A 288,358-nucleotide genomic window follows, 5' to 3' on the forward strand; every position below is an offset into this window, starting at 1 on the left:
CAATTATGGGATCCAGGCCACTTTCTGGAAGGTGCTGGTAACCAATAGATGAAGTGAAAGACCTCAGTAGAGTCTTACACTGGCAAAAAAATATTCAGTCCAGAGTGATACATATCATTTCTATTCACAGCTCAGTGACCGGAACAGGTCACACGGCCCCACCTAACCCCAAAGGCCATGAAATTCAATCCTACTATATGCTCGGGGGATGAAAAATAAAAAATATTTGGTGGGCAGCATTAACAACTACAACATGTAATCAAAACAATGATAAGCTATTATTTTTCAGCTATCAGATTAGCAACTTTATAAAGAGATATAAAGTCTATCTCAGCAGGAGTGTGGAAACAGGCTCTCTTACACATCAGGAATGAAAGTTTGTACATCATTTTTGGGGGTAGTTTGACAGTATAGACACACACACACAGACACAGACACAGACACACACACACACACACACACACACACACACACTACATATACTTTACCGAAAAATGTCACCTCTAGGAATTTAACCTGAAAAGATATTCACAGTTGTGCAAAGCTAGGTTTACAAAAGCGTTCATTACAGCATTGTGTATAACAGTGGAAAATGCAACGTAAGTGCAACCCATAAGTGCAACAGCAGATTAATAGCTGAACAGTTTATGTTATAGTTTGATTAAATACTATGAATCCATTAAAATTATACTCTCAAAGAATTTATAACTAAGTAAATCTTTATGTTATAATGTTAAATGACGAAGCAGCCTATACACATTCAGTATCACTTCTCATTGCTCTCTACAAGTGGAAAAAATCACCTCAGAGTTCTTCCTTGTCTCTCCTTCAATGATCACAGCTCCTTCAGCAAAGCCTGCATATCTACTATTAGGGACCCCAACCAGGGCTGTCCTGTGGATGACGCCTATGCTGTTTTGTAGCTCAGCTGTTCAGCACCTCTGGAAGCTATGCTGGGAGCAGGGTGGTGGGTGTCCTCAGAGTGGCTTCCATTTCCCTGGAGGCTCATTCATGCTCAGGACTGGGAAGAGGTGGAAGTACTGACTCCATTCCCAGAGTCATTCTTATGGCTGAGTTTTTATTCCCAAAGAACCACCCCTTGCTCTCTAAGGATTAGCAGAGCACCCTGATCTTATCACTTGGAATCTTCCTTCCTTCCTTCCTTCCTTCCTTCCTTCCTTCCTTCCTTCCTTCCTTCCTTCCTTCCTTTGTCCTTCCTTTCCTACCTCTTTTTCTCCCTCCCTCCTTCCCTTCCTTCCTTCCTTCCTTCCTGCCTGCCTTTTTTCCTTCCTTCTTTCCTCCTTCCTTCACTCCCTCCCTCACTCCTTCCTTCCTTGTTTTTTTCTTGTTTCCTTGAAAGAAACATTTACTGAGTAGTTTTAAGTTTTGGACACTGTGCCCAGGACTTGAAACACCACAATGAACAAGATACTGTCTCTGCCCCCGCGGAGCATTCTATCTATCCACTGGGGAAAAGAAAGAAAAGAGGCAATTTCAATACATCTCTGTGGTAGGCACCTCTAAGATGGCCCAATGCCCCTGCCTCCTGATATTCATGTACATGTGTAACCCTCTCTCCTGAGTGTGGGCTAGACTTGTGACTTGCTTCTAACAAATAGAATATGGTGGAGCAATGGGAGGTCACTTGTGAGATCAGGTCATAAAAAGACTCTGGTTTCTGTCATGGGTCCCCACCTCTTTCTCTCCCTTTCTCTCTCTCTCTCTCTCTCTCTCTCTCTCTCTCTCTCTCTCTCTCTCTCTCTCGTCTTCCCTTGCTCTGGGGGAAGCCAGCTGCCTTGTACTTCACCACAGTGCTAAACAAAGAGTGTCATTTGTCAGAAATAGGAGGTAGTTATAAAAATAATCACAAGAAAAGCAAAACAATGCTGTTAAATCCTAACAAAACAAGGTTGCCCACTGAAAGCTCTGAATCGAGGATATCCTTGCCCCTCTCGCTGTGTCACTCTTAAGAAGAGAGGTGATAAACACTTAGTACTACACTGAAATTTTCTCTTTGAAGCATTAAGAATTTAAAAAGGAATCACATAATTTTATTTTAGTTACTGTTGTTGTGTATATACTACTAAAATTTCATCTCTTAATCATGAAGCACTTTAAAAACACTGCCCTAAACTAACCAGCCAAGACCCTTAGCCACAAATAGGAGTCAGCTCTCCTCTGCCAGGGATAGCTGTTTATTAAAGCCAGACCAAGGCCATGGTTCTGCACCTGGGTACATGGCACAGTGGTGTTCCATGAATTTTCATGATGGGTTACCAGATTTTGATCAATATATAAAATTGATTTCCCCTGTCCTGCTGAGGATACACATTGTTGTGTATGTGTCACAGAAGGCTCTACAGAGTGAGTTGGGCAATGTGTCTCCCACTTTCCATATTTAAGAAATATCGACTCTCTGTGGTAACGATGAACTCAACACTTGTCAGTGCTATAACCACTCAAATTCTACATAGTAATAAAGGGTAGCCCAATGAGTCGTAAAATAACTCTAGAATGCCTTTTCAATTTTCCAAAAGTTGCTTTTTAAAAGCATAACCCACCTTTCAATAAAGCTTTGTGCACACTGTCCAGACTTCTAGAATTCAAAAATGTACCTAATCCTCCCATTTTAGGATTGAGACCCTCAACTCTCAAGTATGGAAAAGGTCATAGTTTAGAGGTCAGAGGCAGAATCCTCCCAATAGCAATCGAGATTTCAAAATTCTTGCAACAGTGTTGTGCTTTTATGGGAACAGATACTTCTTCATGCATAAGGACAGGAGAGGAAGGTACAGGGTGACAGAAATGTTATTTCTCTCCAGTGCTGAACTGGGCCATGTTTGAGTGCCTGGAGTGAGCTTGGCAGAAAATCACTTGCTTCCTCGTGCTGTTATGTTGCACAGAACTTTTTGTCCACATTACTGTCTTAGTGAATGGCCTGTTTTGTAAACTAAATGTCACAGTAGTTCTACATATCCAAATTAGAAGAAATATACTGACCTAAAATATTAAAATTCATTGAGAGGTCAGACTTGATTCTTTTCTTATTTAAATTTCAAAACAGCATCCCCCAAATGATTTTACCTAAGTATGTAACTTAGATTGAAATGTTTGAGTCCCAGACAGGAAAAAAAATAAAAATAAAAATGTCACGAGAGGAGAGTTGAATGGGAAGAAATTAAGTACCACATCCTCTCTTAAGAAAGATTTGTGATTCACCCGTCACCCTATTCTGGTCTCTAAGAAGAGGCCTTCATAGAAGCAAAATAAGTTGCATTTGCTTACAAGTTCAAGTCAATAACAATTATATTTAGTTGGAACATTAATACCTGAGGAGAAAGAACAGATTGTCATACACTAACAGGTCAGGATCAGGGCACGCAGGACCTCAGTGATTGGCTGGCCAGGGAGGAGGTGGAGGCTGGACCCAGGCTCAGGAACATAATATGGCTGTGGCTCTCACCTCAAAGGACACTGGGTGATGGTCCAAGTTGATGTTCAAAGGGGAGGGATAAATAGTGTAATTATATCCAATGCTGGTACCTAAAGGGGTCCAGTTTACTTGTGAAACATGTCAGCAAAGGTCTCCATACACAGATTATGCTTCAACTTAGCAGACAATTAATATTATGCTTACAAATGGTTCGTCTTTTTAGAGTATAACCCTAGCCAGCAACTTGAGGTCAGTAGAGAGTCCCAAGTTCCCCTGGAAGAAGAATCGTGAGATTTGTCAGTGCTCCGGCAAAGCCAAACTGGGCTCTGTTTCCCAGTTAAATTGAGGCAGAAGTTCAATAACATAAACTAGACCCCCACGATGAGATTTAGGGGAGTGTTATAACTCAACGAACCCACCAGGTTCAGGCATTATAGACACCAGTCAACAGAAAAACAACTATTTCCAGAACCTACCCACTTGTAAAGGTGGGCCTCAGTGATGCCAACTTAGAAATTTAGGAACTGACATCAGTGTCAGGAAATCAAGCAACTCTGCCATGGCAAGTAGGATCAGCAATCCTCATTCAGGGCATGCTCTGGTGATGGCCCCGTACTACATTTTAGGGAAAGGAAGTATAAAAGAATTTATAGAATCCCAAGTGCCCAATAAACAAATGAAAGATTCACAACCTCATGGCAGTCAGGGAAATGCAAGGTAAAATCACAATTGGTACCATTTCATATCCATGAAGTATACATAAGAATGTTACTGCAGCACTGTAAAAAAAGAAATTAAAATTAGCTTAACATTAATCAATGGTTGGACATTTGATATAGTAACAAATATTTATGGTAATTTAAATTTTGAATTATATTTGACAATGGAATGCTTTAAAAATGCTATAAAGCAAACAGCATAAATGAACATGATCTAGTAGAGAAAATTGAAGGCACATTCATGAAATATGTTAATAATGTATTCTAGAGCAATACAAGTTTAAGTATTTCTAAATACCTAAGTTAATTCAGAAAAGCATTTTGTCCCTATTTCTAACATAATTCTCCAGCTTATATTGTACATTTTTATTTAGGTGCCCAGTAACCTGATATAACAGTGTTTTTTTGAAGGCAAAAACCAAGCAGAATGCTTTAACAGAGTAGGTGTTCAATCATGCTAGTTGAATGAATTAGTAAGTGAATGAAGAGTTAAAGACACAATTGTGTCAGCTGCTTAACTGTCATCATTTGTACCAAGGTCAAAGTCATCACTGTTAATCCTTGTCACCTGCTTCTCCTGTATATCCTGGCTTTTTCCTGGAACCCCTGACCTTTCTCCTTATGGACTTGTTAGACCAGTCAGGGCAAGCTGGAAGACAGACGATCTGTCCCCATAGCTCACTCTCCACCCACACAATTCATCTCAGCTTGGACAGTTTCAGATGGACACATTCAGATGTGTTTGAGGTGACCTTGAGAATAGACAGTGTTTTCTTCTATGATATGTATTCGTGTGTATGTGTGTATGTGTTCTCATGTGCATGTGCACAAAATACCAGAATGAGCTGAAAGTTGAACGTTCCCTCTACCATATCACCCCTAATTTTACAGGTATTCCAAAGACTCACACACAGTAAAGTAAATAAAACAAATAAAACATGAACACTGTGGCTTCTCTCAGCATACTGTGATGTGCCTTCACTATAAGAGGCATTTCAGGGATATACCTAGAATAAACCCAAAGAGTAGCATGTGCCAGGAAGGATGGAGGCCATTAAAAATTCTAAAATAGACAATAACTAAAAGAACGTTCGAGGTGTATTTGAAGCAGGAAAAAAAAAGGGATAAACTCATTGCCAAGGGAACATAATACACTGTTAACAGGTGGCAGAGAGAAAATGTGAAAACCTCAGTACCACTTTGCCTTGGTTTTCAAAAGCAGCATTTTCGAAAGTGGGTTCCACAAATAGTAGTTCTTTAATAGGTTTTGCAAGAAGAAGAGTTGCATGACCAGGTACATTTTGGAAACGTTGGAAAAACCACAGACTTCCTTTCTGCAGAACTTTTCCTATGCTTTAAGATGCTACAATGTTCTTTGAAACCCAAAGAGGAGGTGGAGTCTTCACTGCTAGTCAGACTGTTATAACTGACACTTTTTATCTGAAGTGTCTCATGGGACTAGTGTTCTACGGAACACACTTTGGAAAACATTCTTTAAAAGCAAGGGGAAGGGTCTCTAACAAAAATATGTAGAATAAATAGTGCAAAGACAAAACTTCATTAGGAAACTACAGTTTTGTGTTTGAGGAAACGAGAGAGAGAGAGAGAGAGAGAGAGAGAGAGAGAGAGAGAGAGAGAGAGAGAGAGAAACTATTTTCAAGGATTTCAAGTGTTTTTGCCCAGAAAGTACATTCCAACTACTATAACCTGTTTTGAGAAGTAAAAAAAAAAGTTAAAAATTCCATCAGTTTGGAAATGAGCAAGCAACATATCCAAAGACAGGTCTTAAAAACTTGAGACCAAAATATAATCACCATTTAGAGCTAAAATTGATTTTCATTCCATTATAATTCTTCTATTACACGTGACAGAAACTGACACTGACAATTTTAAGGAAAAAGTGAAGGCACTGGTGGGACTTTTATTGGGAAGAAAGATGGCAGACTAGGGATTCAGGCTTGAGACCAGGGCAAGAACCAGGGAAGCTGTGGGCACTAGAGCCTGAAATACGTATTATCTTTCTTAATTGCCATGGCTGAAGTGAAATCTTTCAAACCATTTTCTCCTCTATCAATTACTCTGTTCAAGACTCTTAAGTCCCAGGAGGGGGTGCCCATTTGGAACAGCTTGGTTCTCATGCCTGCCTCTTAGCCAAGGGAGAGAGGAGCACCAAGAATGCTCACAATGGGAAGATGTATTCCCTAAAATAACATGAGGGGTTGGTAGTGGAAAGTGCCTGAAAAATCAACAAATTCCCATTATGTGTTTCCTAAGAATGAGCTGTATGCAATTAATCTAATGGCCTGAGGTGGGTAAAACTCTGAAATGTCATAGAACTGGATCTTTGATTCATTGTTTATGTTTCGTTCATCCATTTATTTGTAAATCTTCAATGTCCAGCAAACAAAAACAAGGCACCGTGGTACACAAATCACATTAACCTCCTGCTTAAAACTTTCAATGGTTTACACTTCGGATAAAATACAAAATCTCTAATGTGGTCTCTTCAGGCCCCACAGCATCCAGACCCGAGTCTCTCCCATCCTTCTCCCCTTGCTCTATCCATTCCAGCTCCAGGCTTCTACCACTGTCGCCTCTGATGGCACTCTTCTCACTCAAGCCTGTAAACCCTGAATAACTCCTCGTGATCACGGACTTCAAGGTGAATGTTGGTTCCTCAGAGAAGTTTTGCTAAACCCTCAGTCCGATTCTTTCTTGCCTGTTGTTCTGGCCCCTGGAGCCCTGGTTTCTTTATAACACAAATTGTAATCTCCTATTTATTAATGACTCTCTTCCTCAAAAGATGGCACATGTCCAAAATCCAAGGACCACATCTATTTTGTTCAATCCTAAACATAATGTGTGACACAGACTGTGACCAGTGTTGGCACAAAAGAAATACTGTTCAGTGAGGATTCAGAAATGAATATTAACTCTATATATGGAGTCTGTCTTTTAGGGAGAAGAAATTATAATAATTGAAACTGGACCAAAGTTTTTGTGCCCGATGCTTTGGAAGGCCAAAACTCAAAATGTCAGAGTTTGGATTAAGAAACAGTTTATTGATCGAGAAGGTGCTAACCAAAAAGATGGAAGCCCTAATGGTGCCTCAAATCCATCATAAGAAAGTACAGAGCTCAGGCTTCTTCTATGTCAAGGGAAGGGGAAACGGGAGGGGAAGAGGTGACTGATGGCTGCAGACATCTGGGCGCCAGCAGGGGGTGTGAGGCAGATTGTGGAACTTCTTTGTTCTTACTCTGTTGACTCTAGCTGATGTGAGTTCAGTCCTGAGGTTCCTGCAACCCTTTGATAAACAATCATAAAATAATCATGATTTTTGTATATACTTCCCTTATTTTTTTGGGAAGGCAATTTCCGGTAAGGGGCTTTTTTTAATAAAATTCAAGCCACAAGCAGAATTCCTTTAATGATGAGCATGTCTACATGCAAGACTAAGCAGAAGCTACTAAGCTGAAGGCCATGGGAACAAAGCAGACTTGAACAAGATGGAGTCAGAGAGGCCAACCAGTTACTTCACTCTGTTCCATGATCACGGTGGTAAGTGCAGTGCTAGAGGGTTGGAGAAGGTACCACAGGAACACCCTGAAGGGACGGGCAATTTCACAAGGTCTCCCTTCATGTTGTTGTAGATTTCTTTAAGAGGGTGAAATGAGGGGTGGATGACAACATCAGGTAGCAAATGCACAGAGGGAGGGAGAAGGGAGAGGGAAATTCGAGGGGTGCACCTTTAGGTGAGTGCCACAAGGTCAAGGCTATGACCCCCTCTATAGCATTTCTACCCAAGATTTGAATGAAGACGGAAAGAATAGTTAGGAAATCTGTGAGTGACACAGATTGGGAAGAATGACTAATGTGCTGTCTAGTCCTGAAATTCTATTTCATCAGGTTTGCTTTTAACAGGCATACTACATTGCATTTCTTAATGATGCACACTGCATTGCTTTCTCTTAATTAGTAGTGTCTTTGTAATTTAATTCAAATGACTTGGGAAATGGGGTTTCTAAGAGAACAAATCAATGACTTGATATTCTGGAATGTTAAATATGTTATAAAGTTAATTCATGATGCCAGAGTTGAAAACAGAAACATAAAAACCAAACGTTTAACATTCTTTTTTCAAACTCATGTGCTTTCAGCCTTTCAATTATTGCCATAACATGATTTTTATTAAACTATAACTTCTGTTTCATTGGCACAATTAGGCCTAAATTCAATGTTTTATCAACACCATGAAAGGACCATTAACCAATTTATGCTTATTCAGTTGTTAAAATGAGGAAATAAAAACCAATTTCCCTTTTCTCCCCTCCTCTCTTTCCTTTTCTTCCTTCCTTCCTTCTTTCCTTCCTTCCTTTTTCCCACAAACATTTATTAAGATTCTAGTACTAGCCTAGAGTTCTGCTAGGTGAACATAACTTGAATATAGATAATACTTGGATTCAGATTTTATTTAACCAGCTACGTCAAGAGTAAGTTTGACATGATTTAATTGATCCAATTACAGTACACATCCAGAAACATCTTGTACATTTTTAAACTCCTTATTTCAGCCCAATAGGATGTAACAGAGTTTGTCTTTTTTACCTTCTCCCATTCATCCATAAATACTGATTCACCACCATGTAACTCTTGATTAGTTTATCCTTAGTTCCTACTTTGGCTGAGAGCAAAATAAAAATGTGTTCAGCTGAATCTTTAGTAAGTCAGTAAGCCTTCTTTTCATTTTCTAATTCTACTTATAGTTAAGGCTGGACTAAACAGTTTTCCATTCAGCAATTGTAATTAAGCCCATTAATTAAAAAAAAAAAAACAGACCATAACACATCAATTAAAATGGTTATAGGTTATATCTAATATGGGGATCAAACAAGTACATAGTTCTGTTTGTGACATATTAAACAAAACTGGGCACATTTAATTTAGTTGATCTATCACTGTGGATCTGCTTCCTTGTCTTCTGCTGTTTTTAGAAATGTTTTCTTTTTCTTGCTTTGTTGTTGTTGGTATTTAGTAGACCATCCAGGTCTTCTTGAGTAAGGACAGAAGATAAGAATTTGTTAGCACTGCACTTGATATTCACCAACATCCTTCTGACACATGAACAAATGTCCTGGAGAGTATTATTTAAATTTGTGTTTCTCTTAATCATTTTTAATAAACTACAAATCATTTTAAAATAAACTAGGAAATTCTGTATGTTTAGCAGAATTGTCTTATAAAGTGAAGTTGAGGTAAATATAAGAGACTTATATGGATATAGATTGAGATTTTCCTGTTGATAAGAATTTAAGATACAGCCTCAGAGGTGTAGACAAGAGTGAGAAGCAGCCTCACATTTTAAAGAAGGACCCCAAACACCCATACACAAGCCCTACTATGATACAGATATTATGGTCCAGCAACCATCACTCCCAACAGCCTCTAGAAGAGGAGACCAGAGATTCATTTGGGCAAATGCATCTTTAGGGGAGCTTCCCAAGAGGAAAGAGAACAGCGGAATTTCTTCCTTGTTCTGCATGGCACATTGCTTCTTCCACGCGAGCCAAGAAAGGGGAGATAGTGAAAAAACCCTTTAGAATTGGGAGTGCTAGCTAGAAAGGGATGTGGGACTTTCATTTTATATCCAGATGCCTGCTGAGCTGGAAGAACATGTACATGTGCCCTGTGCTACTTCAGAAGTGAAAGAGAAGCCAATTTGGGGGAGAATTTAACAAGGGTCCCTTGGAGTTTGAGGGGTATTGAGAAATCTGCAGACTAAAGGCTGTCTGGAGCTGTGTCTAGTGGCTGGGCGAGGACAGAAGGTTGCAAGTATACTTGCACCATTTGGGCAAATACACACCGTTTCTCATGGACTAAAGGGACACTGTGAAGACTGCCTACCAAATAGAATGAAAAGAGAGGCCATGCTGCAGCTGTAATAGGAGAGGGGAAAGGAGGGACATTTGAAATGTATGAGAAATTAAAGTTTAATTTAGACTGGACTGAAAATTTCCATAGCTAAAAATGAGACTCTTCTCATATCTGAGAGTGACCCCAAAGGTAAAGGATCTGCTTGAAATGTCATTGGGAGCAAAGAAGGGAGATTTGCTTGCTTGAAGGCAGTGGTGGGAGAAGAAAGAACAGTTTATTGATTATGATCTCTGATTCAGCACATTTACTAAATCAGTCACACAGTTTATTTAAAAAGTAAGCTATTCTACCACCTATGAAGTATTCCTGACAAAAATTATTTTTTTGAACCTGAATTTAATCAAGTCTCTTGAACTAACTACCAGCTTATAGGAAAGACAGAAGATAGGAAACTATTAATGATATCAGGAGGATATTGTCAGCCAAATCCAGAATGTTATAAATTCCACAGGACAAAGGTCCCCTTTTTCTTCAACAAACACGACATAGAGGAAACGAAGGGAAGAACTGTCAGAAGTTAAAAGAAATTCAAGAGGAGGCTTTCTGGTCAAGATGACAGAGTTGGTAAATGCTGCGCTGACATCCTCTCACAACCATATCAAAATTATAATTAAACTACAGAACAACCATCACTGAGAATTGCCTAAAGTCTAGAATTGCCAAAAGTCCTACTTCTAAGGACAGACAGAAGAAGCCACCTTGAGACTGGTAGGAGGGGAAGACACGTGGAATGGTCTAGTACCACACCCACATGTAACCATTAAAAATTGGGAGGGATATCTCTGCTGCAGAGGTCCCCCCTTAAGGAGCAAGGGGTCCAGCCCCACATCAGGCTCCCAAGCCCAGGGTTTCAGTGCCAGGAAGAGAAGTCATCATAACTTCTGGCTATGAAAACCAGCAGAGATTGTGGCTCAGTGAGATGGAGGTGGCTGGAGTCCCAGGTCCTACTCCTGTACGATACCAACTACATAAGACTACATAAGACCACTCTACTCACTGACAGGCACACTCACTCTGAGCTCCAGTGCTGGGGAAGCTGCTAGAAAAGCACTGGGGACATGTAGGAAGGAACTGAGTTGTCTGACTTCATGGTGAGGGCTGTAGGGGCAGGTTTCTCCCAGATGGAGGAGCTGGCAGAAGCCATTGTTTCCTTGTTGATCCCTCCCCTCTCCTGGCATGCAGATGCAGGGTCCACCATATCTGACTCTCCATCAACCTGGCTAACACCATAGGTTGGCCCCACCCTGGTATATCCTGACCCTGCCCCACCCAACTTGTGAGCCCATCCACGCCACTTCCAGTGGCTTTTCCAGACAAAAGGCCTGTCTTGGCTTATGCGGCAGACTTTCCTAAAATCTCTCAAAGGTTCACAAAACCCAAACAAGCATCTAGCTTCAGTGTGCCCTATACCTCTTGCTGACATGCCCTGAGCCTGGCACTTGTGACAACTGGCCTTGGTTTGTGGCCTGGCTCCTCAAGGCACCTCCAAGCCAAGGGCAGTTGGCAGCAATCTGCTGAGTGCTTTGTGGCTCATGCAAGGTTGCCCCGGGTAGGGCCCAGGCTGCAGCTGAACTTGGCCTGCAGTGGGGTCTTTCCCAGGAGGCCCTGGGGCTGACACACCCAATAGCCAGCTTCTGACTGAGCCAAAGCATCACCTGGCTGCCTCTAAGGATGACACATCTAAAAGGCAGACTGGGCAGGCACCAGAGCCCTGCTAAAGCGAATTCTGCTCCATAGCATTAGCCACAGCACAACAGCTTACCCATTGTAATCAAGGCCAGTCCTTATAACCAATCAGCCTAAGGGTCAATCATTCCCATTGACATGCAAACAGCAACCAGAGCTCAACTGCAGCAGAAGGGCACACACAACTGACAAGGGACACACCTGGAACACCCAGCTCAGGTGACCAGGAAAATGATGCCACTGGGCCCCACAAAACACCAACTACATAAGGCCAATCTACTAAGACAGGGAGCAGCCCTACCTAATACATAGAAGCAAACACAGGGAGGCAACCAAAATGGGAAGACAAAAAAACATGTCCCAAATAAAAGAACACAGCAAAGCTTCAGGAAAAAAACTAAACAAAATGGAGACAAGTAATTTACCAGATGCAGAGTTCCAAACACTGGTGATGAAGATGCTCAGTGATCTCAGGGAGGACTTCAACAAAGAGATAGAAAACAAATAATTGGAGATAGAAAACATGAAAAAGAACCAGCCAGAAATGAAGAATACAATAACTGAAATGAGGATTCCATTAGAGGGAATCAACACATTAGATGAAGCAGAGATCAAATCAGCAATTTAGAAGATAGGTAGCAGAAAGCACCCAATCAGAACAGCAAAAAGAAAAAAAAATCCAAAGATGAGGATAGTTTAAGGAGCCTCTGGGTCAATATCAAGTGTACCAACATTCGCTTCATAGGGGTAACCAGGAAGAGAAGAGAGAGAGCAAATAATTGAAAACCTATTCAAAGAAATAATGACTGAAAACTTCCCTAACCCGGTGAAGGAAATAGACATACAAGCCCAGGAAGTGCATAGAGTCCCAAACAAGATGAACCCAAAGAGGCCCACACTAAGACACATCATAACTGAAATGCCAAGGTTAAAGACAAAGAGAGAACCTTAAAAGCAGCAAGAGAAAAGTAGTTAGTTACCTACAAGGGAGCTCCCATTAGACTGTCAGTTGATTTCTCAACAGAAAGTTTGATTGGCACAAAATATTAAAATGATGAAAAGAAAGTACCTACAACCAACATAACTCTACCCAGTGAAGCTATAATTTAGAATTGAAGGGTAGATAAAGAGCTTCTCAGACAACAAAAAGTTAAAGGAATTCATCACCAGCAAAAAAGTATTACAAGGAATCGTAGAGGGATTCTTTAAGACAAAAAATAAAATAATAAAAAATAAAAAATATGAACGATAAGATGCCAGTAACTACATATTAATCAGAAATTACTTTAAATGTAAATGGATTAAATGCTCCAATCAAAAGGTTGGGTGGCTGACTGGATAAGAAAACAAGACCCTTATATATGCTGCCTATAAGAGACTCACTTCAGATTGAAAGATACACACAGACTGAAAGTAAAGGGATGGAAAAAGGTATTTCATAAAAATGGAAACAGAAAAAGAAAAAGCTGGGATATCAATTTTCATATCATACAAAATAGACTTTAAAACAAAGGCTATCACAAGAGACAAAACCCAATAATCCCACTTCTGCGTATTTATCTAAAGAAACCCAACATGCTACTTCAAGGGGATATGTGCATCCATATGTTCATTGCAGCATTGTTTATAATGGCCAAGATGTGAGGGCAGCTTGGATATCCATTGATGGATGAATGGATAAAGAGGAGGTGGTACATATATACAGTGGAATATTGCTTGGCCCTGCAGGGAATAGATTCTTGCCATCTGTGGCAGCATGGATGGACCTGGATGGTATTGTGCTGAGTGGAGTGTCAGACAGAGAGAGACAGATCCAATGTGATTTCACTTATATGTGCAATCTAATGAACAAAATAAACAAACAAACAAAAAAAGAAAACAGAAACAAACTCATGAATACAGAGGACATTTTGATACTGCCAGATGGGAAGAGGTTGAAGGCATGGGTAAAAAAAGGTGAAGAGTTTAAGAAGTAAAAATTGGTAGTTACAAAATACTCATGGGTATGTGATATAAAGCATAGGGAATATAGTCAATAATGTGATAATAACTATGTATAGTGCCAGGTGGGTACTAGACTAGTCAAGGGGATCGCTTCTTAAATTGTATAAATATCTAACCAGTATGCTGTACCTCTGAAATTAATATTAAATAATATTGAATGTCAACTGTAATTGAAAATTTTAAATGGGGGGAAAAAGGTGAAGGTGAATAAGAGGTTCAAATTTCCAGGTATAAAACAAATAAGTCATGGGGATATAACGTACAGCATAAGGAATATAGTCAATAATATTGTAATAATGTGGTACAGTGTCATTATTACAATATTATTGACTATATTCCCTATGCTCTACCTCATGGGGCTATAACATACAGCATAGGGAATATAGTCAATCATATTGTAATAATGTGGTACAATGTCAGATGGTTGCTGGACTTGCTATGGTGATTACTTCTTTAGGTATATAAATGTTCAATAACTATGGTGTACCCCTGAAACTAATATAATATTGTATGTTAGCTATATTTTAATAAAAAATCTTTAAAAAAGAAACTGAAGAGACTATCTGACATATATGTGTGCAGTGTGTTTGAATTTTTATTTGAACAACAGTAAAGATATTTTTGAGGAAATCAGGGAAAATTGAACTTATAGATCAAATATTATACATATTAAGGAATTAATTATTTGAGGGGTATGATGTAATTTTTTTTCCTTCTTTTAAGTTCTCATGTACTAGGGAAACATACTGAGGTATTTATATTGAAGAGAGATGATTTCTGGTATTTGTTCTTAAATACTCCAGAGTAAAATAATAAAAATAAATATGAATTTAAAAAAAAATAGAACAAAATCTCCAGGATAGAGGAAAATAAAGTGTAAATTTGAGGAGAGGAAGAATGATAGAACAGGAATAATTATTGATGCTAGATGATGGGTACATGAGACTTTATTATACTGTTCTATTTTTACGTGTGAAATTTTCTATAATAAAAAGTTAAAAATTAAAAAATAAAATTAAAAAGCTGTTTAAATAACAAATATATTTACTTTTATTATGTGAGGTCTAACTGGTGTAGCATGATGGTGAAGAGCTCAAATGCTGGAATTCAACTTTGTTTTGAATGCTGGCTACAACCGTTGTGTCATGTGACCTTAGGCAACAGATAACTTTATGAGCTCAATTTTCCTCTCATGCAAATGAGAATAATAATTATGCCTATTGTTGCTGTAAGGCTTTAATGAGATAATATGTGTAAAATATTAACAAAGCATAGAGTTGTTGTAAATATTAGAGTAATCTGTAATCTCTACAAGTAAGTACAAGTATTAGCTTAATCATATTTAATTTCCACTTTTCTCTGTTTCCATTTTAAGCTACTATCTTTGATGCTATAGTTTTCTTGTTACCTTAAGATTAAGAACTATAATGCTATAGTTGTCTTGTTACCTTAAGTGAAAAAAAATGTGCTTAGGTAGAAATCCTCATGGGTGGAGAACCTCACCTTGGAATTCATCCAGACATGACCTTTGATCAGTTAGAGTTTTTTTATCTCCTCACCTGGAATACATCCAAACATGACCTTTGATCAGTTAGAGTGCTATGATTGTAAGTCGCACAAAACAATTCTGAACAACTTAAGAGAAAAACAAAGGATATCTTACAGAGTTCAAGGAAACTCTGGATCTGGGAAGACAGACTAAAGACAAACCCAGGAACCAGAGAAACTATAGAGATCTAAGCAGCATGAAACCATAATGTTTAGTTATTTTTCAGGTCACCACATCAGGATGAATGAACTTCAACTATTTGAAGTCTCTGTATCACTTCATACAAGATTCCCATTTAAGAGAGAGTGTCTGAGTGACCCAGTTTGGGTCATATGCCCATCCCTTGGTTGGAATGAGAAGTAAATTGGGTGCCTCTAGTGATAGATCTACCAAGACTGTATCCAAAGATGGGGGGATTGTTATCTTTGTCAGTCTAGTCATTTCCCCTAACATTCATTCTTTCTTTTGTAGTAATAGGATTTTAGCTGACCAAATATCTGCCCAGATAAAGACTATGTTTCCCAGCCTCCTTGGAAGCTCTTTGTGGCCATGTGACTAAGTTGGACCATGGGCTACAACCAGAAGAAATATGTAACATGTCCAGGTTCTGACCTTAATAGAATTGCACATACGCTCCTGGAGTTGCCTCAGATCTCCTTATCCCCTTCCCATGGCTGAGAGAAGGCTAAATCTCAAAAAAAAAAATAACAAATGAAAAAAATTGGGGGTTACTGTTCTTTCCATCTTACCAGGAGAGAAACTAAATCTTAGAAAGGTTAAGCAACTTACTAATTTTTCTGCATTTACATAGGTGGGATATCTGAGATTTAAATGACTCAGAAACCTCTCATTCTTAACCACTATGCTATATTTAACTCATGCAATCTTAATTAAACATCAAGTATTAGGTACTAAATTAGAAGCTGTAAGTATAATAATGAACAGTCTCCTTGTCTTTGGGTAGCTGATAGGCCAGAGGGAAATAGAGATAGGTAAGGAGGTGATTATAGTGTAAGGCTATATGTCGTCTGAAAGACACACCTAAAATCAGTAGGGTACTGGAGCTGCTTCATACTGGTTCTTACCAGCTTGTAGAAGCTGACTGTTACAGCAGCATTATTCATAATAGCCCCAAACTGAAAACAATCTAAGGTCCATCAACTGATACATGGATAAATAAATAGAATGTAATATAATTCAGTAATAAAAAAATGAAGTATTAATACATGCTATAATATATGTGGACCATGAAAACATATGCTACATGAAAGAAGACAGTCACAAAAAACACTTATGATGCCATTTACATAATGGAAGAGGTAAATCTATAAAGACAGAAAATAGATTAGTGGCTGCCTATTAGGACTGGAGCGAGGGGATGGTTGGAGGTTCGTGGCTGTCGATGTCTTTCTGGGATGATGGAAATGTTTTAAAATTAGTTGTGGTGGTGGTTGCACAACTCTTGAATATATTGAAGCTGTTAAATTGTACATTTAAATGGGTGAATTATATGTATGTGAATTATGTCTCAATAAAATTATTTAAAAACCAGGGTGGTATGAACATCTCCTCCCAATTTGACATTCGATGACATCATGTTGGTGGGAGTAAGTTTGCCAGATTTAACAAGTGAAAACACAGGACAATCAGTTATATTTGAATTTCAGATAAACAGCAAATATTTTTAAATATAAATGTGTTCTGCACAATATTTGGGACATACTTAAATACTAAAAATTATTCCTTGTTTATCTGTAATTCAGATTTAACTGGGCATCCTGTAGTTTATCTGGCAATCCCAGGTGGGAGTATTGACATAGCAGAAATCAGTAAATTTTACCGATCAGACAGACCCTGTTTCCCCTCCAGAGAGTTGGTTGTTTAGCATTTGCCAGCACACCACTACATAAATCATTATAAAAAGAGAAAGAGTAAAAGTCAAAGGACGTTAAAAGATATACTATTAAGAAAATGTTAACTAAAGGTTGTATGACTAAATTTATATCAGACAAAACAAACTCTAAAACAAACAAATACTGTAATAAGGGTAAGAACATTGATAGAAGTTCACTTCATCAAGATTTAAAAATTTGAAAGTTTTATGGGCCTCATAGAACAGCTTTAAAATACTTACAGTGAAAGTTGCCAGAACTACAAGGAGAATCAACAAGTTTACCACCATAGTGGAAGATTCTGATATATCTATATCAACAACTAATAGGCCAATCATAAAAGATATCAGTAGGAATATAGAAGATTTCAAAAATATAATTAACAAGCCTGACCTAATGGACACATATAGACTCTAATACCCAACAACTGGATTACAGGCATTTTTGTCAGGTGCCCATAAGGTATTTATGTGAAAACTGTTCAGGATGTGGCCAAAAAGCAAGTTCAAATAACTTTTTAAGAACTGCTATATGCAGACCATATTTTCTAAACACAATGTGATTGAATTAGAAATGCATTTTAACATATTATATGCTTGGAAATTTTAAAACATACTTACAGAAATGCATGTCTCAAAAAAGAAATTATAATGGAAATTTAAAAATACTTAAACTTGGATGTAATAAAAATACATATCAAAAATTCTAGAAAGGAATTCTTAGAGGAAAATGCATAGTTCTCAGAGATTAGAAGAGAGAAAGAAGAACAAAACCAAAGATAGCGAAAACAACAGGAAGTAGTAATAAACAGAAATTAAAAGAAGGGAATGCACAGATGAACAAATTTAGAAAAAAATTATAAAAAATTGAATAGGTATTTTAAAATCTTCTCATGCATATGAAGAAAACTCATCAGCACCAGACAATTTTACAGGTGAGTTCTAACACTCTTTCCAGGAGTAGAAAATGGAGAGAAATACTCCCTGATTAATTTCCTGAAGTTGGATATGATGGTGATATAAAAACCAGACAATTTCAATGTAAGAGATGCAGTTTATAGTGCCTCTCACTTATGAACATAGATGCCAAAATCCTAAAGCAAAATATTTGCAAACAGAATACCATAAGCCATAGAAAAAGCCCATTCAGCTTTGCAAAATTGAGTTGAATGGAAGGATGCAGGATTGAATCAATATTAGAAAATCAATTAGTGTGATTCACTATATTAAGAGATTAAAGGCAATATGATCACCTTAACAGATACAGAAAAAACATTCAATAAAGTTCAGCAGCAATTCATGGTTTAAAAAGCAATCTTAACCTGATAATCAGTACCTAGAAAAAGGCATAGAGCAAACAACATATTTTAATGAATGTTGAAGTCATACTTTTAAAATCAGAAACAAAACCAGGATGCTTGTTATCATTGCTTCTATATACCAAAGCAATCCACAAGATAATGAAATAATGACTGAAAATAAAATTTAAAGAACTGTCATTATTCACAAAGGAAATGATAGCGTACAAAGAAAGCACAAATATATATATTGATTATTACTGAAAATAAGATAGAGTTTAGCAGGATCATTAGATTGAAGATAAAGTATAAAAGGTTAATTACATTTTGATAGAGCAGCCCAGTCAGAAAATGCAACAAAATATATCTAGGAATAATTTTAACCAAAGATGTATAAGACCCTTTTGTAGTAAAATGTAAAACTTTACTGAATGATATTAAAGAGGATCTAAGTAAATGGAGAGACAAAACATGTTTATGGATTGGAGGATTCAATAATTTGAAGATTTAGTTCTCCCCAAATCTGTTCAATTCAATTTGAATTAAAATCTCAACAGCATTTAATTTTGTGGAATTAATCAAAATGTTTCTAAAATTTATAGGAAGAGCAAAGGGTCAAGACTAGCAAAGTTAGACTAAAACAAGCTGATATTAAGACTTGCAGTAGAAAAGCACATACCCAAATTACATATATGTTGTGAAAACCTGATATCTGACAGAGCTGGAAATGCACAGTGGTGGGAGAAAAGTAAGAACTACCCTGTTTCCCGAAAATAAGACCTACCGGACAATCAGCTGTAATGCGTCATTTGGAGCCAAAATTAATGAGACCTGGTATTTTACATTGTATTGTATTGTATTGTATTGTATTGTATTGTATTGTATTGTATTGTATTGTATTGTATTGTATTGTATTGTATTGTATTGTATTGTATTGTATTGTATTGTATTGTATTATACTATAGACCTGGTCTAATTTTAGAGTAAAATAAGACTGGGTCTTATATTAATTTTGCTCCAAAAGACTCATTAGAGGTGATTGTCTGGCTAGGTCTTATTTTCAGGGAAACACAGTATTCAATAAATGGTACAGGTACAACAGGTTATCCCTATGGAAAACAGAACTGAAAATTGGATTTCTGTACCATTTCTAATAAATGGTACAGGTACAACAGGTTATCCCTATGGAAAACAGAACTGAAAATTGGATTTCTAGTTTATGAAAATTTATTTCTAGTAAAATAAGACTGGGTCTTATATTAATTTTGCTCCAAAAGACTCATTAGAGGTGATTGTCTGGCTAGGTCTTATTTTCAGGGAAACACAGTATTCAATAAATGGTACAGGTACAACAGGTTATCCCTATGGAAAACAGAACTGAAAATTGGATTTCTAGTTTATTGAAATTGATATGCATAATATCAATTTCAGATAGATTAAGGAATTAAACGTGGAAGACAAAGCCTGACAACTTCCAGAAGATAGTATAGTATCTTGATGATGTCAGCATAGAAAAGGATTTCTCAAACACATACAGGAAAAGATTAATAAGTTTAAATTCATTAAAATTAAGAAATTTATGTATTAAAAAATAAAACAGAGTGAAAAGACAAGTCACAATCTGGGATAAGATTTTTATAGCACACATGACAGACAAAATACTAATATCCAGAATGTGGAAATGGACAAAAGACATAAATAGGATTTTTTTACAGAAGAAGAAACTCAGAATAAAATGTAAAAGAGCGCTCAATCTCCCTAGGAAATGCAAACTGAAACCACACTGACCCTCCCTGGACCTGGCTCTAGATACACCATCCGGACTAGGAGAACTCAGACTCTTTGGGGCTCCCTCTGCCATTGTCACATTGGCAAGCACTGGAAGCACTGGGAAGTCATGGTAATGCTGGTGTCACCAATTGGTGAGCTTTATCCGTGAGCAGACAGAGATCAAATGCTACCAAAATAAGATGGGCATTTCCTCTATCATCAATTTGATGCGATTGGACTACTGAGAAGTTCTGGAGAAGGCAAAGCAACTAATGGGGTCAGTCATGGTGAAGACAAACTCAGTTATCAGAGGAGGTAGGGAGGTGTTGTTCGCAAAAATCTTCTCCCATTCGGTGGGTTGCCTCTTTATTTTGTTGATGGTTTCTTTTGTTGTACAGAAATTCTTTAGTTTGATATAGTCCCATTCATTTATTTTAGCTTTTACTTCCCTCTCCGGTAAAGGGCTGATGTCCAAATATACAAGGAACTCATACAACTCAACAACAACAAAAAAACAAACAATCCAATTAAAAAATGGGCAGAGGACCTGAATAGACATTTCTCCAAAGAAGACATACAAATGGCCAACGGACATATGAAAACATGTTCAACATCACTAATCATCAGAGAAATGCAAATAAAAACCACAATGAGATGTCACCTCACCCCAGTTAGAATGGCTACCATCAACAAGACAAATAGTAACAAGTGTTGGAGAGGCTGTGGAGAAAAAGGAACCCTCATACACTGTTGGTGGGAATGCAGACTGGTGCAGCCACTGTGGAAGGCAGTGTGGAGGTTCCTCAGAAGAGTTAAGGAGATTGAGAAAGTGTGTGTCCTGATGGTGGTCTGAGGTCACACTGGAAGGTTCATGAATTGCTACACATGCAAACATACAAAACTACAAACACACACTGAAATGCCATTTCAAAACCTCAATGGCACAAAGCTAAATCATATACTATCAAGTGTTGGTAAAGATAGAGAGCAAAGAATTTACTTACTCTGCTAGTGGAAGTATAAAGAGAAACAACCACCTAGGAAATAATTTGGTGTTTTCTACTAAAGTTATAGATATGCATATCCTAAACCCTAGCAGCTCCAATTAGAAATGGAAAAATGAAGACCATACAGTTATAGGAGATAAAAGTTTATGAGAATGGTTTAAAAATATGTAGAGTTGAAAGATAAACTGACACATGTTAAAATTTCTAAGAGTTTATTTGAGCAAAAATCCATTTTAATCTTGCAGTGCCAAACCAGAAGTGGTTAGTAATGTTCCACCAACAGGAGCTAGGGGAAAGAATTTTGTAGAGAAGATGCAGAAACAAAGCAAGGTGATTATTTGAATGGCTACAGCTTAAGCGTTTGCATTATTTGGAAAAGTCTAGTTGGTTGTTTGTGGTTGGTTGTTCTTAGGTTTTGATTTCTTAACTTGGAGGCATTTCAGGCTTAGGTTTTTGATTTTCTTAGGTAGGCTGCGAAGGCATTGAAGCTACATCATTAATGGCCTTATTTAGTTCATTCGACAATAGATAAATAAAACATTTAAACTCCTAGAATAATATTACCTAGTTTACTGGTGTTTTACACTGGTCTACTGGGTATTCAAATATTTGAAATCATTAGCAGTCTGGAGTCAGACTGCCTGGCTTCAAATCTTGGCTCAACCATTTTCTGGCTTGGGCAAGTTATTTAATCTCTCTAAGTCTCACTACTCTCTCTCTCAGGATTATTGTAAGGAATTAATGAAATAATGCAAGTAAGAGGTTCCAAACAGTGCTAGTAAGTGCTCAATACATGTTAGCTATATGATTTCTGTTTGATTACTTTGTCCTTGCAATGAAAAGTTGCAATATACAAAGTAATGTATATTGTAAATTATGTATGTGAATTACTTTAAAAACAATACATGATGTTTTCAATGTTTAATAGAATAACATTTCTCAATATTAAAAAAGTCTACTTAATAGAGCTTCTTTCAAATCAAGATGGATTGATTTTTGTCCACTAAGATAGTCCTATATCTTACCTTTATTTTATTGAATAACAGGACATTTTATAACATTGACTAAATTTTGTTTTCTAGTCAAACCTAAGTCTCAACAAATAATACTTCTTTTGCATGAAAAAGAAACTTCCTAAACTAACTGTTGCTTGAGTAAGCAATTGACAATACAAAGATCTGGCAAACACTTATTTAGGGGACTGATGAGTAAATCCATTTCTCCCAAACTTTAGCAGTTAGTTATTTTCCAAAGAACAGAAACAAACCAGCCCAAACAATGTAAATACAACAAAAGGAAACAAACCAAAAATAGATATAGTTTTCTTTAAATTCTTGAACAGCACAGTTATTCAAGCCAACTTCCTAATCAGAGGCAGCATATACTACCCTGTTTCCCTGAAAATAAGACCTAGCCGGACAATCAACTCTAATGCGTCTTTTGGAGCAAAAGTTAATATAAGACCTGATATTATGTTATATTATATTATATTATATTATATTATATTATATTATATTATATTATATTATATTATATTATATTATATTATATTATATTATATTATATTATTATATTATATTATATTATATTATATTATATTATATTATGTTATATATTATGTAAGACCAGGTCTTACGGTAAAATAAGACCGGGTTTTATATTAATTTTTGCTCCAAAAGACACATTAGAGCTGATTGTCTGGCTAGGTCTTATTTTCGGGAAAACACATATGCAGGCATGTGTGTGTGTGTGTGTGTGTGTGTGTGTGTGTGTGTGTGAATGAAGCTGTATGAGTTCCTTATATATTTTGGATATTAATCCCATATTGGATGTCATTTCTGAATATATTCTCCAATTTAGTCGGTTGTCTTTTTGTTTGGTTGATGGTTCTTTGCTGTGCAGAAACTTTGTAGTTTGATGTAGTTTCATTGTTTATTTTTTCTTTTGTTTCCTTTGCCCAAAGAGACATATCCAAAAAGATATTGCTAAGGCTGATGTTAAAGAGTTTACTGCCTATGTTTTCTTCTAGGAGTTTTTATGTTTTCAGGTCTCACATTAAAGTCTTTAATCCATTTTTGAGTTTATTTTTGCATTTGCTATAAGAAAGTAGTCTAATTTCATATTTTTCCAGGTATCTCTCCAATTTTCCCTACACCACTTATTGAAGAGACTATCTTTACCCCATTGTATACCCTTACTTCCTTTGTCACAGATTAATGGACCATATAAGTGAGGATTTATTTCTGGGCTCTCTATTCTAGTCCACTGATGTATATATCTATTTTTATGCCAGTATCATGCTGATTTGATTATAGTAGTTTTGTAGTTTAGTTTGAAATCACAGAAAATCATACCACCCACTTTGTTCTTTGTCAAGGTTTCTTTGGCTTTGCAGGGTCTTTTGTGGTTCCACATACATTTTAGGATCAATTGTTCTAGGTCTGAGAAGAATGCCATTGGTATTTAAATAGGGATTGCATTGAATCTGTATATTGTTTTGATAGTAAGAGCATTGTTTTCTTAATTTCTTCTTCTGATCATTCATCATTGGTGTATAAACATGCAACAGATTTCTGTATATTGGCTTTGTATCCTGCCACTTTACTGAATTCATTTATTACTTCTGCTATTATATATATATATTTTCTGGAGTGTTTAGGACTTTCTATATATAGTATAATGTCATCTGCAAATAGTGACATTTTTACTTCTTCCTTACTGATTTGGATGCCTTTTGTATCTTTGTCTTGTCTGATTGCTGTGGCTCAGATTTCCAATACTTGGTCGAATAGAAGTGGTGATAGTGGGCATCTTTGTCTTGTTCCTGATCTTGTAGTAGTTTCTTGAGTGACCTGCAGAAGAAGAAAAATAATTTTCCTTCTAGCCTTCTAAGCTAGTGGCTGAGACATCCTGTAATAAAAGGCAGATTAACAAGAGAAAAACAAATAGAAATGTATTAACATGTATATATGGGAGATACCCATGGAAAAATAAATAACTCCCCTAGGTGGTCTAAGTCAGCAGTTTAAATACCATTTTCGGCTAAAGACAACAGAAGGAAAGGTGTATGTGTATGTGGCAGGGAGGGAGTCAATTACATGATTTACTAAGTAAATCATGGTAATTAAGGGTAAAGTTAGTTATGCAGGTTTAAGTTGATGCCTTCTCCATTGATAGATTCTCTTGTAATTTAGTCATGCTCCTCTTCTTGGAACAGAGAAGGAGACTCCCTTAGAGACGGAGATTTCCTTTCAAAAAGCAAATGTCTCTTACAAAAGGATAACTTCTATTTTTGTTTTTAGAGCTTCTCTTGCCTTTGCTGTTTCTCAAAAGAATCCTTGTGCCAAAGAGGCATATTTTGGGGTGACATATTCTACTACCTGTCAGAACAAAATTGCCAACCTGGATTTAAAATTAATTGTGCAAGCTAATCATTGTTTTTGAAGGCCACATTATGCTCTACAACCTGGGCAGAGGCATTAGATTGAAGGGAATCAGGATATGCCACCTCCCAAATATGCCACTATAGTGTATTGGTTAGTTAGAGCTGAAAGCAACTGAGAAACCGCAGATACAATTAGAGTTGTTGAAATAAATTTCTAGGCCAGAGATGAACCGTTCCTGCTCAGGGTACCATGTCAGCAAACAGAAACTTAGATAATTTTCACGTCCTTGTAAATGTTCCACTTGACCAGAAACCCAGTGTATTCAGTCAGCCAATCCCCAAACATCAAGCCAATTCTGGACATTCTCACCCCAAACAAAAGTTTTATCAGGTGGCCCCAGCTAATCAGATATTTTCTATTTGTCTCTCTCCCTTGTTCTTTATTCTTAATCCTATAAAAGCTTCTTGCCTTCTGCCCATTTTTCAGTTCTTCAAAAGGAGGCTGTCCACTTCATGAAATATTAAACAAAAATGTGTTTGTATCACCTAGATTTTCTTACTTATTATTTTTTTTAGCTGAGTTCTCTGCCCTCCCCTTTTCTGTCTAAAAGCTGGGCATACGTTTCTCCTTTTTTCTGTAGCAAGGGGAGGAGAGCTATCCTTATCACTTGTCATAAACTGAGACATATTAACATTTTTATGAGTTTACTTGAGTGAAAATTGATTTGAATTGAGCAGCACTAAAACAGAAGTTGTTAGGAGCCTCTACCAACAGTAGCTAGGGACAAGACTTTTATAGAAAAGAGGTGAAAGTAAAGCAAGAAAATTATTTGACTGGCTCTATCTTAAGCAATTGCCTTATTTAGGAGAGCTTAATTGGTTGTGATTGGTTGTTCTTGGGTTTTGATTTCCTAATCTTGAGGTATTTCAGGCTCAGGTATTGGTTTGCTCACATAGGCTGAGGCTGCTAAGGCATTAGAATCACCTCAGTCTAATGGCCTCCTTGTTTAATTAATTTATCATACTGGAGATGGAGAGCTGGCACCGAGATGAGTCTGCATAAGCAAATCTTACTAAAATAGCCCTTATCCTCCATTAGATCCTTCCATATATTTCCTAGTCACTTTCCCACAATTTATCTGCCCTGGAAGCCCCAAATCCCCTTCCTTTTTGTAGTTAGTTCTCCAGAATGTATCACCACTTTTTGTTAAAATTATATAGCTCCCAAGTCTAACCACTTCTTTAGGTTTTTCACTTCTTTTTTTGTGCAGTCCTTATGCATGTATACATATTAACATCAATTAAAATTGTATGCCTTTTCTCCTGTTAATCTGTTTTTGTTAGTTTAAGTTGCTCCTCCCAGGTACTTAAGCTAAGAAGCAGAGGAAACGTTTTTCCTCCCCTACAAGGTAAAAGTGAGAGGAGGAAGACTGTATTTTCTGAAGTTGTTCTTTAATTAACATCCCAGATTAATGTGTTTGTTTGCTTGCTTGTTTTCTAGCAAATAAGTGTCCATTTTACATATTAACCAAAATCTCTCAAATAAAATACATTTTTGAATCCAATTTAGCCAACTCACCTGTGACAAGCATTGTCTTTAAAGTATTTTTTAAAAGTGTACCACCTATTAGTTTTCATGTAATTTTGCAAATGCTGATATTAAGTATATTTTAATATCATTTAGAAGTGAAAACATAAATGAGTGATCGTCCTGAGTTATCAGATAGATTTTGTCTCCCTCAACAAAGAAAGCACTTTTCTTAGTACAGATCGATATAGATAGAGGAAGAAGGGCAGGAAGGAAGGAGAGAAAGAGAGAGAGAGAGAGAGAGAGAGAGAGAGAGAGACTCTTATACCCAGAATATTTTTTACACAATAATAATTTAAATATTAATAACAATCATATTAAGTGAATTGCTTTATCCACTCATTGCTTGCTGATGCTACCAGCTCTGTGGTGGTAGAGACATTTTCAGATTAGTATTTCACAAAGGACCACTTTTTGAGCCCTGATTACAATACTCTGGATTTTCAGACTATTCTAAGCAATCTATGGACTTAAGCAATGCACTGTTTGAATTAGATGATCCTGGAATCTTCTTACCACTAAGTTTCTATCAAATTATAAAGGGGAGATGGCAGTGCATTAGGTCTAAATTCTTTTCAACTCATCATTCTAATTATGCCACCTAGGGAGGCCAGCTGGCTAGCTGTCAAGAGACCTCAGGAAGTTCATTTACATTGGTAAATTCACTGGGGTACAAGCTCCAAATCTTTGCTTTGCAGGCTCAAAACTTGTATTTTTGTGAGTCTTCTCTTGGCAAATTCATATTATCCAAGCTTATCAAACTGTCATTTTATTAATTTACAATGGACAATAAAATGTTCATGTGGATTGTTATGCTTGCATCAACAGGACCAGTGCATTTATTCTTTAAAGACAAATCTATCAAGGAAGCCAATTATGACTGAAATTTTTTGGGGGGAGGGGTGTCTGCATTCAGAACAAGAGGAGGTAGTTGAATGATGCACCTCAGGGACATATTTGTCATGTAGCCCAGAGTATTTTGAGTCTGTGAAGGTCTCTTCTCCTGCTTAATTTGGGGGAGGGTATGAGAGTTTGGGATGAGTAGGAATTAGACAAAGGGAGGATGAATGTAGGGAACATCCCAGGCATAGGGAACAGCATATGTAATGGTCCAGAGGTAAGGGATAAGTTGTGATGAGCCAGAAACCTGTAATTGTACAGCACTCCTGAAGTGACAATGCAAAGAAAATAATGTTGATAGATTAAAGATGGAGGGGTACCTGTGGCTTTGTTATCCACAGTAAGAAGTTTGGGTTTTTATCCTCAATATCATGGGGACTTAGTGAAGAATTTTAAGTAGGAGGTGTAATGATGATCAGATTTATGTTTTAGAAAGATCACTCTGGCTGCAGTGTGGAGAATGAATTTGGAGGAATGCAAGACCCAAATCAGAGATCTATTGGCAACCCAGGTTACAATGGAGTGACTTGAAAATGAGGCCATGTGAGCTAGAATTTACAGGACTAGGTGATTAATTGAATATCGGCAGAAGTAAAAGGGGGACAAATATGACATTCCGGTTTCCAGCGTCGGCATGGTGGTACCGGGACTGATATAGGAACCCAGGAGCACACAGGGATCTGAATGAAGGGTAGGCAGACGAAGAATCAATTTAGAGTTTAGACATTTGAATTGAGCTTGAGGATTCTGTGGGATATCGATGGGGATTTATTCAGTAGGCTGTTAAATATTTGGGTTTCATATTTAGAAGAGAGAGCCAGACTGCAAATTTGGGGATCACCAGCAAATAAATAATATATAATAGAAACCTTAAAAGTGTCCACTAAACCATTGAGAACATATGGGAGGTAGGCAATAATGATCCTGTAGCCCACCTTCTTTAGACAAATTATGAAAATCAATAAATAATAATACCATTCACTCTCCTGGGGCAATTCTGGCAACATTCTTCCAAAGTTGAGTAGTTCTAGTACTGGAAGCTTGAAGTTCAAGTTCATGATATAATTTTCCAAACAAGGCAATTTCTTGGAACATATATTGAGCTAACAATTATATAATAAAATATTCTGCTTGTATTTGTTAAACAGCTGTAGGCTAGCTGGCCTCGACAGTCACACAATCACTATTTATTTGAAGCAAGTCACTGAGTCCAGCCTACCGTCAAGGGAAGGTAAATTTGATTCTACTTTTTGGTGGGAAGACTGTCAAAGAATTTGCAGATATATTTTAAAATCACCACAGTTAGGGGAAAAAGAGTCTACATGTTTTGGAAGGTTTACCAAGTAAGTTTACTATCAACAACTGGTCTGAAATTTAATTTTTTCTTCTTCTCTTTTCCCTTCCCTTCCCTTCCCTTCCCTTCCCTTCCCTTCCCTTCCCTTCCCTTCCCTTCCCTTCCCTCTCTCTCTCTCTCTTCTTACCTTTCTCCCTCCCTTCCTTTCAAAACTCATTTTCAGATATTGCCTGCACACTGTCACTCCAAGTTCAATGTGTATATTGCTAATTGAAAAGTATTTTTTTTTTTTAAACAACACAAATTTATTATCTTACAGTTCTGGAGACCAGAAGACTGTAATCAGCTTCACTAGGCTTAAGTCAAGGTGTCTTCAGGGGCTGGTTCCTTCAGGAGATCAAGGTGAAGATTTTGTTTGCCTTTTCTAGCTTCTGGAGGCCACCTGCATTCCTTAGCTCATGACCTCTTCCTTGCCTCATTGCAATCTCTTGCTTCCATTGTCACATCTTCCACTTCCTCTTCTGTGTCAAATTTCTACCTCTTATTTTTTTTTTAAAAAATTGTGGTAAAATATAATAATGTAATATTTACCATTTTAATCCATTTTAAATGTACCTTTCAGTGGCATTAAGTACATTCACATTCTTGTGCAACCATCCCATCATCCATTTCCAGAACTTTTTAATTGAAAAGAGTTTTAAAATGTTGACCATTAATTTTATATTTATTTTTAATGTGATATATGGAAGGAATCACAGCTTTGTAGACATGGATAATTTTCAAACTTCTGATCCTCAGTGAACTCATCCACGATATTTAACATAGAACCGTATGAACATGCCTAACGCTGGACCACACTCTTTGTTCTTAATGACTTAGATATAGTATACATGAGTATATAGAATCTAGTTTATTTTCCAGCGTTTCTCCAGAGGGAACATAGCTCGACTCGTATGTAACATGAGGTCTCAGCTGCTCTGCCTTTGGAAGCTGAACTTGATCCACTCCTTGCTCCTGCAAGCTTCCTTGTTCTCTGTCTCCTCATTAGGTTGGGCCAGTGGAAAGCACCAGCATGAAATCCAGAAGGGGGAAAGGAGTGAAGCCGGGACATATATTCCCTTGGTACCCTCCCTGCCACATCTAAGTATTTTCTAAATATTTCTCTACTGGAGGTCACAGCTCCGGTCCTGCAGCTCTCCCTCACAGTTTTCTTGAGATTCTGATAACTGCTCCCTCTTCTTACCCCTTCAGGCACTAGTCCAATTAGATACTATGGGATAACTCCTGCTGTTGCTAACCGAGGTGTGCTTTACCATTTCTTACTGGTTTTCTTAACCTCTGACCATGCCCGCTTAAATAGCCCCTCCTTGAAAATATCTTCAACTACACTTTTCCTTCTGGGCGCCTGACATACTTTCCCCATTTTTTGAAACATCTTAATCAGAACCTCATGATGTAAAACATAAAAGTGAAGCTACATCAGCTGATGCAAGAGCGAATAACACAGGGCCTTAATTTCTTGCTTCTCCCCGTTCACTGAGGTGACCTCTGAGAACTTAGGGCTTGGAAGGACACACTTAGATAAACACTGGACTTAGCAAATCCAAGGAAATGCCAGCGCTAACCAATGCTCTGATGACAGGTCTCTATCAAACGTGTTAAATAACTTTATCTGACCTCAAAAACACATCTCAGAAGCATGTGAGAAGACAGTTTCAGATATTAGTTCTGTAGGAGAGGAAACACTTTCCTTTCTTCCCTTCTAGGTTCCCTGCCTGTTCTAATAATTAAACTGACAGAAGTCAGATTAATAGGAGAAAAACAAATACAAGTTTAATAACATGTATACCTCCTGTATACATGGGAGAGACTCAGGGAGACTGAGTAACTCTCCAAAATGGTGGAAGCCATCACCTTAAACACCATTTTCAGTTAAAGACAAAAGAAGAGGTTGGGGGATGGAAGGAGTCAGTTATGGGCGGTCACCAGGAAAAGCACAGTAAACAAGGGCAAGGTTTTTCTGCAGAGTCAAGTCACTGCCTTCTCTATTGATGCAAGTTTCTAGATTGAGTCATCATTCTCTTCTTGCTACAGAGAGGGAGACAACACTACCAGTGGAGATTTCCCTTTTACACGTGAATGTCTCTTACAAAGGGTCACTTCTGCTTGGTTTTCGGAGCTTCTCTCATATCTGCTATTTCTTAAAAATAACCAGCCTAAAATTATCTTTATGCCATGGAGGCTTATTTGGGGTGGCAAATTTTGCTCCCCTCTAGTTCCATTGCTACAATTCACCCACATTGCCTTTGGTGACTTATTACGTTTGGTTGGCTGTTCAGCTAGAGCAGGGGTATCCAAACTTTTTTCAATGTTTTTCACCAAGGGCCATATGTGGTAAAATACACAAACAGCCGGGCCACTCACTCGAGGTGAAGTACGTATTGCCTCACCTGGTTTATTTAAGTAAACTAAATATATTTTTGGAATTTGCTGCGGGCCAATTAAAAATGAATTGCGGGCTGCAGTTGGCCCACGGGCCGCAGTTTGGACACCCCTGAGCTAGAGGGTTCACAGATTGGTCTCAGAAGACTGATAAGAATGATGATTTGGATTTGATTTAACTTCAATTTCACTTTGATTTACTAAATTTTTTTTGCAAACAGGCAATGTAAAGATATTTCCAAGATCAAAAGGTGAGATATCCTAGATCCCCATTGCTTTCCTAGTTCCCAAAATGTGTTGTTTATGAAAACCCACACAGAATGAGAAGTCTACCAGGTCAGAAAATCCCAACCGTGAACTTTCTGTGTATGATTGGAGGAGCCACATTGGCACTCAAGAGATCACCCTATTATCTATTTATTTTTTATTATTAGTTTCAGGTGTATGAAACAACATAGTGATTAGACATTTACATGTCTCACAAAGTGATAACCCCAACAAGTCAACTACCCATCTGATACCGTACATAGCCATTACAATACAATTGATAATATTCCCTATGCTGTACTTTACATCTTGTGACTATATATTTTTTTCTTCCCTAGTATCATAGATGGGAATTTTTATTGTGTCATCTCTATTTGATTCCATAACTTATTTTGTACTCCACCAACTTGTGGTTTAAATGCAATAGGCTTGACCATGGCCTATGCCATATGTATATTGAGAACATTATTTTTAATAGATATTAAAACATAACTATTATTTTGGGTTTTCCCTAAACCTGCCTCCAAAGAAATTTAGTGGAGACCTGATATTTTCCTTGAGGTTAATCGAGTCTACTAAAGTATGGAGAAAACCAGTAGGGATTTCTGGAAAATTCATGTATCTCCCCACGTATTTGAAGCCTTCACATTTGCCTCCCTCCTCATCCTGCCCTCAAGGGCTGTAAGAAGCACAAATTGACACTAAGCTTTGATTAGTTGGTTCACGATGGTTGCACAATGTTTAGAATATACTAAAAACCACTAAGAATCGTACACTTTAAAAGTGTAAACTTTATAATTTGTGAATTATATCTCAATTTTGTTTTAAAGGTACCAATAAATAAATGAGCCAAAGGAAAAACTTTTTTAAAAAAGTGAATAATTCAGTTAAGTTAAAAAAGACTCTACTTGATGCCACAGAGCTGGTTAGTGGTCCTGTGTGTATTCATTAGAATCCTTAAACTATTTTTGCCTTACTTATACAGAGCCATTGTCTGCACTCTGCTTATTGTGTTGTAATTTTTCATGGATATACTTGTAATTAAAAATGAATTATTTGGTTGTTACATGAGAATTAACAAGAAGAAAAATGTTCTAATTTATAGAAGGTCAAGAATATGTTGTTTCCCATAAATATTGGGAAATTTTGAAGAGTCAAGGAACATACGTACATACTATATCAAAAGAAAAAAGAATACCAAATAGGATCAAAGGCTTGGATTGCTCTCAAAATTGTTGGATTTGGACCATATCTTCACAAGTAGGACGATATGAGTTTGAGGAACCCTATAGGGCTACTCTTACAGAAATAATTATATACACTTCTCTCTTACTCCTTTTGGGCTATTAGAACAAAATTCCACAGATTGGGTGGCAGTATTATGAAATTTAGATGGATACAAACAGGAAGGTGCCATAGCACCTTTCTCCTTTTCTTCTTTCTTTTCCTTATTCAGGCATCAACAACTATTTATTAATTGCTAACTATGGGTTGAGCACTGTTTTAATAATTGGGGATACAGCAGTGAACAAGAGATAAGGTCCTACTACTCAGGGAACTTACATTCTTGTTGGGGAGACATAAATAGACAAACAAGAAAAGCAGAAATGGTAGTTTTCTCTGCTATGCAGATCATTAAAATGGGTGATGTGATACATTGAAGACGACTTTAGATGAGGTAATCCTTGAAGACATCTCTGAGGAGGTGACTTTTAAAGATGCAGTATGAGTACCACAAAATTTATTGTAAGATCTCAGGGAAAAACATTTCGTAAATAGGAACTCATTGGTACAGAGAAAGTAATAAGCTTTGTGCAATTGGAGCATAAAAGTTCAGAGAGGCTGGGGCATATGAAGTCAAGGGGAGAATCATTAAAAGTGGAAGGCAGAGATGTAGGCAGGGCCAAATCGACAGGGTGCATGAGCCAAGATAAGGCATTGGGATTTCATTGTGTTTATGATAGGAAGCTACAATTAAGAAGGACAGTGACATTATTTGATTTGCATTTTTTTAAAGTTGTTCCTAAACGCTGTGTATTGAATGGATTACAGGAAAGCCAAAGTAAAAGCAGGGAGAACAACCAGGAAACTATTATAGTAATCTGGACAGGAGATGAAAGGGCTATGGACTAGGGTGATAATGGAAAGAAGTGGCAGATTTAGGATATGTTTTGGAGGTAGACCGGTCAAGATTTTCTGATGGTTGTGCTGGGGGATGGGAAGTGATGAGATAAAGAGAGAAATCAAAGATAACTCCAAGATTTTTGGTTTGATCCTAATGAGTGCCTAAAAATGGTACATACTGGGACAGGAAAACTGGCAAAGAAGCAGTTTGAAGATAAAAGTGTAATTTTTGTTTGGGCCATGTTAAGTTTGAGATGTTCAGTAGACATCCAAGAAGAAATGTGAAGTAGGTGATTTGTTATACCAGTCTGGAAATCTGGGGAGAAGTCAGCCTGGAGATATAGACTTGGGAGTTTTGGGCAGATAAAATTTAAAGCCAGGAGACTGGCTGAGATAACTTCTAGACTGTGTGTGATAGATAAAAGGAGGGGTCTTAGGACAGAGTGGGGGGGCACGTGAATATTCAGATACACAGTAGAGCAGTTAACAATTGAGTCTGAGAAGGAATGTTTATTCAGGAGAAAAACCAGAAAGTGCATTGTTTGGGAAGCCAAGAGAATAAAATAATTCATGGAGAGGGTGGTCGACTGTTCTGAATGTGAGAGTCAAAGTCAAAAACAATAAAGTTGTCACTAGATTAGACAACATGTAGGTCATTAGTAATCTTAACATGAGACGTCTCATTGGAGTCGGTGAGAAGGATGCGTGACTGGAGTGGGTTAAGAAAATGCAAGGAAAATCAGAGAAACGGCTATAGGTGTGAATGCCATTCTGGACATCAAGACAAAGAAGAAAGGAGGAAAGGGTAACAGGATTGCTGCTGGTCTGTGTTGAGCTTCTGCCTGAGATCTGTGACTATAATGTACAATGAGCCCAATAGCCCCAGTTGTGTATGTGTATCTCTAGTGATATTCAGCTGCTCCTGTGCAGCGCAGAGTAGGTGGATAGTTAGGTTTGGGTTCTGCTAGATGAAAACAACAGCGGACAAAAGGTGAAAAAGTTAAACATATTTGCAAGGGTTGGGGGACTATAATGTTGAATCATAGACAGCTGGATTTTGATGGAAATGAGGATGCTAGGGAAATGGCTGATTGTAAGAAAGCAAGAGGGGCCAGTGGACTGGAGGTGTTGGTGGAGTCAAAGAACAGAGGATATTGATGTAAATGAGCTGAATGAATAGGAATTAATGGCCAGAAAAGGTAAGTAGATCTGTTACGTGTGGGAAGCTGCTAGATTAGTGAAGGGTATTTTTACATGACTATATCTCACCCACTGCTTATTTTCTTTTGCAGTAATTAAGTTCTCTAGTGTATTATTCCAATGACGGAGTTATCATAAGCTGCATGGGGGAGGGGAGCACACAGATTTTTGAATAACCCATCTGCTAAGTCCTAGATGAGTCTATTACATTAGTCAAAAGAGTCCACAGGAGAATTCCAGTAGAGATGGCCTTAGCATGTGACATTAATAAGCAGCTTTAGACTAAATTAATTTTTGAAAAACAAACAAAAAAGAGAAATACCACTTTAAATGAAACAAACTGTTTCCTTTCTCTACTTATAACACTTCTGACACTGAATGTGTGGAGTTTTTTATTCTACACCAAGCTATTCTCCAAATCTCTGGACACCAACTGGGTGTCCTACAAAGTCACTGAATTCTGACACTAATGACCTGGAGTTAAGGCAGACCCTCCAGGTTAAGGGCTCAGTCCCATAAGAATGTCCCCAACTTCAGATACCAGTTGAAAGTCCCAGGTTGTCATATGTACTTCATACCAACTGCATACAAATTTAGAGTTCCCATAACACCAACCTCAGTTTCAATAATTTGCTGTACTAGCTCACAGAACTCGGGGAAACACTTTACTTATTATTACCGATTTATTATAAAAGATAAAACTCAGGGACAGCTAAGTGGAAGAGGGGCATAAGGCAAGGTATAAGGGAAGGGGTGCAGGGCCTCCTTGTTCCCTCTCCAGGCACACCATTCTCCCAGCATCTTGATGGGTTCACTAACCAGAAGCTTTCCAAACCTCATGTTTAGGGTTTTCAGGGAGGTTCCATCATATAGGTAGACTTGGTTGGCCTTCGGTGGTGATGAACACTTCCAGCCCCTCTTCCTTCCATTGGTGGAAAGGGGGTGGGTCTGAAAATCCCGACCTTCTCAACACTTCTTGGTCTTTCCAGTGTTCAGCCCCAATTCTAAAACAATCTGGGGAGCTGTACCACCAGTCATCTCATTAGCATACAAAAGGACACTCTTAGCACTCTGGGGATTCCAAGGATCTTAGAAGGTCTGGTGTCAGGAACCAGGGTCAAAGACCAAATATTAAAACAAGAGCTGCTCCTAGCACCCTAACGCTAAGGAAATTACAAGGATTTTGGAAGCTCTGTGTCAGGAACTTGGGGTAGAGACCAAATATACAGAGGATGCCAAAAACATGTATACATATTTTAAGAAAGGAAAAAACTGTTAAAATTGCTCTGATGGTAACCACTTTGAGCACCTCTTATAATTGCAGAAGTCAAACGTGACGTATTCATCTTTCGTTATTGGTAAAAATTGAGTATTACAATTTTAATAGTGTTTTCCTTTCTTAAACTGTGTATACATTTTTTTGGCAGCCTCTGTATATGTATTATTTCACACAGTTTTATCACGCTAATTGGTGAAAATATTTCCTATATTGTCTGAAAATAACACACCTGTGTATGGAAAAATGGAAAAGTATGCACATTGCAATGTTTGCTTGGAAGTATTTAAGTGCACTATTATCAATAGTGATTAATAATGTATTATAATAGTTGTAGGCATGACTGTTTTGCTGCATTACAGGCACACAGTAAAGAATAGAACATGTTTGGGATAGAAATAACATTACATCATATGTTTTACACTTTGCAGAACACTTACATTAACTCATTTGAGAATATTTGCAACAAAAAAGAGTCAAAAAATAAAACAAACAAACAAACAATAATATTTGCTGCATCCTATCAAAAGTCTTGGAAGTAGTTTCTATACCCACTCCATTCATTGCGTGGTAGACTTCAGTCTCTTCTCTCCCTGCCCCCAAGGTTAGTTGCATTATTCCCTCTCTTTTCCTATTTAAACAATATTAAAGGCTTTTCTCTTCATCTCAGGATAAAAGTTAAACTACTTAGATAGCTGTGAATACTAGCAGAATGGTAGGACTCTGAAGCTGTGATTTTTGAGTTTAAATAACGACGTTGTTCCTGGAAGTCAGTCCCAAGTCCACGTCCTTGTTTTGGCGTGCTGTCTATCTGCGACCTCATTATTTTTTCTTAACCTATAAAACACACACATTAATGCTGATTCACTACATATATCTATTATCAGAATAGGATTTAAAATTTCTTAGAATGGTTCAAACATGGGCTTTAGAAAGATAAAGTGCAGCATGTTAGGGACATCAGTCCATTAAATATTGTTGCTACAGTCCCACAGGGACAACTTTTCTTGCTAACTCAAATTCCAGTTTCTTCCAACTCTTCTGATTCTTTATTTCCTCTTTGGCTGAAATTGGAAGCAGGGAGGAAGTAGGGAAACGATACAAGGGTTCGGACAAGGGCAGGGAAGCCCAACAGACCGGTTTATCTTGTCGGTGATTCTCTCCTTCGCTTCCACCCAGGGGATAAGCGCCTCCAGCAGAGACGAGGATCCAGTCCAGTCATAGTTTAGGCCAGGATCACACTGACAAATTTTACCGAGGATCCGGAGGTGCTGTCTCAGGTGCCCATCCGGGACCCCTCTCTTCGGGTCACGGTCAGCGGCACCCCAACGCCAGGCCCCAGGGTTCCCCACCCACCTTCCTAGCGGGCACGCGGTCTGCGCGCGGGCGCGGCCTCTGACGGAAGGCGGGAGTGCGCTCCGCGGCCACCGCGTTACCCGGACCGCCGGAAGGAGCGGCGGCACAAGTATCCTGCCGCCTGTCCGTCATGCATCCGCCCACGCCGCCGCCGCTTCCGATTGGTGCGGGGCCTGGCCAGGCCCCTTCCAGCCCCGCCCCCCCGCGGATGGACAGGCCGAGGGGGCGGGGCGGCGGCGAGCGGGCCCGCCCAGCTGTCAGTTACGGGGGTGGCCCGGCGGGCGGGCGGGCGCTCGCAGGCTACCTCGTCGCTCGCTCGCGCGCGCTCCCTCTCGCCGCCTGTGGGGAAGTCGGGGCTGCTGGAGCGGCCACTGCCACCGCCTCGCCCCGACCTTCTCCCTGGCCCCCTTCTGGCTCAGTCCCTCCCTCCCGCGCACCCCCGAGTAATCAGTGCCCCCGCGTAGGGTCCGGAGAGTCAACGCGACAGCGCCGGTGGTGTTTAAACCATGTTAAGGAGGATTTTGCAGCGGGTAAGAGAGTGAAATCGTCTTTCCGGCAGCACGTGAGCGGGAGAGCCTGAGCCCTGGGCTGCGGGTGCCGCCGCGGAGCTGAGGAGCCCTGGCGGCAGCGCGGGCGCCCCCTCCTTAGCTCGGGCTCCTTCCTTCTCTAGGCCCCGCTGCCCGGGAAGCGATTAGGCCGCGGTCGTCCGCCCCAGGGTCGGGCCGTGGGGGCAGGGAGGGCGGCTGGGGCGACGGCGGGGCGACGGGCCAGAGCCCGGGGCGGGACGCCTTGTCCTCCGTGGCCCCGTGCGCCCAGGCCGGGCGTCCGGCTGTGGCGCGGGGCTGTCATTGCAGAGGGCGGAGGGGAAGGAGGGTGTGGTACCGGCGCGTTCCTCCCAGACCCTGGAACGGCGGTGTCCATGGTGAGCTAGTGCCTGCCGAAGCGCGGAGACCGCCCGGGGAGATCGCGGGAGGCTCGCTTAGCTCCCACCCCACCCTCCCCGCCCGTGGTGCCCCCAACTTTACACCACGCGCACCTGCCACTTACCGCTTCGGTTTCGTGTCTGGACAATGTTGGGGGGGGATGTAGTGAAACCCGGCCTAGCATGGGCCCAATCCTGGTACCGACACTTGCTGGCAGAGTCAGCTGAGAAGGAAGATATTACTCACTGTTGGAAACTTTTTTTTTTCTCAATTAAACATGCGTTTTCCCCTCCCAGCCAGTCCCTCTTTTGAGCTGTCCAAGACTAAATTCGCAGGGGGCTTTATCCCGTGGTATACACTAACTCTTTCACGTTCTGCCAGTGCTATCTGTATTTGGAATCTGGAAAAACCTTAAGATATGACGATTAGAGCATTGGAAAGCTGTACGTGTATTGTTCAGGAATCCATTCCTGGAATAACATAAAATGTATTTTCCTATAAGAGTTACTTAAGTTTTTGTTTTGGATGGCTTCTTTTCTTCTTTTTGAGACTAATAGGGTGCAACAAAATGTAAAGGATTGCATAGTTGGTGCCAAACCCATTAATTGGTTATCGTGTGAGTAGGATGGCTAGTGCAAAAGACAGAAGAAATTAGTGAATTTGTGGTATTCAGCCAAGGAATGTGCTAAGAGAGTTGAGTCAACGCTATATGGAAAGGGAGTGTTCTTGCTTCTGCATAGCTTTTGTGAAATGTTTAAGTCATGTGAAACTTGGTCATATATTGGGGAGACATAGTTAATGTCCTTGTATCTGCCACCCTTTATTGATATTTGATGATTTTTTGCAGTGGTTCTGGCAGGGTTTTTTGAGACCTTCATAAGCTGGTGATTTGGGCAGTAGCAAGGGCATGCCCTTTACTCTTGCCATCAGTTCATGTGTTCAACAGGAGAGACATCTGTGCATGATTTATTTGTAGTACTTAGAGATTCTTCTTTTATCGGACCTGGAGGAATGGGTTACCTCATGCCTCAGATTTTTCTGTCATAGTTCCACAACCGAAAATCATTTTGCCTGTGGTTTGTTTTAAAGTTTATATATAAAACAAAGTGTTTACTGACTCAAGAGTAGCTTCTGGTAGTTAGAGATTAGTTTTCAGAAATATGGGATGCTCTCCAGTACTGTTAGTTTAATGTTTAGCATTACGATTATATAAAGATCATTTTTAGTGTCGTGCATGCGCATCAACTGTTGCAGAAGTTTCAGTTGAAACTACACAATTGGAATTTATTCTGGTTCTTGCTGAGATATGACATAGAGCCGTCACATATGAAAAAGTCAGTGGACAGCTGAGTTTCTTAACCACGGCAGCATTGATATTTGAGCCTGGATGATTTTTATTTTGGGGTCTCGCCTTTGCATTGCAAGATGTTTAGCAGCATCCCTGGCTTCTACCCACTGGATGCCAGTAGCCACCCTCCCCATCCCCCCACCCCGCTATCAAATGTCCTCTAGGGGCTAAATTGTCCTTGGTTGAAAACCACTGTGTTAAATGGATACTCTTTTATAGGACAATTTGAATTGTTTCTCACGGTTAACTACTTTATTTATTTTTCAGTGTACTTATACTGAGTGTAAGTAAATGCCAGTTATATGCCAGGGGCTGGGAAACAGTTAAATAAGATATCGGCCCTCCATTTATAACTCACAGCCTGGTTGTGGAAGTGGACATTTAAAAGTAATCACAGTGCTGTGTAATGGAAGAATGAAGAGTGCTGTGGGCGCTGCTTTGTAGGAGGGTGTTGGAGCAGCCATGAAAAACTTCAGGGAGGAGGGTGTATTGGAAGCTCAAAAGAGGGAAAAGCATGTCTGACAGAGGAACAGCAAATCCCAAGACAAGGAGCCATAAAAGGGGAATAATATTAGGGGGAACATGAGCAGTTAAGTTTAGGAAGTGAAACGGAGATAAGGCTGCAGATCCGATGGTGAGGCCTGAGAATTCCTTTGGAGTTCAGCTTTTATCATGCGCATGGGTCTCTTAATGCTCAGCATTTAATAGGGGCGTTTTGATAAAAGCCTGAAAGAAATCTTGTGATTTTATTAGTAGTTTAGAACGTAGAATGTACATTTAACTCCACAGGTGATATTTACTAACAAGTATAACTGGAATCTTTAAATTATGTAACATGGTAACGATTTTATTTTACCCCACCCTGATAATCTTACTTCTCAGCAGAGATATTAAGATATAAGATTAAAACTCAAGTTGCTGTTTTAGAGGTTTGTTTGAAATGGTCTCCATGCTTTGAAATTATATTGCGTTCCTTTAACATTATGTTTTTAGATGACCTTCTCATTTTAACTGTTGTAATTTTCTTCTGAATATTGTCCTTTAAATGGCATTTTCGAAAGAAGAAACAGATAATGTGCTTATAATCAATTATAATTCAGAGTCTTTGAACATCACCAATAAGGTACCTGGGTACTTTACAGAGAATTTACTTTCTGGTTCTCCTCTTCCTCCTCCTCTTACTAAAGGGTGTCTGTCTCTCTGAGGCTTGAAAGGGTCTGAGGAAAAAATTGAGGTAGCTCTAATATGTATATAGTGACTATTTTGCTTAATAGTCTTTTGAAGAGACATGTGAATTTAAAAGTGCTTGATGGCTAGAAAGATGATCAACATTTAGTACTTTCAACAGTTTGTAAAGTTTGTTGCAATTTCATTCTTAAGGAACTCACTGTGATTTAACATTAGTATATTCAATTTACCTTTACTGGTGTAGTATATCAATAATATGGTTAAAGAAAAGATAGATTTAATCTAGAATTGTAGAAATAGGAGGTTTCTTTTAGGGTCAACAGGTCTATCTGTCTGATTAAAAAAATGAGGAAGTAGAAACAGAGAGATTCAGTGATTTATCTAAGGCAACACAGTTAGTAGATATCAAAACAGTCTACAGCCAATGTTTTCAAACTCCCAATCCATTTTCCTTTTCCTGGCACCCCGTTGCCCTTTTCCCCCACTTCTCAACTGGTATAGTTAGTACTATGCTACTAACTGAGGAAGATATGGGGAAAATATGAGACCCAACTTGTGGGGAGGGGGCGTGTCTCTGAGGGGAACTTCAAGCAACTTACATGATTAAGTGCCAAGTAAATGATATAGACAATGAAGGCTATAAATAGTTCAGAGGAGGAAAGATTAGAAAGGAAACTTTGTAAGTGGGGAGTCTCCTTGGAGAAAGGAGTATGAAATGGGGTTTTGAAGAATGTGTGTCATTAGGAGAGGGAAAGTTTTATTCTAGGAAGGAGTTACAGTGTGAGCAAAGACTCAGAGGTGGGAATGAGTGCATTCTTCCTGCGTGGCCTCCTTCCTTTGCATATCAGCCTTTCAGTAAACAAATATTTGTAACACTTGCTATGTGCTAGATACTGGGAATACATTGGTGAATAGGACACAGTTCCTACCCTTAAGTAGCTTAAAACCAAGTGACTTTTAGAGAGAAAGAGATGTTTAGAGTAGAAAGAAATTGGGAGAAATTTGCAGAGATAGTGTGACACTTCATTCTGGAGAAAATCTTGTCTAGCTCAGCCCTGTCCCATGCAAATGAGTCACATACACGTCTAAAGTTTCTAGTAGCCACATTAAAAAAAAAACTGAAAAAAGGTGAAATTAATTTTTAAAATATATTTTCTTTGACCTAATATATCTAAAATATTTTAACATGTAATCAATATAAAAATTATTAGTGAGATATTTTGCATTCTTTTATGTACTAAGTCTTTGAAAGCTGGTGTGTATTTTGCACTCACAGCACATCTCAATTGGACTAATTATATTTCAGCTGTTTAACAGCCTTATGTAGCTAGTAGCTACTGTATTGGGTAATGCAGGTCTGGTTGAATACATATATAATTTTTTAACTTTTTATTTAGAATGAATTTCAAACTTACATAAAGTTACAAGAATAAAATTATACAAGGAACATCAGTATACTCTTTATCCAGATTTATGTATTAACATTTTATCCTATTTGTTTTATCATTTGCTCACTTTTTTTTTCCCCCTTTCCCTTCCTCTTCCCTTTTCCTCTGTGGTGCTGGTGGTGGTCTTCTTCCTCCTCCTCCTCCTCCTTTTTTTTTTCCTCTCTCTATCTCTCTCTCTCTCTGTATTGTTTTTTTTTCCTGAATCATTTCGAGATTAGTTATGGCCCTTCACCCCTGAATACTTAAGTGAAGAATAGGGATTTTTTTTTTTTTTTTTTACATAAACTCAGTATAGTTGTCAACTACATAAATTTAAATTGATTCAATTTACTATCCTAATTCTTGTTTTGTCAGTTGATCTTATAATGTCCTTTGTAGCATTTCCCCCTTTCCATTATAGGATCCAGTGAGGGTTAGATATTATATTTAGTTGTCATATTGCTTTAGCCTCTTTTATTATGGAACATTTCCACAGCATTTCATTTATGACATTTGTGAGGAAAGTGGATCCCCTCCTGCTTTTTCTTCTCCTAGAATGTTTCTCATGTTGTGATTGTTTTATTGTGATTAGATTGGGATTATGCATTCTTGGCCATACTGTTTCCTTCTCAGGTTATCACATCTGGAGACCCATGATGTTTTTCTGTCTTTCATAGGTGATGTTCATTTTAATCACCTTGTGAAAGGTCAAGATGTAGTCCAGTTCTTTTGACTGGATAATAATTACTTTTTCTTCCTTTGCATCTAATAGGCAGATACTCGTACTTACCATATAAGTATCGTGGTCCTTATCAAAATTTTCCTAGATTTAGCATCCACTGTTGATTTGTACCTGATGTAGTGTCCACCACAATGAAGCAAAATGGCGATTTTCCCACTCCAGCGTTCTCTCCACATTTACCATTTGATCCTTGGCTTCCCCTCCCTCCCTTCCTAGCTCTCTTCCACCCTAGTCCAAGCTCCTTCCCCTAGCAATTCCCTTTCCTCTCAAGTCCCTCCCTCCTTTCTTCCCTCCCTCCCTCTCTTCCTCCCTTTTTTATTGGTATGGATTCATAATTTCAATTTTTTTTCGTGGTTTATAATGCATCACTGTACTTCATTCTTTTGGTGCTCAAACTGTCCCAGATTTGAACAGTGGTAGCCCCTTTAAGATGGCTCCTGGCTCCTTTTGACATGCCCCTGTCAATTTTTTTTTTGAGCTCTTCCTTACTTTCTGACATAACAAGGCATTCCAGGCTCATCCTTTATCTACCCTTTCCCAGCGCTGAAAATAGCCATTTCTCTGAGGAGCCCTTTTCCTTTTAGTGGGGAATGGTATTAGAGATCAAGATCTTGGGTGGCCTTCCTTCTTGTTTCTTTCAGTAGACAAATCTAACTGAACTTTTGAACTTTATTCTGTAGATATTAGGAAATCAGTAAGATTTTATTAAGCAGTGAAATATATTTAGTATGTAGGGGAGGAAAAATTTTCCTGTACTCTCTTTGCGTCTTTGGCTGGGTGCAAGAATTAAACTGACATTAGGCAAATTGACAGGAGAAAATGCATACAAATTTTATTAAAATTTTGCATGTATATGGGGGCATTCACAAGAGAATGAAGACCGAGAAAAATGACCAGAGCAGAAAGTGTTTCACCTTTTAGATAAAGAAAGAATATATTGGTGAAGAATTGACAAGACAAAGGGGTTTGGGCTGAGGGTAGTAAATGGTTAAGAAGTACAGTGAGTGGTACCTTGGTTTTCGAATGTAATCTGCTCCAGAAGTCCGTTCGAGTTCTGAAACGTTCGAAAACCGAGGTACTACTGTAACTAGGAAGATACGGGTGAGTTAAACAAGGATTTGTATTGCCTTCTTGGCCCCAAATTCTCTGTCTCTGGTGATAAGGATGCCTTCTACCCTGCTGGTACAGGGAGGGTTCCTTTCACGTGGGAGTTTTACCTCCTGCTTTCAGGAAGAAAAAGGAGGGTCTGAGTGTCATTTTTGTACATACTATTTGTTAAGTGCCTTTAATTAAAAATAATCAACATGCCAAAGTAGCATATTTTGCGCTGACATATTCTGGTTTCCTTCAGGCACATGGTAGGAGTTAATAGTGATATTTGTTGAAATGAGTATCAAAAGGAATGTTTTGGAAAGAATTAATTTGCCAGTGTTTCATGTGATGTATTAAAACCATAGGAGAGTATAGGCAGAGATCCGATGGGAGTGATTTTAATATTTTAGGCATAAGTAAATATGATTTGCATTAGGGTGATGGCTATGTGAGTATAAAAAAAAGTGATGAATAGGGAAGACCTTGGACATGTCTATTCCCCAAATATCTATTATGGGCTTACTATGTGCTATGGACACATGGTTGAGTAAAACAGACGTGAACCCGCTAGTAGCTTAGTGTCCAGGTAAGGACAGAGGAACTGTTCAAAGAATCCCATAACTGTATAGTCACATCCTTGGGTGAGTATTAGGAAAGAAAAGCACAGGGACCCCCAAGAGCACATAGCAAGAGGGTCCTGATCTAAACTACGATGCCAGGGAAGGCTTCCCAAATTAGTCACACATTTAAATTTGATGAAATTATTACTCATTTATTGAAGTGAATTTTAGAACGTGAGATTAATTTTCTCTGTGTAAATTTGTTTTAAGTGTGTTAAGAACAAAGAAGAGATTATCAGCGCTAGAACTAAGTTTTATCCTCTAATCCTGGTGGTCGTCTTCTTGATTGACTTGGAAACAATATAATTAGTGATTAAGAACGAACCCTGGAGCCACACTACCTGGGGTGGTATCCACACCCCACTTACAACCTGAGTAGCTTTGGGCAAGTTATGTCTTCTCTGTGTCTCATTAAAATGGTCATGATATGTACTAGTACCCTTCTCATAGGGTTGTTGTGAGGACTAAATGAATTAACACATGTAGTTACAACAGTTACAACCGGGCACACAGTAAGTTCTCTTTAAATGTTAGCTGCTGCTGATGTTGGTGTTTTATTATTATGATATACTCCAAATTTCTTCAAGGAACACTTTTCTTATCATTCCCTTTATCTTTTTTTTTTTTAAATCTCCTTGTGCGTGTGCATGTGTGTGTGTGTGGTGTTGTGTGTGTTTGTGTGGCTGTGTAGACATTCATCATACCATTGAACATTTATTCTGTGCTAATTACTGTGCTGGGTTTAGGGTATTAAAAAAACCTCGAGTATTAATGGGAGGGACAGATACTTAAATAATTACAAAGCAATGTGATAAGTGTGAATAGATACACAGAGGAAGTTTGTGAGTACAAAAGAAAAAGTAAGTAATTCTGTGGCAGGAGGGTGAGGGAGAACGGGGATGGAAACAGAATGGACGTTGGTGAAGTCCTTGCAGAGGCTGGACATGACTCAGGCCGGAGGAACAGGGGACAGAAGGGAGCCGGACCCGGTCATGCAAGCGCCTGAAGCCGCCTCGCAAGGCAGCGGGGAATTGTGAGCATTTGTGCGTGTGCACCGGGATGATTGTTAGAGATGAGACTGCAAAGGGTTTGGGACTTTATGTTATAGACAACAAGGAGCCATGGCAAGTTTTTAAATGATCAAATTTGTAATAAGGAAAACCCTTAAATATATTTTTCCCAGGTAATCTTTATAAAAATAGTAAATCAGGTGAATCACTCTTCTGTCTAAAGTCCGTTGGGGACTAGTCAGTGCCCATAGGAAATATCCAGATTCTTGACCTGGCACACAGCCCCGTAATGCTCTGGTCCCTTTAACACCATTGCAGGCTCATCTCCACAAACCTCTGTACATCTACTGGCCTTGCTATCCTCACCAGTTGTGTTTCCCACAACTTACCCTGTTCTCTCATCCTGTCATACCTCCTTAGAAGCTCTTTGCTCTGCTCAGAATGTCCTACAATCACTTGCCCACAGCGCTCAGTTCAGGTGACACTAGAAGTTGTTTGCTTGCTTTTTTTTCTTTTTCTTCCTTCTTCCAAAGCGGCCCATTACTAATTAAGAGAATGGCCTTTTGGAATTAGACCATCATTTAAGCGCTGGGCTTCTCCATTAATGAGGGTGAGATCTTATGCAAAATTTCAAGCTCTCTGGGACCCAGTTAATTTATTAGTAAATTAAAGATAATATGTACCTCACAGTGTGGTGCCAGGATTATATGATGTTCATGAAGCACTCACCGCAGTGTCCGGCATTCAGCACACATTTAGCATACGGGAAATGATACCACATAGCTCTAGAAAATTTATTACGTTGTTTTTGTAACTTGTTTACTGGAATTCTTCCCTACTAGACTGAGCTTCCTTAGAGTGGGTATTTTGTTTTCTTTCTAAGTGTATAGGACTTAATGTAGTGCTTAATGCTTAGTGGCTTTCAGTAATAAATGTATGTTGACTACTCAGTGGCTGTGTAGACAGGATGGCTCCGTTAAGGGAGAGACCAGCTAGAGAGTAATAACCTTTTAGTTCCTAAAATTGTTGCACATTAAAATCATTTGGAATCCTAAAATCAATCAATCAATCAATCAATCAATCAATCAATCAATCAGATTCCCAAATCCCTCCATTGAATCGGAATTTTTGGATCTCTACTTACCAGTCCAGGGGAGGATGAAATCTTGAATTTAGGCAGTGTCTTTGGGAATAGAGAATAGACTGATTTTTCAAGAAAGTTAAGAGATAAAATTGAAGATTTGTTCACTTGGGAGTTGTTTTGGGTAGCTGAGAGGATGGTAGAACCAACCAAGGTAAAGAACAGAGGAGGAAGAACAGGTTTGGGGAGAAGACGAGTGTGAACTAGAGGCGTGGGCATCCCAGTGAAGACGTTCACTAGGCAAGTGGAAGCGTAGGCTTAGCACTCAGGAGACGAGTGGAGGCGAGTGTTAGATGTGTGTGAATATTCACGAGAGACGTCCAGTCAAAGAAGGACCGCAAAGTGTCCACTGAATAGAACAGTTAGATCATACATAGTTCAGTTTCAGGAGAGTCATAGGGAGAAATGATTGGCTGGGAAGTAAGGAAATAAATTAAAAACATATAAAAAATAAACAAATGTAGCACAGACTACTTGTCCAAGAAATATGGAGGAGAGGAATGTAATCTCCCATCCTTGGACAACATTCTAACAAATGCTTTTTATTTTCAAGGATCACAAATTTTCTCAAATCAGTTTAAGTTGAAATGGGGATTTTTTTGTGAGGTTTCAAAGTGATCGAAGAATAAGATTTGCTGTGCAGTTGGGTCTCTAGAGAGTAGGATGTAACGTGTTGGAGGCAGCTCTTCTCTCTGTCCCACACTCTCTCATGGACCACTGGCATCTTGTCTCTGCATCTCTGCATCCGTCCTCCCTGCTGCTGCTTACTCAGTATGCTCAAGACCTCGAATTGCCATCTGACCACATAATTCTACTTGCTTGTTATCTACTTTTACATAACCAACTGACCCAATGTCTCAATTCCCAAATCCTAAGAGAAAAATCTAAAATGTCCTCCTCATCTTTTCTTGTCAGGTCATGCGTTGGTCTCTGGCTGACCAATAGAATTGCTTCCTGTGGGTCAGGTGTCCATTGCTGGTTTAGTCACCTGAGACTGAGAGTGGAGTTGGGGTCGTATGATACTGAGGATTCCTTCTTCTAGGAGTCATGGCACCACGAAACACATCTTTTACAGATCATTTTAGAAATACGAGATTCGACAATTAAGTTCGCGAACCCATCCTAGAAAAAGTGCAACACATCTCATTGCTGAATATAACTACGGTCACCTTTGAAGTACTCCCCTTGGGAAAATATGCACCGATGCCAGCGGCCTAGTCCACCCTTCGAAGCAATTTTGGAACTGTTTTTCTGGAATGGCCATCAGAGCTGTTGTATTACCCCTGATGTCCTGAATGTCATCAAAATGTCTTCCTTTCAATATTTCGGGTAAAGAAAGAAGTCATGGGGGCCAGATCAGGTGAGTAGGGAGGGTGTCCCAATACAGTTATTTGTTTACTGGCTAAAAATCCCCTCACAGACAGTGCCGTGTGAGCTGGTGCATTGTTCTGATGCAAGAGCCATGAATTGTTGGTGAAAAGTTCAGGTCGTCTAACTTTTTCACACAGCCTTTGCAGCACTTCCAAATAGTAAACTGTTTGTCCAGTTGGTACAAATTCATAATGAATAATCCCTCTGATATCAAAAAAGGTTAGCAACATCATTGCAAAAAGGTCTCAAACTTAATTGTCTGACCTCATAAGCTTTGTTACGGCTCTGAAATAGTGACAATAATTCTGATTACGTTTATTAGGTTCTAGGAATAAACAGTCCATCAGGTTAGCTCAAAAATTGGATAGTGGTGGATGCACTTGCCAATAAGAAAGATGGAATTTCATGGCAATTCAAAACCAAAAGTTTAATATGGGTCTCAACCTCTGAGACTTTGTATTGAAAGGCATTGAAGCACCCAGGCAGTGCTGTGTAGGACCTCCGTGACAGGCCTGCACAGGTTTTCACTCTAGGAAAAGGCTCAGTGATTCTTTACGTATTTGTGTCTCTTGTATCTATATACTTTTGCTTCTGCTATCTACTAATTTTCTTCTCCTCTGTTTTAGTTTGTTTCTTCATAGCTTCTGCATACTCAGACTCTGTGGTCTTTTGAAACTTTGGCTGGCTTATAACTTTGGTGTGCTCAAGTCGCTCATGTACTCTTACTTTACCTCAGGATCAATCACTGTATGTCTGTTTAGTGCCAGTTTGTGCAGCTAATTAATCACTTCTCTTCATAGTTTGCAATTTAAAGGCCTAAGCATGGGGACTCAGCAGTAGTTTATTCTTGACATTGTTTTTTTGTTGTTGTTTTATTTTTAATTTTTTTTCTATGGGACCTTCTTATTGGCTGCTAGCAATCTTGTGAATGGCTGCTATTGAGTCCAGGTGATCACATCTGGTCAGCTGGAAATAGACATGTGGTCATGTAACCTGGCTATCTTGGACCGTGTTCTCAACATGGGCAGGGTAACTTGCGTTAGGATGGATCCGTGCCCGTTGCATGCACTGTGATTGACTTACATATTTATTACAATAACATGAATCACTTAGTTGTATCTCCATCTGTTTAAGTGTTATATGGGCCATAGTAGTAGATGAAATTTAATAAAACCACATTATTTTCCTCATCTCAGTTTTAATATCAGACTGTGGTTAAATTTTATATAGTATGCTAATGTGAAAGTTTTTCCAGAGATTCAGTGATACTTTATTTGGACTTTATTAACTAAGTAATATTTGGAAAATATATTCCAATCTTTATATGGTGCTATGCCAAAATGCATTGTTGTATAAATGGATTAAGCAGTAAATCATACTGAGTTAGATCTCTGATAAGGAAGTATGAATTTATTTTGTTCTGTAAGATGTTTATTTTTTTAATGTAACTTATATCTGTTTTCAACTTTAAATATTTTAAGCAATGATCTAGTTTTAAAATAAGATCCTTAATAAAATAATGTATTTCTGGTTATGAAAATAAATCATGTACATCATGCAAATATGAAAAGTTTAGAAAAGGAGAATTGAGAAGAAGCATAGGACTGCAGCATGGTGGATGGTTTTACATTAAGTGCACAAGTTTTGAAGTCAGGTGGAATTCCAGTTCTGTCCGTCACTACATTCGCGATCATAGCTAACAACTTATTTAGCTTCTTTAGCCTTATTTTTTCCCCTTGGCTAAATGGGAATAATCCCTTTGACTTTATTCAAAGGATTTTTGTGAGGTTTAAATGATAGAATATAAATAAAGTGCTTGCTGTTGTGCCTGCCTTAGAGATTGCATGTTAGCTATTCTTTTTATAGGTTTTTTTAATTAAAAAATATAGCTAACATACAATATTATATTAATTTCAGGTGTACGCAATAGTTACTCAACACTTACATGCCTAAAGAAGTGATCACCATAGTAAGTCCAGCAACCATCTGACACTGCACCACGATATCACAATATTACTGACTGTATTCCCCATGCTGTACATTACATCCCCAACACCAATTTGGTTTATACCTGGAAATTTGAACCTCTTATTCGCCTTTGCCTTCCCCCCCTTTTAATTTTTCAGTTAGAGTTGACATTCAATATTATTTTATATTAGTTTCAGATATACAGCATAGTGGTTAGACATTTATATAATTTAAGACGTGATCCCCCCGACTAGTCTGGTACTCACTGGGTACTATACATAGTTATTACCATATTATTAGGTTGGAGCAAAAGTAATTGCGGTTTTTGCAATTATTTTTAACCCTTTAAACGGTAATTACTTTTGCACCAACCTAATATTAACTATATTCCCTGTGCTTTACTTTATATCCCTATGACTATTTTGTAACTACCAATTTGTACTTCTTAATTCTTTCACCTTTTTCACCTTGCCCCCCAACCCCCTCCCATCTATCATCCCAATAAATCTAGTACCCATCTGACACCATACATAGTTATAATATTATTGACTGTATTCCTTATGATATACCCTACATCCCCATAACTACTTTCTGACAATCAATTTGTACTTCTTAATCCCTTCCCCTTTGTTTTCACCCACATCCCCCAACCCCCCTCCCATCTGGCTACTATCGAAATGTTTTCTGTATCTATGAATTTGTTTCTATTTTGTTTATTTTGTTCTTTAGATTTCACATATAAGTGTAATCACATTGCATCTGTCTTTCTCTGTCTGACACTCCACTCAGCACAGTACCGTCCAGGTCCATCCATACTGCAGACGGCAAGAACCCATTCCCTTCCATGGCTGAGCAATATTCCATTATATATGTACCACCTCCTCTATCCATTTTTCCACTGACAAGCACTCAGGCTCCCTGCACATCTTGGCCATTGCAAACAATGTTACGGTGAGCACATGGACATACACATGCCTCGAAGTCGCATTTTGGATAAATACCCTGCAGTGGGATTACTGGGTCCTTCCTTGTCTCTTGTTGTACTTTTTTTTAAAGTCTATTTTGTTTGGTATAACTATTGCTACCCCAGATTTTTTTTTTTTTTCCGTTTTCCATTTTCATGAAATATCTTTCTCTGTCCCTTTGCTTTTTGTCTGTGTGTGTCTTCAATCTGAAGTGAGTCTCTTGTAGGCAGCATATGTAAGGGTTTTGTTTTCTTATCCATTCAGCCCTCTGATGTCTTTTGATTGGAGCATTTAATCCATTTACATTGAAAGTAATCATTGATAGATATGTAGTTATTGTCATTTTATGATTCATAACTTTGATTTTTTTTTTTTTTTTTTTTTTTTTTTTGTGGTCTTAAGTCCCTCTAAGATTCCTTGTAATACTGGTTTGGTGGTGATGAACTGCTTTAGCTTCTTCTTGTCTAGGAAGCTCTTTATCTGTTCTTTGATTTTAAATGATAGCCTTACTGGGTAGAGTACCATTGATTGTTAGGTCCTTGTTTTTCATTAATTTGAATATTTCATGCCAATTCCTTCTGGCCTGCAAAGTTTCTGGTGAGAAATCAGCTGTCAATTTCATGGGAGTCCCTTTATAAGTTACTATAAGTTGGTTTTCTCTTGATGCTTTTAGCATTCCATCTTTGTCTTTAATCTTTGCTGTTTTAATTATAATGTATCTTTGTGTGGGCCTCTTTGGGTTGATCTTGTTTGGGACTCACTGCACTTCCTGGACTTGTATGTCTATTTTCTTTATGAGCTTAGGAAAGTTTTCAGTCATTATTTTTTCAAATAGGTTCTTGATCCCTTGCCTCTCTCTTCTTCTGGTACCCCTATGATGTAAATGTTGTTACACTTGATGTTGTCCCAGAGATATCTGAAACTATCCTCATTTCTTTTGGATTGTTTTTTCTGTTCTGATTGGGTGTTTTCTGATACCTTGTCTTCACTGATTTGATCCTCTGCTTCTTCTAGTCTGCTGGTGATTCCTTCTAGTGCATTCTTTATTTCAGTTATTTTATTCTTCACTGTTTCTTTTTTATGGTTTCTATGTCTCTTTTTATGCTTGCTATCTCTTTGGTGTAGTTCTCACTAAGTTCCTGGAGCATCCTTATAACCAGTGTTTTGAACTCAGTGTCTGGAAGATTGCTTGTCTCCATTTTGTTTAGTTCTTTTTCTGGAGTTTTCTCCTGTTCTTTCATTTGGGATGCATTTCTTTGTTTCCTCATTTTGGCTGCCTCTCTGTGTTGGTTTTTATGCATTAAGTAGATCTGCTATGTCTCCCAGTCTTCTCCAGGTGTCCTTATATAGTAGGTGCTCTGTGGGTCCCTGGAACTGTCTCCCTGGTTACCTGCTCCGGGATTGTCCCTTGTGTGGGTTGTGTGTGCCCTCCTGTTACAGTGCCATGATTGCTATTGGCATGATTAGAGCCATGATTGCTATTGGCACATCAGTGGGTGGTATTGACCCTCAGGCTGATCGGCTGTGGGGTTTGGTCACACCCACAGCTTATGGGCGGCTGTGTGTGTGGGGGCTTACCCACTGAATGGCATTCACCCCAGTGGGTTTTGGAGCCTGTTGAGACCACCTTTTGGAAAACTTGTTGCTTGTGGGGCTAATTGGGCAGTGCTCTGCTGTCCTCTGAAGCCAATCTCCAAGTATGTTGGTTCTGGAGCCTCTTGGGAGGGGCTCCAGCGTAGGCCTAAGTCACCCACTGCCTGTGACTGGCCTGGGACTACCTGGTAGGAGCTACAAAGCGATCAACGGTTGTTTGCTGCCTGTGCTAACCCTGGAGGCATGTGGGACAGACCATTCTGTGAACTGAGGACGTGTGACAACAGTACCAGGTCTGGGGTAGTTCCTCAAAAAGCCGGGACAACCCAAGGCCTGCTGCCACCTGCTGGCTCCCTTAAGGTTCAGCCATTGATAAAGCCTCGTGTGGTTTGCAAGTTGGGTGAAGTAGGATCTCAGGGAGAATGGGGACAGTTGTGGTCACCAGGTTAATATAGATTCTGTTTTGATGCCAGTGCTGAGCCTGGAGCTACTTAGCAAAAGTCTCAGAGCACGCTGAGGTCAGTCACTGCCCATCCGGGGCCAGTGAACTCCAATAGTTTTCCAAGAAAGAATGCAGTGCAGGTGGGCTGGCTGCTTGCTGAGAGTGGATCTGGCATTGGGGAAGTTGGGTGGGGTGGGGTTTCAGCAGAGTCAGTAGGGTGGAGCAGCAGAGCTCACCAGACCAATTCAGATTCAGATTTGGCCATTGGTGTAGGGGTGGGATTCACACAGGAAGTATGGCACCCATCTGCTGGCTGCACAGGAGAAGCACGTCACACCAGGAAAATAGTGACTCTTCTCCAGCCCTCATCCGAAAGCCACACATGTTAGTCTGACCCCTGTATGCCTCCAACACCACCCAAGTCACTATCCCTTGGCCAGAGTCCAGGGTGAGTACCTGTAAATGAGTGAGTCTGTGTGTGGGCCCTTTAAGAGGATGTCTGGGTTTCCCACAGCCTTCCGTCCGAGCCAGATGGTTATAATCACCAGTGTTTTTTTCACAGCCAGATGTTGTGGTGGCTACTCTTTCTGGCACCAGTAGTCCGGTCTGGGGAGCCTGGTGTGGGTCCCCACTTCTCTGGGTGGATCCTCTGCATCTGAGATACCCCCCTGATTCTCCACCACCATATGGAGGTTCGGGGCCAGCTCGTTTAACATCTCTGCCCCTCCTACCAGTCTTGACGTAGTTTCTTCATTATATCCTTAGTCATAAAACTTCTGTTCAGCTAGACTTCAGATGGTTCTGCACGTTGATTGTTCTTAAATTTAGTTGTAATTTTAATGGAAGGAATCAGGCACAGTGTTTATCTACTCCACCATCCTGGATATTTCTGACCATGTGAGCTATTATTGTTGTTAATAGGAAGATAGAATGTTTCATTTAGCAGACTACCAACTGACATTTCCTTAATTAGTATAAAACTGAAGTTTCTTATGTGCATGATTTCTAAAATGCAAATGATCTAGGGGAAGTTGATGTTCTGTGCTTTTCAATAAGATTCATGCCTCAGGGTTGTTTTGGTTTTATGTTTTTGAGTATGAAGGCATCAGAGTAAGTCGAGAAATCACTGAATTTGGAATCAGAAGGCCTGAGTTCAGGTTCTACCTCTGCTACCATTGTGATCTTAGGGATATCCTTGAGCTTCTCTTGGCTTGACTTTCTTTAATCTGCACAATGAGGGCATCACCTAGGGATTTCTAAAGTGCTATTCAGGGTAAAAGTGTTTGTTGAAAGTAAAGGAAGTGCCAGGATTTTGAGTCTGCTGATCATTTGCAACTTCAAAGTAGCATTTTAGGTGTGTTATACAACTCTTGATACCTTTTACCCCATTTTCTAGCATCTTTGCTGGGGAGAAACAGTGTCTTCAGTAAGCAAGGATTCAGTGATGAAATTTGATAAGTCATGTAAAATGACTATCACAGCACCTGGCACATAGTAGGCTCTAGAAGATAGTAGGTCTCCTTCTCTACTGAGACCTCCCCCACCCAATGTGTAGCCCTTTATGGGTATTTCAGAGCAAGTAAGGTACATTTATTGTAGTGGGTGCTTTGGTGTGCACCTAGATCCCCTTCAGGATGGAGAAGTGTTCCCTCAGCTGCCTGCAGTCATGGCTGCCAAAGGCTCATAACTTCTCTGGGAGTTGCCTTTATAGAAGGAAGTTGCCTCATCCAAGAGTATGTCCCCTTCCTAGAAGCAGGCTGCCCTTGATCACTGGTTGATGTTCAGGATACAGGGAATCATCATCCCCTTGCTAGGGACTTCTGTGAAGGGCCTTTCCAGCTTCAGGACTCGCAGCAGGATTAGCTGAGGTGCTGTTGCAACTGTGTTACTGATAATACTGTTCAGTTTCTCCCTGCTGGTCTTACTGCCTCTGCGCCCGCACAGGTGTTCTGAGAGCACTTCTCAATAAACCTGCTTGCAGAGTTCAGAGTCTCCGGGTCTGTTTCCTTGGGAACCTGAATTTGGACTCATCTGCTGTTTGGATAGTTTTTCTCAGGGATTTTTGCATCATAAAAGATGATTATATTCAAGATGGATTTTAATTTTATGAATGTTGTGTTCTACTTCTTTGAAACTAGTAATCTGCATATCTTTTATAACAGGAATCCATGGCCAATAGGTTAGAATTTCTGTTAGATTCTAAAATGCTGAGTGATAGGTCTTCAAGCAAAACTGAAATCCTATTTGGTGGGATTTTGAACATGGCCCACAGATGCTCACTCAGGAAATTTTATTATCAGCGTCTTTCTCAGTTCCCTCAAGTGATTTTCAGATTTATAGGATAAAAAATGGCTCTTCTCAAAACTAGACCATGAACCATTATTTTGGTATATTTTTGTGTCTGTCTATTCATATTTATTTAATCAAAGCATCAGTTACTCTAAACTTGTTTAAAATATGTAGATCAATTTTAATTACATATTAGATATTTAAAAATATGTTAGGTATTTAAAAACTTATTTTTTTTTACTTGAGTTAATTGTATGATGTCTATAAATCCAATTTCATTTCTAGTAACATCTATAATTAGTTTTAATGGTCTTAGTCTCTTACTGACTTGGCTGCTTTTTTTTTTTTACCCCTGACTTGGCTGCTTTTGAGAGAAAATAACTTTCGTGTAACTGTTAATAACCATGCCACTAAGTTTTAGAGTTTTCAAAGTGTTAATGAGAAAGCTAAGCATATATAGAGATTGGAAAAATATTAGCGCTCAAATGAAACATGGATAAGAATTTTGGAGCTAGAAGGACCCATGATCTTGTCCTGTCCCTGCAATTTATCAATGGAGAGGTTGAATTTAGAGAAATTAAGTGTCTTGATGGATACCAGAGAGATGACCAAAAAACATTTTTTATATAAGATTCTTTCTAGGTTATTGAATTGGGACCTGAGAAACCTAAGTTTAATTGCAGCTCTATTTGATAGGACAATTATACTTTCTAGGGCTTAGTTTCTTCATCTATGAAGTTAAACATTTGTAAAATAATTTCTGAGATGTTTTTCAGCTTTTAAATTTTGATTCTAGGTCTTTTTGGGGAGAGGTACACTTAATAATAAGTGTCTACTATTTAGTAGTGTATCTACCAAATGCCAGGTGCTCATTTAAACATTTAACATGTATTATTTCATTTAATCCGCACAACAATTCTGTGAGGCTGACATTAGTTCCTTTTTACAAATGGTGACTAGGGGTTTCGAGTGGTTAAGTAAATTTACAGAATGGGTAAGCTGGAAGTTGAATACAGGTCTGTGTGACTCCAACTTCTAAATTCTGAATCACTGTACCTAGATTTAGGTCGTTTTTTTGTTTCTGGGACATTTGACAGGCCCTGCTGAAAATAGGAGCCAATTGCATTTAGCTAGGTACATGCTTCTAACCCCCTTCTCTGGCATAGTGTAGTACAGTGTGTCAGCAGATTAGGCAGGAAAGACTTAGAAAGCAGAAGTATGTGCTGGTGCATGAGAAATTTTGCAGCCGACTAGAATCAGATGCAACAGGGGCATAGCTTCTTAGAGGCCACTTTGAAAGACAAATGGAATAGGGGTTGCACTCAATTTAGCATTAATAATTTAACAACATAGGTGACTGCATTTGCTTGCTCATTAAAGTTGTAGATGGCTCCAGGTTAAGTGGAATTGCTCACATTTCAGAAAATAGGAATTGTTCTCAGCTGAAAGTTTAGATAAATGAGCTAGTATTAAATGTATATTTGTAAAGAAGCTTACTATTGTACATGGTTTTATGGTAGAAAAGCATCTGTGGAGATATATGGTTCCATAAGTTTTCTAGGTCAAGGTCATATTGTAAAAGTCTGAGTAATGACTTCAGGATTTGATATTGATCAGGCTATATTCAGTTTTAAGAAGAAGGTGGAGAAATGAGAAGGAACTCCAAGGACCAAAAAAGCAATTAGCAAAAATAAAGTATGAGACAAGATTAAAAGTGTGAAAGTTATAATGGAGATTGGAATGAAGAGTATTCGTGACTGTTTTCAAGGTTGAAGATTTAAAGCAACCAGGAAAGGATTTGAGACAAATTTTATATAAAGTTTGAGGCTGACAGTTAGTAGTTAGGATTAGGAGTACAGAAGGTATAAAATGAAAAGTACACAGTCCCTTCTCCAATAAATATTTCTAATAGTTTCTTGTGAGTTTTTCCACAATTTTTTGATACTGTATCCATTAACGTACAAATATGATCATTCTTCATGTAAGTTTGAATTTTTTTCACTTAATATAGTTTGGAGATCTTTTAGAATCAACAGTTTTAGAACTACCTCTTAGTGTTTATTTTTAATAACTACATTATATTCTGTTGTATAGATTATAAAAATTTAACTAGTCTCCTATTGAAGGACATTTAGCTTGTTTCCAGTTTTGCTATTATAAATAATACTGCAGTGAACATGCTTGTACATATACATATAGGTGGTACTTTTGTAAGTTTGTCCACTGGGTATCTCCTAGCAGTGAGTCCCAGAATATGTACATTTTTTGTATTTAGTTACACTCCCACTAACAATGTGAGTGCTGGTTTTCCAACACTCTTTTCACCAATGACTGTTGTCAAAGAATAAAAACATCTTGATTTTACTCAAATACCCTGAAAACCAGATTGGCAGTTTGTCATTTAGTCTTCCAGTTTCTTTTAACTTAAAAACTTAAGAAAAAGGTGGAAAATAGAGTGATGTAAATCTTGGAGTAGTTACATTAATCATTTTTTAATGTATAAAAGCTATTATTGTGTGTTAGTTAAATTCAGGTGGACACTTTTATTGTGTCCTTACTAGAAATTGTGGTGACTACCTCTCTCTCTCTCTCTCTCTCTGTATTTATAATATATATGCATACATATATAAGAGCAAACAAAACATGAGTTCAAATTTAAGATGATAAAATGGTTTTTACTTTTTGGATTTGATTTTGTTATACTGAATTTCTTGGAACATTAACATAATTACTTTCTCTAAAAATATACATAAAATAGCTTTAAAATAGCAATATTAAAATTACTGTTAATAAGATTACAGAATGAATTTTACTACTTTTTAAAAATTTTTTTTAGCAGTTTTGTTTTCCTTATTTTGTATCTGACTAAGGCTATGTAGTCAAAACGTTGTGTTCTTAAATCACTTGGAATATTTATTTTCTCTGTCTATACCACCAACGTGAGATTCAGTTAGGTTTTCAAAAAAAAAAAAAATTAAATTGTGGTAACAAAATTTACCATTTTTACCACTTTAAAATATACAATTTAGTGGCCTTAAGTCCATTTATATTGTGCCACCATCACAACTATGTTTTTCCAGAATATTTTCATCATCCTAAACTGAAACTCTGTACAACTAAACAATAACTCACAATTCCTCCTATCCCTTAGCCTCTATTCTACATTCTGTCTCAGAATTTGATTCTTCTAGATACCTCATATAGGTGGAGTTATACATATTGGTCCTTCTGTGTCTGGCTTATTTCACTTAGTATAATGCTTCTTAGGTTTATCCATATTGCAGCATGTTTTAGAATTTCCTTCCTTTTAAAGGCTGAACAATATTCCACTATATGTATGTATACATTTTGTTTATCCATTTACCCATCTTGGACATTTGGGTTGTTCTCATCTTTTAGCTATTGTGGATAATGCTGCTATGAAAACTGGTGTACAAATATCTATTCACATTGTTAGATTTTAACTGAGGTTCTTAATAAATGAGGATTATTATTAAGTAGGTTAGAGAACACAGAGGAAAAGCAAACTTTTCCCCTAGGATGGTAAAAAGTTGAGCTAAATGAAGGGTTTGATTTTGGATATGATTAATTTCAACTGCTTTGGGAAGTCAAGAAGGGAGCATTTGGAAATGTGGGGTAAAGTTACAGGGTGCTAAAGTAGGTCTCTCTTTTATAGTCTGGGGGAGAGATAATGGCACCTTGAGCTAAGGTGATGGCAAAGGAGAGGAAGAGAGGCTAGGTTCAGAATTTATGTCGCGATTGAGTTAACTTAGTGTTTGATATAAAGGTTAAGGAAGAGAGAAGTTTGGAGTGAAGGTTAAGGAAAAGAGGGAAGACTTTGGATTTAGGCAGGGTGGGTGTGTGGTGTTCCTATAATTCGCGATTGAGAATGCAGAAGGACTTCAGGTTTTGTGAGAAAAGATAATGAATTTGGTTTTGAATAAGCTGACTTTGGGGTGCTCTCAAGGCAGTCAAGTAGATATATTTAGCAGGACAGAAAATTATGAATTTGAAGGTTAGCAGAGATCTGGATTAGATTTAGAGTTTTATTATTGTCAGCATTGGGGGTAATTCAAATTAAGAGACTGAATGAGATCATCTAGAGAGTATATGATAAGCTAAGAGGTCAGACATGAAAGCTCCCTGGGAAGCCCTGGGCTGCTTTCCATGAAATTAAAAAAAAAATTGTCCTATAAAATAGTACTTGTCATTTCCAAATATACCTTCTCACTTTATCTGTACGTGGTAAGTAAAATCTTAGCTCTTCATAGTAGAAAAAGGATAGTGAGGGCCTTAAGAAATCTTTGGTTATCCAAGGATCAGGTAAAAGCACCCTTCTCAAGGTCTGCATATAGTAGATGACTTTTCAAACTTTTTGAACTTGTGAAAATCTTCCTAATTGTTTTTTATGGTGGACTGAGGAGGAAATAGAGTAACAAAATCAATGCTGAAAGTCTCAATTTATAAGAAATTCTTATAGATGTCTTATAAATCCCCAAGGTTTTGAGGTTGTATGTCATTTAATTTCTGATATTTGTATTCTTTCCAGTTTCAGAAATAATTTTGGTAAATATAAATATTTATATTTAGTATCCTACAACCATGTTGTTGTTTTTTTCCCAAAGAATTTTGCAAAAGCAAAAAATTATTTTTCGTTAACTCACCTTTTTCTGGGAATTAATTCATTATTAACTCAACTTTGGCTGGGTTGCTTTGTTTGCTATCTAGTTTCAGCTAGAGTAGTATGGGTTATGTGTTTGCTTATTAAGCATTTTTTTATGGCTTTTCTATGGGCAGAGACTGTTCTAGTTATCATTTTAGTCAGTTTTAGTGCTTTGAAGTTAGGTAAGATTTAAAGGTGAGATTCTTTATCTTGAGTAGCAGTTAGGTTGTGAAACTGATTTGAGTAATTTTCCCAGGGAAAGTTTTGCTCTCTTCCTTGCTTGATATTCTTTGGAGTGAAGTCATATATAGAGTTGGGGTCGAGATGGGATGTTGAGAATTTGGAAACTCTGACTCAGTATATCACCAGCTATCAGAAAGACTTGTTATTTATCTCTATATATTTGTTTTTTATATGCTGCTAGAGGTTTGTTGTGTTTCTGTTTTTCCTCTACTATTAGATTAATATTTTCAATCAAGTAGCTATTTCAAGACGTAGCTATTGGTTACTTGGGATTACAGCAGTACAATTATGATTCTCACATGTAGATTATTTAATTGTATTCAGTATACAAGTAGTGTGAAGTAGATAAATTATGTATTTCAAAGAAACTTCATGTTTTTAAAACTTCTATGATAGTGATATTTTCTTTCAAGATATAGTAAACAATAACTTTTTTGTTTTCTTGTTTTTGCCCAGTAAAGTGCTGTTCTTTCTTCAAAAGTTTGTATTTGATTCTTTGATAGCAGGTTGCAGAGATTCATGCTGCTTTTTATTGATCATCTAGTTGTTGATAGTATGAATCTTTTTCTATTACCAACACCAGGGTTGCCTACTTTGAATACCTCTTGGACTTATTTATGTCTGTTTACTAGGATTACTTATGGCAAATTTGTGAGAGTATTTCTGGTGATAGTAATAGGATTATTACAGATGTTGTCTGTTGAGGCAAATGTGAGGTGAATTGTTCTAGACCGTGGGTGCGCCTCTCAGTGCAGATGTCCAGCAGAAAAGCAGTATGCGTTGGTGAGTAAGAGACAGATTGCTTATGCTAAAATCCTTTTTCCATTTCTTAGCCATGTAACTTTGGGCAAGTTATTTAGACTCTACCTTGGCTCTCTCTTGTGTAAAGTGGGGATAATGGTATTAATAGTATGTACCATAAACGTTTTTTGACAGGGATTCTTGAGTCAGTCGTTGTGCTCTGACTTTTTGTCCAGTGTTTTACTAGATTTCCAATTCCTTTCAGGTGACTCCTATGTGTTAAGGAATGATAATATTAGATGATAAATGTTGAAGGGGGGAAAAAGACCTTTAACCGTACAAACTATATCTTTGGTGATGGAATATCACGTATTGGAAACAGATTGATAATGGTTGGCAGAGATGGTAGATGGATGGTGATTAGATAATGTGGACTGTGTTGGTCTTTTTAGCACCTCTCAAATCACTGTAGTTTAGCTGGTATAGTAAAGAGGGCAGTGCAGGAGGAATTAGGAGATGAGCATTTTAGTTCTGTTTTCTGATTTTTGTTCAATACAATCTTGAGAAATCCTTTAGCTGCTTTGAATCTCTTTTCATATATAGATATAACATTTGCCCTGCCTCTCACAGAGATGTCATTATGATTAAATAAGATATTCTGTGAAAGTGAGTGGAAACTATAAAGCACTGTATATAAATGTAAAATTTGTATTAACTTAAAAAGACTGAAAATGAGATAATGCATATAGAGATCTTGATACAGTATTAGGTACAATCACTTTTCAATAAAGGATAGCTAGCTCCTAGTAATGTTTGTTATTATTATTGAGAAAACATCTACTTTTCTCATGTGTAAGACTAGACCTGATTACTATTTAGGTTATTAAATAGTTTATGAATATATTGTTAACATCTGCTTTGATTTTTCCCCCCTCCTGTTTGTATTTCAGACTCCTGGGAGAGTTGGCTCTCAAGGTTCTGATTTGGATTCAGCAGCTCCTATAAACACAGTGGATGTCAATAATGAAAGCTCTTCAGAGGTATGAAAATAATAATTTGGTAATAAAATTCAACATTATTTCGGGAAAATAGTAAATATTTGGAGTAACGATTGGTAATTTAAACTTTAGTAGGAAAAGTTTTCATAAGTCTTACTAAGGCATGCAACTTTTGAATGATATATGTACATGCATGTTGGTGCTTAGTTGTGAGCATGAGAAAATGTATATTAAGGCTGAAAAATAATGTTGCTGATTTGTCTTTAATGCTAATGACATCTCAACCTAATGAAGCTTTAAAATCTGTTGATAAAGAATTCCCAGTTAATAAGTATCTATTTATGTGTTTGTAATATCACGGACTACTGAGCTAATGAAAGTTAGGTTATCTGTAAAGTTCATACATTAGTTGCTGTCTTCATTTATTACTTCATAAGAACTTTTATTTTATTTTTGATAGCTTATTAAAAATTAATGGAGAAAGTAAAAGAAGTCTAAAAAAGAAATAACTTAAATTTTTGAGAAATCAGCCTTTGTAGTTGCTTTATTATTATTATTTTAAACAAACAATATTTGCACGTTATAGAAAAAGGAGATAAGGAAAGAGAGAACATAAAATCACCCATAATACTGTCTCTAAGAGATCTACACACATTAGGCTCTGATAGTTTTTGTCAATTGGGCCTTTCTGGGTCCAACACTACTGTGTTTCCCTGAAAATAAGACCTAGCCGGACCATCAGGTCTAATGCATCTTTTGGAGCAAAAATTAGTATAAGACCCAGTCTTACTTTAATATAAGACCGGGTCTTTATAATGTAACATGATATAATATAATATAATATAATATAATATAATATAATATAATATAATATAATATAATATATAATACAATACTGGATCTTATATAATATAGTATAACACAATACAAAACCAGGTCTTATATTAATTTTTGCTCCAAAAGATGCTTTAGAGCTGATGGTCTGGCTAGGTCTTATTTTCAGGGAAACACTGTACCACCTACTGAGTCCCCTTGTCTTTGTTCTTCCTTTCCCCACCTCTTGGTTGATGAGTCTCTCTCTCCTGTGTATTTCTGGGTATATTTCTCTTTCTAACCATTCGTCTCTTTTTTTTCTTTCTTTGTGACTACTTGTCTCTTCATCCGTCTGTCTTCATGTATATGTATATTAACCATAATAAAATTTTACAACATTGTGAGAGTGAGAAAAAAAGTATCAGATGACCTTTATTAAGAACAAATTTAAGGAAATGTCTTTAAGAAAAATATTCCAAATTGTGTTCATGATATGATGAGCTCAGAATGGTCACCTGTAACTGTGGAAAGATATCTATTAATAATTGTTGATCTGTCAGACCAAAAAAAAAAAAAAAATCTACAATGGGTAGTGAATAGTGGTAATCCTGCTGTATTTTCTTATTAGGGACATTTTTCTATTCTCTGAGATGGTTGTAGTCTCTTCTCTATCCTCACATCTCCCGTATGTCTTATGTTATTCCCACTTCCCCTCAGTCACCTTCTGTGTCATTGAGAAAATAGGAACCATAGATGAATGTTCTCATTTCATCACCAAAGCTATTCTTTCATCTGTGTTCTCTTTCTTACTTTAGTAAATGGAAGACAGGTCCCTTTTCCTATCATATTTCAATCCTTTTTCTGGTACTCTGGATTCCATTCACTCTCATATTCTCAGTTTATTATCTTTCCCTCCTGCCATTTTAGTTTTTACCTATGTCATGAATTATTCCCATCAGCATGTAAATACTACTTTAGAGGTGCCACTAACCTAGGACTTAAATTAAGTTCTGTGCTTAAAATTCTTCAGACTACATGATAACATAAATACCAGCTACTAACCTAATTGAGGGCTATTGGTGATTATGAATCCTCAGGGGAAATTGTTTTTTCCATATGCCCAGTGCTAAGGTCCACACTTGTCAGGTCTCAGTCTCTCTCTCTCTCTCTCTCTCTCTCTCTCTCTCTCTCTCTCTCTCTCTCTCTCTCTGTCTCTCCTCTCTCTCTGGTTTGTTTCCCTTTTACCCTGAGGTTGGCTTCCCACTTTGAACAAACTCTAGGTTTTAACATTGTGCCCTTTGCAGCCATCTAAATGGAATTTGAAATATCATGGTCTCCAAGATTTTAAAGAAATAGCCAGAAATAAAGCAATAGCTTGCTTTGGTGCTCATTTATATCATGTTTTATATTTTATTATATATGTTATATAACATTATATCTATACTATATAACATTATATATGTGTATATGTATACACTTATATGTACACACACACGTATGTAGTATTGTCTTAGTATGTGTTATTACCACAAAGGTACTGTAGACTGACTTACACAACAGACATTTATTTCTCATAGTTCTGGAGTCTGGGAAGTCCAAGATCACGGCTCCAGCCGATTTTGTGTCTGGTGAGAGCCTGCTTCCAGGTTCATAGATGGCTGTCTCACATGGCAGAAGGAGTGACAAAGCTCTTGGGTTTCTTTTATGAGGGCACTAGGCCCATTCATGAGGGCTCCATCCTCATGGTCTATATTACCTCCTAATACCATCATGGGTTAGGATTTCAACATATGAATTTTGGGATACACAAACATTCAGTCCGTAACTAATACATCAAATTTATAGTACAGAATGTAATAAGTGATAGTTTATATTATTTATTTGTTATCAAGACAGTTGTGCAGACTATTTAGTATACTGTATTGCCAGAAGGAAATTTCTTTGTTCACGCTTTGTCCCTTTCCAATTTGGCTTCCGTCTTTCGTATGCACTGAAACTATTCACTAATGACCTACATAATAACAAATCCGATTTTTATTTTCCTGGTCCTTTGGCTAGAGAGAGCTGGCTTTTCTTTGGTCTTTATTTTTGGTAAGTGCCCACTGAAGTTTCATGTTGCCAGCTTCTCCAGCACCTAGTCTGGAATATATAAGGCAAAAATAAAACCCAGAGTACTCACCACTGTGTCATTGCTTGGGCCCTGAAATCCTTAGCTTTCCTTAGCTCTTTTTACCTTTCAGTCTTCTGATGTTTGTTTTACATGTAATGTCTAGGTATTTTAGCTTTACTCAGCAGGAGGAATAGGGAATAGTGCATCTATTCCGTTTTGTCTGGAACTGGAAATCTGCCCTTTTAAGAAGTTGGATTTATTTATCTTTTTATTATTAAATTGTAAGTTCTTTATTCTGGGTATAAGTCATTTGTTGGTATTTTGACTGCCTACTATTCATTCACCCCATTGGTGAGGGTTATGGGGATGGCTGCACACATACCCTTTTCCCCCGAAAATAAGACCTAACTAGATCATCAGCTCTAATGTGTCTTTTGGAACAAAAATTAATATAAGACCTGGTATTAAATTATATGACACGATATAATCCGATACTACACTACACTACACTACACTACATTACACTACACTACACTACATTACATTATATTATATTTTACCCGGTCTTGTAGTAAAATAAGACCGGGTCTTATATTAATTTTTTGCTCCAAAAGACGCATTAGAGCTGATGGTCCGGCTAGGTCTTATTATCAGGGAAACACGGTAGTTAACCGGACACTGGGCATGTGAGCTCAAGAGCAGTTTATTAGTCACATGTGCTCACAGGCCGAGGGAGGAGGACATTGTGTGCCATGCAGGGCCACATGAGGATTGCACTTGGAACAAAATGAACAAGCAGTGGCTGTGAGAGGCAAGCTTCATAGTGTCAAGAGAGTAAGGTGCCCCATGGTTTCTATAAGAGGATGTGATTGACTTGTTTGAATAATTCTGTGGGCTGGTGGGGAACTGAAACCCACTACTCAGGGATAAGCAGGCCCTTTGCCTGTTTCTTCTGAAAAGGAGGGTTATTTGACTAGAGGACCTTATCTGCAGGGGCAGAGTGGGGACAGGAACTTGCAGTTACTCCGTTTGAAACCTGCCAGTTTCACCACTTGGCAACGCAGCCCATAATACGGGGCCTTAATTTTAGGCCTTACACCACAGTCAGATCTATGTGATGTGGATATTTTCTTTGAGTTCATGGCTTACTTTTAATTTTGTTAATGGCGTTTTTGAAGAGAAGAAGTTTTTAATTTGGGGAAGTGCCATTTGTTAGCCTTTTCATTTATGATTAATAAATGAAACACATTATGGTCTAATGTGTTTTGGTTCTGTCTATGAATTATTTTGCTGACTCCAAGATTGCAAAGACTTTCTCCTACACTTTCCTCTGATTTAAAAAAAAATCATTTTAGGGTATAAATATAAGTCTGGGATTTATTTAAAATTCTTGTATATGGTATGAGATAGTGGTTGAGGCTCATTTTTTCCCACATGGATATGGAAACCACGTTTTTCCACATGGTTGTTTCAGTATGTTGAAAGTGTTATCTATTCCCATTGAATTACATTTTCACTGTTGTGAGAAATCAATTGACCTTATATGTGTGGCTGCGTTTCTTTGTTTATTCTGTTTCATTGATCTTTATTTATATTTGTTTATTTGTCAATCAGATAGTTTGTCTTCCAATTTTGTTCTTTTCTAATTTGTTTTTACTCTCACGTAACAGGTTCCTTGAATTTCTATATAAATTTGAGAAAAGTTGATAAGGGTTATATATAATCTACAGATTACTTTGGGGACTTAATCTTGAATCTTCTAATCCTTGCACACTGTATAATTCTATTTCTTTAATTTCACTTGGCCATGTTTTGTAGTTTTCAATGTAGAAGTCTTATACACCTTTTATTCAATTTATTTCTTGGTAATTTTTGTTTTTTCATGTTAGTGTAAATGGTATTGCTTCTAATTTTACTTTCCATATGTTGGTTTCTATGATATAGAAGTACAATTGACTTTTGTATGCCTATGTTTTATTTTACAACTTGGCTAAATTAGTTTATTCATTCCAACAGGTTTCTTTTTCTGGGGGGCGGATATATTAGGGTTCTCTAAAGAGAAACAGAACTAATAGGTTCATATATATGTGTGTTCTCACCATCATAGCATAATGGACAGAGCACAGTAATCACACTCACTAAAAAGTTTTTGAATGAACAATTGAATGATTTTATGTGGAAACTTACAGTGAAGAAACCAGAGTAAAGTGAAAGGCATAAATCTGTCACAGCAAAAAGATGCAGTATTGCCTTCTTTTATTCTGTAGTTCTAGCACTGGGACTGTGGATGCCTGAAGGACATTCCTTTCATCATTAAAAAAAAACCACACATTGAATTCATGTTCCTCACTTTCATCCCCTGGCTAATCTCCTTTAAGGGTTGTTAACAAAAGGAATAACGATATTAATGACAGCCAACATATTTTGTATATTTTCTTTGTTTGTACCAGGTGCTATGATAAGCACTTCACATGTATTATCTCGTTTAATTCTCATGAGATCCATCTGAAGGAGTCGTTATTGTTATCTCATTGAACAGCTGAGGAAATTGAAGGTCATAAAAGCTACTAAGAGGAGTGTGAATCTACATTCAAATCCAAGCCTAGCTCTTAACTGCTACCCTATTTTCCCTCCCTTTGGAACTTTCTTTGCAGTCTTCCTTTCCTTCCTGACTATTGTTCTAAGTGACATTGGTGACTCAGAGAATATCCTAGCCTCCCAGTTCTTAATGTTATCAACGCCAGTGGTCTTTAGTACCTCTTTCCTAGCTCTCGAGCTGTGGCAGTACCTTCTACCTTACTATTAGGCAGAATAATTTCACCTGAAATGTTAAAACCGTATCTCCCATATCTTCCCATAAGTGTTTATCCCTTCAAAAACTTTATCATATTTTTGCTACTTAACTGTGGCCTTGCTGAGTATTTCAGGTTTTTATTTCCTATCTTTTCTTCTAGTCTTTCAACCTTTCCAGGCTTCATTTTCTTTCCTTTCTAACCACACATTTAATGTCACTCTTGTTATTGGTGAACACTTACAATGTCTCAGACACTGTACTAAATAAGCATTTTACCTACTACACAATAACTCTAGGAGAATAGGTGCTAATATCAACCCCATTCTATAGATGAGGAAACTGATATTTAGCAAGCAAAGTGATTTCTTTAAGTTCATAGCATAGGTCGAGATTCAAATATGCATCTATTTTTGACACCAAAACTCATGACACTGTAACTTTTATAACCTATTTTCTGTCACCATTGTCTTCATTTTGTTTATTTTTCCCGATACTGTTAATTCCTCTGTTATCTTGTCCTTCTACTGTTTCTCTCTAACAAAACCCCAAACCCTAGATCACTGTAACAGCCCACATTTTAAAATAATGCTATTGTTAGGTATAGAGAATTTGGGAGATTGTTTTAAGATGATATTATTTGGCTCAGAAAAGTAGAAAGAAGGGTCACCTACTGGGAATTATGGGTGTGGGCAAGAATGGCATCTCAGGCTAGTGAAGTATTGTGAAAAATAAAAATTGCTTTCATTATAAGAAATTTTATTTAGAATATTATATCACATAAAGGTATTTGTTAAACCTACTAATCATTTCTTGATCTAAAATAAAAGCTAACTTGCTAATATTAATAATAACTCTCAGATAAGTAAGGATAAAGTGTCATAAACAAAAATAATAATAATAATCCAACTAAAGCAACTGATTACTATAATTAAAAAAAATGAACCAATGGGAATTCACAGCATGAAAACTAATTTTAGAAGTCCTACTTTGGATAGATCTTTCACCTTTTGTACAGTTGCTACCTGAATTATTTCCTTTATATATCTAAAAGAGACATACTAATTATTTTCCTTATGTCTATTTTCATTGTCTGTATTTTGTCTTATAAATAACTTTTTATGTACATCCTCCTAAAAGTTGTTATTTCACAGGGTTTCATCTGTCCATTATGTATGAAAAGATGTATAACTCCTATTGATTTGTCGGAGCATTACCAGAAAGTGCACGCTGAAAATGAAACAAGAGGACAGGAACTTCTTAATAACGCCAGTGTTACTGTGGGTCCTGTATATTTTGTTTTAGCAGCTTGGTTATGGGTTGCTTAAAATAGCTCTATTTTTCCTTGCTTTGGTGTTGCTTACCTTTTCATGCTACAAGGGAATATGGATTGCTTTAATTATGCATGCTTTAAGGAAAGTTCAAAAAGGAGAAGAAGCTCTTTGGAAGTCGGCTTGGTTTCTCTTACTGTTTGCAGCTGTCTTTTTGAGAATCTGTAAACAAATATAAAAGTTTAAGTTAATATCTTTGCATAAATTTTGTCATGAAATTTATAATATAATGTGAATGATATGTTATTTCAACATTTGTAAGTTATATCTTTATTACATAGGTAATGTTTTACTAATGAATGCATTAAAATGCTTTAGTTTAAAATGCTTTACTTTACATAGAAAGAGGACTTTACATGTGAACTCTTACTGTCTTTATTTGGGAAAATATACGGCATTAAAACCTGGATCTCCCTCCGTCTCAATCTTTGTTTTGACTCCCCAGACCTGAGGGAGGTGACAGAATGACACACATTCATCATTGTTCTCAGTTGAGGAGAACTCTGGAAAACTTTCACTGGGGAACAGATAAACCAGACATTCTCTAGGGTGATGGGGAAAATGGTGTATGTAGGAATACATCAGTGAAACTAGCTGGAGCACTACGAGCAAAGATAGAGGCATGAAAGATTCTTGGAACTCTGCTTGCATTTTACCAGTCATCTTCCTTCCAAAACATGTGGGTCAACTTTTCTTCTTTATGGGTTAGCCAAAATCAAAAGTGATAATCTCACCTACAAGTCACTTAAATAAGAACTTCCCTTTTAATTCAAGAGACATTTGGTACAACTGGAATACCGTAAGTATCAAGTTAACGCAAGTTCTTAGCTGTAGTGGATCCCAGAAAGGATTACAGATAACTGAAATCTAAAAGGAAGGAATTTATTGTTTTTAATCTTAAGTAAACTGTGTGTGTGTGGGGGGGGGGGGAGGGAGGTTAGGTTTTTTTTGTTTTTTGGAAGTTAGTGAGAAATTTGGAATGATTAAGGGAAATAAATGTAGCTGGCTATTTTTAGTGTTTTACTGTTTGCTCACAGTACTTTTGTGGAAGTTATTTATCCAGCACTTCAATCCCCTTGAAGAACATTTAGAAACAATAGAGGCAGAATTTCTTAATGTCCAGAATTAGTATCACAAAGTCCTTGAAATAAAGATCCTGCACTTTATTCATGGAACATCACTCCGGCTTTTATTCTGAGCTTATTTTACTTTTATTTTAAATGAGTGATGTGGTTTTAATAAACTTTCCCCTAATATACCCTTCCTATCGATAGCAGGCTAATATTGCTGGAAATACAAGGTGTGATAAAAAAATATGGTGAATGCTGCTGCTCGTAACATCAAGGTGATATCAATTGTGTTTTTTGACCTTGATGGAATTGTGTGAGCTGAGTTTGTACTCAGGAACACTACGGTGAACTCTGAATATTATAAGGGCTTATTAGAGCGCTTAAGAAATGATGTGCGTAGAGAATGGCCTGAGAAATGGGCAAAGAGTTTCATCCTCCATCATGACAATGCTCCCTGTCACAAATAGCTTCTGGTATGGTAATTTCTGTCAAATAAAAACATTACAGTGTGTCCTCATCCACCTTATCCACCACATTTGGCACCATGCGACTTCTGGCTTTTCCCCAAAGTCAAAATGATTCAGGACATCAAGGCAGCCACAGCAGCACAGCTAAAGACACTCATGAAAGAGGACTTCCAGAAGTGCTTCAGAAAGTGGCAAGAATGATGGGATAAGTGTGTTTGAAATGAGGGGGAGCATTTTGAGGGGGATTAATGGCAATGTGTCTTTTACTGTAATAAATATTTTTAAATTTAAACATTCACCATATTTTTTGATCACACCTCGTAGCATGCAAATAATTCTTAGAAATCATTGTTGAATGACAAAACAGGGTGTAGGAAAAACTATAAAATGTGGGTACAGGAATTAAAGAGGTTTGCCAGAATTAATAGAGTGGATGATACCCAAATCAGTGATTAATATTTATGCCTCTGAGACATCAAGCAAAGGGTTAGTATCATCTATATAAGAAGGTGAGAAAATTTTTACATTTTAGAAAATTTCATTTTTATTACTGATGTCTCAAAATTGGAGTTTTATTTTAACGTGCAAGCTCTAATCACATGGAAAACTCACTTAGGGAAATTTTTACAACTACATATTACTGCATTTCTAAAATTTCTCTTTAGGGATGGATGAATCAGGTCTTTCTAGACCATTAACCTGGTAATATTTAGAAACTTTAAGATTGTATGGCATACCTTAATGTGATCATAAGCTTTCTGGCATCCCTAGGTACCTAGAGCGAAAACTTGGAAGTAGGTAAAATAGTCAAAAAGCCAAAGTTGTGAAAAGTAAATAATGTCATCGGGATGTGGAGTCCTCTGAACGCTATAATTTGCCTTCCATGTATTAGCAGAAGTTGAGACACAACAGACTGAATGTTCTAGGAGTTCATGTATGGTTGCACTAAAAGCATGTCAAATAGTGTGGTATAACCATTACTAAACAGAAGTTATTAGAATGCCAAATTAAGCATAATGTAGAGCCATTATGAAAAATGATGGTAGGTAAGAGGTGGTTTTGAAGAAAGAACATAACACAGACTGGGAACATTCATTCATTCAGAAGACAGTGCTAAGTACCAAATACCTCTGCAGCCTTGTGACATGATTCTGATATCCAGAGGCACATCCTCCGTACAACTGCCTTTGCTCATTTCAGGAATTTCGTATGGGGTCACTGCATTCATTCACATGTGGCCCTGCCCTCATCCTGGCTCTGTGACCACAGCACATCTCTGTATCCCACATACAGCACAACTGTGTTTCATACCTCTTCCTAATTCTTTGTTCATACTCCTCCATTTGTTTTAGAATGCCTTTCTTTTACTTCTCACAAGTAATCGTCCGCTCATTCCAATGTCTAGAATACATTACACGTGTATGTATGTGTGTCTGTGTATTTTTTGTAAAGCATTAATTGTTGCCACAGGCAGAGTTGGGTACCTCTTCTCCTGTGTTTCTATAGTTCTTTACTTATACTTGTGTTGAGACATTGTCTAGTAATGTATGTCTACATATCGGCATTGCCAGTAATCAGTGAGCCTTGATTCTGCCACATAATGTGCATAAATGATAAACGAGGATATGCTATTTGCATAGAACCCAACAAAGGAGCAGAATTCTTATTTATTTATTTTCAGTTTTTACATGTTCAGAGCACTTTATTGCTTAGCTCAGTCTTTCCCTGGAAAGGTTTGATAATCTGCAAGCTGTTAAAACTCTTCTGTTTTTTTCACCAAATTCTGTAGTGCCGGGTCCATTAATAATTCATGAAATAAATACACAATGAAGAAAATAGATGGTATGTTAAAATTCTGTGTTAGTCATTAGGGAAACAAATGAAAAGCTCCAGTGTATTGTGTATTATAATGGACGTAGAAACTTGACAAGCTAATGAGGCTAGTCCTAGAGATAAGCAGTATATGCAAAGGCACAGAAATGTGAGGTATTATGGTTTAGGGAAACATAGGTGCATGTTGTATATGGAGAGTGAAGTGTCAAGAGATCATTGGGAGAATAGTCATGCAGGACTGTGTATGCCGTAACCATATAATAATTCTGGGATTATTTCTAAGTTTTTTATGTTTTATGGCACTGTATATTAATTTTAGGCTTTTACAAAAGTGTTAATCTTAAGTTAGCAAGGAAATTTACTTCTCAACCATTGTAAATACTCTGTGATAATTATGAGTTATATAGTATATTACCTTTTTCCTCAGTGATCAGAATCCTATGAAGTAGGTTGGATTATTTTACTAATGGGCTTATCTAGAGAGAGGGAGGCTCTGATGGCAAATCTTCTCAACTCGTCCCCTAGATTAGAATGAACTTCTGAGATTAGAATTGTATACTAGAGCCATTAATTTTATTCAACCTAAAAGATGGTTGTAAGGGTTTTCTTCATCTTTTATAAACTCCATGCTGAATAGACTGTGATGAACCTTTGTACAATACCAGAATTTGGGATTCATACCATAAATTATAATTTACTTAATGGCATCATTAAGTGAATAAGACACTTGACCGTATTTCATAATATGCAAATTATTATTTTGTAATATTAAGTACAATTTTGAAACCTTTTTCTCTGTTTTCCTCCCTATAGGGTTTCATATGTCCCCAGTGTATGAAATCTCTTGGATCTGCTGATGAACTTTTCAAACACTATGAGGCCGTTCATGATGCTGGTAATGATTCGAGTCATGGAGGAGAGGCTCACCTTGCTCTGAAGCGGTACAGTATAACAGTTTTGAACTGTAATGTTGTTATGAATCTATGTAATATTGTTTAGTCATGAATAGTTTGGGAAAATAGTAGTATTTTTATATTACTTAATTTAAATCTGTCCTCATTTAGCATGACCTTCCTCCTTTTTCGTTATAATCTATTTTGTCCTTGACTAGCAACTATCTGTGCCAGTATCTACAATATGGTCCAGAAGTTATGTTTTCAATGAAGATTGTGAGTTATCAAAAGGTTGACTTATATTTAGTATATTCTGTTTAATAAAGAATTATATTCTTTGTTTAGAAGATTTTACAGTGAGTTGTTAAAATAATTCAGTCAAGAATTAAAATTTAACAATTATTTAAAAAATTTTTCTTTTATAATCACCAATATACCAAGAAGCGCACATACACATTCTGCTTCTTGGCAATTTTGTCTGATCATTTTAAGAATTAAATTAAACTAAAATACAATTACTTAGAACAGCATGCAACAATATAACTTTGCTTTGCTTTTGTAATTGGTGAGAACCCCCAATATGACATTCTGAGCTAAAGTATGAGGTAAGATGCCTTGGGGTCTTAAAGGGAAGGAAGGTCATTCACAGGATTTTACTATTCGTAAAATTTTTTTTCATGCTTTACTTAAAAAAAAAAAAAAAAAAGCCTGTTTGGTTAATCTACTATAATACAAAGAACACCACATAAAGAAAAATACATTGTGATCACATAACTGTAGTGTTTATGTGTGAGTTAATAATTTTGGGTACAATCTTTTTGGCATTTGTTAAGAAATAAATATAAAATATGTACTGAAAGCACATTATAAATGTTTTTATATTTAATATCAATATAACAGTTGCTTTTTCAGCTATGAATTAGATGGTGCCCAATATATGAACTTTCAACATAAAATCATCCACAGTGTATCCTTGTTTTTGCTTAACTTTTCATTTAATGTTTAACTCACCAAGGTCTTGCTTTTGACCTGCCATTATCCTGAAACTGCTTCTTCAAAGATCAAGAGTAACCTGGATCATTTTCAGTTCTTATTGTGTGGGAGGAAGAAATTTTCCTTTACCCTCCTAGGTTCTTTCTTTGGTCTAATAATTAAGTCAACATGAGACAGATTGACAGGAGAAAACTAAAATATAAATATACAGTCACTAGCCATTATTTGTTAAGAGACCAGGTTGTTAATTAAAGAACACTAACTATTAATTCTCTCCCCACCCCACCATATATATTTAGAGATGATATAACACTACTTAGACAAGAGGTCCAAGATCTGCAGGCTTCACTTAAGGTAAGGATAAAAACAATTTATTTGTTTATTTTCAGTGTTTCAGGTAATATATTTTCTGAACTTTGCTAATTAAAAATCTTTTTTTTTTCCCTTTAGGAAGAAAAATGGTACTCAGAAGAATTAAAGAAAGAATTAGAAAAATTTCAAGGGCTGCAGCATCAAGTAATTGTTTTTAAATACTTGAATTGTGTTTATTAGTTGTTTATTTTCATTGTTGAAAACTAAGCATAACAATGTTTTTTGTAAGCAGGTGGCCTGATATAAATAACTTACTAATTTGTTTCCTGTGTTGAATAGCCTACAGTGTATATATCCTTTGTAATTCTAATGAAGGCAAACAAATATATGGGAATCTAAAATGTAACTTCTTAAAGGTGCTCCATTAAAAATCAGTTACCTGTGGATTGTTTTTTTATACCAGGCTACATTATTTTATTCTAACAATGTATGTAAATAGTTAAAAAATATAGATTCAAACACAATAGTGAAACTCTTCAAAGCATTCGTGGTTATGACAAGTTGGAAGTGACTAAAATTTGTAGGGAAAGAACATTATTAACTATTATGAACTATTATAGTGGAAATTGTTTGAAAACAAGGGAGAACTGTTTTATTAATAATGTTAGGTTTTAAAAAACAATAAAAATGTGTGCATACACAAATATATATATACATATATATGTGTGTGTGTATGTATGTACACACACACATGTATATATATATATATAGACACACACACACACACACACACTATATGACTTTACATAGAAATAATACATAGAAAAAAACAAGAAAACCACTGTGGTATCAAAAATGGTTATGTCTGACTGAGATTCTTTTGATATCTTAGATTCTTTTTAGTTTATTTTCTAAGTGAATATTTTAACTGATTTTGAATTTTCTTCTAAAAAAGTCTTTTTGCCTTTTAGTTTTTTCACCAAAAATTGTCCTTTGGACTAGAAAAGACAAAAACAAGTAAATGGATAACAAGCTATCAGTCTTATTACTACTTAGCTTCTATAACTGGGTTTGCATTAAAGAGGTTTTTAGTAATTTAAAATATTTATAGGTATTTTACTCACTTTTTACACAGATGTTATTAACAACCAATCACACATGGGCTGAATTATCTTCTGTACCTGAAAACAGAGAGGGAGTTGCTCACTACATTTGAGATGACTATTTCACATTTAATAAATTACACATATTCTCCATAGTGCAAGGTGTAAATTGATTTGTTAGGAGATTTACATTTGGGAGAAAGTGTGTTTGAAATATTGATGATTCTTAGCAATCAGTGTGTCCAAATCCAGTGTATAGGAAAATAAAGTCAGATATACTATGAGATACTTTATTAAACTCCAGGAGATATGTATAATTCTTTAGAATATGAACATAATGATGAGACAGTATATTATTTTGTTCCTAATACATGTTATGAATTAAACCTTATGGAATGTGTTCTTTGTTTCTGCTTCTTTTAATGATGATTTATAGTCATGAATTAAAAATTTATGCTCTTAAAGCCAAATTCTTTACTAGTGATGGTTCCATGCCATATTTATCTTCTGTAAATTTTCAGATATTATAGGATTAAATCTTGCCTGCTGATTTAAGTATTTCCTTTAGAATCTGTATTTATAATTATAATAATTTATATTTATTACTGAATTTATAAAATACCATCTATTGCAAGATACAGTAATTTGTTATATGTTAACACAAAAAACATTCTTAGAACCCAGTAAACTGCTGTTAAATTACTATGCCAGTCTGCCTAGTATTACCTTAGAGACCTGGAAGAATGTGAGTAGGGCAAAATTCAATTTTCATCAAAACCTTGCTACTTATCTGATAGAATGTAGCTTTCAGAGATTTTGTTGACATTGGCAATTATGACAGTATTGTCTTTTCCTCTTAATGCATTTGTTTATGTCTTTTTCTCATTGAGGAATCTAAACCTGATGGATTGGTGGTTGACTCATCAGCAGGTAATTTAAAGAGATATTTTTTTTTCATTTTTCTTTTTCTTCTTTCTTATCCTTTTTCACTTTTTCTTTTTTTCTTAAGCCTGGTATATGAATTTTGTTTTGTGGTTATCCTTTATGGCTCTAAAATAGCGAACAGTCAGATTCAATGTTTACAGTTCTTGTTACCTGTGAACTTCATAATTTAATCATCTTACTAAAATCTTAGTGTTTTCTTAGTTCATTATATTCTAAAGTTATGAATAAACTTCTGGAATATTGCATTAATATCATTGTTTAATGAAAAATTAAATCTATATCAAAGAATGATGTATTCTTTTTCTCTTGAAATAAGATGATGAAACTAGCATCTTTGTAACTGACTTCAACTGGAAGAATGCTCAATCAGTAATCAAAATTATATTTTGAGGTTAATTTCCCTCTGAATATGTTTTCTTAATGAGAATGAAATATTAGGAATTGATGGCATATTTTAATTGATTATTTTATTAAACCATTTCTAATTTCATTTCATGTTATATAACAAATTTTATCAGAGAAGCAGAATGTATTCTTTTTTGGTCAGTTGACAGATAGAATAAGAAAATAACTGTGAAATATGAAATAAAAATAATTTGTAAACAAATATTTATAGACTATTTGAGTGTGATGGTAAATATTCTTTTCATTTGTTTTAATGTTTGTAAATTATGACTTGCACCTTAAATGAAGCAGAAATGCTTAATTCTTGAAATGTGAAGATACTGTCCTTGTAATTTGTAATAGATATGTTGATTATCTTTAAATACTACAGTGATTATGATTTAAGTAATAACAATTTAGCAAATGTAATTAACATTGTATTTGAATAAACACTGTATACTTTTTTGTAGAACTACAGTCTTTAGAACAACAGTTAGAAGAAGCCCAAACAGAAAATTTTAATATTAAGCAAATGAAAGACTTATTTGAACAGAAAGCAGCCCAACTTGCCACTGAAATTGCAGGTATATTGAATTTTTTAGCTAATACATCAGTCTCATTACCTTTTTGCCATTATATGTCCTAGAAATAAACATTGTATATTAATGATAAAGCATTTGTTATAGACTATGGTGGTGATTACTAGAATTTAATAATGGAATTGATATATAAATTATTTTGTTTGTCTTCCCACCACCTTCCTTCAAAGGACTGATTTTTCTCTGTAGAATTCTTCTTGAATTTTAGAGAAGATGAATTTTCTTTGGGGGCATCTTAAAGGTTAACAAGTAACATTTTGAAGATGTTAAATCAGGCAGTATAGATTTAACATTTGTTTATACTATCAGTTACATATATTATTTTTTAACTGTGCTTTAGGTAAAATATTATATGTGATTAAGTATATACTAAAATGGTATTTAGTATAATTTATATAGACAAAAACATTTGATTATTTTAAGTTCTTTATTTAATGTAATCAGAAGTATACTTTTGTATATATTTATGGTTATCTAAGAAATGTGACTTTGAATTAAGTTATATACAGATATGCACTACTATGTACAGGAATTTATAAAATCGTTCTTCCCTAGAGTTAATGTCATGAAACTAATACATATATAACTATCTTTAATTAGATATAAAGTCAAAATATGATGAAGAAAGGAGCCTTCGAGAAGCTGTTGAACAAAAAGTGACACATCTGACAGAGGAATTAAACAATGAAGCAACTACAATTCAAGATCTGACGACTGAACTGGTAATTTACAAACCATTTTATTAGCGTTTCTAAATTAAAAATGAAATACATGGTCTGATGAAAATTTTTTTAAAGTATAGCTTGAGAAAAATGGAGGCAATAAATTCTCTACAGTTCTACCAGGTTTGTATATACTGTGTATGATTTTCTAAATCAAAATGGAATTTTATGATACATAATTTATTACCTTAACATTTTTGTTGTTTCTGTCTTAATATCATCTGTCTTTTCAGTAGTTTCCACATCTGCATCTCTGATCCTGATCTTCCCTTGCACTTCAGTTTTTTTAAATCCACCGACTTTTAGGATACTTCTGATTGCATTTCTAGCTTTCATTTCAAAGTCAACAAGTATAACATCAAGTCATCATATTTCCTCCATAACTGTATTTTTGTTATTGGTACTGCACATGTTCAGCACTCTACCCAGGCTTAACAACCTTGGATTTGTCCTTGACTCCTTTCTGCCCTATATTTAGCACTCAATAAATACATAAATAAATGAATCATCTACATTCAACCTGCAACAAATCTAATTATGTTTATGTCAGCTCCTCCTTCATTTTTCTTACCAGTTTCCTAGGATAGAAAATGAAGGAAATCACATGGTTCTCTGCTTTTTCTGTCTGATTTATTTCGCTCAGCATTACACTCTCAAGATCCATCCATGTTGTCACAAATGTTCCTATATCATCTTTTCTTACCGCCAAATAGTATTCCATTGTGTATATATACCACAACTTCTTTATCCATTCATCTATCGAAGGACATTTTGGTTGTTTCCATGTCTTGGCCACCCATGTGATTTCACTGATATGTGGTATATAAACCAAAAGCAACAAAAGAACAAGACAAACAAATGAGAAACAGAAACTCATAGACACAGACAATGGTTTGGTGGTTGCCAGAGGGTAAGGGGGGTGGGGGGTGGGGGGTGGGAGATGAGGGTAAGGGGGATCGAATATATGGTGATGGAAGGAGAACTGACTCTGGGTGATGAACACACAATGGGATTCATAGATGATGTAATACAGAATTGTACACCTGAAATCTATGTAATTTTACTAACAATTGTCACCCCAATAAATTTAGTAAAATAAAATTTAAAAAAAAAAGAAAAAAAAAAGAAAATGAAGGAATGTACCATTTATCAACTGATTGCATTTATCAACTGATTGTTATGACCGATGGGTGTAGTTTGTGAAGGAAAGGAAATTATATAAAACACTAACCATAACTGTGAATTTGCTGTTTTGCACCTTGAGTGGTAATACTATTAAATATGAGCTAGAGTGGGAAGAAAACAGGGAGAAAAGAGAGGGTTTGGGTGGGGGAGAAATTCGTGTTTGATATTTGTAGTTCAATAACTGGTATTAAAGATTGTTTTTATTTTTATTTCTTTGTAGTGAAACCATTTAAAAATGTGTATCATTTTAGTTTTTCATTGTCATTTTTAATTAACATCTCTTGCTTCACAGCTTCAGAGACCTGGTATAGAAGATGTTGCTGTGCTAAAGAAAGAACTAGTCCAAGTTCAGACACTAATGGATAACATGACCTTGGAACGTGAGAGAGAATCTGAAAAACTAAAAGATGAGTGCAAAAAGTTACAAGCAGATTATGCTAACTCAGAGGTAATGAAGTTCAGTGTACTTAAATGTGATTGGTATTAACTTGTTTATACTGTTGAGAGAAGCCAGGATTTGAGATTTTTCTCAGTGACCTATCAAAAGAGTATTTGCTTTGAGTAGTGTTTGTATATAGTCAATATGGTCTGAGAGTCTTTTTTATCTTTGCTTTATGTAGAGAAGAATGTTTGCATAAAAGAGTATTCTTCTGTTTAATAAATGATGTATATTGTGTAGTGATGATATTTAAAGTTAAATGTGCTCCAGGTTAGTCAGTAAGTGGTAATTAAGTTTATTTCAATTAGGTGTAGGGGTAAAAGAAGCATCTCTTGTGAGAGCCACAATTCTTGCTAGATGGTGTAAGCGTGCATATTTCTTCATAAGTCAGCCATTCCATTGAGTTGATGTTTGTTTTCCTGTAATTTATGTGCACTGGTTCCAGTACTCCTCAGGAATTACACAGAATAAATTGTTCTTCTTTTTTACATGAGATATTTGAAGACCGTTCATATTTACTGAAGTTTTTTCTCTTTCAGGATAAACATTCTCTGTTCCTTTTACCATTTCTCACATGACATAACTGACCTGTAAATCTCTTATATAATTCTGGCAGCTCCTAGACAAGCTCTAGGACGTGTAATAAATATATTTGCATAAAAATGCTAGCCTTCATCCTTTGTACTGTATGATAGGAGATATTGTTGTGACTACTATTATTTGTAGTTCTTAAGCTCCCTTATGTGATGTGGATCTCTGTTTTTCATATTTCCAGTTTAAAAAGTAAAGTTATAGTGACCTTTCAATTTATTTTTAAGCTGGTGATCTAAAAGGTGCTCTATTCATGTTTAGTAATGTATTGATGAACTATGGAGTATAAATGTTATCGATAATCCATGTCATCCTTTTTTCACTTCTTCGTATATCTTATCAATGGTGGAAGTTTATGGGTATAACATGCGTAACATGTGAGTTTATGATGCTTAACACTTCAGTCTTTGAAGTTTATAAATTTTAGGTCCAGATTTCCCAAAAGTGATCTTTGTAGCCCCAAAACACCTAATCCCACAATTTTTCAAATAATTTGAGGGAGTTCACGAAGTTACTGAAGACTGTTAAAAGCTCCCAGTGTATAATCAAGGAGAGGCTGATTCAAAGAAGTCTCATGAGGAAATATCCCGTTTAGGTAATGCTGAAGTAGAAATACTTGAACCTGGGTGAATCCAGTCATTTACTTATGTCCTTCAATAAGAATTACTTTTGATTAAATCTGCCTGCTAGCATTTCTCAAATTAAAAATATATATATACTCTTTTGATTAAAAATTCCTTTAATGTTATTTGAAATTTGAAAACAAATGCAATAGGGTGATTAAAATTGAATCACGGTCATGGTAGTTTTGGAATGTGTTTATTTTAAAGTGCAATCCTCTCTGACCTTTTCCAGTTGAGCATTTTATGGAGTTATACTTGTTATACAAGTAGAATTTTTTGAAGAGAAGAAATTTATATATTTACTTGTATTTTGGGAAAAATATATGTGGGAAGATATTTTTGAGTAATTTTTTATTTAAAAATTACTCTAAGTTTAATATGGAAGATTTTTATAAATTTATATTCTTATTGATGTAGATTAAAATATCTTTACATGTAATGAGAAGAGGTCATTTAAGATGAAAAAGATATAACTAGAGTTATAAAAGATTTGAAGTGAAAGGATTTAGCATCTTCCCACTTTGTCCTGTCAGAAGGAGTGATTGTAGGAAACAATGACTTTTTTTCCTCTAGAAAAGATCTTTTTAGGAAAGAAGAAAAACGGTTTAGAAATCTATTCTTTGCATCTTCTTTCAAGTTTTCATAAAATTTATCTTTTCAAGTGATTTGAAGTAAATTTTAAAATAAAGGGATTTATTCTTGCTGAAAATTGGTGATTTAATATATCATTATGTTTTTAGTAAAACATGGATAATATTTACTCCCTCCTTAGTTAATTCATAGATTTATATAGTCGTTGAAACTTCAGATTGTGTTGAAATATTTTGAACAACTTTAGGAAATCATAGCATAAGAGTCAGAGTAATATTATTAGAAACAAACTCTTACCTTTTGAGCACCACTGGTTTTGGATACTATTCTATGCATTTTAAATATGTGGTCACATTTGTTTCTTTTAGCCCTGTGAGTTAAGTACTATATTAAGTTTGTTTTATATGTAAGGAATCTGAGACTCAATGAAGTCAAAATAACTTGTTCGAGGTCGTGTACCTAATATAAAGAAGCTAGGATTATCCAAAGCTTGTTTTCTTTCTGTATCATATTATCTCCCATTTTAGTTGGCCTGATGATTTGTAAATTTGTGCTATTAATCTTGACGTAATACTTATTGTTATTACTTTTTATATCTTGCCGTATTGTATGTTGTAATATTTATGAGTTTAGCTTAAAGTAACTTCTGATTTGTCTCATACCATTTTTATATGTAAAAAAATTACTGTCTAAGTGCTCCATCTCATTTATTGTTTATGATTCCATTTGTTTTTAGCGTCTGCTTATTCTTTAAATAGATGGCAAGTATTTTATTAATTTATTAATACTCAATTCTATTTATTCTCAGTTAAGTGTGTTGGTAAATTATGGCACTTAAAAATTAACAGAAAAAAAGTTTATTTTATATATTACTACTTTACTGAGCCTAAATATTAGCATTAGAAACAAAACACACTAAAAGGAATTAAAGAAGGTAAAAAATGCAATGGTTTATTTGGTATTCCTTGTTGAGGCTGAAGATACATAATCTGGTGTACATTGTTAAATATGTCCTTATGTTTCATTACTTTCATTAAATATATACCTTAGGAATTCATTAACAGGTTTTTTTAGGGGGTGTCTAGATATTTTAGAAGGCATATAGAAAAATAACTCATTCTAAAGCATTTCAAAGTACTTTATAAATACTAATTACCTATTTTATAGATCAGAAATTAGAGATTTAAAGCTTAAAAAGTATTATTTCTAAAAATCTATATTATTGAAAATATCAAAGTTGTAATCAACTTATATTTAGTATGGTCTTTAATGGGAATTTTCTTTTAAGATTTTTATTTGTATTCCAAATAAACTCATTTGAATCCCAGTTTTAAAAGCTAAACTGTTGATGAAGATATGGAATAAATATTATACTCAGCATAGTTGTTAAAGAGAATACTTCAGTATGTTTTAAAAGTATGCTGATATTAAGAGATCAGATTTAGCGCTATGTTTTGACATTTTTATTGTGTGTTCAATGTGTACTTTTGTCAGTCTTGTTTTCCACCTTTCATCCATCATTTTATTTTTTTTTTCTGCTTTCTTATGGAGGTGCTTAAACTTGAGGTAATGTGTTTTTGGAAGGCTTTTAATATTAGTCATACTTTTAATGTAGTACCTTTATCATCATATGACAATATTGTGTATTAAGACAATTTCAGAAATTCGGAAATATGCTCATTTTTATTTTTATCAATCAAGCAAATTTCTAACCATCTTTAAATGATTATTTACTAAAACTAGTAGAATATTAGGACAATAATTATAATTCTATACTACTAGCAGGATGTTTGCTCGAAAAAGCTTTCCTTAATTATTTTGTAATTTAAAGTCTTTTAGTAAAAATTCAATGTTGAATTCAATAACGTGGCTTCAAGGAATACAAACTATTTATAGGGTCTGATACACAGTTTCCATGGCAACGAATATATTAACTCCTTGGAGATAGAATCACTCATTCCTTTAGCGAGTATCTTTTGAGTGCCAAAGCGTTAGCAGATGTTTTAGATGTGGGGAATGTAACAGTGAATAAGACAGAGTGCCTGCTCTCATAAAGCTTATATTCCTTTGTGGAAGCCAAACAGTATATAAGTAAACCAAATCATGATAGAAAGTCAGTTAATGCTGAGTGCTATAAAGAAAAATAAAGCAGAGGATGCAGTAGTGGAGCTGGCAGTAATGTGGGTCCATTATAGATAGAATGATCAGGGAAGGTCTCCTCAAGGAGGGTATGTGGGAGAAGAATGAAAGAAGCAGGCATCAGACTGAAGAATTGGGAGCTGGAGAGGCGGTGCAGGCAAGTGCTAAAGCCTTCAAGGCACAGATGAGCTTGGCCTGATGTGGCCAGAGCAGAGAGCCCTTTTTGTTTGAATTTCACACTGAACGGGAGTGTATTGATTTCATTTGAAATTTTGTCTCTCTTTAATCTTTATTTTTTCCCCCAAATATAAACACCATACTTGATCATTGTAAAAGATTCATAATGTACAATAGAGAAAGTGAAAGTTTCTGTAATTCACTGCCCTCCCTCCCCTTCTCCATAATTAAAATGTTCCTTTTGGTGTGTGCTCTTCATTTTAAATGCTTGCTTTTTTCTTTTTAAAAACTCTAGTTTTGAAAAATATACATACTTAGTGTACAGTTGGTAAATTATACACCTAATGTTCAGTTATTTAGGTGTTAACATTATAAAATCATTTATAAGAATATATCTAAAAACTATAAAATATAACAACTATTTTTGGATATATTTTCTTCATATTTTGCTTGATTTCTTCTACATGTTGGAATTTATCAGCACGATAGATACTAGAGAGATGTTATACCTGGCTTGATATATCTTATGAATTTTAATGTGGGATCATGGTGTTTTAATGAAATATACTCATAATTTGCATTTTGTTTATATATTAAATTTATTGGAGTGACATTGGTTAATAAAATTAAATAGGTTTCAAGAGTACAATTCTAACTTATACTGTTATTTATTTCTGTTTATTATGTGCTAAATCCTTTGACAAGATGTTTGTAAGTAGGGATTTCAATATGATAACTTATTTTCTTTGTTAATAAGTTGTCATTTGTGCTACATGATTAAAACATAGTAATTTAAAAATAGCCAAATTATTCCTAATATTTCTATTGTCATCCTTAATGTTACTAATAGAAAATGATTCTGAGATTCCAAGTTGTTTGAAATAGCCATATGAAATACACTCCCAGTACCCAGTAACCTATATCCATATCAAGGTTACATGATCAGTTCAAGACAGAAGGTATTAGGATATGCCTTTAACTTGAAGACAGTTACAAATACATGAATAGTTAAACATTTCCTCCTTTGAATTATGTGTATACATATATGTATATATAATATATACATATGTATCAGTTGTTACATATTTTATTGAAACATCCTGTATAAGGTGTAACTATATAGTAATGTAACAAAAAGCCTTTCAATGTATCAGAACTGGTTCATTTACATGAATGTTTTCCTTAAAAGGTCAGACTATGAACATAACTCAGACATGCTGCCATTTCTAAAAACATTTTTGAAACCTCTTTGAATTGACTTTAAACCAGTTTGGAAAATATTCAAAAAGCTAGTTTCGTTAATTTATGGTTATTAAAATAAAATAAAAGAAGCCCAAGTGTTTGGTCATTCAGTTCAATCACTTACCTTGTTTATATAAGTGGCTTACAAAACTTAAAACTAAAGCCACTGTAAATGGATGAAGATATACCAACAATGAAAAGCCTTTAAAAAAAAACCCAAAAAACAAAAAAGTGCCACACATTTTGGAAGTCTTTCCAAAAGAGGAGTAGCAAAAGATCTCTTTGTATTATTGTCACAATAAATTAGTAGCCTTCTAAGTTTTCTTCCTTGAAGATGAAAGTACTTATTTATAATATATGATAACTGCTGTTTATTAAGACAATTTTACAAAAATTTGTTTTATTCAAGGTATAAAGTTTATTTACTAATAAAAAATATAGACAGTGAAAATAATTGTATCTTTAGAAATGTAAAAAATAAAAAAATAAATCCAATAAGCAATATTAGCAATACAAAGTTCTTTTATTAATGTCACTTACAGGAAACTATACTTCAAAAGCAGTGCTTAGTCTCTCTCTAGCGGTTGAAGCTTTCAAATATAGGAAGATTGTATTTTCAAGATCTTTGCTTACCTTTTTCTAATATTACTTTCAAATGATCAAACCATTGTCTTAATAATAGATGTTAATTTTCATTAAAAATACACTTTAAAGCTAATTCATGTCCAGCTATTATACCTGATCATAGAGTGACCCAGCTTAATGAAAGTAGTATATATAACTTCCGTTTGGTAACTTTGGGCAAATACTTTCCATTACACCAAAAAGATGATTCACCACTTTTCAAGGTGATTCTGTGTTGTATGTTTGCATTTAACATGCTTTTAAAAGAAAAATAAAAGGCTATGCTCTAGGAATTGGTACAAAGTGTAGACATAACTTGCATATCCTCTTTAAATTCAAGAGAATTAAAGTACAGAGTTTCAAAGTCAATAAATTCAACTTTGTAGTTTGATGCTTACTTCAGGCACATAAAGTAGGACGTCAACTTTTCATTTTATGCATTATTAAATAAATGAAGTTGTGCATTTTGGATAAATTTTAAAAATTATTTTTTTAGCCCAAAAAGATGTGGGATAGCAGGATAAAGAACCAAGTTGAAACTTCTGAGGATTATATCAATTTAACAACAACAATGACAAAACTCTATGTAATCTTAAAACCTTTGGATGCTTCCGTTTCCTTTTTCATTTTAGTTTGCTCTAATTTTTTTCTTTAGGCCACAATAAGCCAGCTAAGGAGTGAACTTGCCAAAGGCCCCCAGGAAGTTGCTGTGTATGTGCAGGAACTACAAAATCTTCAAAGTTCAGTTAATGAATTAACACAGAAAAATCAGGTGAGAGTTTAAAAACTGCATATAGTGGTAAATTGATTTTATGTATCTTAAATTTTAATCTCATCGGTTATTTACATATGGGCATAGTATAATGTGACTTCTTCTGTATTGCTTTTTGGTGTTAAGTACTTTCACATTGCTATGCAACCAATCTCCAGACCTCTTCATTTTGCAAAGCTGAAGCTCCATACTCTTTAAACAAATCCACATTCACTGCCACTTCCTGCATCACCATTCTACTTTCAATATCTATGAACTCAGTATTTTAAGTAACTTATAAAGTGGAGTCATACAGTATTTCTCTTTTTGTGCCTGGCTTATTTCACATATCATAATGTCCTCTAGGTTCTTCCATGTTGTAAATGTCAGAATTTCCTTTTTTTTTTAAGCTGAATAATATTCTATAATGTGTATATGTCATATTATTTATTCATCTGTAGATGGATACTTGGATTGCTTCCATTTTATGGCTGTTGTGAATAGTGCTTCTATGAACATGGGTACACAAATATCTCTTTGAGACTCTTTCAGTTTTCTTGGGTAGATACACAGAAGCAGAATTGCTGGATGATAGGGTAATTCTGTTTTCAGTTTTTTAAGAAAATCAGCATGAACAGTGCACAAGGATTCCACAATTTCTCCACATTTTTGCCAACATTTGTTAGTGTGTGTGTGTGCGTGTGTGTGTGTGTGTGTATGCACATGTTTATAATCACCATCCTAATGAGTGTAAGGTGGTATCTCATCATGGTTGACTTGCATTTCCCTAATAGTTAGGAGATTGAGCCTCGTATCATGTACTTGTTGGTCACGTAATTTTAATTGGGTTGTTTTGTTGTTGTTGAGTTGTAGGAGTTCTTTATATGTTTGGGATTTTAACCCCTTATTAGATATATGATTTGCAAATATTTTCTCTCATTCCTTAGGTTGTATTTTCACTCTGTTGTGTCTTTTTGTTGAGGAATAACACTCCTGTGTGTCTCCTCTACTCTCAGTAAATACTCTGACACCATGTGGGTGTTCACACCTCAACAATTCTGTGACACCAGCTGGGTGTCCTACAATCTACCTGAATTCTTAGACTATTAACATGGAGATAGCATCAGATCCCCCAGATTAAGGGTTCAGTCCCACAAGACTGCAGCACTACCCAATCAGACACCAACTAGAAGCTGGGTTTGTCACCTATAATTTTGACCAACTGGCTATAAACGGGGGGTCCCCACAGCCTCCACCTAGGGTTCAACCAATGTGCTAGAAGAACTCACAGAAGTCAGGAAAACATTTATTCTCTAGATTACTGGTTTATTATAAAAGACTGAACTAAACAACAGCCAGATGGAAGAGATACATAGGGCAAGATATGTGGGAAAGGGCATGGAATTTTCATGCTCTCTCAGTGTTCTCTCCATGTATTCACCAACCCAGAATCTCTCCAAACCCTGTCCTTTTGGGGTTTTATAGAGGCTTCATTACATAGGCATAATTGATTAACTCATTGGCCGTTGGTGATTAATTCAGCCTCCTGCCCCTCTCCCCTACCTGAGGGTGTGAGTGTGGGGTTGAAAATTCCAACCCTTTAATCACAGTTGATTCCTCTGGCAACCAGTACCCCATGCTTAGGGACTTTCTAAAAAAACAAAAACAAAAAAACAAAAACAAAAAATTACCTCGTTGACATAAACTCATAGGTGTTTAAAAGGGATTTGTGATGAATAACAAGACTTCTTTATTGCTCTCATCACATAGAAAATTCTAAGGGTTTTAGGAGTCTATTCCAGAAATGAGGATGAAGACCAAATCTGTATTTCTTATTACAAATCACAATTTCAAACCTTTGATACACAGAAGTTTTTAATTTCATGCAATTCAATTTTTTACTTTTGTTGACTGTGCTTTGGTTTCTTATCCAAGAAATCATTGCCAAATTCAATGTCATGAAGCTTTGTTTTGATTAGTATAGCTTTTAATATGTTTTGAAATCAGGAAGTGTGAGACCTCCAACTTTGTTCTTTATTTTGTGTTTTGTAATGTTACTATTTCCCACCTTGTTTCATTATAGATGAACAACAGATAATATATCGTTTGGGGGCAAGGAAAGTAATGGTATTAGTACTTTTTCCTCATGTCTTTACTTTTTTGGTGGTGAACGAATAACGGGTTATTAAACCCTTATATTCAAAGGTATGGTGAATTTTGTTGGCTTTGCTTTAGTAACTTGAACCTAATATTTTGGTGAAATATAACAAGGAAAAATCAAGAAAGAAAAGAACATGGCAGGAGGGAGAAAAAGAGGACTGACTCCATAAAAGAAGCCATAGGCGTGAATCTGCAGGAGCTGAGCAGGGCTGTTGAGGACAGGACATTGTAGACATCACTGTTTTATAGGGCTGCCAGGAGTACACTCTGACTCAACTGCACGTAGCACACAGGACTGACTGTAAATATTAAGCCTCTTGCCAGCAGCCAGGTGAACTATAGCTTGGAAGCAGATCTTCCAACTCTTTTCAAGTTTTCAGAGACTGTAGTTGTGGCCCACAGTTTACTACCCCCACCTCATGAGAGACCCTGAAATGGAACCACCCAGCTAAGCTGCTTCTGGATTCCTGACTTCACAAGCTGTGTGAAATAATAGGTACAATTCTAAGTTGCTAAGTTTTGGGGTAATTGGGTGCTTGTGCCTTGGCCAACAATTCTCAGGACTGCTTTACATTCTCAAAATTGTTATGTACCTGAAAGAGCTTTTATTTTGGGGGTTATATCTATGGATACTTATCATATTAGACATAAAATTTTAAATATTTGTTATTTTAAAAATATTAACAGTTAAGTATTAACATAATACTATTTCTTATTTTTAAAAAAATGACTATATTTTCCAAAACAAAGAATAGTGGTGATGGTTTACATTTTTGCAATCCTCTTAATGTCTAGCTTACTACGGGACAGATGGATTCTCAACCTGCTTTTATATTTTATTTTATGATGTTGAAATATATGAAGACAATTCAGTCTCATACAGATATGTACTTGGAAAAGGGATGGATATCTTAATAGCCTTTTCAGATAATTGTAGCTATTTTTGTTGTTACTACACTGAAACTAGATAGATACTTTCTCAAAAGTTAGTTACAGTGTAGAATCTGAAACCATAACAGTGTATTTTTGTACTTTGTAACATTAAATTTCATTCCTCTATCTTGCTTTTTGAGTGTGTATTTCCTGTGCAAGATTTTGTAACATCATGTGTTAGTCATGTGGAAAATATTTGTTCACTGAGTTATGTAAACCCTTCAAATATTGACACATTTCATTGTATAAAAACAATCATATCTGTCAATATCACTATCAATCTCAGAATAGGCTTAAATGGCAAGCTCAGGGTGGTGGATACAAGTGTTCCAAAATTCTAAGCTTCATCTGAAAGCTTTAATATGATCATTGACAGCAAATACAATCAGTTCTGTTCTTTGAAGTGATAGATTCTCCTTCTCCCCATGTCTGAATAATCAGTTTGTCTTTCATTCTTTTCAGTAAAAATGGTGTTTCATGAAAAAAAGCATCTAGCTCAGCTTATAATTCAAATATATAAATGCTTTTCCATGTGACAGATTATTTGGAATGTAGCAGCAGTGATCCATATGTACTTCCTATTTTTTCACACAGTTTTGCTGTTTCCTTGCTATTACAAATATTGTAGCTATGAATATTCACATAGAAGTCTCATGCATTTGTGCAAGAATTTCTCTGTTCTATACTCCTAGGTAAGTGAAATTTCTGGGTTGTAGACTACACATATGTTCACATTTACTAGGTGACCCCTCAAACTATTTTCCAAAGTAATTATATCAGTTTACAAGGGTTGGTGGTGTATCTCTTCGAAGCTGACCAGGATGTATACATGCAGTGGATGTTTATGATCAGTGTAACTTACTATGTACTTTTGAAATATTAAACTAGTAATAAAGGACATGATTTGAATTTGATAACCTGAGATGGATGGTCAGGTAATGGAGCACACACGTACATATCATACACATTGTTAAAGGAAGTACTATGCTATTTTTTGAATAATACATGGAATCATGGTAGTTTAGTGTGGTAAAATTAGAATGTTTTTGATTAGGGAATAGGATCTTCACTAACCCTAATAATTCTTATACAAGACTTCACAATTTTTTTTCAAAGTAGTTTCCTATTTAGGATGTGTTCACCAGTTAGCGAAGCACAGAGGTGCCTCTACCTTTTCTTACCATCCTTGCTGTCTCCTGCACCCCTCCTCACCCCCTGTCCTTGGCAAACCATAATTGTTGACAGTGGTGATATCCAAGTATTTTGAATTTGGAAATCTCTGTATATGGTCTTTTGAAGGTTATAGCATAACATGCCTTGAGCAGCTTTAGTGGATCTTAGGCAGCATCCAGGTAGATAGGTAACACTGTAATATGTAATGAATGGAAAAAATAACTGTATTTGTGCTAATGTCAAAATTTTCAGCATTAAACCAGTTTTTTGTAACTGCTGGCTTTGAAAACTTAAAAACAAAAGGGGAATATTGAAGAAACTTCATTTTTTAGCTTTTATAAGAATCATATACTGACGTTCAAGCAAAATTCTGCAGCTCAATTTAATTAACTATTTACACATAAATGCTGAGCCAAATCATATGCTTATTTAAGGTACTAATACAATATAGGTGATTGTAAGATTGTAAGGTATTTTCGAGTTGTAAGATTGTAAGGTATTTTCTGAGTCTCACTTCTTACCCTTTTCCATCTTTCACTGCTCTCCCCTTTCCGTCAGTCCTAGTATTGCAGTGCTCATAGGCCAAAATGAGGGCCAGATGGCAAGAGTTATATTGCTTTGTATTACCACTGTATTGCAAAGTGGTATATTGATCTGAACTGTATAGTACAGTGGTCAAAGGCATGTTTAAATCTCAGCTTTGCCACTGACTGGCTGTGACACTCAACCTTACAAAGCCTGTTTCCTCTTCTGCTAAGAAGTGCCAATATGCCCCCTTTGCCTCTGGGGGTTGATATGAGTATTAAAGAAAGTAATAGATGTTAAAGTGCTCAGATTTAATTACTGACACTTAGTAAGCACTTCAGTAAATATTTGTTTTCATTTTTGTTTGGTAAGTGTTACGATACAGGGTTGGGTCAGAACCAAGGTGGAAGTTTTCCTAACTTATTGCCTAGTAACTAAGGAAAGGCTTTTGTGGAAGACGTAGATTTTTAGCTTAGTCTTTAAGGATTCCAAAGAGCATTTCACTTGGCAGAGGAGTTAATGACATTCATTTTGAGAGCTAGAAATACAGAAGGCATGGGAATATATAAAAACAAAATTCGAGATGTTGGAGAGCTACAAGTAGTTCAGTTTGTTGATTCTTACCAAGCTGTTTGGAGAAACAAATGGGATGAGACCCTGAAACCACTTTGTAAGCTATCAAGCATTAAAAAAAAATGCAATTTTTTTGCATTCATTCTCATTATCTGGGCAAGTAACAAGTGAATAATGGAGCTTAATACAGGGAAATTGACTCTGTAAGAAAATATATGGGGAGAAGAGTTGGTGAAAAAAATCAAAAGAGGACTGGACATTTGGAAGGAAATAATTTTTCCTATGCAAATAATAATAATGTTATGAGTTAGGCTTAACATTCATTTTATAATTTAAACTTGAATAAGATATATTTTGGGGAGCACAAATTGACTCATTGAGTGTCTAAATTGTGTTGTGAAAAATGTGTTGGACTTAGAATAATCATACGTGACTTTACCAGTTGGCCAAGTCATATTGAGGTCTTTCAACTGTAGCTTCCTCGTCTGTCTGATGGGGATGATAATGTCTAACTCACATTTTGTTGTAAGGACCAGTATGGAGGGAAACTGAAAGTATTATTTTCTTTAATGGATTCTACTATACTTTAAAAAAATCAATTTTTAAAATTCATGTATTCACTATACTATTTTGTTCAGATTCCATTGGATGACCATAATAAGAATGAAAAGTTTACAGTGCTAAATATAGTTAGCCTTTTGCATGGAAAAATTATATAGTATAAGTGGATTAGTTTCTTCTAAAAAGAAAAAGTTGTTTAGGTTCTAAAGATATTTTAAATAAAATTTAATTATCTCCCATTTGTGCAATAAAGCAGGTAGATTTTGATTATTTTTTTAGGACAAGTGGATTTTAAACAGTCAATGGTTTTTATGTGTTTTTGCTTTTTAAAGAGTGAAGCTGTCTAAGGGGTGATTTATGTATCAGAACTAGCAGGATTTCTTGATTACTTTATAAGTAAGCCTCTGGGGAAGAAGACTCATTAACTCATTACTAGCCGTAATTTTTGTAGAGTGTTTTAAAATTATATCTTGCCTAAGTTTTCAGTATTGATGAGCACGGTTGCATTCATGAAATTCAGTAACTTAGAATTTTATTTAAAAAGATGCAACACATTTATAGATCAATGAATAGACTTAATTTAGCTTATAAATTCTAAAATAAATGTTTTTTTTCTTAAAAGAGAAAATGTGAGATTATATCAGGAAAGATTTGGAGTTAGTAACTAGTAACACAAAGAAATGTTTATAAAAAGAGAATTTTCCTAACGTATAGTTTGACTTAAATGTATTATTTTTTTCTCTAGTCATTTTGCTCTATGACTGCTTTTTAATTCTGTTGGTCAAAGCACACATATCTTGGCTAATTTTGCTGCAAACTTCTGGTTGCTCTTCTTATCTCTAAGTTTTTTCTCATCTTGTCTCTCATGTATACTTATATCATCTTTTTTGGCACTGCTTTTTCTATAATATATTCCTACTTGATAATTTACATTACTGTACTTTTTCGAAGATAAGTTACTACTACCTTTCCCTCTTTTGGTGCCTAGATTTATTACTTTCCTTGAGGTAATAGTGTTTGCTGTTTCTCCACATACAACTTGTTTGTCCATTCCTTTGTTCTTTTTGTATAGAGCAGATAGCATGAGTCATGTATACCTATTATTTAACTCCACTCACCACTTAAGCAAGCTCAAACTTTATTTTCAGGTGATTGTAATTTACTAGTTAGCCCCACCTGACTTTGTTCATTTTATTTTATTTTTTTAAATTACACTTTGAAGAAATTTGGCACAGTTTTTGTATTAATCTATTTTTGGTTGCACATTATGTTTTAACTTTCTTAGAAAAGTTCTTTTTTTTTTTTTTTGTATGTGTGTGTTTCATTTAGATTATAGTCTGTTTAAAGGCCAGAGGCTTTGATTGCCCTCTACTATTTCTGCATTATCCCCTTCTAGCACCCTGCATATAAAAAGTGAGTATGTCCATGGATTGACTCACCAGGCTTCATATCCCAGCTGCCTTTCTTACACATTTAAGTCAAAATTCTGATTCATATATGTAAAGATGTTGACTTAAAATGGTCAATGTTAATTGTAACAACTCCACAGAGACTAGACTTTGGCATTTGGTTAGGCTGGGTGATTCAGATCTTTGATTGGAGGTTTCATTTTTATATTTTGTACTTGATTGTATTGAGTAAAATAAAAAATATAAAGCAGGTAAGTGATATTTTTAGATCACTATTTTTACATACTTAGAAAGAAATTGTAATTAGTCTTAAACTTGTGACTCTTAAAAATGGTTTTTATCAAGAAGAGAAAAAACAAAACAAAAACAAGGAATGAGTAGGGTCAGGCATACTAGTGTAGTGACTGGGATTGCTATGCTAACGCTCTTACTAACTGTGAAATTCAAAGCCAGAAGTCAGAATTGCCATAGTATGTTGTTATTCAAAATAATTTTTGATGATAGAAGGGTAGTTTTAATTTTAACTCAAATGCGAGCATACAAATATTCTTACCCTAAGGAATCTAGTAGATTTTAGGGTTTACACTTTAAGTCAAAATTTTGTTAGTAATTCTTAAATTATATTAAAATTTTAGTTAAGTGGACCAATAATCATAATTTAGTATGTAATAATTCTTCTTGGCCAGAGTATTTTTCACTGTTTTTATATTATAATATTGACTAAAACATTTAGTAGGAGATGATACTTCTTTAAAATTGTTTGGATAATTAAAAATATTAGAAAAGGAAATAAATTGTTAAATTGATATTTCAGAGCTTGACTGAAAAGTTACTGAAGAAAGAACTCGACTACACTCAGTTAGAAGATAAACATAATGAAGAATGTATGAGTAAAAAGAATATACAAGCAAGCCTCCATCAAAAAGACCTAGATTATCAACAGCTTCAGTCAAGATTATCTACATCTGAAACCTCACTGCAGAGAATACAGGCAGAATTATGTGAAAAGGGAGAAGCTACTCAAAAGCTCAAAGAAGAATTATCAGAAGTAGAGACCAAGTACCAGCATCTCAAGGCAGAGTTTAAACAGCTACAGCAGCAGAGGGAAGAAAAGGAGCAGCATGGGCTACAGCTCCAAAGTGAAGTTCATCAAGTAAGAGATGTTTTACTTATTTGAATGGCTCCAATCATTTCTTTTTAGTGTGTTTGATGGTTATTTGGCCTTAACATAGTTTATTAAAAATTACCAGTTAAAAATTAACTTTTAATTTTCACAACTATAGTATTGAGTCAGACCTCATTTCCTTTCATTTCAGCTTCCCTTAAGAGGAAAAAAAAATGATAGTATCTATCAGAGTATTGTTGTGAAATGTTTATGAATTCGTGCATATCATTGCTTAGTATGTGGTAGCTACTCAGCAGGTTTTAACTTTTGTAATTAATTCAAATTGTTGACAATTCTTTAACTTAAAGATTCTTATCCTTTTTCTTTTTTTGTTACTGAATTTTCAAAATATAATTATTGTTAAACCAATAATATAAAAATTAGATATTTTAAAAGAAGAAAACATATTAGTCCTAACAAGTATTTTTTATTAGAAAATAATGTCTATCAGATGAAGTTTAATGCAAGTTTTGAATTTGCTATTAATTTAATTTTTGAATTATGTATTCTAATTATTTCTTGTAGATAACACTAATAATTGGTTGAAAAATGGAAATTTGGGGAAGAATAAAGTCCTCCCACTTTTTTGATAGTGTTCAACTATTTTCACTTAAATGGCAGTGATGCTTGCTTTTGTAGCATCAATTCTTCTGTCTTCTCGGCCTGAGATATTCTTCCTATTCCTCTTCTCCTTGATAAATACTAATTATTTCACTTGTCACTTTTCTACAAATCTTTTTCTGAACAATGCCACTTCTAACCCTCCCCCTCCCAAAAGATGGCTCAGCTGTGTACATATCGACTTTTTTACTTACCACATTATAGTTATATTACCATACCTGTTTCTTCACTAGACTCTCAACTCTCTGGGTGCAAAGACCATGTTTTACTAATTTTTTTAATCCTCACTACTTGGCACATTGTTTGTTAATCAGCAAATGTTTTAGTGAGTAAGTAAGTGAATGAATAAATGCAGACATTTCGTAATGGAAGGAAACTGGGGCTTGGGGATATCGGTGAATAAAATCACTTAGATATTTGACTTTCAGTTCAGATAAACAAACTGGGCGTTTATGGTTTGTACAAGACATTGTGCCTTATTGTTAGGAGATACAGAAGTGAAAAAGAACACAGTACCTACCTTTAATAGTTATGCATATCTCATTGAGAATAAGGTAAGTGCCTATCCCATACCAAAGAACGTGAGAAATACAATAAAATGATCCCATATAAACACACTACGAGAATTTAGAAGAGTTCCTCTCCCACATAGTACTTCATATTGTGTAATTATTTTATCCACTTATGTGATCAGGAAAATCTTTGTGTGAGAGAAAGGTGATGCTTGAAATTGTGATATTGGATAGTTTTAGGCAAGGAACGCTTTGAAGGCAGGAGGGTCTTCCAGGCAGAAGGAATAGCGTGAGTAAACTAGTGGCAAGCAAGTATTACAGGACCCAGGAAGGGACACTGATTTGCTCTTAGGATAGTATGTGTAATAGGAGTGGACTATTGTGACTGGAAAGAGCATTTGGGACTTTATTATGTAGGGTCTGGAATAGCAGGCTGAGGAATTCGGGCTGCATTTGGTTGTCAGTGGGTGGAGGGAGGGGCATCAGGAATTTCTGAGCACCTACTCGAACACAAATTTTTATACGAAGCCTTGAATATGTGATGATTTGGTTCAGTCACAGTTCTGTACAAAACAAAGAGGTCATAGTGAAAACCTTGAAGTGATGCCATTTAGCTTCTTTCTTTCAGCGTAGTGTCTGGATTCCACCATCAAAGTATGTCTCAAATCTGTCTACCTCGTTTCATCTGGACTGCTCCTACCCTTCCCCTAAGCCACCGTCACTGATGACCTGGGCGACTGTGTTAGCCCTCCTCTAAGTTTCCCTTCTTCTAGTGACCTCCTTCATCTATTCTCCATAAAGAAGACAGGCAGACATTTTTAAAACATGAAGGATATCACTTTCTTCCTCTCCTTAACACTCTGTTTAAAGTGGTTTTGCATTACATTTCAAACCGAAACCAAATGACTTAATTTGGTGTATAAGCCTCTGTGTGGAGTATGGTCCACACTGTGTCTGCAGACTCCTTTTTCCTACTGCGGTAAAGCCATGTTGGTCTCCTTTCAGGTCCTCAGACACACCAGCGTTTCAGGTGCTTTCCTGCCTTAGGGCCTCGGCCTGTGTTTGTTCCTTCTCGGTGTGCTCTTGACTTCAGGTCTTCACAAGGCTGGCTTAGGTGCCATTTCCTCAACAAAGCCTTCCAGGACCACTCTGTTTAAATAGTTTGTTCCTTATATTCTGGAAGCTTCTTTTTTCTTCTTCTTTATAATGCGTTGTACTGTATATTAGTTTTTTGTTTCCTTCCATATTGTCTACAATCCCCATTGGACTGTGAGCTCCTTAATGTGAGGAATTTGTTTTATTCTATATTCTCTCAGCCTCTACACTCAGGGCTTTCAGTAAATATCTGTTGCAAGAATGGAAGGGAACCTCACCTTAAACCTTTTTTTCAATATCCTTAAAGCATATAGGCACAAACTGGGTTTGCTTTGCTCTCCACTGTATCATACTCAGCATCCATTTCAGTGCCGACAAAATTACATAGCTGGCAATTGTCAACAAAGGACTTGAAAACAAAGTAGCATATATGCTTCATATTTGTGTTCATGAGCACTTCGAAAATAGCCACACATGTGCAGATAATGATTTGTTTTGTAATTAAAAAATTAGATGTCATCAATTTAACTTTTAAAAATCATCTAACATGCCATCTTGAATAGCCTAGTGGTTTATCTGTATGGATTTAGGAACCAGCTTCCTGAGTTCTAATTCTGTGGTCTACAAACTGTGTGATCTCATGCAAGTTATCTAATTTGTGTCTCACCTTGCTCACCGATAAAATGAAGATAATAATGGAGCGTTCTCCATAGGGTTATTATAAGTATTAAATTAGTTAATATTTGTGAAGCATGTAAAATATGGCCTGGAGCGTAGTAAACATTATTAGGAATATAATGAATAAAGAATTATGAAAATACGTTTGCAAAACTGAATTTATTAAAGAACATATGCATATATACATATATCTGAAATTACAACTTTAAGGTTGACCCATTTATTAATAACTCCAGTGTGTATTATTTTTAACTTCTTTTTCTTTAACATATTTACTCAAAAATAGTATTGGCATCATTGTATAAGGGATTTTGGTCTGCTTACATCCTTGGGCACCTTTAATTTGAGATTCATTTCTTTATTAAAGTTCAGAGATTTATCAGGAATTATACAGTAATGTCTGACAAAGTTATAAAAATTACATATCTTTTTTTGCACTCTCTTTAGTAAATCTTCACTTTGGAGCAATAGTTATCTTTAATTTTGTCATTCTCAACTCTGTACAACAAAATCACCTGGGGAGATTTAAAAAATTACCGATATCAAGGCCTCACCCATGGTATAGTTGCATCAGAATCTCTGGCATATGCCTGGGCATTGGTATATTTAAACGTCTCCCTTGTGATTGTACTGTGTGCAGTTGAGATTGAAAACTGCTTCTCTTTAAAGTGTTGCTTTTCGGCACATGATTTCTGAATTCTCCTGAATCTAAATATCATCTGATTCTTGTTATTGAAAACATGGATTTCTCGACTTCAGCTCAAATGTACTCAGTCTAACTTGTAGGGGAGAAGTCTGATTATCCGTGTATTAACAATGATATCAGGACATTCTTATCCAGCAAGCTTATGGACTAAACATGGGTGATGTCTGTTTGGAAGAGATCCAGCACTTAGATGCTGGAAATACAAGTTTACTTTGAAGGCCTGCTTTGCTTGCATATACCAGGATTGGGCCTAATTGTTTCCGTGAGAAGGGAAAGGTTGGGGTAGTTATTAGAGTGCCAGTTCATTGCATTTTTAGAAGAATGAAAAGGAGACAGATGTCACGGTGCTGGCTAAGGACAAGGGTAAAATAAATACGTTCTCTTTAACTGTTGCTGCCTCCTGTTTTAGTTAGATGGAAACATATTTCAATTCAGAAATTAACTTTCTTTTTAAATTAAGGATAGGATATATTCTGATAGCTGCAGTTTTTTTCATAGCGTAAGAAAATAGTGTGTGTCCATTTTCTGATAGAATTTTACTTTTTCCTTGCCAACTATGAATTGTTATAGAGAAATATGCAAGTATAGAGCGTATAAGTATAAACATGACGCAAGGGCTATAGATTCTTAATATTTTAAGATTTAACATGAATAGTTTAGATTGAAAGCAATTGTATAGAATGTTTTGTATTAATTTATTGAGGCATATGCATTTGTTTGTGTTTTGAGGCTGGTGTGTCAGAGCCTTGCCAAATGTCCTACATACTTATCTCCACACAACTCTTTTTTGCTCTACATGCCCAGCACTTGTGCAGTAATTCTTCAGAAGTAATTCAAACTTTTATCTTTTTAAAATGGGTTTTAATGGAAAGCAGCCCCCCACCCCTAATCCTAAGAGAAGGTTACTGTTAATTCTGGTGGTATTAGAGAATATAAAGAATTTGAGAATGTGATGGTTCTTAGCTTCAGGTCAAATTTCTCCTTTAGTTTTAACTGGGTGGCAATTTTAGAGTGAGTGAGGGTGACCTAATATTTTAAAAAAATAGATTCTTTTCTCTATTTTATGTAGAAATTATGTGCCATTTTGAGGATTTTGAAGTGCTTTGTGCTCTCTTCAATACACAATGAAAAGAGGTCAAGTGTGGTGGTTCATAACTATAGAAACACAACAAGAATCACTGTGGAATATTTAAAAAGTACTTTGGAATAGGTCTGTGTGTGCGCTGTCTTAATTTTTAAGTTTCATTTTATTATTTTAAGTTCTTCAAGTGATTCCAACCCTTATGCCTAAACAAGATCCTGTGGTTCATTGTATTTTTTTTAAGAGAGCAAGAAAACCAGAAACTGTGATGTTTAATTATAATTTTATGTGATTCATCATAATTTATGTGATTAAAATTCAGTTGGATCTTAAGTTCCCCCAAAGTATCGTAAAAATTACAATATTATACTTATATTGGAGAAAAGTAAAACGATGTTTGGAAAAACAGGCGATGGTGGTGATGGTAGTGTCTGTGTTTATACATGTGTCTATACTTGTTTTATTTTTGAAAGTTACATGGCAAACTTCTGGAGACAGAGCGCCAACTAGGAGAAGCGCATGGCAGGCTGAAGGAACAGAGACAGCTTTCAAGTGAAAAGTTGATGGATAAAGAACAACAAGTGGCTGACCTACAACTCAAACTTTCTCGTTTAGAAGAACAAGTAAGCTAGCATTTCAAATGAGTTTATATTAGCAAATTTGTTGATAGATTTGAGGCATCTTGAATATTGTTGTGGTTCAGTCTTTTCATTGTCAAGAGCTTTTAACTGGACAGTTCCTTTTTTTTTTAACTTTAAATTGTGACATTTATTTTTCCCCAATAAAAACATCCTACTTATTAACTACATTAAGTCATTTTGTTGTAACTATGTGCCCTACAGTGCTCAACAAAAATGTAAAAGAATACTACCCTTTAGGCAGTATTCCTGCTTTAGGCAGGAAAAATTCTGGCGGTGAACCTCTGTCAGGTTGCTGAGGAAGAGTCTACCTACCCAGGAAGGACCACTTCCTAATGAAACAGTGAAAAATGAATAGTTGATGAGGGTCATTGGTGGCACGTACATGGTGCATAGAAACTTTGAGTTTGCATTCAAAGATTGACAATTTTAAAAATCACACAGAAGATTGAATGCTTTCCTAATTAAAGGTGTAGTTGCCAAAAATCCTATTATTTGGCTAAAGTAAAAGTTATCATTGCATTATGTCTTTTATTAGAATTGAACAAATGCTGAGAGTTAAAATCTGTAGCTTCAGCAACAGATTTTTTTCTTGACCCAAAATCTTAGATGTGTTAGATGATCCTATTTTTTTCCAATAAGTGATAATTATGATTGTACAAAATATATAGATATAGATATAATTTACATATCTATATCTATACCTATAGTGTGGTTTAGATAATTGTTACAAAAATTTGTATGTAATTAATTCCTTGATCATATTAGTATACAAAAAACAATAATAAAGTAAATGCCCGCCTAGAGAAAGAACTGTATTCTTTTCAGGATGAGAGTCTATTCCTAGGGAATAGTTTCCTAATCATGATATTAAGCTTTTATAAGTAATGACATATTACTCCTAAGGTTGATTATATATTGTCTGAATTTAGTTTTCTATTCAGACTTGAGAATTGTGAGATTTGAAGTAATGCCAGGTGTTTATGAATGACAGCATTATGCCTTTAAGTTGTCAACTGACAGTCTACATTTTTTTTAAGTTGAAGGAAAAAGTAACAAATTTCACAGAATTGCAGCATCAATTAGATAAAACAAAGCAACAGCATCAAGAACAACAAGCTCTTCAGCAAAGCACTACAGCAAAACTTCGAGAAGCTCAGGTAAATATTATTTGAATTATTAGTTTTTTAAACAAAAATAGCCAAATCATTATTTTTTTGTTTTGGTAAAACTAGATAATGTAAAATACCTGATTATGAAGGCTGTTGGTAATTTTCAGTATCTGGATAATCAGAAAACCTTTTTCTTTTGATTGGTATGTTGAAAATTTTCTTTAAAATATTTTGAAATTATTTATTATAAATAGATTTATTATATATTATAAATAAATTTTTTATTTATAAAAATATTTAGTTATTAAATTTCTTAACTAAATCTATTACATTTATTTAAATAAAATGTGTTTATTATTTATTTTATACATAATATATTATTATTTAGTATTGTTTATTATTTATTAATTTATTATACAGTTACTGTTGATATACAAAATTATATTAGTTTTAGATGTATTGTTTAAATAACTCATTTGAAAATTTAAAAAATACAAATACAATTTCTGGGTTTAGTTAGCCTAATAAAAAAGAACATTTTGTATTTCCTGGAGTAGAACTTAATGTTTGTTGGTCATGTCTTTCCCTGCTTCAGAACTATTGTATCAACATTGAAATTGTAGGTTTAGAAAATATAAGTGATTGGTTAAATTCATAATACGTGAGAAGATTGAAAGAAGTTAAATTTTTGTTTTGTTATGGTGAGGGGAAGAAGGTGCCTAAATGTTTGACTTTGGCATTCACTTACTCCTTCAACCTTTCATTAATTCATTGACAATAACTGAGGACTATATGCCAGGCCCTGTGATAAGCTCTGAAATAAAGAGATGAGTAAGACACAGTGCTGCCTTCTAGGAATGGCAATCTAATGCTGTGCACACAGAAACAAGGTTGGAGTTTAAAGGAGGCAGTAAGAAACATGCCTTCTCTCCTTTTTGAATTTGGAGAGTGGCCTGGGAGTCACACGGACAGAGATCAAAGTGCTGTATTCACATATTTGTTCTTTCATTCAATGAGTCAACAAATATGTATTAATGTCTGCTCTTAGCCAAGGAAGTGATTTTGTAGACATGACAGTGAAGAAAACAGATAAAAATGTCTGCTCTCATGGCGCTTAGTGAGGGACAAACAATAGCCAAGATAAGTAGGCAAAATATTATACATAGTGTGTTAAAATGGTAACAAGTGTTAGGGCTGAGAAAAGGGCGAGGAGTAGGAAGTATCTAGGAAGCTGGAGGTCAATGACTGCAATGTTAGATAGCTGTGCCAGGGAAGGCCTCTCTGAGCTGAGGAAAGTCCTGAAGGAAGAAAAGAGGCTGTGAGCACTGTGGATATCAGAGAGAAGAACATCAGTGTACTAAAAGGCCCTGAGGCAAGAGCATATCTAAGGAACATAGGAAAGCCAGTGGCTGCAGTGGTGTGAATAATGAGAAGTATTAAAAGGGGCACAGTCAGAGGAGATCATAGAGGGTCAGAACATGTAGAGCCTCCCAGAAGGGAGAGAGAGGCATGTTACTGGAAATTTTAAGGATTTTACTCTGAGTGGGGTGAGAAATCATTGGAGGGTTCTAAGCAAAGGAGTAACATGATCTGACTTAGAATTTCACAGCCTTACCTGGGGTGCTGTATTGAGAGTAGACTGTGGGGGCACATGAGAAGCAAATAAATTAGCTGAGAGACTACTACAATAATCCAGACAATAAATGATGTAGGTTAGACCAGAGTGCAAAAAGTACAGGTAGTGAGAAATGGTTGGTTTCCAGATGTAGGTAAAGGTAACGGTGAAGCTGATAAATACTGATAGATGGATGTGGGACATGTAGAGAGAAGTCAAGAATGAGTCCAAGGATTTTGGCTTGGATAGTCAGAAGGATGGAGGTCAAGCAAGATGAAGGCTGAAAATCCTATTGGATTTGGCATCATGGAGGTCATTGATGACATTGGTAAGAGCAATTTGGGTAGAGCAGGAGGGCTGAAAGCCCGATGGAGAGAATTCAAGAGAAAATGGGAAGAGAGAAGTTTGATAGCATGAATATAGAGAACTCTAGGAGTTTTACTCTAAAAAGTAGCAAAGAAATAGGAGGTAAACCCGAGGTAGAGAATTTGGCACAGGTCTGTAGCCCGGTGGGCTTTCCTGTACTGTACCACATAATTAAATTTATCCATCCACTCACAGACTAAGCTGGAAATGACAGTCTTTCACCTTCTTATACACAGATTGTCTCTCAGACTGAGGGGAGAGCAAGGGGCTGAATTAAATGAGCTTTGTTTTTTATCCTAACTTTCCAATTAGTTAAATTCTCATTCCCTGGGGAGGAATAAGAAAAGGATGGCAAAGAAGCCAGGCAAAGTCTCTCATATGGAAACATGAAAAGTCCTAAAACTAATTAAAAGAGATGTAATGAGTGTAGTTCTAGGTGTATATACGTATATAAAGTCATTGTGGTAGCATAGAGGATAGTTATCTAACTTGGATAGAATCTGGAAAGAGCAGTCATTAAAAACTTGCTAGAAGTGACAATCTGAATTGCAAAGGATGCATAGGTGTTTCTGGGTTGCAAAGGTGGTGATAGTGAGGCGTATACTCCAAGAAGTTACAAGGACAAGGATACTGAAGCTGGTGGCAACTAAACTGTTTTCTTTTGCTGGAGCTTCAGATGTAATGGAGAGATTAGTTAGAGAAGAGGCCAGAGCATTAGACGTGTAAGTTAATGGAAGGCCTTGTGTGACATTTATTCTTGAAGATAGAAAGATATTGAAGGTCTTAAGATAGAAGTACCATAGCCAAATTTGATTTTTAAGTAGCTTATTCTTATGGTTATGTGAAGGATGGATGGTGGAAGGAATATTCTGAAACAGGAGATCAGTTAAAAGATTAACAAATTCAGTAGTTTAGATGAAAAAATAATAATGATCTTAGTTCAAGCAATTGTTTAAAAAGTGTCGTAGGGACAAATATTAGTAATACTTGGGAGGTAAAATAAATAGGACTTGTTGACTTAACAGTTGTAGGGAATGAGAGAGAAAAGGAATGACTTCCTGATTGATAACATTGAGTGCATGGTAAATGGAGGTGTCATTAACTGTGTTAGTGAATGTGAGACAAATGGCCATCACATTTTATGGGGGAATGTGATGAGTGTAGTTTTGGATATGTCTTGAGGCACCTATGGGATATATTAATTTAGAGCTTGGAGGAGGGGACCGTGTTATATGTATTAGCTGTGAGAGACATCAGTATAGATGAGGTAAATGGAATTATTAGAATAGATGTGGTCAGCCAGGGAAGAGAGTATCATGAGAAAAATAGGTAATGAGTAACACAAGACTTCCGGGAAACACTGGCACTTAAGGAATGGGTAAGTACAGGAAAAGCAGCCTAAAGAGAAAATGAGCAGAGTAATTAAGGAGAACCTCCGTAGTGGAAGCTAAAGGACTTCAAAGGTGGGTGTATGGTGGGGATGCCCAGTATGATCAATGAAAAATGTCCATTAGGTTAAGCAATTAAAGAGGTAAATTACTGACCTTGTTAAACATAATTTAAATAAAGCGATATAGATGAAAGTCAGATTTTTGATTGATGAGTAAATGAGAGATGAGGGAGTTAGGAAAGTAAATATGCATTATTTTTGAAATTTAAATGTGAATTGTATAAAGACTGGGCAGAAATTGGGTGGGGCTTTGTTCAGGAAGTGTCTTGAGAATGAGATGTCTGAACATGTTTAAGACAGAGGGACTGGTAGAAGGAGTAATTGAGGGTGTTGGAAAAGGAGAGATGACTGAAGGTATAGAGTATTGATAAAAAGCTATGATGTCACTGATACAATGGGTGGTGGTAAGTTTGAATTTATCCTCTGAAGAATATGTTTTGAAGCTTGAGGAAAGGAGGTAAGTTGGATACATATAATTTTATGTGTTAGGAACTGGAAAAATCAAGGCAGATATTCCTGAAGGATATCCCCTCCCCCCCCCTTTTGGATAAAGTTGGAGATAATAGCTGAATGTCAGGCAGCAGAGACTGAGAATTTCTAGAATATTGAAGCTTTTATGCAGTTATTGAGGGGAATGTTTGCGGGTGACAAGCTTACAAAGTGAGAGGATTAATGGAGGCTGGAGCCTAGAAATTTGTATTAGCACCAATTTGTGGAGTTTTGTGACTTTGCTCTAACAGTGCTTAGAAATGTAGGGGTGGAGGAAGCAGATTGAAATATCGATCTAGGATTGGGCTTTATGGGGGGTGGCCGTATTAGAAATTTTGGGGTAAAAGGAAATGGAGAATATAGTTGAAAGAATAAAGTTGGTTTATATCCATATGTGAAGTTCAGGAAGAGAAGCTAGCCTTATTCTAAATAAGCTTGAAGAAAATTGAGGTGAATGTCTCTGTGACATTGAAGAGCAGAAATGAGATCATGAAATTGGAACACAGTCAGGAAGTTGTGGTCACAGAGTAAGATAGATGAAATTTTTCATCTGGAGCAACTTATAAGGTTCTACACGTGAGGGACTGAATAGAATGAGTAAAGGTCTAGGAATTAAGATGATGTGCATGTTGAGGCTTTGCTCTTAATTCTCTATGCATTTTGTATTTCCCAGGAAACTGGCAGAAATTGGGATTAGAGAAAGACTAAATCAGGTCTCAAGTCTTCAGTGAATAGAGGGTAGAATAAATAAATGACCCCAAAAGCAGCATGAAACTTTTACGTAAGGAAGAGAATAATGGCAGCGAAAAACCAAGAAAGGGGCAACCTCCCCTGCTTGCCAACCAGAAGAACAGGCCTTACGTATCAGGAGTTGAAGGGGAATCAGTGTGTATAAGGAGAATCACATTTTAGTTATGCCTTGGAAATAGTGACTATTCTGGAAAAAAAGCTAAGGTTCTAGACGATTAGTGGAACGTGGAGACGGGTCATTAGTGGCTGGAAACAGGATGAGAACAGAGAGGTTAGGTGGCCTTTCATCTTTTCATGATTGAAGCTTGGAGGCGTGAGGAGTATGTTTCAAAGTGACTGATTTCAAATATTGGCATAAACCGTTGAGGATAACAAGTGGTTGCTAGCTCTGTCTTACAAGGTGCTGTGGGCTACAATAAGATTTGAAGAGGGGCTTTTTAGGGCATTGTTTTGGATGTGGGCTATTGCACTGTACTCCATGTAACATTATTTTGGTAAAGTAAAAGAAGAGGCATCCCTTGATGTATCGGTAGCAGATACATTTTGTGGTACTGAAGTGAGCCTTCCTGAGTGTGTATGTTAGAATGCAGTCATTTATATTTCTGTTACTTCAACAAATATCTTAGAACATGTGTCTTAGATACATCAATGAGTAAAACAAACAAAAATCCTCACCTTTGTGGAGCATTTATTCTAGGGAGGGGGCAGAGGTAGGCAGATAAACATGAAAAATAAGTAAATTATTTAGTGTTGTTAGAAGATAAGTGCTATGGAAAGAAAAAAAATATTCAGGAGAGGACATATTGGGAAAGGTTACAATTTTTAATGTAATGGTCAGGGTCAGGACTGATTGAGAAGGTGACCTTTGAGCAAACATTTGAAGGGGAGGGAATGAGCCATGTGACTGAGGGGGAAGTGTTGCAGGCAGAAGCGTTAGTGCAAAGGCTTCGAGGGGCGCGTGTGCCTGGTGTGATTAAAGAATGAGAGTCCCATGGGTCTCAAATGGATTGAACAAGAAGAGCAGTAGGTGGTGAGGTCAGAGTGTTACAGTAAGAATGTGGTGAATTGAAGGGTTTTGTTGTTGTTATATTCCAATTTGTTATCAATAATATAGATTGATATTAAATATATAGTACTAATTATTTAATTATATTTGCCATGTTAACATGTAATGATTAGTAAAAAAAAGTAAGACTAAGAGTTTGCGTCATAAAATTTATTATCAATCATTTTATGTTTGAGGAATAACTTTTTAAGTTCTCTATCCTTAAGGTTAGTAGTTCTCAATTCTTTACAGAATGACTTAGAACAAGTACTGCGTCAAATTGGCGATAAGGACCAAAAGATCCAGAACCTTGAAGCCTTATTACAGAAGAGTAAAGAAAATATTTCCTTACTAGAAAAGGAAAGAGAAGATCTTTATGCAAAAATTCAGGCTGGTGAAGGGGAGACTGCTGTTCTTAACCAGTTACAAGAAAAAAACCATACCTTACAGGAACAAGTAAGCTTATCAAATCTATTCTATTTCTAAAATTTACTTTTATCTCTCTACATCTTAGAAAGTGCTTTATTTAAATGATTCTTTATTCTGGTTATTTTTAGTATTTTTTTATATTATATATTTTTGACAAATACCATCTCATTTACCTTAGAGGTATGTTGTTATTGTAGTGAAATTAGGTTAACATGTTTTAAGAAAGGAAACCTCAGTTCATGTTCCAGGATTTAACTTATTACCTATGTGACCACAAGCAAATTATTTCACCTTGTTAGCTCAATTGAAAAGTAGAGATGTTATTAATAATCATACTTGCCTGGTGGCATTTTATTTTGTTTTGAAAAAAGAATGAATAACAATATCTCTATATATACACTGAAAGTACTAACCAAGTATTAGTTGTTACTGTGTATTGGTTAGCATACAGACTTAGTGCTTACTTATTTTTTGATAAGGTATATGTCTTTGGAATATATAGCTAAGGATAATTTTGGTGTTACTTATTCTAAAATTTGTGTGTAGTTTAAAAGACACATAAAACTTAGATTAATACATTTTCAAACTGGAAAGAAATTATAGTTACTTTTTTGGGGGGAAGAATTGTCCATTGAGGGAATTATAATTATCTAAATGAGAAAGTAGTAAAGTATCAGTAGGTCATAGCACTTCTCTAATTTGGATATTAGAATATAACACAAATTTTTCCCAGATTTCAAAGTTAGCCTTAGTTACCAGGTTTTTTTTTGTTTTTATTTTTTTTAAGTAGTGAAAAAGTAGTTTATTGGAAGAAAAAGTACACTTCAAAGAGGTAAAAGTGGGCCCGGGCAGAAAGCGGTGGCTCAAGGCCATTAATAGAAGAGAAAATACGCTCCACAGGGTTTGGAGCAGGCTCCCAGCAAAGGCAAGGCTCACGGGGGGGCAGGGGTTACCATTTTTTATGAAGAATTCTTTAGACTAGTGTTTAGTTCTAACTATCATACAGCTTGATGTTGCTTATTATTCAAATATGACCAGAAAAGCCTATGCATTTTTTTAAATAAAAGAATAAATAAAAATCTATGTACTTATGTCTCTGGTCATGTTGGAGGAGCTGGTACCTCTTAGGCTTCCCACCATAAACAACTAGAAAAGTGGGGGAAAAAATGTATAAAACCACTCTTTTCACCCCATGCAGGGCTTTGACCCCTGAGAAAAGAGAAACAGATGAAATGAGTCTTTTGGCCACTCCAACTTTAGACCTGGAGACATTTTCAAGACAGTGATGCAGCTTGGGGAAATCTAAGGAAAACACAGTGGTCGTCACTGAACTGAAGAGTGAGAGATTGAAGTTCAGGGAGGTTGAGGCAGCTCAAATTTGCAGGGGAGAATATCAGAGTGGAGGGAACATGGGGAGAAAAAGCTCCGGAAATCTGCATGAGGATCCACTTGAGCCTTTGGCTGAATGTTGTGCTCATAAGGTAGGATTCCATGAGGTCAGGTAACGAGCAATTATTAGGAGCTGTAGGCTGAAAAATGATCAGAACTCACAGGGCTGGGAGATGTTCAAGATCTAGCCACTCAAAGAAGAACTTAGGGGTATTCATTAGAAACCCCAGAGATGTAACATCTTAGAAGCAAAGCTAAACCAGCCCTTAGAGTAATAGCTAGTGCACACCTGACTTAACAAAGCGTAAAAACAAGCCTCAAAAAGGTCCAGTTGAACTATAAGTATATTAACTGGATGTTGGAACAAAATTCAGCATTCTTTAAAAGAAGACAATAAAACCCAGAGCTGTTACATTAAATATCAAAAAATTACTAGACATGAAGAAGCAGAAAACATGTGAGCTATATAGGCAGGAGAAAATCATTTAATGGGAAGAGACCCTGAAATGAGAGATGATGGAGTCATCAGACATATACTTTAAAACAGTTCTTAAAATATACTTATGGGTAAGAGAAAAACTATAATAATGGAAATAGAAGTGGAAACAAAAAAAAGAGAACTAAATAGAACTTCTAGAGATAGAAAAAAAGATCGAAAATGAAAACTTTGTTAATAGATTAAGCAAGTAGAAAACAGTATCAGTAAAAATTAAGACAACGTAATTGAAACTGTCCAAAATGAAGCACAGAGAAAAAAAAGGTGGAAAAAAATGAACAGTACCTTGGGGACTGTGGGACAGTGTCATGTAATCTAGCCTATGTATAATTAGTGTCACAGAAGGGTGAGGAGGAGGAAAATATTTATAGAAATAATAGCTGAAAAAAATTTAAATTTGATTAAAAATATGAACCCACATTCAAGAAACTCAGTCAATTCCAAGCAAGGTACACCAAGAAAACATCAGATGAATTGGACTTTTACCTAAATTAAAAATGTATACCTTTCAAAGGATACCATTATGAAAATAAAAGCCAAGAAACAGACTAGGATAAAATATATACAGTATATATATCTGACAATTCAGAAATATCCAGCTATATAAGGAACTCATTACTCAATGATCAGATCAGTGATTGATGCTAGAGATGAGTGGAGGGTACTAACTGCAAAGGGGCATGAGGAAACATTTTAGGGTAATGGAAATGTTCTCTATGTTGATTGTGGGGATGGTTAATGAGTGTATATGTTTATCAAATCTTCTCAAACTATACAATTAAATTGGGTTTTATTTTATGTAAATTATAGCTCAACAGCGATGGGTTTAAAAATAATAGGAATCTGTGAATTTGATATCATTTCGTACGATTTTGGGATACTATGTTTGCTTATTTTTGGAAAGAGATGAACAATTCTTTTTGAAAAAAAAACTTGCGGTATCCTATCCTACAGCACTTTAATATTCTCATGGTACTTAGGTTTGGGTTTCTTAATTCTTGTTATATCATTTGTGATCTTCATAATTAGAGTCTTGCTTGTGTGGCAGGTAATGCAACTGACAGAGAAGCTAAAGAATCAGTCCGAAAGCCATAAACAAGCCGAGGAGAACTTGCATGATCAGGTGCAAGAGCAGAAGGCACATCTTAGAGCTGCACAAGATCGGGTCCTTTCCCTGGAAACCAGTGTCAGTGAGTTAAATAGTCAGTTAAATGAAAGCAAGGAGAAGATCTCTCAGCTTGACATACAGGTAATATTGAATTATGCAATTTAATAGGAGTTTGTAGGAATAAAGCACTAATTTTAGGCCATCAAATGTTTTAAATTGTTTCCCTCTCTTTCTGTCCCTGCCCATGTCCCCATCACCCTCCTTTCTTAATGGAAAAAAAATTGGGAATAGGGATTAAGTAAAGGTTGTACCATATTTAGACAATTTGTTGAGCTTTCCTGTTTGTCCTTTTTTTCTCTCTTCTGGCAAACTACACCTCCTGAAACCACCGAATGTTTTCACTTTTCTTTGTTTTCATGAAGTCCTTATTATTGTTTTTGAAGTTCAAAGTAGTTGGATATTATACCATCAGCTTTCTAGGTTAAATATTTTCTGACTTTGATTTTTAAAAATTTAAAGATATGATTTAAAAAAAAACAACACAACCTCTATATGGTACCATTATGTATTTCAGTATATATTCTTTCAGAGGCCAATATAGAAATTTTGCTCAATAAGTCAGTTATGGGGTGGGACATATTTCTTTCTCCATTCTAATCATTGGTTTCTTATACTATAGTAGAAAAAGTTACAGAAACATTCTGTGCCTTGATTTTCTCTGTTTGACTCCTAATTCCATTGAAAATAAGAAATAATATAACAGAACTTTGAAAACAAGGATATACATTTCTTTCTTTTTAAAATGTAATTATTTGTTAGATGAATTATATGACAACCCAATATGTGGCTGTCCATCTTAAGAGAGGAGAAGTGTTTTGGTGGCATACAGGGACATCTTTTCATCATTTATCCAAACATTATTAGGAGTCTTTTCCCCTACTCATTCCTGTTTGGAGAATTATCACATACTTGTTTTTCAGTGTTTAAATCCTTATGTTTTTTGCCAAAGGACTTAATTTTTAAAATTACTTAGTGACAAAAGCAATGTATGATCAAGTAAGGGGAAATCAAGAACTGAATACAGATTAAATGACTTGTAAATTTTGTTACAGATTAAAGCCAAAACTGAATTACTGCTGTCAGCAGAAGCAGCAAAAACTGCTCAAAGAGCAGATCTTCAAAATCATTTGGACACAGCCCAAAATGCATTACAAGATAAACAGCAGGTAGGGGAACCTGATGTAGTTCATACCATAGCCTAATGTTTTGGTAGATAAATTAATTACAAACATGCATAAAAATGATACTCAGTTTTATATGATGTTGTGATCGACTTGCTTATTCATACCCTTAATTTCTTTCTGAATTCAGAATAGTTGAGTGGTAGATGGTAGATGCAGGAGTCAGACAGATAAAGATAAAAGTATCATTTTTGTTTTTGATAAGCTCAAACTACAGTGCATCTATGGCTGAGCTTCTTAATATTGTATTTCTCCCCTAGTCTAGAACTTGTTGTGGTGCTGAAATATTCACTTCTAATTGTGGAATTGTTGCTTCATCCCATCAAGTGCCAATGACTGGAAAAGAGACCAGCTTCCACACCAGTTCTTAGCAGACAATCTGGGCCATGACTCAGATATACTTACTAGTTGGAAGCAGAAAAAAGCAACATGTATTCCATCCCAGTAATAAGAGTTACTCTCTTTTCTTGGGAGTAGGAGTATATGGGGCTGGAGGGAATATAGAAGTTACCTTTCTCAATACTTCTGATAAAGTAAAAACTTGCTACTTAGGGCCAAGATCAAAATGCTGGTAGATTATTCTTGCCTTTTACCAGATAGGAGTTTTTAAAATTTATTTTTTATTTGAGAAGTAATACTGGTTGCTGATCCAACTTTTAAAAACAATGTAGTAGTATATCAAGTTAACAAAAGAAAACTGTTTGTTATATTAACCCTAAACCCCAATCCTATTTCCTCCTTACCGTGTTTACCTGAAAATAAGACCTAGCTGGACCATCAGCTCTAATGCGTCTTTTGGAGCAAAAATTAATATAAGACCCGGTCTTATATTATATTGTATTATATAAGACCCGGTATTATATTATACTATATTATATTATATTATATTATATTATATTATATTATATTATATTATATTATATTATATTAATTATATTATATTATATTCCTGGTATTATATTATATTATACCCGGTCTTATATTAATTTTTGCCCCAAAAGACGCATTAGAGCTGATGGTCCTGCTAGGTATTATTTTCAGGGAAACATGGTAGATGGAATGTTTGCTATTAAATTTGGTATGTATCCTTCCAGACTTCTACAAGCACTGAACAAATAAACACACACACACACATTTTTCTTTTATGCACATAGAATCACTATGTATGTTGTTCTGCAACTTGCTTTTCACTTACATTATTGGTAAGTAAATCTGGAAAATATTTTCTAAGCACAAAATCAGTGCCAGAAACTATAATGGAAAATTACTTATAAGAATAACCACATAAAAGTTTAAAATTTATCTGCCAAAAATATTACTAACAAAATTCTAAAGCAAATAACAAAAGAATAAAACATTTTCTGAAGTATGTCTGATGAATGGTTAATATCCTTGATATTTAAAATACTTTTACATAAGAAATAAATGAACCTACAAAAAGTAAATGATCAAAACTATTAGCAAATATTCAAGTTCATTAAGAATTAGTTGCAAAGGAAGACAAAATGGAATATGCCCTTATTGAGATAAAATTGTGTGTGTGTGTGTGTATGTGTGTGTGTTTAATTAACACTGGAAGATCTGGAAATGGCGTAGAAGAACAAACCACTTTTATACATTGCTAGTGGTGGTTCAACCTTTTGATGGTGGGAGGGGAAGCTGTTGGGCAATCTATTTCAAGAACTTCAGGGTTTTTCATATTCTTTAGCTCACTTTTAGTCCTTTATTTTAAGAGAATAATCACAGCTTTAAGGATGTTGTTTGCATCTCAGCTAATAAATGCAGAAAGTTTAGTAGCAATCTAAGAATCTAAAATAGAACATTTGGATAAAAAATGGTCTGTATCAATAAAATGGAAATTTATGCAGTCAAGTATAATGCTATTTTAGAAAATGTCACAGTTTCATGATGTCTTATTATCTAACAACAAATGCAGTTATGGTAAAATAGTATGTAAAGCAAGATCCTGTTTTTATTTTAAAAGTACAGATCAAAAATAGAAACTCACATACAGAAAAAACTGGAAGGAAAGTTATCAAAACATTAATAGTGATTATCTGTGGGTGGTGGATTTATTAATAATTTTTATTTTGATCTTTCTGTGTAACTAGATATTCCAAATGATTAAACAAGTGTCATAGATGTAATCATTTACATTTTTTAAAATGTTATTTTTAATAATGATGTCTTAAATAGTTAAGACATTTAATTATAAAAATATTATTTTATTATTAGCTTGTTTATTATTCTTTTCTGTCTTTGGCTTCCTAGAAAAAGTTACTGAATTGTTATTGCTTATAAACCTAGTATCTCAGACTGTACACAACTTCAGTTCCGATCCTTTATATTGGTGGATAAATTTAAGCTCTGAATTATCATTAGACTTATCAGTGATCTTACTCCAAATAACATTAGAGTTTACAGTTTTACTTTGACCAAACATATGGGCACTACACTAAAGTAAAACTTACCAAAATTTTCTTCAATTGTTCTCTACAGGAGTTAAGTAAGATCACTACTCAGTTGGATCAGGCTATTACAAACTTGCAGGATAAGCAAGAGCATTGCAGTCAGCTGGAAAGTCATCTCAAAGAATATAAAGAGAAACACCTCTCTTTAGAACAGAAAACTGAAGAATTGGAAGGTCAAATTAAGGTTTGTATTAAAAAAATTGAATTTAGCCATATTTTCTACTGCTGGAGCAATGGAAACTGATGACCTGGATGGAATCAAAGATTTTAAATTTGCAATCAAATTTGTGATATAAAAAATTTTTTAGTTACTTGTAATTTTTTGTTTCTTAATTTTGAATTCCACCCTTACTTTTAATTTCTTCATTAATGGGTGGCTTTTACAAATGACAGTTAACATATTTTTTGGTTCCTCTGTAATAACTAGTATTTCAGAGAGACTGTCAATCAGGTATGTACTCTATAATTACAAGGAACTTACTGGTTTTTGTTGTTGAACAAAAGTTTCTTTTGTTCTATCATTCCCATCTCCTCACCTTCTTATTCCAATATAATACCGAAGATATGGTAGACTTCTTCCTTTTGTAAACTTGACATTTATGCCCTTTGGATTTTGTTTCTAATTTAATAATTAATGTACTCTGTGGTAAACTGCTTCTGACTTTAACACAACTCAAGTGAAAGTGTTGATGTACTAAAGAGATTCAATGACCAGACATATCAGAGAAGGATTTGACCTGAGTTCTTTGTCCTTTACATTGGAACTACTATCAGTTAAACAAAAATTTCTCAAGTTTATATACACATATACATGTAAGTTATACCTTCATAATCAAGTGAGGCACTTCTGTACGATTATACAATCATGGGATGTGTGTGTGTGTGTATATATATATATATATATATATATATATATATATATATATATGAAAAATTACATTTACAATTCTGTTTATGGGTTCCTTTTTTTTTGTTCTTTATGGCCAGAGATAACAGTAATGACATTATGTAATGGTTGAAAAGAACAGAAAAACTGTCTTATTGAAAAGTGTCTAATGAGAATTCCATTGGGTATCTTTTTAAGTAGTTATTTAGAACCAATAGTGTCTATTGTGATTATTAGATCTTTAACATTTTGTTATTTTAGGAAATATTCCATATGTTTTTCAATATATTGTTATAAAATTAATATTAGTTACATCAAATATCCAATATCAGTGTCAAGTAAGAGCCACAGGTACTTAGATTAGTTTATAAAATACTTAGGGTACAGAATTATTATAACTATACAAGAAAATGCATTGCTTATAGATATTCAACATAGCAGTTTGATTTTATAAATTTGTAAAAATGTACAGTTATGTGTATATGTGTGAGACAGAAACTATACTAAGAAGAACAATCTCTAGACCAAGAGATTAAAGAAGCAAAATCAGAAATTTATTTGGCTTTATATTTAGGGTCAATGGGTGTTAATGAGAAGGCTGACATGACAGTTGCATTTTAGTTTTGAATATCTATAATTACATCAGTGTTGCTTACTGTGAATATAAAGGACAATATATTTTAAGTGGACCCATACGTGAATTTTTGCTTAGTTTTTTCATACTTGAGTTAATAATTTTTATTCAAGTTACAAATGTAATTATTTTAAGTTTATTCTCTTATTCAGAATTAATTTTAAAAAGTAAAAACTTAGTGATTGTCATGTGTAAAGCCTGCTTCTAGCTCCTCTGAAAGATTCCAAGATAAATAACTGCTTTAATCAGCAATGGATTCAGAATTATTTTTATTCTAACATAAATATTTTATGGTTATTTTGTGTGTCATGTCAACACCAATTTGAGTATAAAACAAAAATGTTATAATATTTAATAATAATTATTGACATTAAAATTTTTACTATATTATATATCTTCCATAGAAACTAGAAGCTGATACTCTTGAAGTTAAAGCAAGCAAGGAGCAAGCTTTGCAGGATCTACAACAGCAAAGACAGCTGAACACAGATTTAGAGCTTCGAGCCACAGAACTCAGTAAACAACTTGAAATGGAGAAAGAAATGTAAGTTAAACTACTTAAGGGAGAAGATTATAATCTAAGTATTAGAATTTCCTTAAGATTTCAATTTTGCTATCACAGTGCTTAAAGATTTATTAAATGTTTCTTTGTGTTGATTCTATAAACTGCTGATGTTAATAGGAATGAAAAATAAAGCAGTCATAACATTGAATTTACCTTCACTAGAAAGGACTGAAAATTTGACTCATCTAGACTCTTTTCAGCATTGATACAGTATTCATTTCTCTGGGTTAAAGCAATTGTTTTGAGTTGTTTACCAATTTGAAAAAAATAACATAAATTAACAAATAAAGGTGTGTTTATATATATATATATCCCGCAAGAGCAGTCAGGCTTCTGCTTTGAGGCACTGGACCAAGTGGCTAATGGATATTTTCTCTTGTAAGAAATGATCTCTTTTAGCTTTTCCGATGCATTTTGGCAGATTGCCTATATTTATAAGCACATTTTCAAGCCTTTCTTCCTAGCTGGTTTGCCTTACATTTTTTGGTGGTATCTTTCAATGACTAGAAGTTTTAAAATTTATTTAAATTCAATTTGTCATTTTTTTCTTTTATATTTAGTATTTTGTATCCTTTCTAAGAAATCTTCGCCTATTCTCAGGGTTTATGAAGAATTCTATTATATTCTCTTCTAGGAGTTTTGTTGTTTTAGTTTTCACAGTTAGGTCTAGGTTTCACCTTGAGCTTGTTTTTGTGTGAGGTATGAGGTAGGGGTCCAGGGTCACCTTTTTGCCCATACATCATTCAGTTGTTCTAGTATCATTTGTTAATAAAACTTTTTTTCTCTCATTGAGTGCCTTGGTACTTTTGTCAAGAGCAATTTACCTAATATATGTGGGTCTGTTTGTGGAGACTGTCCCATTGGTCTGTTTGTCTGTGTGGTACCCTGACACCAGTACCATCCTATGAGCTTGTGGTGGATCACGCCAGTTGTGTCAGTCTTCCAGTGTAATGCTTTCCCAAGATTGTATTGACTCTTTTAAGTTTGTTACTTTTCCATATACATTTTAGTATTAACTTGTCCATTTCTACAAATAAAATTATTGGGTTTGGATCAGAATTGCAGTGAATCTGTAGATCAATTTAGGAAGAATTAACATTGAACTATATTGAATCTTCTAATCCATGAGCATGGTATATCTCTTCATATATTTAGGTCTTCTTTAATTCTCTGAGCAACATTGTGTTATTTTTAAAATAGGAACCTTGGACATTTTTTGTTAAATGTATTTATAAATATTTTATGTATTTTAATGCTATTGTAAGTGGAATAGTTTTTAAAATCTAATTTTCTGATTGCTTGCGGCTTGTATAAAAGTACATTTGAGTTTTACAAATTGACTTTTTGCCCTTTAACTGTGTTAAATTCACTTTTTTGTTTTAACACATTGCGTACTGATCACGAGAATCTTCACAAGGGATTTAAACCCCGCCGTACGCAACGTGTTAATAGTTGTTTTGTAGAGTTCTTAGAATTTTCTGAGTACACAATCATGTTATCTGTGAACAGCAACAGTTTTACTTCTTTTTTACCAGTCTGTAGGCCTATATGTCTTTTCCTTGATTTATTCCTGGCTGACATGTCCAGTAAAATTTTGAGTGTAAATACTAATAGTGGACATCCTTGCACTGTTCCCAGTCTTAGGCAGGAAACATTAAATGTTTCATCATTAATTTAGAGGTTAGCTGTCGGTTTTTCCTACATTCCTTTATCAGATTGAGGACATTCCTTTCCATACTAGTTTTCATTTAAAAATTTTTTTTTTTTATTAAATTTATTGGGGTGACAATTGTTAGTAAAATTACATAGATTTCAGGTGTACAATTCTGTATTACATCATCTATAAATCCCATTGTGTGTTCATCACCCAGAGTCAGTTCTCCTTCCATCACCATATATTCGATCCCCCTTACCCTCATCTCCCGCCCCCCACCCCCCGCCCCCCTTACCCTCTGGCAACCACTAAACTATTGTCTGTGTCTATGAGTTTCTGTTTCTCATTTGTTTGTCTTGTTCTTTTGTTGTTTTTGGTTTATATACCACATATCAGTGAAATCACATGGTTCTCTGCTTTTTCTGTCTGACTTGTTTCGCTCAGCATTACTCTCTCAAGATCCATCCATGTTGTCACAAATGTTCCTATATCATCTTTTCTTACTGCTGAATAGTATTCCATTGTGTATATATACCACAACTTCTTTATCCATTCATCTATCGAAGGACATTTTGGTTGTTTCCATGTCTTGGCCACCGTAAACAAAGCTGCAATGAACATTGGAGCACACGTGTCTTTATCTCTAAATGTTTTCAGATTTTTTGGGTAGATACCCAGGAGAGGGATTGCTGGGTCATATGGCAATTCTATTCATAATTCTTTGAGGAACCTCCACACTGCCTTCCATAACGGCTGCACCAGTCTGCATTCCCACCAACAGTGTATGAGGGTTCCTTTTTCTCCACAGCCTCTCCAACATTTGTTATTATTTGTCTTGTTGATGATAGCCATTCTGACTGGGGTGAGGTGATATCTCATTGTGGTTTTGATTTGCATTTCTCTGATGATTAGTGATGTTGAGCATTTTTTCATATGTCTATTTGCCATTTGTATGTCCTCTTTGGAGAAATGTCTCTTCAAGTCCTCTGCCCATTTTTCAATTGGGTTGTTTGTTTTTTTGTTGTTGAGTTGCATGAGTTCCTTGTATATTCTGGATACTAGCCCCTTATCGGAGGCACTGTTTGCAAAAATCTTCTCCCATTCAGTTGGTGGCCTCTTTATTTTGTCAATGGTTTCTTTTGCTGTGCAGAAGCTTTTAAGTTTCATATAGTCCCATTCGTTTATTTTAGCTTTTACTTCCATTGCCTTTGGAGTCAAGTTCATAAAATGCTCTTTGAACCCAAGGTCCATAAGTTTAGTACCTATGTTTTCTTCTATGCAGTTTATTGTGTCAGGTCTTCTGCTTAAGTCTTTGATCCATTTTGAATTAACTTTGGTACATGGTGACAAATAGCATTCCAGTTTCATTCTTTTGCACGTGGCTATCCAATTCTCCCAGCACCATTTATTGAAGAGGCTGTCTTTGCTCCATTGTATGTTTTTAGCTTCTTTGTCAAAAATTATCTGTCCATATTTATGTGGTTTTATTTCTGGGTTCTCAATTCTATTCCATTGGTCTATGTGTCTGTTTTTCTGCCAATACCATGCTGTTTTGATTATTGTAGCCCTGTAGTACAAGCCAAAGTCAGGAAGTGTGATACCTCCATTATGGTTCTTTTTTCTTAAGATTGCTTTGGCTATTCGGGGTCTTTTGTGGTTCCAAACAAATCTGTTGATTTTTTGTTCTATTTCTTTAAAATATGCCATTGGGATTTTGATGGGGATTGCATTGAATCTGTATATTGCTTTGGGTAATATGGCCATTTTAACTATGTTGATTCTTCCAATCCATGAGCACGGAATGTCTTTCCATTTCTTTGTGTCTTCTTCAATTTCTTTCAAAAATGTCTTATAGTTTTCAGCATATAGGTCTTTCACATCCTTGGTTAAGTTTATTCCTAGGTATTTTATTCTTTTTGCTGCAATTGCAAAAGGAATTGTTTTTGTATTTCTTTTCTGAGATTTCATTGTTAGTATATAGGAAGGCAATGGACTTTTGTGCGTTGATTTTGTAGCCGCAACTTTACTGTATTTGTTGATTGTTTCTAATAGCTTTTTGGTGGAGTCTTTAGGGTTTTCTATATATAGCATCATGTCATCTGCAAAGAGTGATAATTTAACTTCTTCATTCCCAATTTGATGCCTTTTATTTCTTTCTCTTGCCTGATTGCTCTGGCAAGGACTTCCAACACTATGTTGAAAAGCAGAGGTGATAGGGGACATCCCTGTCGTGTTCCTGAACGTAGAGCAAAGGGCTTCAGTTTTTCTCCATTAATTATGAGATTAGCAGAGGGCTTGTCATATATGGCCTTTATTATGTTAAGGTATTTTCCTTCTATACCCATTTTATTAAGTGTTTTAATCATAAATGGATGTTGTATCTTGTCAAATGCTTTTTCTGCATCAATTGATATAATCATATGATTTTTGTCCTTTATTTTGTTTATGTGATGTATCACATTGATGGATTTATGATGTTGAACCATCCTTGTGCCCCGGGATGAACCCCACTTGGTCGTGATGAATAATCTTTTTAATGCATTGTTGTATTCGATTTGCTAGAATTTTATTTAGGATTTTTGCATCGGTATTCATTAGAGATATTGGTCTGTAGTTTTCTTTTTTGTGCTGTCCTTACCAGGTTTTGGTATCAGGGTAATGTTGGCCTCATAAAATGAGTTAGGGAGTACTGTCTCTTCTTCAATTTTTTGGAAGAGTTTGTGCAGAATTGGTATTAGATCCTCTTTGAAGGTTTGGTAGAATTCACTAGTGAAGCCATCTGGTCCCGGACTTTTGCTTTTGGGAAGGTTTTGGATGACTGATTCAATTTCATTACTGGTGATCGGTCTGTTTAGATTTTCCAGTTCTTCATGGTTCAGCCTTGAAGGCTATATGTTTCTAAGAACTTGTCCATTTCTTCTAGGTTGTTGAATTTGGTGGCATATAGTCCTTCATAGTATTCTTGGATGATCCTTTGTATTTCTGTGGTGTCCGTGATAACTTCCCTTTTACGTTTCTGATTTTGTTAATCAGTGTCTTCTCTTTTTATCTTAGTAAGTCTAGCCAAGGGTTTGTCAATTTTGTTAATCTTTTCAAAGAACCAGCTCTTTGTCACATTAATTTTTTCTATTGTCTTTTTGTTCTCTATTTCATTTAGTTCTGCTCTAATTTTTGTTATTTCCTTTCTTCTGCTGACCTTGGGTTTTACTTGTTCTTCTTTTTCTAGTTCTTTAAGGTGTAACATGAGGTTATTTATTTGGGAGTTTTCTTGTTTCTTGAGATAGGCCTGTAATGAGATAAATTTCCTCTTAAAACTGCTTTCGCTGCATCCCAAAAATTTTGGTAGGATGTATTTTCATTGTCATTTGTTTCTATGTATCTTTTGATCTCTCCTCTAATTTCTTCTTTGACCCAGTCCTTCTTTAAAAGTATGTTGTTTAATCTCCATGTATTTGTGTTTTTCCCGCTTTCTTTTTACAGTTGATATCCAATTTCAAAGCCTTGTGATCAGAGAATATGCATGGTATGATTTCAATCTTCTTAAATTTGTTGAGACTGATTTTATGTCCCAATATATGGTCTATCCTTGAGAATGTTCCATGTACACTAGAAAAGAATGTATAGTCTGATGTTTTAGGATGAAGTGCTCTATAAATGTCAATTATGTCCATTTCATCTAATGTGTCATTTAGGGCTACTATTTCGTTATTTATTTTCTGTTTGGATGATCTATCCATAGCTGTCAATGATGTATTTAAGTCCCCTAGTATAATTGTGTTTTGGTCAATTTCTCCCTTTAGTTCTGTTAGTAGTTGCTTGGTGTATTTCGGTGCTCCCTGATTGGGGGCATAAATATTGATGACTGTTATGTCTTCTTGTTGTACAGTCCCTTCACCATTATGAAATGTCCATCTTTGTCTCTTGTTATCTTTTTCACCTTGAAGTCTGTTTCATCTGATATCATTATGGCTACACCTGATTTTCTCTGGGTACCATTTGCTTGGAGTGTCAATTTCCACCCTTTCACTTTGAGTCTATGCTTGTCCTTGTAGCTGAGATGTGTCTCTTGGAGACAGCATATGGTTGGGTTTAGTTTTTGATCCAATCTGCTACTCTGTGCCTTTTTATTGGTGAGTTCAGTCCATTTACATTTAGGGTGATTATTGATATGTGAGGATTTCCTGTCATTCTATCTTTAGTTTTCTGGTAAGGCTGTGTCTCCATTGTTTCTTTGCCTTTTGTTGTTGTCTATTATTTCTGTGTGGTGGTATTCTATGATATTTCCCTCTGTTTCTTCTTTTATTTCAGTATATATTTCAATTCTGGATTTATTTTGAGTGGTTACCCTTAAGTTTATGTAAAAGAAAGTTTGATATTTAGAGTATTCCATTTCTTCAGCACGCTTACTTTCTCCATTCCCATATTCCGGTCAGGCCTTTACTCTCCCCCTTTTTGAGTTGTGGTTGCCACAAATTGTCCCTGTTGATGGTGGTCGAATAGCCTCCTTTAGTATTTCTTGTAGTGCAGGTCGTGTATTAGAAAATTCCCTCAGCTTCTGTATGTCTGGAAAGGTCTTTATTCCTCCTTCATATCTAAAGGATATCTTTGCTGGATATATTATTCTTGGCTCATGGTTTCTCTCTTTCAATAGTTTGAATATTTGGTTCCACTCCCTCCTGGCTTGTAGAGTTTCTGCTGAAAAATCTGATGATAATCTAATGGGCTTTCCTTTGTAAGTTACCGTCTTTTTTCCCTGGCTGCCTTGAGGATTCTTTCTTTGTCGTTGATTTTAGACAGCTTCAATACAATGTGCCTTGGAGAAGGTCTGTTGGGATTGAGGTAACTAGGTGTTCTATTTGCTTCTTGGATTCGAGGGTCCAGTTCTGTCCACAAATTTGGGAAGTTCTCATCGACAATTTGTTTGAATATATTCTCTGTTCCCTTCTCTCTTTCTTCTCCTTCTGGTATGCCCATTATTCTTATATTGCTCTTTCTGATGAAGTCAGAAAGTTCTTGTAGAGTTCTTTCATTTCTTTTAAGTCTCAAGTCTCTTTCTTCTTCTATCTGTGTCATTTCCAGGTTTCTATCCTCGATGTCACTGATTCTTTCCTCCAATGGTCAACTCTACTACCTAAGCTGGTTATTTCATTCTTAATTTCTTCTATTGAGTTCTTAATCTCCAGAAATTCTATTTGGTTCTTTTTTAAGATTTCAATCTCTTTCGTAAAATGCTCATGCTGTTCTTTGATTGAGTTTCTGAGTTCCTTTAACTGCCTATCTGTGTTTTCTTGTATCTCGTTGAGTTTTTTCAGAACTGCAATCTTGAATTCTCTGTCATTTAAGTCACATATTTCTGTATCTTTAAGTGCCTTCTCAGGAGATTTTTCACCTTCTTTCTGAGCTATCTTGTTGCCTTGGTTATTCATGGCGATTACTGGTTTACTATTTCTCTTCCTAGACATCTACAGGAGTGACTTCTGCAACAGGTTGATAGAAAGCGGTCTTTCTTTTGTTTGCCAGTACTTGTTGGTAGAATGTTTTATTATTTCTCCAACTGCAACTTATTTTTCTTCTCCCACACGGTAGTGCTATGTTTTCTCTGCACTATTCCAACTTCTCACACAATGGGGGGATTCCCTGGGAGACGGGCTTCTCCTCTGTTAATAGTTCGTCTGGGTCACAGGGCGCAGTGTCCCGGTGGGTATGCGGAGAGCTTTTGATGTTCCACAGCTCTTCCAGCTCCTGATTCAGAGCCCGTATATTTCAGCAGTTCTGTTTACTCCTGCAGCGATCCGCCCAGATAGGTGTGGTCAGGGGCGTGGTGAGTTGTGAGAGGTGGCCCAGAGCAATGGCGGCGACCACCACCACAGCCGGTCCTGCTTCCACAGCTCTCTCCCCTTTGCTGGAACTAGTTGGGCTGTGAATTTGTTTTTTCGGCCCACAGTTCTCAAAACAGCAAATTTTCTGTTGTTTTGATCTGACACTGCTACTGTTTCGCTTCTAGCACCGGGCAGGTGGGGGCGGGGCGAGCTCTGGGAGGGGAGGGAGGGGGCGGCTAGTCTCAGTGCCTAAGGCTCCGTTCTCTGCTCGGCAGTGCGGGCTTAAACCACCGTTTTCAGCCTTTTTCCCTCAGTCTTTTCTCCGAGGTCTCTGCCGTGAGCGTTGGGTTCAGCCGTGTTATATGCTGTCCCCTCAGCCCTGTGGAGCCCTGGCGGAGCCCTAGCAGTCCGATCTCCCGCAGCTGCGGTAGTTCCGGGAAGCAGCGAGCTCGGCGCACTGAGCTGGGTCTGCGTCCTGCGCCCGCGCGGCTCCGTCTCCGCGCTTCTCCCTTTCCTCCTCCCTCCACTCGCGCGAATCTCCCACCTGTAGGTGATTTCAGTCGGTAGTGGGCCTCTTCGTCTTGCCTGTCTGCTGTGCAGGGAGTCCTTTGTGGAGTTTTTGTTCGATTCTTTGTAAATCCCAGGGGAGCTTTACAGAGGCTCACCTCACGCCGCCATTTTTCCGGAAGTCCTCCTCATTTAAAAAATTTTTTATCAACTTCTTTTTCTGCATTTTTTGATTATGATTATATGCTCGTATAGCTTTTCTTCTTTATTCTGTTAATGTGGTGAATTACCTTGATTGATTTTTAAATATTAAACCCATCTTGCATTCTTGGGATAAATCCCACTTGATCATCCTGTATTATTCTTTTTATATATTGCTGTATTTAACTTAATAATACTTTATTTAGAATTTTCCATGCATTCATGATAGTTATTGAAATGAAGAATGAAATGTGAGTTAAACTACTTAAGGGAGAGGTCTGTAATATTTTTTCTTCTCCTTTTCTTTCTTTTTTTTTTCTTTCTTTCTTTCTTCCTATTTTATTAAATTCATTGGGATGACATTGGTTAATAAGATTATATAAGTTTCAAGTGTACAATTCTATAATACATCTGTATATTGCATTGTGTGCTCATCACCCAAAGTTTAGTCTCCTTTCGTCACCGTATTTTGACCCCCTTTATCCTCTTCAACCTCGCCTTATCCCTTTTCCCTCTGGTAACCACCATACTGCTGTCTATCAGTGAGTTTTTGTTTGTTCATTTGTTGCTTTCTGTTTTATATCCCTCATGTGAGTGAAATCAGATATTTCTTTCTTGTTCTTTTCCATCTGACTTGTTCCACTTAGCATGATACTCTCAAGATCCTTTTAATATCATCATCAAGATTTGGGAATTATGGTTATATAGGTCTTAAAAAGGAATTGACAGACTGCCTCTATTTTCTGAAAGAGTTTGTATGACATAGATATTATTTATTTCTTAAATGTTCGATTGAATTCACAATGAGCCACCTGGCCTTGAAGTTCTCTCTCTGGGTTGCTTCTTAATTTGGAGTTCAATTCATTTAATAGATACAGGGATATTTTTGTTTCCTAATATTTTTCTTGAATCAGTATTCATCAGTATTTCATCTAAACTTCAAATTTGTTTATGTACTGTTGTTCGTTATATTATTATGCTTTTAAGGTCTTGTAGGATCTATAGTGATGTCTCATTATTATTCTTAATAGTGGTAATTTATTTTCTCTCTTTTTCTTGATCAATCTAATTAGACTTATACATTTTATTTAAAAAATTTTGATTTGATTTTCTTTGTCAAGTTTTTATTTCATTTCTTTCTCCTTTTTAGTATTTTCTTCCTTAGGTTTAGTTTGCTCTTCTTTTTATAGCTTCTTAATGTGGAAGCTTCCTTGTGGCTGTCCACCTTTAATAGTCTTTTTCTCAGTTCCTCACTCCCTTTGCATTTTGTCAGTGCTAGATGTGAGATTTTTATAGATGGTAGTTATGTTCCTTATTTTAATAAAATCAATATAATATGACAGTTTTTCAACAGATGGAATAAATTATCTTGATGAAAATTATCCTGTTCTCATGTACACTAAATGCTCAATGGGTGCATTGACAGCTCTGAGTATAAGGGTGGATTAGTTTAGACGATATTAGGATACTAAAAGATTAATTGGTAAATGAAATTTCAAATGTCTTTGGTGGCAGAGAGGGTATGTGCCTCTGGACACATGCCATAAATCCATAAAAGTGCTGAGCCGGGGACATTTTTCCTTCAGTCCCAAGGTAGAGTTAGTTTCTTGCCTAGCTTGTCCTTTATATTGATGGTTGAATTGGGTTTTGCTATCGATCTAAAGTGGACACATAGCTCACCAGAATTTTGATGAATAAAAATCAGTTCCACCCCATTCATTTGGATGTCTTCATAGGAGGGCTATGACCTGTCACACTTCAGTAGACTTTGTCTCTAAATGCCAAATAGGCCACTCTGAGTGGACAGACTTCTTCTGTGTCAAGGCAATTAGGGTCCTTGACTCTCAGGACTAAAGTTGGAGGCTGAGAAACTGGGAAAAGTACCCTTCAGAGAAATTAAATAAAACCCATCAGAGTTAATTAAGTTGTTTCAAACCTTCATGGTTTCATTCTTGTTTTGGGAGTGATGATGAAAAATTTCTTGTTCTCCTGTCTAGTAAATTGCATCCTGATACTTTGAATTTGAGGATATAGAGGTGCATTTTGTACCTCAAATGGCATGTCTCCTCAATGTTAAATCATACTTTCCAGTGCCTACCTATTTGGAGAGCACATCTGATCCTTTATATCACCCACTAAATAGTCATTGGTCCATGAAGATCACATCTCTGTCTTGGTTTTTGTTCTCTTCCCTAAGGCCCCTATAGACCCAATGGTTCTTTCCATTTCTAATGGGCTAAATGGAAATGGGCCCATTTCTATTCTGTGTTCTAATCTTGTGGTTCAGAACTCACTCAGGTTTCCACATCAAATTGGGGTAGGCAAACCTTTCAGTACCAAGATCTTTTTTACCTACATACTTTATGCAAACATTCTTATGTGAGGTCTTGCATTTCTAGAGTACTACCTAGTAAGGGAGGACTGGGTAAACGTATCTGGGATTTGATAGCATCTATGCATCTAACTCTTTCTCTCCAAATCACATCTTACAATGTGTTTTCATTATTCTACAGTTTAACGTATTTTCTAATCTCCTTTGTGATTTCTTCTTTGATGCTTAAGTGATTTAGAAATATATTGTTTATTTTCCAACTATTTGGGGCTCTTCTAGATATCTTGGGTTAGTGATTTGTAATTTAATTCCATAGTGATCAGAGAACGCACTCAGTAAAATTCAGACTTTTCAAACTGTCTTATTTATGGCCTAGTGTTTTATTTACCGTGGTTAATTTTCCATGTGCACATATGTGTGCTCTGTGTTTTTGGTTAGTGTTCAATGAATATCAATTAGGTCAAGGTGGTTGATAATGTTCTAATCTTCTATTCCTTGCCAATTTTTTTTTGTTGTTGTTCTGGTTGTTCTGTCAGTTTATGATAAAGGGATGTGAAAGTTTCCAGCTATAGTTGTGGATTTATTTATTATTTTCTTTACTTTTTTTTTATAAACAAAGTTTTACAGTAACTGTTCTTGCCCTTATTTCTGTTTGCTTTTACTGATTCACATAGTCTTATGATTTTGTAATAATTATCTATAGAAAAGTTAAGTGGCATAGTAAATAAATATGTCAACTTTTAATTTTAGAGTTTGTTGACAGAGATCTTAACTATATTAAAATGATAAAATAATACTAGTATATCTAAATACTTTTCTATTTAGATCTTTAAAAGTCAGTGAGGTACAGTATCCTGTGAATGTACTTAACTTCATCTTTTCTAGATACTTTTTAGAACATAAAAGTAAGTTTCTGAGACTAAAAGTTGGAACATTTAATTCAAGGTTCTGTTATTGTATTAATACACAACTTCAAATATGTGGGTAGTAAATCTTTTTAACCATCACTCTTTAACATATTGATGAATTTAATTTATACTGATTCTAAAGTACATTGGAAATACAGTGCATTGAAGAAGTATTATTATTTTGCATCTGGTTTTATTTTCACTTTTAAAAATGGTTGAGATTTAATGTGTGTTTTTTGGATATATATATATAATTTCATTCCTTTTTTGAAAACAAAAAAGTTTTAGTTTAACTTTCCTTCATTTCCTCATTCTCATAGCTTATTCATTTAAGTGTAGAAAACTTTTATTAAGGGAGAAATGATAACAAATCTCATGTATAATCTTCTAGGCTCTAGGATTAAAGTAAATCTTTCGTCGTTCCTCTTTGTTTGAAATGAAATATTTCTTTTATTTATTTAATGTATTTTTTTTTCTAGGTTAACCTTAAGTGTTTTGAAGTTTAAGAACTATCAAACACATAATGTGTGTGTGTTTTTAATTGAAGTTTATTGGGGTGACAATTGTTAGTAAAGTTACATAGATTTCAAATATACAGTTATGTAATACATCATCTATATATCATCTCCTTCCATCACCATATATTTGATCCCTTTTACCCTCATGTACCACACATAATGTGTTTTATGTTTACAAGAGGCAAAGTTCTCTATGTACTTGGGGTCTGACATAATGAATATGTTCTTTAGGGTACATAGAACACTTTTCTGGCTGTTGTAGACTAGAGGGTCTGCTATATACATAGTTTTCTTTGGGGATCTATTGTGGTGGACAAGACTGGATTAAATCAGGAGGCTTCGATGGTCTTGGATTTATCACTAACTTATTTGACTTGAGGAAAATCATCTTCTGGTTAATGATCACAGCATATATTTTAAGGCATTTTTCAGTTGTGTGGCTTTATGACATTCAATTCTTATTTTTATTTCTTAACTACACAAGTTTAAAGCTCAATAATTATTTATTAATTTTTATTGGTAAATTAGGGATGATGTATTATGCATTATTTAAAAAAAATTGTTTCTTGAATATTTAGAGTATCCAGTACAAAGTTGGACCTACAGGAAAAATCTGAAGCCCTTGAAAATATTAAGCAAATGCTTACCAAGCAAGAGGAAGAAAAAATAATTCTTAAAAAAGAAATTGAAAATTTAAGTAAAGATGCAAAGATGCAGCACAAGGAATTGAATAACAAAATTCAAACAGCAGTAACAGAGCTACAAAAAGTGAAGACGGAAAAAGAAACTCTAATGGCAGAGCTTTCTGCAGCAAAAGAGAAATTATCAAAAGTTTCTGACTCTTTGAAGAACTCCAGAAGTGAATTTGAAAAGGAAAATCAGAAAGGAAAGGCTGCTATATTAGATTTGGTTAGTTGTTTACATTTACTTTCTTATGTAGAAGTGATTTGTATTTAAAATGTACAGATTTTTCTGCTTAATTCTCTATTGCCTTTTCATCCTACGTTTAAAGGTTTCAAATAGCTCTCATGAAGAAAGGAATTGGAATTACTTAACCTGAGAAAAGGATATTGTCGTGTGTGTGTGTGTGTGTGTGTGTGTGTGTGTGTGTGTGTGTGTAATTTTCCAAAGGCCTAGGAAATTTTCCGTTGAATATACAATCTTTTCTCTATTGTTGGCATGATGTGAGATTTGGGAGAGACTGCACATTTGTCAGGGACATATCCACAGAGAATATAGCTACTAGTTGAAACATTAATCACTTGTCTGAAAAAAAAGAAAAAAGACCAGAAAGACCTTGATGATCTTATCATTCTGGTACTATAAACTTCCTATAATCTTTACCGAATATTCTAAAATTCTAGATAATACCATGTCTTAGAGTTACCATAAAACCTATTTAAACTAAAGAGAAAAAAAGTCTCATAGTCTGAGGAAATATTTAAAGGGGAATGCATTCTCAGAAATAGTTAAACACAGAATGACAAAGAGTAACAGCGAAAGTAAAATCCTTTTGTTCTCAATATGAAGGTCAGTGAAAGTATTTAGTAGTATAAAAAACACATGATAGTAAGTTGCCTTTATGTTCCTTTTTGTTTGGTGAAAGCATATCTTATCTGTACATCTTCCCTCTTGAATTATATGTGATTATTTTTTATTTATTGTTTTAATACTTTCTGTTAAAAATTTTCCTTGCATCCATTTTTTGAAGCCCATTACTCTACTTTAAAATTGCATGATAAGTTAATTAATTATAATTAATTTTGTGTCATAAAGTATTCTAAAATATTGTCTAAATATTATCTAAAATATTTATTGTGATTTGGTTGCTGATAGACACTCTTAGCCTTTTCCTGTCTTTCCCCCTTTACTGCTGTAATATTTGCCTGTTTTTATAAATGAAATGGAAAATTTTACCCCGTCTTAAACCACCAATGATTCTAGTTCATTTCCTTGTGTGGATCTTACTAAACTTATAAACCAGACTTCTTAAACTTACTACAAATATTTTCTGCATAATATAGTTTCCATTTTTTTAGGAAAAAACTTGCGAAGAATTGAAGCATCAATTTCAAGTACAAATGGAAAGCACACTTAAGGAACAAAATGAACTGAAAAAATCACTTGAAAAAGAAAAGGAGGTAAGATTTTCTCTGTTTTTGTAACATAAAATATGTAAAGCATAATAAAGTCTTTATATTTTAAAACTGTCTTCACTGATTCTTAAGTCAAAGGAAGGTTTATTTCTCTGAAATGTAATGAATCATATATATATAGTTTCAAATTGTCATTTGTGTTCTACCTAGTACTAAAAAAGTACTAAAAGGTAGTTTATAATAAAAGGCCCAGAATTGAGGATTATAATTAATAAAGATGGAAAATTGAGTCAACTAACTATAGAGTTATAATTAGATAATCTAGATTAAGGAACATTATGGTGGTTGGAAAAAAATTTGATAGACTTTACATAGAAATGACCTTTTAAGGACTCTTTATTTCATTGACATTTACAATAATGGTATATTTGGATAATGGTTGTATAACAATCAAGAGATTTTTCTATGGTTAATGCTTCTATTGCTTTCTATCAGAAACAAATAAGCAAATGAGTAAGTAAACGGTTATAATGTCTAGTTGTTATTCTGTGAAGACATAACCCTAGCAACTAGAGTCTAGTCATGTACTAGCTTTCTAGAGATCTGATTTGATAAAACAGTAAAACCTACTCCTGACAAGTCTTTAATATGAAATTATGGTGGCTTAGTGCCCAAGCTCTGAATCCAGATTGTCCAGAAATATTTCTGGCTGTGCCATTTGTTAGCTATGCTGTCTTGCTTTGTTTTAGGCAGATTATCTAATCTCTGTGTTCCAGTTTCCTCAGCAGTACAATGGGGCTAATAATAGAATGTATGTCATAGGATTATTGTGAGAATTAAATGAGTTAATATATTTCAAAGGGCTTAGAACACTGACTATAACAAAATAAATACTCAAATGTTAGCTATTATTTTATCATTGATTGATTATAATAACGTAATCATCATTGTTATATTACCTGACTCCTGTTTTGCACAAAAATAGTTCCCTTTGCATTGGAAACAAGCTGAAGCATCTGTATGTAGCACTGAAACTTTTAAAAAAGTAACTTTGAACATGGTCAAGTGCTCAAATTAGGTTCTTAATAAAATATACATAAAATATGAAAACATACATGATTTGGGCTGCAAGGTTGAGGAATAGTAGTAGTTCACTTTGGCCACAGAGGAACCTCAGTGTGAACAGAAGTATATGCTAGTAGATTGTAAAAGCAAGGTAGTAGCAAAATGTGTCCCATTTCTCTGAATGAGGAATCTGTCATGTGGTGTAATTTATTGTCATCAGACAGATACTAAACATTGCCAGACGTGATTTTAGTTTTATCATACTTAATATGGAGCTAATCTTTCTGATTAACCATGGGCAATAGGCTCAGTTAGCATTTTGAGGATATTCTAGAATGACAGTAGACATTCCAGCAATCTAAAGACTGATGTTGATAATCTTATTTTCTATGATACAAGGGAATACGAGTCTAGTTCATTTCCAAGCTCTATCCAAATATATAATCATAAATTTAAAAAAGTGGGTAGGATTAAGCGAATATTGAAGATTAATCCAGCATATCATGTAATAGTGAATAGTGTCTGTTATGAAAGCTCCATGAAGGCAGGGATTTTTCTTTTAGTTTACTACTGATTACCTGTAGCCAATAAGTGCAGTAGTTTCTATCTAGAATAGTGCTTGGCATGTACTAGATCCTCAGTAAATGTGTTTTGAATGAATAAATGAATGCTAAATAGATTTAATTTTCTTTTAGGCTTCTCATCAGTTGAAGTTGGAACTCAATTCAATGCAGGGACAAGTCACACAGGCCCAGAATGCTTTAAAACAAAAGGAAAAAGAAGAACAGCAGCTTCAGGGGAACATAAATGAGCTAAAGCAATTGACTGAACAGAAGAAAAAGCAAATTGAAGTACTCCAGGGAGAAGTTAAAACTGCTATCTCATTGAAGGTAGTGATATATTTGTTTACTTTTCATGGGAAGAAAAAGTTTATAATTAAGATAATAATATGATAATTAACACAGATGAGTTGCAACAAAGAAAAATTTATATATGCTCAAAATATTTCTAAGTTAAATGTATAAAAATAATTATATGATTAAATATCTAAGGCTGGATTCCCATTCACTATAACAATGTTGTCAGATAATTCTTATTTAAAATTCTAGCACTAAGTATTTATCTGCTAGACATAAAATGATCTTTTGTAAAATAGCATATAACTAACACAATGTTAAAAGGAATGATTTATACAAACTCTCTAGTATATTAGGAAATTTTAAAGGAATTTAAAAATAAATTATTAAAGTAAAATAATCAAGAACAAAAATCACAAAATGGGATATATGAAAAAAATTCAGTAGTGTAGATTTCATGTAGCATAATTGTTTGATATTTTAAGTTACATCATAATGGTTTCCATTTCCAAACCTATTCCAATTTAATATTGAGCCTCTATTTTTCATTCTTAAACATGTTTTGATAGTTCTCCAGATCAAGAGTTAATAAAAATGGACTGTACTTGATCTTTGAACAAAATGAGTTTTTCCCCACTGTTAAAGTGCATATTAGTTGTTCCATGAAGAAGAGAGAAGTAAAATCCCTACTATGGAGAACAAATAAATTGTCTCATGTCATTAAGAGTTGGCTATCATATTACTAGAGAAAAAATAATTGCATAAATATATAGTTTATGTTTACCAGTATTTTTATAATTGTTATGCCACTTTATAAAAGAGTAGTTTTCTAATAATACAAACAGGAGTAGACAGATTTTTCTATCCCTTTTTTTGGTGTTATTATATAAAACCATAGGTCAAGATATAATTATCACAGCACATATTTTGTTGTATGCTTTGATAACTTGAGGTCATTTTTTTTTTTCTTGAAAATCTGTTAGCCTGGTATCCAAGTATTCTCCAGATCTTCATTTTTATACCATCGTAACTTAGTGAATTAAGAAAAAACAACTATTTTTACCACACTTTCTTTTTCATTAAATTGTTGGTTACAGTAAGATTTCTTTCAGATTTATGATTAATGTATATTGCCTATGCTTCGCATGGTTTTATTAGAAGACACCTTGAAGATTATGAGACTTAGAGGAAATGTTCTTGGTAGTTGTCTCAGTTCAGACTGTTATGACAACAATGCCATAGAGTGGGTGGCTTGAAAAATAGACATTTATTTCTCACAGTTCTAGAGGCTGGGAAGTCCAAGGCAAAGGCAACTGACATATCCAGTGTCTGGTGAAGGCCCACTTCCTGGTTTGTAACAGCTGCCTTCTCACTATAACCTCATATGGCAGAGAGAGATTCTCTCTCTTGTGTTTCTTCTGATAAGGGCACTAATTACATTCCTGAGGGCTCCACCCTCATGGCCTAATCACCTCACAGAGGCACCATGTCCAAATATCATCACTTTGAGGGTTTGGATTTCAACATGTGAATTTTGGGGGGACACAAACATTCAGCCATAGCAGTTCACTTATTAGTTAGTGTATAGATGCTAGAATAATGAATACACTTCTTAACCTTGAGGAGGACAGCGTTTTGGGGAGTATTGGGTGGATAACTAGTCTCTGTAAATTAGACTTGGAATTGAGAGCAACTGGAGAATCATTGAAAAGCAAGAAGAGGCAGATTTTGTTGAAAAGCAGTGTAGCATCATGGAAAGAAGGTAAATTTTGGAGTCAGGCAGATCTGAATTTCAATTTTGTATAACACACATTAGGTTTATGCTCACAGGGAAGTGATTTATCTTTTTGAGGTCAATAAAATGGGACCATAGAATTGTTGTAAAGTTTGAGATAATGTATTTTTAAGGGTTTTAAGAAGGGAGAAATGCTATCAGACCCATTTTAGAGCAAAACCTTACCATTTTGTGAAGGATAAAAGATAAATGACTGACCCTCCTGCATTTTCCTTTGGGCCTTTGAGTTCACTTCTGTTAAAGTAATTATTAAACTGTTGCATTGATCTGTTTTTTGTTTTTTTTAAAATTTAACTTTCTCATTACTAGATTTCAGTTCCTCAAAGTCAGAGAACTGTTTTAACAAATAAGCTATCAATAATTTTTAAATGAATGAATGAATCTGTCAGAATAAAGATAATAAAGGTCCAAATATAAGGCTTCAAGGCCATTATGGTCATTATTGAGACTTTGCAGAGGGCTTAGTTGAAAACCATAAAAGTGATTAAAGAGAAAGAACACTAGAAAAAGTGTTAAAGAAAAGAAGTAGTATAGTACAAAGAAAATGTGTAAATGCAGTATAGTCTGATGTCCAGGAATTCTTCATTATTAAAAATCTAAACTGAAAGGGAGGTGGCCTGGGATGTTATCAGACAATGTGTGGGGGGTTCAACTCCCCGCTTCTCATTTCCCACAGCCACAGTCTCAGTCCGGGCTATCATTTTCTCTTACCTGGTCCATTACAGTACCTTTTACTAGATATTTCAGACTTTTCCACCTCAACTCTATTTGTCACTCATTTATTCAAGAAATATTGATAGGCATATTTTATGCCATGGCACAATTCTGGGTGTTGGAGATACAACCACGGACAGACAAGGAACCTTTTCTTATGGAGCTTACACTTCCTTGTGGGAAGAAACTAAACAAGGTGATGTGAAAGGCAGTGATGGGACAGAGTCCTACTAAAGGTTGGGTGATCAAAGAAGCCTGTCTGAGGAGATTTGAGCCAATACATGAAATACAAGAACTATCCATACAAAGATTAGCAGGGACAACTAGTATAAAGACTTTAAGGCCAGAACAAGTTTGCTGTTTTCTAAAAGAGAAAACCAATGTAGGTTAAGTATAGTGGGAGAGAAGAGTAATATGAGATGAGCTCAGAAACGTAGCCAGGGACCAAAGCATACACCTGCAAACTTGTGGAGTATAGGATAACAGAGAATGATACATTTTGTTCTAAGGACAGTAAGAATTGATTGGAGAATTTTGAGCAGAGAATGGTGCAGTTTTTCTGACTAAAGGGAGAAAAGGAGCAAGCAAGGAAGGAATTGAAAAACTATTGTAATAGTTCAGACAGTACATGATGATGGATGGCATGCACTAACGTGTTAGAAGTGGAAGATTTAGGGATGTATTTTGGAATTTGAGTCATCAGGACTTGCTGAGAGATTAGATGGTAAGAAATTATGAAAAGAGGAATCAAGAATAACATCTAGGTTTGTGACTTATACAAGTGGATAGACGGCCATATTTATGGGAGAAGCAGTAGCTTTTTGATGAGCAGGGTTGCTGTCATTAATCAAGAGTTCCGCTAGAGATAGATATTTATCAATCATTCAGTGGCGAGGTCAGGGAAGTACTGGATATAAAGAGGCTGGAGTTCAGGCAGCGAGGTTGGAGCTAGCGACATAAATTCAGGAGTCAGTTGTAAGTGATCTAGGTGAGATCTGGAAAGAGACTGTATGTAGACTAGCAGAGGGCCAGGGCCAGAACCTGGGGTCCTACAACATCAAGAGGTCACACAGAAGAAGAGCTAGTAAAAGATTTTAAGAAGGAATGACCAGCGAGGTAGAAGGAGAACCTAAAACGTAAGGTGCCCTGGAAACCAGGTTGAAGAGTGTTTCTAGAGGGACGTCATCAACTATTTCAAGTACTGCTGGGAGGTCAAGTCCAACCAATGTGGACAAAGACATGAACAGTGGATTCTGGAACAAGGCGGTTGCTGGTGACCTCAATAGCAGTTTCACTGAAGTAGTGTATTTATTTTAAAAGCCATGTGCTTATTTTCATACTATGCATACATGTACTTTAATTATGTCATAATTAGTGCATATCTCCTGAATCTTCTTAAAGACTAAAGATAAGTTTAGAGTTTAGAGGAATTGGACCTTTGCAAGATTTTCTTTTTCTTCCTTGATATTAATAAAGATGACCTGTAGAAATTTCCTAAATTATTCTTATATTTCAAGGACTAGAAACAACAACTTCAGCATAGTAACAACTTTTTAATTTCTTTCCTGTAGAAATTTCCTTTAGTTTAACCTGAAGCTATGTCATCTTCTAAAGCCTCTAGCACTGCAATTTCCTCTGAATATGGTTGGTACTCTCAGTCTTCTGTGACCCTGATACTTAGGACGTCCCAGTGAAATGCTTTTGTTCTTTATTTAATTGCTTTTTAATTTTTTGGTTTTTAAATTAGGACTTGTTGGATTTTGTAATTCTTTAACTTTGTAACTGTAAAGTAAGTAAGTTACTCTAGTAAAGTAGAAGAGTTTGGAGGCATAAATGCAGTTCAATTTGTTCTCAGGAATCTTCTTAGTTATGTGGATTTCATTTTATATTTGTGACTGGTTTTTGGTATGCAGACTGTTTTAAATAACTATTGTATGTTTCAGACAGAGCTTGAGAATAAGCTACAGCAACAGTCAGCACAAGCAGCACAGGAACTTGCAGCAGAGAAGAAGCAAATGTCAGTGTTACAAAACACCTATGAGAAAAGTCAGGAAAGCCTAAAACAGCTCCAGTCTGATTTCTATGGGAAGGAATCTGAACTTCTTGCCACAAGACAAGATCTTAAGGTATAGTAAGCTATAGTTATCATAAAAACTCAGTAAGTTGTTTATAGACATTAATTAAATGATTGATTTCAACCCAAATGGGCAAGGGAATGTTAGTATCTGTTGAATATCACACTGCTTTTCTATTAAATTATTATTTTTGGAGTAACATGCTTTTTAAAAATTAGATTGTTTTATAACAATATCTGATATATGTAAGTACATTTAAAAATAACATACCTATAATAGCAAAATAATTTAGAAATATGTTGCTATATTATTAGCTTATCTCAAGAATTTGCTCTTTATGTATAATAAAAAAAAATAACTTTTAAACAGTACTGCTGTTAGAAAATGTAAGGAGTTTTAAATGTAAACCACTTGTGAAAATGCAAAAATTTTATTGTGGTCAGGCAATACTGACTTAGTTTTATACATTTGTTACCTTCCCAAGACTACTGGAATGCCTGATGATTAAAATTAGGAGGTTATAGCTCAAAGTAAACTTACCCTTCATTATCTAAACATATGGAAACTTTGTCCTTGGCAATACTATTTGATTTGATAAAGTATCATGTTTATTAAAATGAAGGATATGGAAAAAGGGTAAACAATTTTTATGTATTAGCATTCAGGTATCATTTTTTTTGGTCACAGTTAAATATTTTACATTTGTTTCTTTCTTATGTTTGGATTTTTTGTTTGTTTAATTTCAAGTGCATTGAAAAATTCTGAGAATCAGAATATTTATATATGTTATATATATATATATATATACACACACACACACACACACACACACATACACACATACAAATACACACACACACAGTAAGTCTGTATTTTATTCACAGGCTGTCATAGGGAAGGCTTTATGAAGGAAGTAGGACTTGACCAGGTCAAGAAGGGTGTATAGAATATATAGAATTTAAATACACAGAATGTCTTGAGAAAAATTATTTCACTCGGGGCACATTTGAGAAAAGGTGCTGCAGTGGCAATGAGCAAAACCAGGAGACAGTTAACATAATTGTCTTGCTAGAGTGCTAGTTTGTATTTGGAAGCCAAAGTTAAAAAGGTTAGATGCCTAGCAAGGATGATTGAACTTTATGTTTGGGGGAAAAATTAAAACTATGCAGAGGAGTAAAATGAAAAAAATAGTACTTTATGTAACTTAACCTGGAAGTGGCTTACAGACAGCTTGGACTGGACCCTGGGGTAAACTAGTGTTAGAGAGATAAGTTAGGAGGCTATCTCCCTTCCTTCCTCCATAAATTCCAGTAATCAAGGTATGAGTTGATTAGAACTGGGGTTAAAGTTAAAAAGAATGTAACAAAAGAGATTTATGAGAGAGACAAGTGAAACAAAAGGGCTAAACACACACATGCTGCAAGGGAAGTGAAGGGATCAATGGTGACTAATGGTTTGACAAAGCAATAGGAAATTTGGTAAAAGAATTTTCATAGTACCAACAGTAGAATATATATGTATACGGTTAAGTTCAAAATTAGTAAGAGTTGTTATAAGACAAAAACACCACCTGAAACTTAGAGCGTCTTAGTTGCTTGCAGTTTAGGTAGCTTTAAATTGTTTTTTCTTTACAACACTATTGAAAGTCAGGGAATGTTTGTGGAAGAGTTTGGAAAGCAGTAGGGAACCACTGAAAGGATTTGTTCAGATTTGTATTTTAGGCCAATGGCTGGTTGCAGGATGAGGAATGGATTGTAGGGGATCATGGCTGAGTGTAGAGACTTGCGAGGAGACTGCAGTGGTCCAGTTCCCGAGGATGGTGGCTCGGGCTAGGAAGAGTAAAGAGGAAGAGTGTGGATGAATTTGAAGGATATTTAGGTGATAAAGGAGATGAAACTTCACTGAGTGTAGAAGTCCTATAGAAATCACATTCTTTTTTTTTTATATGGATGTATTTTTCCCAAGAACATAACATAGTAAATCAATGTATTTCATTAAGCCAACAACATTTTTATTATGACTGGAATCTACATCATATACTAATAGTTTTATACATGAAAAAATAATTCAAATGTAAATATGGGCAAAAAGTGAAAGATAGAGGGATAAAGCTGCTGTGGAGTTTCACAACTATTAAGAGGCCATGGATAGATCCTCTATCCCCAAGCTTCCCCGTGTAGATGAAGGTTTTCCTTGTGTAGACTGAGGCCAGTATTGGTTTGTGACGGGCCTAGTGTTGCAGCCTTTTATTCCTTTATCATCATTTCACTAGATTTTTTTTTTTTTTTTTTTTTTGTAAAATAGAGTATTGATAAGTTCTGTATTAATGCTTCCAAATTGAAAAGTATCAGAACTACTTAGCAAGTTAATTTTTAAAAAAAGAAATTCCTAGGGAAGTTTAGGTGATATTGTAGGCCAGAATAAGACCTGGCTATCAGCCATTATTTTTCTTTCGCTTCAGTGATGTTATGTGATCTCGTTATGTAGGAGAAAGGAAGAGGTTCAGAAGCTTGTAACATGACACCTGCCTAAGGCAAGGCTGCCATCTGTGGGCTGACAGTGCACTCCAAGACACCAGTGGAGTGGCAAATGATGGTCTCGGCTGATCTATGCCTTTAGCCCCATCTGCTGGATTATTTATGAAATACTTAAGTTTGTTGACTAGATATTTCAAATTGGCTGTGCTGTGCGCTATTCTTTATTGTGGAGGAAAAGTAAAAGTGAAATTTAATTGTAAATTTTGTACCCTGAGTGAAGTGAAAATTCTGGGATAATAAGTTCAGAATTAAATATAAATCTTCACAGTCTAGTACTCTTCCTTATGTCATTTCATCAGTCATCAAGGAAAAGTGATAACTAAAAATTTTTAAGTTTTATTTTGAAAGAAGAAAGGGAAAACATGAGAGCTACCACAGAACACTGCAGACATTCTTTTTAGCTACAGTATGGTAATGTGACTGGGATATTGATTCAGGGTTAAAGTTGGTAGTTGATGTACTCAGGGATTTGCCTAGTCTAATGGGAGTGGATGGGGTACAGAGAGCCCCAACTCAATCACTGAAAGGGACAGAGGAGCTCCCTCAGGGAAGAGATGCAGAGCAGATGAAAATAACATAGTCTGCAACAAGAAACATAAAAGGAATGTTTAAAATGTATGGCAATATACCACTGAAAGATGTAGATGAATATTCACAAGCAAATTAGAGCAATATGTCTTGGCATATTCAGAAAAAGAGTAGTCCAGATTTTGAACTTGGCTGTAAAGATTTAGTCACTGGGTTTTTATGTGTTTAAAATTTTATAGGCTTGTTTAAACCATGAGCATTTTGGAATTCTTGTGGTCAGAGGTTGAGGGCACTGTTGCTCTCAGTCTCTAGCGAGCCTTGGTATTCTTTAGCTTTAGATCAAGACCTTTATTACCTAATTACAATTGCTGTAGGCTGCATGGACTAGGCATTGTCCGATTTTGTTCTTTTTACCTAAAATCACTCTCACTCCTTACGATACTTGGGTCAATTCCCACACACACCCTGAAGCCTTCTGTAAACACATTCCACAGAAACTTCTCACGCGTGTCGTTTTTCTGTGCATTTAGCACAAAGCAAATGCTCTGCTACCTTGTGCAGCTCCCATTTCACAGGCTGGTTCTGTTCTTCAGGCTACATAGTCAGGTCCCTAAGTCAGGACCATCTTGTTCCCTCCTGTGCCTTAGTAGTGTACTCAGTTAACGGGAGGTGCTTGACTAATAAAGGACGAGAGGACTTGAGGTCTCTCCTGAAAAAGAAGCCTTAGAATTTCTTCTTTGTGTTCTACTGGAAGCTTCTGAAAAATGGAAATTTAAGTTATATCAGAAAGACTTCTGAACTGAGTTATTTGTAAGGAATAAACTTTCTCTTTCAGGCAGCCTTATTAAGAAGTTCCTTAAATAAGGTCTTCATTCATTTATTTATTTTCATCTATTTTTTATTGAATGCCTACTGTAGGTGAGGTTGACCAGCAGGGATCCTTCCTGAATTCTATCTTCTGCCTCCTTTTCAAAGGAACTATTCTCCACAATAAGAAAGATGAACTTCTTCTAGATGGAGGAAGAGGATCTTCGAGTTAGTTACCCCCCCCCCCCCCACCGCTGATTCTTAGCGACAGCAGCAGAGAGCGGCAAGGTTCCTGCCATTGCCATTACCTGCCTACTAACATATCTGCTCCAAATCAAACCTAATAGGTCAGAAATCTTTCCCTTTCCCCCAGTTTGGCTTCTCAAAATATTTGGGCCTTAGAACAGTGAGCAACTATGGACTGTGTTAAGTGACAATACTACTGTGCCACATGGATGGGAAGTTAAGAGGATGAGGTGATGGCCTCGTCAGAAACAGCCTCAGATGTCTGGTTGACTTTCCTTTTTCAGTTCACTTGATTAGGTTGGCAGATGTGAAATACAGTTACTCTTTTTACCAAGAAGGAAAAACCCTTTTTACTTATTAAAGGTTTTAGCATGTCAATAAATATCAAAGATCCTACAAAACATATATTTTCACATAGCGTAGGATTTAACTATATCTCTTTTTAAATGTCTCTCCATGTCTTCTCTCTAACCATATATATATATACACACACACATATATATGTATACATATATATGTATATATTTATATATATATATATATATATATATATATATATATATATATATATATTCTCAGAGTGTGTTTGATATGGTCCCTACTTACTAATAAGTGATATTCCTTCATATCACTTAGCCAGTAAATACTTAACAGATTATTTCTAGAGGTTTTGGAATTACTTCGACTTTATCAAATATTTTATGTAATAAATGTTTCCATAGGCAAGAGAGTTAATTATCTAGCCTTCTTTCTCTTTTACATTATACTGAAGGGCATGGCACAACATACTATCTTTTTATAGCTTATTGCTTTTCACTATGCTTATGTTAGCTGTTACGTTTCTGTTGAAATTTGCAAAAAAAGAAAAATGACATATAATAATTTGGGGAAATTGTGTTTTATAAGTCTGTAGAAGAGAAGTTTTCTCTAGCACAGGAAGACTTGATTACAAACAGAAATCAAATTGGAAACCAAAATAAATTGATTCAAGAACTGAAGACTGCCAAGGCTACTTTGGAGCAGGATGCAGCAAATAAAGAACAGCAGTTGAAGGAGCAGTTTAAAGCACTACAAGATATTCAAAAAGAAAAGGTATTTCATTTTCTGACTAAGTCTAGAATCTCAGAGTTGCGGTGATCATGAGGTCATCCAGTCAAACCTCTTACCCTCATTACGAGCACCACCTTTATTTTCAACAGCTCTCTCAGATGGGCTTCCAGTTTTTGATAAAATGCTTTTGGTAATTGGAATCTTAATGCTAGGAAGTATTTCCTAAAATAGCTTCCTTTTTCATTTCTACCCTTTTTCTCTTGCTGCTCCTTTTAGTTTTACAAACTAATCTATTTTTCACACCATAGACCCTTGGTTATTCAAAAAGTATAGCTCCTCAACTATTTCTCATATAACATGTTATCCTCTAGATGTGTGAATGAGATAATAAAAGGTCTAGAAATCATTCTTAAGCTTGTTAAGAATTCCTAAAATTAAGAACCAACTTTTTCTAAGGGGAGGTGAGAGGCATTTTGTATAAATGATGATGTTGTAAAGTTGAAAACATTATATTATATGACTGGTACATTTAAAACTAAGTTAAAATTCTATATGAAAGAGAAATTCAGAGTCTAGGGAACACTTCATTTTTGGTTTCATAATTGAAATTGTATTATTTCCATCAGCTTATTCTGAAGTGTGCAATTCCTGAAGTTCTTGAGATATATATATATATATATATATATATATATATATATATATATATAATGGAATTTCTGAAATTGTCTTTAATTAAAAAGATTGGGGGATGTTTTTGTGGGTGGGGCTGGTGAAGCTCAAGTGAAGTTCATGATTTGTGCCTCAACTTTAGAAAATTCTGACAGAAGGATAGTTTATAGGCCTTTTGTTGCAAGGGCTATAGATTAAGCAGACCTTGTTTTAGTTTTGCTTCTAAGTCTAATGGATTATTTAACTTCCCTAAACCTTTGTTTGTTTACCTATAAAATGAGGATTAAAAACGCTACCTAGTATAGATATTAAATTAGATAATATATAATATTCCTAGCTAAGTGCCTTATATAAAGATACTGATAGTGATAATAAGAACAATGAAAAGAGTATCAATAAGAGTGAGAATGGTAGTTTTGGCTAAATTTTGTTGGCACTTTGGCCAGGAACTATTCATTTTACAGTATTAACTCTGTCTAATCCTTAGAATGATCTTATTATTCACATGTATGACTAAGGGCACGGAGGCAAGAGAAGGAAAGTAATTTGCTCATGGTAACTAAGGTAGAAAGGGGCAGAGACAGTGTCATAAATAGTAGCAGTCATTTTTATTACATTAATTGTCAGTTAAATGTTTACTATAAAATTATGTTTTAATAAATAATTTTTCTACAGTCACTGAAAGAAAAAGAACTAGTAAATGAAAAATCTAAATTGGCAGATGTAGAGGAAATTAAGTGTAGACAAGAAAAGGAAATTGCTAAACTGAGTGAAGAACTCAAGTCCCACAAGCAAGAAAGCACAAAGGTATGTTAAGATAATCACTGTTCTTTTGTATTGTATTATGGTTGTTTAAATTTAAAATATATACGTATTTATTTATTGAGAATCTGCTATGTACCAGGAACATTGTTTTGTTGTTTTTGACAAATTCTCTTGCTCTCTGAGAACTCGTGTGTTGCATAATATCTACATACATATCAAAACTGTTACTTTTGTTTTCCGATTACTGAATAAAGCAAAGTAACCCTAAAATTTTAGATTTTGTTGAGATGATAAGAAAGTTATTGATTTAGAAAATTATGCTTGTAGATAGTCAACTTCAAAATATGTAAGAGTTTAGGGTTAAGATTGTAAGAGATTCTGCTTCTTCATTGTTTTCATCCTAAAATTCTTTAATAATCAATTGAACGTTTTCCTGTCATCAGTGTAGTTAGGGTGCCAGTTGAAGAACCGAATTGTTTATAATTTGCTCTGGAAAATGTTATTAATTTTCTTAGAGAAAGGTTAGATTCTCTCTTGAGTGCTCTCCTAATACCTTTTATGTCTATCAGTATATTACAACTTTGCTTTATAATTAATTATGTCATTATGTTCTTCCCAAACGTGACTTCCTTAAAGCAGGCAATGTATATAATTCACTTTTGTGTAAATCCCCAGGACCTAACATAGTGTGTAGTACCTACATGGTGACTAATAAACACTTGCTAAATGAAGAAGGGGAAACAGGGTAGAAATTTTTCACATGATTCAATCAAAACATCAAATATAAACTGTCACTTAAATTTAAATGATGGTTGAGCAGGAAGTAAATAATCTTGCATCTTTTTAAGCAATTGTTTGAAATACTGAACTTTAAGACCCTCATTAGAGAAGATGCTAAAACTCAATGTTGTGTATATTGTGATAAGTTGCATAAATTTCAGCTACATTTTGAAATATTTCCTATAAAGGATGATTTAATTTGGTCTTTTTCAATAGGAAGTAACAAATCTCAAGGATGCCAAACAGCTTTTGATCCAGCAGAAACTAGAGCTTCAAGGGAAAGTAGATTCGCTGAAGGCAGCTCTTGAGCAGGAGAAGAGAAATCAGCAGACGCTAAAAGAGCAGGTGAAGAAGGAAGAAGATGAGCTCAAGAAAGAATTTATTGAGAAAGAAGCTAAATTGGTCAGTAAGTTAATGATGTAAAGTGTGTTTTGTAATTGATTTTGTAAATCAATCCAGTAAGAGAGGATTTTTCTACTTGAAGTTATTCAAATTCTCACCTAACATTTTAATTTTTATTAAAGGAGATCTGGTTTGTTGAAACAACTGATATATGCTTGGAAATATTTTATTCTGTAATTATATTTTCGTTTATATAAGTGAAAATCCAGTAACGCATAATTCAGAAAAAATAAAAACAGTTTTAGTGCCAGAAAAACAAATCCACAGCTCCGTAGACTGAATGCTAATCACATTAAACTCTTGTGTTTGGTCAGGGTCAGTGTTGATAACAGGGAACAGAAACTTCCGTGTAAAATCATGACGACCAAAGTCTGCTTTTCCTTCCCTAAGTTGTACATGCCAAATGGGAAACACCTGGCTTTCCTTTATTGGATTAAGTCCCAATATCCCCAGATAACTTGACTGCTGAAAGTTTTAGTTAAAGAATTGCAGTCTCCATTCACACAGTGATTTGAAGGGTTTGTATTGGTTTTTGGCAGGTTGATAGAAACAAAAGGATTTATATGGAATTTGAAACATAAGAAAATGCTAGCTTTGTCTCCAGGGCACTTTGTCTCCAGAACACACCCATATGTGTACTTCCCCTGCTCTAGTGGAAAAAAGGAAACTCTCAAGTTGCCTTACTTTAGCTGGATCTTATAAGAGGCTTGCTGACCATCACTTCAGCATTCTGGCATTGGAGCCAATGCAGATTACACAGATGTTTGTGGACTCAATTTTATTAGTGTATAATGAAATACATTGTCCTGCCTTCTTTCTTGAAGAAGTAATATTGTTTATGTTGCCAGTATTTTCAATTCAATAACTAACTTAAATGTATTTTACACTACTTTTATAATAGGTTTCTTCCCTCACTATTTTTCCTTTACTCAGCATTCTGAAATCAAAGAAAAAGAAGTAGGAATGAAGAAGCATGAAGAAAATGAAGCTAAACTTACCATGCAGATTACAGCATTAAATGAAAACTTAGGTACTGTGAAGAAGGAGTGGCAGTCCAGTCAGCGGAGAGTTAGTGAGCTCGAGAAGCAGACGGATGACTTACGCGGTGAAATCGCAGTATTAGAAGCAACAGTTCAGAACAATCAGGATGAAAGGAGGGCACTACTAGAAAGGTGACTGATTCTAGTAAAATTAGTTTATTTTCATTCTAAGTGATAAAAAGATGTCATATTCCACATTTTTATTAATATAGAAGAATCTTGATAAAAGTGCATAGTGCCTACAGGAATTTAAGTAGCCATTTAAAAACTAATCCTTAAAACAATCAATAGTTGAAATTAATGTATTATATTTGAAGTTACTAAAGTAGTTCATTATCTGTGTTCTAGAAGGGTCTTTAATATTTTTTTTAATTATCTCTTTGCAATCTATTCTAGATGTCTTAAAGGAGAAGGTGAAATAGAAAAGCTTCAAACCAAAGTACTAGAATTGCAAAGAAAGCTGGATAATACAACTGCAGCAGTGCAGGAGCTGGGCAGAGAAAATCAGTCCCTTCAAGTGAGTCACGTGGCGATGTGAGGCAGGCAGTTTTTTAGTCCAGCATTTACCTGTTAGTAAAAAGCATATTTTCAACCTTAAAAAAAAAAAAAAAAAAGCTCAAATATTTAATAAAGACTTTTGAGTGACTACTGTGTATGTAGCAGTGTTATAGGTGTTATGGGTAATTAAATATAAGAGGGAAAGAACTTGTCTGAGAGACCCCAGGGATTAGGTTGAGAGCTATGTCATTCATGAATTGTCAGTACTGGGAAAATGCAAGTGCACCAAGGAATGGAAGAGTTGCTATGTGTTGAAGAAATGTTCTGAATATGTGCTCAGAGTCCCAAGGAAGTATTGATCATTAGGATTAGGATGGGTGGGAAATCATCAAAGGTTAGAAATTACCAATCCCTTTGAGGAATAAAATTGGATTGTTTTGATTGATTGATTTGTCATTCAGACTTAAGAATGTAGCAGTTTTTGACAATGGAAGTTGACTAAAATATTTCTTATTTTTAAAATTTTATCCCATGGCGCTTATAGTTGAAAGTTTGTAAAACTCAGGTAACAAACTAGAAATTATCCATCATTCTTTAAAATGTTGAATATTATAATGTATTGAATTTTTTTTTTTTTTTTACTAGATCAAACATACGCAAGCATTGAATAGAAAGTGGGCTGAAGACAATGAGGTACAAAACTGTATGGCCTGTGGGAAAGGCTTTTCAGTAACAGTGAGACGGGTAAATGATTTTGTTTATATTGCTATGGCTCTGGATTTTATTCCTCCGTGACAATTAATGTTTTAACCATCAAAGTAAATTTTGACAGATTAAAAACTTTTTCCATTCTTTTGGTTAATTTACATCTACATAGATTAATTAAATTTCATGCAATTTAGTTTCTGGTTGCCATATATGTTTCAATTTTAGTTTTAAATTCAGTTGTTGCCTTCTTACTGAGTTGCTCTTTGGAATAATCATTTTCTGAATTAGTGTGCCAGTATTAAACTCATATGTTTTAGTCATCATTGGGTTCTTTTAAAGGGAAAAAAAGCAGAGATTAAAAAAAAATTATTCTAAATAATACCATCAATAATACCATTGATGTTTCAAGTTTATATTCCCATTGAAAAAATGATGCCTGAGACATTTAGCAAATAGTAGTTTTTCACCTGATAGAGGTACTTTATTAACACTTTTAAAAGCCTCTTGTTTCTTTGAGAATTCTATGATAAAATCCATATAAAATGTTTAGCATAGTATCTGATTAATAGGAAGCATTCAGTTTAACTAAGGGATTAAATTGATGTATTAAAATGTTTTGTTATTAAATAATATACTAATCACTTGAAAGTTAATATACCTTCACAGTGCAGTTTGCAGTATTCTTGTAATCTCATAATGTGTCTGGTGTAGTTTCTATGCTTAAAGTTGTTTAATTTTGTCATTTACAGCATCACTGTAGACAATGTGGAAATATCTTCTGTGCTGAGTGTTCAGCCAAAAATGCCTTAACTCCTTCTTCCAAGAAGCCTGTTCGTGTCTGTGATGCATGTTTCAATGACTTGCAAGGATAATGGTTATCACAACTTCAGAGTAATATTACACTAACATTCGATTTTTAATAAATGTACTTAATAAAGGTCTTGGACTACTATTTGATTTGGAAGTGGTTGCAATACTAGACCAACTTAGAATTCATCTATTTTGGAATGTGATCAATATCAAGTAAAACTCTTTTATTTTTGTGAGACTTGGGCTCATCTTTCATTACTTTTTTTTCCATTTTACCCCGGAACAGCTTTCATGCCAAGTCTAGAATTAGCCAATGAAATGTAAATAAACTTTGGACAGAAAATAGCAATGTATTTTTTTAAATTTAATTTCGTTATTAACAAATTACATGAGTATATGTCCATAACTTATTTCTTTCTCCCAAATTTAGTGTACAGAAATGTACATGAATGATGTTATCACCTCATATATGTTGCACAATAGCACATTAAATATATTAAATATTCTATTTGTGAAGTTATGCACAGAACTATAAAACTTTCTGACTCTTTTTTTCTTATATACAGGTCAATACTTTCGTTCCATTGTTATGTTATAAATTTACTACTCACGTGTTCTAAATACAATTTATATTGAAATATATATTAACCAAGATCTCAAACATGGTTTTTGGTTTAACAATACTGATTAAATTCTCTTGGATGGATTTTATGAAAACCTCTGTAAAACCAATTTGCTTCCTTTATGGTTATCTTGGGGTTATATTTTAAAGATCAGGGTTAATTTTCCTTTTTCTTTTTTCTTTTTTTACATCATTTTTAAACTCCCACATATTCTCCATTAAGAATCCTATAAAGCTTCCCACACTCACCCCCAGTTGGAAGATGAGTAATACCGTGTTTCCCTGAAAATAAGACCTAGCCGGACCATCAGCTCTAATGCATCTTTTGGAGCAAAAATTAATATAAGACCCAATCTTATTTTAATATCGTATAAGACCCGGTCTATAATATAATATAATATAATATAATATAATATAATATAATATAATATAATATAATAATATAATAATAATATAATACCGGATCTTATATTAATTTTTGTTCCAAAAGGCGCATTAGAGCTGATGGTCCGGCCAGGTCTTATTTTGGGGGAAACACGGTAGAAATTGTAATTGTCCTGTTCTCAGTTTCTTGTAAGTGGGATTAGCCTGCATATTATCCCCTCATTTTGTCTCTGCAGCATCTTCAGGAATCCGAGGGGTTTTTTTAATGGATCTGCTTTTTATCTTTATTTGTTTTAACCTTCCCAAGCACAGCTACCTTCACTGTAATTGTTTTATAATTTTTACATCTTAAAGCTAGTAACTGATATTACAATAGTTTTACCTGTGAAAACAAAATAAAAGATGGTAAGGAGACATTAAATATTCTACTTTATATTTTCTTCTTACCTAATGGGGAAGAATTTGTAAAAGTTGTAAATTTAAGTTTAAAATGGTTCTTAATTTGGGATTCCATTATCAACTGGTAAGTTTTTTTACTTTGCAAAAATAATGCTGTGAAATTAGTTTGAGGTAACAGCTGGAGAACAGAGTTTCACCAAAAACAAATGTATTTAGGAATCCCAAAGTTGTAATCTGAACTGAAACAGAATGTCTGATTAAAGATAATTTAAAATTGGCGTATTTGTATGCTGAACAATGAAATTGAACTTGAAATTATCATAGTCTTATTAATTTGGAAAACATCTGAAGAGACAAGTCTTTAATACTGGTTTATTATTCTTCCTAGAGAAGAAATGTAAAGTTATACATTTGTTCAGTACAGTCATTTGGTAATAATAGCATGAAAGGATGGGAGTTAATATTTCATTTAAATACTTTATAATATACACTTGCTTTCAAATATTATGCAGAAATGAAATTATCATATATGCTGTACCTACAGCATATATAAACTAAAAGAGATTGCCACATATTCCTTTTATTATTTTTTTAAAAAGCCTTTTATGTAAACCCTGTTGTCAGTAGCTGTTGAAGCCCCGGACTTGGATAAACATGTATCCTTTAGTATATATAATGAAGTAACACAGCAGCTCTGTATTAAAAATAGTACTTTGATGATACAAATTGAGCTAAAGTTACTTATGCATTTTCATATACATAAAAATCCTTTCAAATAGTCTTAATTCTACCTTTACATATAAGTGACTTAATAAATGTGTTGGAAAAATATATATTCGCAGCGCCACTGTTTATTCTTTTAAGATAACAAAACTTCATGAGAATTCTTCTAGATTAGAATATTTGTTCACTTCATCTCCTAATTGTGTGCACTGAAGGCCTTTCCCCTCATGCCCCCCACCCACGCCCACATACTCACATAGTCAGAAAAAAAAAAATTGTGGGGACAACAAGTGAAATTATATGTGTCTGAGTGATTTTCTAGTTTTCATCTAGCTAATCTCATTTCATTGATCCTGAATAACTTACCACGGACTATTATACTAATAATAGTAGAAATGAGACCTAATACTTTTTTGTTAACTCTCACCAATTTAAGGTGTTTTGGAAACAAAAATTAAAGGATGTTCTTTTTCTTTTAACTAAAAAATGCCATCTTCTGAGTTCTCATTGACTACATTTTAAATGTCTGCTGGTACTATTTGTCAGTGAGTTAGAGTATGTAGGGGTCCCAGCTCTCAGCTCTAACATAAAGCATATCAGTGTCATGTGTTAATTCCAAATCCCAGCACAGAGTTATGAGCTGAAATCAAGTGTTGCTGGGTTCATGTACAATAAACTATACCAGAGGAATTTTTTAAATAGAAAGACAAAAGAGCTGGTATGGGATTTGTTCATTTTGAAGAAAACAGAGGGAAACAAACACAAAAACCTCAAAGCAGTGTACAAATAACATTTTGTTCAACTACCTCTTAATGTGGAATTAGCTGCTTTAATAGTTTCCTCACAGTAATGTTAAATAGTAACTGCCAAATTTGTTAGTTTCCCAATCCTCTTAAAAAGGCTTTATGATTATTTTATAGTTTTGAGAACTTTAAAGCCACTTTTTTTTAAACCTTGCATTTGCATAAAAATGTTTAGCTTTTAAGTAGAGAGCAAATTATGATCATATATTTTGATATTCATGACCTATTTGACTATAGCAATTTTTTTTAATGCACTTTGGCTATAAAACCATGGATGACTTGATCCGTAAGATTTAAATGTGCCATCACATTAGTACTCCTAGACATGAGCTTGATGAATGGTATTCTGTAATTATAATGTGCCACACATTACCGTGTCTTAATTGCCCTTTGCCTGAATTTTAACGATCAATTTGTTATTGTTACAGCTGTGAATATTGTGCATAAACTTACTACATTTATGTAAAATTATATACAATAGAATTGGAAGTAGCTAAGTTCTTTCTGTGTAGGAGTAATGAATTTATTGTACCATGAGGCAGTTATGTATATGACATTCTATACTTCTTTGAACTGGATCATATATTCATATCTTCTGTAGATATTTTTGCATGAATATTTTCTCATTTAGTTTTTGGATTCATTATTTGTATTGTGTTTACTACTTGTGATCATGTAGTTGTGCCTTATTTTGTGAGAGAGTTTAGCTCAGTAAATACTGTAATTTCTAAACTCAGTGATTGGAAGGTTATTGATTATAAATGTAACTGATAAACTACATGACAGCATTTAAATCTGTATAAAGAACAATGGAAGGATCCTTATTGAATTGTTGCTTTTTTAATATGTTAAAGATGATATTAAAAACCATTTCTTTCTAATAGATGTATTCTGTGACTATAAATTATTTTGTCTATTTAAAAAAGAGAGCAAGGTATTAACCATTTTTCAGCATGTTAGACGTTGCACTTGGATATAGACAGTGAGTATGCTTTAATGTTCATCTTAGAATAATAATTAAGTTCATAATTTCAAGAGAAATTACTAATGCCATTTTGCTTGAGACATTCCCTTTTCATCCTATTCATTATTGTGGAGAATTAACAACACTAAAAAGAAATATTAAACAATATTAAATTAATCTCTTCTTTTATTGTATATCTAAGTTTAACACCCAGGTGACCATTTAAAGATACATTTGTGAAGGCTCAATGTACCGTTGTTTTTACCCCCGCCAGTCCCCACCCCGCAACCAAAGTTTCAGAAGTGCTTTTTAATTTTATTCTAATGTGCTTCCTTCTGAAGAGTTTATTGTGCATATTCTCAAGCACTTAATATATTACATATTAGACATGTTCTTTTGTGAGTTTTATAGAATTCCAGTTTAAATACATAGCATTCTTTTTTAAAATTTTATTTTGCTGTGGTGAGAACACTCACCATGAGATGTACCCTTGTGACATCCCTTTAAGTGTACAGGGCAGCCTTTCTCTAGAGCTTACTCTCGCCTAACTGAAACTTTATGCCCATTGATTACAGTAACTCTTCATTTCCCTCTCTCCTCAGTCCCTGGCAACCACCATTTCGCACTTTCATTCTATGAATTTGATGTTATTAGGTATGTCATATAAGTGGAATAACATAGTATTTGTCTTTCTGTGACTGGCTTATTTCCTTTAGCATAACGTCCTCAAGGTTCATCTATGTTGCATATTGCAGAATTTCTGTCTTTTAAGGCTGAATACATATATACCATATTTTCTTTACCCATTCATCTGCCAATGGACATGAAGGTTTTACCCACGTCTTGTCTATTGTAAATAGTGCTGCAATGAACAGAGGCGTGCTAATATTTCTTTGTATATAGCATATTCTGAAGCTATTTTACATTCTGGATGTTAATTTAATCAGTCTTTCTCTCCCTTTAATGACATTTTAGAACACACATGTACCAAAAAAATATATACAAGTGGACACTTTGGTCAATGTTGCTCAAACAGTAGATTGCCATAATCAGAAATGGACGCTGATGGAAACCACTTTGAGCACCTCTTGTAATTGCAAAAGTCAAACGTGACTTGTATTTATCTTTTGTTATCAGTATATATTAAGTATTACAATTTTAATACAGTTTTCTGTTCTTAAAATATGTATAAACTTTTTGGGCACCGTGTGTGTGTGTGTGTGTGTGTGTGTGTGTGCTATTTTTCGACCAGAATTTTTTTCCTGAATCTTGCCTTGCGTAAGTTTATTTGTCTTCTCCTGAACATAAATTACTTTCAATCGCATCCAAGTTCCATCTCTAAGAACTCACTTGAAGTCTATTCTCCCTTTCTTTGTCTTTTTTCCCAATTATTTTTAGATATTAAAAGTAGTTACTGCTTTCCAGACTTCCCTTTTATTTTCACTTACTCCTATAAGTGCCTGACATTATTACACAGAGATTCGGCCTTTGCATAAGAGCCTTTGTGCTGCACTCATCTGTACTGCCTATTTGCATGGTGAAATTTGTGTTTTCCTCAAAGAATTAACTGTACACATGACTTGCCCAAGCTTCATCTTCACTATCCCCTTCTTCAACTTAAAGAGATCCATTCAGGAACCATTTGTCTTGCAGCCCAAGTTGATATATTTACTACAAGGTACCATGGCTGAAATTGAAATATGTGAATTTCCATTTGCTGTAATCTGACCGTAAAAACTAGTGCCTTAAATGTAGTTAATAGTGTATTCCATCATGATAATATCATACTTCAAGCTGACTTTCTTAATAAAAATTCTAATGAAGTTTCAAGTCCTGCCAAATAAAATTAAGTGGCTGCACCATGTTAAAACATACACACACAAACACACACTGGCAACCAGAAGGTAGTTTTATACCAAACTCCATCATACTTCAAAAAGTGAGGTATAGAGAAAGATATCTTACTCTTCCTAATAAAATATCCCATGTAAAAGTATTAACTTGTGAAACTGGAACAGATATTTGCTTTTTCTTTCTTAAAATAATGGAATTTAGTTGTTGGGATTGTCTACTTCTGTGTTAGAGTATTATGAAGTATACCTGAGGTTAGTAAACTGTTGGAGAATAGGAATTTCTAAACTCCTATTAAAATGTAGACCTTATCTATTGCTTAATATATTAAAATAGCAATCAAACTTTGTATCAAAAGAATTATCATTGTGTGTGATGTAGGACTGTAAAGCAGTAAGACCGATTTACAAGCCATGTAGGAAAGTTGAGTTCATTATAGATGTACACAGAGTAAGATACCGTAATTTGTATTGGACACAATCAGCGTTTCCCTCCTCTGCTCCCATTTATCTGGCCACTCACCCTTTACAAATTATAGTAGCACCACTCTTCATTCCTCTTGTAAGCCTGATCAAAACATTTTCATGTAGTCTGGATATCAGTACATACTTGTCAAGAAATTCCTCCAAGTTCAAATTTCTTCCTCTAGACGATTTCCCTAGCTCAAATTCTCAAATTCTGGAACTTCTTTATAATGCACATTTCCTTCTAACTCTTCACTAACTGTTACAAAAGTTTGAATGAAAGACTACCTTAATCTCTCGTGTCTAAAAAGATTGTTTTAGGTCCCTAAATTTCAGAGGATTCTACAGGCGATGTGAATAAAGACATGTTCTTGATTTCCTGATTCTTGGTGAAGCAAGAGATTGCTGCTGTTATTTGTGTAATCCATGTTTTCTGTAAAATAAATAAATAGATAGATAAATACACACACACATACACACACACACACACACACACACACACAGCGGGAGGAGAGAATGTTAACCTGGCAATTTCTCCCATATTTTGATTAATATTTTCTTTTGTATTTATTGACTTTCCCTTTAAAACAGATGACTAATGAAACATTTGCATGTTTGTCGTTTTCTTTCTTACATCTAATATATCATAAATATCTTTAATCATATATGAAAATGCAAATGGATTAAATGAGTATGATATGTAAGTGGGATAAACAGTCATGAGTAATCAAAGAACCATAATAATCAGTGATGACTAATTAGAAAAATGAGCACTGAGAATATAAGTAGTTTGAATGTTGAATTTCTGTTTTGTGTGGAAATATAAATTCTTAACTGATGGTATAATTTGAAACACAGATTGAGGGAGGTAACCTAGGAAACTGAGTCCTCAACACGAATGCAATATTGCATGTATTGCCTAGCCACGTCGTTGCTATGATGAAAGCCTACCAGAGGAAAGATTAAAGTGGAAACTTCTAAGAAAAATGAGTCAGAAAGGCAGCTGCTCCTCAACTCTATTGCTGTAGAAACAGTGGCAGCATTTTCAAAGGTTGAAGAGCAGATGACATGGTTCATTATTGCAGCAGCCCTTCACTTAAGTTGACATCACGTTATTTGCCTACTGGCCTTTGGAAATGGATTGCAGCATCTTAAAAGTCAATCATGCAATCCAAAGCAGTCCTTCCCCCATTTCCTACAGAAACTGTAGAACTCAGAAGCCGCTCGAGTTTCTGCCGCAGGAGAGAACGAGGGAGGCTGTGTCAACTCTGCCAGCGTGAGGAAATTGTCACCTTGAGGTTTCTGAGCACATGGACTAGATGTCCATCTCTCTCTCCTCATCCCAACGTCTGCCCTTCCCATTGCTGGCAAGGGAAATAAGCAAAACCTGCCATTCACCTTTACTTAAGTTTGGGGTGACATTTTTCCTTAGGTAAGTCTAAAGAATGAAAACCTACAAAACTGAAATACATACTTTGATGTTTTCCGTTTGGGCCTGTAGTAAGAACGCTGCTATGCACTGTCGATATCTGTTTTCATGTTGAACAAGGAAAGCATTTCTCAGCCCAACGACTAGAAAGAGATTCCAAAGACAAAAAGCCAAATCATTTCATATGAAATCCAAACAGTTGCTCAGTTCTTCTCAAAGAACCTGGAGTTTTGTTTGTTTTTTAATGAAGGTAGGAGCTTTATATAGATTGCAAAAAAACAGTCTGATTCCAATACCAAGACTTTACGATGTCCAAATAGAGCCCACTTAAACATGAAACCCTTTCTCCCCAAAATAACAACTTCTGGGGCTTGATGAAATGCAGTTATGGCTTAAGTGATGAAAAATAGGCCCCTACTCAAGGAAGAAGCTGAGTATGTTAGGTAGATTTGGTATGTATAAAATACAGGTAATAGAAATATAGAAAATAATGGAAGCATTGTTTTTTTTTTACCCCACCTCTCCTTTTTAAAATGTTTTAATTTTTGTATTTAAAGGGAAGTCACATCAAAACAAGGATTATAAGCAAATTAAGATGTGGCAAAAATACAAAACCACCTGAATGCTTCACAACAGGCCAAGAAAAGCCAAAAATTTGACTCAAATGAAATCCAGCTTCCACCAAAATATGTGAAATATAAAACAAAACAGAAAGAAACATTGGCCTGGTTTCTGTGTCTGCAAAAGAAACAGTCTGTCCTGTTATTTCCTAGATGGTCTCTTAAAGAAATGACAGGAGACACTGGGAAAGCAGACTCCTTCCTTCTTCATATACCAGGAGCTCTTAAAATGAAAGCTGCTTCCTTGAATTATTAATTCAACACAGGGAATAAAATTCTGCAGCCTATACATTCTTTCTATAGTTGATTTATGTTGAGGAACAAACCAAGAAACCAAGCCAGGCTTGTCTTCTGGTCATGTCAACTACTTCGCGGAGGATAAAGGGGATCTTTTTTCCTGGCTTATCATTAAGCTGATGCTTGCCCACCGTCATTATTTCTGTTTGTTGGAGTTTGTGGGTTTAACTCAGACTCATTGAGGCAGGTTGGGCCTCGTTTCAAAATCGAATTTCATCTAAGACTTTTATTTTCTTAAACTGCAAGGACTATTCCAGTATCACCAATTATACTTATAACGGTCTAAACCTCATAATTCCTAAATCCTACCACAACAAAGTCTGTTGTTAAGGTCATGAAATTATGTCCAGCTTCTCTGAGCTGAATCCTCTCATTTTAAACCTATTAAAATGACTTTCTGGAAAAAAAGATCTTGCAGTGTTTGTTTTACTCCCTGATTTTCCTTCTTATAAATTCCCTGTAGCAAGTGAGGCTTTAAAGATCAAGTTGTTGTTCTTGGCTGGATTTTGGAACCCATTTTCCTCAAAAATTGTAACCATGGTTCTCAGTTATTCAAGATGCCCTCGTTTGTTTGGTTTGTAATATGGGTACAAGATGCTTTACAAGCAAAAGGACCAGGTGGGCCTAGGCTTGTATAACAAAATAAGGAGATAATATGTGACCAGGAATCGCTCTTTTCCCCCCTGACATTCTAATATAATAATTGACACCATTTATTAAGCACTTACTATGTGTTGGGCTCTGCACTATGTTTTTGTTTGTTTGTTTGTTTTGTGTCATTTTAACCACAAGCAACAGTGTAAGATAGGTCAGCTAATTCCCGATTACAAATGAAACAGACTTAGATTAATTTTTCCAAGATCACACAGTAAATAATAAACTAAGTCTTTCACTCTGAGCCCAACTTCTTCTTTTTCTGCCTTTTATTCTTTCTTACTCTACAGCTACTCTGCCTTGTGCACTGTATCTTAACAGTTAAAATAACAGAGCAGAGGAATAGGAAAAATGTTAAAAAAAAAAAAGGAAAAAAGAAAAGAGATGGTAGTGAAAAAAAATGTGGAAGTATAGTTTTAAAAAGGCATTGTTCTTCTTCTTATTTTTTTAAAGATTACAGGAAAAAAATATATACATTTTTCAAGACAATCCAGTGATGTCAGATTTCCCTCAAAAGTCCAGTTCTTAAAGCTGGCAGGACTGTGGGTAAACTGAGCCCAAGCTCCTGATAGTCTGCCACATGGGGTTCTGACAGCTTCCTTCCTTCAAGTCCAATTATCATGCCAGAATCTTCTACCTATGGCCACTATAGTAAGAGAATAAATTCCTGGCCTGGGATGCCCTCTGCTATGACATTTTCCCCCGTGAAAAAGCAAACTAAACAGACAAAAGGAAGTGATTTCTGGGCCTCACATACTGAGTCTCTGCCCTCTGCACTGCTCTGCCCTTCACTGAGTCCGTGGGGGTGGAGGGTGCCCTCCCAGGCAAAGGTTTCACTCCCCTGAGATGCCCCTTTTAGGGTTTGCTACTTAAATGCAAACTACTTTAATATTTTTATTAAAATAAGAAGTGATCACCATGATACATCCAACAACCACCTGGCTGATGCAGACTTTGATCTATATAAACCATGATTGGTTTCAGCCAAATCAGGCCTTAGGGCCTGCCCAGGTCACTTTTCAGTGAATCCTAGTGGAAGTAGAAAGAATAGACAAAAAAGACAGAAGGCCCTGGTTCTGGATGCAGGATTCCCCTTAGTAGGCTCCTTCTGCTCTTGGGGAGAGAGTTTGTATGCATTCATATATCAATATATGTAAAACATTTAAATATGTAACTTAGTTATGTAGCATAACGTAAATGTCTTCTATTAATATTATTATTATTTGTTTGTGTATTCATTCATTCATTCACTGTGTAATGTTGCTCTGTTATGCATAGGTCAGTCTTTTGATCTATATAAACAGTCACTGGTGCTCTGGGCTGCTGGGGTGGAACTGAGGGGAGCAGGTAGTGCTCCCTCTTTTCCTGCTCCCCCTTTGGGACAAAAAGGCGCTCCCTTCCTGCTGGCTTCAGCAGGTGTCCAAGGAGCAGAATGACCCTCTGCTTCCTTCTGAACACTGCCACCACCCACCCAGCACTGAGGAGACCAAAATGTCCTTTAAGTCCCTTGAGTGCCAGGACTTTCATGATAGCATTTACTCATTTTTTTAAAACAAAATTATTAAAATATAGCTCACATATAACATTATATTAGTGTCAGGTATACATCATAGTTATTTGATAATTATATATCTGAAGAAGTGATCACCATGACACATCCAGCAACCACCTGAAACCGTACCACGTTATCACAATATTATTGACTATATTCCCCATGCTGTACATTACATCTTCATGATTTATTTGTTTTGTAGCTGGAAATTTGGACCTCTTATTTCCCTTCGTCTTTTTCCCCCCCTTTAAAAATTTTTGTTACAATTGACATTCAGTATTATTTTATATTAATTTCATGTGTACAACATAGTGGTTAGACATTTGTAAAATTTAATAAATGTTCCCCCTGACTAGTCTAGTACCCACCTGGCACTATACGCACATATTACCATATTATTAACCATATTCCCTGTGGTTTACTTTACGTCCCCATGACTATTTTGTAACTATCAATTTTTACTTCTTACTCCCTTCGCCTTTTACACCCAGCCCCCATCCCCCTCTCATCTATCACGCCAACAGATCTAGTACCCATCTGACACCATACATAGTTATTACAATATTATTGACTATATTACTTATGAGATACCCTGCATCTCCATGATTATTGTGTAACAACCAATTTGTACTTCTTTATCCTTTCCCCTTTTTCACTCACCCTCAACCCCCCTCCCATCTGGCAACCATCAGTATGTCCTCTGTATCTATGAGTTTGTTTCTGTTTTGTTTGCTTATTTTGTTCTTTAGATTCCACATATAAGCGAAATCACATTACATCTGTCTTTCTCTGTCTCACATACTCCACTCAACACAACACCCTCCAGGTCCATCCACACCGCCGCAGATGGCAAGAACCCATTCCCTTCCCTGGCTGAGCAATATTGCATTGTACATGTGTACCACCTCCTCTTTATCCATTCATCCATTGGTGGGCACCCAGGCTGCCTCCACATCTTGGCCACTGTAAACAATCCTTCAATGGACATATGGATGCACACGGCCCTAGAAGTAGCATTTGGGTTTCTTCAGATAAATACCCTGAAGTGGGATTACTGCGTCCTTCATTGTCTCTTGTTATAGCCTTTGTTTTAAAGTCTAGTTTGTCTGGTATAAGTATTCTTTGTTTTTTTTATTTCCGTTTTCATGAAATATCTTTTTTCCATCCCTTTACACACCATCTGTGTATGTCTTTCCATCTGAAATGAGTTTCTTGTAGGCAGCATATGTAAGGGTTTTGTTTTTTTATACATTTAGCCCTCCTATGTCTTTTGATTGGAGTATTGAATTCATTTACATTGAAAGTAATTGTTGGTAGATGTGTAGCTGTTGCCATTCTATTCATAATTTTGATTTTTTTTTTTCTATGTTAAATAAATCCCTCTAACATTCCTTGTAATACTGGTTTGGTGATGATGAACTCCTCTAGCTTCTTCTTGTCTGGGAAGCTCTTTATCTGTCCTTAAATTCTAAATAATAGCTTTGCTGGGTAGAGTAATCCTTACTTTTCATCACGTTAAATATTTTATGCCAATCCCTCTGGCCTGCAAAGTTCCTGTTGAGAAATCAGCCGATAATCTTATGGGAGCTCCCGTATAAGTTACTAGTTGCCTTTTTCTTGCTGCTTTTAAGATTCTCTCTGTCTTTAACCTTTGCCATTCTAATTATAATGTGTCTTGGTGTGGGCCTGTTTGGGTTCATCTTGTTTGGGACTCTCTGCGTTTCCTGGACTTGTATGTCTATTTCCTTCACCAGGTTAGGAAAGTTTCCAGTTATTATTTCTTCAAACAGGTTCTCAATCCCTTGCTCTCTCTTCTCCCTTGGTACCCCTATGATGTGAATGTTGCTATGCTTGATGTTGTCCCAGAGGTCTCTTGAACTATCCTCATTTTTTTTGGATTCTTTTTTCTTTTTCAGTTTCATTTGGGTGTTTTCTGCTACCTTGTCTTCCAAATCACTAATTTTATCCTCTGCTTCATCTAGTCTTCTGGTGATTCCTTCTAGTGCATTCTTCATTTCTGTTATTGTAGTCTTCACTTCTGACTGGTTCTGTTTTCATGGTTCCTTCTTCTATGCTTGCTATGTCTTTGTTGAAGTTCTCACTAAGTTCCTTGAGCATCCTTATAACCAGTGTTTTGAACTTAGTATCTAATAAGTTGCTTGCCTCCATTTCATTTAGTTCTTTTTCTGGAGATTCCTCCTGTTCTCTCATTTGGGATGTGTTTCTTTGTTTCCTCATTTTGCTGCCTCTCTGTCTGTTTCTATGTATTAGGTTGATCTGCTATGTCCCACAGTCTTGGCCAGGTGGCCTGTTGTAGTAAGTACCCTGTTGGGTCCAGTGGCACAGTCTCCCTGATCACCTGCACTGGGTGCTTTAGGAGGGTCTCTTGTGTGGGTTGTATGTGCCCTCCTATCATAGTTGAGCCTTGGTTGCTATTGGCACATGAGTGAGTGGAACTGAACCTCAGGCTGACTGGATGTGGAACTTGGCCACATCCACACCTTACAGTCTGCTGTGCAGGAGGCTTATCCCACTGAGTAGCATTTGTTGCAGCAGGCTCTGGTGCCTATTAAGACCATCCTGTGAGTGTGCAGCTTGTGGGGCTAATTGGGCAGTGCTCCGCTGTGGTCTGAAGCCAATTTCCAAGTATGCTTTTCCCTCTTGGGAGGGACTCTGGTGCAGGCCCAGGTTACCCACTGCCTGTGACCAGCTGGGGACTATCTGGTAAGAGCTACAAAGTGATCCATGGTTTTTTGTTGCCTGTGCTAACCCTGGAGGCATGTGGGACAGGGCATGCTGAGAACTGAGGATATCTGCCACCAGTACCGGGCCTGGGGTAGTTCTGAAAAATTCCAGGACACCCTAAGGCTGGCTGCCACCTGCCAGCTCCCTTAAGGTTCAGCCATTGATAAAGCCTCATGTGTTATGCACTTTAGGTGAAGTACGGTCTTAGGGAGTCACTAGAATGGGAAGAGTTTTGGTCACGAGGTTTATGTAGACTCTGGTTTGGTACAGGTGCTGAGACTGAAACGATTCAGTGAAAGTCTCAGAGCACATCAAGGCCAGTTGCCACCTGCCTGGGGTCTGTCGGACTCTGATAGTTTTCTAAGAAAGAGTACAGTGTGGGTGGGGCTGGCTGCTCTTGGAGAAAGTGCCTCCAATATTGGGGGAGTTCATTGGGGCGGAGTCCTAGTGAGTCAGCAGGGTGGAGCAGTGGAGCTCACCAGGCCAATCAGATTCAGATTTGGCTGTAAGCATAAAGGGCGGGCTCAACATATTAAAGATGGCCGCTGCCTGCCAGCTGCATGGGAGGAGCACCTCCTCACAAGGAAATGGCAACTGTCCTCCAGCCCTCATCCTGAGGCCACACACCTCAGTCTGCCGCCCATATGTCTCTGACATCCTGCTAGTTACTGTCCCTCCGCTGGAGCCCAAGGTGAGTGCCTGCGAGTGAGAGAGTCTGTGCATAGGCCCTTTAAGAGGACGTATGGGTTTCCTGAAGCCTCCATCCCACCCAGATGGTCAGAATCCCACTGTTTTTCACAGCCAGATGTTGTGGGGACTTCTCTTCCTGGCACCAGTATTCCAGGCTGGGGAGGCTGGTGTGGGGCTGGGGCCCCTTGCTCCTTTGGGGGAAACCTCCATGGCTGAGATATCCCTCCCAGTTCTCAACCGCCACATGGTGGTTTGGGGTTAGTCACTTCCGAATCTTCTCCTTTCCTACCACCAGTCTTGACTTTTTCTTTATATCCTAAGTTATAAAACTTCTGTTCAGCCAGATTGGAGATGGTTCTCCAGGTTGACTGTATATAATTTAGTTGTAATTTTCATTTATTCATCGAAGGAAGCAGGCTCAGTGTTTATCTACCCTGCAATCTTGGATCTCCCATAGCATTTACTGCTCTTCCATTGTTCTGAAAGTTCCTCCAAAACAAGGGCTATTTCGTAATCATCTTTGCAATTTTGGGGCCCCCACAGAGTGCCTGGTTCTCATTAGACATTTCAGGAAATGCTTAAAAAATGAATAAAATGATGTATATTTCTGACCTGTACATATGATGTGTATGTTAATATGTATACATTGTATATTTATAGATATTTTTGGCATTTTTGTTTCTATAGAACTATCATAATAAAATATCTTAGGCTTGCATAGCACATTGTGGTGTACCAGTGATTTATTAACAGCAATAGTATTAATAACTATAAAATAATATATAATATAAATACTAAAAATAGCTATATTTCATTGAGTGTTTTACATGCATTATTTCATTTAATTCTCATGCTAACTCACTGATGGAGCTATTATTATCCATATTTTTCCAAGAGGAATCTGTGGTGTAGAAAATTTAAGTGCCTTACTTTCGGTCACATAGCTAGCAAGTGGCAGATCTGAGTCATCCAAGCACTGGAAACCAAGTCCAACACTTTTTCATAGCTAATTCGTGGAGTGAGTGATATATAGCCACACAGGAACTCGGTATTGTCTTTCATGAAAACTTAAATTGGATTCATGTGCTGTTACCAAAAAAGGCCAATATGAAACTCTGTGATGGCAAACAGATAAACTGAATGATGAAAATCGCCACATACCTGACACATGGAGTGGATCGATACTTTTGACTACCAACCTATCGAGTGGAATGGGCTGATCGAGAACCGTACATGAACCACCCTCTTTTATTACTGTTTGCAGCTCAGCCGTAAGTGAAGGACACATATAAGTGGTGTCTGAACCTCCACCTTTCTGAAATTAAACAGGAAAACAATGCAATAAATAGGAAATAAGTATTGTTGCACATACCTAAAGTGCATCCTGAAGCAAATTGATTTTTAGAAACAATTGCTTGAAATCCAGCTTACTACTCTTTCTGGATGTTGAAAGGTATTTTCCCAAAGTACATAGTGATTTAAAGCACAGGGTATCTGATACCCAAGTTTAATTACCTGAATAAATAACGTGTGACATCTATAACTGGGAAACATTTTAATCACCATCATATCAATTGGAAGCTGTTCATTTCCAGTATCTCTTTACAGTGCTGATGTGAGATGAATGAGAAAGCAGAGTCTTGTTTTGGCCAACTCTGTCCATGGGATCGAATACTAAACTCTAAATATTCCATGCTGTATAATTTGCAAGTAATGAAATTGTTTTGAATATATAAAATGTTGAATTTTTAAAAACAGGTGTTGAAGATTGTGATTTGCATGACATATATTGTGCATTAAATTGCAAAGAGGGATTTTTTCCCCAAAAAATAAGTGAAACCTAATGTTTTCTCTCAGTGGTTATTTTTGAGCTTATGAAGTCAATAAAACTCTCGAGATTTATTAGACAGAGGAAATTAAAGAGTACTTTAAAACATAACATTCCTTATTTTGGGATCAAGTTGTGAAGCAAGAAACTAGAATATTACCTTATAATACAGTGAATGGAAACCAGAATATTACCTTTTAATGCAGTGAATATGGGCTGCCATTAATTCATGTACTCAGATTTGAGCCATGTTTGAAATGAAGTTGGCTGTGCTTAGCATCAGGATTTTTAAAGGGGATATTTTTTAGAGCTTGACTTGTTCAGATATGCTAGTCTTGGTAGCTTAAGAGGAGGTCATCCAAGTTTCAAAACCGTGATTCTTAATATTCTCCAATATCCACTTCCTCCCCAATGAGCATTTGACTATTCATGGATTGATTAATGGTGTCTATTTTATTGCTTAAAGATCCTTAAATTATTTTCCTCAATTAACCAACATGCCATCTAGAAGCCTAGGTTATTAAAAGATTTGAGATATTTACTATCGTGATCTTACTTCTGTGTATGGCTAGTCAGCTGGCTTGGTAAGTAACAACAACAATAATAGTAACCACTGATACTTAAGTAATGGAAAAAATTCCTATTTTCCTAAGATTTTTTTGGCTTTCAGCCTTAGTTGGCTCATTTTGTCTGTGATGCTAGCTATACTTTGTTTGGCTTCTGTTGTTCTATACAGGTGGACCTTGAGAGATCAGGGCCCCCCTCCCACCTGTACCCCCAGCTCATTATTTTCCAGGAATGATGTGAGCTTTCAAATCAGAATGAAGGGTGGATATCGCCTCAGCACATAGCAGCAGACAGTTTAGAGAGGGCCCCATCCCCCACCCCGGCAGGATTCATTGTGGTGGACAATTTGGATGATGAAAGGGCCAATATGGACAAAAGCATTTTGGCTTCATTTGTTAGGCAGGTCAGGAATAAAATCCTGTGGCTTTTAGGCCTTACCTGTATGACTGAAAAAGCCAACATTTTATGATGTATCCATTTTTTAGAGGGTAAATCCCAATTTGACATATAAGAATCTTTCATATTTTTAACACAACTTATGTGGAAATATGTATTTAGAAATAGCAGCATTTTACCTTTTTGTTGCGCTTAGTTTTTGTAACTAAGAGGAAATCATCAAAGAGGAACAGATAAACATCCAGGAATCTTGTACTTTCTGAGGAAAGAAAGAAGGTGAAATTGAGGCAGGAAATAATAAGCAGAAGGGTTTTTGTTTTTTAGACCAAAGAATCCCAAAACAGGCCAGGCACCCTGGCACCCCATTGGAGCTCAGGACGCTCCAATCACGTGGGTCAGAAAACTGCATTACTGTTGGGTGATTTCTTCCTAAAGCAGAGACTTGAGGTGAGCCTGAGATCACAACTTTAAAGACATTGTATTTGTGATGCATTTCATGTGGATCTAAGAAACTTGGATCATATTTGTAAAGGTTTCAACAAAGCCTAAGACATTGAACACATAGCATTTTTGCCTCTTGACTCATCAGAAATAAAGGGCACGCTGTGGACTAAATCATGCTCTACCTCCCCCTCCCCAACACACACAAAACTCATGTGTTGAAGTCCTAACCTCCCGGTGTAGCTGTATTTGGAATAAAGAAGTAAATAAGAATACATGAAGACATAAAGGTGGATCCCTGATACACTACGATTAATGTCATCATAAGAGGAGACATCAGAGAGACAGCCCTGTGTGCACACTGAGAAGGAGACCACCTGTAAGCCAGAAAGAGCGCTCTCACCAGAAATCAAACTGGCGAGAAACTTGATCTTGGACTCTCAGCCTCCAGAACTGTGAGATATAAATTTTGTTGTTTAAGCCACCAAGTCTGTGGCATTTTGTTATGGTGGTCATAGCTGATGATGACAGTGATTAAAACTACTGGTTTCTCAAGTTTTACAGTGTGTTCATAATGTTTAAATATTCTTAATGTAGCTTTACATTTACATTGTTGATACTACTTTTGATAGTCACTTAAGGCAAATAGGCTTTTCTACTTTTCTCTACAAAGGGTTTAGTAGTAGACGAGAAATCAAATATTAGAATAAGTTATAGCCCTCTCTAACTTTATCCCTTAGAAGCGAGAAGAAGTGGTTAAATTTAAGTGATTTCAGAAGAAAAGGCAGTCTGTTCAGAGGAGAATGTGACAGGTGATTAAAATAAATATAAGAAAACTCAGAAAATATATATTTTTTTATTATTCTATATATTTTATTTATTTATGTTATTCTAGAAGTTCTTTCTTGGATACTTTGACCTCTGAAAAGTATGTGGCTAAAGTGAACTTAATAGATAAAATATTTAGGGTTCATGTCTATTTCCTCCCTTTCTTTAAGTTTAGAGGAAAGAGTCTTTCTGTATTTGCATAGAAGAGAAATTAGGTATACTATTCCATCTTGAATTGTCCTTTAATTTTTTTTAATAAAAACTATATTCCATCAATACTAGAAACTTTTTTTTTGCAAATCAAGTGTGCAAAACCTATTAATTGTCCCTCAAAAACCATTAATCCCTTCTTTTGTACTAATGACATTTCTGAGTTTTAGTGTGTACATGTTCACTACAAATAAATACTACATCTCCCAGCTTTCCTTATCGCTAAATATGACCATGTGACTAAATTCTGACCAATGGAATATAGGGAAAAGTGTGCAACTTCTGAGTCATATATCCTGAAACAGCAAGGCTTTGCTCTCCTGTTTCCTTTTTCCCTTCCCAAGAGCTAGACACACTGGTGACTCATTTTGGGCCTCAAGGAAGAAAGCAACACCCCAGGGATGGCAGAACTAAAAGGCGGAAGAAACCTGGGCCCCTACTCACTCCACGGAGAAGAGCTGTCACAGAGCTCAGCATTTTACATGAGAGAAAAATAAACTGTCCTTTTAAGCGATTGTTCTCTCTCTCTGTCTCCAATGGCTGAACCAATATCCTAACACACACAGCACTAAGAATGGGATATTCGCACAACGATAGACCTTCGGGACCTGTTAAATGTTTTCCCCAACCTCTGCCACTCATAATACATCAGGGGGATGATCATGGTCAAAATGAAATAGTTTTGTTCTCTCCTGCTAATTTTAAGTCTTTTGTTTTAACAAACAGGCAATGAGCACCTTCTGTGTCTTCGACTTTATTATAGAAAATACTGATAATTTTAGCTATCATTTAATGAAGCCCTGTCCCATCAAGCAGTCAACAGAGAGTGAGCACATGCTATGCATCAGTGATTAAGACAGAATATCTGCCTTCAAGGAGCTTTAATTCTACGAGAGTGGACACGTAATAAACATGCAAGCAAGATTTGAAATAAGATAAATTCAGGAACTGATAGTGCTGAAAAGTAGATATGATCATCTGAAAGAAGATGACTATGGAAGAAGGTTGAAAGCATAAAGTCAGGCTGTTCACATTTATTCTCCCAGGAGTTTGAAGCTATTACAGCCCAGTGAGAAACTTAAACCGAATGATTTTATTAGACTTAACCAATGAACGTTGTGGGTCTGCAATTCCACTCAGCTAAGTGCAAAGTTGGTTGTGCTCCAGAAGTTATGAAAACTTGTACTTTCTGGGACTGAGAAAATACACGTTTTTGTTTATAATAGTACCGTTTTTAAAGCTGGAAGAAATTTTGAAACAAAGTATATATATATATGTGTTAGGTATCATCATCACCACCATCATCACCATCAACAACATCTACAGAAGAGATGAAGGGAATTTAAACAATTTTTCCAAAGTCTACAATTGGTGCTAGATCCCGATTCTCGGTGCAATGATTTTTCTATTTAAAACGATGTCCTCTTTCTTCTAACACTATTACCCCCACCCCACCACACCTCCATGCCAACTCTGAGTCAAAGTTCCAGTGACTTTAAACTTGCCTCCATAGTCCTATATGGTGCCTCCTCTCTGATGGAATTCGAGGAACCATGGGCCTGGTGTTAGTGACCTTTCTGTGGCTCATCCCATCCTACCACATGTGACTCCACAAGAAACTTTTTTCTGAAAATTGGGTCTACGGACTCCTTCTTAGGCCAGTCTCCCACTCACGCTCCCATGACGAGCACCCCCATGCTACGTGACGTGTGAATGCACATCTGACAAGGCTTTTCACCGAGAGATGGTCATTGTCATGTTCATCCAACACCCACGTGACTTCTCATCATACCCACACCTGAACCCTAAAATTGACTCTCTGACCCTCTCTCCACCACCCTTAGTGTGGTCAACCAACCTTTCAGGCACATGGATTAGAACACTTGAAGACATTGACTCCTTTCCTCTTTAACCATTTTGTCAATCATAAAATCCTCCAATTTTTGCCTTTCAAAGACCTTTCACATTTATCCTTTTCTATCCATGCCCATTTCTAACATTTTAAGACAGACCAGTGTAGCTCACAGTGTTGGACAGTTGATAGCTAGAGGGAAGGGGTGAATCAAAATCTCTGATATTTCCAGGTGGAAGCCAATTTTGGAGGAAAAGGCATGTGTTTGAGCACAGAGCTGTGTTTTGCTTCATTAGTTTGATTTGGTTTTGTCACAATGTATAATTATTTTTGAAATTGTAAATAACATCAAAGAGAATGTAAAATTGTTATCTTTTCAAATGAAAGGGGAGGGAGGTGGTGTACAGGTTAAGAATGATTGAGAAACAGGCCCAGGCTCTTCTCACCTCACCCAGCTTCACTGTGGAGCTTCTGGCCTCTGTATTGGTCTCCTCCGCTACTCTATTATGTGCATTACTTCTAATGAATCTTTCTTCAGTGCATTTTTAAGCCTATCACTGGTTGCTGGCTTAAAAGCAGTCAGTGATGGGCTTAAAAGTGCACTGAAGAAAGATTTCCTGGTTGCATCCCTCTGTTTGGCTTCCAAAGCAGTTACTGCGATTCTGGAAGCTTACTAGGCTGAGACAGCCTGGCTTGTGTTCTCCTTGCGCATGATACAGAAGCTCCCTGAGCCTCAGATTTCTCACCTATAACATGGGATTAAATGTAACTTCTCTGCATAATTCACTGGAAAGAGAAAATGCATGAAAAAGCCCTTTGATGTAAAATGCTGGGTATGTGTATCTTCTCTAGCTGGCAGTTGCCAAGTGGAGTGTGTCCCCACCTGAGGTGTAATGCTGTATGGAAAGCAGAGCAGATTCTCAACAAATGTGTATCAAATAAGGAGTGTTTGCCTGGCACTCCCCAGCAGATCTCACACTCCCATAAATAGGCAACCTCACACCTCACAGGGCTTCACACAAAATAGGTGCCCAATCAAGATTTTGTGCAGACATGAACAAATGAATGGGTGCAAATCTAATTTCGTCAGACAGCCCTTTCTAATCATATTTATTGAGCACAGATTCTGTGCCAACCATTTTTTTCAAGTGCTTGTACACCCTTTAGCTCATTTAATCCTCACAACAAACGGGAGATGGCTGTAAGTGGCCCAAGATTACACCTCCTGAGGCCCGAGGAGGCTGAGCCTGGAAGTCTCCTGGCAGCCAGCCTCCAGGGTCACGCCCCCTAACCACTCTGCCAGAGCCTTTTCTCTCAGGCGGCTTCTGCCTCCCAGGCTTTTCTCCTGCTATGCTCTTTTTCTGGGATGTCTGCCCACCTTCCTTCCACCGACCTCCATCTTCTTATTCCTCCAAGCCCAGCGCGAGTCCCATGAACCACAGAAAGCCTTTCCTGGGTACCCCAGCTTCACAGACCGTACCTTCTTTTCTGAACTTATCCTGCAGTTCTGCTTATAATAGCAGAGCTTCCCAACCACAGGGAAAGCATTATACAGAATAGTGATTCCCTATCCTCCAGTAGTATACCCACTTAGCACGACACGTGTTACATAGCTGGCTCTCAGGTAACACTGACAGGCTGCCTGCCCAGCTCGCTGGAGGGGTAAAATGATAACAGCTGACACGGACTGCTCATTGTGTTCCGGACCTCGAGCTAAGCTCTTTGGGTAACTTATTTCATTTTAACAACAATTTTGTGAGATAGATATAGTGATCCCATTTTACAGAGAGAAAAGGGAGGGCACATATCTAGTTACTAGATCAAGCCAGCATCTGCCTGACTCCTTAGGATGTTCTCTGATTCACATCTTCCATCACCTTATCCATAGGCAAATACAATTTCCCCCCACCCTTCAATTAGCAACAATTGGACAATTACAAGGTAGCAAAGATGTGGAGTTTTTAAAGGAAGCAGTTACTTACCTGCAAGAGTTAATTTTCCCTCATAGAGAAGGTGTCTGTTGGTTGGTGACAGGATGTTTTCTGCCATGTGTTCTTTAAAAACATGTTTCAGGCACTTGCAAAACAAGGGAGAAAATCAAAGAGAAGTTGTTAGTGATTGGAAGAGAACGTGTTTCAGAAGCTGGGTAATGCCTTCTGCCTATCAAGGTCAACACATTTAGAAACGCCAGTAGGTGGACTTGGGAATGGGGAAGTATGGGTAAACCTCTCAGAAAGACCACCCAAAGAAGGCCGTGGTGATGTCAGCCTCCTCGTATACCACGCCACATGGAAGAAGGCTTTACTTTTTGCTCATAAAACTAGATTTTTTTTTTTTCCCCAAGCAGACAGCTGGGGACTTTGAAAGATTAGTGTATTTCCACCTGAATGCCAAACTTCTGGAAAGGGACATAAGTCTTAATTGATCCTTTTTGTACCTCTGGAATGAAAAACCTTTTATCTCTATCCCAAAGTGGAGGCCACACTATAATCTCCTGTAGATGTCTAAACTTTTGGAAATTATCAAGCCACTTCACTTTTCCTTCAAGATCCCCTGAAAGACAAGACACATTCAATATATTGGTAAATTCAGGTGACATTACAGCATAAATTTTAACCAAGATGCGCAGTAGTCATTTAGAGAAACTACCCGTGGAGTCAAACCATATTTTATGTTCATTTAACATATTGCTTGCAGTTTAAATGTCTTACAAAAACTCACTAATTTCAAATCAGCCTCTTGCAGAGAAAAATGAAGCGTAAACAATTTAATTCAGCAAGTTGGAAGTGTATTGTGCATTTTTATTTAAATAATATCAATATAGTCCTTGGTAGCTTTCTCTAATTCCCTATACTACATAGCCTGTAACTATAAGAAGAAAAGAAAATTACACTAAGAAGGACAAACATATTTTTTGTCCTAATCATAAAACGTACATTCCCTTTATGATAGGGATAATTAGTTCTTTTGGGATAAAAACTTATTTTCTGCTCTGAAGGTCTATATTAATTTTCCAGCATTTTCTAATAACATATCGCTATTGAGGTTTTTAAATGATTTCTGGGAATATGGAGGGCAAGTCGTAGACCTATAGAATTACATAGTTAGAGGAATCCTTGAGAATTTACCATCTTTAAGCTCAAAGACTTAAAGGAAGGCCACAGGGATCTCTTCCCCCAACAATGAAAATCCATATTTTATTGAGAAATCTCCAGATGAGATGCTATTATCTTCCTTACAAGCTTTTCAAAATGAGTAATAATCTTCAAAATTACTTTTAAACCTTTTAAAAGTCTGTTTTTAATTGAATTTTTGTCTTATTCACTTGATAAGCTTAATTCTAGTTCCTTGGGTCATTTTAGATTTTGAACAAAAAATTTAAAGAGAAAAGAAACTCCCAACTGAATGAATGGTCATTTTACTTTTTTGTCTTCTTTAACATTTCTTTTTTTCTTAAGATTTTTATTAAAAATATAGCTGGCATACAATATTATATTAGTTTCAGGGGCACGCCATAGTTATTCAACATTTATATACCTAAGGAAGTGATCACTATGATAAGTCCAGCAACCATCTGACACCATACTATGCTATCACAATATAATTGACTATATTTCCTTGGTGCCTGTTGAGACCACCCTTTGGGTATGCCGCATGCGGGGCTAATTGGGTGGTGCTCTGCTATAACTTGGAGCCAGCATCTAAGTATGTAGGTTCTGGGGTTTCTTGGGAGGGGCTCTGGTGCAGGTCCAGGTCAGCCACTGCCTGTGACTGTTGGGGCCACCTTGGTAGGAACTTCAAAGTGATCCAGTTATTTGCTGCCCATGCTAACCCTGGAGGCACATGGGAGAGGGCACGCTGTAAACTGAGGACAGCTGCTACCAGTACCAGGCCTGGGGTAGCTCTGCAAAAAGGCAGGACACCCTGAGGTCTGCTGCCACCTGTTAGATCCCTTAAGGTTCAGCCACTGATAAAGCCTCGTGCGGTATGCAATTGGGTGAGGCAGGGTCTCAGGGGGTCACTAGAGTGGGAAGAGTTGTGGGCATTAGGTTAATGTAGACTCTGATTTGGTGCCAGTACTGAGCCTGGAGCAACTCAGCAAAAGTCTCAGAGCACACTAAGCCCAATCACCCCCTGCCTGGAGACTGTGGAATCCAGTAGTTTTCCAAGAAAGAGTGTAATGTGGAGAGCTGACTGCTCTTGGAGAAAGTGCCTCAGGTGGTGTGTGAGTTGGGTGGAGAGGGGTTCCAGCTGAGTCAGCAGGGTGGAGCAGGAGAGCTCACCAGGCCAATCAGATTCATATTTGGCCTGTGGGGGCGGGTTCAACATAGGAAAGATGGCGCCTGCCTGCCTACTACATGGCAGAAGGCCCCTTCACTGGGAAAATGCCGACTGTCCTCCAGTCCTCTCACCGAAGCCACACACCTCAGTCTGGCCCCCATATGTCTCCAAGGTCCACCAAGTCACAATCCTTCCCTCTCCACTGGAACCCAAGGTGAGTGCCTGTGAGTGAGTGAGTCTGCGCGTGGGCTGTTTAAGAGGACACCTGGGTTTCCCTCAGCCTTCCGTCCCACTGCAATGGTCAGAATCCCCACTGTTTTTCACACCCAGGTGTTGTGGGGGCTCCTCTTTCTGGCATCAGTACTCTGGGCTGGGGAGGCCAGTGAGGGGAGCTGGGGGGAACTTCTGCGACCGAGATATCTCTCCTGATTCCCAACCACCACAGGGAGGTTTGGGGCCTGTTCTGCATCTCCACCCCTCCTACTAGTCTCACTGTGGCTTCTTCTTTATATTTTTAGTTATAGGACTTCTGTTTGGCTAGATTTCAGATGGTCCAGGTTGATTTTTCTAAAATTTAGTTGTAATTTTAATGTGTTCATGGAAGGAGGCAGGCACAGTGTTTATCTACTCTGCCATCTTGACTCTCATTCTTCTTTTAAACTTGCAAAAGAACAATGTATCATATCTGTACAGATGATAATTATAAATTTGAATTCTTCCCTTTTGGCATACTCATGAAAGCCTGGTTTATGGGCATATATTATGTACCTCTAATTTTAATTTAATTATATAGAGCTACCAAATAAACTTAAGTCATCATAGGGCTTGTTCTGTTCCCATTCCCAAATATCAGTTCTAAAGATTGCAGTTGGCATTATTTTTAGATTGACCCTGGATTTCAATGACCTAAAAAAGTGATGAATAGGAATTTATCCTCCGGAAAGTCTTCCCATGATGTTTATTCCCATTTGCTTTGTGTTTGGGCTCAGTATAGATGTTAAAAACAAAGTGCCTTCAATCATCTGGAAGTAGAACTTTTCCTGCCTGAACTCACATCTGAAAACCTTGGAGGCAGCCACGTCCTGCGTACACTTGGTGGTAGTTTTCATAGGTTTCACCAGGATGTGACTGGAGCCCATTGTTTTGTGATTTACAATGCACTCAAACTCAAATCCACATTTCCCAGAGCCATGACGTCAAGTCAACGGAATTACCTTCTAGGATGGAAGCCCAGATGGTTCCCAGGAGCCAGAGGGCCACCCACCTCTTTGTGTAATCTTCCCTTGGAGCTCTGGGTTACTTATCTCAGGGACTTACGGATTGACTTTTCCACCTTTTCTTTCATGGAGTAGATCATGATTTTCTCAGTAGAGTCTGTACTCCTTTTCCAGATATTCTTCAGCAACAAGGGATATCGAGTCAGCCTGTGTAGTGGGGCCACTAGCAGCTCAGGCAGGTGAAGGCGTCTGCACTTTTCATTTTGCTCACACCACTGGGGAAGGCAAAAGCAGACATATCAGAATGTCACTTCTCCTACCAAGGCCCTGAGAAGCCTGAACATGAGGAACTTAGAGATTTTATTCAATTATGATATGACACAACTGTGAGCTTGCTGGTAAAGTTTATAAGCCACAGACTAGACTTTGATTTTGAAAATTTCACATTAAACTGTCTTTGGCAAGCATCTGTCTACCAGTGCCAAATTCAGGGTCTGCAATGGGGTTCTTAGATGTAGCTAAGAAGTATTATTAAATATTACTGACTAACATTGTTACTTGCCAATGAAAGAAATGAGAGAAAATATTTTTTTCAGATGTCTTGCCTTCCCAGTAATGGGATGAAGCAGCAGTCAGTATCACCTGTAATATCACCACTCAATCCTCCTAAATGGGGAAAATTTTCAAGATTTAGAATCACAGGAAAGGTTTAAAATTTGTTAAATACCCTAGTGAATGCATGTTCCATCAGTGGCTGTGATAAGATGTGTTAATATATGTGTTCCAGCCTTGTTTAGCCTTCTCACTTAAGAGTTTAGTTTGCTCATTGCCTTCTTCTCCCTGGCCCTCAGGGGAGATTTCTGGTTTTGCCATCTCTGTTGCCATCCTTGTGGTACAGTTAAGAGAATGTTTGCTTGTTGAATCCGGTCCTTGACTCTGCTTTGTTGGAGGGAATCAGAGTAATATAAGAAAATGAAAATAAAAGTTGAAGAGGCTAAATTGATCCACATTCTATAGAGCAGAGAGGAGAGGACAAGTATAAGGACATACAATTTTCAACAAGGATAGTTTGGACAAATAGGCAGTTGCAAGGTGTGCAAGCCCTGGGAGAGACAGGAAATGGAATTCTAGTAAGTGTTGCTATGGGGTGTACATTAAATTTCCATAAATGGTATTTGAGAAACACAAGTAAACATGAGAATAGTTCAAAAATTTGTTTCATCTGCTGGACTGTTTCTTTGAATTTGACAAGAACCTGAGGATCCCTGGATTTTGTGCAGGTGACACATGACTTAGGGAGACAGGTCTCTGGCTACTATTCACACATGTACATCAAGAAGTATTAAATGGTGTGTTCTCTTCCTCTTCTTCTTTGTCTTCTCTCCTCTTCCTCTTCCTCTTCCTCTTCCTCTTCCTCTTCCTCTTCCTCTTCCTCTTCCTCTCTTCTCTTCTCTTCTCTTCTCTTCTCTTCTCTTCTCTTCTCTTCTCTTGTCCTACCTACTCACACCTGAGTTCACCTATAATGAGGTCCTGCCCCTACACTGAATATTTTTCTTGGTACAGGCTATCGTCTCTTTCCCGTCTTTCATTCTCAGTCCAGGCCAGGTTATTTCCTCTGCCTCATGACCCAGAACCTTCAGGGTCAGCCTTAGTCAGGTCAATGTACATTGTGGAAGGCTCTCTCTGCTTCCCCAGATAGCTTCATACATCTTTATGTCCAGGTATCAGCCCTTGCATTTCAGAGATCTAGATACAATTGGCTCAAACCCCCACCAAGTCCAAAGCCCTCCCTTAGATAATTACAAACTCACTGAGAGACAGGTTTTCGTGGCTTCCTCCGGCCTTTGCATTCCTGCTTGCACACACACTGTTTCTTCCCTGAACAGCATGGGCCAAATGCCAAACTTAGCCCCTCGGTTGGTTTCCTATGTTGGTTTCCGCTGTAATCGCGCTTGTGCCAAATGTTTTATGAGTATATGTTTATTTTATTGAAAATTTTGGGTGTGGGGGGTGTTAAGTACACAGCCCATCCACAGCACCCCCCTTTTTACGGCTCCATTCTCTTCCTTTTAAATTATTTTTTATTATTAAATGTATTGGAGGGTAACATTGGTTAATAACATTATAAAAATGTGAGGTGTACAACTATATAATATAGCATCTGTATAATATATTGTGTGCTCTCCTCCTGAAGTCTAGTCTCCATTCTCTTCTTTGAAAAAAGAGCTTTTACTCTCTCGTCCTCCCTCTAACTCCTCCCCACTTCTCTCCTAGCCTCATGCTTAGCAATTTGCATTTGTTTTTCCTAGCTGGACCATGTCCTTGTGGTTTTCACCCTCCCCCACTAGGAACTTTATCAAAGTATTTCTTCTGAAAACACCCAGGGCTCTTCCTCATAGGAATGCTGTTAGACATGAGCTTTTCCACTTCCTTACATACAGAAGGCAGGTCATGAAAGTGAGCACAGGAGTGCACGGTGGCTGCAGCTCTAGGAGCCACCCCCTTCCCTTCTCCGTACTACAGATTCCTCTTGGTGGAAGGTACTACCGGCAGATTACCTCCAAGTTCTCATCCAGTTCAAAATGGCTAGAATTCTCATCAGGTTGGAAGGGATGGAGAAGGAAGCAGAGACTGCAGATGTAGAGACGCAGGGAGGGGTAATGAGTGGAAAGATGAGGTATGGAGACACCCTAGTCTGTGGTCTTTGTGGTTGATTTCCATGCTGACTCGCTCACTGGCATCAGCATTCCAGCTCAAGTGCGTGGGAGCTCCGTAACTGACTTCTCAGCAGCATTGAGGTATTCCCTCAAAACACACACCTGCGGCACCACTGCCCCAAATTTCCATGCTGTAGAAAAGAGCTCTGGTTGGCCAGCACCTACTGGTGTCTGGGGTAAATGTGAAAACAACCAATTTACCCCAGACATCAATCAGGCAAGAAATATCCAGGGTAAATAATTGAGACAAAGATCCAGGCCAAGATACGGGAAGCTTTTTAAGTTTCGGAAGGCCTCAGAAGAGAGAAAAAAGATATTTATTGATTCTAAAAGTAGCTATAAGTTTTTGTTTCATCTCTCTGTTGGCTTTAGTGTTCAGGTCCATTGGGGGGAAAAAAGAACATCTCTGTCAAGAAAGACTGGACATAAAAGCCTTTTTTTAATGGATAGGTCTAGATCCATGGAGGCTGCTTTTGATTTATAGTAAATATCTCATGTGTTTAGGGGAACAGTGAAAGGAATTCAGGGGCTCATGTAAAAACGTTCTTCTCATAAATCTGTCTTGGTGGGATGCAACATTGGGCTGGAGCAGCCCACATGCTCGGAATCGAGGGGAATTTACTTAAGCTCTCTAAACCTCGTCTGCTAAATGCGGTTAACAAGCAGCAGGTGGGTGAGTGGTTTTAATAACATAATTCATACAACGTGCCCAGAACAGTGCATTGTGGGTAGAGTTCTTAGTGATTGTTCATTGAACCCCACAAAGAGACCGGGTACAAAGTTTCAGTCTCTTTCTCTGCATCATTTTAACTGTCTCTGAAAGAGCAGGGAGAATTCTACTCCCATCAAGGTGCCCAACACAATATACAGACATTTACAAAGCCCAGCTCCAGATGGTGCAGAGGGTAAACTCATCCCAGTGCATTCATAGCCCAATTTCAGGCAGCCCATAATACCACACAAACTTAAGTTCTCCAACAATGTTGTTTATATCAGAGCATAATAGGGGAATGAACGTCAGCTGCAGACAGTTCTGAATCCGAATCCTGCCCCGCCCCTGAACAACCAAGTTGCCTACTTTATCTAAGCTCTTCAAAAATGGGGGATAATACCAAATCCCACAGGGTTATTGTGTAGACAAAGAGATCATGGATGACCAGCATACAATGCAGTGCCTGGCCGTAGCAAGGACTTGAGAACCAGTCACCTTTATTATTTATTATATGTTATAATTATCGTATTTTATGATGTGAGACTTATTATAACCATTACATTTTTATCTGTTATACTGTTTTTTTTATAAATTATCTGTGATGATGATTTGGTTCTGTACTATAATGCTGTGGAAGGCAGATTCACCTTCAATTCCTTCAGTCTCTCCCTGATCGCTCACCTTTGTTTCATGCTAACAGTTCCCAGACAGTGGGAAACAGCTCTGAGGAGCTGGAAATAGTTCCAGTGTAAAGAGCATTGGGTTATTTTTGCCTGAAGACTTTTATCCAGGTTCCTCTTTGCTACCTATTGGCCATGCGACCTTGCAAACATCATATAACCTCTCTGAGCCTCCGGAACACATGAGGACAATGCAGTCAACATCATAATTTTCTGCTAGGGATTAATAGAGATGTTTGAGTAAGTGCTTGGTAAAGCGATTTGCATTATAAAAGTATTGTGTGTGATCATTACAACATTGCATCCTCTCTTCTTTTTCCCTAAATATCTTTGGTTGCCACATATATTTCACATATAATGTAAACCACTCTTCTATGTCACAGTTGAGATAGGATTTTCCACAGTTGTTTGAGAACAGTGGCTGAGCCTTGTTAAATTCATCTCTGCCCTAGCTTGGAAGGGAGAGAAATGGACCTGGATTCTCCCCAGTTTGGGGGCCTGGCTGGGAGTCTAATCCATCAGCTTCCAGGGAAAACTTTTGTAACAGGATTATTCATACATTTGGAAATCTAATGAGCTTTCAGTTTTCAGTTTGAGTGGCAAAGAAAACACTGAAAGTTTAAAGCTGAAAAATAAGGCCAAGTCTCTCCCCTAGTTTCATTCCTCCTTTCTCCTCCACGCCACACCCAGGCTTCCTGGCACATCTGGGCCATAGGTGCACTGACTCACAGCTACCATTGGGAACTATGGGAGCCTTTCCTCCCACGCCTCTGAGGTAATGCTCTGCCAGGGGATTTTTGCAGCCGCAGGGAAGAGCTAGTTTTTTGGAAAGGTTTGAACTATTTTCTCTGCATCATACAAAAGTGCTCTGGTATAATACTGAAGAGTACAGTTAAGACAAAGAAATGTCAAAAGAGGGGTCAAAGGAAGTAGGGAAGTCAAGGAAAATTCTATCCATGTCGACTTCTTAGCAAATGCTAAGGGTTCTGAGCAAAAATTCCTTGTTCGATGCTTTGGGACCCATGGCCGCCATGTCTTACAACTCCAGGGGCAACGTTTACGCGGTGCTCTATGATGTACTCTAGGGGGAGCCATTCACATAGGATACGATGTAAATGGTGTTCCATGGTTTTGTGCCACAGGATCTTGCTGCGACCAAATCCTCTAAGAGCCAAACTTCTAAGCACAAACGAAGCCTCGGTTCTCAGTCTAGTATGTACCAGTTTCTTCCACAAACAAACCAAAGAACAAATAAAACAATTTTAAGCCCCATCCAAAATGTCAGGAGGGGCAGTAGATGATATGTTTCCAGGGCTACAAAATTGTAGTCTTACGTGTGCAGTGGCAGATACATTCATGAGGAGAGCAGACTCCTAGCTAAATATATTACTTATTATTTTTCTTCTTTCCCATTTAATTTGCGTTTAATAATTCCTAATACCTGTTACACCCAAAGAGTCTCAGGAAAAATATAAAAGGAAAAAATGGTACTTTACTTTTAAATAAATTCCAAAGTCCTCTCTCTGCCTCAGGCTCTCGAGATAAAAGACAGCGGCTGAGTAATTCAGGCAGTAGGTTTGGTGGCTCTGACAAAGGCTCCCTCGGAAATACTGCAAGAGGAGAAGAGCAGAAGGAGAATCAGCAGAAGCAAGGAGAACACAGACAGACTTTCTCTTTCTCTTCACTTTTATCATGAAGCAGAACAGGGGAAAGTGAAGGAGTCACCATTATCAAACAGGCTTATCTTCACAATAAACATTCTTTAAAAAAATGGTATTTCCATAGTAAACAGTTAACTTCTCAATAAATGATCTTTTTTCTTCATACGTAAATTCTAGTTAGGACATCTTGATTTAAGTCACCCCTTGCTTCTGTTTATGCTTTGTTGGGACCTACAGTCCCTACATCGTACCTGATAACAAATAATGTGTTTGATTCCAATGCATATGTTGGTAGATACTGTGCTTGTGTTGGTACCGTGTTTCCCTGAAAATAAGACCTAGCTGGACCATCAGCTCTAGTGTGTCTTTTGAGCAAAAATTAATATAAGACCCGGTCTTATTTTACTATAAGACCGGGTCTAATATAATATAATATAATATAATATCATATAATATAATATAATACCTGGTCTTATTATATAAGACCCGGTATATAATATAATATAATATAATATAATATAATATAATATAATATAATATAATATATATAGTATAATACCGGGTCTTATATAATATAATATGATATAAAACCAGATCTTATATTAATTTTTGCTCCAAAAGACACATTAGAGCTGATCATCTGGCTATGTCTTATTTTTGGGGAAACACGGTAGGTAAGCGATTAAAGTAACAACATTTAATTTTTCATCAAATCTTCCTCAAAAATATCCATAAACTTAATTCACCTGCTGGCTACTAAAACTGTAGAGTCAAATTTGGGACACCTTTAATAAGTGTACTGTGTTTAGCAGCGTGCGTTTTATTTAGCAATCTTACCCAACCTAACACTTATCTTCCCTTTTCTTCATAATTTCTACTTAATGTCTTAGATTTGTTCTAATGACCCCACATTTGTAAGTGATCTGAAATTTATTTTAGAATGAAGCAAATGAACAATTTATATGTATACAGAGGTTGCCAAAAAATGTACATACATTTTAAAAAGGAAAAAAAAACAATTAAAATTGTAATACTCAATATATACCGATAACAAAAGATGAATACAAGTCACGTTTGACTTCTGCAATTACAAGAGGTGCTCAAAGTGGTTACCATCAGCGTCCAGACACTTCTGATTACGGTGAACTACTGCTTGAGCAACATTGACCAAAGTGTCCACTTGTGTACAGTTTTTTGGCACCCCCAGTATATTCACATATAAAATGATCAAACTGAGCACACCACACAATATGCCACCATCTCAGTCAGGTGTCTTTGTTGGCAATTAATTATTCTTTTCTCTCCATCAATACTTCTGTCTCCTTACTGGCAGACATTCTCTTCAGTGTAGTGCCTCCCAGGTTGCTAAGCCAATGTTCTCCTTGATAGGTTTCTTGATTAACAGAATGAGTAGCGGGTCTCATTAAGGAGTTTCCAATAGTGACATCATGTGGAAGAATGAGAGAAGGAAGACGCACCTTTTGGTAAAGTTAGAACTACAGTGAGTAGAGAAAGCAGACCCAGTCTAAAAGCCACTAAAGGAAGTGACAGTGATAAAGGCAGAGACAACAAAAACTAGAAAAATATTTTGTTATAAGACAGAGGAGAAAACACTATGGGGGAAAATGCCAAGTTTTGGCTCCAGCAAGAAGTAATTTGAAAGACAATGATGTGAATTTATTTTTGAGGGAGTGGAGGGTTGTTGATAGCTTGGAGATACAGAGAAGGTCTTTTCACAGGACACTTGAGAAATATCGTCACTAGGAGGCAACTGTTAAGACTGTATATGGTCAGGCCTAGAAATCCAGTTCTGCCACTCAGTAGCTATGTGATTTTGCCCATGTTAAGTAACCTCTCCAAGCCTCAGTGTCCTTCTCAGGGACTTGCTCACATGGCTCATGTGTGAATAACAAAATGTTCCAATCTTCTAGCTAGTGGGTTTCTTGTGAGGCTGTGTCCTGTCCATCTATTTCCTCTTCCTGGGAAGGATGTTATGTACCCACTCCCTGGAAGTTAAGCTTGCCCATGTGACTCTCCTTGGCTGATGAAATGGGAACAGATGTGCCGTGTGTTACTTTAGGCAGAAACTTGGAGTCCGTGAGTGCTCTGCCCCAGTCTCTTATGTCTTGTTATGGTGACGGGTAATATTCCAGGTGGTAGCTGCTACCTCAGCATGGGTCCCAGAGTGAGGGCAGTACCACAGTAAAGGTAGAGCATAAGTGAGACATAAACCAAGCCGGTGATATCTGGGGAATGTCACTCTGGTACAACTGACTGATAAAGAACCTTTGAAATGTAGGAAAAACTTGAATACCCCATCTTTGCACACCTGTAGCATAATATGAAGCATTCATACGTGGGTTATATTATAGACGTTTAGTATAGAGTCTGTTAGTATCCCATGCTTAAGTGGGCTTTTAGTGCATTACCCTGTGGTGTGAATGTTCATTGTCACCTTCAAATTCAGATGTTGAATCCTAACCCCGCAACGTGATGATGTTAGGAGGTGGAACCTTCAGGAGATGGTCAGTTCGTGAAGGGGGCGCCCTCATGAGTGACATTAATGCCCCTATAAGGAGGCTCTGGAGACCTCTCTAGCCCCTCCTACCATGTGAAGGATGCAACGAAAAGTCTGTGACTGGAAGAGGGCCCTCCCTTAACCATTCTAGAACACTGATCTCAGACTTTCACCCTCTAGAACTGTGGGAAATAAATTTCGGTTGTTTATAAGCCACCCCGCCTGCAATGTTTTGTTATAGCAGCCTGAGCAGACTCAGACAACTTATGTGTTTTGATGAGAAGTTGGTATTTCTCCAGACTACCTACTTAAAACTAAAACTAAAAATTTTCTGGTTAGAGAGTCCAAGATTTTAGCTATTTCCCAACATTTTTCATTCTTTCTCTTATTTTTCAAATCTGTTTTTAAAATTCAAGAAAAAAATCTCCCTCCTAGTTTTCTTATTCAACTGTTTTCAAAGTTCGCTAAAAAAATCTCCCTACTTTACACCTAGTTTTCTTTATACCTCCTCCTTCATATCTCACCTCAAACATCTTTGCCACAGGAATAATTTCCAATCTGTAACTAACTCACCATCTGCCCAACCTAGAATATTTCCTCCATAATATCTATGTTCCTCAGCATTGATCTCAACTTGATTATATAATTATTACTGTTATAATTGAATTAATTTCTCCCCCACTAGACTGGAAACTCCCCATGAGTAGCAGTGTGTGTGGTTTTGCAGATTTATTGGGTACAGGGTATCAGCCCCACACATAAGCATTTAGTAAGCGCTCAATAAATCTCAATCTATGTTTTTTAAATGGATTGTAAAATTCCAATCTTGCTAAATGAGAATACTTAGGGACTGGATTAAAGAGCTCAGGCAAAAAGAGTAAGGAGGAGGCCCAAATATCTACTCAAGAAATAAATAGCATTTATCAAACCAGCGCTTCAGGTTTTCCTCTTTTCTTCTTCTTTCATACACAAAAGTCCTATTAAGGATGTTGATGGATTTGAAGGTTTATTTTGTTCCTTTCTGAGAGACTGGCACTTCTGTTAGAAGAACAACTGAACCATGTAATTAGCCTACACAAACTATTGCCATGAATATTGCTTTAAATTGAAGTCATTTAAAAAACACACTTGGAAAATGCCTGTTCCATGTGTGCAGATTTCTGTGTTAATAAAACCCACACAGGAGAGGTGACAATGGGAAAACAGAATCGGCAAGTTATTTTTGAAAGCACTGATTAGTGCAGGAAGGGATGCTTCCTTTGTGGGAGGGTGCTAGCGGACCTTCCCCAGGGACAACAAAAACAGAAAACCAAGGAGATATTGACAACTATCCTGGGAGGTGGGTGAAGTTATTGCATGAAACTGAGATATCCCAGAAGGATTTTTACCTTTGTGAGCACAGAAATGAAATCCATGGATGGTGAAGTCTCAGAAGCATCGATGTAGTCTTTGATGATGGCAAAGAGACTGGTCACAAAATGAAAGCTCGTCTAGGGGCCAGAGAGAAAGAAAGCAAGAGTAGGCACACACCCAGGGGGAAGGGATAAATATTTGATGAACTTCAAATATCATTCTTATAGATGTTTGCCATTTTCAATTTATATCCTGGCAAAATTCAGATTTATTGTGTTTTTCCAATATATATTTTCTCATAAGTTTTTTTTTAATGAATAAATTCCTTTTGAATCTCTCCTTACATTTTAGAGGAAAGATATTTATTTATACTATATGTGAGAAAAGGACATTCATTTGAGAATAAACATTTATGAAGATGATGGAGATCTTAGGAATATGTTTACTTTTTTGAACAGCCAAGGAAAAATGAAAAATGTTACTGAAGGCTGATACCTGCAATCTATTGGAAGATGTCAATGAATATTTAGGTTTCTTTCTGATGAAGCCAACCTCCTGACCATAAAATTATATGGCTGAATACACCATATTCCACATTCCAGTATGGAATACAAGCCACAGAACTAGAACAAGTGTGATTTTCACGATCCTCCGGTGAATTTTAAAACATGTCTCCTGGCATCTTCCTACTTTGGCTCACCTGACTTAACTCCTCCAGGTTTGCAAAAAGTCTCCATAAATCCACATCCAGGAGATATTCATGAGTTTGTAGATATTTAAGTGTATTCATGAAAATCTTAAAAAAAATAACAAATGCAAAATAAATGCACATTACTTTCTGTTTTTAGATTTTGAAACTTACCCTTCGCAAGAACGTAAAGCATAAATCTCCTGAGTGTTACTTTACAAAACAGTTTAGAAATTAGTGCTTTCAAGGTTTAAGAATTTTCCTAAATACAAACAATGACATTTAAAGTCCATAGAACATATGGGAAATGTGCTCTTCTGTATGAAGTTGTTGTTCCTTGAATGTACCCTAACAACATTCCTGCTGAACATAATCCATTTAAATGGGCTTTCTCTGCCTTCCAGGGTCAAAGAAATCTCACAGGTTCTCTTCTTGCCAATAGCACTCACGAGACCAAAACAACATTCACACTGACGTCTCCTTTAGTTTTTTCTCTGCGAAAGATCCAATGTCTTTTACTTTCAGAGAAATCATGAGTTAATATCTGATAACTGGTAAGATGTTTAGATTTGGATAAAGGCATTAAATATTAATGAAAACATTAAGGGCATCTTTGTGTTGTTATTACTTGATTTGATGCTTTCATACAGCAGGAGAACTACTCTAGAGCAAGTGAAGAAAGAACCACAATCCTCACAGATAATCATCCCCTCATCCTATAAACTAAAGAGAAATCACTTTATTGAAATCGGAATACTTTGCATAAATATGATGAAGCATTTAAATGGAACAATTATCTCAAGAATTTTAGATGTGAAAAGACTGCACTTTAGATTGCCCACGTTCCAATTCCCGTTTCCATATTACTTAATTTATGTAGTGAATGGTTCTCCACTTGCTTCAGAATCACACAAAGATCCTGTTAAACCAGAAATTACTGCGCTCTCAGGGTTTCTAATTCAACAGGTCTCTGGTGGGGCCTGAGAATTTGCATTTCTAACAAGTCCGCAGTGATTCTGATGCTGTTGGTCTAAGGAGCACACTTTGAGAACCACTGACTTAACGCTTCCCCAATTCCATATCGAATACTATACGGGTTGTTTGGAAATCTGTCAATAACCAAGCATTTAAGACACAGAATTATAAGATACAGAAGTCATTACTACAGACCAATTGGGAGAATTTAGGGGCAAAAAGTCTTCTTTTTTTTTTCTCTAAAAAAGAAGCTATAAGATTCTTAGCTTTACTGAAAATTTTGCCATTGTTAAAAAATATAGAGTCCTTCAGTATATTTTACTATTTGAATTTACTCATTGTGAATTTCAATTTATAAGCAAGTTTGGGAAACTCATATTGATTGTGTAAAGGGAGAAACATGTATACTCTAAAAACACTAGGACATTAGGAAACAAACACAAATTGGTCTATTTTATTTTATTTTAAGCAGAAAATGCTAATTTGAAAAAACTTGTGCAGCTGAAGTGGGACAGAAAGATCTGTATTATTTATTAGGGCAGGGTGGTAAAAAAATTAGCTCTGGGGTTTGTGCTCTGCATTGAACACCTATTGGGTACCACCCAGCCTCAATGCTCCCCTTCCCTAGCACCTAGCATCATCCTGGGTTTCACCGCAGTATCTCCTCTTCCCCAGGCCTTGATGTGCCTTGTGGCAAGCCCACCTTACTCCCAGGAGTGAGCCTTGATTGCATTGAGCCAATTAGCACATTCTTTTCTTATCAGAGTAGTTGGTTCAGAAGTGGGTATGTGACAGTAAGCCAGTCAATCAGAATCATATTTAAGACTTTTGTTATGAATACTGAAAAGAGATCCTCTCTCCCTCTCTCTGTCTCTTTCTTTCTCTTTCTCTCTCCTTCCATGGGCTCAAGGACAACAGCCATTCCATGACTACAGCAGAAGGCAGCCAGAAGGTGAGGTTGATGCCGTGGAAGGAAGGAATGAGAGATGGAAAGCAAGTTGTCCTTGGTATTAAGCCCCTTTATCAAACCAACCTTGAAATGTCTCCTAACTCTGGGCTTTATAGTCACCTGGGCCAATACAATTCTTTATTATTTAAGCTAGTTTTCTGTATCCTAATGATACACTTTCTGAGTTTCCATTTTCCCAGTGTCTTTGTGGTTTAAATTTTGCTGGTAAAATACTTTGTGCTGTGACACTAAATATTACTTACAGAAAATAATAATTGTCATTTGTATGTCACCTGATAGGTTTCAAAGAAAACTAATCTGATCATTACAATGCTCAGATTTTGTGAGACAGCCAGAGATGGTGTTGTCATCCCTCTTATAGCTTTGGACAGGGGCTGTCAAACAATAGCCTATGGGATAAATCAGGCTTGCTACCTGTTTCTGTAAATTATGTTTTATTGTAACACAGCTATGCATGTTCCTTTATAAATTATCCATAGCTTCTTTTGCACTGCAGTGGAAGAGCTGAGTAGTTGTATTAAAGACCACATAGCCTGTAAAGTCTAAAATATTTACTGCCTGGGCTTTTACAAAAAATGTGTGTCAACCCCTGGTTTAGGAAATAGAGGACTGGACTTTTCTAAGGTCACGTGGAACGTCAGAGGCAGATGCAGGACTTGAATTCAGGTCTCCCAACATGGGGCTTTTTCCTGTGTAAGAGGGGCCAGGATTCAAAAGTGCTTGTGGGCAGAGGTAACCTTGGGAACAATGTTGCTCTTCCTTCCTTGTGGTCTTGGGAGGCAGTTGCTCCCTTGCCATCCCTTGCCCTGTGGTTCTCCTGTGAGGAATTCTCTGCTGAGAGCCTCACCAGATCGGGGCTGCAGCACTACACCACCTTAGGGGCACCATTTATATGGCAGGTATCAGGAATAAGCCGTGTAAGTCAACCCCACTGCATTACATGTGGATGGCTGCCTGCTAACTGGCTCTGCTCTGCTGATAAAAAGCTTCTGCCTGGCACTGCTCACGAGGGAGCAAGAGTTCCAACAGAGGAAGGTGATGAGCATTGAATGGTGCCTTGAGGGTGGTTGCAAACTTGCTAACTCCAGGAGGGTATAAACACAGGGTGAGAAGAGACTGAGACCTCAGATGAGGCTCTCATCCAATCTTGAGAGGCTATATTTAAGACAAAAAAATGAAGAAACAACCACGTAGCAGATAAACAATAGATAAAATATTCTTAAGATCTCCTGAAAGTGAGGAACTCCTACCCCCTAACTTTCTTTTTTCAGCATGGAAGAGCAAAACAAATCAAATTAATATTTTCCATCCACAACAAAAATTAAGCCCAGCATACTATTTTTTTAAATAAAAATCTTTAAAAGAAAAAGTCTTGGAAGGGGTGTCAAGGACAAATTATATGCAATAAGGTATTAAAACAAACATACAAGAAAATTAAGCCCAGCCTTACCATCTTAAGAACTAATAAATGGTCCAAGAAATAAGTGCATTCACTCGTGAAAAGTTCCCATAAGGCCTCTTGCTGCTTTCTCAAGTCTAATTGATCAGTAGGAAGTTTTTGATGTGTTTCCATGAGTTCATTCCAGGTCTTATCCTGCGTGGGAGAAAAGGGAAAACACAGAATTTCTACCTTGATGGGTGGACCTGTTCACCAATTGCTTTCTCTTGGTGTACAGCAAAAACAAGCATTCCTGAGATCATGGTTTCCTGCTGCAGGCTCCCGATAGGGGCTCCTGGAGCTGCCCAAACCTCAGTTCTCTCTGCGTGGCTTTGGGATGCATGACATTCGTCATTTTCAGTTTAAATGGAAAGGAATTCGAATCAATGTTTGGTATTATGCTTGAGAATTTCATGAACCTTTTTCAGTTGATTGCAAAAAGACCTCAAAGAAGCGTGAACCCGGAACTGGGAAGTCTGATCCAGGTTCCCCAGGCAAAGCTTGTTGAAATGAACCTCTGAAGGATCATAAAATGAGAGTTTTAAAATTTAGAGAGACCTTTAAAAATCATCTTATCAAAACCAATTTATTTTTCAAATAAGGAAACTGAGTCCCTGAGGTGAAGAAGAGGAACAACTGTCAACATTTGTACAAGGCCTCTCGTGTCCATTATTTAGTTAAGATGAAATGGCTTTCACAAGGTTTCAGTGTGCATTGAAGAGAGCAGTACTCATTCCAGCCAGCTCTGGGCTCCTCTCCTGCACTTTGCTGTTACATGAACAAAGGCAATAAAATAATGACTAAAACAAGAAAAGTGAGCATTTTGTGCGATACCTTAAGGCTGTGGAACTCATAGCGGCTGAAGTCTGTAACCTTCACAGAGGAAAGGCAGTTTTCCAGATCAGATATATGCTTGTGTTTGTCTTTGCCCTGCTGAAAGATGGGTAGAAACAGGATTTTCAAACATGGATTCTTTCACGACATGACTTTGGCAGCTTCAGCATCTTTTGTACTTCATTCTGTAACACGCCTGAGAACAGACTGCACATTTTGTCTATAAGCTGCTAACAATTGAAAAGCCATTTCCCAACCACAGCCTGGCCACAGAATGTCAGATTGGGAGGACAGAGGCTGTGAGGACGTCTGAACCAAACCTCTCATTTTACCAATGAAAAAAAATATTTCAAGGCTTGGGACAGTTACGTAGTAAATAGATGGACTCCAGGACTTGTATCCCCCCTGTGAGGCGTGATATAACATCCGTTACAGTTCTAACTTTTCCAAACACAGGATTATAGGAGGTTAGCGTCAGAAGGTACCTGGGACATCTTTGCTCCACCCTTCAGTTAGCAGGTGACTGAGTAAAACCCAGTGTTGAAGGAACTGCCGGACACAATAATTCTCTGCTAAAGAAAGCTAGAATATGCTAGAAACTCTAGTTTCCTTAGACTGGAACAACCCGTTTATTTTTGTTATCAGTCTTATTTTTAATAACATTAGTTTAAAAAATTCTGATTACAAAAGTAACATATGGTTATTGCAGAAAATTTGAGAAACAAATAAAAACACAAAGAAAATCAAAGTTACCTGTTATCTCCACCCCTGGATAACTACTGGAAACCTTTTTGTCTGATCATATTTATAATTAATTTTTTCTGGTGTCATCTCTGCACAACGTTTTGCAACTTGCCTTTTAAACTTAATATGTTGTGACTTTTTTGTGTGTGACTCATTCAGTATTCTGTTGCAACACCATGAATTACCCACTTAAAGAGTTCATTTTACCACCTAAACCAGGAAGAAGTTATTAAATAACTACATGTAAGGCTTTCTAAAGTCAGCTTGGCTGCATTTCAAATGAAAGTTTATTACAAATAATTTTTTAACTTGTTTAGTGCCTCAGGGTGCATGAGGCTGGCACAGATCTAAGCAGTTTGGTGGAAGTTATTCAACTTTATGTTAATAAGCAAGAGAAAGCAGGGGGTTGTTTATCTGCTGTTGTGGGTTGGCAGCAGCCTGTGTGTCTGAAAGGAGACCCTCTAGTAGTTTCAGAATGTGCTACAACCTATAAGAGATTCTTTAGCTTCCACAGCAGAAAAGAAATCTTGGAGGCAGTTGGGGACTGCCTATAGCAACTGGGACATATGCTTTTTGTTGATGTCTGAAACCACGGTAACTGCATGTTGTGGAAATAAAAAAAATAAAAAAAACCAACAAGAAAAAATAAACAAGATCAGCAACCAGTTGAAGAATAGAGAAGCTGAGACAATGAAAGCAGTATTGGAGCTGTGGGAAAGTGGGCACCAGCCCTCTGTCTTGAAGGGCACTCACTATGGCTTTCCATGGTCTGACCAACCTCCTGACCTCACTTGGTGGATATGCCAGTGAGAAGGGAGGGGACAGTTCTCTCTGAGGTCACATGAGCCCTTTAGAGTAACAGACCCATTGTTGGAAGCTTTGTTGCTTCCACTGTGGTGGCATTGGCAAGGAGTGGCAATGAGAAGAATTTGAAGGGCATTTGAGAGGATACAGAAAATGAAGAAGAGTAAAAAGCCAAGGTTAATTCTGGGGTCTCAAAGTTGGTAACTAACAGGTGAGTGGAATGGAAATTTACAGTAGGCACTGGTGACGTGGAACTGGGGTAAAATGGACATAAGTGATAAGTGAGTGTGAATATGCACATTTTAGAGTGGTCGACTATGGGATGGCACAGAATCTGTGAGAACAGAAAAGATCTTCGAGACCTCTGATGAGATAAAGGAGAAGTCTCTAGGTCTAGTTATGGAGCTCTGCAGCTGGAGGAGCTATTCAATGTCAGGGCTAAAACAGACTCAGAGCCAAACAGCCTGGGACTGCTGGGGACAAATCCCCACTCTGACACTTACAAGCTGTGTGACCTCAGGCAAGCTATTCAACCTCTTCAAACTTCAGTTTTCCCATTTGCATAGTGGGGATAATAACGTTACCTGCCTTGTTGGATTGTGGTGAGAATTAATGAGTTAACATATGTAAACTCTGACATACATAAACGAGAACACATGTAAACAGAAAGAGTGCCTAATAGTGTGATAATCATTGTATCTGCGTTTGCTTTTATTACTAATATTGTTGATGGTTGGGAAGAAAGGAAGGAGAGAGGGAAGGAAGGCAAGAATAGGAAAAATATCTGTAATAGATTGGGAGAATACATTACTACCAACTAGTAGTGTGTTTGTTGTTTTTATATGGGCTATCATTTATATAGACATGAATTACATGATAAATAAGGCCAAAAGAATGAGGGAACAGGTAGACATATCAATTTTAAGTCCTTATAAAAGTGAACCTTTGAGAAATGATTTTCCCTTCATTACAGAGAACATTGGCTGAAACATTTTGTCATTCCATTCATTATTCTGTATGTGTATCTCTACCACTGCCTACTCACCCCCAACATTAGGCAAGCCATTTATCACAATTTCTTTTTTCCAATTAACATGTCAGTCTGACCTTCTCAATTGTGAGCTGGTAATGGGCATCTTGGCTTCTTAGATCTCTAGCCCAGTGTTCGGCACATTCCTTGGAGGTTCTGTTGGACAAAGCCCTCTGAGGTTCTAATCCCAGCTGCTCCACTTACTGCTCTGTGACCTTGGCTAAATGAATTAACCTCCCTCAGCTTCATGTTCTTCCCTGTAAAAGGTTGGTGATAGTGCCAGCCTCATAGGGTGGTTGTGATGAGTAAATCAACGGAACAGCTGAGATTAGAACCTCAGAGAGCTTTTAATTTAGCTATGATATTAACAAATTATCAGTATGTGCGTATCCAACAGAACCTCTGAGGTGGGTGTCAATAATTGAGGACAAACTGATCGGAGAGCCCATGTGGGCAGATTCTTGACAGAATGAGCTGCAGGAACTACCCATAAGGCCCTACTACTGTCGCGGGTTGCTGTCTGTGGGTGTTACAGTTGGTATTTATTGTTGGGAGAACACAGAGTCAGTCCTTCCTCTTTCTCCAGAAAAGGGGAGTGAGGTTGTGGTCAGGAGCTCTCCTTCCGGCTCCCCCCAGCATCCCTGGAGGAAAGGCTGCACCGTGGCCAACTGTTGTCCCAGGCAGTAAAAATCAGGGACCGTTGATGTCGATTTATGACTCTTTAATAATTGATGGTACCAAAAATAGGTTAAAAAGAGAAAAACCCACAAGGACTAATCCAACTGGCTTTCCCAGAAATAGAAGTGTATTTGTGGAATCTGTTTCTGTAATAGCTCATTAATTTTTCAGCATTCCCTATATGCACAGCACTGCCTGCAAACTGGGGCCTATGCTTATGCAAGTTTACTTTATTAAGTGAGTTGTTTCCTAAGCTGTACCAAGCTATAAATTTTAAGTTGTAAAGCATCACAGTATTAGGATTGCTTTGTTTTTTACAGAGCTCATTAACCACTGGCAATTAGTATTGTTTTGCTGCACAAAATGGCCTCATTTGGCATGTTCTGTAGCCACTACTATGAATGTGATGATATAATTTAAACTTCACGTGCCATCTGCCGTCACGCAAAGATAAAACGGCTCTTCAGCCATTTCTTACATTCTTAGCTACAGGAGGCTTAATTAAAACAAAAATGACAAGACATAACACTCACCACTCCTCTCTTGGAGAAAGGCCATCTTGACTTTTTGGATTCTGGTGGGTGAAATTAAAGAAAATACATTAGAACTTTGAGCAACTAGTGATAGATTATTGCAATGCTTTAGAAAACCTGCTTTTTCAAATGAACCAAACCAAATTCATCCTGCTTTAATTGTCCTTCTCTTGAGAATGCCCAAAATGAATATTTATATTTATGCAAATGAGTGAATGAAGTTATGTTGCAACCTAAAGGTTGGTGTTTCTTTGCTCCCTGAAGGTGATACCGTCCTGTTTCTTTACTGGAGTATTGTTTGGCTTCCCTTTCGCTATCACTCGGGGAAAGACTTATAAAATGTAATAAAGATGCTGAATGATTTATTTAAGGCAGAAAGTCATAGGACTTTGAGGCTGGAAGGACTTCGTTTTGATACTGTCCTATCAGAACTCATCCCAGCATATGCAACTTCGATAGATTTGCAGACTGATCAACCCGATAGACAACACCCAGCTGTGGTTAAATGCAGACTCTTGAAATAGGGGAACATCAATATGTCACCAGTCTTTATGTTGGGGGTTTATTGTCTCTATCAGTCACCACCCAAGCGGTCCTCAGGAGGGCTTTGAGTTGAGAAAGAGGTCATTATTCAATAAGACATTGTTTTGATGACTGGGAAGTAAAGAGATGAGATTCTGGACTCTTGATTTTTATGTCATTTATATCTGTTTGTAATATTACCCAGAAAAAGCTGGGAATCATCTCTTAGGTTTAGGTGCGATGTTCCAATGACTTGATGTACAAAATAGATATCTTATAGGTCTAGGCCTCTTTCTGTTAAATACATCAGGAAACTGCATAATGCTTTAATCAGATGGAAGCAATTACCCAAGCAGCATTTACTGCAAAGGATATGCTTGAGGGACTTTTCCTACTGGAACCCTGGAATGCATCTATCCAACTGATTATTTCGTTCACTCTGACACCTTATCCATCTTTTTAAAGGGGAGATTAAGTGGAATCTCCTTTAGAGACAAACCAGTTTCACTACCCTTAGCCCTCAAATACCTGGTGGTAAATTATTACGTCCAATTTGAAGTGCAATAATTGGGGTCTCTGGTCTTAACAAATTTTTCTCCTCTGCTTTGGGGATAAACTTTAGGGATAATTTTAGGCTCTTGGGAATGCTTCATAAATAATCAGAAGAAGATTTAAATAGGCCTTTACTGAATCCACCATCTTTTATTATCTGTATTACATGTTAAGTTTTGTTGAATCAGAATCTCTATTTCAACCACACGTCTAGGTGACTCATGCACATCAGAGCTTGAGCAGCACTGCACTAGACCATGATTTGGGCACATGAGAGCTCCCTTCTAAATTCCTGGAAAAGAGGACATGGAAGGATATGGTGGAGAATGTTGCATAACTTTTAGTATGTGGTATCTCCTCTGATGCTAGGCATACGACTTAATGAAGGACTAGTTGATTAGAAGCATCATGCAGCAGTTACTTATGATCTGTTCTTTAGTTGGTGGTTCTCCAACATTAGCTGGTATCAGAATCACCTGGAAGGCTTGTTAAAAAACAGATTACTGGGCCCCACCCGCAGAGTTTCTCATTCAGAAAGTCTGGGGTGGGGCCCCAGAAACTGTATTTCTGACAATTTCCCAAGTCATGTTGAAGCTGCTGGTCTAGGACAAGCATTTGGGGAACACATTTTAGTTAACCAGCTTAGAGCTTTTGCAAAGCACCATGGAACATGTACTAATGTCTGTTAAGGTTATGCTGTGTTTAGAATTAGCTCTAATTTCTAGGGGCCTGTCACTGAGCAGGTCACTTAACCCCTCTTGGTTTGTTCATTTGGGTGATTGTATGATACGAGATAGATCTCATTTAGATCCTTGTGTCATCTAAGACAGTAGATGTGAAAGGGTTCTATAACGAGTGAAAAACCACACAAATGTTAGCTATGATTTATTTACTGGTAACTTCTGCATTCCACCTGCGTTCCACCTCCACCTACAGCTGCTGATATAATGGGTGGTTGATGCAGGCTGGTGGAGAGTACACAGGACCAGCAGTCATGGGCCTAGGTTCCATTCCACTGACACAAACCAGCTGACACCATAGCTAGTCACTTCTCCTTTCTGGGTCTCACTTTGCATGTGTGTGAATGAGGAAGGAGGTGGCTGGTTTTCCCACTGTGTTGCCAGGTGTCCTGCATTTCTGGGGATGCCTGAGAGGTGAGGCTCTGGAATCCACCACGTTTTAAAGCATTGCAACTCCACCTGGATCTGTTTTATATGCTGGCTTTCCAAGTAAGGATTCTTTTGTAAAAAAGGGCTCTGCTAAGAACAAAACCCGTTTAAAAACTACGAAGATGGATAATCTTTAAATGTCTGTTTTGCTTGCAAAGGCTGCCTTCAGAATCATGGGGAATGGGGAATGTACTCTGAACACCACAGCTGTTCTTCTTTTTCATAACTGAGTACAAAATGCAGAATTACCCCTAAGGCTGCCTCTCTCTAATCTGCTGTCACAGCATTCTGTTGTCACCAGGACCTCTGTCCCCACATGGTACCACCTTGGTTGGAAGAGATCAGTGTGAGACTGAGGGCCAGGAGTGGGGTGGGGGTGTGGCATTGCAACAATGACAGGGAAGCTGCCCACCAGCCAGAGAGAGTGTTTAGCTCCAAGACGGCGGCCGTCACTGTTCCAGGTCCTGGTGCTGCGGCAAATTATTAGACAAGAGGACCTTTCGAGGGAAAGCCCATATCTGATCCATCTCTGTAAGTAGAATGACCAGTACCAGAGTGGTATTCAGCTAGCTCCAATAATTCATGGCTGATGCCTGCCCTTATTGGGAGGCATTTGTTTTAAGTTGTCAGTGCAACATGTTGTACTAGTCAGTAAATATTTTGAACCCCCCCTTATTACATTTTGAAGCCCCCCCTTATAATATTACATGCCTGCTATTTTGAACCCCCCCTTATTATATTACATGCCTGCTATTACTTGCAGCAGACATGTAATATAAGTATGCTGAATGAACAGGACCTGAATTCAGCAGCAGAAGTGGGTGGCACAGGTAATCGGCAGCTCCAGCTGACACCAGAAGGTCCCCCGGGAATACCTCAAGTCCAGGCAAGTTGAGCACCACAGAACTCCGTCTGTGCTCGTAGAACCTGTGCCCGAGACAGGAGAGAAAGCTTAGAGCTGGCATGAAGGCAGTCATCATTCAGACTCCCCTGGGCATTTCAAGGTGACTCCTAGAAGCCTGATTAATGCCTGTTTTTTTCTTTTTAGGAAGAATTTGCAGGCCACCTCAGGCTCCAGGCACAGAAGGCTATGATGATATATGCCCCTCACATGTCACTTGCTGCCTTTTTAAGCTTTATTGAGCATTCTGACTAATCCAAAGCAGAACAGGTCCCTTGAAAATGTCAACAAAAACATACCAGACATAGTCTGACTCAGAAGGACACCAGGAGAAAACCCTCACACACAAGAGTCTGCAAATGAGGTGTGGGTACTTGTATGCCACCAGCCTCCCTACAGATCCGGGCTGGTTGTTTAAAGTTGGTACTTTTTTTTTTCCCAGAGAAAAAGGAGAATTCTTGCTGGAAAAGCTTAGCAAAGAGGCCTGTCTACTGCCTTCTTTCCTCTACCCCATTTCATGAAACTTCCTGTCTGTTGGATATTCACAAAATAAATGGTTTACATATCAGATACAGTGTGGGGGAGGGCAGCTCCAAAGCCACAAGGCACATACACGAAGCAGCAAATGGGTAAGGGATCTGCCTCCCTGGGAACCTGCCTGATGGTATCGAATTGCAGGGATTTTCATAGCTTCCCCATCAGAGCTGTTCAGATATTCCTTTGGTCTACTCAGAGGGACGAGAGATCCCTTCTACTTATTGACCAATGTAATCTCTAAATTCTCTTTGTATCAACAAATAGCTTAACCTTTAGGTTACTTCATATACAGAGGAATTTTATTTCAATTTGCCGACCAAGGCATAGCTATGGAATTGTCTTGAAAGTTGCAAGTCTGGGTCTGTTAGACGTTGGGTGTTGTGATGTGGTCCGTTGCCATACAGCTCCCCGTGCCCCCCACAGAGGCCTGGAGCCTTGCTAGTCTCACTAGCCCCGTCCTTCCCCTGCCACTTCCGTTTCCCACCTGCACACAGCTTAAGCGCTCCATGCTTTATAGCCGAGTTCCGTGCTTTTACCTTCTGCACAAGGGATGGCCTTCCTACCAGGTCTTTCATCTGTTGCCTCATAATTGTCCACTCCTCGATCTCTTCCTTGTCAATATGTCTGATGCTCGGGTCCTGGTCATGCCCTGTCAGGTCTGTCATGCCGCTGAGCAAAGCTGGGTATGCATTAGAATACCCTGTGGAATTCATTATAATACCAACCCCAAGTCCTGCCCTTGGCATTCTGACCCAGTGGGTCTGAAGGTGGGCCATGGTATTTGTAGTTTTACCCAGCTCCCTCAGTACTCACCGGAGTTGGAGAAAGACTGACTTTGAGGATACAAGTACCTTGATATAGGCCTTTCCTACCTTAAGATTTTAAAAGTTATGTCAAATTTTCAATGTTTTGCTAAAAGCATGTCCAGATCATTTTACTTATGAACAGTAGGACAAGTCGTTTAGGAATTTCTGTTAATGACTAGCCCATAAACTTGTATAAAATATAATGAATGTCCCATAAATTCTTACAAAATATATGAAATAGGGCTGCCTCACACTCTGCAGGTAGATGCTGTAGGCATAAAAGAAAGTTAATTTTCAGTCATAAAAGTCTGCTTCCTCCAAGAAGTCTACCCTGATACTCAAAGAAGTCTCTTCTCATATTTGTGCACTGCTCTGCATCCTCACTAGATCAGGCCCTCAGCATCTTCCATCTGGCTCACACAGGGCTGAAGCTCTGACCTTGGCTTTCTTGGTGTTCAAAACCTAAGATGCTCATTCTGGAAAGGTGGGCATGTCCCTGGAAGGGTATAAGAGAACATCTGTAGACCTGACATTTTTACGTTCATCAGAAGAGGGCACGGCTTAACAAAAATATCAAGAATTACAGTTGGAACCACATGGAGACCGAAGAAAACAAGAAAGAAACTCTGCACATAGTAACATGAAAAGAGACATGGATTGGTATAGAAAACTGGCCCCTGCATCACCATCTGTGGCAGAGGACTAGATTTCTGGGGACTCTGAAAAGGACCCCATGTCTTTGATTGTTGGATTAATGATATGAATGAAACAAGTTGCAGTGAATTCAGAATGACTTTGAATTTAGGTCTCATGGCAGGAGGGGCATCAGTGATTCCAAATATGTATCTGATTTTGCCATTCCAAGTATTAGAATTGGTTCTTATAAAAAATGGCATGCATGCCGGATCATCGTGTCCAGTTCTGGATTGAATAGCTACTGCAATCACTGCAATAAATTCATAATTTTTATATACCTCCTCCAAAACAAAATAGAGTGTACCTGTGGTAGTGGCATTCTCTGTGATCAGGGTGGGGAAGAGAATTTTTTGATACCTAATTTCCTCACAGGGAGATTAAGGTAGGAAGTTAACGAATAATAACTACAAAGTCTTTGGGGTGTGGCTGGCAACCCATTGTCACTGTAAGTACAGTATAACTTCATGTTGTCCTTTATTTGTCTGGGAAAGCACAACTAAACAAACATCCTTGAGAAGTGCTTTGTTTGTTCGTTTGATGTTTGGCTATTCTGGTTCTTTGCTTCAGGAGAAAACGCTGGTCTCCGAAGTTTGTATAACTGGATGCCTGACACAAGCTTGCCGGCTGCCTCCCCCCAACACCCCTCCCCCACACTCAGAAACCCCAACACAGCCAAACTTTCACTGACCCTGAGTTGCGTTGCCCCAGGCTGGTCAGATCCGAAGGGACTAGTCCCATGGTTGCTGGAATAATCTTTTCTCCCTTCTGGTACCAGAACGTCTCCTCATTCTGTCCTGTGCTGAAGATCCGAAAGTCCATGGTGTGGACTGGGATGGCAACAATTCAGAGAATCCAGAGAATTCTCTCCCACTGCTGAGCAGGCCTCACACCCATGCGGCGACTCGCAACAATGAGCCTGCTCTCTCGTCAGTGCCGGAAAAGTTTCTGGCTGGTGGAAACGTGTCCCCAGTGGACCTCAAATGCGTATACTTTGAATAGTTGATCTCGGTGAATATTACTCTAATTTAAAATCAGCTGGTACTCACTGAGCCCCCACTTTTACTAGGCACCCTGTTAAGTGCTTTACATGCATTAAAATGATTTTCACAAGCACCCTATGATGTGGGAATTACTGTTCTTATTATAGAGTGGAAGAAACTGAGGCTTAATGAAATAGCTAAGGAATTCACCTAAGGCTACATTGTTAATGAAAGGCAGAGCCAGAATTCAAAATTCAAACACACAAGTCTGACTCCAAAAAGACTTGTACATAGGAAGAAAAGATATTACAAACCATTTTAAAACACAAAGTGCTTTTTAAAACTGATATAATAATGGTTACTATAATACTTTAGGTAAAAGAGGGGGTGCAGTGGGTTAGATAGAGGACCCCCAAAAGATATGACCACATCTTAACCCCCAAAATCTGTGAATGTGATTTTATTTGTAAAAAGGCTCTTTGCAGATGTGATTAAATGAAAGATCTCAAGATAAGATTGTTCTGGATTATCTGGGTGGACCCTGAATCCAATGACAAGTGTATTCATGAGACACCTAGAGAAAGGACAGAGAGAAGACAGAAGCCATGAGAAGATGGAGGCAGAGATAAAAGGGATGCAGGGTGCTGTGACCTGGATGAAGAAGCAAGGGAAGGTCCTCCTCTAGAGCCTCCAGAGGGAGTGTAGCTCTGCCAACATCTTCATTTGGGACTCTTGGCTTCTAGAACAATGAGAGCATACATTTCTGTTGTCTTAAGCCACCCAGTTGGTGGTCATTTATAGCAGGCACAGGAAGCTAATACAGGGGCAAGAGTACTCAGTTTATGATCCATGATTGCCAACTCGGACTTTCATTATGTGGGATCTCAGCGTGGCACTTTCCCAGGCCTCAGTTTCCTTATGTGGAAGACAACTGTGAGTGGGACCCTTTCCATCCCTTACAATCCATGGATCAAGGATATAAGAGCAGCGCTTTCATTTTCCCCGCCAGTGGGCAGGGGGTGGAGGAGGCAGTAATTAGATGGTGCCCTTTATCTTGGCAGAAATGTTTGAAGACAATGAAAGCCTCTCCTTTAGAAATGTAACTAATATATTATTTGGAGTTTTAAAAAGATTCCTTCTGTACAGTGGGCTTAAACCAAGGACTACGAATCTTTAATTCCCAAGTGCAAATTTTAAGTGAAAATAATAAAAAATGCTAGCGGATATGGGGGTAGCAACCATCTTATAATGATAAATGTATTTTAATGGAATAAAAATCTTCTTGAAGGTACTACAGTTTGGATGAGGCACAGTCTTATTCTTTCCCCTGTTATGAATGTTGCCTATTTTTTTTTCCTTTTTATTTTTTATCAGGCACGCTTATCAGACCTCATTCCTCAGATGCTATAGTCTTTGTCTGAAAGTAAAATTAATGCTAAATGTACCTTTTCAGCAGGTGGTATTCCAGCAGGGGTGTGTGACAAAAAAAGTTAGGTGTTCTATTTTAAGAATCATAATGTTTTGTCATATGCAAGAAATATAGTACTGTTTGGAATGCTTGCATATAGCCATGGGTTGATTACACAGGAAGAACCCATTAAGAATTAGTAACCATCTCTTTTTAAAAATCTCTTTTTAAAATAATCAACAGAGACATGACAACTTGACTGCTGATTGTGGAAATGTAGTTCTCATGGTTAAATCTGGGATATATTTTTCCATTATGAGACTCAGAAGATTGTTGGGAACTTTCCTTTGCATCTTTAACTATAGTTTCCAGTTCAACTTTCTACGAAAATGTTGCACTTGCTAGAAATCCAACTGAGAAGGCAGAAAGGGTGGGGAGCCTCTCGCTCACTGCCCAGAGCCTGGCACATAGTAGGCATTGCATGGATGTGGAGTGAACAAATGGAAGACTCTCCTTGGCATATTGGGTTTTTCTTTTTTGGTTATTGTATCATATTGAAAGCCTTATTAAATGGGTACTATTTGTATCTCCACTTCATGGATGAAGACTTTGAGGTTTTCAATTATTACAGAACTTGCCCAAGGTCACGTTGCCGGAGAGAAGTAGAGGTAGGACTCAAATTCAGAGTTTGATTCCAATAGCTCTTAACACCAAGTTATACTGCCCCGCTAAGGGGGTAACGCCAGATGGCTTCGGGGTGGTGGGGTGGTGGTGTTCTACCTGCATTCAATGTTTTTGTCTGGTTTCTTTCTTGAGATAGACTTTCAAATACCTTGTCATTTGGTTTTCATGCTAATGTTGCACCCGTTGCTAATTTGAACATATTTTTTTCTTTTTCTTATTTCCTATTGCCCACTGGAAGGTTAGTCTTTGTTCCCATAGACGTAGTGAGTATGTTTCCCTTCTCGGCTTCAGGGCTGACCAGAAAATTAAGTGAGACTGAAAACTTTCTGTGAATATGATTTTAAAGAGTGCCAGGAAGGTCTCCCTACCCCCCATGTCTCCCCCACTTGCTTCCTGATGTTCAAAAGCCCAGCAACACAGCTTCATTGTTTGGTTTCATGTCATGTTCTCTGTCAAAATGCAAATTCATCTGGGAGAGATAAGTACCACTGTAAGCCAAGCAGTCTAGCCTGCCTGTCTTCCTTCTTCCCTCCATCTTTTCCTTTAATAAATATTTGTGGAGAGGGATTCTAGCTGGGTACTGGGTGCTAGAAGTTTAAAGATAAATATGTTGTCTCTAGCCTAAGGAAGGTCTTGATTCTGGAAGCAGATGAATATAAAAGAAATGCAGTACAGTGTTTTTATGCTATGATGGAGGCAAAACGGAGGAATACACTGTGCTACTTGGAAAGATGAGTGTAGATATCCTTTCAGCTTACAGTCCTTCACACTTTAATAAGAATGAATTCTACATAGTCTTTTCCAGGAGGCATAGTCTGGTGATAGGAGAAGAAGGTTTGGTGTGAGTGTGAGTTTAGTGAAATATTATAGAGGGAGAGGGAATGACAGTGAGAAAAAAAAGTTCACAAAGAATAACCAGGAATCAAAGTCGTAACACAGCTAATTTTAGAACTGAGTAGATTGGGCCCTTCTTATTTATATGAGTTTGCCCAATTGTCAGGCCATGTGTTAAAATACTATAATAAAAGAAGAATCGGTACTTCTGAGAAAGGGTTTTATATCTATTCTATTCTACAAGGCACACTGATTGACAGCTACAGAGGTAAGCTTTCTTAATTGAACATATTAGAGGTCAGCAAACTTTTTCTGTAAAGGGCCAAGCAGTTAAATATTTAAGCTTTCTAGACCAGTCTCTGTAGTGACTACTCAACTCACCTGTTGCACAGCCATAAAAGCAGCCATGGACAGTATTTAAATGAATGGGTGTGGCTGTGTGCCAATAAAACTTTGTTTACAAAAACAAGTAGTGGGCTGAATTTGGGTCATAGACCATAGTTCTCTAGCCCCTGATTTATATATCATTTAATAGGTACATTAAAGTCCTAACTTAACTAAGTTCAAATACGTTTTTTGAGGTGGCGCCCCTAGCTGCTGGGTGGACAGCAGGCATCAGATGGAGCTCTTCCTGACATTCTATGGCTAAGCCTGGTAAGCAGCTATCTGAAGGAAGTAACCCTTTGAACAAATGGCTGCTGTGGAAAAGACTGCAGAGACATGACAACGAAGAGAGGGAGGGAGCACAGACAGATAAAGAGAGGATCTTTGTGCTATACATGGTGAGCTGTTTACCAAAGACTCATGCAGAAAGTAAACTTTTTGATGAAAAAAGTATAGGTTGAGAAGTCTATGGCTGATGAAAACATTACTTCTAGTAGTAATATATAAATGTTTAGTATACTAATTCATAGATGGTAGTTACTTAGTCTTTCATTTATTCATTCAAAAAACCTTGGTTTCTACATGCCAAGTATTGTACTAAGTCCTGGAGAAACAATATTGAATAATTCAGTCTCATCACTAGATACCAAATGTCCATTCTAATTCCCTGTTGTGATTTTCTGTAACCATCCACTATTTTGTAGTATGATTGTGACATATTGAACTTTTTAATGCCTCAAGTGCTTTAACCAAGATGTTCCTTTGAATTTACTAAGACCATTTCTGTTATTGCTTCCCAAAGATTCTGCATGTCAATAAAAATTACCTCCAGGTCATCTTTTGCAAATGGCTTGCTCTGTCCCATCACTTAGCCTTTATGTCTGCTAACTCCACCTTATAATCAAAACTGGACCCAGACTTTCACCTGCTCTGGAAAGCATTCCTTGATTAAAGACCTTCAGGTGTATACCTTTGTCCCTGATGCCTCCTCTAATCAAGTATCTCCTCAAAATCTCCACTCAGATGTTCCATACGTCCTCCAACTCAACATGTCCAAACTTGAAATCAAGACCTACACCCCACCCACTCTTAGCCCCCTCCCCCACCCAGGGTTACCTAGATCAGCAGATGGAACCATTTGCCACCCAGTGGTACAAGCCAGAAGCTTGGGAGCTCATTCTTGAAGTCTTTCTTCTCACCCGTTATGGTCTACTATTCATAAGTCTAGGTGATTGCAGCTCCTAAGTAGCTCTTGAACTGAGATACTTCTTTCTAATGCCACTGCCTTTATCAGAGCCTAATCTACCAACTTCTCATACCTGAACATCCTGGTGGTTCTGCTGGAGTCCACTCCCATCTGTCTCACATCTACCCTATACCCATCTGATCGTATTGATCCATTCAATGGATCCATTTGCACTCAGTGCTCTTTGGGTAAGGAACAAAATTCCAAATAACCGTCTAGACTACGCATGATCGACTCTATTCAACATCATCATCTTTCTCTCAGACTATTCTTTTTCCCTTTCCCTGACACATTTGAATTAGGTTTATTTTTAGAGCTTTATTCCAGTTTGCACTTGTGGAAGATTTGCATGAATAGCCCCTTTCTTCACCAACCCTCGTATCTATACTATTTACCATGTAATATTTCAGTGCTCTCCCACTGTTGGTGACACATAATTGCCTGCCCGAGTTTAGCCATGTGACTTGGTTTGGCCAATAGAATTAGGCAAGATACAGAGCCCAGGCTCCAAGTGGCCTTGCTTGTTCCTGCTTGTCCTGTTGGACGTCTCCCTTCACCATAAGATAAACAAACATGCCTGGGGTAGACTGTTGGTCCCATGAAAAGAATGAGGGATGTGTGGAGTGGAACTACCAGTTGAGTACAGCCTAGATCAACTCTCAGCATATGGTTAGATTGATAAGAAACAATAACTGTTGTTATTTTAAGCCATTGATGTTTGGGATGGTTTGTTATTTAGCAATAGGTAATCTATACACTAACACAATAATATTGTACATTTTCCTGTGGCTTTGTAAATATCCTCTACCTTTGTTCATACATTTAGGTCAATTAGAGTTCAAATCAACAAAGATTACATAGATGGGCCTCATCTTCCTGGTATGAACCCAGACTGGTGCTTGAAGATTGAGGTCCAATAATGAAACAATGGCTAATTCCGTGAGGATGCCTCTGTGACTTTCCAAATGAAGTGAGGGCTTTCCTGCCAATTCTACAAATTGGGTGGATGAAATTGGGCATGGGTCTTTCCCTTGCAGCCAGAGAAACTCTTCATCCCTGGGAGGGATGACAAACCCATTGCTACAACCTGAGGACCATTCTGAAAGCTCAGAGCTCGTTTCTGAAGTGACACAATGCACATGCATTCTGGATAAAGGCAGTCTGTCATAATAGACATTTTGAAAGTTGTCCTAGATTTAAACAGCACATCTTGTTTCCTTTATTCTTGTCCTCTGAATTTCTCTTTGAAAAGCTGTTGAATGTTTCTGTCCTTCTCATGTTCTCCACCTGACAAAAGCTATTACTAAGCAATGTTAATTAAGCCACAGGGCCAATTCATTGACAACTCAAAAATGAAAACCATGACTGCATGTGGCTGTCAAACTCTGCCCCCAAAAGCCACAGCCAAATGCTGTGCTACTAAAGGAGACTCTTGACATTAAGACTTTTTCACTTATAAATGTGAGGAGTCACTTGGGGGGCTGTCAAACAAATGCCCCGATTAATAAGCCATCAGGTTTGCTATGTTGGAACAGAAAAATAGATGTAAAAGTACAGTCACAGATTTCAAAGCACTGGAGAAAATAAATTCATACACACCTGGATTGATGAAATTCTTCTTCCTGAAATAAATTTTAAAAGTATATGTTTTAGTTTTGCTGAAATCTACTCCAAATTCCAAACCAGGCATCTTGAAAGGAGAGATAATTAATTTCCCTAGCTAAAATGTTTTACACTTGAGGGAAGAGGGAAAGATTAGAAATTTGAATAATTTGCTCTTTCTCTCCTTTTAAACCAGCCAAACCAGGTTGTCTTCAAATTGTGTGCATTTGCAAGAGGGCTACATTTACTATCCAATGCCCGGCAGACCATCTCTAACCTGACCTTGATGGGCCCTTTCTAAAATAGCCCTTTAAGGATACAGAAGATGCAAGTGAACAAGAGCTTCACTCTCCTTCTTCCTCAAACTGTTGTACCCCTTTAACGTGAAAGTCAGCCTATCCTGAAGAGTGTGTGTCCCCTCAGCTGTGACTTCCTGTTCGGTCTCCCATCACAGGAGCTCCTGGCCTTTGGGGTAATGTGGAAACCCTGGGGCCATTTTGCTTTTCAGTCCACTGAATGAGAGGCAGGAGGCTTTGAGCTGTGTTACCTGAGAACTCAGGGGCCGTGCAGTGGGGCTGGGCAACGAGTGGCCTCCTCTCTCTGGAAGGCAGGCCTGGGGAAGGGACCCCTCATCAAGGAGCTGAAGTACAGGAAGGGTATCCTCATCTGTGGGTCCTGTCCTGGGCTCCAATGAATCAGCTGTCTTGAGGGTCCTTTTGGTGTCTGGAGGCAATCTTGCGTGGAGTTCCCGGGGCGATAAGGAGTGCGAAGAATCCTTTGGGCTTCCAGGTAGACTCTTGGAAAGGTAACATGGGAAGCCTGCAGGCTCCTTCCAGCTGCCCCACGTGGGCCCTTCCAGGGTTTCTTGCTGAGGCAGGGAGTGCGATGTCCCACAGCCCCTGCCCCTCAGTCTCCTCAAAGTGGGAGAGGTGGAAATTCGGCCTGGGGCTTGCCGATCAAAGTGGAGAAGATTCCCCTGGTTCTCACAGTACTGCTTTGACAGGCTCCTCAGGGGGCATCGAGGAGATGTCCCGAGGCTCTGGGGCTCCACCTCTGGGCCAGATGACTCCGGCTCCCTCATGCAGCTAAGAGGCCCCGGGTCTGGATGTTTCCAGGGGACACCGTCAGAGTTGCTGTTCTCTGGAACACACGGTGGTTGCTCAGTTTCCTCATCCAAGTGCCACTCTTCCTCTGGTATGTCTTTATCCTTTCCCAGAGGATAATTACTGACAGGTTGTTGCATCTTTAGTGAAGCAGAACAGAATGCGGAATATGTCACGGATGAGGCAGACTGAGATGAGGAAAAAAAGGGGTCTGGAATTTCACATACAACTTCTAACTCATCCTAGGAGACAGGTAGAGAGAGCCCAGTTAACATTAATATCCTTAACCCTTGGAAGATAATTAACATAAGTGCATCCAGCCTTCTCATCTAAATAGTCTGTGTGTTGAAATTTGCTTACTCTTTACTTGATATCCCTTCCAGATTCAAAACAAAAAAGGTTTAAAAACTTTAATGACCTAAGAGACTTCTTGGAAGCCACCTAGCTCATCATCTTTTGATTATTCCATTTTAAGAGAATCAAATATACATTAAATTTTCCTCATATATTTTGGTGTATGTATTTCAGGGATGTAAAGATGTAAGAACAATAAAAATAAGGCCCTTTCCCTCAAGATTTAAATTACAGAGTGAGAAATGCCTGCAAACATATTAATGTAAAGTATTTGGTAAAAAAACATTCTAGATTTTATCCATTCCCATGTTTTGGAAAAACTACTTGGGGGTTTGAATAGAAAAACCCAGATGTCACGCAGACACACTACTTCTCGTGATTAGAGGGGTTTTCCAGGATTTGAACGTACCTCCCAGTTAAGCTCTTCTCATGTTCAAATAAAGCTGATTATACCATTAACAACTTGATTCATGGTGACATGGAAATGACACATTGCTGTTCCATTATTTAATAGCTTCCCATAGGAAGAGAGTAGTTATGTGTGGGAAGGCAACTGTTGCATAAGAGTCAACAGTTGATAATTTACAGACTATTGCATAAGAGTCAACCTTTGATAATTTACTGACCGGTATGGTCTATGAAACACATCATACAACCATCTTCCCTCACCACAGGCTGTGTGGAAAGTGGTTTCAGACTGTGCGTAGCCTGTTTATGGACAGAACATCAATAGTTGACCACATATTCTGCTATCTCCAACAATATAATTTTAGCAAGTCTATAAATTCAAAAGTGAAACTCGGCAATCTGGAACCCTTCAAGAATGAACACAGTTAGAGAACCAAATTTTAAGGATTGCTAATAATTTACCTTTTTAGTGATATAGAATTTTAATTACATCAACAACACCTTTTAGTATAGCTTTTTCTACCGTGTATTATTTACTTCCTGAAATTGACAATAGAAAACACAGAACACCGATAAACCTTGTCTCGATGACCTGGCTTTTATGTTGATTATCATGCATAGTACCAGCTGAAATACAGTGGTTATTGCTACATTTAATGTAGTTTTATGAGGAATGCAATACTTGTTAGAGATTTTTATAGCGTATGATTATTTACCCCACACTAAATTTACCTCACACTGATGTACTCCCTAATTTTTATTCATTACTTCTCCTTATAGTTTGTGTATTTGACTATGGCAGCCACTCTCCCCTTTAATTTATTTGTTTCTAATCTGTCTCAGGCACAGGAGTCGAAAAAGCCTGTGCTGAGAAAAGTAATAGGCTCTTAGATTTAAAAACGTTATCGGCAAGCAGGAAGAGCCTAACGTTATGACCTTGTCATGACAATGCTCAGACATTGATTTTGGGGACTTCGTGTTCTCTTATGTTTACTCCCTGGCTCTCATCTGATTTAAGGCCAGATGAAACTAACAGGTACTGAATTTTAGATTGGAGAGCTGTTGGAGGAACTACATAGATACCAACTAAAGTCGTTCAACTCTTATCTACAAAAGAGATTTGCAATTCTTAATGCTGGGTTTGTTTTAATATTTTGAACTAAGGTCTCAAGTATTACAGAGCTTTGTGTGGGGGACAAAAATGCACGAGGTGCCCTTACTTTGGGGGCCAGGGGGAGTGTATGTAATACCAGTTAAGAAACTTACATTTTAGTGAAGGTGGGCTTGAGCTGGGTTTGTTTTTAGATTGATCATTTGTGGCTGCTGCTTTAAAGGCTGATACAGCTTCCCTGGAGAAGAATGAAAAGACCCATTCTGAGCATTTGTGAAACAGATACATGAGGTCTCTTTTCAGGGTCTGAACTGGAGGGACCAGTTCCTCATTCTCCCAACAAACAGGTGTCTGAGCTGAGGACAGGAGTTACAGGTACTTTCACACACCGTCACACCCAGGGGACTTCCTTATTTCTCCCGTACAGTGGTGTCCAAGTCCTAGGCAGCCACACCCTTCCAGGAACTCAGTGTGTTTCCATAGACACTTGCATAATAGTTCGATCAGAATTCCTAGTCTTGGGTTTCCCCTGGGTCTTCGTGCCTTCCTTCTCCTTTGAGGGGTTAGGACACTGCTTTGGATTTCCTTTCCAGTAGTCCTGACTCAAGGGTGTGGTGGCTGGTAGGAGGTTAAAATGTCCGCTAGGACTTAAGGGTTATTAAGTGTTATTTATTGGTCAGTGTCTCAAATACTGGAAGCAAGGTAATACGTAGTAACTGCTGACACCACTCACCGTAGAACTGGAGAAACTTTAAATAACAGCAGGGTGGTTTGCGGTGAGAAGAGCACCCAGGCTCTGGACAACCTTCAGCTCTCCCTTCCCCACCGCCAGCTAGCCTGTGACTTAGGACAAGACACTCCACGTCCATCAGCCTCCAGACTGCATTTTTGAAAAGGTATCAAAGTACTTCCTTCACAGGCTCTTTGCAAGAGTTAAATGAGATAATGGCAGAGGTTCCTGGGAGACCCTCCCTAAATAACTACCCCTGTGGATATGATAAAGAGTCAAAAGTTGCCAGAAGAATTCAGGCTACCCCTTACCTTTTCTGTCTTCTAAAAGACTAACTCAATAAATGATCATTATAAAGAAAATTCACCAGTCTTTGACCTGTCAAGCTGTAAAAACCCAGCAAACACCACCCACACTATGGAGAAGCAATCTCAGTGTACTGGAAATTAAACCATACAGGTTAATGATTCACCCATTCTTTTAGCGGTGGAGGACTCAGCAAGGCAGGACCGAGAGAAGCTGATAGCAACAGGATCCAAACAAATGGAAAGTGCAAAGGAAACCCAGAGAGTAGCTAAAGGTGGCTTCTAATACCTGTGGCGTGGTCTGCCTCTGAAGGTGACGTTGTCCAGGTGGTTTCTGACAAGGAAATCAGCAGAGCCACAAAGCCAGCTACCAGATGAGGTCTCGGCAGACCAGGGTCCATACCTGGAACAATGGACCCTTCTGGGCTGTGTGCAGGCAAACTTGATGCAAGTTGACATGAGGAACCGGCCTCTCCCCTCCTTAGAGACTTTTCTAGTTATTTGTTTATGAAAAAGCCTAAAGGGAAGCAAGTTCAGAGTCACCACCTAAGAAAAAGGTGATTTGTTTCTACCGAACAATGGCAGATCCAATAAGAATTGATGCAAATGGGGCTTTTTACTTCCCTTTCAGGTATTCAGTAATCACCATTGATAGTTCAGTGAGGCAGTTCTAGGTTTCTATTCTGTTTATTTTCTCAAAGGTTGTTTGAGAATCATTCCTTTTGACCTTACTTTGCTCACATCTTAAAACATTTTGTGTAGATCTATTTAATTAGTGGAATGTTTTGATAAGCATTGACTAATAGAGAAAATGATCATCGTTACTTGGAACAAGTTTGTGAGCATTAATTTCAAATAATTAAAATGCAAATGGAAGGCATTTGTATTCACCAGCATTCTCATTAGAGGAATACCCTGAAGAACCTTCATTTGGTATGTAGGTGGAGATATTGCATACATTCCCAAGAATGCATGCAGTATTAAAAAATATTTCAACAGACTCTTTATAAAAACAAATTCAAATGAATTCTAAGTAAGTCTAATTTACTGAAGTTTTTATTGCTTAGAATCATTACATACTTGCTGGGAAGGCTCTTTAGGTCAGTGGTTCTCGAAGTGGGGTCCCTGGACCAGCAGCATCAGCATCACTTGGGAACTTGTTTGAAGGGCAAATTATTGCCCCTTCCACCATCTGAATCTGAAACCCTGGGGATGGGGCCAGAAGTCTGCTTTAACAAGCCCTGCAGGTGGTTCTTAGCTGTGTTAAAAATTTGAGAACTGCTGCCTTAGGGGAAAAAATAAAAGGACTACTTTATAGACCTCAGCCTTGTGATACCCTTTGTATTAGTCTTTAATTCTCTCACATTAGACTTATTAGAACATTATTTACCTAGAACATTGAAAAATGACAATCTGTTCCTTTCACACTGTGTCCACCATCAATGTGACCAAACCAAAAACACAATATCAAGGGCATTTCTCTATTTTGCCAGCATGGAGCCAGCATAAAATAGTCTGAGCTCCTGCCAAGGCTGTCTAGAAATGAATTGTTTCACTTTAGGGGCAAAAGAAAAAAAGTATTTTAGCTTTTGGTTTGTGGAACGAAGGTCGTACTTTATCTTCCAGTCCCCTCATGCATGCATGATTGTAAAACTGTCTCTCCTGGGGAATAATGATAATGGGATATTTGAGTCCCATCCAAAAATTTCCAACCTCTGGTTGTAACTTAAATAAGAAAATTAAAAGTCTACAGAGGTCACAAAGGATTATCAGGAAAAAAAATATAGTGTAATCTGTAAGGACAAGTGGGACAGGGAGGCCTTTTGCATGGGGAAAGGACACTCTAGAGGAAAGGCAATTCCTAGGGTCAGCTTCTTCTTTAAGACCCTGAGGCAACCTCACTGAAACCTCACCTCTCAGTTTGACTCTCAAATGTTCTCTCCAATACAGCAGAGGGGGCAGCTTTCCTCATGCTTTTTACCTCCTGCCTGGGTTACTGCATTAGAAGGGTTGGCTGGTGAGAAAACTGCCTGGGATGAGCCCCATGCAAGGTCTAAAAGCCTGACAAGCTGTTTGTGTGTCATGAATACCCAGATCTCAGGCTGCAAACTGTGGAGCTCTGATTGTGCCTTTAGCTTAAAAAAAAAAAAAAAAAATTTAACCCCACATTGAAAATTAGCAGATCTTTCAGAAAATCTTAGATGGCAAGCTTTCAAGAAAAAAAAAAAAAAAAAAAAGAATAACCAATCTGGCAACACTACATTCTTATTCCCACACTTCTACATCTGTATCAAAGGACTAGATCTGAGGACAAGCTCCGGTCTCAGAAGCAGTGCCCTACTCGGCGCACTCTCTGCCATACCCTACAGTCTCACTGATGCAGGCTAATGTTGGTTGCTATTATCATTGTCCCGTAGAGTTTTATGTCTTCTAACAGCACCACAAATAATGGCCCCAAACTGTAAACAACCCTGATGCCCGTTTCAACAGGATGCCTATAATCAACAGACAAATACATCCACATATTCAGCTATAAAAATAAAGGAACAATTGCTCTAGTCTCAAACATAATGTTCAGGGGGAAAAGCCAGACTGTACAATTCCATTTATGTGAATAACAAGAATGGGCAAAGTTAATCTATAGTGTTTGAAGTTAGGATGATGGTTTTTATTTTGGGGGAGGGAGTTTTTATTTCTGGGATGCTTATAAGTTCAATTTCCAGATCTGTGTGCTGGCACCTAGGTGTGCTGTCTTTGTGGCAATTCATTCCCTGGGACACCTGTGGGACACTTATGCTAGGTGTCCTTCTCTGTTTACGTATACATTGCTTGAATAAAAAGTATAATTCAAAAAGTGTATCTGTATTGACATTATATCTTGCTTTGCTTGTTTACATGACTTGCTGGCCAATATAGATCTTTGAATTGACAAATTAAAAAAATATACATTTGCTAGTGTTTGAAAAGAGGTATGATTTTTGAGTTTCCTTTTAGCTTTGAGGGTTATAAAAATCCAATGAAACTATGTGTAAAATGGTTAATCTCAATGCCTATCGCTATAGCTCAACATGTGTGAGTTATTGATGCAAGAAAGTTTTCCAGGCCATATATATTTTGAGCCAATTCATATCCAAAAATGTCTTTATTTTGTTATCTCATATGAATGTTAGATATGGAATTTTTGCACCACAGTATTTTCCTCTAAAGTCTGTAGACATTTTTATACAATTTTCAGTCATTACTTGAAACAGGAGGCCAATAGAATATTTGCTTTTGGTGGGTACTTTACACTTTACTTTTTAAAAAACTCTGTGATGTTACATAGGTTTTTTTGATGTTATATAGGTTTTGTTTCTGTAATCTTTATTTTAAAAAATAATGATTCTTTATATTTGGAGCTGGAAATGTTTAACCAGCATTTATCAAAGTGGGTTTGGTTTTGCCTAAGATCTGAAGTGCATTCTCAATTATTTAAAATATTTGTCCCAAATATGGAATATTTTTTGTATTATTTGAAAATTACCTTTCTTTCATTGGTTCTCTTTCTTTAAGGGAGATCTATTGTCTCTTGACTCTGATATTTCATCTTCTTTCTACATTATTTTCATTGGTTTTAACTTCTCTGTAGTCAGAAATAATTTCTTGGTATCATTTACAATTTTACTTGTTCCAGTTTCTGCAGAGTCCAAATTGCTTTTAACTGCCTCTGTAATGGCTTTAACATCAATTTCACTTTTCAGATAAATAGGACTGTTCCAGTGCAATTCTTTTTTTTATTGCAAAATGTTTCCTTTTTATGGTGACAGACTCTAAGTTCTGGAATCATGCAGAAATATAAATTATTTAGTGTGTTATGAACTGAGGCACATGAAGAACTCAACTGTACACTTGTGGTTTAAAAATTAAAGTCAAAGACTCATGAATCAGATAACTTCTAATTTTTCTGTTTCTTGAAATATCTGTATTTCAAAGAAATGTAGCTCTGCTGAACCATCTTAAAAGTTTTTACTTTCTTCTTATAACCTGCAGACTATTGTACTGGACTCTGTAGTTATTTTATTTGCTATTCGTATAGAGAGATATGTTTACTTGCTTGGTGTTGATTTATGGGCTGCGAAGCGTTGGGCTGGGTTCTGACAGTGTGTGGGTTCCTGACAAATACCTCAAATACAATTTGTTTTGAAAGAAGAAATGAGGAAAATATAATTGAACCATCAGACTGCTTGCTCAGTGATTTGGAAGGTTAATGGGCATGGAGAAGGATCTCGGGCCCCAGCTGCAATCACAAGCACCGGTGCTTTGTGCCATTACACAAACGCAGGATAGAACAACTCCCATCATGCCCGATTCCCTGCTTGCTGAGACTTTTTCCAGGAACAGAGTGTGAGGTGTTCCCACCTGCGCTGCTGCTGCAGCTCTAGTGTTACTTATCAGCTGAAATGAGAAGGTGTTAAAGGCTGGGATTCCTGATGAGTTCCTCATGCCCTCCTCCCTTCTGAGTCTTGGGACGGCACCATCCTCACCTCCTTGAATTGGGGTTTTAGTAGACCTCTGTCACTAGCCTCCCTGGATCCATGACCCACTCCCCTTTCCAAAGAGTCGTAATTTCCATTTAGATTTTATATGTTTCCATAATGCTTATTCCATACCCAGCTTGAAGGATGGAACACATGACCTCTGCCAAACCAAATATGCATTTCAATCCCCTGGCTGCGAGGATTGGCCTTTAAGATGGGCATGTTAGGTAGGCCAATCCAAACAATGTGACTCTTGGGAAGTTTGCTGGGGATACTGGGACAAAACCTCGCTCCCGATGGATGTGAAAAGGGAGGCATGAAGCCCTGGGAACCATTGGCAGTCATCTTGACACAACAGGCATAGAGAAGCCAGTCTTAGGATATATCTGACACCATGGCAGGGAGAGTGGAGCTAGAAAAAACAAAACAAAACAAAACTGAGCTTTAGTGATATCAGTTGAGTAGCTGAATAGCCCTCTTCAGACTCCAGGAAGACATTCCTCTATATTTATGTTTTTTCATCATTGTTTCCTTTATTATTAAGCCACTCTGAGTCATGCTCTCTTTGCCTGCATCCAAATAAACTCTCACTGATGCAGAGGGGTCAGTGGGGGAGTTTATTAGTTCCTCTTCTTATCTTCCAGAAACATTGCCCTCAGGAAGAGGGCAGCTTTCACCATCTTCCTTTGATCTGGACTGTTTAGACTATACCTAGAGAATAAACTCCTGTAGATTTCCAGTCTGCAGGTGACACCAACCCTTGATTTCCAGTGGCCATGCAGCTGGTTTACAAGAGAATACTTTGTTAGCCAATATATTAGTTTTCTGTTACTGCATAATAAATGACCACAAATTTATTGGCTCCAAACAACACACACTTGTTATTTCCCAGTTACTGTGGGTTGGGAGTCTGGGCACCACTTCTCTGAGTCTTCTGCTCACTGTTTTCCAAGGTATAGTCAAGGAGCCGGCTGCGCTGCATTCCTTTCTGGAGTTCAGGATCTTCTAAATGTGGTTGTTGGAAGAATTCAGTTCATTATGGTTGTAAGTCTGAGGCTCTCAGATCCTACAGGCTACCTGCAGTTCCCTCTCCATAGGTAGTTCACACCATACTTGCTTCTTCAAGGCTAACAGGATAGTCTTTCTGTCCAGCCTGGTAAGATGGAGTCTCATAGCTATATTGTAGCACAATCCTAGGAGTGAAATCCCATCACCTTTGCCATATTCTATAGGTTAGAAGCATATAGGTCCCACCCACACTCGGAGGGAGAGGTTTACACAAGAGTGTGACTTGGGGGTCACATTAGGCTGTGTGCACCACAGTCATTTCAATAGTAATTTAGTTTTTTTTAGAATTGGTGTGTAGCTAGGCTGTGTCCCCAACCTCTTGCAACGTATCTTTCTTTTACTCTTTAACATCAGATTGGCCTGAAGAATGTTTTTAGTGTTTCTGAGGGATAGAAGCCAGTGTGGAAAAGTGGAAGTAAACCAAGCCACTTCATCTCATAGAAACCCACAAAGTAGGCACAGCTAAGGTTTCCCAACTCCTTCGGCTGCCCCTGGCTAGGTACCAGCCCATCTGCGTTTGCACACACCAAACAGAGACATTGTGGGGTTTATTTCTTCTGTATAATTTGAGTGTGGGCTGCTTTGAACTTAATCTGACATTCAACAGGGGCTCACAGTAACGTTAGACTTACATGAACCGATGTGCTCTGATGTTGATTGAACCAGCAGGAAATTGCCTACCTTGGAAAGTGTGGAGAGGAGATTTAGGTGTGAAGTTTATTTCTAAATTGGGCTGAAATCCTAAACTGATGCTGATTTACCTAGCAAGTTTCATCCAGCTCAACTCGACCAATGTTTAGTGATGACATTTTTGAAGTGACCGAGTTTGCCGCCCTTGTCAGAATTCTCACTGTGAAGAAGTTAATGATTGCAATGACGATCCTGGAAATAAGTTTTAAAAGCCTGGTAGGAGGGAAAACAAGCCTGTGAATTTTATTTTTAAATGTAGTGAAGCTAGAGCAGATGATTTGGCTGAACATTATCCTGTTTCTGGTTCTTTTTGTGATTTAGGACCCATGGTTAGATTTCATCCACTTCCCTACAACGTCTGTGCTCCAGTCATAATTCTAGCATGATTATGTCAAAATTATCTCTGCAGTAGCCAATTGTGGTGTTACAAACAGAGAATTAAGACTTCAGGTGGTGAATAAGCAAAAGCAGCAGGAGCCCTAGAAATGAAGAAGCATAAAGATTCTGAAAATTTTTCTGAGGGCAGCAAAGGAAGTGGGGAGGGAAGAGAGGAAAAATGGTGTGTTACATAGCCAGAATCATTTCTAAATGGAAGGAACGTGGATCCAATTTTCTCCAGTGACACTCATGAATCTTTCTCAAGCAAAGGGACACTATGAGAAGGATCCTATTATTGTTGTCTTATACATGGATGCAAAGTTTTTTTTCAAAGCACAGTGCATACTATTTCTTATACAACCTACAGTCATTATATAAAGATGGAGCCATCTTTAAACTTTTAAACATGCACTTTGCCTGATTTTATTTTTTATTTGCTTTATATGCAGGAATATTTCTCAGATTATTGTTTAAGGGATTATCATAATCAGACACTGATTTCTGTGGGGAACAGCCTGGTGACAGCATTTACTGGGAGACGATTAGTGTACAAGGCTGATTACAATGCATTAGAAAGTAAATAATCGCTTGCAATTAGTTGGTTTCTGTTGTTGTTTTGGCAGAGATTGCCGCATTCTGTGGCTATACATTTTCTTTAACCTTAGGAGTATCTTGTGTGCGTGGTTAAAGACTCAGCATCTCACAGGGTCAATCAAATAAACTCAGCAGAGAGTCTGTTGGGTCCAGGTGGCCCTGTCTGAAAAACCAAGGCTTTTTATTCTTATTGTCTTCTTTTCATAGAGAAGGGTAATTTTTATATGTACTATGCACTAATTTTAACAAAGATTCTTCTGCTAAGTTTCTGAGCAAGATGGGGAAGTGTGGGCTAAATTAGAGTCTGCTAGCTTAATAGGGATCAACGGTAGCCTGAAAGAGGTCATGATGGTAAGTGTGGAGGGCAGGCTGTGGAGAGGGGCCCCAGGTTTCGGCCTTTGCTCTGTGTTGATCAACATTATTATCACTGTTTGTATGATGGACAAGAAGTCCTGTTTATCAGACTCGTGTGTGCCACAGTGACAGAGGATGTGGCCAGTGACTGAGAAATGAATCAAAATTACACAAGACAACCCCCTTCATTGATTAGAATAACGAGAGAAATCCAGGAAGTATATACATTGAAAGAGATTTGAGTTAGTACTTGTTTTATTTTAATTTTAGATATTAAAAACATTTAACAATCATACAAAAGAGAAAACAAGATTTTTTCATGTGCTCACTTTCTAACTGCTAACATTTTGCGTTTTCTTGTAGATTTTTAAAAACAGTGTGTGTGCACGTGTGTGTACTCATACAAATATTTTATTTATACATTTTGGATGTACGTAAGTAATATAAAAATATGTTATCCTGTGAAAAAACATTACCGGTATTACGCCCTGCTATGATCTAGATATGTCATCCCAACATTTATATGTTGAAGTCTAACTGCCAAAGGTGATGGTATTAGTATGTGAAGACTTGGGAGATGACTGGGTCAAGACCATTATGGTGATATTGCTGCTCCTAGAAAAGAGGCTCCATAGGGATCCCTCATCCCTTTGACCATGTGAGGGCACAGTGATAAGATGCCAGCTGTGAACTAGGAAGTGGGACCTCTCCACACACCACATCTGCCATTGTCTTGATCTTGGACTTCTCAGCCTCCAGAACTGTGAGAAGTAAATTGCTGTTGTTCATAAGCCTCCCAGTCTGTGGTACTCGGTTACTGTAGCCAGAGGGCCTAAGACAAGGCCTCCTGCACTTCCCTCCTAATGCTTCACTTCCCACCCGATTCCCAGAGTTTACCCTGTGCTTTAAGACCTTTGACAACAGTGTGTGGTAGGTATTGTTTTGTAAGTTTTAAAACTTGTGCTTTTCGCTCCACAGTATTTTTTGAGCATGTTGATGCATTCCTTCTAACTGAGAGTAAGTGCCCAAGTCCTGACATAGCCTGGGGGCCCATCTGTTATGCCTAGGCCCTCATCTCTTGCATGTTGCCCCTCCTGCCACACGGGCCTTCTTGCTGCGTCTTGAACATGTTAGCTATTCGTCCACCTTAGGGCCTTTTGCATTTGCTGTTTCCTCTGTTTGGGCTGCTGTTCCATTCATACACATATGGCTGCCTGCCCCACACTTTCCAAGCCCTTGGTCTAACGCCACTTCTCATAAGGGCTCCACAACACTCAGACTATACCGTTTAACATCGCATAGACTCCCCCACTCTACTGTTTTTCCCACAGCAGTTAGTTTTTTCTAATATACTAAATAATATTAATTATACTTACTGTTTTTATTTTTGTCTCAATTTATTAGGCGATAGGTTTGACAAGGGCAGGAATTGGTGCTTTATTCATGAGCCCCTAGAATGGAGCTTGGCTCACAGTAGTTAACTAATAATTATTTGTTGAATAAATAAGTAAACAAATGAAGTTCTGGACAGTATTCATCTTATTTATGACTATCATTTTATTTATTCATTTTCTTACTGATAGTTTTTTAGGTAGATTCTAAGAGTTTACTATTATGAAATGTGTTGCAATGAAAACACTTGTAGCCGGACTCTTTGTGCACATGTGTGTTTCTGTAGAATTGCTGGGACATTAGGGACAGGCATTTTCAGCTTTAGTAGATATTGCAAAATGTTCCTCCATGGTAGCCATCGCAATTTATAATCCCTCCAGCAGAGTAGTTGTTCTCTCACATCTTTATCTCACTTCATATTATCAGGTCAAGAAATATTTAGGTTAAAAAAAAACAATACTGTAAGGATGTATGAAAAACATTTACCTTGATAGGTAAAGAAAAGACCAAAGAATTGTGAAAATCTATACTGTATTATTCACAGAAAAAAAAGGTAACAAATCAATAGTTTTAGTATGAGCACCTTTCGTAAATAAAAATTTTATAAATAAAATGTTTTATTTTGTAAATAAAAAAATATATGCTTTGAAAATTTTGGATGAATAATCACCAACATACTAATAGTGGTTGTCGCTGAATGGTGGGAATGGATTATTTTAATGTTTTTCTCTGTGCTTAATCCTTTTTTTTTTTTACAACAAACATGTTTCTTATAAAATAAATGTTACTAAAAAGAAAAATAATCAATTTATTGGACTTTATTTTTTAAATTATAAGATCATCATATACTCTTTGTAAAATAACCAAAAAAGTACAAACAAATGCAACAGAGTAAAAAATAAAAATCTATACCAATTCACAATTTAGAAGTAGCTATTTTTAAAAGTTTGGTGTGTATCCTTCCAGACTTCTTGGTGTGTGTTTTCACTGTGTACATGTAGAATTTATTTTTTTAAAAAATGGAAAAACAATTTTGTACAGAGAAAACTCTCCATTTTCCTTACTGCTACTACTACTACTACTACTACTCATACCAACACTTCTATCACCAGATGTGTGGGTTTTTTAAACTCTGACCAATTCTCTGACACCTGCTAGGTGTCCTGCAACTCAATTCAGCTCTGACACTGTCTCCCCTGAAATTAGCGTCAGACCCCACAAGTTAAGTGCTCAGTCCCACAAGATGGCCCCTACTTCAGATGCCAATCGCAAGTCCTAAACTGTTACTTGTACTTCTGACCAATTGGCTCTAAATTGAGGTTTTCACAACCCCCTCCTCAGGTTCAATAATTTGCTAGAATAGCTCACAGAACTCAGGGAAACACTTTTACAGGTATATTATGTAATAAAGGATGCAGATGAACCGCTAGATGAGGAGATACATAGCATGAGGTCCAGAAGGGCCTTGCGTACAGGAAGTTCTATCCTTGTGGAACTGGGGTGCACTACTCTCCTGTTCACCAACTCAGAAGCTCTCCAAACCCCTACTTTAGGGATTTTATGGAGGATTCGTCACAGGCATGATCAGTTATTAGCTCAATATCTAGCTGGTTATTAGCTCAATATCAACCCTTCTTTGGAGGATAGGGGGTGGGCTTGAATGTTCTAAGCTTCTAATCATGGCTTGGCCTTTCCACTGACCAGCCCCCATGGAGGAATTATTCAGGAGCCCAGTAAGAGTCACCTTGTTAGAACAAAAGACACCCTTACTGCCCAGGAAATTCCAAGGAATTTAGGAGTTCCACATTAGGAAATGGGGTTGAGAACCAAATATTAGAACAAAAGATGGTCCCAGCACCCCTACAGCTCAAAACAATTATAAGGGTTTTAAGAGTTCTAGGTCAGAAACCAGGGAATAGAGAGAAATATATATAAATAATATATATGATGTATTTCAAAATTTTACATTTTGAAAGTTTACATACCAGGGTATCCGATGGACACTTGTCTTATTAGGGAGACCACTTCATGGACAGCATAGGTGCCTGACCACTGCAGTGTACACCTGAAGCTGAAGCTGAATAATAATGAATGTCAACTATATATATGGGATATGGAGTACAGCATAGGGAAAAGAGTCAATGGAATTGTAACAGCTATATATGATGTGAGAGGGGTAGTAGATTGGAGGAGGGGACTTATCACTTTGTAAGGGGTATGAATGTCTAACTGTTACAATGTTTTGTACACCTGAAACTAATAAAAGACAATTATACAATTAAAAAAAAAATTTTTTTTAAATGTAATCATGCTTCTGTTGCTATCACTGTCATGCAATTTGTAGCAGGACATTGCTAGACAAGAGCAATTTTCCTCCACCCCTTCTTCTAGTGCTTGAATCCTTTTTTCTGTGGTTGCAGTGGAGCTGATTTTCCTTCCCTCTGTCCCTCAACACAGAACTAGGTCAGGTCAATCAGAACACTTTATCACTCTGGCCCATATATGATTGGTTAGGAGTTGGCAGGCACTACAATTCAGGTCAATCAAGACTTTTGCTGGAATTCAAAGAAGCAGGCGCTCCTTGCTCTTTAATCACATTCTGTGAAGATGATGTCTACTGTGATTTGCCCATGGCCACATTTGGTACCATGTAGGAGAACCTCCTCCAAAGTAAAGCACATGGATCTCTGAAACAAGGAAAGTAAAGCATATGGATCCCTGAAACAAGTTCTAATCCCTTACATTTCCCAGCTAAGTGATAAATCCTCCCATTTACAGCTAGCATGAGCTAGGTTTCTATCACAGGTAACGAAAAGAGTCCCAATCAACACAAAGTAAGATACAGTCAACAGAAATGGAGATATTTAGCTCTTATAAAAGATAACTAGGGATATTGAAAACTATCTACCTATACTTATAGAATTGTGTGGAATTTATAGTAGCAGACTTATTCTGAATGGCTTTATCCCAGAATTAGGTTGTAATTTAGATATAGGCAGATTGTGGACCTAAATAAATTAAAACTTGTAACACTCAGGACTGTCCAAAAATGAAGAACTGCTTTGTAGGTATTCAGAGGGCCATGTCTCAGAGCTGGAACATGACAACAAGAAACTTCTCTATACAAAGGATACCTTGTGGGTATGACCCAGTTCTGGTTCTGCTGTCATGAAGAGTGGCAGTAATGGGATAGAGGAGGTCCCCAGTGGAAGATCAGGGCCCCCTGCTTAGGGCACAGCCAAAGGATGGCAATACCAGTGTGCTGATTTCTCTAAGAAGGAAAGAGCTGTGAAAGGAAATGGCTAAGTTAACGAGGGAGCTGCTGCTCTACTGTAGTGGAGCTTATTCTAAGAATACAACATTGTTTTAACATTAAAAATTAATGTATGTTATGTAATTACCAACATTAACAACAAAGAAGACTCATAGGATATTGTGCGATTGCTGCCAGTGTTGTTCCTGTTCCATTATCCCTCTCTGGTCCTTCTCAGACTTCAATTATATATGTTTTGACTATGTCCCACATGACTGCTATATATTGTGTTCTGTTATTTCTGTCTCTCCCTGCCTCCGCCCCCCTTTTTTAACATCAGGGCTTCAGTTTGGACATTTTTCATTGACCTATCTTTTATTTCACTAATTCTTCTTCAAATTCTGGCCTACTGTCAAACTCATCCTTGAGTTCTTAGTTTCAGATGTTTTATTTGCTCAGTTCTAGAACTTCCATTTTTTTTTTTTATAGATTATAATTCTGTATTATCTTCTTTTCTATTTTCTCAATTTTTCTCCCATTTTGATGAGCACAGTTATTGCATTTATTATAGTTAAAGTTTTTGTCTGCTAACTCCAATATATGGATAATATATGGGCCTGATTCTATTCTCTCTTTTTTCCCTTGATTTTGAGCCACTTTTTCATGTTTGGTCTTGAAATGCTTTGTTGTTTTTGATTGGGTGTCATATATGTTATATATAAAAGAAGCGATATTATTGGCAGTGAGTTCTTGCCCTTCCCTCTGTTTGGCAGCTAGATTGAAATGTTACTCACCTCAACCTAATCAGATTTTTACCTATGTAAGGGCTGGGTAGCTGATTTGTATAAATTCTGTCCACCTCTGTTAGGTGTCTCAAGGAGATCTACATTACAGAGCACCCTTTCTAGTGGAATTTTGTTGCCTAAGCATTGTAAGACTGGGAGATTTTATTCAGTCTTTCCAGCCCACCTCAGCTTCTTGCTCCCTCAGCACTTAGTAAATGCCTTATGGGAAAAATGGTCATGCATTTGGGGCTCCTCTGGATTTCATCTGTCACACCAACATGTGCAGCTATGAAAAGATTCCTGGCTTTTCCTGCCCCCTAGCAGTGTTCCTCTGTCTATGTCAAGCCAGTCCTCAGCTCATACCAAATTTAGCACATGTCCCCAGAGAAGAAAATTGTTAATAATCTTAGTTCACATAGGAAGATCTTTTCAATTTTTCTAGTATTGCAGTTGGAATGATGGCTTACTGTTACTACTATATGCTACCTGGATAAAAGAGATGTCTTGGCCACAGTAATTCATAGCAACTTTCCCCAACCATCCCTACTCTGAATTCATACAGGGCCCACATATTTAAGCCTCTGTGTGTTACGTGGAACTCACAAACAAAAGGATACACAAACAAGTTTTGACACTTATTTTTTTTAATCTCCCAGGACTGTACACATGTAGATCATAAAAAAATAACAACAAGATAAAAACAATTTATTGAGCATGTATTATATTTTTGGTGTTGTCCTAAGCCTTTTCTCAAAAACTCCATGTGGATGGCATTATGATATCCTTCTTTAACAGATACAGAGATTGAAGTTCCAAGAGGTAAAGTACATTGTTCACTCAGCTCTCAGCTAATAAGTGGCAGAGCTATAATTCAAACCAAGTCTATCTGACTTCTGTTATACTATAAACGTGTGTGAGAAGAAGGACCCTAGAAGTTATAAGTAAGAAGGCACAATAATGGTGTCTGTCATATGTAACAAACCTGTTCACACTGAAAAGCAAATGTACTACAGTGACCATTTGCTACCAGATATAGCTCTCATTTAAAGCCATACCGTGAAGAAAATATGAATAGTGTGTTGATATTTATCAGGACAGATCTTCATGTTATTTATTTCCAGTATTATTTCAAATGAACTCTTGATATTCTTCCAAATGATTAGATTTCAAAATGTTTAAGGACCAATATTTAAGCATCGATTTGATTTTTATCACACTTTCTCATCTGAAGAACCATGTATTTCAGAATTTGTGGGAAGATGTAAAAGCAATTTAATTAAGAATATTCATAGAGTAAAACTAGCTTTGGCTAAGTTTTGATTCTAATGATTCTTTCCTGATATTAGTGCTACCCAGAGATTAGGGAAATACAAGCATCCTCCACTCATTGTTCCTACATGTTTTCCTTGATTCTAACTGTGGTTTTACTCCATTGTTTTTCAGACACAATTATCTCATTAGAAGGTCCGTGGCTGTGTTATCCTGCACTTATATATTTTTTTCACATTTTTGTTTTTAAGCTGCTAGATGCCCTTGTTCAGAATTCCCATGAGTGCTTCCTTCCTTTCTCATGGTTCCTGTGGCAGCAAAATCAGTCTCAGAAATGTCCAACTAGCAGAGGACAAAGAGAAAGCCACAGAAAATATGGATGGTGACCATATCTGCTCCTCCTGCCAAATCTTTTCAGGGGAACTGACTTCTTAGGCTCCCCAGAAAGCAGAGAATCAAAAACTGGGAGGAATGTACAGAGTCACCAGCCCAAATCCCTTCATTTTTCAGTCACAGAAACAAAGCCCAGAGAGACTGAATAATTTACCCAAGATGATTTTGTTTCTGGTATGAGGCTGGCATTAAAAACCAGGAATCCCGACTTCTGGCTCAGTGCCCTCCCCAAAGCCCATCACTGTTCAAACTCTTCTTATAAATCCACTCAAAGTGATGCTGAGGAAGATGAAACCACTATTTATGTTTCGTGACTTATTCCTTAGTAGGTTAATGTTTCAGGAATTCTCATTCTTACTTGTTTCAGGTGAAGGCAAGACATCTAAGGACCTTATAACCATTATCTGTGATACCAAAGAACTGAATGGCAAAATTTGTCCTGGCATCTTTGTCTTTGAACATTTTTAAAAAATTTCATAACATGTGGCGGTCTGAGTAACAAAGAAGTATCATTCTAATCTGAACTAGAGCATTATCTAAGTATCCACTCTTGTGTAAGTCCACAGAACCTGCTGAGCTAAAAAAATAGTGAGAAGTAGAGGTTTTTGGTGTGTGAGAAGCAAAATGAGTGTGCAGTTATAAATATCTATAGTTTATGGATTTATTTATGAAATTTTTATTATTAATGTTTATTATTTATTGATTTTATGGATTCACTTGTTCTTTTTAAATTTGATCTTGCTCCCCTATTTCTTTCATTATCTCTGAGATTTGACTCCAATAAGCTTACTACATTTTGTTCTGATTCTAATATTTGGCTCATTAACCCCAGGACTTCCAAATCAAATCATACCCCTAACATATACCAGTAGAAGCCTATTTAAATCATGTTTAATTCATAATTTGTTTATCTGCCTTACCCTTTACATGATGCTCCAGTGTTACAAAAGAGTTCCATATTGGAGCTAAAGTTGTACTGAAGCTAACGTGTGAATTTACCAGTTCAGTTTAACAAACATTTACGTAGTTATGTAAACAATAATGACAACAATCATAGAGTTGTTACTCTGTCCCAGGCTTTGGAGGCAAAAAGGTGAATGACACTGTCATTGCTAATTGGTCGGCCCCCCTGAAGGTAGGCCAGGGTCCCCTTTATCTTCTTCTTCTCCTCAGCATCTGGCCTAGTTCCTATTTACATCAGAATTGGGATTTAGCCAAGCAGACAGGAGGTAGAAGGGCTTTTCAATAAAACTCGGAGTTGAATATGCACATGGTATGTTGGGGAGGAATATAGGTATGAGCTGGTGACTGGACAGAAGGGTTGTGCTGCCTGGGAAACCTTAACACAGGTGGGGTCAGGCATCTTGCTTCAGTGGCCAAGGCCAGGAAGAGGCAGCATCCTGAGGTGATTTATGTAGGAATCTTAAGGCCCAGTAAGCATAACGGGCAACAGACATAGCATTTCAGCACATCCCCCAGCATCTTGGAGTAAGACGAATAGGATGATGAGGATGACGACGATGATGATGGCTTTTATTTATCGAGCAATTAACATGTGTCAGGCAGTTTCAGTACATTATCTGTTTGAATTGGTTTGACAGAGGCTCACACACTTAATGTGGGCTGCAATTGTATTTTATTTGGTCTTCATGAAGAGGTTAATTGATTTGTTCAAGGTCACATGGCTAGGAAATTGCAGAACTAGGTTTAATCCCAAATCTGTCTAACTCCAAAGTCTATGTACAAATAGCCAGACTACACTCCCTCCCTATGTGTTCTCCCTTGGAAAGCGGATCACGCCAACCCCATTTAGGTTGCAGGAGGTATTTATTTGGCCATTGGTCTGTTTTATTTCCTAAATGAGATACTCCTGGAAGGCAGAGCTCGTACATATTTTGTTCACAGTTAGGAGTGTCACAGGGGTGAGATCCCCTTTTCTATTTCAAATTGGAGAAAAACTATCAGTGGTAAAATCTTAATTAGTAAGTGATCAGAATTGTTGGCTCTGACATCACCTGGCTGTGCTGAGGTTTATGGGTAGCTGACCAGTTTGTCAGTTCTCTTTCCAGCAGCAGCCAGGAGAAAGTGCTCTTCTTTTTCCCTGCTTTCTACCTCCCGGTCATGTCACAGTGCAGGAGCTTCCTAAAGAGCCAAGGAAACGGACAGGAGAGACCTTGTACCTGAACTCTATGGTCTTCCTTCGTTCTTCACACACACGTTTTTGCTCTTGAGGAGCATTGTTTCTGTGTTGATAATTGACCTTCTCTATGTCTCATCTCTATACCGAGATTATAGAATAATTTCCTGCTCAAAAATAGCTTCCCACTTCCTACAGAATGAAACCGAGATCTCTTCAAACCCCTCACACTCTGGCTCCAGCTTGGTTTCCCAATCTGTTCTTTCTCCCCCACCCCCCATCCCAATTTCTATCCCTTTAATCCTGGGTCCTGGAACAAGCATCTTTCCCGGACATAACTGTACATCTTCTTTGCTCATGTTGTCCCCATTGCCGAGAATGGCCTTCTTAAATCTAACCTCCTCACTTAAGATTTTTATCAATATCTATAATTGGAAGTAATCCTTTTCTTTCTATCTAAAAACTTTATTCTACCTTCTTGGCCTTATCAGATCAGCCTTGTAATGATACAGTTGTCGCGACGCAATCAGTGGATTATTTTAACAGCTGGCACTGGGGTAACTCTCAGGGAGGAAAACACATTGATATATTGATAAGGTGCTTGTAGGAAGAGATGGTGCTGGCTTCAGCAGGAGCCAAGAGAACAAAGGTGATGATTATATTCCTCTAAAGGAGACAATGAGATGAACGTCTGTGTACTTTTGAGAAGAAAAACAGGAGAGGAGTGAGTGGTGTGTGTGTGTGCAGAAAGAAGCCAGCCAGATGTGTGCTGCGGCTGGGTTTACTCAGGGGTGAAGTGGTTAGTCAATGAGCCTGGATGCCTGGTTGGCTAAAAGGTATCTTAAGAACAGAGAAATCTAATGTCTAACCTGAACCTATAGTTCAATTTGAAGTGGAATGCACCACTAGATGTTAACTTCTCTTTCATACACCTTCAGTAAATCCAACTAAAAGAAGTCTTTCGGTGTGTGGTCATGTGTATATGTTTGTGTGAAAATATAAGAAAGACTTGTGTTTCATGTTTCTGCTGCAGTGGTACCAAGTCGCATCAGCACAGACAGCAAAGCCAGAGCCTGAGTTGGGCATGATCACACCATGACCCATGGAACTGGCAGAAACCTTGGGACAGGTGTTGAATCTTGGGAGGTGGCTCAAGCCAACATCATTTAGGTTGCAAGAGAGAGTTATGTTACTTGTCTTATTTCCTAAATGACTTGCTCCTGGAAGGCAGAGGTCATATATATATTGTTCATCTAAAAGATCTTATCATGCAATATTAATGATAAAAAATAATGAAAACAATGATATGTTATAGATCCCATATATTGGGCACTTACAAATGATAGAAAGAGGTATGAACTCAAAAGTGATCTAGATTTGATTTCCACAGTTTCTATATTCTATTATAGTTATGTAATGGCAGTCATTTTTTTTGTAATGACTCTCTGATTTCACATTTGCAAAATGGAAAGATACCACCTCTAACTCATAGGCTTGCTGTGAAAATGAAATTTAGTTGTGCACTCGACAAGTATTCATTGAGTGCCTTTTGTGTGCAGAGTCTCTCTCTTCAGTTTTTTCGGCCTCTTCTGCTGCAGTCACTCAGCTGTGTTTTCCTAACCTTGGGGTCAGGCTGTCTGCCCGCTTGACATCACCCTGGAAGACTTGATTGTCTTAGTTTGGTCCTGACTTCTCTCTGTTCCACTGGTCATCTCACAACCGTGAGGGTAATGGTTTTATTTTAAAAGTATTGAATTTTTTTTTTTCTTAAGCCTCCAAACCTGGTCAGCACACTCTTACTTTCTTGCTGTGCTCTTAAAGTTAGGACCCTGGTACTTTATCAGCTATTAATGCTTGATACACAGTCTGGCTAAGTTGGGTGAGTAGAGAAGTTCAGTGACAATGTGGGGTCGACCTCAAAGCTCCACCCATGACCTATGTCCCTGGAACTGCTCTGATGCTCCTTCCTTCTTAAAGGGCGAGTGCCTTCTCTACCTGGTACAGGGCCTGAGAGTTTACAGATTGGGGCTTTTTTCCTTCCTTGTTTGGGAGTCCCTCTTGGAGGCCGAATGTCAACTAAAACCTGTCATTGTTCTTGCACCCACGATAGTCCTTGACATGCGTGATTCTGGAGTGGACATTGAGAATAGGCTTCTTTTTATGATCCTTGTTATACCTGGGTATTTATTTTTCCTTCAGTCAAAATAATCTCTATTGTTAGAGATCAGATAACTTTCAAGTGGGGCTTGAAAACATTTACTGAACACTTATTTTGTCCTGGACACTTTGCTTAGCATTGCACAAAATTATCCCAGTTAATTCTATACGAACTCTATGAAATTAGTACTCTTATCGTCCCTGTTTTACTGGGTGTATCTGAAACCTAGAGGAGTTGAGTTACGTGCCTAAGGTCACACAGCAAAGAGTGGATGTAGGATTTGAACCCAGCTCCTCTGACACTGGAGCCCCTTAATCATCTTGCTCTTCTGCACGTGGCCCTTGGTTCTGGGCCTTTATCCACAGCTTTCCAGTGAGGGCTGGAGTGAGAGGACGCGAGCACATCATCATGGTGACTGTCTGGAATTCCATTCTGGTCCAAGGAGTGTTCAGAGGAGCAGGATGAAATCAGAAACTTCTATGAGGACGATGGGACAATCAAGGCAGGCCTTTATCACGTTCAGAGTGGCCCGCGCGTGGACATTTTATGACAGCCTCTGATCTTTTGGGTTTGTTGACTCCCAGTACATATACTTTGAATGTCAGGCCTGGGTCGCAGGTTTTGAACAGCCATTTGAGCCCACAGAGAAGCGGACAAGGCCAGGCTAACCGTGAGGGGTTCTAGCTCTCTGGGGTTACAAAGCCCTATTGGAGATGGTCAGGCTTCATCTCTTTGTTTTTCTTGGTGTGCAGCAGAGCAAGTGCAGAGCTGACAGAAGCTCGTACACTGGCTCCCAGTCCCTCCTTTAGCAGCCGTGCTAAGCAAGCCCCTCAGGCATCTGCACTGTGTTCTTTGTCTCCTTGTAACAATAACCTGGCTGTCTGCTCTTCTACCTCATTTGCATAGGTATCTCCAACAAGACTGAAAGTGCACAGAGTGGAAGCATTGTGGGGAAAGGGTCAATCTGGCGACAGTGGTGTACACAGAGCTTGTTTCTGGAATATGCAAATGAGATCCCTAAAGCATGAAAGTCAGAGCCTCATTTGCTTATGAATCTGGGTATTATACCTGTTCTCCTCTGGGGAAGCTAATGTTGTGTTGCCATAGGCATCACAGAATCTGTTCAGCTTTGGAACATCATTTGTATTTCAGGAGATCTTAAGCATCACCATAGTAATCAACTATAATACCCTGAGATCCAAATCCTTCTCACTGTTTAAATATTAACTGGGAAAAATATAGGTACTTTGAGGGAAGGGAGTGTGTGTGTGTGTGTGTGTGTGTGTGTGTGTGTGTGTGTATAAGAATAGGAATACACTATTCTTTACTTGTAGTGGTGACCATCTCTCTGACTTACTATAGAAGACTAGTTAATTGCCTTTTTATGGTTAATTTACAGACAATTCTTATCCACTTTTTTCCAGTGCCAAATGTGTTCATGAGCTTTTCAGAGTCTGAGTCACATTTGAACAAATGGGAGAGAGGGAGTATTTGTCTGCAAAGAGTATTTCTTCATATGAAGAAAATAAAATTCATGGAGAAGTAATTATAATGGGGAACTGACAGATGCTGAACTGAACTCTTAATGACTAATTAATTAATAATGAAATAATGCAATGATTTCAGTTTTCACATTCTGTTAGATAAATTGTTACATGTGCTGCAAATCTGCTCCACTGCTCGTTAGTAGAGCAAAGCCAGTTTCATTCTTTTTCTGCTACAGCATTTAACACAATGATACTGAAGTCCCTCTGCGAATAAAGACACATTTTATTAAGTATATAGTACATTTTAATGCAAGTCTCTTCATTCATTCATATCACTGAGCTGACAGTTGTGCCAATAAATAAGGAAAATATATATGCTTACATGTAGATATACAGGTTTGAAGAACAGAAACACACACAAAAATGACACTTCCTAATTCAGTAGAGATGCTCAGATATGAAGACGAGGCTGTGAGACATTGATTTGCTCTTCTAGAAGAGGCAGGTGTTGGGCTAGACAGAGGGCACAGAGGGCAGTGAAAGCAGAGCTCTTAATAATCAACCATCTCACATGCTCAGCTCACAAGCCATGGGCTGTCAGGAATCCATAAAAGTTCCACAATTCCTCCACAGATTACTAGAGGGAGAGGAGCATTAAAAGGTGAATCTGCTGGAAGAATCTGAGGTCACCATTTGCTGTTCAACCACGGATTTGTCTCTTATTGTTTCAGTTACCTGTTGCTGCAGAAAAATTTGGTGGCGCCAAACAACAAATGTTTATTATTGTTTCTGTGGGTTAAAACCCCAGGTGCAGCTAGGCTGGGAGCCTCAGACTCAGGCCTCTTGTGAAGATGCAAAGTGTGGGTGGAGCTGAGGTGGCCTCATGACTCCGCCAGAAGAGGTCTGCTCCCACGCTCACTCACAAGGCTGTTGGTGGCCTCACCCTCTTCCTGCTATTGGCTAGAGACGTCAGTAACTTGTTAAGTGGGCCTTTCCACGGGGCTGCTCACCACACAGCAGCTGGCTGGCTTCCGTTAGAGCAAGCGAATCAGGAGAGGGTGAGAGTCTGAGACAGAAGCCACAGACTTACTGTCACCTACTTTTGGATGTGGTGTCCCATCCGTTTTGCTGTACTCTGGTCTCAGGAGGGAGTTACTAGTCCAGTTCACACTCAAAAGGAGGGGTTATACTGGAGCATGAATGCAGTGCTAGGAGGTGGGCGTCATTGGGGGGGTCCCAGAGGCTGCCTATGGATGCTCCTCTTCTTCAATGTGTTTAAGTGGGGGTATTGGTCCCCAAAATCAGACAGCAGAGGAGTTGAAGTGGGGAACAGACACACAGAACAATCATACGTTCCTGCTTTGTGGGCTCCTCACTGCACTGGCCTCTGAGACATTCCAAGTGAAGCACACATGGGATTTATATGAAACTACTGGAACTAGTGTGTCCAGTCCCTGGCTCTCATCCAGCTCTGAAGGTCATGCCAGTGGTGTGGTTGGAGCAGCTGACACAGCAGGATGTCCGACAATGATGCATCGCACTCTCAGAGGTAGTGTCTGGAAAACCAGCCACACAACTTTGAAACGTTTCCTAATACAGGGTGAAATCACTGAAAGACCTTCCTGGCACCTGGGAATCAGAAGCACTAATCTGTAGATAACTTGATCTCATAGTCTCTAATGGCGGGCAAAAAGGATTTCTCTAGAAATAGACTAATTCTTATGGAGATCAGAGCTTTTGATTTACTTTCTCGCACCATTCTAAGGCAGCCCAACAAAGCAGTTGAAAATGGTGTTCAGAGTCACAGTTGAATTTGAGTGCTGGCTTATTTACTGGGTAAATGTCCACAAGTCAATTAATCTCACGAAGCCCCATTTTTCTCATGGGGTCATTATTGGCACTGTCCTCCGGGGTTGGAGGAGTTTGGGCATCATCTGTGATAATCTGTGTAAAGGGTTAGCTCGTATTGCTGTGGTTAAAATGATGACGGCTCTGTCTGTGGAAACGCAGTCTCCGCTCCTCAGGTTTTGGTAGAAGGACTGGGACTTTTACTCTAATCTCCAGAAATAGAAAGACTTCCACTTTCTCCCTGTCTTTCCCTTCCTTCCCTTCCAGAAAAGGGGGAATGGCTTCTCTGACCGGAAATTTGGGAAGAAGACACTGAGCATGCTCAGTTCCCTTTTGTTTGCCTTTTGGCAGAGGGAGTATGTTTCTTTTGCTCTTCACTACACTGAAAGCTTACCTAGGCAAATTCTGCCCTATTGGGGGTGTGGGGGGGTGGGGGCGTACAGTTTTGAGGGGTAAGTTCTGTATGGAAAAGGATATTCAGGAGCCTAATGTGATTACATGCTCCAATCCAGGCATTATCAGCAGCCATAAAACTGCTAGCTGGATCTTTATCTATCTGTATTTTTTCAATTAACTTCACGCAGATAGAAATGGTATCACGTCTCAGCTCCTAACACCCCCACAATTATCATTATCAGTGTTTTGTCAGCTGTGCAAACTGGCCAAGATATCTGTGAAGGTACAAATGAAGGTGAAAACATTCATCGATTTGAAACAATCTCTGTCTTTCTCTACTTCTCCAGTGATCTTTTGCACCTTGGTGGGGAATTCAGGCCAGACTTTGGGGTTAAGTGATCCAAGAGTTGCTTTTCCCCTGTTTTCGTTTTGAGTGTGTAGAGTGGGTCTGACTCCTGAAGGCAGCCGGTGTTACTGCAAGCCCAGGGGCCTTCCCACCCACGCAGGGTCCCCTCCTCGGGGGCTGTGGGAGAGCAGCCAGCATGCAGACAGGAGTGTGGTTGCCCAACTCTGCTGCTGAGAGAGCTTCACTGGGAGCCTCTGCTGGGCAAGTGGCCAGGAGAGATTTTAGTACTTGATCATTAAATCTTCTAGCTGCTGGCTCTCAAATAAGAGCTCTTTGCATATTGAAGCATCTCATCTGTGAGCAAGCTGTCATTTCACTCCTGCTTTGTAGAAAAATATTTTCTAAAATTAGCCATTTAAGTTTATCATCATTCTAATTGCAACGTTGCCAAAAACCACACCTGACAGGGGCAGAGAGTGCTACACAGAACTTTTACTGATGGCTTTCAAATATACCCCCTTCTTTTTTAAGTAAGAGGAAAGAAAAATAAAACCAACGGAATTAATTGCTAGGAATTTAAGGTTAATGTGGCTTCACTATGTCTTTGCTGCTAAAACCACATGAAAATTTATTTTCACCTGCTAAGGAGACACTACATTCAGAGGGACTTTATAAGGAAAAACTGAGGTCACATGTGAAACACTTACTGTCAATCACCTATAACAAGTTATCAATAGATAGTGACTTAGTAACTAACAATAATAACAACAACGTTAATTATATTGTCAATAAGATGATCATTGATAAATGCTACAAGGAAGGCAGCCTAATTAGGGCTGTAGGAAATTTCAGTGAATGAGCCTGTCCTGCAGGAGCCTGTGTTCTTTCAGGATATGTTTCACATACATACCTGAGTAGCACGGATGCTACTTTGAGCCTAATCACTGTTTCCCAAACTGGTGGTCCAGGGAACAGTAGTTTAGGAGATGTTCATAGGTGGCTTGAAGAAAAAAAAATCAAAGTGTGGTATGTATATGCAACGGAATATTGTTCAGCAATGAAAAAGAATGAAATCTTGCCACCTGTGACAACATGGATGGATCTAGAGGGTATTTGGCTAAGTGAAATAGGTCAGGCAGAGAAAGACAAATACCCTATGATTTCACTTTATATCTAAAAGACGAAACAAATGAATAAACAAAACATAATAGAAACAGACCCATAGATACAGAGAGCAAGTTGATGGTTGCCAAAGGGGAGGTGGGTGGGGGGTGGGTGGGGGAACAAAAAGGGCTGAGAGGTGAGTGCCAGGGGTGAGTGTGGGGCTGCTGTTTAAGTACCTGTAACTTTTCATTTTCGTTATTATATAAACCATCCTACGTTGATGAAGAAAAAGAGCAGCGCATACAGAGAGTTAAGGCAAAAAGATTTCTATAGTCAAAAAAAATTTGTTAAAATCGGCATGCTAACTGCTCCCTTTCCCTAGAGATTCACAAAGCATTTGTGGTTTTTAGAGCCTTTGACAAATCTCATAAGAAAGAAAGCTGACTCCCTTTGTTTAACTCCCTTTCCTAAACTAGTACAGATGCTCCATTCTCTATATTACTACCAGAGGGATCATTTCAGAAGACAAATATCATCCCCCTGCTCAAAGTCCTTCAATGACGCCCCATTACTCTCAGGATACACTAAAATCTCTTCAGTTCAACATGGCCTACGAGGCGTGGCTTGTGTGGCCCAGCCCCAATTCTCTAGCTTCACCTCACTCCACATTATGCTCTGCTTTTTGTACTGTTACTCACTGGACACTTTTCAGGTTCCTGAACATGACAAGGTCCTTCCCGCTGCAGGGCTTTTGGGTAGCTCTTCCCTCGTAGAGAGTTTCCCTTGTTCCTTCCCACCACCCCTGCTCACCTTCCTGCTTTTTTGTGGTCACTTTCTCAGGCTCAGCAGTGCGGCTCCTTCACAGCACTCATGCTGTGTGTGTTTTCTGAGGGCTTATTTATCTACCGACCGCTCTCCCCCAACACTGTAAGACGTATGAGGGGCCCCTTCCTCCACACTCCTGACTACTGTTTCGGAGTAATATGGGTTGCCTAGAGGGCCTGCATAGCAGGTAGGGTGGACAAGTGACGTACGGTTTCTGTTTTGTTGACTGTAATTAAGACTCATTATTTTATCCTGGGAAACAATGGAGTATAGAGTAGGATGTGATAAGGGTCCTATTGGAACTATATTGAAAAGCAGAGCTGTGGACATACATGGGAAAGATGTAGCCAAGTAATCGTGATAACCCACATTTATTATATCAGGTACTCTCTGTGGGCTGAGCACTTTTCAGTATTTACTTACTGTTCAGAGCATCTCTATGAGCTCGTACAAATGAGGAAACCAGGACAGCGGTAAGAGGTCTAATGGCATACTTCTTATGAAAGGATGAGCAGTGATCTTAACCCGGGCAGCTTGATTCCAAAGGCTGCCATGTCGACAATAGAAATGACTTCCCAGGAGACGTGGCTTTTGAGGTGGACCTGGAAAATTAGGCAAGATTTGGATACTGGGAGACTGCTGGTAGTTGGAAGGGGAGGATATGAGGACAAAGGCCAGCTGTTGGGGAGAGGTAGACCATAGATTCTCAAGTTTGGTGGGAGTCGCGGAGAAGGAAGAAGAGTAGGGCGAGATCATGTTGGGAGGACAGGCGGGGGCCAATGCTGTGTCGAGAGGTGCCGCATCCTTCTCCTTTGATGAGCAGCAATGAGTCAGCGAAGGTTTTTATTCCAGGCTGTACAACATCAGAGTTCAGTTTTCGGAAGGTCAGTCTGTCAGAAGGGTCTAGGATTGGCGTGACCATACATGCAGGATAGAGCTGGACTGCACGTGTTGTCCTGAGGTAGGTATGAATAGTGCTCCACTTAGCTCTTAAAAGTAGCCTTGGTTTGGATGACAAATTAAACAGTCACCCTACATAGGCAGTACTGGAGGTGGGAAAAGATGACAGGCTGGGAAGGGAAGTTGTTGCAATACTCAAGGGAGATAGAGGGAGTTCTGGGACTAAAGGAGGGCTTGTAGAAAGAGAGAGAGGGTGATGGAGTCAAGAGCTATGGCAGCAACAGGGTGATGGTATTTCACAAATATGTGGGTGTTTAGAAGCAAGAGAGACTGAGGAATCTCAGGGGGTTTGGAGTTGTGGGCAGGCATCTGATGGGTGGATTATCGTATCTAAGTGAGGAGCATAGGGGCCGGAGAAAATATGGGGTGGATGGGGGGAGAATGGCTCTGGGCTCTGAGTGCCATTAACTCACAGGGGAATCAGCTGGAGATTTTGACAGTGTCTGACTGTGGGGCAAAGGTGTGATGGCCACCATAACGTGAAGGTGTCTTCACACTCAGAAATGATGCAGGCAACTCCATAGAATGTAACCAAATTTGTCACAGGGTCCTTTACTTACAGGGATGTAGGGTCAGAGCACACAGATGACTCACCAGTTCTGTGCACATCCTTCTCTGCTAACAGATTCCTGTTACAGTACTTTTTAAATAGTATATCTCAAGTACTCATGAGTGACAAGACAAAGGGACAAAGAATGCAAGACATGCCAGGGGCCATACCTCCTGGTGGTCTTGTGATAGATGATTGTATATAATCCATATTATCACTGGCTTGATATTTATCGCGGTTGTCATGCCATTCCAGCTGTTACTAACAAAAAAATTTATGGTTACATTTGATGGAACACAGATAATCATCAATTAGAAGGCTCTCGTATGCTTGCTAAGGACAGTGAGGTTGGTGAAATGTCACAGCATGACAGAAATCTGGGACAGAGAGATGGAGTTAGTTTTGTACACATCCACATCTACACAACCAGTGAGCCGAGCCAGTGAACCTGGGCTGTGGGACAAATGTCTCAGGGCTGAAGCCTTATGTTTGGGGTCCTTTACACAGAGATAATTCAAACCAGGAGAGTGGCTGAGAATAAGGACAATCTTGTTTATTTACTTATGTGTGTATTTATTTATTTACTCCTACTGCTTAGAAAAATGGACCTAGGGTGGCTTAAAACAATGAACAGCAAAACCTTGACCATTCAAACTAGAGAGAAGAGCTAAGTAATAAAAGAAAAAGGGAAAAGAGGGTTTGCTGATGTTGCTGAAAGTATGGTAGAAAACACAGGGGTCAAGAGCAGAATATGGAGCAGCTCTTAAAGTGGGGGTCTGGGTGGGGTAGGGGTAGAGAAGGAGCCAAACTTCTTGAGGGCTCCTGTTTACCACCTCTCTCCCTGCCATTGTTTCTCCCTAGCTCTGGAACTGCTCCCAGTTTCTCTTTTACATTGCCCCAACGCACTCTGGAACTCAGCCTCTTAAGATAAGCTTGCTGAAGGCTGAAGGCCTTCTTTCCTCTTTCCTACCTAGGGTATGGAAGTTCCTCTCTGATCTGTGATTCTGACCACAGTGCATTTGGAGGAGCTGTTGAGAGTGGGTACAATGACTTCCCCGTGGAAAATAGAGGTCAAAGCATTTGAAACAGCAGCACTTGAAGGGCATAGCTTTTCGTCTTGTAATTCTTATTTTGTGTCTGGCTTACGGCATTGCTTTCTCCTTTAATGATTGACAGGCATCTCTAATACTTCATCAAGAAGCTATGTCACTAAACTGAAAAAGATTTTCTCACAGAGTTGCCAATAGGTGACTGCTAATTTGAAGTTTTCTTGCTCTTCTGCTCCCCGCCTCCCCTCTTCTCCTTTTCCCCTCCCCATCATCTCTCTCTCTCTGTCCCCCCAGTCCTGTGGAGGAAACATGCTCTGATGAATAAGGCCTTACACGTCTGCACACCTTCACTTCCTCCACAGTTTTCAGAGGTCCCCAAAGAAAAAGAAATTTGTGGCTGACTGAGACGATCATAACCATCTTCGTGATTATGTGGGGGAGGTTTTCTGGCTTAATGTCTTCAGGCTCTGTTTGTGTCCAGGCCGGTGCCGACAGCCTACAGGGCTTTGTGAGACTGATGTTGCAAGTTCTCCTGAAGTCTCTCTGGAGTTTTTGGCTTTGCATAGAGGTTAGATCCAGCTGAGAATTGCCAATGCACATGGGACTGAAGTGCCCGCCCAAGTGCCAAGAGCTGGAGACCAGAGCTCCCGATTTCTCTCCAAGGACTTTGGGGCTATAAATCACTCAAGAATGGTAGAGGTTCCATTGAAAAGAGTCCTTAGAGAGAATATTCCACTTAAGCCAAGGGTCAAAGCTAATTCTGATTAAAAAAACAAATAAACTCACTCTTCCAGGAACTGTCTTCTTGAATTAAAAAAAAAATTTAAAAATCCCTATGTGTTGAAGGACATCTTTCTCCTGACCTATATTTTCCCTTTGCAAATTTTTATTTATTAGTTGGGCTACTATGTTTCTAATCTATATTCAGATCACGTTGACAAACCAGAAGACAGCAGAGCCTTCTGAAGCTCTATTAGAAGCTATACAATCTCCTCCCAGGGAAAAAGAATTGCTTTTTATTTAACACAGGAAACCACAAATTACTGTCCTCCTGCTGAGTGGTCAATGGAAGAAAAAGGAAAGACCTTCACTTCCTTCTACCAGTGGAGCTCAAAGTGATAGTGGGAAAAACACAGAGGCTAATATGAGCCAAGGTAAGTTGCTTTGGGAGATTCAGGGAGCAGGGACTTGTGATTTCCTTTGCTACCTCATCTTTTCTGAACTCACTCTCATCCATCAGCTGTGTCAACTACATACGGGCCGGGAGTTAATTTCAGCCTTGCTGTTACTTTCTAAAAGCTATCAATTCTTCTGACACTTAATAATTGTATAATGGTATGGCATCCAAGGTCAAGGCTCATCAATATCCTAAAATATACCACTAGGGGGTCATTAATAATAATGAAAATAATAATAGGAAAGTACTAAAATATTCACTTGACTTTAGTCTGGTTTCTTTTAGACTCCTTTAATATTTTTCATAATTTAAGAGCCATTAATTTATGTTAATCCCATCAGAAATTGGGATCCAACTTATTGTATTTGCAAGAGATCAGAAGTTAAAGTCCAGGGATTGGATTCTAATGATGGTGTGACCTTAGATAAGTTCATTGTTCACCATGTTCCTCAGTTTCCTCATCAGTATAAGGGGGGACATTATCTCTCCTATTTACCATACAAGGTATTGAAAATAAAAAGGACTTTGGCAAGTATAAAAACCGCATATATATGCATTGGATTATTTTTGTCCTTTCTTCTCTTGTTTTGAGCATTAGAAAGTTCTTTCCAATATTAAACACAAGCAGTCGGTTTCTCAGGGCAGGGGAGGAAGCATACAGACAATACAGGTCTCTCAGCCTTTAGGTGGGGCCTAGGAGGGGAGGTGATGGTGTGTGGGAGGGGCCTCTGCTGGTGGTTGGTGACTGACAGAAAAGCAAGCACCAAAAGAGGCCCCCTTGTAAATGGAAGGTTAACTTCCTTCTATCTATGGCTCTCCCTTTACATTCCTTTCTGTGACGGTATTTAGTACATCTTAACAATCATTATGTCAACATATTTGGTTAAAACGTTTTGAAAAGACATCAATTTGGAGAATGTGCTCAAGTCCAAGCAACCTTTTTGTTCCAAACCAGCCCTTCCTTCCAGCTTTGTCACCACAATTATAACCTTGCCTCTGGATCCTGTGTAAACAGAGGGTCAGTCTGGAAATGGACGGCAATGAAGTGACCTTCATCCAACTAGGAGGGCCCATGCATGACACATTCACATGTAACAGGATAGCCAAATGTACCAGTCTAAGGGTTTCTGGCAAGCACATAGTTACACAGTTCAATTCTGCCTTGGGCGGGAGTGGGAAGGTAGAAAATAGAGAACTAGAGATGGAAGGTGGATGGCAGAGGACAGTGGGGAGAGAGGGAGGCAATGATCTGAGAGGCTCAGAGGCCAGACGGGAAGGAAAGTTATGTTTTTTTATTGTTTTAAAATATTATCTCTTCATAATTATTTTGGCCAGGTTTTATGAGTTGTTACAGAGCAATAAAGGTCTTCAGAATTGTAGATTTAATCATCGAAATGAAATCACAAGCAAACAGCATATTCAGGACCCACAAATCCAGGTGCTCTGCTGGTACCTCCTGCATCCTGTTAGCACCTTCGCAAGTGCCTGATTCAACAGAAACAAAAGAGGGTTGCAAATGCTTATACTGCATCAGCAATTTTATTTGTCTCCTCGCTAGAATTGAGACAAAGCTTGTTGTTTGCTATAACCAGATCTATGTTGAATTCATTTCCCATATGCCCTTTTCATGTTCTTTAATGAAAAGCAAATGAACAAGCATTTGTTCTTTGCAACTGTCCAAGTGACATCTTTAATAAAATTATTAAAAGTCCTTGATTTATGTAAGGATATAAATTTAAATGCAAATTTAGATGGAAGGGGAAGGAGTTGAATATTATGTTATCTAGATATTATGCTTTTATTAATAAAAATGTAGTGATTACTGGTGTTCTGTGATTTGTCAAATGTATTTATCTCCTAGATCATTCTCAAGAAAGTTTCATGAGTCCTTTTGTTGATTTTCCACTCCTAACAGACCAAATGATCAAAACTTATACAGTGTATTAATTTCTAGGGCTCCATAAGATATATTTTGTTTATCCTCACTCCATTCTTATGTGTAATATGAAGAAAATACACACAAAATATAAAAACTGGACAACATAACAACAAAATCATTATGAATTTCCCACATTTGAAGAACAAACTGACACTATGACCCAAACTAGAAATCTCTGCAAACTCGGGGGACATATGGCTGCTCCTAGGTGACATGAGTCATACTTGTTACTGTTTAAGGAGCATGTATCTGTCGGCCAGGCCCTCTGCTAGGCACATTTGACACCTTGCTTGGAATACTCATAACAGTTCTGCAAGGTAGGCATTATTCTTCTTTGCCCCCACCCCATTTTACAGATGGTAAAACCCACCAAGAGTCTGAAATCACTGTTGCAAAGGCACACAGTTTACTTGAACTTAAACCAGTTCTGAATCCAAACGGCTTGCTCTTTTCACCACATGCCTTTGCCTCCCAGTAGAGGGGATCCCCTTAACAATTCCCTTCATCCAATAGCTTATGGCCACAGGCCTGTATGTTTTGGATGACAAAGATCTTGAGCCAGTATTACTTAAAAGAAAAGCCACCCATTTTTTGAAGAAAAAAAAAAAAAAACAAAACAAAAAAACAAAAAAAACAAAAACACAAAACCTAAAATCCTAAAATAATCTCTGGTGATATTTGTCTTGTAAATTGAATCAGCACACAACACGGAGTGGTACAACCTGTGCAATTCTGGGGCTTACAAAAGATCCTGGTAGTAGACATTAAGTAGCTTCAACATCACACACTCTCAACTTCTCTCCAAGCTTTGTAGTATTTTACATAGTACGAGAAAAACATCAACACAAGAATTCATTCTGTTTTTATATTTTACTTCCTACTTTACAAGACACTTTTCCATCAACTATCTCATTTCATCCTCACCTATGCACACAAAACCAAAGATCTACTGAAAACAAGCTTTCCTGATTCTCCATTAGAGAGGTGCAGAGGGTTTCAGTGACTTGCTCTGGCAGACATTCAGGGGTGGAGGGCAAGACCTTCCTTCCGTGACTTGGGAGGGCAGACCCTGCTTTCTCAGAACAGCCTGCCTGCTGCTCAAAAGCTCCCGGAGCAACTTTGCCTTTGGGCTTTGCCTGTGGGGAGAGGTGATTCTTCTAAGCTGGCAGGAGAAGTGTCTGCCTCTGCCCAACATCATCTTCTGTACAAGAGGGGATTCTCCTACTACATTTGCAATAGTTAGCACTTGGAGTTGGTAACTAAGTGAAATTGGTCAATGGTGTAAATACTTTGTACTTATCAAAAGTATACAGGGTTTGACAATTAAGTTCATGAACTTGTTGCAACTATGTTGCTAAACTTTTTTGATATCAGAGGGATTATTCATTAGGAATTCATACAAACTGGACAAACAGGTAACCAAGTTTACTATATGAAAGTGCTGAAAAGGCTGTGTGAAAAAGTTAGATGACCTGAACTTTTCGCCAACAATTCATGGCTCTTGCATCTCGACAATGCACCAGCTCACACGGCACTGTCTGTGAGGGAGTTTTTAGCCAGTAAACAAATAACTGTATTGGAGCATCCTCCCTACTCACCTGATCTGGCTCCCAATGACTTCTTTCTTTACCTGGAGATAAAGGAAATATTTAAAAGAAGACATTTTGATGACATTCAGGACATCAAAGGTAATACAACGACAGCTCTCATGGCCATTCCAGAAAGAGTTCCAAAATTGTTTTGAAGGGTGGACTAGGTGCTGGTGTTGGTGCATAGCTTCCCAAGGGGAATATTTCAAAGGTGACCATAGTGATATTCAGCAATGAGGTATGTAGCACTTTTTCTAGGATGAGTTTGCGAACTTAATTATAACCTGTTACCTATTCAGAGCAAATGAGGGCATAATTACTTATTCTGAGCAATCCTATAGAAGTATTCTAGTTTCTCTCCAATTCTCTTTTCTGGCTCAATTATGCCACGTGAAGTTGGCTCTGGGGGAGCATCAGGCATTTTATATCCCTTTTCAAAAGAACTATTAAGGATGAAGGTGTTTTTGGACACGTTTCTCAATTCTAGTTCCTGATATTTGTGGTAAATATTTAATCTCTGCTCTTATTTTCTAAAACCTTTACTAAAGCATCGCTAGCCAGCTCTTGTGCATTATTCCAGGTAATGTCATTTAGAAATTCTTCATTGAAATTTTAGTCTTGTGATTTGTTTCCTATTAAATGTTTGCAAACTAAAACTACTATGGGTAATAGACAGCATAATTTTCTGGACTCCCCTAACTTTTTTAGGATTTTAAATGCAAAAAGGAAAATAACATTTTCCAAAAAAGTACAACGTTTTTGGTGTGTGCGAAAGTGTTCAAATCTCGAAACTGAGCAGATTTAGCAAGATTAAAGTTGTTGATTTTGGTTTCTGACCTTGGCTTTCATTTGGAAACACCTTATGTACTATTTAGCAAGCAAACTTATATGATATAACTTCTACTTTGTTCTATAATTGCTTTGAAGACCTCTGATACCCAAATCTCTTCCCAGTGAACTTTGCTTTGGTAATTTTCTCCCTATAGCTTACACAAGTAGAACTATGATTCAAATAAATTATATTTCTTTTCAAAGCACCAGATCAATGGGGTCATCCATCCACATCCCCATCTGGAAACTTCAGATGCTTTGCCAGCTCCTCTGTGTCTCTCACGGCACTCATTCAATCAGTAGCCCAATGTTGCATATTCTCATTCAGAAATACCTCTCATTTCCTTCCTTACTCACAAAGGCTCAGCTTAGGTCTCACCTTCCCTTGCCTGCATTATTTCTACCAGCTTCCTCTCTGGACTTTAGGTGAGTGGTGTCATCTGGCTCCAAATCCCCACTGCACCCCATCACATTATTTACCTCAGACATTAAACAACAAGAACAACAACAAAACCCAAAACAAACAGCCCACATTTGGTTATTTTCTGATTCAACAGCTTCCATTACCTACAATACAAACTGTCAAAGATAAACAAAGCTGGATACTAGTTAACGTGGTAAGGGCACATTTTAACCAACAATATGCCAGGGAAGAGTCCAGTGTGAACTGAACTCAATTCTGGTTTATACAGAGGTGACTGGGCATTAAAGGGAGAGTGAGGGAATAGAGAAGGGGTGAGGAGGCTTAGGAAGGGTCAGGAAGTGAAAAATCACAAAAAGTGGGAAGGTGGCGTTGGTCTATATGAAACCCGTCTGGCTTTGCTAACCAGCACTCATTGAAGTTAGGCTCCTAGCCTCTCTCAGAGGCTGGGAGACGGGCTCGAGTTTCAGGTGTTGGCTGGAACAAACAGTAAATTCTCTTGGCAGCCTTGAGTTTCCTCAGGCAGGCACTTTAAGGAGCCAAGGGTCGTCCTAGGGATGCAGCCTTGAGCTGTTAGAAATTACACGAGTGTTTGTTCAAGTTTTCATAAGGCCAAAGTTGAGGCCTAGTTAAGAAGAGGCCTCAGAGGGGTCTGGCTAGAATTTGGTCAAGGAGAAAATCTTTGTGAAAACAAATTCAGAGTCTTAAGCTCGGTAGATAAGACTTTGTGTATTTAGACTTCCTTATATCTTGTTCTTGCCACACACCCTGTGGCCTCTGTGCTCCAACCACATTGATTTTTTTCCTTCAAGGGCATGTACTGTCTCAGAACTGTACTTTTGCATGTATTGATTCCTCTTCCTAAATATCTCTCCTTCTGGAGAGGAAGTTGAAATCACCCTTCTGGGAAGTTCTTGCAACCCTGGGCCCACACCTCCACTCTCCTCCGGATTTTCAGAGACTTTGTTCATAATTCTAGCATAGCGTGCTCTACCTTGTTCTGTTTTCCTGCCCATCAAACTGAGCATGAAGAAGGAAAGACCACATTATCCCAGCTTTTCCTAAGCATCAGTATTTAGCATAACACCTTTGCAATTTGCTGTGTATGACTACTGGAAACCAGGATGGATCAATGGATGGCTAACCTGAACATTGTGATATGCAGGTAAAGTCAGTATCTGGGTCATACACACTAGCTCCATTTCTAAGCAATATGATGCCTGAGCATCCCGTAGCAGACAAGAAAGAAGCCAGCAGACAGAATAAGGCAGAGCTGAGATGGGACATAATAGAGCAAAGAAAAGAAGAGACAGGATGAGAGGGATGTCACGGTGGGACCCTGGACCCACTTGTGTCTGATATATCACTTCCGCCTTCATGAAGTCCAGCTGTGCAGAAACTGCAATATGTTCACCAAAACCCATTCCTTTCTCCTCTAGTGCACACAGCTAGGCTACAGTTCCCAACCTTCTTTGCAGTTGGGTATGGCCTTAAGTTCTCACCAAATGTGCCTGGAGCACATATAACCTATTTCCAGGCTTAGCCCATAAACACATCCCATGGGGGATCTTCCATTTCCTTTCCCTATCCATTGGGTAGGAGGAGGCTGAAGGCTTGGAGAAGGATAGACCCTGCAGCCATCTGACTAGGATACCAGCGGTGGATGGTGACATGAGCAAAACAATAAACGTCCATTACGTTAAGACAGTGAGATTTGGGGGTTTAACTTTTTAAGCAACGAGTGATCCATACCTTAACTAACCTGTTTAATAGTTAACCTTTCGTTGCTTAAACCAAGTTAGGTTGCATTTTTGACTCTTGCAACCAGAAGAACGCTGCTTACATTTGGCCACTTGAAGGAGGGTTGCAGTAAAAAAATACTGGACTTAACATCAGAATATCCAAGTTCCCTATCCTTGCCCTATTAACTTTGTAATTTTCATTAACTTCAATTTGGGTTTACATTTCTAGACTGATTTACTTTCTTGGGTTTGACTTTTACCATGGCTTTTTAGCTCATCTAATCTCCTCTTCCCTTATCGAGTCCTTTCGCTTCCACAGTGGAACTGCGAAGTTTATTGGTTATCTGAGCAGACAATCAGCCCAGTGGTTGTATTACATGGTCTTTTTATTTAGTGGTTGTTTTATTTCCAGGTACTTGAAAAAGTTCTAGAAATAACTTTAAGAACCTCTTTCCAGGTGAAATATGTTTGAAAATTATTTTGGAAATTTTCAAGCATACACAAAAGTAGAGAGAATAGCATAAGAAGCTATTATCAACCTTCAAACATCACCCTAACATTTTGCCTGTTTTGTTTCTTCTATGCCCTGCCCTCTGCCTTTTTTTATGGCTGAAGTATATCAAAGCAAATCCCAAGCATAATGTTATTTTACCCCTAAGTATTTCTGTGTGTATATATGTGTATATTTATTTTGTATATGTATGTATATATGTATTATGTATGGATACTTATATTTATACATTTATGTCCCTAGCAGATAAGGACTTTTTTTTTAACCTAAGCACAATGCCATTATCACATCCCACAAAATTGGCAATAATTCCTTAATAATATCTAATATTCATTCTATTTAAAACTTTCCCAGATAGCTCAGTAATATCACTTTAGAGTTGCTTTGACTTTAATGAGCATCCAAAAAAGAAAAGATCCACATGGTGCATTTGGTTGCTGTGTCTTTGACTTTTCTCTAACCCGTAAGTGACTCTAACGGTTGGTTTTAGCTGTAAAATCACTGCTAAACTTAGCAGCTTAAACAAACACTTTTTATTTAGCACAAGATTCTGTGGTTTGGCAGTTGGGCTGGGCTCAGGTGTGATAGGTGCTGGGTCAGCAGAAGTCTGGCTGGGGTGGGGGGAGGAGGCTCACCTGACGGTTTGTCCTTGCTCTTTGTGGCCTTTCATCCCCTAGGAGGCTGACCTGTGTTTGTTCACATGGTGCCAGGTTTCCCTAAGAAGCAAATATGAACTCCTGCAAGACCTCCTGAAGCCTAGGCTTGCACTGCTCATGCTGCTTTGTCAAACTCTAATTGACCAAAGAAGTCACGAGGCCAGCTCACATTCCAGAGGTAGGAGAGTAAACTTTACCTTTTTTTGGGAAAAGTTGCAAAGTTCCATTGCAAAAGACATGGCTATACAAAGAGGGGACTAATTTGTGGTCATTTTAGCAATCTACTTATAGTGACCTTCCATTTATTCCCAGGCAAAAATGTTTGAACTTCCATAACCCTTAAAAACTGTCTAACAATATGTATTTCCTAAAGTGGATAATTGACATTCAATCTATTCTTAAACTAGTAAAAATTGATCACTTACAAAGTTTTAAGAACATTCGATCAGGGGTCATAAGATCTTTTTGTTTCTATATAAAAATTTTATTCACGTTTCCTTCAAACAGAAATTTCAGTTCGTGAGTACGTTTATTTCCAACACACCTTTACAATGTTTGAAAAAAATCCCTTAAGATATATAATGAGAGCATAATAAAAGGTTTTTAATAATTTTTAATTTAAGAATATGAGTAGCAGATCCTTTTTTTCTCTTTCCAGAAGGTTATCAAATGCATGGGAACCATCAGGGAAGGAATTCTATTTCTCTGGTCCAAGGCAATAGTTGAGTAGGAGAAAAAAAGAAAGCTCTTTATCAAAGCTATCTGTAGATCGAGGGCCTCATTTATGTGGTGGGAACATTTCTGCCAAATACTTTGTGATAAAGAAAAATTATCAATTGTTAAAGACCTTGCCAGGTCAGCTTAATTTGGTAGTAAAGCGAGGTGATGAGAAAGCTGATAAGACAACTGCAAATCTTTACTGAATATCCAGCTTTAATTATCTGGCTTTGAACTTACAGGCTCTACTTGTGATGTGCTGGAGCCAGCTCATACCAGCTTGTGAGAGCCACTTTTACTCATTTCTTTCTAATTGCATGTTTAGTAAAGTCACATTGATAGTTTGAAATTGGCCGAAGTGGGAGTATTTATACCATGGCAACTGGCAAATTCTACAAATCAGGGCCTCTTTTTTTCTGACAGGCAATTGTTAAACATTTACAGCGTACTACTGACCTTTTACCCACAAAAAAAATGGTAGGCACCACTTTCTAGGCATATTCAAGGAAAGTTTCTTTTGTGATGGAGGGCAGCCATAGTACAGGACAGGAGGGCTTCCCTTGGTATCTTTTCCATCAACCAGTGTCTCCAGATTGCCGGTAGCCTAGTTGGATATGAGCAAAGAAAGAGCAACTTCGAGAACTTAAAAGAAGCAGAGACAAGAGAAGGGAACAAGATGTGTGCTTGGTCCTTTGCTTATCCTATTTACTCAGGCTTTCATGAGACTCAAGCTAGAAATGCTCTTTAGCTTGTTTCTAAGTGCTTAAATATCACCTGAGTCTGTTAACAAGAAAGGCAGAAATCGAAGGAACGCCTTCTATATCAGGCTGCCATTCAGCCTTGCGTGAGTCCCTTACCTGCCACAGCGTTTCCCATCTGCAAGGCAGAGATGGGACACCTGTTCCTTCTCACTGTGCCTTAATTATCGCTAATGACACGGTGCCTCACTGTAGGGTAAGGAATAGAACGAGATTATTGAGAGGAATCAGGACTCTCCGTGGAGCAGTCATGTTGGAAGTCCTCATATGTATAAAGTCTTGCTATTGAAAGTGCAGTTCATGGGCCAGCAGAATCCGTATCTCCTTGGAGCTTGTTAGAAATGCAAAAATCTCAGGCCCCTCCCAGACCTGCTGCATCACTATCTGTGTTTTAACAAGATGCCAGGTGGTTTTTATGCACATAATAAGTGTGAGAGTGATCTAAGTGGTGGTTTATTCATGGAAACAGAGAAATACCTATATTTTTTCTTGAAGAGGACACATTAAAATCCTATTTCTAGCCCCCTTTTATTTCTTAGCCTTTGGTTTTCCGCTTTTAGGTTCTCATATAAGTGTCATGCTTAGCAAACTGCTAGGCCTTTCCAGAAACAACATTTACATAATCATTATAGTAGGAAAAATGTATATTGATTTACCTAAAATGGTGGTATCTTGGGTAGATGGGGAAGGTGAGCATTAACTCCTCATCCATAACAGCAGAAATCAATAGATCAGGTAAAGGATGTAAAACAAAGTCAAGAAATAGCCATATCAGCACATTATTAAAAGATATGAAATCAATGACCAGGATTACAAAGGAATAGTTAAATTATTTAAAATAGTTGACTTGGAGAAGTCAGAGTTTTAAAAAATTTTGGACTATTTATTTTTTTTTAATCCATGCATATATTACTTTGATATCATTTTAAAATTTTGTATTTTATGCATTCCTGGAAACCACCTTAGATTCTAAGAACAAGGTGGAATATAAACCAGCAAACAAACAAAACTAAAAATCTTCCCCAGGGAGAACAGGCAACATATAGTGGTGGCTAAAATAGGGAACACCATGAATTATGCAGGAAAAATATGTGAAGAAAGGTAACTTACAGAGGAAATGAACTGTTGATACTAGTGATGATATTATATTTGAAGGACGACAAGAGGAAATGTGGGGATAAGAGAAGAGATAGAGAGGCCATGCAAGGAGGTGCTAGGATACTATTAATGAGAGAAGCCCATGTTACCAGGAGAGGAACTTTTCTCAGAGGGAATTCTCCAGGTGATTTATCTGCCAGAGATGAAAGCTTGGTATACTCTGTAAGAGACATTAACTATGAAATTTGGGAAAACAAATCATAGAATAGGACTCTAAAATCACTTAAGACAGTAGTTTTCAAACTTTATTTTAGCTATTGAGGGTCCCCCCACCCCACCCCAAATGAGATCTTACTCTGAATTCCAATGTGTTAAAACAGAAGCAGGCCAAATTGCTGAGATTGAAGTGGAGAGTGGAAATCCCAGAGCCAGCCTGGCCCATGAACCTCCATCTTGCCCTCAACATGCTCTGAGCTCCGAGGAACACAAGCAGAAAGTAAACTGAATGAAAGCTCACAAACATCCCTCATTTTACTAAGGCTTGGGAAGACCCATGTGACGTGCTCATGCTTATGTAAAAGGTCAATGGCAGAGCCAAGCCGTGACCTCAATTTTCTTGACTCTGAGTCCAGTGCTCTTTCCAGTTTACCTCCCTGCTTGCTGCATGACATGGTTGGAAGGGCAGTCGACTCCAATCGACTGTAAAGTATGTGAAGACTGAGATTTGGTGTAGCTTTTTCACTGCTGTAAAATGCTTGGCATAAAGTAGGCCCTCCAGAAATATTTGTTGAATAAATGAAATATACAATGTCATGTCGACTTAATTCCTGATGCTTTTAGGAAGTGAAATGGAGTTCAAAGATATGAGGCATGTAGTTAATTCATCTTGTTAGGCTCATTTCTCTGGGAAGAGAGGTTGGTTCCTTGAAGATAAATGATTTACTATTTTTACCTCTGTAAGCCTTACACAATCCTTTCTCTATCCTTCTTCAGTTGTACTCCTTAGCAGAGAGACTAGTCTCATTTGTTTGGGATCAAGAACTTTTTGGTCTTTCTGTCTTTGGATAGCCCAGAATGCAGGTCACTTTTTAGACCAGCTCTTTTATAAACTTTATGTGTATGGAGACTGACTTTGGCGATGGAGATACGAGGTGTGATCAAAAGCTATGGTGAATGTTTAAATTAAAAAAAAATGTATTACAGTAAAAGACAAATTGCCATTAATCCCCCTCATAATACTCCCTCTCACTTCGAACACACTTATCCCATCATTCTTGCCACTTGTTCAAGCAGTTCTGGAAGTCCTCTTTCGTGAGTGTCTTTAGTTGCTCATCGTGGCTGCCTTGATGTCCTGAATCGATTCAAAACGTTTATCTTTCATGGTCATTTTGACTTTGGGAAAGAGCCAGAAGTTGAACGGTGCCAGATCCAGTGAATAAGGGGGGTGAGGACACACTGTAATGTTTTCATTTGACAGAAATTGTCATACCAGAAGTGATGTGTGACACGGAGCCTTCCCATTATGGTCAGAAACTATTATGAATGCTGCCGCCAAGTGCCACCCAGCGGAAAGGCAGGGGGGCAGGGATCTTCAATATGGGAAGTGGTGCCTCGAACCTTAATAACAATGTGTGAAAACTTGTTCGGTGCAGTCAGTTGGGTGTGAGCTACTGTTGAGAGAAGGTATGTTTTAAAGTGTGACATACATCATCCTCCATCATGACAACGCTCTGTGTCACACATCGCTTCTGGTACGGCAATTTCTGTCAAATGAAAACATTACAGTTAGCTCAGTTGGTTACAGAGTGGTGCTAATAACACCAAGGTTGCTGGTTCGATCCCCTCATGGGCCACTGGGAGCTGGGCCCTCCTTAAAAAAACAAACGAACGAACAAGCAAACAAAATATTATGGTGTATCCTCATCTACCTTACTCAGTGGATCTGGTACCGTATGACTTCTGGCTCTTCCTCAAAGTCAAAATGATTCAACCTGTGTCTTAATAGGTGCCTCTCCCTGTCAGGTGTCCTGGGCAATTTGACAATGAGAATGAACATCAGAAGAGGCACACCGAGGGAAGAAAAGAGACAGTAAGCCATCAGCTCTTCAGTACCAGAATTACAGGTGATAGCTCAGCCTCACTGCCAGCATGTTCTCTAGGGCACTGAGGTGCCCAAGTTCACTTTGTTTTCCTTTGGAAGAATTAGCCAAAGGTATTGGTTGACTGACCTACCAGCTGTACCCTGCGGCTGAAACAGCCTGTTTAGGCCAGAGTGAAATGCTTAGTTATTCCTCTTTCCTTATTAGTTATTCCACCGCACTGAAGTTACCTTTCCAGAGAAGCAGCTACAAAGAGCATTTTATGTCCAGTGCCAAGGGGTGGACAGAGAAGTTGCTGCCAAGACTTGTAGTGGCTGGGGATGATGGGCTAGTTTTTATGCAGGCAAAATGACCAGAGGGACTTCTCAAAAGTTGGCATCAGGACTTTTTCTCCTTTTTAAAAAATTCTGACAATAATGAATGAAGCATGTTAGGCTTGTTTTCAATTATGCAACAAGTCCCCATTCATTAGAAACCAAGGCAGTGATCCCAGCTGTATTTCAGTGACTTTGAAAATGCAATTCCTTGCTTGGCTCAAGGTTGAACAATTTCAGTGTTCATCATCAGTGTTGCCAGCTCAGGTATCCTAGGAGTGATTAAATGTTTGCATATTCAGGAGAGAGAGCCAAATCTTTCCCACTTGAGTTTAGAGGTCTCAGGGCTTAGCATTTGTTTCTGGGTTATGTAGAAGTGGGAAATACAAGAGTTCCAACCCGATTCTGTGTTGCAAGGGAAGGAAATTGTCATATAGCCAGGTGGATGGGGCCCTTAGGTAACCCAGCTCACTGTCCCCTCACCATGATTGCTCCACACACTAAGAGCATTGTGGATTTGGCAATTCATATTTTTATGGCTAGGAACATTTAAGATATCATCATAAATCTAAACTTTTGGATATTTGGGTGGATGAAAGCAGAATCCACTTATATTCCTTAGCCCTAAATTGTCATCAAGTATAAGGTATACCCTGATTTAATAACATCTTTCCTGGGTGGTGGGGTGGGGGGGTGTTGGGAGCTGGGGAGAAGAAACAGAAACACATAAGTACATATTTATTATAAAACATACTGCAATATCAAAGGCATGAAATTTGAAAAAAATTGCATTTTAGCCTTGAGAAAAATAGATTTTGAAATCATGGGAAAATAATGTTTTATTAGAACTGCATAGACACCACAAAGACTGACTTTTTTTCTCTTCCAATTACTCAGTAGATCTTTGAAGGCTAAGGTGAGCTTAAAGATTTTGTTGATTCTTGAAGGACAAAGTAAGGGATTGGAGAATTGTAAAGAACAAGTGTAATTATGACAACAATAATAATGACAATAATGATAAGCATATAGAACAATGACTATATGCAAGACACTGAGCCAGATGCTTTGTACATGCTATTTACAATGCATTCTAGAATATGGAGACATGGGTATTATTAATCCATTTTACAGATGAGGAAAACAAGGCGCAGGAAGTTCACGTGACTTGGCAAAAGACCACAAAAGTACTGCAGGACAAAGATGAGATTTGAAATGTGCTATGTTGATTCCCCCAAAGCCACTCTTCAAAAGTAGGGAAAGATGAGATGTTTCAGCTTGGAATCCACGAGCAGTAAATGGGAAAGTGAGAGTCCTAGGAAGTGACAGGGAAGAGGGGATCTCTTTGGGGCTTTGAAGAGGGGAGCGTGGTTCTTTTCTCAGCTCCATAATAACAAAGCTTATCCTGTGGCAGGTTCAAGGCCAAACTCTTTGCACACATTGTCATGTTTAATTCTTACAACTGCCCTGAGACGTTATTACTATTGCCATTATACAGAGAAGGAAACTGGGGCCCAGGGAGGGAGTTATGTAGTTGGTACGTTTAAACTGTGGTCCGATTCTAAATCCTGTGCTCATGACCAGTAAGTTATTTTGTGACAACCATGACTTATGCTTTCCCTGTCAAGTTAGGACATCTCTTCCATACTCTCTCCCAAATCCCCATTTCTCCTTCAGCTGCTGCTACAAATCCCCTGTGGTTTATTTGACGGGCTTTGTCAAGCCCGGATTTGTTTCTGAGTTCACGAGGAAGAAACCACAAGGTGGCAGTATAACATTACGCTGTTCAAACATGGGGGCAAAGATGTGAATCTCCCTATTTGTATTAACTAGGTCAGACTCAAATCTCAGACAGACAAACCATTGACAGTAAGACTGGTCTTAGCAGTTTATTCTCTCATATGTGCGAACCCCTGGAATTCATTGCTCATTAGGTAATCTGAGAAGAAAGGATCCTGGACACCTCCGCTGAATGATAATGGTGGTCCCAATGCTAGCGGGCAGCTGAAATGAAGTGTTCCACCAAGACCTGAAGAACCAAGAAAGACTATTTTGAGTTTTAAAATATTTTGCATCCTGATCCTCCACTCCCCCCTCCCTATTTAGGTTTTATGGAATCTACGTTTGAAAAGTATAGAAGTGGTTGAAAGAGCAAGAATAGGAGAAAGGATGAGAGCAAGGCTTTGTTGTCGAAGGGCACGGACTAGGAGAGCGCCTGGGCTCCTTTCTAGTTGTGCCACATTAACGACGACACCCAATCCCCTGGACTTGTTTCCTCATGCTGCAATGGGGGGACAGTGTCTGCCTTGCAGATTGTTGGGAATAGGAAATAAGGCAAAGCCAGGAAATGTTTTTCGATGCTTAATCATAGACACTGTGTACTTTCTTCAGATGTTTGTTTCCTTGGCTTAGAAAGGTATGGCAACTAAGAGAAAGACCAAGAGATTCCTATCAAAGAAAGGAAAGGACAGCACAGCTGGGGTAGAAATTAATACACAGTCTATGGACAAAGAATTCCTGTTTATGTAATAACATAAAAAATATTTATGAGGCTGACAGAACAAAGGGAATTGTTTTTGCATTTCTCTGCAATATTTTATAGTTTATTGTACTCTAGTGACAACAAGAAATAATCATATTTTTCCAGAGGAGTAGAAAAATACACATATAGAAATATGTTTGATTTCTAAAGGTTCTTAGGCACCTGTTAAGGTTTATAGATGTGTATTTCACAGATTATTCTTTACCTGTGCCAGTGTTGTCTGAATAGAGACCAGGATCCAAAGTGTGTGAGCTCTGCTTCAAACCCAGCTTGTTACTCACTGGCTTTATGATTTAGGGCCAGTGCCTTAACCTCAGTTTCCTCATTTGAAAAACAGGGAAAGTTATAATAGCTTCCTCATAGGCTGTCATAAGGATTATATAGGGTAATGTATGTAAAGTGCCTAACACATAGTAAGTCCTAGATAAGTGCTGTTCATTATTATTGATAACTTTGTCCAGTTACAATAACTATGGTGCTTTTCATGGGCCAGGAATTCAGTCCCAGCTGGGAATCTAGTTCTATCTGAAATTGCTCAACAAACAATAAAGAAAAAGAACAAAAAGCTGGGCTTCTCCTTGCAGCACTCTGCTGAAAGACTTCCTCACATCTCTTCACATTCTTGCAGGACACTTGCAGCAGTGCCCATGGTAGTAGCTGTATCAGGCCAAATTGACTCCCCTTTGCACTTAAATTGCATTTTAGGGGAACAGTTGGTAGGTTATCAATTTTTTGAACTAGAGACTCCAGCAAGTGAATAAGGTCACAGGAATCTGTGGTTTCCATTGATTTACAAAATAGACGTCTCCTCAAATAACAACACTTCTTAACCATAATTTCAATCCCCTTACTTCCCATTCCTCACCTTTTGCAGAGATGTTTCCATTTGTAATCAAACACTGTTATGTTCAGTAATAAAAAAATTGACCAACAAATAAAATTCCAGGACCATATGGTATCACACATGAATTTTACCAAACACCTAAACGAGAATTAATTCCAATCCTTCTTAAACTCTTCCAAAAAATTGGAGAGGTAGGAACACTTCTAAATTCATTTTATGAGCCAGCATTACCCTGATATCAAAGCCAGAGAAGGACACTATAAGAAAAGAATATTATAGGCCAATCCCTGGTGAACATAGATGCAAAAATCCCAAAAATAAAATAAAAACCGTCACCACCACCACAATAAAAATCTAGCAAACTGAATTCAAGAGCATGTTAAAAGACTCATTCACCCTCATCAAGTGGGATTCATCCCTGGGATTTAAGGATGGTTCAACATAGGCAAATCAATAAAACTGACACACTACATTAATATATTACAAGGATAAAAGTATATGATCATTTCAATAGGTTCAGAGAAAGCATCTGACAAAATTTAACACCCTTTCACGATAAAAACTCAACAGATTAAGTATAGAAGCAATGTTCCACAACATAATATAAGCCATATATAACAAGCCAACAGCTAACATCATACTCAACAGTAAAGAGTTAGCAACCTTTCCTCTAAGATCAGGAACAAGAAAAGACTGCCTATTCTATTCAACATAGTACCAGAAGTCCTAACTATAGCAATACTGCAAGAAAAAGAACTAAAAGGCATCCAAATCAGAAAGAAAGAAGTAAAATCATCTCAGTTTTGCAGATGACATTGTCTTATATGTAGAAAATAATAAAGATTCCCCCCAAAAAAATGTTAGAACTAATAAATGAATTCAATAAATTTGCAGGATACAAAATCAACATTCAAAAATCAGTTGCGTTTCTACACTAAAAATGAACTATCTGAAAAAGAAATTAAGAAAGAAATCCCATTTACAATAGCATCAACAAGAATAAAATATTTAGGAATAAATTTAGTCATGGAAGTAGAAGACCTGTCCACTGAAAACTAAAAGACATTAATGAGAGATCGAAGGAGACACAAATAAATGTAAAGACATCCTGTATTCTTGGATTTAAGGTATTAATATTGTGAAAATGTCTACACTACCCAAAATGATCTATAGATTCAATGCAGTCCCTGGCAAAATTCCAATGGCATTTTTCTCAGAAATAGAGAAAAAAAAACTATCCTAAAATTTATATGGGACCATAAAAGACCCCTAACAGCCAAAACAACTCCAACAAGAAGAACAAAACATCACACTTCCTGATTTCAAGCTATATTACAAGTTATAGTAATCAAAAGAGTGTGGTATTGACATGAAAACAGGCACGTAAACATGTTGGAGCAGAATAGAGTTCAGACAGAAACCATGAATACAAGATCAACTAATTTTTGACAATAGTGCTGAGAACGCACAATAGGGAGGATAGTCTTTTTAATAAATAGTGCTATAAAAACTGGATATCCACATGCAAAAGAATGAAACTGGAACCCTGTCTTATACCACTTGCCTCAAAATGGATCAAAGACTTAAATGCAAGACCTGAAAGCATGAAATTTCTATAAGAAAATACAGGGGAAACGATCTTTAACGTTGGTCTTTATAATGATTTCTTAGATAATATATACCAAAAGCTCAGGCAACAAAAGTTAAAATAAACAAGTGGGACTACATCAAACTAAAGAGCTTCTGCATAGGAAAGGTGACAATAAATTGAAAATACAACCTATGGAATTGGGAGAAAATGTTTGCAAACCATGTATCTGGTAAGGGATTAATGTCCAACATATATTTAAAAACTCACATAAATCAATAGCAAAAAAACAAATAATACAATTAAAAATGGGCAAAGGATAGGAATAAACATTTTTCTAAAGAAGACATAAGACATATGAAAAGGTGCTTAGCATTGCTAATCATCAGGGAAATGGAAATCAAACCATAATGAGATCTCACATCACAGCTGTTAGAATGGCTATCATTAAAAAAAGAAGAGATAATAAATGTTGGCAAAGATGTGAAGAAAAGGAAAGCCTTATACACTATTGATGGGAACGTAAATTGGAGTAGCCATTATGGAAAACAGTATGGTGTTTCCTCAAAAATTAACTACTATGTGATACAGCAATCTCACTGCTGGGTATATATCTGAAGGGATTAAAATCAGTATCTCAAAGAGATATCTGAATACCCATGTTTGTTGAAATATTTTTCACTATAGCCAAGATATGGAAACAACCTAATGTCCTTCAATGGATGAATGGATAAAGAAAACGTGAGAATATATATATAATGGGATATTATCTAGACATTAAAAAAAAAAAAATCCTGCCATTGGTAACAACATGGATGGGTCGGAGTGCATTATGCTAAGTAAATAAACAAGATAAAGACAAATACTATATGATACCACTTACATGTGACATGTAAAAAAAGCTGCATTCAAAGAAACAGAGTAGAGTGGTGGTTGCCAAGGGCTGGGAGGCAGGGAAAATGGAGTGATACTGGTGAAAACGTACAAATTTTCAGTTATAAGAAGAATGAGTTCTGAGGATCTAATGCACAGCATGGTGACTAAAATTAATAATATGAAAGTTGCTGAGAGTAGATCTTAAACATTCTTACCACACACACACACACACACACAAAGAGTTAATTATGTGAGATGACAGATGTATTCGATATCCTGATTTTGGTAACCATTCCATAACGTATATGTATATCAAATCATCACACTGTATACTTTAATACATACAATTTTACCAATTATTTCTCAATAAAGGTAAAAAGCAAAACAAAACACTGTTCCGTTCTCCTTTCAAAGATCCTTGTGGAGCTGAGCATTATTATAGAAATACCTACTTTATGTAGATCAGGTGTTTTCAAAGAATGGTCCTCAGACCAGCACATCAACTGGAGCTTGTTAGAAATGCAAATTCTTGGCCTCCACCCCAAACTGCTCATTTAGAAACTCCGAGGAGGTGGGGCCCAGCAATTTGTATATAAATAAGCTGTGTAATTCTGATGCTTGCTCAAGTTTGAGAAGTCCTTCCTCCAGCCTCAAAAATATTAATAGATCCCCTATTAATATTAATAAGTCAAAAATAATAGGTCACCTCCCCACCATGGCGATGATTTGGTGCTTGTTTCCAAGGACCAAAGATCAGATTTGTGATGCTGTTCTTGATGGTCTTATCTCTATTTTGTCACATTATCTCTGCATTTTGCCTGTAGAGAAGCCAACAGGATTTTTACGTCCAAATCCAGCATCTTACTCTGCCTGCGCACACATAAATATATTTGACTTATTTCCCTCTATTCCTTATTACTGCAAATTGTAAGGTTGAAAACATTAACTGAATTTGTCCTTTTAAATATTTAATAGTAATGTGCCTTTTCATTCCCTAATGATTCTTTTCTTTTATATACATATATTTTTCTCTCTTCAGGAAACAAACATAATTTTCATTATCTTTAATCCTGAGACTGAAATTGAGAACTGGTTGCATGGGTGATGACAGCAATTGTGATTGCTTCAAGTGTCACTGTCACATGTATTTTCTTATTTAGTCCGTACTTTTGCTATATGCATTATTCTTATTTTAAAAATGGGGAAATTGAGAGTTAGAAGGATTGCACTTTTATCATTGAACATCATGATTTTTTTGGGGGTGGGCACCTTATGATTTTAACTAGAACTTTCTCTTGGAATAACAATAACAACTAAAGCATATTGGGTGCTTTCTATGGCACTTAAGTGGGTGGGTTTTGTTTTACTTGATCCATGAAACAGCCCAAATGAGGTAGTACATCTTTCTATTCCCATTGTACAAATAGGAAGACAGTCTTACAAAGGTTCAATAATTTGCCTATGTCATTAACAGTCTTAAGGAGTGATGGAGCTAGAATTCAGATCCAGGCTGGTTTTCATTTGACAACACTTGTTCTGAGACTGTTTATAAGATCTCTGGAAATGCTGCATCTGTGTAGGAGCTTCACCTTTCAGAGACAGTTAATTCAATGAAGGGAATTTCATCTTCCTCTATTTTCTGTACCCAGCAAGAAAGAGCCAAAGAGACTCCATTGAAGACTTGACTCCTTCAAGCCAAAGGACTTTGCTATTATTATGGGCTCTTATGGAATGAACTCACACTCTATTTTTTCGTATCACTTGCTAGCAATGATTTATTTTGTCAATGCTCACCTCCGTCCAGAAAGGATTTTAGGAAGCTATAAGGATCCTTAAGAAATTTCATATAATCCCATAAATAGCTTTATCTACATGTTTGTATAAGGAGGGCAGGCATTTCCTAAGAAGCCAGTCAGTAAGTAAGGTTACTTTAAGTTAATTGGGCCATTTTGTTATTTTCATCATACAAAGGTCCAGGTACAATCCCAGCGGGAGACATCTACCTCCTACCTGTCCGGCACAAAAGTACTTTGGATAAAAAGAGCCAGACGATAATTAAAAAATGCTTTGCCAATATTCAAATGGTACAGAAATACATAAAGCAAAAATGAAATCAGAGCTTTTCTATAATCAAATTTTAACATATGAATGCTTCAGGAGATCAAGCATTAAACAAGGTTGATGGGGAGAAGATAATAAAAAAAATGGTCCTCCCTGAACCAAGCACTTCCTGGGTCCTATTGCACCAGAAATAAAGCCCACTTTCCTCTTTAGCCTTGTCAAGTCCATGGTCTTCCAATGTCTGAGTAGGCACCGCGGGACTCAACCAGTAGGCAAGCGTGTTATCAGCCACTTTCTGATTGGAGTTTGGTGATCTCTAGCCTCGGTCAAGACTGGTCCGTAATGGTGCAATAGTTCCATTTCTTTGGTTCCAGCACGATTCTTCCTTGTTCTTAAGGAGTTACTCATGCGTGAAATAGAATTGCATGCACAATCCTATTAAAAAACTCAAAATTCTGAGCTTTGGTTCCATTTGTAAGTTTTTGTTTCTCTGGGAACATCTTTATTGAGGTATAATTCACATGGCATATAATTCATATCCCACACAACTCACCTATCTGAAGTGTACAATTCAATGGTTTTTAGTAGAGTCACAGAGTCTGCAACCATAACCAATTTTAGAATATTTTCATCACTTCAGAAGGAAATCTGGTATTCTTTATTTTTCACTCCCTAATTTTCCCATCCCCTCCCTAACACCCAGCCTTAGACAATCACTGATCTAGTTTCTATCTCTATTGGTTTGCCTATTCTAGACATTTTCATATAAATGGAATTTCCCATTCTGTGGACTCCACTAAGTCAGTGATGCTGTGGGGCAGGGAGCACGAGACATTTGGCTTCTACTCCTGGTCTCCCTTCCTACCACCTGGGCAGAACCCAACTGTATTTGCAGTTTCCTGGCTTGTCAAATGAGGGTATTTTTTTTTTTTTCACTTCATTTCTTTGAAACTTTTAAATTTTGCAATCATTTCAAACTTACAGGAAAGTCACAAAAATAGCACAAAGTATCCCTGTGTACTTTCCCTTGGACACCCCATTGTTAATAAGATTCTACATCTACTTGCTCATTCTTTCTCTCTTCATGTGTGAATTTGTTTCTGAACCATTTGAAAGTTAACTGCAGATGCTTACTTATCCATAAATACCTCGGTGTGTATTTCCTAAAAACATGTTTTTGTACATAACCCAGAAAAGTTATCAAAATCAGAAAATGAACATCAGTGAAATCTTATTATCTAATCTACACACCTTATTCAAATTTTACTAATTCTCCCAATAATGTTGAGGGCTTATGATAATTCCTCAGGTATTCTTTGCTTTCATGACCTTGACATTTTGAACAGAACAGGCCGTTTATTTTGTAGAATGCCCTTCAACTTGAGTTTCCGTGATGTTTCCATATGATTAGATTAGGTTTTTTTCACTTTTGCACTAAGTTCTTCTTAGTCCTTCAATACATGTCGATTTGTTACGTAACTGGTAATAACCTTGATCACTAGATCAAGGTGGTATCTGCCAGGTTTCTCCCCTATAAAGTTACCATTTTTTCCTTTTGCAATTAACAATGTCTTGTGGGGAAATATTTTGAGGCTATGTGAATATCCTGTTTCTCACCAAACTTTTCCCTCTAGTTTTAGTATCCATTGATGATTTGTGATTGAATTAATTATTACCCTGATGGTTGCCACATGGTGATTTTTCAGTTTCTATCATTCCTTCTAGATTATTTGTGTCTTGCTGTAATGTAGAGTTTTTCCATTATAATCCATTATTACAATCATTATTTATTTTTTGTTCAAATTATTCCAGATTTGGCCACTGGGGTCTTCTTCAATCCGGCTCCTGTGTCCTATTGACACCCCCTACCATTCTTTAAGCACTTCCTTACTTTCTGGTGCAAAAAGATGTTCTAGACTTATTTTGTATGTTCACTGCCCTAGCTTTAGAGCATTTCCCCCAATGAACTCTCATTTCTTTTCACGGAGAATTTGTAAATAACTACCGGAGCACTAAAAGTGTTCATTGTTACTAGGATTCATTATTTCTAGCCCTTCTCAGTGCATAGAGCTAGGAAATATGCATATATGTACGTGTGTGAGTTTATATATACATATACCCTATACCTTTTTTTATTGTATATTTCTATCTACCTATATGAAAAATCACGATACCTCCAATTTTAATCTGATGTCATAGGGTCTATTCTACTCATCTCCCCTTTCATACTTATACATTCATTCTCTGACAGTGAGAAACCTGACTAATACAAAAGGTAGGCAGGGGCCATATTATAAAGTCTTGTGTATCATGCAAAACAATTTTCAGGTTTTTCTTTCTTTTTTTTCCTGTAGTCTCTGAGAGCCATTAAAAAGGCTTAAGCAGGACAAATTTTGATTAAATTTAATTCTTAGAAAGATTGCTCTGCGGGAGGAAGGGTGAGAGGGAGCTAAGAGTGCTAGTAGAGAGAGAAGTTAGACCATTGTCATAGTCCAGAGAAGATGTGATGAAGATGTGCTCTCTCTACAGAAGAAAAGGGGGAAAGAGATGAAAAACTTGATGCCTAGATTTGGGGAATGTGGAGAAGGTGTGCTCCACATTCTGATGGGATGGGAACAAGTACGAAAACCAAGTACGAATGAGGGCCTGAAGCATAATGAACCAGGACAGGATGACGATGCTGGCTTGAGATGAGGCTGGAGAAGGAGGCAGGGGCACTCACACGCGGTGAAGAGCGCATGCTCTGTGCTATCAGAGGGATGGAAAATGGGAATCATCATCCCCCAATTTGTGATTTCCAAGGTTGTGTTTAATGTCAGAGAGCTAAGCGTTAACCTCTGGACAAACATCAATCTGTGAATTTGGAAACTCCCCCTGCCCGCTACCTCTATAGCCCTATCCTTCTCCCTTCCCTAGTGAGATTTTCAGGAAGACCTAGACTTCAGAAAGGCTTTGTCCTGGTATTCTAGAACAGTGTGAATGGTGCTCCCTGGAGTTGGGTGTAGTGACTTCATGTCACCTCAAGGTTAGGCTACTGCAAGAGGCCATTTCATATCTAGCCCATTTCAGATGGGGTCAGAGATTACTCTGCCTTGGACGAAATCCATTTCTGTATTGTTATATAACAGTTACAATTACTGTCTCGAATAAAAATATTTAGTTAGTTCTTGTATTACTTACTTGGCCTGATTGAACCAGATTTAAATAAGATAATTTTCCAGGTTACCAGATAATTCCTCCAGAACTTAAGAGGTTATGTAACAATGAAGCAGTTCTTATTCATACACACACACACACACACACACACACACACACACACACACACACACACCTAAACCACCATAAAAACCTGTCTAAACTGAGCCATTAATACTTTATAGAATCCCCAAATGAAGAAGAGCACTTCTGACAGTCTATTCCAGAAGTTGCCTGAATGTGGTCTGTACTAATTTTGTATGTATTAATTTTGCAGATTTAAACTGGTCATGTGAAAATAAGTGAAACAGAAAAATAATCCAAAATCCCCTCAGGATCTTTCCCATTTAAAAAGACCCGTTAGTGAGCTTTGACAGGCAGAGCTGAGTTTGAAGAAATCACACACTTGAGACTGAGCAGGCCATTGATGGGTTCCCATGGACCAACAATTCCGAGGTAAGGGCAACTGCAAGGCTACTGACAGAAGATCAGCCAGAGATATGCATGATTGCAACAATGACACATACACAGCCTTTACTGGGTACTAAATACAGTGCTATGTTCTTTTCATGTCTTACTTCATTTAATCTTCACAACAATAGATGTTACAATCACCCTCCTTTTTTATTAAATTTATTGGGGTGACATTGGTTAGTAAAAGTATATAGGTTTCAAGTGTACAATTCTGTAATACATCACCTGTATATTGCATTGTGTGTTCATAGCCCAGAGTCAGTTCTCCTTCCAGTAAATTGCTGCAAGAGCTACAGCTGGTAAATGGCATAGCTGGAATGTGAACCCAGATATCAGACCAGAGCTTGCCATCATGGTCTATGCCATATTACTCTCCATGCTGCTTCCCTCAGCTAAAGCTCGCTGGGAGAGTGGTGATTGCCTGAACCCAGGGTGGCAAATCCACAGCCGGGCCAGGAGTCAAGAGGCCTGGTAGAAACAGCTGTGTCAAAATTGGAACAGGGGTTATTTTCTAGGCCGATCATGTTTCTTCCTGTGAATATGAATGAGGAAGATAGTGGAGGAAAATAGGAGGAAGGGGCCAACACCAAAAAATCCCATGGAGAAAACTCAGGTAAACTGAGACTGTAAGGCCATAAAGGTCCAGAGGGGTTATGAATGAACCAAAGCAATGATCAGCCAAAATTATTAGAAGAGGTGTAATGTAAGGAAAAGACATAGAGTAGAGAACAAAATGGATAGTCATGGGAGGAGAGATTATGATGTGACAGAGTTTCAATGAGCTCTAGTATCCAAGAAGATAGAGACCACATTCGGGTCATGCCCATCTTTCCTGATCCCCAGGAGATGCTCAACAAACGCTGGTGGGTTGTGTTGAGAAGGAAGATGGCTCACAGGAGGGTGGCTGTGTCCTGCTGATGGCGCCACACCTGAGGGCAATTCAGGAAGTCTTGCGATTGAGAAGCTGGTGAGATCACTTAGGTCCTGCAACCGAATGACTTTCAGGGGACACTTCTCTCTCCTATGGCTCCTTTCTTTCTTACGAGATTTCCTTCTCTTTACTTGTCAAGAATATCATTCTGATAAAACCCTATTTCTATTTCTTGGTGTTGCTTAAAACTTTTTTTTTTTTGTACAAGAACAATTCAACAGCAAAGAATATTTTATGTGAAAAGAGCAAACAATTTCTTTACATCCTCCTCAAATTTTTTTTCTCTCATTAGGAATAGAAATATCAACATTCAATTCCACCTGAGAGTGATAGCTTTTTTAAATTCAAAGCACTTAAAGCTAAGGTTTGCCTAGATTTTTTAACATCTTGAGTGTAACAAATTTCAAATTACCTTTCAACAGTGAATGATGTTTTATTTTCTTTCCTTTGTAAAACATTTAAGATTGCTCATGCATTTGCATGAATAATCTAGATAATGACTTTCCATTTATTAGAATAATTTACAAAATCTGTCTCCAATATTCTTTTCCACTGTCAATTATATGCCTCAAGAATGGAGCTCAGGGCCAGTTTTACAGAAATGTTTATATCCTCCAATTTGTTCCTTGGTACCCAGTATTGAACATGAATTTAAAGGCTCAGTTAAGCACTATGTAGGGTGTGCTTCATGGAGAGAACACAAGATTTTGATGCAATGGTCTGATTTCTAGTCCCAGTTTTGCCATCTTTCTGACTATAACTGCAAGCAAATCTTTTAACTGCTCTGAGCATCAGTTTTCTCATTTATAAACTAGGGTATGTAATAGTACATTTAGTAATAACTATTTAACATGATATTTTGAGATTTTGATAATGCTGTATATGTGAAACCATTCATGTAATGGTTATAATAATTATTTCAGATTTCCCCTTAGGATTGATTATTGGCAACAAGCTGTTTCCGTTTTGCTTTATTAACAGTTGTTATACACTTCTTCATTCACTGGCTGAATGACTTTGAGTAAGTCATTGAATAACCTCAGCATTGTTCTTAGGACGAAGGTCAAAATCTGTAACATGGCTTGTCTCTCTACCTCAAGACCACTTCCTTCCCTTGCTGTCAAAGCTCCATACACACTGGCCTTCCTTCAGTTTTGTAAGGGGCCACCTTCCTTTCTGCCCTAGAGCCTTAAACATGTTTTTCCCTCTACTTGAGGTGCTCCCGAACACCAATCTTCCTCTACTCCCCTCTTCTCTCAGTTCAAATGTCACATGCCTGGGGCAATCCTAGTCACTCTTGGGATTAACTCAAGCCCACCTTTGGTGGGTAACCATACCACCCTCTACTTCTCTTTCCTTGTACTTTTCACTGCATGTTATTTGTGTTACGATTGCATTGTGTTTCTGAAAGCAGAGACTATGTGTATGTTGCTCTCATTGGGAGCCCCGCACATAGCTCAGGGCCCAGAATATATTGGGCGCTCGATAAATATTTGGTGACTGAATAAAGGAAAAAAATAACTTGAGTACAATCGATAAAACCATAATGCAAAGGAAACATATTCAATAGTCACTGAAAATGAATATACACTAACAACTCTAACAGGGTCTGGAGAGAGTGGTCAAATACATGAAATAATTATTTACTTTATCTATTAATTACACAGGAATTGGGTTTGTCTACAAGCATATATGATTTATAAGCTAATATAGTTAAAAATTGGTACCTGAGAATATATAAATATAAAAAGGCAAGTCCGGGTAAAAAGCTAGATATTTATATTTAGACGAGAGAATTCTACAGGGTTAATAAAATTGAGCTGTGAGTGTGAGTCTAAGCTTTCTGAGAACCAACACAAAAATGAAAATATGATCAGTTGCATGCTGGTCACTGGCCTGAGGAAGAAAACACTCAAGTCTTCTGGGAAAAGAGAGCTGTTCATGGCACTTTTTGTTTTCTGGAAGAAATTACTTTGAAGGGATAAAACGTACTTTCTCCACGGCTCCATGAGCAGCTTGGCAGCCTTCCAAAACCTGTAGCATTAGACGGTCAGAGGTTCTCTGCCCAGATTCTCCTCTCTCCAACTCTCCACTCCTCTCTTCTCATCTCCTCTCCTCTCACCTCCCCTCCTCAATTTTCTACCTTTTCTCTCCTGAAATTTCTATCTCATTGCAATTAAGAAATAAGCTTAAAGTGTCATCTTCCCCAGAGCCGGAGAGGTGGTGGGGCAATGTTTAAACCTGGCAGGTCTTAGTTCAGTAGTGCAATGAAAACAGCCTGACAAGCCCTGCCCTGGTGCTCACTCCACACTCACCTGGAGTGAGTCACTTGAGCTCCTTGAGGTTCAATTTCCATGTCTACACAGGGCTGTTTTGCCTCCTTCAAAGGGCAGCTGAGAAGATGAATGAGAGAAGACCTGGAGCTGTGCCTGGCAGAGCCCATGTCCCATAAACGTTTCTTTCTTACACATTTCTTCCTCCCTCTAAGAACTGGCATAAGAATCAACGGACATATTATGTGTATTTGAAAGACTGTTGTGTATGTGTGAGCATGTTTATATTCTACAGGCCCGAGGAGAGGAGAGGCCCACGCTACTAGCTTACAAAAAAAGAGGGGGAAGAAAAAAAAAAAAGAATGAATGTCAGTTTACTAATGATTTCCTCCCTTCAATTTTATTTTTTATGTATTTTTTACCTAAAGCAAGAAAACAAGAAATGGATTCATAGCTTCTAATCTAATATATATATATATATATATATATATATATATATACACACACACACACATATATACATATGTGTATATATATAAATACATATATATGTGTATATATATAATTTAAAAGTCTATGTGTCTGTAATTTTTTAAAATCTCTATTTCTGTAATGAATAAAACATTGCAACAGTGATATACGCAAATCAACACAAAATAGGTGTCTACTATAATTTAAACTACATTAAAAAACAAACAAACAAATAAACAAACAAGCAAACACCAACAACAAAACCAGGAAGTCCTGGGGCCAGCTGTACTGTTAGCCAAGAGTCAGGAATGCCTTAGCAATTGAGCTTAAGTTGGGGTTCCCTACCTTCACCGCCTTTATACTGAAAAAATTAGACTCTGGTTTAGCTGAACTTAATCACTGCCAGAGATTTCTCTTTCTATAAAATTCTCAGAATGTTTATTTGATCTCTTGTGCCTAATTTCTGCATTAATAAAAGGAATAACTCAACCTAGATTATAAAGTCTATGATCCCTGAGCAAATTCTTCTTGCCTTGCTAACTCCTTCAAACCATATTTTTCCATCTAGGAAGCTCCTGAGGAATGTGTAGTTTCTTTAGGAGCCACCTCAGATGTGGTGGTTTCTATATGACAATGTCTCGGCAGTGACAAAGTATATTACCCAGTGGTTACCGCACCGTCAAGAGAGGGACATGGTTATTTGTACAGTAATTTCCTCTAATTTTTTCTTTCTTGAAAGAAAATATCCTGGTAGGACACCAAATCTAAAATTGGATACTCTGTGTCTCATTATGGTTTTGTGGACAAAGGAACTAAAAACAATGGTGGTTTAAAAATAAAATTGCTGTGTTCCTCTGGCAGTGTCAGAAGTGAAGACTCTTTCTCCAGGAGAAAAGGGTACTAATTGTGTAGTTGTAACATATTTAGCAAAAATGTATCTAGCACTGAACATTAGCACTGGTGAAGGTTCAATAGAGTTATACACAGAACTTCAGGATATTTGTCTATTTATCTCTCAAGAATATTTAGATTTAGTAGTCTATGGATATTATTGAGAAAGGTTTTTATGACCAATATCCATCCAGAAGTGATATTGACTTGGCTGGTAGGCCACTCTCTTTTAAACATCTGGTATTTCACTGGATTCAGCAATTTTCTACGTTTAAATTTACCAAACTTGGAATAGCAACTCCAAGGCTACCACTGAAGGCAGTCCTTTGTGACCTTTGAAACTCTATTGCACAAAAAACGGTATTAGGACTGGCAAACCAACACATCCGGCGCTGTGAGACATAACATAGTATTTACTATAGTATCTATATAATGTGCAATAAAGATGAACATGTCATATTCCTCTCATCAATGTGCTTACTATGTTAAGTGCAACTCAAAGTCCTTCACTGGTGTTATCTTATTTAACTATGAGTTGATATTATTATTCTCATTTTATACAAGAGAAACGGAGGTTCTGAAAGTTTAAGTGTGTATCATGGAGCACACATTCCAATTCAGGAGTTTCTGTCTGTGGATTTGTTCCTCTAAATTGCCACATGTATTGCTCCTCAAGTATTTCATCGATAGTTACTGAATTATTAGCAAGACAGAAGGACGAAGGCTGGTTTGTGGTCCTAGCTCTCCAGCTATTTCCTGTGTGAACTTGGCCAGGTTATTTATCCCCTGGCTGTGGTTTCCTTATCAGTCAACTGTGGAGAGTTGAATTAGATGGGTTTTAGGATTCCCCTTACCATTCTATTGTGTGAGTCTAGGATTAATGTGAATTGTTTGGGAAGTCTGGATGATTGGAAAAAGTGGTGACTGTTGTGATTGGTATTATAGCCCTACATTTGATAAAGGAGAGTTGCTTCACTATTATGCAAGGCATGATGGTACAGTGGAAAAGTACCCCAGACTAGGCATCTGGGGACCTTCTGGAAGGAGGTGAGATCTGGGTAGTAACCTGGGCTGTAGACTGAATGTTTGTATCCCCCCATATTCACATGTTGAGACCTAGCCCCCTAAGTGATAATATTAGGAGGTGTGGCCTCTTAAGATTATTAGGAAATGAGAGTGGAGCCCTCAAGTATGATATTAGTGCCCTTATAAAAGAGAGCCCAGAGAGCTCTCTTGCCCCTTCTTTTCACCATGTAAGGCTATGGTGAAAAGCCAACCCATACCATGAAGCAGGCTCTCACCAGACACCAAATATGCTAGCTCCTTGGTGTTGGTTTTCTAGCCTCTAGAACTGTGAGAAATAAAATGCTGTTGTTTATAAGCTCCTCAGTCTATGATATTTTGTGATAGCAGCATGAACTGACCAAGACAACCGCTTACTAGCTACATAAACTTTATCAGACAATGCAACCATTCCAAGTTTTAGTTTTCTCGCCTGAAACATAACAGCATCTATCGCATAGTCAGCGTTCTGGGATAAAGAAAAATGTCCATGAAAGCCTTTGTACATGCAAAGGCATGATTCGTAGTAGAATTATTGAAAGCATATTGCCAAGCAGCGACCAAGAAAAGAGTAAAAAAATGAGTTTAGACTCACTAAGTTTGGGTCATGTCATAGTGTTATGGACTGAATTATGTTCCCCCAATTCATATAGTGAAGTCCTATCTCTGGCACCTCAGATGACTGGGGCTATATTTGGAGATAGGGCTTTTAAAGAGGTAATTAAGGTAAATTGAGCTTGTGTGGGTGGGCCCTACGCCAATACAACTGGTGTCCTTATAAGAAGGGGCGAGTATGACACAGACACATGAGCACACACACAGAGAAGCACCATGTGAGGACACTGCAGGAAGGCGGCCGTCAGTAAGCCAAGGAGAGAGGCTCAAAAGAGCACAAACCTGCCAGCTGGGCACAGAACAAGTGTTCACTGAAGCCTGGATTATTGGGTCAGCTCTGTGATGGAAGAGAAGCATTAAATAATTTCTCCTCCCCATTCAGGTTTTAAGGCCCTTCTGGATGCCTCCCCTGGTTCTATTCTTGTGACCCTTCTCCACAAGAGATGGAGAGCTGCATGATGGCTGAGCATTCCAGACACACCTGGGCTGTCTCCTTCGTCACTGCACTGCGGCTGAGATTCTCACTTATATAACTTGTTCCTGAAAGTGTGAGCAGCTCAGGGAGCTCCGTCCTGCTCATGTTCACATCCCCACCACCTGGTCCTGTGCCGAGCACAGAGTCAATGCTCCACAAATGTTTGTGGCAGGGCTGTGGACCCTTGTACTCTATTTGGGTAGATGACACAATTAGAGCATATTTATGTAATAACACTAGACATCATAATGAAAATGACGACAACCGCAACAACGTAGCTATTGTTTATTGAGAACAACGCACTAAGCCAAAAGAGGGTCATTGCTTGCCTATAAACCACATTTGGTCCATTTATACATTTGACCCCTTAATTGTCTTTTCCAGGCTGAGTTCGGAACTTTGCATCTGGAATGATAAATTGATGTTTTCAGCCTGGTAGAACTGCCTCTCAATTGACAGTTCAGTTCTGACAGCATCTTTCATTTTGACCTTTATACCAGTGGTTTATGCAATCATTTGAATTTTATTGCACTTATGCACTTATTTTATAAAAATGCATTAAATGACAAAATAAGTCTATAAGTGTGGTTATTTTAATAATAAGTAATTTAATCTCATAAACTTAATTCAATTTAGAAAAAGATGGAAATCATCAAGATGCCAAAACCTGGGACAATGTATCCTTAATTGGATATTTATTGATCATAAGCCAGTGAACTGTGGTTCAATTGTCAAAGGAAAGAACAAAATTATAGAATATATGCAAAATTCCAGAAATCCATGGTCAACGATTATGTTTAAAATGGGATGTAATTAACATTTTTATATTTTTATAGCACATGGAACATGGAGTCCCACTTATATAATATAATATATAATAATACTGTTGGGTTTTTTTTTTAAATTTGGAATTTTTTAGTAATGTAATATGTAAGAAAATTGGGAACTTCATATGTTTTTCTTAGTTCTCCAAACAACTCTTCAAAGTAGGACTAGTCCTCACCATTATCGTGAAATCACATACTTTGCAAATGGCAAAGCTATGTGTATTAGTTTGCTAGAGCCGCCTTAACAAAATACCATAGGCTGGCTGGGTTAAATAACAGAAAGTTATTTTCCCACAGTTCTGGAGGTTGGAAGTTCAAGATTAAGATTTTGTCAGTTTTGTTTTCTTCTGAGGTCTTTTTCTTTGGCTTACAGATGGCCATTTTCTCATTGTGTCCTCACATGGTCTTTTTTCTGTGTGCACCCACATGTCTGTCATAATCTGCCCCCTCTTATAAGGACACCAGTCCTTTTGGATTAGGGCCAACCCACATGAACTCATTTTACCTTAATTACCTCTTTAAAGGCCCTATCGCCAAATATAGTCCCATTCTTCTGAGATATGGGGTTAGAGTTTCACCATACGAATTTTGTGTGTGGGGGGGCACAATTCGGTTAGTGATTCTAAACTAGCTTTTTTTTTTTTTAAGAAGGGAAGAACTTATGTTGAGGAAATAGGACAAAGTAAAGGTGGCATAGAAGATATGCATCATTAGGGGATCGATGTGAGGGAAGTGTGGCTCAGAGCACCAGAAACAGAAATGAGCCTGGGGAAGTTAAAAGTTTCTTTCTCTGAAGCAAAGTTTTGCTTTTCCATTGTTGATAGAGTAAAACAAAACAAGAGAAAACAAATCGAACAGAAAAAAACAACAACAACATTGTGGCTTTAAATGATTTAACCCCAGTATAACATTTATAGAACTAAGGCAGGGCCATATTACTACTTAGGGTCTTCATGCAATGGCCACCTCACTGCAAAAGGGCTAAGGTGTTCACAGAGCTATTATTAACCTAATCAGGTCACCCCTGGGCATAAAGCGGTTCTGGTTACAAATCTTCAAATCTCTGAACTACTTTCTGCATCCGCAGGCTAAAAGAGTTATTTAATTCATTGCACAGAGAGATAAAATTGATACCAGTTGATTGAGCTAAGATCATCATATTCTAGGAAGCAACTAAAATAGTTTGACCTTTGAAAAGTAAACCACTAATTTTTTATGTTAAATTTGAATCGGAGAAAAGGCAAATAGTGAATTTAATAAGTATGAATGTGTTATATAACTGAAAAATTTTTTGGAAGATTTTAATACAAAATTTTCTTTAAAAAGTAATTTAGCCATAATAAAATCCAGATTTTTACATTCTCTTTTATATTGAAGAAGACTAGTACTTCATATGTATGAAATATATCACAATGCATATTTTTGCACATGTACACACCAAAAAGTATGTAGTCATATATATATATATACATATATATATATATATATATATATATATATATATATATATATATATATATATATATCCCAACATTTCATTAGTAGCTCATTTTTCCAAGTGTTCAGAAGTAATTTATCTTGTCATTTCAATTGCCTACACAATAAAACTTGGAAATAAGAAGATAGACTTCTGAGAAGCAAATATGGATACTGAGTATTGAAGTATTAGAATTTAACTCATAGGAGAATCCCTTAGTTATCACTCAGAGCCAACAGACTCATTTCATAAGCCTAATAAGCCTGACTCTGAACATGCAAATTAACACTCCACCAAAATAGGCACACAAACACACACGCACATACACACACAAACACACACACAAAAAAAAAAACAAAACAACAACAAAAAACAACAGTGAGCGAACGTAGAGAGAAATGATAACACAGTTAATGACCTTCGACTGATAGGATGTGGCCCACCCCACATGAGGGAGGGCAATCTGCTTTACTCACTGTATCCATTCAAATGATAATCTCATCCTAAAACACTCTCACAGAAATATCCAAAATAATGTGTGACCAAATTTGTGAGCACCTCGTGGCCCAGTCATGTTGACATATAAAATTAACCATAACAGATATATTACAATTAGAAAGTTTATTTTTATCACAAAATTAATACATGCTATCATGGGATTTTGGAGAGATGAAAAGAAATTCTCATAACTCAATGCCTAATATAGTAGCAGGGAGTTAGTAAGTGCTCCAAAAATGAATGTTCAGTGAATGAATGAATGAATACATGAATGAATATAACTAGAAAAAAATCTTTGTTAATATCTTAGTGTCAGGACTTTTATTTCCTGTGCGTCTTTTTTTGTCTTACATAGTTTTGCTATTATTATCTGTATTTTTAAATCACGTTTTGTTTGGGCTGTTTGACTTTCAAAGTGTTGAGTCACTTCTTTCTCCTAAACAAGTGTGAAGATTTATCATCTGGCATAGTCTCATCTTCCAAATAACATGATGTGAAGACAAAGCCCTTGCTTTATCAATCCCTCTTGCATTAAGTCTCTTTATGATAAATATAAAATATTCTTGGATGAACATATATTTTTGCCTAATGGAAACTAGCTGAGGCATGTAATCGAAAATTTTTTTTGGAATTTCTATAATTATTGGGAATACTCAGGAATTACATGTGTAGCTAAAAATTAGGGCAACGTGAATGTGAGTATCAGAAACACATACTTTAATTTACAGTGGTACCTCGGTTTTCAAACATAATCCATTCTGGAAGACCGTTTGAGTTCTGAAACGTTCAAAAATAGCCGACATCTAGGCCTCAGGATCTTGCACTCAGTGGAAGCCGTGTGACGTGTTCGACTTCCGAGGCGTGTTTGAAAACTGAAGCATTTATTTCCGTGTTTACGGCGTTCGTAAACCGAAATGTTCATCAAAGGAGACGTTCGAAAACTGAGATACTACTGTATTTGACTTTTGCTTCAATTCCATAGGATTTGGGCTTCCTATGATAGGGTCTAAGGAAGGAGAATCCTATTAAAAAGACAGAGATCAGAATGCAAGACTCAGTGCCTGCTGGGCAGGAGACTGAAGCCAAGATGTGCCTCAGGCAGAACGATCATTAATTGTAATGGAAAGAGAAGTTGAATGCAGGACACAATGATTTTCTTGATGAAAAATAAAAGAACTTGGCAATTGGAGCTGCAGAATAGAAAACAAAAATGCGTATTCATTGTGTTACCATCACATTGGATTAATAAGAGATTGCATCTTTCTTTACCATAGTTTCCCTACTGTAAAATGAAGACATTAATGGAATTTAATTTTGGCAGTTTAATTGTGAAATCATAATTTTACAATATAAACATTATGGAAGTCAATTCACTCAAAATAGGCATCAGACAGCTATGATATGCACCATACCATATTTGTTTATGTGCAATGCAAAAGAAGCATGACCTTCCTTCTCTGGTCTGACTGTTTGTATCCCTCAAAATTCATATACTGAACTCCTAACTCCCAAGGTGATGGTGTTTGGAGGTAGGGGGTTTGGGACATGATCAGGTCACAAGGGTGGATCTCCCGGGAATGGTATTGGAACCCTAGTACAAAAAGCTCCTGAGCACACCCTCACCATCTACCACCTTGTGAGGCCACAGTGAAAAGTCTACACTCTGCAACTGAAACAGGGCTCTCTACAGAACCTGACCAAACTGGTACCCTGATCTTGGACTTCCAGCCTCCAGAACTGTGAAGAAATACATTTCTGTTGTTTATAAACCACCTCATCTGTGGTAGTTGTTATAGCAGCTCAAATGGATTAAGACATCTCCCTATCATTGCAGCATCTCAAGCAGGGCTTTGCACCCAGCAGTGGCTCAATAAATGTTACTGGAAGGTCCTTACCCTCACAAGCTTGCATCTGTTTGGGGAAAATAAAAGACACATCTAAAGGTGAAATAGTTGCATGGCAGTCCTGCAGCCCTGTGACACACAGCCGACCCTGAGCAAGCACCAAACAAGTGTCCAGGCAGAGAGAACCTGTAGGCAGAGATCACTGAGGAGGCTTTAAGGACTCAGGGAGGTGGAAAGAGGAGGAAGGTGCTGCTTCAGTACAAGTAGCCACTGTCAATCTCACGTCCACCTGCAGCCAAGGGCTTCATCTGAGAAGCAGTGGAAGGTGCAGACGCTAAGAGCCCAGACTGCCTACCTTGGCCGTGGGCTATGAAATGGAGACTTTGTTCTTTATCCTGCAAATAGTGGCTGCCTTTTTTTTTTTTTTTTTTTTTTTTTAGCAGAGGAGCGACAAGATTCAAGTAGCATTTTTAGAAAGAACTACCAGGTGTCAACAAAAGGAATGAATTGGAGAGGACCCAAACTGGAAGCAGGGAGGTACAAAGAGATTTCTAGCAGAGTCTAGGTATAAGGTGATGAGGGTCTGGTTTGGGGCAATGGGGATAGAAAGAGGACAGATGGCTTAAAGGTTATGTTAGTGAAAGATCTAACAGAGACCTAGCAGAGTTTGGTAACTGGAAATGGTGACGTGGGGAAAAGGAAGAAGGAAAGACAATTACTTTTGAAGCTCAGGTGGCTGGAGGGATTCTTAGCCTTTGACAGAAATAAGAGAGAAGAATAAAGAAAGGGAAACAAGAATAAAGCAAAAGTAGATGATTTCAATTGTATACTAATACATTATTATTAATCATGGTACTGCACCTAATTCAGTATACTGTATATAATTCCTTACAATTTACTGCACACTTTTTAAGGTGTGGTATGGCATTTGCAATGAAGCTAAATAGCTCACTAGACATCCACAGGTGATTTGACAGATGCAAATACAGCTGGAGTAAGAAGGAAAGGTTGTAGAAATTGCTTAGAAAGTTCTCCACATGGTCTTGTGCAGAACAAATGGCGCAAAAGGACTCATTCTAATCTCCTGTATAATTCTCATTTGTATCACTTAGTTTGAAGTCACATATCTGTGACTGAATGATTAATCTTTAACATTCACCTCTTTTCTGCAATTGCTAGTGTGCTGTATTTCAAAATGTCATCAACTAGTATTTTGAAATAATTCTTCAAATAATGTTTGTATTCCATCTTAGCATACCTTTTCTTTATTTTTTTTTTTACATATATAATTTCCATTTGCAGATTCAACAGTATACTGGAACAAAACCAAAACAGGACCTGCTATTGCATGTTTTTATCAGCTAGTGGTGGGGTGATTGGCAAACTGAATTGCAATGGTATTATTAAAATTCATGAACCAGAGAATTACCAATGTGTAATATTAAAAAATGCAGTGGGTGCTAAGTATTTATGACACATTCCCTAAAGCTCTAACCATCTTGGGGGAAAGAACATTAGAAGTCTGTCGGGAACATATTGGATTTTCCTAAAGCATATGGTGATGAAATAGAATATCATTTTATGAGAAAATATTGTCATACTGGCTTCCTGGCCCAACATGTCACAGTCATTTTCCATTTCTATTTTGTAGTTGTCTTTCTTTTGTGCCTTTTATTTCTAGCATGAATTTCGTTCTTGGTCTTGGAAGAATGTAATTGTTTCACCTCTCTCTCTTGGCCATTCTTTTGTTTCCATTCTTTCTTTAGAGTCCTTTTTTTCTTCACAGTAAAGTCTTTATACCACTTTGCAAGACTGGGAGGTTGTGCTTTGATCAAGGTTTTGTTTCAGCTACAATAAGAGAGTTTTCCTCTTCCAACCCTTTCTCCCCTACACAATTTATGTGATACTGTTTAATCCTTTTTTTGAACTAGTTGCTTTCATCCTAGACCTGGCTGGGATGCAAGAATAGAAGTGGTTATTCTCTAGGTTGCCTTTAACAAAAAAAAATCAATTTTTTATTTCAAGGCGGTGATGGACAGAAAAAAAAAAAGCCACTGGGCCCATTTACCACATTTTCTGTTTGGTCCCCTTGGGCTCTTTTTAAGCATTGAAAGTGTTCCCAGAGTTGGTCTAATCCCACATCACCCAGTTGGTTGTAGGGGGGATTGCGGGTTGGCATCCACTCAGGGTGGCTGGTTGGTAAACTCAATTTCCAAATTCCTGGAATGGTTGTATTAATCTGTTTTCTAAGGGAACTAGGGAGCAGTGCAGCCTTCCCCAAGGGCTTGTATTGTTTGAGAGTTTTAGAGGCCAAGTGGGCATTTGCAGTTGGCAATGAATTTCCAATTCTTTGCTATATGTCCTCAATAATTAAGACCTGGTGAGCTTGGATAAATTGTTTCTCAGCACAGCTCCCTACTTGAGGCAGCTGTGAGGCAACTCATAATCCCCTCCTTCTCCCCTAGTGAGGGCAATAGAAGCCTTTCCCTAGAGGCGTTTGAGACACTGAGCGTTTTAAATTTCATAGCTGAAAATGGGATGGGAAGACATGGCTGAAGCCTGGACCAAAACAAAGGTCAGGCAGCTATGTATCTGCAGCCCAGTTCACCTGGGCTGCTTCCCAGTTGTGGACATTCATCCCGGAGCTGATTTGATCAGCTGTGGTGCTGTGGACAGACACCCTTTACTTGAGCAGGTTGGAGGCAAGACCTCATCGCCTAGTGGGGCAATCAGGGACAGTGTGGTAAATAAACATTCTCTGCAAGCCAGTAAATTTCCAGAGGAAGGTTTTGGATATAAATCATTCAAGCAAATACTATTTAAAAAGCTATAAACATTATTATTATTTTTAAAATCATCATTAGGTTGACACATTGCAGAGGAGGCATTTGGAAATGGAAAGACAAAGTAAAATGTCTGGCCTTCTTCAAACTCATTAATGACTCACACTGGAGATGATATTGGACTTTTCTTGATTTTAAAAAGATTTCCATAGATGATAGAAACTTGATATGCAATGTCAAGCCTGCTTCTCTTTGTAAGAGAAGTTAGCCCAAACTAAAATGCCCCCCCCCATCTCCCATCTGTTTTCTCTAATGCAATACTGTCACCAGGTATCAAAATCTGTGATGACAGTCTATCACAGATGGGATCACTAAAGTAGGGTAAGCAAGACTAAAAACACAGGTTTCTTTAAAATAAATCCATAAAATAACACAAAAGAGCACTTAAAACCACTATGACAAGCACTGTGGCTTTCTTCCTTCTGTCCACCTTTCTCATTCCTTTCTTTCCCCAGCTTCCATACTTTCTAGATTTAATCTGTTCTCTATGATATTAACAAATATATTTTTACTTTGCAGTGTAGCCACTTGGGGCCTGGAAAGTCTTTAAGTGTACTTAGATTGGTCCCTAAATGTCATAGAAATATCTAAAATGCAATACTGCTGATGAAAGAATTATGTCATTCATAAAATTAATTTTAAAATAGTTAAATTCTGGAATTTATCCTTTTACTTCTCCATCTTAAAGCCACTTTATTACCTCAGTTATATTGTACTGCTAGAGCCAATTTGCCCTTCTAAAATATTCTTTCCCCCATTTCTCACTTACTGAAATTCTTCTTAATGGTCAAAGTTCAACTCAAATGCCACTTTTTCTGGAAGACCTTCTTTCAACAAATGCTTATTGAGAGCCTTCTCCGTGCTGGGTTATATTCTAAAGGCTGGGGACATAGCAGTGAACAAAGAGAGAGTCCTTACGCTCGTGGAATTTACATTCTGGGAGTGGGAGGTAGCCATTGATAAATAACCAAAAAGTAGATATGTGATATGTCCGGTACGTAGAAGAGGTAAGGCAATTGGGTAGAATAAAGGTTGTAGGGTAAGGGGCTAGAAACTGATGGGGGAAAGATGAGTAAGAAGAATACAGTGATTCTTCCATTTGTACACCTATAGAATACAAGCATACTTTTCAAAAAGCGAATGCTCTTTTCTACATGAGAAAGTGACACAAGTGCTTTAGGTGTTGTAAGCTGCTTGGAGAGAGAAAGCTATTTAGCTTTGCATTCACCAGTGCCTTGTATACATCAGGCACCTAATTCACGTGTGTGCATATGGTGTCAGTCGCACACAGGAAGCTGACAGTTTATCCATACACCATCAACATATGTTGGCATCGTATGATGTAAGTCACGTCAAGAAATGGAGAGTTTCTTGTCAATTGATTGGGAAGCAAGAAGCAACAATGGAGGCAGGAATCAATCTTCTAAGGCTGAAGGTGTGTCAGTGGTGGATGTCAGAGAAATACAAGGAAGTAAGCATACAGCTGAGGACGTGCTTGGAAGGATAAAGATGGAGGAAGGGGAGAGGCAGGTTGCTGCATCAGAGGTACCAAAACAAGAATTGTTGGTGATGCTAAAGTAGCAAAGATCCCTCATTTTCAGATCCCTCAAATAGTGAGACTGAAGACCCCCAATGAGTGGGATTTTGAATAGCACACTGAATTTCAGCTTCTATATGGTGCCCTTCTAAGGTAATGCATTAGTTAGGTTTTATACCATTTAATATTAAACGCTATTTTCCCATTAACTAAGCATCTCTTTTTTTGGATAAACTTTTGGTAAGTGTGCTAGAAGACCAAGCCTGTTCTACATTTCAGCCATTTCTGGAAGTGTTAGGGTGGCATCAAAAGTGAGTGGGGAGTAAGCCAACAAGGGGAATATTCTGTGTAGCTCATTATCAAGAAATGCATAATAGAGTGCAGTACCGCTGATCTTAGGAACGTTTTTTAAATCCACAGGACATATAAAATTTGTAGTGTACCAGATACTATTCTAAGCATTTTACTTACCCAATGACATCTTGCCTAGTAGTGCACTTTTCAGTATTCAGATACTTCATTGACCATCTCTCTCGTCAATCTCTGCAACAACCTTGGCGGGTAGTATTTACTATCTTTGACCTTCAGATTAAGTGAGGGGTGCACAACTGCCAGTGAGCCAGGCAGAGCCCCACACATTCAGAGGGCTGTCGACACCAACTTCATGTGCTCATACATTCTATTGAGCAAATCCACGAAGCTTTAGATTTGAAATGGGGGTCAGATACTGGCCCAGGTATTGTTACTTTCTAATTTCAAAACAAACCAGATTCTTCCCGTGCATCAGCTGTCTAGTTAAATAGTGGGGTCATGGTATATTCATTTCGAAGATGTGTTTAGGGAAGTTCTTAAACCTGCAGTGTTCTTGTCTTCCTCTAGAAGCTTCTGTTTTTCAAATTTTCAAACAGTTATGCTAGAGGATGGTCATCTATTTATGAAACCTTTTTAAAGTTGGAAACTTTTTTGTCTTAAAGAAGGCAATTAGTGCCTTTTTTTCCCCTGGCATCAATGTAGTTTTTAAAATTTTGACTACCTTAAATATGGAAAGGAAAAAAGTCTAAAATAAAGTATTATATTTTAAGTGAGTAAATAGGGCCTCAATTAAAAAATGTCTGTTGTTAATGGTCAAAAATTGCTTTCAAAATGACTCAAAACTATTATCTTTGTTTCTCTCTCTCTCATAAGGTACAAAGGAGACATAAGAAACCAAAGTTCTTTTCTCTTTCTTTCTTTCTTTTTTTTTTTACTGATTTACCAAGAGTTTACTGAGTTGGTAATAAAATGCTGCAGAAAATCTTGGGTTGGAAAAAACAAAACACAAAAACCAAAAAAGCCCTATACACTTTCTCTGGTTTCTTTACTTTATGTGAATTCTCTACTGGTTCGTTAAAGTTACTGGCATGGCCTTTAGAAATGTCTTACCCCTGAAATGGTGTATTGATTCCTTGGTTTACCCTTTTTCTCCTTCTCAGTCAGAATTTCTTCCATTTCCACAGTAGAGAAGGGAGAAAATGAACTACTAGAACTGAATACTGGAATGATAAATAAAAACAAAGAGTGCAAACAAAGAAAGCTAAAGTATAATAGCTTTAAACTCGGTCTGCTGAGTACAGTAAGATTTATTTTCATAGAAAAAAATAGTCGCCTTGTCTTCTGAAAGTCACCATATATAGTAGTTATATGTTATTAATGACAAACAATATTTTTTTCCAAATCAAGATGACTCCTAGGATTTAGGTAGATAGGATCACAAACTCAAAGGCCTACCTAATCCAAGTTTTATAAGAGAGTGAAGTGGATCAGGCGTGAGGGAAAATGAGATTTGCCTGTGTGGAGACTTTGGGGCAGAGGTGCCACCCACAGCAGTGTGGCTATGCTGCTCCAGCTGATTGCTACCAAGTGGAATTTGGGCTCTGGGCAGCTGATTTCCCAATTTTTCAAGTTGGGCATCGAGATTTTTTTAAATTATTATTATTTTATTTTATTGCAATTCAACAGTTGGTATCCAGCTACCAGAACACACAGATGGAATGGCCTCAGCTTGGAAGGGCCCAAGATTTCACCTGTAAAATAGAAGATGCCTCTGTAAGTTTTTATTGTTTAATTTCACTGCAAAACTGGAATGGATAACAATGAAGCCCTAAGAACATGGGAACAAACTTTGAGACATAATTCTTCCGAAGAAGTTGTCTATTCTCAAAGGCTCAAAAGAATGTTCTTTTAGAGGGGAGTCATAAGAAGGCATTTTATAATCCAAAGGAACAGTAACCATGGTGTTTGGAAAGGACAGAGGGAGTGTACTAGACAGGCAAGCTGTAGAAATGAGGAAAATCCATCTACTCTTTGAAGACCATTCTGAAGTGTCATGACTCTATGACCCATTAGCCGTAAAACCAAATGGAACTTCGATGCTCTTCTCCAGACCGCTGTAATATGTGTATACAGAGTGATACTCAACATAGGCTTGATAATAGGTTTGTCATAGATAATGGCCAATCAGAACACCGACAGCCTTTGAGAAACCAGTGCAAGTTTGATGATGTACAACAGTTAACTGCAAACCCTGTTTATATCCTATTTTAACATCCTAGAACTTTGCTCGTTAAAGGGTGCCCCTCACACCAGCACCAGTAGCACCAGGGAGTTTATTAGAAATGTAGAATCTCATGCCCAACCCAGACTAATTGAATCAAAACTTGCATTTTTACGGGCTCCCCAAGTGATTGATACGCACATTACAGTTTCAGAAGCACTGTTTGGGACACTATCTAGCTCTTGCCGTCATCTACCATATCTTGCCTTGTATTAAAGTTATTTAAGTTTTTCTGTCACTACTAGTAGACTATCAATTTGTTGAAGGCAAAGGGTACATTAAAAAAAAAATCCTACTACTATGCTACATCCTACTACTGTACTACAGAATGACCATAGTAAGGTTTGAAAAACATTTGCATTGAATTGAATGGAAATGGTAAAAAAAAAAAAAAAAAAAAAGTCATAGCAATAATTGTAATCAGAGCAGCTTACATTTGTTGGGTGCTTTCTATGTACCTGATGTGGGGTTAAGTATTTTACACATCTTACTTTATTTAGTCCTCAAAATTATGTAGAAGGTATAGACCATTGTTTTTATGTTAAAATGAGGGGGCTGAGGATTCAAAAGGTTAAGTAAGTTGTGCTGAGACATGAAGGGACAGAGTGAAGCCAGCTTTGCCTGATGTCACGCCACAGCCTGCAGTATTAGCCGACTTAGGTTGTTAGGTGTGAATAAAGGAATTAAGAGAAGAAGATCGGGAGAAAACGATTTCAAATTTGTGAGACCAGGAGAAGAATGTTTTATTCTTGATGGTATTGGAGGACTCATCAATAGTTGTCTTCCCAGATCTTGTCCCGGAGATGAAATGCTTCCTTTTACAACAGGAACTGTCTGTGGGTGAGCATTCATCCTTGGCCAGAAGATGGAGCACTTTTGTCTTCATATTTTATTGATTCATCTGCCTGGAGATGAAAGGGCAAGAAAGAACATTTTTTGCCTGTGACAGTCATTTTTTTCTAAAAGAGCAAAAGGAATTAAGAACTCAGCTAAATGTAAGAAAAATGATTGAGAGTGGGGAAAAGAAAATGTCACTTGGCTTTTCAGACCCTTCCAGCAGGAAGCAAAGAGGTCGATAGATTCTGTGCACAGAAAGATCTAGTAGCAATTTAATGGGACCATCAGACAGTATTATTATGGGATGATAGGCAGTATATAATTATTTTTAACATGTGTGTGTGTGGTTAGGGCCTGAAATGTATCATAATCCTGTCCAGTACTAAAGAAGTATAGATGAAATGAATAATTCTCATTCTGTGTATGTACCGGGAAAGAAACTAGCCTAACTAACCCACTGGGGGATAACATCATAAAATGAAGAGCTTAATGAAATTAACGCTCTGCAAGAGAAAGTAGGATTCTCAAATAAACAAGCCTTGAAATATTTTAAAATGCTCTTAGGAGGAAATGTGTTAGATTATTCATAAGACACTCACTTGGAAAGAATTGTTTCAAGCTACATTTCCATCCTCTTTTAAAAGCTAGCGAGAGAGTGAACACTTGCGAGATTTTTGCCACTTTTTAATGATTAGCCTCAGGAGATATTTATTTAGTTAAACATCACTGCAAACAAAACAAACAAAACATATTGATGCTCATTCTGTAACCCCAACAATCGAAAGAGCTCTTCCAGCAACATTCTAGAAGAATATTACCTGCAGAATTGAGAATTTGTTAGCATCAGGTTAATTAAAAAACATCAAAAGTTTTATACATATATTGTCAAACGTAGATGAACAGGTCTTAGGAGTATTAGATTTCAAGATTAATTAATGTCTTTAAAAGATTTATTTAAAAATCTATATGAAATCATACATATAAATTTCTATAATTATCTCTTCTAGGATAATAAAAAAAAATTGCTCTTCCCTTTGGTTGATTACACTACTACCTCTCCTTAATTTGTTGCTTAGGTAATTAAAGGAAGGCTCAAATATAAAATCTTAGCCTAAACATATATTAAATTCTATTTCAGAATGAAATGCAAACATTTGTAATTTGGGGTTTAGAACAATTTAAATCATGAAAATGTTTTCTAAAACTTTGGGCTCCGTATTTTATTGTATGAAAATTAAAATTTATCATAACATGCTGACAAGTGCTTTAACCATCAAAGTGTTTTGTTTATATGAAATGCTAAAAATCAGTAAGAATCCCCTTCCTCCATAAAGAGACCTCCAAAATGGCTTTATGTTTTTCTACTTAGGACATGAGTTGAGAGAAGGACTCCAACTGTCTAGCCTTGAATGGAGACTGATAGCAGTTTTCCTTCCATATCTCAGTCTCCAAATGCAGACAGCTGCCATGCCTGGAAGTGCCTTCTGTTCCTGAACTCTCGTTTCCTAGGAGACACTGCTGTCATAGTGCTTAGGAGGTTAAACTCTGGAGACTGGCTTCAGATCATAGCTTCGTCACCTGTAGTTATAGGACCCAGGGCAAATTACGCAAACTCTCCAAGTCTCACTTTCAGCATTTATAAAGGAAGTATGATAAATAACATCTACATTGTATAAAATTGGGACATAGCACAGTGTTCTTCCCAAAATAAAACCCCCAAACAATTAGCTCTTTTTATTATTAATAGCAGGAGACTAGAACCTATTGTCTTCATTTAATCATTGTATAAATAAACTTGAATTGTTACGATTTAATTTCATTATTGAAATAACATTTCATATTTATTTTATTACATGAGAAATGTGCAATCATGACAGGCGTCATCAAAATGGCAGTGTGAGATGAGCCTCTATAAAGCTCCCCTGGAATTTACAACTAATCGAACAACAATAACTACACAAAGGACTCCCTGCACAGCACACAGGCAAGACGAAGAGGCCCACTACTTAATTCACCTAAAGGTGGGCGAATCACGCAGCTGGGAAGGAGGGAAAGGAGAAGTGCGGAGACGGAGCCGCGCGGGCGCAGGACGCAGACCTCGCTCAGTGCGCCGAGCTCGCTGCTTCCCGGAACCACCGCAGCTGCGGGAGAGGGAAGAACTCGGACTCCTAGGGCTCCACTTATGGCCCACAGGGCTGAGGGGACAGCATATAACACGGCTGAACCCAACGCTCACGGCACAGACCTCGGAGAAAAGACTGAGGGAAGAAGGCTGAAAACGGTGGTTTAAGCCCTCACTGCCAAGCAGAGAACGGAGCCTTAGGCACTGAGACTAGCCGCCCCCTCCCTACCCTCCCAGAGCTCGCCCCGCCCCCACCTGCCTGGTGCTAGAAGCAGAAAAGTAGCAGTGTCAGATCAAAAGAACAAAATATTTGCTGTTCTGAGAAATGTGGATCACAGACACAGATTCGCAGCCCAACTAGTTTCGGCAAAGGGGAGCGAGCTGTGGAAGCTCCACCGGCTGTGGTGGTGGTCGCCGCCATTGCTCTGGGCCACCTCTCACAACTCACCCCGCCCCTGGCCCCACATATCTGGGTGAATCCCTGCAGGAGTAAACAGAACTGCTGAACCATACGGGCTCTGAATCTGGTGCAGGAAGAGCTTTGGAACTTCTAAAGTTCTCCACATACCCACACAGACACTGCAGCCTGTGACCTAGACGAACTATTAACAGAAGAGAAGCCAGTCTCCCAGGGAATCCCCCCATTGTGTGAGAAGCTGGAATAGTGCAGAGAAAACATAGCACTACCATGTGAGATAAAAAAAAAAAATGGGCTGCAGTCGGAGAGAAAATAAAACATTCTACCAACAAGTACTGGCAAACAAAAGAAAAACCTCTTCCTATCAACCTGTTGCAGAAGCCACTCCTATAGATGTCTAGGAAGAGAAATAGTAAATCAGTAATCGCCATGAATAACCAAGGCAACAAGACAGCTCAGAAAGAAAGTGAAAAGTCTCCAGAAAAGGAACTTAAAGATATGGAAATATGTGACTTAAATGACAGAGAATTCAAGATTGCAGTTCTGAAAAAACTCAACGAGATGCAAGAAAACACAGAAAGGCAGTTTAATGAACTCAGAAACACAATCAAAGAACAACATGAGCATTTTACGAAAGAGATTGAAATTTTAAAAAAGAACCAAATAGGATTTCTGGAGATTAAGAATGCAATAGAAGAAATCAAGAATGAAATAACCAGCTTAGGTAGTAGAGTTGACCAGATGGAGGAAAGAATCAGTGACATCGAAGATAGCAACCTGGAAATTAAATGGATGGAAGAAGAAAGAGACTTGAGACTTAAAAGGAATGAAAGAACTCTACAAGAACTTTCTGACTCCGTCAGAAAGAGCAATATAAGAATAATGGGCATACAAGAAGGAGAAGAAAGAGAGAAAGGAACAGGGAATATATTCAAACAAATTGTCGATGAGAATTTCCCAAACTTGTGGACAGAACTGGATCCTCTAATCCAAGAAGCAGATAGAACACCTAATTACCTCAATCCCAACAGGCCTTCTCCAAGGCACATTGTATTGAAGCTGTCTAAAATCAACGACAAAGAAAGAATCCTCAAGGCAGCCAGGGAAAAGAAGACGGTAACTTACAAAGGAAAGCCCATTAGATTATCATCAGATTTTTCAGCAGAAACTCTACAAGCCAGGAGGGAGTGGAACCAAATATTCAAACTATTGAAAGAGAGAAACCATGAGCCAAGAATAATATATCCAGCAAAGATATCCTTTAGATATGAAGGAGGAATAAAGACCTTTCCAGACATACAGAAGCTGAGGGAATTTTCTAATACACGACCTGCACTACAAGAAATACTAAAGGAGGCTATTCGACCACCATCAACAGGGACAATTTGTGGCAACCAAAACATAAAATGGGGGAGAGTAAAGGCCTGAATCGGAATATGGGAATGGAGAAAGTAAGCGTGCTGAAGAAAATGGAATACTCTAAATATCAAATTTTCTTTTACATAAACTTAAGGGTAACCACTCAAAAAACATCCAGAACTGAAATATATACTGTAATAAAAGAAGAAACAGAGGGAAACATCATAGAATACCACCACAGAAATAATAGACAAGAAAAAGGCAAAGAAACAATGGAGACACAGCCTTACCAGAAAACTAAAGATAGAATGACAGGAAATCCTCACATATCAATAATCACCCTAAATGTAAATGGACTGAACTCACCAATAAAAAGGCACAGAGTAGCAGAATGGATCAAAAAACTAAACCCAACCATATGCTGTCTCCAAGAGACACATCTCAGCTACAAGGACAAGCATAGACTCAAAGTGAAAGGGTGGAAATTGACACTCCAAGCAAATGGTACCCAGAGAAAATCAGGTGTAGCCATAATGATATCAGATGAAACAGACTTCAGGGTGAAAAAGATAACAAGAGACAAAGATGGACATTTCATAATGGTAAAGGGGACTATACAACAAGAAGACATAACAGTCATCAATATTTATGCCCCCAATCAGGGAGCACCTAAATATACCAAGCAACTACTAACAGAACTAAAGGGAGAAATTGACCAAAACACAATTATACTAGGGGACTTAAATACATCATTGACAGCTATGGATAGATCATCCAAACAGAAAATAAATAACGAAATAGCAGCCCTAAATGACACATTAGATGAAATGGACATAATTGACATATATAGAGCACTTCATCCTAAAACATCAGACTATACATTCTTTTCTAGTGTACATGGAACATTCTCAAGGATAGACCATATATTGGGACATAAAATCAGCCTCAGCAAATTTAAGAAGATTGAAATCATACCAAGCATATTCTCTGATCACAAGGCTTTGAAATTGGAGATCAACTGCAAAAAGAAAGCAAGAAAAAACACAAATACATGGAAATTAAACAACATACTTTTAAAGAATGACTGGGTCAAAGAAGAAATTCAAGGAGAGATCCAAAGATACATAGAAACAAATGACAATGAAAATACATCCTACCAAAATATTTGGGATGCAGCGAAAGCAGTTTTAAGAGGGAAGTTTATATCATTAACAGGCCTATCTCCGGAAACAAGAAAAATCCCAAATAAATAACCTCATGTTATACCTTAAAGAACTAAAAAAAGAAAAAGTGAAACCCAAGGTCAGCAGAAGAAAGGATATAACAAACATCAGAGCAGAACTCAATGAAATAGAGAACAAAAAGACAATAGAAAAAATTAATGTGACAAAGAGCTGGTTCTTTGAACAGATTAGCCAAATTGAGAAACACTTGGCTAGACTCACTAAGATAAAAAGAGAGAAGACATTAATTAACAAAATCAGAAATGAAAAAGGGGAAGTTATCATGGATACCACAGAAATACAAAGGATCATCCAAGAATACTACGAAGGACTATATGCCACCATATCCAATAACCTAGAAGAAATGGACAAGTTCTTAGAAACATATAGCCTTCCAAGGCTGAACCATGAAGAACTGGAAAATCTAAACAGACCGATCACCAGATCTGTTTCGATCAACAGAACGAAATTGAATCAGTCATCCAAAACCTTCCCAAAAGCAAAATCCAGGACCAGATGGCATCACTAGTGAATTCTACCAAACCTTCAAAGAGGATCTAATATCAATCCTGCTCAAACTCTTCCAAAAAATTGAAGAAGAGACAGTACTCCCTAACTCATTTTGTGAGGCCAACATTACCCTGATACCAAAACCTGGCAAGGACAACACAAAAAAAGAAAACTACAGACCAATATCTCTGATGAATACAGATGCAAAAATCCTAAACAAAATTCTAGCAAATCGAATACAACAATGCACTAAAAAGATTATTCATCACGACCAAGTGGGGTTCATCCCCGGGGCACAAGGATGGTTCAACATCCACAAATCCATCAATGTGATACATCACATAAACAAAATAAAGGACAAAAATCATATGATTATATCAATTGATGCAGAAAAAGCATTTGACAAGATACAACATCCATTTATGATTAAAACACTTAATAAAATAGGTATAGAAGGAAAATACCTTAACATAATAAAGGCCATATATGACAAGCCCTCAGCTAATCTCATAATTAATGGTGAAAAACTAAAGCCCTTTGCTCTACGTTCAGGAACACGACAGGGCTGTGCCCTATCACCTCTGCTTTTCAACATAGTGTTGGAAGTCCTTGCCAGAGCAATCAGGCAAGAGAAAGAAATAAAAGGCATCTGAATTGGGATTGAAGAAGTTAAATTGTCACTTTTGACATATGACATGATTCTTTATATAGACTCCACCAAAAAGTTATTAGAAACAACAAATGAATACAGTACACTTACTGGCTACAAAATCAACATACAAAATTCCATTGTATTCCTATTATATACTAACAATGATTTTTTAGAAAATGAAATGGAAAAAGCAATTGCTTTTCCAATTGCAACAAAAACAATAAAATACCTAGGGATAAACTTAACCAAGGATGTGAAAGACCTATATGCTGAAAACTATAAGACATTTTTAAAATAAATTGAAGAAGACACAACGAAATGGAAAGACATTCCGTGCTCATGGATTGGAAGAATCAATATCGTTAAAATGGCCATATTACCCAAAGCAATATACAGATTTAATGCAATCCCCATCAAAATCCCAATGGCATTTTTTTAAAGAAATAGAACAAAAATCATCAGATTTGTTTGGAACCACAAAAGACCCCGAATAGCCAAAGCAATCTTAAGAAAAAAGAACAATACTGGAGGTATCACACTCCCTGACTTTAGCTTGTACTACAGGGCTATGATCATCAAAACAGGATCGGAATGGGCAGAAAAATAGACACATAGACCAATGAAATAGAACTGAGAACCCAGAAATAACACCACATAAATAGGGACAGATAATTTTTGACAAAGAAGCTAAAAACATACAATGGAGGAAAAACAGCCTTTTCAATAAATGGTGCTGGGAGAATTGGATAGCCACGTGCAAAAGAATTAAACTGGACTCCTATCTGTCACCATGTAACAAAATTAATTCAAAATGGATCAAAGACTTAAGCATAAGACCTGACAATAAACTGCACAGAAGAAAACATAGGTACTAAACTTATGGACCTTGGGTTCAAAGGGCATTTTATGAATTTGACTCCAAAGGCAATGGAAGTAAAAGCTAAAATAAACGAATGGGACTATATGAAACTTAAAAGATTCTGCACAGCAAAAGAAACCATCGAGAAAATAAAGAGGCAGCCAACTGAATGGGAGAAGATTTTTGCAAACAGTGCCTCTGATAAGGGGCTAATATCCAGCATTTACAAGGAACTCATACAACTCAACAACAAAAAAACAAACAACCCAATTGAAAAATGGGCAGAGGACCTCAAGAGACTTTTCTCCGAAGAGGACAATCAAATGGCAAATAGACATATGAAAAAATGCTCAGCATCACTAATCATCAGAGAAATGCAAATAAAAACCACAATGAGATATCACTTCACCCCAGTCAGAATGGCTATCATCAACAAGACAAATAGTAACAAGTGTTGGAGAGGCTGTGGAGAAAAAGGAACCCTCATCCACTGTTGGTGGGAATGCAGACTGGTACAGCCGTTATGGAAGGCAGTGTGGAGGTTCCTCAAAAAATTACGAATAGAATTACCATATGATCTAGCAATCCCTCTCTTGGGTATCTACCAAAAAGATCTGAAAACGTTTATACATAAAGACACGTGTGCTCTAATGTTCATTGCAGCTTTGTTTACGGTGGCCAAGACATGGAAACAACCAAAATGTCC

The 288,358-nt window shown here is 37.4% G+C and overlaps 2 protein-coding genes and 2 long non-coding RNA genes across 23 annotated transcripts; 1 reads left to right on the forward strand and 3 right to left on the reverse strand.

Annotated features, from left to right (window-relative positions):
- Positions 1–6,385: 6,385 nt before the first annotated feature.
- LOC141570065 (uncharacterized) lies at positions 6,386–38,378 on the reverse strand. 4 transcript variants are annotated; one of them, XR_012493872.1, is made up of 5 exons: positions 36,902–37,192; positions 28,773–28,995; positions 24,008–24,140; positions 15,277–15,332; positions 6,386–9,198 (listed from the first exon to the last, which is right to left on the reverse strand). It is a non-coding gene; the product is annotated as an uncharacterized LOC141570065 (long non-coding RNA). The 4 variants fall into 4 exon arrangements; XR_012493874.1 differs by lacking the exons at positions 6,386–9,198; positions 15,277–15,332 and adding an exon at positions 15,351–16,013; XR_012493873.1 differs by lacking the exons at positions 6,386–9,198; positions 15,277–15,332; positions 36,902–37,192 and adding an exon at positions 38,168–38,378 and having other exon boundaries at positions 23,045–24,140.
- On the forward strand, positions 37,382–151,685 carry EEA1 (early endosome antigen 1). 8 transcript variants are annotated; one of them, XM_074325284.1, is made up of 32 exons: positions 37,387–37,650; positions 47,527–47,971; positions 61,837–61,926; positions 68,753–68,878; positions 73,113–73,240; positions 74,485–74,539; positions 74,636–74,701; positions 76,491–76,530; positions 77,400–77,513; positions 78,129–78,250; positions 79,728–79,883; positions 83,231–83,245; positions 86,517–86,633; positions 94,761–95,099; positions 100,278–100,427; positions 101,483–101,602; positions 107,522–107,725; positions 110,632–110,832; positions 111,804–111,917; positions 114,432–114,587; positions 116,328–116,467; positions 129,006–129,336; positions 130,467–130,568; positions 132,284–132,478; positions 136,898–137,080; positions 142,054–142,239; positions 143,542–143,673; positions 144,628–144,813; positions 145,747–145,985; positions 146,250–146,370; positions 146,997–147,095; positions 147,809–151,685. In XM_074325284.1, the coding sequence occupies exons 4-32, from the start codon at positions 68,774–68,776 to the stop codon at positions 147,929–147,931; spliced, it is 4,239 nt and encodes a 1,412-aa protein (XP_074181385.1). In that variant the 5' UTR covers positions 37,387–37,650; positions 47,527–47,971; positions 61,837–61,926; positions 68,753–68,773; the 3' UTR covers positions 147,932–151,685. The 8 variants fall into 8 exon arrangements, with proteins under 8 accessions (XP_019565870.2, XP_019565868.2, XP_019565866.2 ...); XM_019710307.2 differs by lacking the exon at positions 47,527–47,971 and having other exon boundaries at positions 37,386–37,650; XM_074325285.1 differs by lacking the exon at positions 83,231–83,245.
- On the reverse strand, positions 68,886–79,120 carry LOC141570066 (uncharacterized). Its single transcript, XR_012493875.1, has 3 exons — positions 78,438–79,120; positions 75,622–75,678; positions 68,886–69,091 (listed from the first exon to the last, which is right to left on the reverse strand). It is a non-coding gene; the product is annotated as an uncharacterized LOC141570066 (long non-coding RNA).
- Positions 151,686–151,932: 247 nt separating the features above from the next.
- Positions 151,933–208,815, reverse strand: PLEKHG7 (pleckstrin homology and RhoGEF domain containing G7). Of its 10 annotated transcripts, XM_074325289.1 has the most exons (18): positions 208,643–208,815; positions 207,474–207,556; positions 204,890–205,687; positions 204,340–204,362; positions 195,064–195,191; positions 192,022–192,062; positions 188,233–188,331; positions 187,411–187,554; positions 184,028–184,123; positions 183,363–183,464; positions 179,292–179,405; positions 173,787–173,961; positions 170,626–170,741; positions 170,171–170,264; positions 165,037–165,116; positions 163,228–163,381; positions 155,554–155,651; positions 151,933–154,512 (listed from the first exon to the last, which is right to left on the reverse strand). In XM_074325289.1, the coding sequence occupies exons 3-18, from the start codon at positions 205,583–205,585 to the stop codon at positions 154,405–154,407; spliced, it is 2,268 nt and encodes a 755-aa protein (XP_074181390.1). In that variant the 5' UTR covers positions 205,586–205,687; positions 207,474–207,556; positions 208,643–208,815; the 3' UTR covers positions 151,933–154,404. The 10 variants fall into 10 exon arrangements, 7 of the variants coding, with proteins under 7 accessions (XP_074181390.1, XP_019565845.2, XP_074181392.1 ...); XM_019710286.2 differs by lacking the exon at positions 207,474–207,556; XM_074325291.1 differs by lacking the exons at positions 207,474–207,556; positions 208,643–208,815 and adding an exon at positions 206,209–206,313 and having other exon boundaries at positions 188,233–188,328.
- Between the last annotated feature and the right edge of the window lie 79,543 nt (positions 208,816–288,358).

The sequence above is a fragment of the Rhinolophus sinicus genome, linkage group LG02, assembly GCF_036562045.2.
Source record: "Rhinolophus sinicus isolate RSC01 linkage group LG02, ASM3656204v1, whole genome shotgun sequence".
Lineage (NCBI taxonomy): Eukaryota > Metazoa > Chordata > Mammalia > Chiroptera > Rhinolophidae > Rhinolophus > Rhinolophus sinicus.

Coding starts and splice junctions, on each gene's coding strand:
- PLEKHG7 (XM_019710286.2), bottom strand. CDS start 205,585: ATGCAACAACCTGTCAGTAATTATCCTCTGGGAAAGGATAAAGACATA. Junction 188,332..192,021: donor CTTTCTCCAAGAGAGGAGTG/GTGAGTGTTATG, acceptor CCCATCTTTCAG/CAGGGCAAAGACAAACACAA. Junction 183,465..184,027: donor ACCTGGAGGAGTTAAGTCAG/GTGAGCCAAAGT, acceptor TCTGGCCCCTAG/ACGAGCTTTCATTTTGTGAC.
- EEA1 (XM_019710307.2), top strand. CDS start 37,627: ATGTTAAGGAGGATTTTGCAGCGG. Junction 74,702..76,490: donor TTCAAGGGCTGCAGCATCAA/GTAATTGTTTTT, acceptor TTTCTCATTGAG/GAATCTAAACCTGATGGATT. Junction 101,603..107,521: donor CAAAACTTCGAGAAGCTCAG/GTAAATATTATT, acceptor AATTCTTTACAG/AATGACTTAGAACAAGTACT.